General features: G+C 41.3%; 22 protein-coding genes and 1 long non-coding RNA gene across 45 annotated transcripts; 15 read left to right on the plus strand and 8 right to left on the minus strand.

Annotated features, from left to right (window-relative positions):
* Nucleotides 1–4,930: 4,930 nt before the first annotated feature.
* nppal (natriuretic peptide A-like) lies at nucleotides 4,931–5,842 on the plus strand. Its single transcript, XM_058051892.2, has 3 exons — nucleotides 4,931–5,052; nucleotides 5,135–5,436; nucleotides 5,692–5,842. Exons 1-2 carry the CDS (start codon nucleotides 4,969–4,971, stop codon nucleotides 5,432–5,434), a joined length of 384 nt encoding a protein of 127 aa, XP_057907875.2. The 5' UTR covers nucleotides 4,931–4,968; the 3' UTR covers nucleotides 5,435–5,436; nucleotides 5,692–5,842.
* Nucleotides 5,843–7,889: 2,047 nt separating this feature from the next.
* On the plus strand, nucleotides 7,890–8,649 carry nppb (natriuretic peptide B). Of its 2 annotated transcripts, none has more exons than XM_058052225.2 (3): nucleotides 7,890–8,024; nucleotides 8,093–8,357; nucleotides 8,443–8,649. In XM_058052225.2, exons 1-3 carry the CDS (start codon nucleotides 7,914–7,916, stop codon nucleotides 8,457–8,459), a joined length of 393 nt encoding a protein of 130 aa, XP_057908208.2. In that variant the 5' UTR covers nucleotides 7,890–7,913; the 3' UTR covers nucleotides 8,460–8,649. The 2 variants fall into 2 exon arrangements, with proteins under 2 accessions (XP_057908208.2, XP_078652768.1); XM_078796642.1 differs by having other exon boundaries at nucleotides 8,132–8,357.
* Nucleotides 8,650–10,912: 2,263 nt separating this feature from the next.
* nppa (natriuretic peptide A) lies at nucleotides 10,913–11,897 on the plus strand. The gene is made up of 3 exons (XM_058051798.2): nucleotides 10,913–11,035; nucleotides 11,101–11,419; nucleotides 11,687–11,897. Exons 1-3 carry the CDS (start codon nucleotides 10,925–10,927, stop codon nucleotides 11,689–11,691), a joined length of 435 nt encoding a protein of 144 aa, XP_057907781.2. The 5' UTR covers nucleotides 10,913–10,924; the 3' UTR covers nucleotides 11,692–11,897.
* Nucleotides 11,898–12,679: 782 nt separating this feature from the next.
* Nucleotides 12,680–21,821, minus strand: clcn6 (chloride channel 6). The gene is made up of 23 exons (XM_058050580.2): nucleotides 21,656–21,821; nucleotides 21,215–21,274; nucleotides 21,069–21,134; nucleotides 20,713–20,778; nucleotides 20,563–20,629; nucleotides 20,349–20,455; nucleotides 19,612–19,738; nucleotides 19,253–19,320; nucleotides 18,991–19,049; nucleotides 18,777–18,909; nucleotides 18,532–18,645; nucleotides 18,231–18,397; nucleotides 18,007–18,118; nucleotides 17,786–17,915; nucleotides 16,864–17,017; nucleotides 16,478–16,634; nucleotides 16,275–16,381; nucleotides 15,243–15,429; nucleotides 14,388–14,548; nucleotides 14,127–14,283; nucleotides 13,208–13,315; nucleotides 13,013–13,138; nucleotides 12,680–12,936 (listed from the first exon to the last, which is right to left on the minus strand). Exons 1-23 carry the CDS (start codon nucleotides 21,725–21,727, stop codon nucleotides 12,856–12,858), a joined length of 2,586 nt encoding a protein of 861 aa, XP_057906563.2. The 5' UTR covers nucleotides 21,728–21,821; the 3' UTR covers nucleotides 12,680–12,855.
* An 812-nt stretch (nucleotides 21,822–22,633) lies between these two features.
* mthfr (methylenetetrahydrofolate reductase (NAD(P)H)) lies at nucleotides 22,634–30,720 on the plus strand. Of its 3 annotated transcripts, none has more exons than XM_058050584.2 (12): nucleotides 22,634–22,762; nucleotides 23,628–23,889; nucleotides 24,861–25,099; nucleotides 25,174–25,284; nucleotides 25,381–25,574; nucleotides 25,642–25,892; nucleotides 25,968–26,102; nucleotides 26,187–26,367; nucleotides 27,752–27,934; nucleotides 28,001–28,102; nucleotides 28,184–28,303; nucleotides 30,032–30,720. In XM_058050584.2, exons 2-12 carry the CDS (start codon nucleotides 23,642–23,644, stop codon nucleotides 30,245–30,247), a joined length of 1,980 nt encoding a protein of 659 aa, XP_057906567.2. In that variant the 5' UTR covers nucleotides 22,634–22,762; nucleotides 23,628–23,641; the 3' UTR covers nucleotides 30,248–30,720. The 3 variants fall into 3 exon arrangements, with proteins under 3 accessions (XP_057906567.2, XP_057906570.2, XP_057906566.2); XM_058050587.2 differs by lacking the exon at nucleotides 22,634–22,762 and adding an exon at nucleotides 23,291–23,309; XM_058050583.2 differs by lacking the exon at nucleotides 22,634–22,762 and adding an exon at nucleotides 23,359–23,461.
* On the minus strand, nucleotides 29,495–39,110 carry LOC131103975 (solute carrier family 2, facilitated glucose transporter member 1). Of its 3 annotated transcripts, XM_078796776.1 has the most exons (11): nucleotides 39,050–39,110; nucleotides 38,892–38,981; nucleotides 37,488–37,580; nucleotides 35,884–36,044; nucleotides 35,546–35,786; nucleotides 35,270–35,432; nucleotides 34,416–34,603; nucleotides 31,885–31,989; nucleotides 31,709–31,810; nucleotides 31,374–31,577; nucleotides 29,495–31,205 (listed from the first exon to the last, which is right to left on the minus strand). In XM_078796776.1, the coding sequence occupies exons 2-11, from the start codon at nucleotides 38,907–38,909 to the stop codon at nucleotides 30,999–31,001; spliced, it is 1,482 nt and encodes a 493-aa protein (XP_078652902.1). In that variant the 5' UTR covers nucleotides 38,910–38,981; nucleotides 39,050–39,110; the 3' UTR covers nucleotides 29,495–30,998. The 3 variants fall into 3 exon arrangements, with proteins under 3 accessions (XP_078652902.1, XP_057906573.2, XP_057906574.2); XM_058050590.2 differs by having other exon boundaries at nucleotides 38,892–39,087; XM_058050591.2 differs by lacking the exons at nucleotides 37,488–37,580; nucleotides 38,892–38,981; nucleotides 39,050–39,110 and having other exon boundaries at nucleotides 35,546–35,719; nucleotides 35,884–36,031.
* A 3,191-nt stretch (nucleotides 39,111–42,301) lies between these two features.
* On the plus strand, nucleotides 42,302–52,616 carry slc38a5b (solute carrier family 38 member 5b). The gene is made up of 16 exons (XM_058050592.2): nucleotides 42,302–42,556; nucleotides 47,760–47,851; nucleotides 47,937–48,006; nucleotides 48,091–48,206; nucleotides 48,609–48,682; nucleotides 48,796–48,888; nucleotides 49,114–49,195; nucleotides 49,428–49,510; nucleotides 50,099–50,157; nucleotides 50,243–50,359; nucleotides 50,462–50,541; nucleotides 50,617–50,717; nucleotides 50,796–50,920; nucleotides 51,099–51,243; nucleotides 51,776–51,879; nucleotides 51,961–52,616. Exons 2-16 carry the CDS (start codon nucleotides 47,787–47,789, stop codon nucleotides 52,063–52,065), a joined length of 1,419 nt encoding a protein of 472 aa, XP_057906575.2. The 5' UTR covers nucleotides 42,302–42,556; nucleotides 47,760–47,786; the 3' UTR covers nucleotides 52,066–52,616.
* A 548-nt stretch (nucleotides 52,617–53,164) lies between these two features.
* On the minus strand, nucleotides 53,165–59,744 carry ccdc22 (CCC complex scaffolding subunit CCDC22). Of its 2 annotated transcripts, none has more exons than XM_058050589.2 (16): nucleotides 59,619–59,744; nucleotides 58,176–58,353; nucleotides 57,347–57,479; nucleotides 56,987–57,093; nucleotides 56,452–56,536; nucleotides 56,034–56,203; nucleotides 55,725–55,940; nucleotides 55,463–55,624; nucleotides 55,089–55,208; nucleotides 54,845–54,961; nucleotides 54,674–54,775; nucleotides 54,479–54,586; nucleotides 54,128–54,223; nucleotides 53,933–53,992; nucleotides 53,774–53,848; nucleotides 53,165–53,702 (listed from the first exon to the last, which is right to left on the minus strand). In XM_058050589.2, the coding sequence occupies exons 2-16, from the start codon at nucleotides 58,221–58,223 to the stop codon at nucleotides 53,589–53,591; spliced, it is 1,713 nt and encodes a 570-aa protein (XP_057906572.2). In that variant the 5' UTR covers nucleotides 58,224–58,353; nucleotides 59,619–59,744; the 3' UTR covers nucleotides 53,165–53,588. The 2 variants fall into 2 exon arrangements, with proteins under 2 accessions (XP_057906572.2, XP_057906571.2); XM_058050588.2 differs by lacking the exon at nucleotides 59,619–59,744 and adding an exon at nucleotides 58,531–58,929.
* On the plus strand, nucleotides 59,248–65,314 carry tbc1d25 (TBC1 domain family, member 25). The gene is made up of 7 exons (XM_058050581.2): nucleotides 59,248–59,457; nucleotides 60,253–60,362; nucleotides 60,453–60,607; nucleotides 60,746–60,873; nucleotides 60,964–61,152; nucleotides 61,721–61,996; nucleotides 62,084–65,314. The coding sequence occupies exons 1-7, from the start codon at nucleotides 59,413–59,415 to the stop codon at nucleotides 63,704–63,706; spliced, it is 2,526 nt and encodes an 841-aa protein (XP_057906564.2). The 5' UTR covers nucleotides 59,248–59,412; the 3' UTR covers nucleotides 63,707–65,314.
* Nucleotides 65,315–66,333: 1,019 nt separating this feature from the next.
* On the plus strand, nucleotides 66,334–68,849 carry ndufb11 (NADH:ubiquinone oxidoreductase subunit B11). The gene is made up of 3 exons (XM_058051847.2): nucleotides 66,334–66,522; nucleotides 68,033–68,163; nucleotides 68,642–68,849. The coding sequence occupies exons 1-3, from the start codon at nucleotides 66,349–66,351 to the stop codon at nucleotides 68,769–68,771; spliced, it is 435 nt and encodes a 144-aa protein (XP_057907830.2). The 5' UTR covers nucleotides 66,334–66,348; the 3' UTR covers nucleotides 68,772–68,849.
* Nucleotides 68,850–69,483: 634 nt separating this feature from the next.
* rtel1 (regulator of telomere elongation helicase 1) lies at nucleotides 69,484–83,925 on the plus strand. Of its 2 annotated transcripts, none has more exons than XM_058051243.2 (32): nucleotides 69,484–69,778; nucleotides 69,921–70,119; nucleotides 70,225–70,318; nucleotides 70,448–70,529; nucleotides 70,701–70,761; nucleotides 71,115–71,190; nucleotides 71,466–71,550; nucleotides 71,688–71,753; nucleotides 72,141–72,270; nucleotides 72,371–72,409; nucleotides 72,482–72,557; nucleotides 72,733–72,830; nucleotides 73,101–73,156; nucleotides 73,867–73,944; nucleotides 74,273–74,354; nucleotides 74,805–74,937; nucleotides 75,018–75,131; nucleotides 75,337–75,377; nucleotides 75,501–75,586; nucleotides 75,687–75,764; nucleotides 75,865–75,942; nucleotides 76,045–76,191; nucleotides 76,260–76,375; nucleotides 76,871–76,994; nucleotides 77,130–77,310; nucleotides 77,390–77,532; nucleotides 81,466–81,561; nucleotides 81,700–81,907; nucleotides 82,605–82,742; nucleotides 82,827–82,934; nucleotides 83,438–83,626; nucleotides 83,716–83,925. In XM_058051243.2, exons 1-32 carry the CDS (start codon nucleotides 69,674–69,676, stop codon nucleotides 83,823–83,825), a joined length of 3,417 nt encoding a protein of 1,138 aa, XP_057907226.2. In that variant the 5' UTR covers nucleotides 69,484–69,673; the 3' UTR covers nucleotides 83,826–83,925. The 2 variants fall into 2 exon arrangements, with proteins under 2 accessions (XP_057907226.2, XP_057907225.2); XM_058051242.2 differs by having other exon boundaries at nucleotides 81,697–81,907; nucleotides 83,716–83,924.
* A 634-nt stretch (nucleotides 83,926–84,559) lies between these two features.
* On the plus strand, nucleotides 84,560–90,609 carry icmt (isoprenylcysteine carboxyl methyltransferase). The gene is made up of 5 exons (XM_058051339.2): nucleotides 84,560–84,801; nucleotides 86,328–86,416; nucleotides 86,585–86,754; nucleotides 87,966–88,183; nucleotides 88,739–90,609. The coding sequence occupies exons 1-5, from the start codon at nucleotides 84,583–84,585 to the stop codon at nucleotides 88,916–88,918; spliced, it is 876 nt and encodes a 291-aa protein (XP_057907322.2). The 5' UTR covers nucleotides 84,560–84,582; the 3' UTR covers nucleotides 88,919–90,609.
* A 420-nt stretch (nucleotides 90,610–91,029) lies between these two features.
* rpl22 (ribosomal protein L22) lies at nucleotides 91,030–93,416 on the plus strand. Of its 2 annotated transcripts, none has more exons than XM_058051797.2 (4): nucleotides 91,030–91,140; nucleotides 91,724–91,831; nucleotides 91,948–92,072; nucleotides 93,215–93,416. In XM_058051797.2, exons 1-4 carry the CDS (start codon nucleotides 91,129–91,131, stop codon nucleotides 93,357–93,359), a joined length of 390 nt encoding a protein of 129 aa, XP_057907780.1. In that variant the 5' UTR covers nucleotides 91,030–91,128; the 3' UTR covers nucleotides 93,360–93,416. The 2 variants fall into 2 exon arrangements, with proteins under 2 accessions (XP_057907780.1, XP_057907779.1); XM_058051796.2 differs by having other exon boundaries at nucleotides 91,034–91,140; nucleotides 91,721–91,831.
* Nucleotides 93,417–93,486: 70 nt separating this feature from the next.
* rcc2 (regulator of chromosome condensation 2) lies at nucleotides 93,487–101,755 on the minus strand. Of its 2 annotated transcripts, none has more exons than XM_058051783.2 (13): nucleotides 101,645–101,755; nucleotides 100,202–100,418; nucleotides 100,020–100,113; nucleotides 97,432–97,575; nucleotides 97,120–97,251; nucleotides 96,296–96,384; nucleotides 96,068–96,182; nucleotides 95,814–95,980; nucleotides 95,555–95,735; nucleotides 95,351–95,456; nucleotides 94,603–94,675; nucleotides 94,456–94,533; nucleotides 93,487–94,388 (listed from the first exon to the last, which is right to left on the minus strand). In XM_058051783.2, the coding sequence occupies exons 2-13, from the start codon at nucleotides 100,403–100,405 to the stop codon at nucleotides 94,284–94,286; spliced, it is 1,488 nt and encodes a 495-aa protein (XP_057907766.2). In that variant the 5' UTR covers nucleotides 100,406–100,418; nucleotides 101,645–101,755; the 3' UTR covers nucleotides 93,487–94,283. The 2 variants fall into 2 exon arrangements, with proteins under 2 accessions (XP_057907766.2, XP_057907767.2); XM_058051784.2 differs by having other exon boundaries at nucleotides 100,202–100,414; nucleotides 101,645–101,730.
* Nucleotides 101,756–101,884: 129 nt separating this feature from the next.
* Nucleotides 101,885–140,923, minus strand: vps13d (vacuolar protein sorting 13 homolog D). Of its 4 annotated transcripts, none has more exons than XM_078796936.1 (71): nucleotides 140,784–140,923; nucleotides 140,420–140,519; nucleotides 140,005–140,184; nucleotides 139,755–139,832; nucleotides 138,984–139,174; nucleotides 138,773–138,853; nucleotides 138,393–138,509; nucleotides 137,918–138,022; nucleotides 137,390–137,560; nucleotides 137,118–137,218; nucleotides 136,495–136,663; nucleotides 136,256–136,357; nucleotides 135,784–135,979; nucleotides 135,366–135,548; nucleotides 134,559–134,689; nucleotides 134,442–134,496; nucleotides 134,195–134,374; nucleotides 133,961–134,091; nucleotides 133,760–133,892; nucleotides 130,731–132,983; nucleotides 130,518–130,669; nucleotides 126,294–127,337; nucleotides 126,082–126,172; nucleotides 125,857–125,983; nucleotides 124,347–124,527; nucleotides 123,386–123,568; nucleotides 122,847–122,985; nucleotides 122,527–122,743; nucleotides 122,156–122,327; nucleotides 121,890–122,005; nucleotides 121,066–121,290; nucleotides 120,707–120,999; nucleotides 119,807–119,940; nucleotides 119,406–119,561; nucleotides 119,061–119,244; nucleotides 118,818–118,892; nucleotides 118,528–118,728; nucleotides 118,316–118,405; nucleotides 116,824–116,964; nucleotides 116,601–116,726; nucleotides 116,297–116,374; nucleotides 116,026–116,131; nucleotides 115,118–115,270; nucleotides 114,895–115,030; nucleotides 114,758–114,805; nucleotides 113,908–114,058; nucleotides 113,574–113,790; nucleotides 113,261–113,508; nucleotides 112,999–113,190; nucleotides 112,792–112,918; nucleotides 112,555–112,697; nucleotides 112,206–112,336; nucleotides 111,311–111,486; nucleotides 111,072–111,195; nucleotides 109,738–109,973; nucleotides 109,559–109,661; nucleotides 108,571–108,728; nucleotides 108,358–108,466; nucleotides 107,959–108,129; nucleotides 107,781–107,867; nucleotides 107,517–107,666; nucleotides 107,261–107,410; nucleotides 107,084–107,180; nucleotides 105,972–106,120; nucleotides 105,737–105,871; nucleotides 105,016–105,183; nucleotides 104,779–104,911; nucleotides 104,365–104,560; nucleotides 103,402–103,533; nucleotides 103,079–103,319; nucleotides 101,885–102,677 (listed from the first exon to the last, which is right to left on the minus strand). In XM_078796936.1, exons 3-71 carry the CDS (start codon nucleotides 140,099–140,101, stop codon nucleotides 102,546–102,548), a joined length of 13,098 nt encoding a protein of 4,365 aa, XP_078653062.1. In that variant the 5' UTR covers nucleotides 140,102–140,184; nucleotides 140,420–140,519; nucleotides 140,784–140,923; the 3' UTR covers nucleotides 101,885–102,545. The 4 variants fall into 4 exon arrangements, with proteins under 4 accessions (XP_078653062.1, XP_078653064.1, XP_078653061.1 ...); XM_078796938.1 differs by having other exon boundaries at nucleotides 122,847–122,982; nucleotides 140,623–140,923; XM_078796935.1 differs by having other exon boundaries at nucleotides 140,623–140,923.
* Nucleotides 140,924–142,119: 1,196 nt separating this feature from the next.
* On the plus strand, nucleotides 142,120–146,723 carry lactbl1a (lactamase, beta-like 1a). The gene is made up of 6 exons (XM_058051782.2): nucleotides 142,120–142,404; nucleotides 142,631–142,731; nucleotides 142,826–142,983; nucleotides 143,779–143,999; nucleotides 144,741–144,846; nucleotides 144,940–146,723. The coding sequence occupies exons 1-6, from the start codon at nucleotides 142,299–142,301 to the stop codon at nucleotides 145,916–145,918; spliced, it is 1,671 nt and encodes a 556-aa protein (XP_057907765.2). The 5' UTR covers nucleotides 142,120–142,298; the 3' UTR covers nucleotides 145,919–146,723.
* Nucleotides 146,724–147,069: 346 nt separating this feature from the next.
* On the minus strand, nucleotides 147,070–152,178 carry suv39h1a (SUV39H1 histone lysine methyltransferase a). The gene is made up of 6 exons (XM_058051795.2): nucleotides 152,145–152,178; nucleotides 151,244–151,389; nucleotides 149,754–150,413; nucleotides 149,443–149,589; nucleotides 149,210–149,339; nucleotides 147,070–147,909 (listed from the first exon to the last, which is right to left on the minus strand). The coding sequence occupies exons 1-6, from the start codon at nucleotides 152,161–152,163 to the stop codon at nucleotides 147,776–147,778; spliced, it is 1,236 nt and encodes a 411-aa protein (XP_057907778.1). The 5' UTR covers nucleotides 152,164–152,178; the 3' UTR covers nucleotides 147,070–147,775.
* A 206-nt stretch (nucleotides 152,179–152,384) lies between these two features.
* On the plus strand, nucleotides 152,385–159,905 carry LOC131104509 (protein-serine O-palmitoleoyltransferase porcupine-like). Of its 3 annotated transcripts, XM_058051785.2 has the most exons (14): nucleotides 152,389–152,473; nucleotides 152,549–152,627; nucleotides 152,944–153,086; nucleotides 153,198–153,390; nucleotides 154,423–154,466; nucleotides 154,934–155,115; nucleotides 155,180–155,310; nucleotides 155,438–155,563; nucleotides 156,722–156,822; nucleotides 157,019–157,095; nucleotides 157,667–157,730; nucleotides 158,402–158,487; nucleotides 158,890–158,997; nucleotides 159,274–159,905. In XM_058051785.2, the coding sequence occupies exons 3-14, from the start codon at nucleotides 152,951–152,953 to the stop codon at nucleotides 159,373–159,375; spliced, it is 1,350 nt and encodes a 449-aa protein (XP_057907768.2). In that variant the 5' UTR covers nucleotides 152,389–152,473; nucleotides 152,549–152,627; nucleotides 152,944–152,950; the 3' UTR covers nucleotides 159,376–159,905. The 3 variants fall into 3 exon arrangements, with proteins under 3 accessions (XP_057907769.2, XP_057907768.2, XP_078653070.1); XM_058051786.2 differs by lacking the exon at nucleotides 152,549–152,627 and having other exon boundaries at nucleotides 152,385–152,473; XM_078796944.1 differs by lacking the exon at nucleotides 152,389–152,473 and having other exon boundaries at nucleotides 152,485–152,627.
* A 494-nt stretch (nucleotides 159,906–160,399) lies between these two features.
* LOC131104505 (myelin transcription factor 1-like) lies at nucleotides 160,400–175,176 on the plus strand. Of its 3 annotated transcripts, none has more exons than XM_078796942.1 (22): nucleotides 160,400–160,672; nucleotides 161,536–161,590; nucleotides 161,759–161,801; nucleotides 161,884–161,952; nucleotides 162,090–162,322; nucleotides 162,691–163,746; nucleotides 164,815–164,934; nucleotides 165,278–165,368; nucleotides 166,281–166,394; nucleotides 167,308–167,522; nucleotides 167,852–168,054; nucleotides 168,673–168,888; nucleotides 168,974–169,122; nucleotides 169,227–169,289; nucleotides 169,539–169,607; nucleotides 169,799–169,861; nucleotides 169,938–170,021; nucleotides 170,725–170,946; nucleotides 171,019–171,110; nucleotides 171,944–172,047; nucleotides 172,752–172,895; nucleotides 174,140–175,176. In XM_078796942.1, exons 2-22 carry the CDS (start codon nucleotides 161,536–161,538, stop codon nucleotides 174,278–174,280), a joined length of 3,546 nt encoding a protein of 1,181 aa, XP_078653068.1. In that variant the 5' UTR covers nucleotides 160,400–160,672; the 3' UTR covers nucleotides 174,281–175,176. The 3 variants fall into 3 exon arrangements, with proteins under 3 accessions (XP_078653068.1, XP_078653067.1, XP_078653069.1); XM_078796941.1 differs by having other exon boundaries at nucleotides 160,402–160,672; nucleotides 174,137–175,176; XM_078796943.1 differs by lacking the exon at nucleotides 169,539–169,607 and having other exon boundaries at nucleotides 160,402–160,672; nucleotides 174,137–175,176.
* A 1,037-nt stretch (nucleotides 175,177–176,213) lies between these two features.
* On the minus strand, nucleotides 176,214–187,525 carry asxl1 (ASXL transcriptional regulator 1). 2 transcript variants are annotated; one of them, XM_058051777.2, is made up of 12 exons: nucleotides 187,138–187,525; nucleotides 186,173–186,255; nucleotides 185,399–185,401; nucleotides 184,887–185,004; nucleotides 182,720–182,900; nucleotides 181,648–181,817; nucleotides 181,383–181,467; nucleotides 181,065–181,231; nucleotides 180,796–180,892; nucleotides 180,153–180,258; nucleotides 179,113–180,067; nucleotides 176,214–179,000 (listed from the first exon to the last, which is right to left on the minus strand). In XM_058051777.2, the coding sequence occupies exons 1-12, from the start codon at nucleotides 187,192–187,194 to the stop codon at nucleotides 176,532–176,534; spliced, it is 4,491 nt and encodes a 1,496-aa protein (XP_057907760.2). In that variant the 5' UTR covers nucleotides 187,195–187,525; the 3' UTR covers nucleotides 176,214–176,531. The 2 variants fall into 2 exon arrangements, with proteins under 2 accessions (XP_057907760.2, XP_057907759.2); XM_058051776.2 differs by lacking the exons at nucleotides 185,399–185,401; nucleotides 186,173–186,255; nucleotides 187,138–187,525 and having other exon boundaries at nucleotides 181,648–181,775; nucleotides 184,887–185,046.
* On the plus strand, nucleotides 181,610–198,432 carry LOC131104510 (zinc finger protein PLAGL2-like). 5 transcript variants are annotated; one of them, XM_058051791.2, is made up of 4 exons: nucleotides 182,921–182,983; nucleotides 184,868–185,053; nucleotides 187,409–187,578; nucleotides 192,951–198,432. In XM_058051791.2, exon 4 carries the CDS (start codon nucleotides 193,376–193,378, stop codon nucleotides 194,675–194,677), a length of 1,302 nt encoding a protein of 433 aa, XP_057907774.2. In that variant the 5' UTR covers nucleotides 182,921–182,983; nucleotides 184,868–185,053; nucleotides 187,409–187,578; nucleotides 192,951–193,375; the 3' UTR covers nucleotides 194,678–198,432. The 5 variants fall into 5 exon arrangements, with proteins under 5 accessions (XP_078653071.1, XP_078653072.1, XP_057907774.2 ...); XM_078796945.1 differs by lacking the exons at nucleotides 182,921–182,983; nucleotides 184,868–185,053 and adding an exon at nucleotides 181,610–181,823; XM_058051793.2 differs by lacking the exons at nucleotides 182,921–182,983; nucleotides 184,868–185,053 and adding an exon at nucleotides 186,535–186,653.
* On the minus strand, nucleotides 192,097–200,403 carry LOC144901807 (uncharacterized). Its single transcript, XR_013629913.1, has 3 exons — nucleotides 200,162–200,403; nucleotides 193,284–193,625; nucleotides 192,097–192,791 (listed from the first exon to the last, which is right to left on the minus strand). It is a non-coding gene; the product is annotated as an uncharacterized LOC144901807 (long non-coding RNA).
* mfn2 (mitofusin 2) lies at nucleotides 199,833–209,242 on the plus strand. 2 transcript variants are annotated; one of them, XM_058051779.2, is made up of 18 exons: nucleotides 199,833–200,121; nucleotides 201,378–201,559; nucleotides 201,941–202,076; nucleotides 202,204–202,366; nucleotides 202,452–202,576; nucleotides 202,655–202,763; nucleotides 202,879–202,986; nucleotides 203,078–203,231; nucleotides 203,561–203,628; nucleotides 203,824–203,945; nucleotides 204,033–204,159; nucleotides 204,272–204,376; nucleotides 204,527–204,629; nucleotides 206,127–206,347; nucleotides 207,567–207,722; nucleotides 207,818–208,014; nucleotides 208,099–208,233; nucleotides 208,401–209,241. In XM_058051779.2, exons 2-18 carry the CDS (start codon nucleotides 201,382–201,384, stop codon nucleotides 208,468–208,470), a joined length of 2,277 nt encoding a protein of 758 aa, XP_057907762.2. In that variant the 5' UTR covers nucleotides 199,833–200,121; nucleotides 201,378–201,381; the 3' UTR covers nucleotides 208,471–209,241. The 2 variants fall into 2 exon arrangements, with proteins under 2 accessions (XP_057907762.2, XP_057907761.2); XM_058051778.2 differs by lacking the exon at nucleotides 199,833–200,121 and adding an exon at nucleotides 200,217–200,419 and having other exon boundaries at nucleotides 208,401–209,242.
* The last annotated feature ends 3,517 nt before the right edge of the window (nucleotides 209,243–212,759 follow it).

Below are 212,759 nucleotides of genomic sequence, written 5' to 3' on the forward strand. Positions count from 1 at the left end.
GTTACGACAGGGGGTGGCACAGCGGTCTAATGGTTAGCGCGCAGACCTCACAGCTAGGAGACCAGGGTTCAATTCCACCCTCGGACATCTCTGTGTGGAGTTTGCATGTTCTCCCCGTGCATGCGTGGGTTTTCTCCGGTTTCCTCCCAAAAACATGCTAGGTTAATTGACCACTCCAAATTGTCAATAGGTATGAATGTGAGTGTGAATGGTTGTTTGTCTGGCGACCAGTCCAGGGTGTACCCCGCCTCTCGCCCGAAGACAGCTGGGATAGGCTCCAGCACCCCCCGCGACCCTCGTGAGGAAAAAGCGGTAGAAAATGAATGAATGAATGTTACGACAGGACTCCCCCATCACCTAACATTTGTTTATAATAATGTCCGAAAATCTCTCATCCTATGGGGAAAGTGTCCTCTACTGAGCATTTTTTGGCCACCATCTATTCATCATAGTATACTATCTATTCATAGAGTATTTAAGTTTTTTCAGCCCCATTATGATTAACACACATAAAAAAATGAGTAAATAAGAAGCTGAACAGCTAGTTTTTAATAAGAGTTTATTTAGGTGAAACAAGTTAAAAATACCATTAGCTAACGCTAAATATATGCGACAACATCCCTGTTGGGTGAAAATAGCCTTATCTGTTTAAAGGTGCCATTGGAAGGGTCACATGTATATGCTGGTCTTTCCAGTGGCCAAAGGGAATGATGTAATGGCATGGGAGCACGGAGCATGGGATCAGTCTATGACAAGAATAGATAAGAGGCCTGGTGAATGGCGTAGAATTTGCATCTTGCATCAACTTTTATTATATTCTTTAAGACAAGATTATTGAGCACAATACATGTGTTATGCGTATCTGAGCCCTGATTCATCCATGTGTTATTTAACACTTCACATTTGCCCACAATCATCTCAATTCATGCAACTGTCGAGTATCTACCAATAAGCCGACTTGATCTGACTCAATGTTTATAAAGGCAATTGCCCCGTTGCTATATTTAGCAATGTTGTCAGTGATTACCAGGAAGTGGAAATGACACCTCTCTTGGCGTCAAGCTTGTCAGCTTGTCATGCCATCATTTAGCAACCATAAGTAAGTGAGAGCCTCATCTTTGTTGACCGTCCTGCTTAGTAGATGCATTGATTCACTGCACTGCTTGCTTCTTGAATGTAGTTCCTGCATGATAGCCTGCGTAGCTAGATTAGAAATTCCATACCTTACTCAGCTTATTAGATAATCAAGAGGGAGAGGTACTGTTTTGAACTGCCATTGTTTTGGTTATGCGAAAACCACATGAGAGATTTCTATGAAACTTTGCACAAGTGTGGCACCAGTCAATTGCCACTTGCCTCTTGTTTTTGCACATTTTGGTTTCCCTGGTACTTTTCTGAGAACCTTGGGAATGAATGATAACATGTTTTGTTTTCTGAAGTCATTTCATGATGATGGAACATTCATTCATTCATTTTTTTTATTTTCTACCTCACAAGGGGTGCTGGAGCCTATCCCAGCTGTCTTTGGGCGAGAGGCGGGGTACACCCTGGACTGGTCGCCAGCCAATCACAGGGCACATATAGACAAACAACCATTCACACTCACATTCATACCTATGGACAATTTGGAGTCGGCAATTAACCTAGCATGTTTTTGGAATGTGGGAGGAAACCGGAGTACCCGGAGAAAACATGCACGGGGGAGAACATGCAAACTCCACACAGAGATGGCCGAGGGTGGAATTGAACCCTGGTCTAATCATTGCATTTTTTTATTATCATTATTGTTGGTGTGGGATACATCCCATGTTTCTATTGTCATGGTGTCCTTTTACACTAAGTTTAAGTTAGCAAGTATCTTATAGGAATAAGCTTATCCCAGACTTCCTGGTCCCCGGTCACCTCCTCCAGCTCCACCGGGGGACACCAAGATGTTCCAAGGACATCTGTGAGACATAGTCATTCATACCTATGGACAATTTGGAGTCACCAATTAACCTAGCATGTTTTTGGAATGTGGGAGGAAACCGGAGTACCCGGAGAAAACCCACGCATGCACGGGGAGAACACAAACTCCACACAGAGATGGCCGAGGGTGGAATTGAACCCTGGTCTCCTAGCTGTGAGGTCTGTGCGCTAACCACTAGACCACATATTCACATAAAAAGTATCAGTATATCAGTGTTATTATTTGCAAACTGTCCTGGACGTATTTACTTGGTATCAGACCGATACGAACATTTTGGTGCTGTAACTTTGGTGAACAGTCCGACTTGATGGCTGCACTCTTTTTATGAATGTGGAGACCCATTCACAAAAGTAAATCACCATTCACGCCCGGTGGGGGGGGGGGGGGGAGTAACACTAGTAACACTACTGACGTATTTGTGACATTTAATTTCCTGAATCCCACTCCCTTCAGACTTCAACAAGCAATTGTTTAATTGACGAGGCACTAAAGCACTAATTAAAGCTTTTAATGGTGTGAGGGACAATGGCGCATATTTCATCATAGTGACAGTTAAGAGGTTTAAATGTCAGTCAGTATAACTAATGGTTTTTTTTTTGTTATCAAATGTAGGGGTCAGGTCTGGAAATGAATGGTGTCTGTTCATAGACGGTACTGGCTGGGTTTCAGACCCTTTCGTAACACCCCCCAATATACAGTTAAATGACACATTTTGTAACGGCCTTTTATTGTAGCCAGCCTAAGGCAATAATCATGCAGTCCATCAGGAATTTGATTTGATTTGCCACACTTATGATGAATGCTCACTAACATATTTGGACAGATTTGTGAACAAAATTTGAGACAGAACTTTGGGTTCCAGCTCATGAAAAACATTGTTGATACTTTGATGTCAATGTGAGTGATTTCTCCCATAAAAAAACATGAGAAGCAGGAAGTGCTGCCATGAGGCCCCGAGTCAATTTACCATAATGGCCCTCCAGTGGAGCGGCTGGGGAAATGTCAATTAGCAGACATCCACCTCCACAAGCCAGTTCAGGCTCACAGGGTTCAGGGCTAATCGCTCATCATTTAGTACGAGTCTGCGTGAACGGAGGTTGAGTCGGAGGCGTGAGTCAAACACTTAAAAGAAGCACAAAAAGGCACACACACACTCTTCCAATTAGCCTTTGAGGCTCACAGCTGGATGTGATGGTCCATGTAGGACGTAAATACAACAGATACAGCGGTGAAACTTCTTTAGTTGCTTTGATTAGTGATCAACTGCACCATTTTTTTCAATATATTTACCAAGAAGCATAGTATATTAAAGTACAGTAGACAGCAATAACATTCTCTCCGATCCAATCAGACAGTACTAAGCAAACTGACTAAACTGACTAAGACACAAACAAGCGCTAAAGAAGCCAAGCCAATGAATGCATTAAAAGAAACAACATGGATGCTTTACAATAATTCAGCCCTCTTGATACACAGAACACAGCCAATGTGCAAAAAAACAACCTTTTTGTGAATGCATATGCTAACCGTGACGGTCTAGCCGTGAATTGTTGCGTTGCTTTTGTGACAAAAACGACAGAGAAATGTGTGTGCAGTTTTGGAACGGAACCACCGCCACTAATAAAGTTTAAAGGCAACCAGTTAATGCTCATTTTTCAGACTCCGATAGAGCAACTACACATAATAACCAGTACAGAAAGCTTTCCATTTCTTCCAGAATCTGCACCTATTCGGCTGTGCTGACCCCTTACTTAGACGTGACATCAGGGGTCTCAAACTCAATTTACTTGGGGGCCACTGGAGCTCGGGTTTGGGTGAGACTGGTTTTCCCAAAAAAAAAAACAAAACGCATTTATTAAAAACAAAAAAATAAAAAAAACTTTGCTTTGGTTCCAATTTTCTACAAAAAAGCTCTGATAAAACATTCCACTGTTCTCAAATATCTTACTTTTTATTTTTCTTCACAAAATGAGATGAAAAATAAATAAACAAATCAAGAATAAAGAAAATCAATCAATCAGTAATAAATAAATATAATAATAATAATAAAACGGCAAATAATAAAAACTTGAGAAAAAAACTTAAGAAATTATTTTTTTCAGATTAAAATGAACAAAGCATTATTAGAGCCCTGTAGACATGACAAAACACGACTATAGTCACATTTATACTCTTTTTATTTACAACATATTGCACAACTTCAGGGTCTTGAGACACATGCTAACTCGCAAACTAGACATCTAGCGACCTAAACGGTAGCCTTCAAGTTATTTCCTTTAAACTTAAATAGCCAAAAACTTACCACTTCCACACGGATAGGGAGGATAACTATTAACAGTTATTTAACCTTTAACATGAACATTAATCAAACGTAATAATTTTTTCTGGGTACATGATACCATACAGCCTCCATATCAAACTTGCGCGGGTCGCACTAACATTAAACTTTCATATTAAGGCGGGGGCCTCAAACTTGGGCCGCGTGTTTGAGACCCCCTGCGTTACATGCACTGTATCACCTAAGCAATAAAAAATAAATAAAGTAAAATATTTGTATATTAAATATTTTAAAGCCATTTTAGAAATATTCCTTTGGGGAATCACTGATCCAGGAGATGTTTGGGCACTTTGAAGTGCTGGAGGTGGTGTCTACATCTGAACCACAACAGGCAAGGCTACCAAAACTTCTTTCTCCAAGTTCCCATTCATGCTTCTTCTTCTGTTGCTTTTCATTGGATTTATGGCAGTAAAATAATCTGGGAATGCACAAATGTATTCCTGTCCTAATAGTCCAAACTCAGTTGTGTCCCAGCCCTCATATTCATACTCAATCGTGCTTGTACTCCCACATGTGACAACATTAGTCACGGCACGCTAATTTTCCAGGCCCGGTGACGTCCTCAGGTCTCACTATAAAAGCTTCACCTGGCTATGCTGAGAACCAAAGCAACAAAGGGAAAGTCAGGCTGAGTCGTACTCCAGCACAAAGAAAAAAGAAAATGAACCTAACTTTGTCTCTTTGCTGCTTCAATCTGCTTTTACTGCTGAATTATGTTCGAAGCAAACCCATGTCTGATTTACTGGTAAGTTCAATTCCCTTTTTGCTTTTCATCCATTTGCACTGCAGATACTCTGTAAACATGTTTCCAATTCCTTTCCCGCCAGAGTGTGAAGCAGATTTTAGAAGAGATTAATCACGTATCTCATCACTCCTCAGAGGAGATGCAAGACAGAGGAGGCACCGCAGTGAAGTCGGAGCACAGGGATTCAGACTGGCATCCTTTGGACTCCTCAGATCCCAGTAATTCTGCACTGGAGGCTAAAACAGACACAATTTCTCGTCTTTTCAAAGACCTGTTCCGGACCTCAAAACGCTCTTGGAGCCGATACAAGAAAGCCGGGCTGAGGAGCTGCTTTGGGGTCCGCTTGGATAGGATCGGATCTTTCAGCGGACTGGGATGCTGAGGGTAAGAACCCCCGGAGAGATGCGATGCTTTGTGGTTAATCACATAATGATGTATGTCATGTACCGGTAGCTTCATGTTCATATATTATATTCATAATAATAATTTCATCATTCTGTATACATTACAAATAATTAAATGATTAATATAGTAGTTCTAATTGTACTATACACTTAAAATATTGCCTACTACAGTACACATAGGGGACCAGTAGCAATGATGCAATAATAGAAATGTATCTTTTTTTCTGTTTGCCAGGCATACGCCATCCAGATCCATCGGCAACGTAAAAAAAAAAACATCTCTATTTTTGTTTCTACACACCACTGTACAGCCTCCCGTTTCATACCTTATTGTGATAGTAGGCTATTTATTATTTTTGCATTGATTTTTGTTGTTAACAATACAGTTGCCTTGTATTATATCATATTGTAGTAAAGGAATTTGCATACAAGTGATCTGTGGTTGGTTTATTTATGTCATGTATTTATGTCTGTATGCCTACTATTAAACTTCCTGTATGAGCATACTAGAGAAGATTCACAGAACAACATATATATTATTCATTTATTTATGTTTATTTTATCTCTAAAATTACTAGATTAGTGTATATCAAATCTAAGTAATAACATTAATATATACTGTACATACGTACATGGAGGTAATTATTTATATTCATTCATTCATTCATTTTCTACCGCTTATCCTCACGAGGGTCGTGGTCTTCGGGCGAGAGGCAGGGGACACCCTGGACTGGTCGCCAGCCAATCACAGGGCACATATAGACAAACAACCATTCACACTCACATTCATACCTATGGACAATTTGGAGTCACCAATTAACCTAGCATGTTTTTGGAATGTGGGAGGAAACCGGAGTACCCGGAGAAAACCCACACATGCACGGGGAGAACATGCAAACTCCACACAGAGATGGCCGAGGGTGGGATTGAACTCGGGTCTCCTAGCTGTGAGGTCTGCGCGCTAACCACTTGTCCGCCGTGCAGCCTTATTTATATTAATATATACAAAAATTCTATATATATTGAATTATATCTATTACTTTATGATATTATGTATACCCGGGTGGTGGTTCCCCTTTTCATAGTGTGTTCCAACTATAGGGGGATCACACTCCTCAACCTCCCTGGGAGAGTCTATTCTAGGGTGCTGTCCGTTTACCCACCCTCACCTACGGTCATGAGCTTAGTGTAAAAGGACACTATGACAATAGAAACATAGGATGTCTCCCACACCAACAATAATGATAATAAAATAATGCAATGATAGACCAGGGTTCAATTCCACCCTTGGCCATCTCTGTGTGGAGTTTGCATGTTCTCCCCGTGCATGCGTGGGTTTTCTCCGGGTACTCCGGTTTCCTCCCACATTCCAAAAACATGCTAGGTTAATTGGCGACTCCAAATTGTCCATAGATATGAATGTGAGTGTGAATGGTTGTTTGTCTATACGTGCCCTGTGATTGGCTGGCGACCGGTCCAGGGTGAAAGGTAGGACAAAAATTGTGAAATCAGGTGAAAAAGTGCAAAATTCTCGAGATTTAAAAAAATTTATTTATTTTTAGAAAAAAAATTCCAGGAATAAAGTTGCTTTTTGTCTTGTAGTTAGTTGTCAATGTAAATTCTCCTTGGAATATTCAGATTTTTTCCTCATAAAATTACCAATTTTTCTTGAACAAACATGCTAGGTTAATTGGCCACTCCAAATTGTCCATAGGTATGAATGTGAGTGTGAATGGTTGTTTGTCTATATGTGCCCTGTGATTGGCTGGCAACCAGCCCAAGGTGTACCCTGCCTCTCGCCCGAAGACAGCTGGGATAGACTCCAGCACCCAATCGCGACCCTCGTGAGGATAAACGGTAGAAAATGAATGAATGAATGAATAATGCAATGATGATGATAAAAGTATACATAATAACTGAGAAGTACATATGGCAGGTTTTGTGCTGCTTCCTGCCACGTGAAGGTCTCAGGTCATTTTTGGAAGTGTCATAAAAGCCAATAGGATGTCTGAAGAACCATCTAGCAGACTGGTAGTCTGGATCCAGTTTGTCCTTATGAAGGCAACCATCAACAGTCTCTCACACACACACTCCTTAATTTAGCAACATCACACCCACATAATGGGCGGTGGTTTACTACTTCCCGTTGGCCTGTGACAAGGAGGTCCCGTGTTAGGTGGTGTTGGTATGTTTCTGCTAGTGCATGGATGCCGCTATGTCATATGAATGCCCCACTTCTGAGAGACAACCCTTTAAAAGGAGTCGTTTCCGACAGCTTGGGTTATCAGGACCAGGTGTCAGGAATGCCAGTCCAATTCCTGGCATACCTTCATGGATGGAGCTCGTGTATAAAAGACTAGAGGTTGGTCTTATGGGCTTCATAAGAATCCACAAGCTGTTCAGCAAAGAAACCAAAAAAAAGGTCACCTCTGAAAGAACTTCTAGATATAAGAAAAGATGCTCTCTTCTATCATCGCCTGCAGCTTTCTTCTCATCTTGCACCTTCAACTACCTAATGCATATCCAGTCAGCACGAGTTTGACCACCAGTGACATGGACATCTTAGAGGTAGGTCTAAAAATCTGGCTAATTCTTCTCTAAAAGCTAACATACTGTACCTCATTATGTGTGTGTAGGTGCTCCTTCACAAATTAGAGGAGTCACTTCCAATGCAGACCAAGATGGAGCAGAGGAACCCTGTTGACAACCTGAACACAAACGCCAATGCACAGCTGCCGCTGGATGCTTTGGATGAACCTTCAGTCAGGGAGTTCCTCTCAGCTAAAAACCTGAAGAGCATCCGGAGCGACACCTCCAGAAAATATTCTAGTTGCTTTGGTCGCCGTATGGACCGAGTAGGTTCCATGAGCTCTCTGGGCTGCAACAGTGTTGGCAAAAACAGTAAGTCTGGGGGTATATTTGATATAAATTTCAAATCTGCCTAATTTGCTGTATTTATCACATTTATCATTCTCTTTTCTTGCAGATTCAAAATCAAGATGAAGTCTTACCATCTATGATATAACCTTGGGCAACTGCAATGTCTCTACCAAAAGATATTTTCTATTCATTTGATATTTATTGGCTAATATTTATTAAAATTGTTTGTTTGTGCCTTATGAATATATTTATTTAAACATCTGTACACCATCATGCTTGCTTTTTTCCCCAAAGTAATTTAATAAATGTTTACAACAGCAAAAAAGCTACATTATTTTTTTATACCAGACTTCATAAATATATGTCATATGTGTCATATATGTCATATGTATTTACCTCACCTTAGAGTAACATGCAACAGTGTTAATCATAATCATTGAGTCAATCAAATGAGCAATTTGTGTCAAAGAAAAAGCTGACTGCAACAGGAACATTATCCCATCCTCATATTTATATATATTACATTTGTCAATAGATTATTTTTGTATATTTGTTATCAAAAATGAGCACCAGTACAGACAAGATGTTAAAGTGCCACAAAAGTGTACACATTGTTACCTAAATGCGGCTTAAGACCCACATGTTTTATTTCTGCATCTTCCTGTAGCCATTTTCCATTGTTGTGTGTTTAAGTTAAAACCGAAATAATCAACTTCAGCACCACGGATAGCACACTTTTGAATCAGTATTTCACAAAGGCTTACATTGGATATCAACATTGGATAGAGAAGTAATCCTTGTTTACTTCTCTGACGACTTCCTCGATATATTTTGCAAACTAGTAAAAATCAAGAAGCTACCCAGCATGCCTTGCGGCAGGAACATATGGGTGTGTTTTTTGTCTCCCACATTCCAAATAAACATGCTCGGTTAATTGGTGACTCCAAATTGTCCATAGGTATGAATGTGAGTGTGAATGGTTGTTTGTCTATATGTGCCCTGTGATTGGCTGGCGACCAGTCCAGGGTGTACCCCGCCTCTTGCCCGAAGACAGCTGGGATAGGCTCCAGCACCCCCTGCGACTCTCGTGAGGAAAAAGCGGTAGAAAATGAATGAATGAGTAAAAATCAACAAGTTACCCAGCATGCCTTGCGGCAGGAACATATGGGTGTGTTTTTTGTCTCCCACATTCCAAAAAACATGCTAGGTTAATTGGTGACTCCAAATTGTCCATAGGTATGAATGTGAGTGTGAATGGTTGTTTGTCTATATGTGCCCTGTGATTGGCTGGCGACCAGTCCAGGGTGTACCCCGCCTCTTGCCTGAAGACAGCTGGGATAGGCTCCAGCACCCCCTGCAACCCTCGTGAGGAAAAAGCGGTAGAAAATGAATGAATGAGTAAAAATCAACAAGTTACCCAGCATGCCTTGCGGCAGGAACATATGGGTGTGTTTTTTGTCTCCCACATTCCAAAAAACATGCTAGGTTAATTGGTGACTCCAAATTGTCCATAGGTATGAATGTGAGTGTGAATGGTTGTTTGTCTATATGTGCCCTGTGATTGGCTGGTGACCAGTCCAGGGTGTACCCCGCCTCTCGCCCGAAGACAGCTGGGATAGGCTCCAGCACCCCCTCGGCCCTTGTGAGGACATGCGGTAGAAAATGAATGAATGAAGGGGTATGACCACATGGTGCAGTAGGTCGTGTTGTTTGGAAGGCTTTTTTTGTACACACTAGAGATCGCATCCGACTACTTTGAGGACTCAAACGTGCCACAATAGCACTGCAAGTCATGTTGCCAGCTACACTTTCCATGTTAAAGATTTGAAAAAAATATTTGGAAATAGTTCTCATGTGGCTTGGGGGCCGTTGTTTGCCCACCCATGTGTTCTGGTGCCACAAACAGGAAGGGATATCAGGGTTTTATAGCTGAATTTTTAGTTTTGTGTGGGATACCACCACAACAAAAGCTCTGTGTTTTTACGAGGGATCTTTATTAGGGATTAGTGTGCCTGTTGTGAGGTGATTCAAACCTACAATAAAAGCAGGTAATCAAGTCTGGTGCTTGTGTTTCTCACCTATTGACCACTGTAGAGTACTACATAGCATCACAGCGTCTTTGAATGACTTCATTTAGCCATGTTTATACCGGAAAAAGGCAGTAAGTATGTACAACTGATAATAGGTATGGTTTATTAATTCATGTATCTTTGAAAAACTGTGGCAGAGTGTTGCCACATTGGATAGGAACTGTTTTCTCCTACTATGGGTATTTGCCCGCATGCTGTGAGCATTCTTGTGACTAAACACCAAGTCTGAGCTCACAGCTTTGAGATGGCTCCTGAGGTCATGCCGCTGTTTGCCGGGAAGGGTGATGGTACACAGACATGTAAAATGTATCCTCACACAAACACATGCACACAGCAGCCACCTCCGAGCACCACTTGAGAGTACATCTGACCGGCAGCCTTATCATGCAGAAGTGTTAGAATGCACTTGAGGCGATATGCAAGAGGATGAGCCATCGACGGCCCTGCTGTGCTTATATAAGATGATTCCGGCTTTGTGACTTGCAATTGAAGGATAACATGAGGGTTGTGGTCCTGTGGGGCCTGCTGCCCCTGCTGTGTCAATACACGCTGGTTAGAGGTCACATTTTGGGAAGAACTTCTTCACTTGATGACTTGACTCAGCTCAAGGTAAGACTCTGCAGGAGGACATCTTCTCTTGTGTAAAGCTTGCCACTATGCATTCTCCATCTCAGTCTTTACTAGAACGCTTTGAGGAGACTCTCTCCGAAGTAGCCCAGGAAGACACCTCTGACACGGACTATGCAACGGCTAACCAAGAACCAGAGCGCAGCCAAACCAACCGAGCATGGAACCCAGAGCAGGACAGAGACCAGGAACCAGTGACACCGGACCGAGCCCAGCCACTCTCCGAAGCCCAGAGCAGGGCTATGAGTCAGAGGAACCGTCTAATGGATCTGCTGCTGACTGCCAGGAAGCGGACGTCAGGCTGCTTTGGTGCCAGGATGGACCGCATTGGGAATGCAAGCGGTTTGGGCTGCAACAATGCCAGAGGTGAGCGCTTGGCACAGTGGCACCAATTTATATTCTAACTGCTTCAACAGAAAAATTATTATTTTTTAAATCCTGTAATATTTCCCCATCATTCCTCACTGAATAGTTTTTTTATTATATTATATCACATGTTATTTAATCAACAAAACAATGAATATTGGAGGCTAATATGTTGTAAACAGGAAGAAAACTTATACGTATACTGTAAAAATAAGACACTGCTATTGAGAACATACAGTATGTGATCTCTTCTCTGTCTTTTTTCAGGCTAGGCTGACTCCTGTAGGACACGTGCAGGAGTATTTCCTCAATAATCAACAAAGATGACAAATTGAATATAAGATTCTGTATTTAAAATGTGCATATGCCACGTGTGCATCTCTGTTTATCATGGCACTGTACGCTGTATGAAAACACCCTGTTACTGCATGTGGTCCGAGACAAAAAATACTAATAAAAACATATTTTCCATAGTTCATTGTTTGAGAAAAAGTGTCTTCAACTTCAACCGTCTCCAATTCAAAGTAAAATTCACACCTACTGACTGTGAGGCATATGTGCAAATCCCATGCACCACCGTGCTGTCATCTAAAAATATAATCAACCAGAATGACGTAAACGGCGACAACGCTTGGATGGACAGACCGTGACTAAAAGGTAATATCATAAGATGCTTGATTCCAACCAGTCCAAACAAAGTGAGACGTTTGACGTTATTCATGAGGGGAAACGTGGCAGTGATTCATCCATTCATTACAGTTGGGTGAATTCAAATGACAAGCAGCAGAAGGGAGATATTAATGTGAGTTGCAGCGACACACAGTGATGCACGGTGACAATGCAATGTCAAGTTACATTTAGTATGTCACTGCAGACCGTTAAGGTGAAGTGCACACCCTCCCATCGCAACAATCTGGTGATCATAGTCCATTGTAACTATGGAAACAACTTCCAACACTTCAAAATTGGTACAAAATTTGACATTAAATGCTGATCCAGTAGATCGGCGCTTGTAAAATTTTTCAATAAAGTACCAAGGGAAAAAAAAGAAAGAAAAAAAAGATACAAAAAGAAAAAGAAACATCAATTGCAAATAAAAATTCTAAAATAAAAAAATAAAAATCCTCATGTATAAAAATCCTAATTATAAATAAAGCTCTGTGCACTTAGATAAATAGATAAATAGTAATCAACTTTAAAACACCTTATTATGGGACAAGTGTGTATATGACAAAATAAGGTGTCAGGATCATGAATGCATCATTTTTGACACATTTAATATTGCAGAGCAATATAATTAAATAAAAATAAACATTGCACAGGTTATACAAAAGGTATCGTGTACAAATAATTAGTCAACGATAAGACACCATTGGGGTTAAAAAAAAAGAAAATAATATACAAGAATGAACATAACATGGAATGGTCAGCTCAGGTTAAATCGTGACGTAGTGCTGTCGTAGTTTGGCGACAAGGAATTCGTGGGTTAAATTATGTCTTGTGATAATCCCCACAATCTGGAATGGAAAAAGAATGAAAAAAGGTCAGACATAAATATGAAACAAAATATGTTTAAATAACACTCCCACTCACTTCTCCAACTGCGTTGACCACTGGTAAATGTCGCAGGCCCATTGTTCTGAACAGGTTAAACACTTGTGAGATGCGGGTGTTGGGTGACACCGTGTAGGGACTCGGGTTCATGTAAGGAGTGACATCCTGTCAAAACAGTGAGTGTTGAATCTAACAAATGTTGTTTAAAACAGTGGCTGCCGAGATGGACCGTACCACAATCATGCGGGGGCTGAGCTGGGTGAGGTCCAAGTCGTGGATATCAGGGTAACGTGGGTAATCTTCTGTCATCTCTGCGTATGTCAATCTGGGCTGAGTGGCACTCTGTGAACAGGATTATTTCAAACATGTTACCATTGCGGGCGGCACGGCGGTTGAGTGGTTAGCGCGCAGGGTTCGATTTCACCCTTGGCCATCTCTGTGTGGAGTTTGCATGTTCTCCCCGTGCATGTGTGGGTTTTCTCCGGGTACTCCGGTCTCCTCCCACATTCCAAAAACATGCTAGGTTAATTGGCGACTCCAAATTGTCCATAGGTATGAATGTGAGTGTGAATGGTTGTTTGTCTATATGTGCCCTGTGATTGGCTGGCGACCAGTCCAGGGTGTACCCCGCCTCTTGCCCCAAGACAGCTGGGATAGGCTCCAGCACCCCCCCCCCCCCGACCCTTGTGAGGAAAAGCGGTAGAAAATGAATGAATGAATGTTACCCTTGCATTGTTAGCAAGATACCAGAACATAGAAGATGGATTTGGACTTTTTAAGGCTATGGTCTTCAAATTTTGATCAGCTGCTAAACAGGGGGTCCCGAGCCGTCGGAAGAGTTGTTAAATTAGCATGTTTAATGTGAGTTGTAGCATGTAGCAACCCCATAGTTACATGTTGTGGTGTCATTTTTGCATTTGTACCGTGATTGCAGTTAATGTTCTCTCTAGTAATACCCGCCAGTCTAATAATACACCCTCTTCCTTTAAGTGAACTAGAGTGCTTCTAACCACTTGTGGAACTCAAGATCATGAGCAACGCTAACCCCGGGGGTCACACCGGCTGCGGTCCTGATCCAATCTGTCTTGCCACAAAGTGTTCTAATTAGAAACTGGTTATAATCCAGAAGACTGAAGTGTCTGTTTTTACTGACCGACTGGTTTTCAGCGTAACAGACGCCTCTCGTGAGCAGGTTGACCAGCTGAGAGCGCAGAATGAGGCCATGGAAGGTGAGTGGTCTGAAACGCTCCTCCATTGTCCACTCCTCACTGGGAGACTGGTCAGGGTACAGGTTGGGGTAGGGCATATGTCTAAAGATGGCATATCAATGCAGAAACAATATGATAATTGAAGTCATTTGTATTTCCATAGGTAAGACGATGTTCTTATATGTGTGTGTGTGTGTGTGTGCTACCTTCTCTCCAACATCTGTTGTAAGAGATCTTCTCCTTCCTCGGCCGGTTCCACCACAGCACGCTGCTCGTCACAAACGTTCCTCAGCTCGCTGGAGGGATATGACTTCATCGACTGGCAACGTCGTCGTTGCTCACTCGCACGTGACACAATGCTGGATTTCTACATGACAATTCACCGTGCATGAGGATGGGGGTTCATGAAGGAACTTCTTTTGCAGTTGATCCTCGCTCTTTGGAGTTTTTTCAAAACGAAAACACTTCAAATAATGGATGCAGCCATATGAATGTCTATTTTCAATACCCTAAACAGTTATTCAACATTTATTAATGAGCTAGCACCTTATTGTGGTATAGAAGTTTACATGTCCAAGTGATCCTAGGAGCTAAGCTTTTGGGGGGGCTTTCATGCCCCTGGTTAGGTCTCCTAAGACAAACAGGTCCTCGGAGAAGACCCAGACAAAAAGACTGGCTCATTAGACTTTAATGCAACAAAAGAACATCCCCAGGCCTTCTCTCTGGAGCCAATGGCGAGCTTCTAGTGGCCAGGCCAGAGGAGGTGGCTCAGGTCAGGATTCCTCCTGGATGCCTCCCTGGGGAGGTGTTCAGGGCACGTCCGACCGGTAAGAGGCACATTGGAGAAACTATGTCTCTCATCTGGCCTGGGAATGCTTTGGGATCCACCGGGAGGAGCTGAACAAAGTAGCTGGAGGAGAGGGAAGTCTGGGCTTCCCTGATTAGACTTACTTCGATACTTCATAATATTACAATTTTGAGGGGTTATAATACAAGTAATAATAGGGGTTATGTTTAAAATCTCATTTTTTCAGTTAATAATCATCTGGAAGAGGAAGTACCTTGAAGTGGATGTTGTTGCTGACTAGGATGTTCCCCTTCATGAAGTCCCGCTCGTTCTGACGATTTTCTGTGACCACAGGGAAGGCGTGATAAATGGTGGTACGCAGGATGCTGACTAGAGATTGGACCCGGGTGTGGGGGTACACGTATGTCAGGTTGGGCTCCATTATGTCGCTGGCTGTCAACCTTTTGGAGATAAGAGGAAAATAAACAAGAACCGTCATATTCATGTTGTTAATAACTTGATTACATCGTTCATTTTCTGAAACTGATTGCAATGGAGGCGGCACGGCGGTCGAGTGGTTAGCGCGTAGACCTCACAGCTAGGAGACCAGGGTTCAATTCCACCCTCGGCCATCTCTGTGTGGAGTTTGCATTTTCACCCCGTGCATGTGTGGGTTTTCTCCGGGTACTCCGGTTTCCTCCCACATTCCAACAACATGCTAGGTTAATAATTAATTGGCGACTCCGAATTGAATGTGAGTGTGAATGGTTGTCTATATGTGCCCTGTGATTGGCTGGTGACCAGTCTACGGTGTACCCCGCCTTTCGCCCGAAGACAGCTGGGATAGGCTCCAGCACCCCCGCGACCCTCATGAGGATAAGCAGCAGAAAATGAATGAATGAATGAATGATTGCAATGGAACCTCAGATACCAAACACCACGATTAGCGCGGTTTTTGGTTACAGTGGAAAATCTAAAATTTTGCCTTGGTTTCCATACATTTGATATAGTGTGCATTGTTATTGTACAGTAATCAGTTGCTACACCTTGTCGGAAGGTTGATAGACAAACATTTTATGGCTCCATGTAATAAACCCACAACATGTGAGCACTTTACAGTAAAAACCACGACCTCGGTTCTGCAAATGAGATTCTGTAATTCAATAACCGAGCTTCTACTTCTCCATTATGGTCAAAATGTGTAAATGGATACACCACTTTTACATGTAGACTGTATGAAAGTACTGAATTGTTTTTTGAAGACAGTTGTTTGTAGGTCCAATGTACAGAAATAAAACATACGTACTTGTCCATCTCAACTTCAGTCTCCCATTCTAGAAGCGGCACTCCTCTCAGCTGAATGTGAACGTCATAGATGCCCTTATTGAAGAGATCTCCTGTCCACTTTGCTACCTGGTGATCAAATGTTAAACAAGGCAAGTAATGGAATGATTTGATGCTTGATACGGGAAATAATTTATTTTAAAACAATTACCATAAAAAGCATACCATGAGGGTGATCATGATGGGGAGTCCGTATGTGATTTCATTTGTGGATTCAATGAGGATGACAGTCAAGCTGATGGTCATCCGGACCACTCCTCCGAGGAATGCAGCAGCTCCAATCAGAGCAAAAGTTCCAGCATAGATATCGATCCCCAGTTTCCTGCCAAAGGATAGACACACAGCTAGAACCGGTATCACTCCAGTCATTGGAATAAGAATGAGAGGTCGCAAAGCAGAGTACATTCAAAGTTAAATGCAAATAAAGCTGTATAGGGTTCATCAGAGGGATTCATGAAATAAATAGACCCAAGAAAGGAAGCAGTAAAGTTGCCCTGTCAATACCGAATGTAAACCTGCAGACGATTAAGATGATTGTTTTTGTCTTTTACACTTTAAGGATGTTGGCAACCAAACGTCCAAAAGCAGCCCCACAGAGCAGTGAAGGGACGAAGAGCCCGCTGGGAACTGACACACCGTACGTCCAACAGGCCACCAGGAAGTACAGTAGGAAGAACACAGAGAGAGTCACAGGGCTGAAGGTACCTGAGTGTGGGGACAGGAGGCAAGCAGCATTGAGAGTCAGTTAATATTAAATTACTATGATCAAGCATAAACAGGAAAAAAAAATCTATAACGTAGTGGTGCACAATAATTATTGTCATACCGATAAAAATGATAACATTAAAAATAGCTCAGATAAACGATAAATGATCTCAACTGTAAACAATCATGGTAGTGACTTCTTTACCAGCCACCTGAAACGCCAGCTATGACAGTGTCATTTTACAAACATTAAACTCATCACACAGTAACTTAACACTCAAAAGGTACCAAGGATACATTACATGTACCAATACAAGTTTAAAATAACAAAAAGCAACTATTTTTAACATCTACCCATAATGCATTACTGCCAGAAGAGCAGTTCATTGGGGGACAAGCAACATAGATGGATGGTGCGGCAACGCCTGGAGCCCAGAGGGAGGCTGACGTCATTGCAGCGCCCCAGGGTATGCATTGCTCAGAAGCAGTACCTTATGGGGAAACTTAAAACAATGTTTTTTGTTGTTGTTATAGTAGCAATGTCATATTTGACTAGGACAAATCTACAGGTCCAGTTTTTCTTATCCACCATGGAGTTTCCTACTTTCAGGTGTCACTGTAAATAGCAGGTAAATAAGTTCCGTATCTGTCTTGAGAAGCAGAAAGTTATCAGTATCTGTATTAGTTTGAAAAATAAATATTGTGCATCTCTACTGATAACATTTCAGTGAAAACAATTTAATCCACGTGTATCTGTTCCAATCTCACCATCCTGGTGGAAAAGCTGATGGATGGCAGCTTCCTGTGGGTTGAAGAATAGTGTAGCCATATCATTGTAGGTCTTATTGCTGCAGAAGTACTGGCGGATGGTCGAGTTGATATCCTGGCCCGCAGAAAGCTGAAATGGGGAGGGGTTGGAAATGCAGTGAGCATTCGAAATACTTCACATTAAGGTGATTATACTCTGCAATGTAATTGCTTATGCTTACTGTGGTGTTATGACCGGTGGGGGAGTACAAGTCTCTGCATTCACCCAACAACATGGAAGCGGAAAAAACGACCGCTGACGTCACCATGGCGACTAGCAGACTCTCTATAACCCTAAAAAGACAAGACATAAATGCTGAAATAGAACAAGACATGTCACTGATAGACTTCTTTGACAGTGTGTGCGTCTGTCAGCGGCACCCTGCAGCAAGAGTCACATCATCACCTGATAAACTTGGCCTTGGGGTGGATGTGTCTCATTCGGTACTTGGCGAGGTTCTTGTTCATGCAGTTGAAGAGCGCCCCCAGCAGTCCACCCACTATGCCCATTAAGACAAAAAAGGCAAGGTCGACTGCAGTCCACAGGTGGCAGTTTTTATCTCCATCAGGACACTAACAAAAAAAACGGTGGTATGGTGCCTGGTGATTTTTGGCAAATGTGGGGTGTTGGCAAAGTCTCACAATTTTAAATTATACTAGAAAAACAATTGATATATGTTAATCAGATTATTTTGCAATTAATTTACCTTAAATTCTCCAAAGTTGAGCAAACCAGGAAGCTGGAAGGAGCCCCATTTATTGAAGTTTATACCAGATCGGAAGAAGTTGAGGGTAAATGTTGCTGACATTGAGCAAAAGAGCTGTAACACAAGATGTAAAAAGTAGCAGCGAGGTCAGGAGATGTGTTTTTGTTGTAGATAAATCATGTCTTTGGTGAAATAATAGCATTATTTCATTGTGATTCCTTTCAAATTCAAATAGAGAGACTTACCACTTTCCAAGTAAGGGCCTGGTTCCAGAAAGAGGAACCCTCCTCCAGGCTGAAGAGGGTTCCCCCAATGGGAGCGCCGAAGGCAGCAGCGACCCCAGCAGCAGCACCAGCTGACACAAAGTCTCGCTTGTCCCTTGAGGTTAAAAAAAAACAGGACAAGATCTTTTAGGAGCACTCCACACACGGTATTTTAATATTGAGAAACAAACTATACCTGTCACTTCGGAAGAAGGGAAAGTTGAATTTGATTCTCTTAAAAGTGATGCTCTGAAACTGAAAGGAGAACACGTCTTATACCCAAATAAAAACAACCCTCAAAAATGGTTGGTGGCTCCACAGTCTAACCGTCCACATAAGCTCGCCATCATTCACAATTGAAGTGGGAGAAGATGTAGAAAAACAATCGCAAAGGAGAGAAAAGGCCCTGCTTTAAATTAAATGGCTTCCACCAGATGTGGGCATGTGTTTCTGTGTACCTGAGGAAGGCCAGCTCCCAAAATGGCGCCACTGTGTATCATTGGACCTTCTTTGCCCACAAAAAGACCTGAGTGGACACAAACACATTCACTGTCATATTGACACTTGGAAAATCTAAACACATTTTAATGTTTTAACATGTGTGTTCATTCATAGATTTGTTTATGGTGTAAATATAACACCGTATACACATTTTATCATTTTCTGACATCCTTGTACAATTTCATCTGTTTTAGATGATATCATATAATAAGATGTGCTCATGTTTACTCCACGACAGCCCATTTTTTTACCATACCCCACATATTGATACACACAGGAAGCATACATTGACCTGAGTTTCATCAACATACTTTACCTCCAGCAACGCTGAACAAAACACCGACGGCTTTGCAGAAAAAAGTTCGCAAACGTACGATTCCAGGAATCTTCACTCCATTCAAGTAACTTTTAATTTCTGGAATCCCCGAACCTGCAGCTACAGGCTGAATAACAACACACAAAAACACCCCACACCCCCACAGTTAATACTGTAATGTAACTCATAGGAGCGATTTGAGAATTGAGTCATAGCCGTGGTGGTTTTACAAGGTAGCGAGAATGTTAAAAAAAAAACAACACAGAAATAGCAGCATTTGTGTTACGATCCGTGGGATACACCTTGGCAAAAAATATGCTGCTAATAGATAGAAATAATATGAAAATACAATAACCTGTGTGAAAGACAATATTCACAGGCATAATAGATAGATACTTTGTATCTATCTTAGTAATAATGGGAGTAACGGTTGAGGCAACAGTGGTGTTCAAGATCCTGCTGTAAATCATTTTGATGATGGCTGGGTTTGCTTGAGAGATGACAAAAGTATCACAAGTGCATCAGACATTTTGATGACTGGGTATTCTGGAGACAGGGATCTGACACATTCTGAGTCTGGTGATGTCATAATATTTAAATTAGATGAGTACATCTACTCGCATCATAAACTCCGAGTCATACTGATGATTTTTGTAATTTACAGTATGCCTTTATCTCTAACCATTTTCAAGTGACAGCCTTTGGAAATGGTAATGTCAAAACTGAAAAAGTCTTACCTCAATAAGGACTAGCATACTGGAAATAAAGACAAAGGTCATATTGAAAGCCAGAAGCTCCAGTAGAGAAAGAGGGAGGCAACCTTTCTCACTGCACTCCTCTACAGCTGAAGGATGGAAAGTAAAGCAGAACAACTGGATATCATTGGTCACCGAAGCCCCTTTTTCATGCCGTATGATGCGGCAAAGCCATTGTAGGCTTACAAAAGGATACAGTAACCCACCAAAGAAAACTTGAGCTTGGTGAAGAAGCGGACAAAGAAATCCACAAAGAGGCCCACCTAAAAATAAAAGGAATTTGAGATTAACCAGCGGTATCTTTAAAGGACAAAAAAAATACATAAAAAATTCCAGAAGCACATACCAATCCTACTGATGCTCCAATAGCAAATACCATCATCCATCGTAGCGCTTCATACTTTTTGACTTTCTATTCAAAATACAACAAATAGCAAAAATGACATGACATGATTCACACAGCTCCTCTAAAAGATAATGATCTCCAGTTTTGACTGAGTTGTGTTTATTGCAGCGGGTATAGTTTGCAGTAGTGGACAACTACAATGCATCATAAATGCATCACACTTAACATGTAAATATACACACATCTCAAGGGACAAATGTTTTTATAATTTTTCACTTTATTATGTGTCACAGGCCACTAAAATCCAACCACAAGCTGCAAATGCCCCTCCCGGGTTGCACTAAAACTTGTCTTACCTTGCTGTCCATCCCCTCCAAGAGCTCCATATAGGGCTCACTGATACATCGGTCATAATCCAGGCTCTATTCAAAGAAAAAAAGGCTTACAATGTTTTCAACACAGAATAATAAAAGCATTCCATCGTTATTCATGATTATCTCACCTCATAGTCCTTCCTTGGCAGAATCTCTTCTTCTTCATCTCGGATTTCCCCAAGAATTGTCTGTGACAGAATAAGGTAAACGATTTATTGAAATAAGCATCAACTAATAATAATAAAACATACACACACACAATAATCAGTGCAAATGCATGCTTTCCAAAATCCACACTATGATGCAGCAGGAGGTGAGTGTTTCTTTAAAAGTGGTGTGAGGTTAAGACAAGCAATATCCTCACTTGACACAATAACAGTGACGTTAATAGATTGGTTCTTGTTATATGGTTGTGAATAAGTTACAATTGATGCTAACAATACAGTAGCACAGGGCTTGAGCATCCCAACCAGGACTTCTGAGTCAATTCGATACAAAAACGAATAAATATTCCACTCGTAAATTCCCACGTAAACTTGTTGTAGTGAACAAATTAAACAGCTCCCTACCAATTCCTCTGGCGTGCGTGTCTCCTCTTCGCTACAACGTCGGCAGCCGAAACAGTTCCCACAACACGCCATCTTCGTTGTTGTGTCATGCTGCGTTCAATGCCCGTTAGACAAAACAAAATAATAGGGAAAAGATGTGTGCCAGAGTCCATTATATACAATAAAACTATGTTATAAATGGCCGATAAACAAACAACAAAACAAAACTATTTATTTGAAATCGGTGATATTCGCTGTTGTTCTAAAACACAAGGTAAAACGTTCTAGTTCTTACTTTTCCCACGACTTGTAAACAGTGTTCCAAAGTGACGTAAGACGTATGGTTAAGTAAACGCCCCACATTGACAAATATGTTTAGTAATAGTCACGCTTCATGAAAAATAAATATTTAAACATTTGCAAATGTAAATTTAATGTTTTTTTTAAATGAGTAATATCAAATTTATTATTGAAATTGTTATACGCCACACCAACAGCCCGCTGGCAAATCTGATCTTGAAGAAATACTTTGTACTTTTTCAGTTTTATAAAGAAGTTATGGCTGAAGTCGACAGTAAGGACATTACATTTTTGTATTGAAACACAATTGCTCTATTTAGCAGAGCACACCAAAAAATCGTTAATTGATTAAAAATATTTGGAAAGACCACTCTGTAGCAGCTCTTATCTTGGAGGGGTCAACCATGCTTTGAGCTTTCAACACAAAAACAATCAAATCAAGCAGAAGGCAAATGAATATACGCTGATCAAACTGATTTTTTTTTACAAATCCAGTAAAGATCTCTTGCATGATGTCCAAAAACAGGACAGTGGTTATCATTTTAGTTAATAGGTAAGTCGGTTTGGTTTACAAAACGAAGCGAGATGAAACAGAAGTTCATTTCATTCATTATTGAACGGTGAAAACATAAGTTCTGATTCTATTGAAGGCAACACCTCCTTATGCACTGCCCCTCCTTAAACATACAGCGCCACCCAATGGACGTGACTCCGCATTGCATTTGAATACAAGCGTGCCTCCATCTCTACCACGCTGTAACCTCTTTTGCCCTCCCACAAATATCTGGGACGCCTGGCAACACACAAAGTCAGCCGACTGGAAATAATGTGAGACCTTATATTTTCTTTTGACGCGACTTAGTATATACATGGACTTATCTTGTTGCCTTTTTGTTTTAGTTTTCATACCGAAGTCATTACCGTAGTCATATTCGCTAGCTGCAAGTAGCTGCTAGCACAGCTGCGATAACTTGTATAGTTCACCCGCTAGGAAGACATTAATGGTGCACACTTTAAAGTGAAGGCGTACAATGCTGATAATAAATAGCATACCCTTGCCATTTCTTGTTCAGGGACTTAATGTATTCATCGCGCTGATCCACTACACATAGCTAATTGTATCCGTTGTACGTGGATGGGCGGAGTGTGCAGTTTTAACTTGTACTTTTCTGTTAAGAGTCAACATAAAAGTCAACTTTCACATGTTGTCAGATTGCGCATAAAATACTGACGTTGACGTGTGTTTAACAATCGCACTTCGAAGTTATGCTCGCCTAGTTAAGACCTAGTTTGAGGATGATGGGTTAACGCTTTGAGGTGAGCGGATCGATCCATATATTGATATTGTCGATACAAAGGTAGTATCTGAAGAATGGTGAGATCGATATTTTGGAGCTGTCTGTTTATTTTCCTAAACGTGTGTGCTTTCTGTTTTGCTGTTCAAATAAAATATTGTTACTAAGTTTGTGGACACAAGAGGGCCTTCAGGCAGAAAGTAATTAGAGCCAATAATGGAGTTTGCTTTTGGTTAGTTGTTGTGCACCACACCAGTATTTTAGTATATTGCATCTAAGTAGCAATATCTGTGATACTAGCCCTGCATTTACTTGGTATCGGATCGTCTTGTACTATCGCCCACATGTATTTAAAGCTGGGATTTGTTTGAAATAATTCTCCCTTTGTGTTCTGTCAGATCCATTTTCCATCATGGTCAACCAGGTTCAGCGAGGTGAGGGCAGCTGGCAGTCATGCAAGAGTGATTCCAGCGGGGCAGGAAACAGCGGTGGGGAGAGTTCCAAGGAAAGCTCTCGGTGTTCCACACCCGTACTGGACGCTGATCGTTCAGACAGGCTGCGGGACAAGATGAGGAGGAGGATGGAGTCTGGGGACCACTGGTTCTCCCTTGAATTCTTCCCTCCGAGGACGGCTAATGGCGCTGTCAATCTCATATCGAGGTACTCGAGTCCCATTTATTTTCATGTAGATTTTCAGAGGGTGTAGGAGCTATTTATTAGTGTGTTCCTAGGTTTCTAATATTGGTTGATTTATTTTTTGTTGTTGTTGTTTTGTTTGGATTACTTGATAATATTTTCTTGTTAGTTATTTATTTGTTTCATTCATTCATTCATGCATTTTCTCACGAGGGTCGCGGGGGTGCTGGAGCCTATCCCAGCTGTCTTTGGGCGAGAGGCGGGGTGCACCCTGGACTGGTCGCCAGCCAATCACAGGGCACATATAGACAAACAACCATTCACACTCACATTCATACCTATGGACAATTTGGAGTCGCCAATTAACCTAGCATGTTTTTGGAATGTGGGAGGAAACCGGAGTACCCGGAGAAAACCTACGCATGCACGGGGAGAACATGCAAACTCCACACAGAGATGGCCGAGGGTGGAATTGAACCCTGGTCTCCTAGCTGTGAGGTCTGCGTATTTATTTGTTATCTATCATATTTTGTTGGGGTTAATTAGTAGTTAATTTGTTGGTTTCATTTCATTGGATAACACCCTGGCGACTTGCAATATATTTGGGTAGGCAGTGCTCACAAGACCAGCATGCACCGGGGTGGGCCTATGGTTTTTGTGCCAGCGCAAGAGAGGCAACAGGAGAAGGCCCTTGTTCCTTTTTTGTTTGTTTACTTGCTTGGTAATAAAAGGAAATAAGAAGAAACGGAACAAGATTGTTTGGACAATGACTCTTTTGCCTGGTGCATCAGTGGCCTCTTGATTATAGTGTAAGTTACGTTTATTTTGTGAAGGACAAATAGCCGCTACAGAGGGCTTCATAGGTAAAACTCCCATTTTTGCTGAATAACGCACAGAAAGGGAACAAAGTCTATTCTTGTCTCACATAGGGATTAAACAGCTCTCAACAGTTATGATCTCCCATTAGGTCAAACTTGTTCCTTTTTTGTCTTCAGATTTGACCGTATGGGTTCTGGTGGGCCGCTCTTCATAGACATTACCTGGCATCCAGCTGGAGACCCGGGTTCAGACAAGGAAACGTCCTCCATGATGATTGCCAGCACTGCAGTCAACTACTGCGGTCTGGAGAGCATCCTCCACCTCACTTGCTGCAACCAGACCACAGATAGGATCACTGGCTACTTAGCCAAAGCAAAGCACCTGGGCCTAAAAAACATCATGGCTCTCAGAGGAGGTAGGCGAGGGACACGTGTTATTAGCTGTGACCACAAATTCCAACTCATATGTGTTGCTGTAAAATATCCACAGACCCAGTCGGTACGGATTGGGAGGAGGAAGAAGGGGGCTTCAACTACGCTACCGACCTTGTTAAACACATCCGATCAGAGTTTGATGACTACTTTGACATATGTGTCGCAGGTGTGGACTCAGCTCATGCAGGAGTAATACTAATAAACATTAATTCAATTAATCTCTGAAAAGATTTGCATGTGTGTGTGTGTGTGTGTGTGTCAGGCTATCCCACTGGCCACCCTGAGGCAGAAAGCTATGAGGAAGATCTGCGACACCTGAAGGAGAAGGTGGATGCAGGAGCAAACTTCGTCATCACGCAACTCTTCTTCCGGGCAGAAACTTACCTGAAATTTCTAGATGATTGTCGGGCTCTTGGGATCACGTGTCCCATTCTTCCCGGGATCTTCCCTATCCAGGTAAGGCACCACTGCTCCATTGAGGAAAAAGTGGTTCTCGACCCCAACTCAATGTTCCCCTCTGCAGGGTTACCAGTCTCTGCGTCAGCTTGTCAAGTTGTCAAAACTGGAGGTGCCAGAAGAGATCATGAAAGTCATTGAGCCCATCAAAGACAATGACGCCGCCATTCGGAATTATGGAATACAACAAGCAGTGGAGATGTGCCAAGTGTTGCTGCACAGCGGCAAAGTGCCCGGTTTGCATTTCTACACTCTGAACAGAGAGGTTGCCACCATGGAAGTCCTCAGACAGCTCGGCCTGTGGATAGAGGACCCCAGGTAAGTCATTTCTGTGATTTTGGTGAGAATATGTCAGAATTATCCTCATCCTTTTAATTAATCTTATCCTCGCAGACGGCCCCTTCCATGGGCAGTGAGTGCACATCCCAAGCGAAAGGTCGAGGATGTGCGGCCCATCTTCTGGGCATCCAGACCCAAGAGTTACATCTACAGAACCCAGGATTGGGACGAGTTCCCTAATGGCAGATGGTAAGGTTTTTGTCAACGCTATAAAAACTAAAGCTACCACAAGAAATGGATTCAAGATCCCGCTGTTGTCGATTCTCTCACTAGGGGTAACTCCTCATCTCCGGCCTTTGGTGAATTAAATGACTACTACTTGTTCTACTTGAAGAGCAAGTCATCCAAAGATGCTCTGCTGCAGATGTGGGGCGAGGAGCTGAAGAATGAGCAAAGTGTCTATGAGGTCTTCACCTGCTACATCACTGCCCAGACAAACATCAATGGCCACAAGGTAGGGTTTCCTGTAGAAATGTCAGTCCCTTTTATGAAGACTATTACTATTATTATTTGAGGGGAAAAATAACAAACTGCTTTGGATAACCTGCTGGATCATCCCAAAGTAAGGGCTACAATGAACGACTCCTCACAGATCACTAGATCAGTGATTTTCAACCTTTTTTGAGCCACGGCACGTTTTTTTACATTGGAAAAATCTTGTGGCACACCACTAACCAAAAATGTTACAAAATGTCACCACGACCTCACACGTGCATCAATAAGTCTATCGGAGGAACAAGGTAGGTGTTGCCACACGGACCAATATTACATTGCTCTGCCAGTCTTTACACCACAGACACTCCACAGTAGCCATGTTTTTACATGACAAGTCTCTTTCCGAATGACCTTTCGGGAAACAATGATATATTCCAATCTAGTCAATAGGGCATGCCCAGTAAAACGTAAATATCAACATCACGTGATACCGGCTTCCCCAAGTTTTTCTTTCACTTGTTGGAATAACTCCGTATTGCCAGTTTTGTTTGTCCAGTCTTAAAATTTAGTTTGAATCAAAAACAAACTTTGCTTAGTCCAGTGCCGATTGCTGGCCTCCATTTTTAAAACTGAAGAAGGTGTTACGTCATATCTGAGCACGCGCTGAAAGAATGCACCCGGGATAAATTTAAACAGGAAAAGATCAAATCCAATCTTGCTAATATTTTATAATTAAACTCAGGACATGCTTTATATAGATATATATTTTCTTTTTTAATAAAACCGCACTTGTGAATGGCGTATAGAAGGGTTTAGATTCTGTTCCACAAATGGCGGTAATGCATACGAAAGCTGCTTACCAACCGCCAATAAGCAACAGAAGAAAAAAAACACCACGAAGAAGAACGCACCCTGACAACTTTTTCCGTTTGAGCGGGCACAAGATACCGCAATCGGATTGGTTGAAGGAATATTCCATCCCTGTTCAATTCTTTCCGTTTGAGCAAATAAACCAAATGCAATTGGAATATTTGGGTCCATGTATACTATTGACATAATATTTGCAAATGATGATTCATTCATTCATTTTCTACCGCTTTTTCTTCACGAGGGTGCTGGAGCCTATCCCAGCTGTCTTCGGGCGAGAGGCGGGGTACACCCTGGACTGGTCGCCAGCCAATCACAGGGCACATATAGACAAACAACCATTCACACTCACATTCCTACCTATGGACAATTTGGAGTCGCCAATTAACCTAGCATGTTTTTGGAATGTGGGAGGAAACCGGAGTACCCGGAGAAAGCAAATGATGATTAATAAATGTTAATTATAAAAAGTGATATTGGATAATTGACAGTGGTTGAAAATCACTGCACTAGATAATCTAATCCACTTGTGGCAGGTGATGTGTTTGCCGTGGAATGACGAGCCTCTGGCCCAAGAAACCAACCTACTGAAGGATGAACTGGAGAAGGTGAACAGACGAGGCGTCCTCACCATCAACTCCCAGCCCAACATCAACGCCAAACCCTCCACGGACCCAATAGTGGGCTGGGGACCCCCCGGCGGCTACGTTTTTCAGAAAGTACGACCACTTTGTGTTTGCTGTAATCCTCAGCGATGTCATGCGTATGTTGGTATGCCTCAACAGGCTTATCTGGAGTTCTTCACGTCCAGTGAGAATGTGAACGCCCTTCTTAAAGTTCTGAAAAAGTATGAACCACGTGTCAACTACCACATTGTTAATGTGCACGTAAGTTTTAATAGCAAGTTTTAATAGCCGTACCTGATTTGCTTTGGTCAATACCCAACTATGAATATTATATCCTCAAAGGGCCATAACCTCACCAACGCTCCTGATATGCAACCTAATGCTGTGACATGGGGGATATTCCCAGGGAGGGAGATTGTTCAGCCCACCATAGTGGACCCGGTCAGCTTTATGTTCTGGAAGGTAAGAATGAGACGCAAATGTATTTGGATTTACATGCACAGGTCCATGTTTTCCTCACTTCAAGCATATCTCCACCTGTGGAACAGCCTGCCGGATGGCCTCAGGACTGCGGAGACTGTTGATATTTAAAAAAAAAAAAGATTACAGACGCACCTTTTTAATCAGGCTTTTAGCTAATATTTTTAAACTTTTCTTATGTTTTTATCTTTTTAGTCCTATTTTATGCTCTTAGTCTTCAGCTTTTAACTCCAGTGTTTTGTTGTTATCTTTTTAGTCCTATTTTTTTGCTCTTGGTCTTCAGCTTTTAACTCCAGTGTTATGTTTTTATCTTTTTAGTCCTATTTTTTTGCTCTTGGTCTTCGGCTTTTAACTCCAGTGTTATGTTTTTATCTTTTTAGTCCTTTTTTATGCTCTTAGTTTTCAGCTTTTAACTCCAGTGTTTTGTCTTTATCTTTTTAGTCCTATTTTTTTGCTCTTGGTCTTCAGCTTTTAACTCCAGTGTTTTGTTGTTATCTTTTTAGTCCTATTTTTTTGCTCTTGGTCTTCGGCTTTTAACTCCAGTGTTATGTTTTTATCTTTTTAGTCCTTTTTTATGCTCTTAGTTTTCAGCTTTTAACTCCAGTGTTTTGTTTTTATCTTTTTAGTCCTATTTTTTTGCTCTTGGTCTTCAGCTTTTAACTCCAGTGTTATGTTTTTATCTTTTTAGTCCTATTTTTTTGCTCTTGGTCTTCGGCTTTTAACTCCAGTGTTATGTTTTTATCTTTTTAGTCCTTTTTTATGCTCTTAGTTTTCAGCTTTTAACTCCAGTGTTTTGTTTTTATCTTTTTAGTCCTATTTTTTTGCTCTTGGTCTTCGGCTTTTAACTGTAGTGTTATGTTTTTATCTTTTTAGTCCTATTTTATGCTCTTAATCTTCAGCTTTTAACTCCAGTGTTTTGTTTTTATCTTTTTAGTCCTATGTTTTTGCTCTTGGTCTTCAGCTTTTAGCTCCAGTGTTATGTTTTTATCTTTTTAGTCCTATTTTATGCTCTTAATCTTCAGCTTTTAACTCCAGTGTTTTGTTTTTATCTTTTTAGTCCTATGTTTTTGCTGTTGGTCTTCAGCTTTTAACTCCAGTGTTTTGTTTTTATCTTTTTAGTCCTATTTTTTGCTCTTGGTCTTCGGCTTTTAACTCCAGTGTTATGTTTTTATCTTTTTAGTCCTATTTTTTGCTCTTGGTCTTCGGCTTTTAACTCCAGTGTTATGTTTTTATCTTTTTAGTCCTATTTTATGCTCTTAGTCTTCAGCTTTTAACTCCAGTGTTTCCTCAGGGGGGGTCCTCCACACTGGGGGCTGTGTCGGGTCTGCTGAGGGGGTGCCATCCTTGGGTCCCTTCGACCCGGCCGGCTGGGGGTTCCTCCCTTTAATGTGGGGGTCCACCCGTCTGTCGGAGTCGGGGGGCCCGGCTGCTGGTCCTCTGATGGCACGGCCTGCAGCTCCTCCCAGTGTGGACGGCCCCCTCCCAGGTGGCGTTTCCTTGATCCTCAGTGCCATGCCATGTCTGCCTACTGTGTGTGATTGTGTGTGTGGGTCTAGTATGGAGGGTGGTAAGGAGGGGCTTTCTTTTGTTTCTTTGTTTTTTTCCTTTTAAATGTGGAAATTGTTTTAATTCTGTAAAGCACTTTGTGTTGCATGTCTTTGCAGGAAAAGTGCTATACAAATAAAGTTGATTTGATTTGATCTCCTTCAGGATGAGGCATTTGCCTTGTGGATTGAGCAGTGGGCCAAACTGTATGAAGACGAGTCACCTTCTCGAATGATCATCAAATACATCCACGACAACTACTTTTTGGTCAATCTAGTAGACAACGATTTCCCACTAGAGAACTGCCTTTGGCAGGTGATCGACGACATGTTTGAACAGCTGGATGCTTCTCCAGAGCCAGCACTCCTTGAATCAGAATAGTCTGATGAATTTTTTTTTAATATTGAAGGACAGGAAAAAGCACCCCTTAAACTATTTGCAAATGCTGCTATTACAAGAAAATGTTTGTCAGACTATTTTTGTTGGAATTTGATCTTCTTGTACTGTTACTATTTTAGATAAGGTGGGGAAATGAAGACAGCTTTCATCTTTAAACAAAGTGAACTATTTTTATTTCAGCAACCTTTCCTCCATGTTACTGCACCTGTGCCCTTGGCCTGTTTTTATCCAACTGGATAACAAAAACCTGTGCTTTGTTTAGTTTTTCTCGAGTTTACATTTGCTGAGATAAGCATTTTAAGTGCACATTTTGAAAGGATGGATTTTTAAATGGTAGCTATACTTAAGTGTGTCGTCACGGGTGAGAACTTAGTACAAAACAAAGTAAGCAAATATTTTCCAAGTATTTATTTGTGTTGCCCATTCTCCAAATCACAATAAATGTGTTTGTTTAATTGTCTGTGTTATGTGGATGCTTAATTCCGTTACGGAGCACCACCTCATTCTTCCTTTCTGGGAAATACCTCATTCTAGGTCCTTGTCTTATGTCTTCATATAGCACACGAACAGCTTCAAAAAACAAAGGGCCTGTGAGTGTGACGTGCTCATTTTTAGCACCCAAAAAGGGATCAGTCTTGAGTCGAGACAAAAATTCACAGTAGGAACTGAGCCCATCAACTTCATGAAGTTATTTTTGAAAAGTGTACCCCAAGGGTAATTTTCAGCGCAGCTGTCAAAGGTCAGGATCATCCCCTCTGAGTGTGTTGAACTCTTCCGGGGCCGAGTATTTGTTAGCAGCCCGACCAGCCGACTGGCGGAAGCCTGCTGAAATCTCATCGAAGGTGCGACCTTTGGTCTCGGGCACTTTAAAGTAAGTGAAGACAAAGAAGCCCAGCAGAAGAACAGTGAAGATGATGAAGACATAGGGGCCGCAGAGTTGCTGTGGGGAGAGAAAATCAAATTTTGTAAGGCTACAATACGAATGAGGTATCGATTTGCCTGCCAAACTCAACAAAAAAATGAATGTTCCATGAGATGGTAGTATCTGCTCACTCTAATCAGAGCACACGCTGCCGATTGTGCTCCTTTTAGATCACTTTGGCCTTACCTCAACATACTGGAAGCTCATGCCAATTAAGAAATTGGCAGACCAGTTGCAGAAGCCAGCAACTGCAATGGCAGCAGGTCGGGGCCCCTGACTGAAGAGCTCTGCCACAATGAACCATGGAATGGGTCCGGGGCCTATTTCAAAAAAGGCTACGAAGCTCAGGATGGCCACGATGCTCACGTAGGACATCCAACTGTGTTGATCCTGAGGGATGCAACACATTGATATATATATATTTGATATATATATATATTGATATACAGTATTTGTTGCTATGACTCATTGAGTTAATAACGTAAAACAGCCAATGGAACAGAAATGTTCCATACACTTACCAACAACGCCATAGCAATAGTTAGAGCAACTGCAGATATGGCCATCCCCATCAAACCAATCAGGTGGAGCGGCCTTCTACCCATACGCTCCACCACAAACAACTGTCCAAAGGAGACAAAAAGTTACCAGCATCCTCAAAGTCAACACTTGTTTCCTTTCATTTGATGGCACTTACAGAAACAACCGTGAACGCTGTGTTTACGACTCCTGCTCCAATGGTTGCATAGACTGGCTGGGAAACACCCGCTCTTGCAAAAATTCCAGTGGAATAGTAGAACACCTAAAACAGGATATACAGTGAAGAAAATAAGTATTTGAACACCCTGCTATTTTGCTATTTCTCCCACTTAGAAATCATGGAGGGGTCTGAAATTTTCATCGTAGGTGCATGTCCACTGTGAGAGAGATAAACTAAAAAGAAAAATCCAGAAATCACAATGCATGATTTTTTAACAATTTATTTGTGTGATACAGCTGCAAATAAGTATTTGAACACCTGTGTATCATCTAGAATTCTGACCCTGAAAGACCTGTTAGTCTGCCCATTAGAAGTCCACCTGCACTCCATGTATCATCCTGAATCAGATGCACCTGTTTGAGGTCGTTAGCTGCATAAAGACACCTGTCCACCCCATACAATCAGTAAGACTTTAACTTGTAACATGGCGAAGACCAAAGAGCTGTCCAAAGACACCAGAGACAAAATTGTACACCTCCACAAGGCTGGAAAGGGCTACGGAGCAATTACCAAGCAGCTTGGTGAAAAAAGGTCCACTGTTGGAGCTATCATTAGAAAATGGAAGAAGCTAAACATGACGGTCAATCTCAATCGGAGTGGAGCCCCATGCAAGATATCACCTCGTGGGGTCTCAATGATTCTAAGAAGGGTGAGGAATCAGCCCAGAACTACACGACAGGACTTGGTCAATGACCTGAAAAGAGCTGGGACCACCGTTTCCAAGGTTACTGTAGGTAATACACTAAGACGTCATGATGTGAAATCATGCATGGCACGAAAGGTTCCCCTGCTTAAACCAGCACATGTCAAGGCCCGTCTTAAGTTTGCATATGACCATTTGGATGATACAGAGGAGTCATGGGAGAAAGTTTTATGGTCAGATGAGACCAAAATAGAACTTTTTGGTCATAATTCCAATAAGCGTGTTTGGAGGAAGAAGAATGAAGAGTACAATCCGAAGAACACCATCCCTACTGTGAAGCATGGGGGTGGTAGCATCATGCTTTGGGGGTGTTTTTCTGCACATGGGACAGGACGAGTGCACTCTATTAAAGAGAGGATGACTGGGGCCGTGTATTGTGAGATTTTGGGGAACAACCTCCTTCCCTCTGTCAGAGCATTGAAGATGGGTCGTGGCTGGGTCTTCCAACACGACAACGACCCGAAGCACACAGCCAGGAAAACCAAGGAGTGGCTCCGTAAGAAGCATATCAAGGTTCTAGCATGGCCCAGCCAGTCTCCAGACCTGAACCCAATCGAAAATCTTTGGAGGGAGCTCAAACTCCGTGTTTCTCAGCGACAGCCCAGAAACCTGACTGATCTAGAGAAGATCTGTGTGGAGGAGTGGGCTAAGATCCCTCCTGCAGTGTGTGCAAACCTGGTGAAAAACTACAGGAAATGTTTGACCTCTGTAATAGCAAACAAAGGCTACTGTACCAAATATTAACATTCATTTTCTCAGGTGTTCAAATACTTATTAGCAGCTGTATCACACAAATAAATTGTTAAAAAATCATGCATTGTGATTTCTGGATTTTTCTTTTTAGTTTATCTCTCTCACAGTGGACATGCACCTACGATGAAAATTTCAGACCCCTCCATGATTTCTAAGTGGGAGAAATAGCAAAATAGCAGGGTGTTCAAATACTTATTTTCTTCACTGTACATGGACTGTGTTTTATTAGTAGGTCAATACATTGTGTGTGTAATAGCTGTTTATACTAGCTTGTTGTACGAAGAACTGTGTCATAACGGACAATAACAAAAATGGGTCTCAATTTATTTTCAAGGCGGCACGGCGGTCGAGTGGTTAGCGCGCAGACCTCACAGCTAGGGGACCAGGGTTCAATTCCACCCTTGGCCATCTCTGTGTGGAGTTTGCATGTTCTCCCCGTGCATGCGTGGGTTTTCTCCGGGTACTCCGGTTTCCTCCCACATTCCAAAAACATGCTAGGTTAATTAGCCACTCCAAATTGTCCATAGGTATGAATGTGAGTGTGAATGGTTGTTTGTCTATATGTGCCCTGTGATTGGCTGGTGACGAGTCCAGGGTGTATCCCGCCTCTTGCCCAAAGACAGCTGGGATAGGCTCCAGCACCCCCGCAACCCTCGTGAGGAAAAGGCGGTAGAAAATGAATGAATGAATTTATTTTCACTTGTCTCTGTTACAGTCCACTGCATTGGGGCCATGTGGTGCACTATGCAACCAGATCCAGCAGATGGAGCCGCACCTGCCTTGCTGGAGTGGAACTTACCCATTAAGACAGTCTCTTGAGTGTCAATAATGTGTCAAGGATTTCAATAAAGTAAGGAAAAGCTAAGTCTTATTTTACTAGAATAAAATACACTAATGTACAGTATGTCCGACAATCACTACTCTGTTTTGTTGAGGGGGGTGGGGGGGCATTTCATCTCTCACATCATAAAGCATACTCTGGTCACATGACAATAGATGTTGCCTGACTTACGGCATTGATCCCAGACAGCTGCTGTGACAGTTGCAGCATTACAGCCACAACAATGGGCTGGCGATAGACAGGAGAGCGTAGCAGCTCCGCTATGGTCACTTTCTTCTCCGTCATCATCTGCTGACTCTCTTCCTTCATCTCCATCATGTCTTCGCTCACATCATTGGTTCCTCGCAACTTCACTAAAACTGCAAAACAAGGAAGTGCAGTCATACACGGAAGCATATGATATCAACCTGTAAAACAGTTATGTCCTTTTAATGTTTCAACATAACTTTATTTGGGTTTATTGTGAAAATTGATACATTTGCATGTTTTGGAGTAATACGAACCCACAATGAACAAATGGATCATTCATTATTTTCATTCATTCATTCATTTTCTACCGCTTTTCCTCATGAGGGTCGTGTGGGGTGCTGGAGCCTATCCCAGCTGTCTTTAGGCGAGAGGCGGGGTACACCCTGGACTGGTCGCCAGCCAATCACAGGGCACATATAGACAAACAACCATTCACACTCACATTCATACCAATTTGGAGTGGCATGTTTTTGGAATGTGGGAGGAAACTCCGGGTACTCTGGAGAAAACCCACGCATGCACGGGGAGAACACGCAAACTCCACACAGAGATGGCCGAGGGTGGAATTGAACCCAGGTCTCCTAGCTGTGAGGTCTGCGCGCTAACAACTAGACCGCCGTGCCGCCCATTCATTATTTTTTGTGTAAAATAGCAAACTAAGAGTGAATTGCTGGGCTCAAACGTAGCAGCTGGACCATTACACTTACAGGTGATGCCCACAACTTGCATCACATATAAATATTGATTGATTTTGATGTATTTTCAGTGTGTCTCACCGCTGTTGGCTTTGCTCTCCTCATTGCAGTTGATGAGGAGGTATCTCGGACTCTCAGGACAGAAGGGCAAGAGGGCAGATTGCACAATGGCTGGCAGGAGTGTGAACCCCAATAATAGGGGCCAGAGTGAGGCGTTCCCCATGATGGATTCTATCCCCAAAACCTACACATCATAAGACATTTTTTAGCACACATGCTAAGTTTTGTAACCTGATACATTATTCTTAAATTAGAGGGCAGAATTCCCGATGTTTATTTGTGGAATACAAAATGTACCTGAGCCAAAAGGATGCCGATGACGACACCCAGCTGATGTAACGTGCCCATTGCTCCCCGGAGTGATGTCGGGGAGATCTCCTCCACATACATGGGCACAAAGCCAGTGGACAGGCCAGAATAGAGACCCACTACAAAGCGTCCGACGATGAGCAGCTCAAATGAAGCAGCCATCTTGGAGAAGCCCATAAACAAAGCAGCGGTAAGGGCCAACACGTTGGCCATGAGCATGGAGTTTCTCCTTCAGAATAATCCAAGTGATTAGGATTATTTGATACCCCAATTGACATTTACGAATAAGACTTTAAGGTGACTAGGATGGAACAGAAGATTCTTACCTGCCAAAACGGTTAACAAAAAGGCCTACAGAGAAGGAACCAAACATTCCACCCACAGAGAAGATAGCCACTGAAAGTGACCACAGCGCTGTTAACGTGCTCTGGGAGATGTGCTCAGTAAACCTCTCGGTCCAGGTCTCATTGTAGAAATTTTCAATGATCTGAATTTAAAAATGATTGACAACAGATTGATGTAATCCGCTAACAAACAGCTCAATTGATTGTGTTATTGTGTTATATTCTCATTCACGCGCATCCTTTTGTTTTCAGGGCAGTCAATCATTCATTCATTCATTTTCTACCGCTTTTCCTCATGAGGGTCGCGGGGGTGCTGGAACTGGAGCCTATCCCAGCTGTCTTCGGGCGAGAGGCAGGGTACACCCTGGACTAGTCGCTAGCCAATCACATATAGACAAACAACCATTCACACTCACATTCATACCTATGGACAATTTGGAGCCAATTAACCTAGCATGTTTTTGGAATGTGGGAGGAAACCGGAGTAACCGGAGAAAACCCACGCATGCACGGGGAGAACCCACACAGATGGTGGAATCGAACCCTGGTCCTCCTAGTTGTGAGGTCTGCGCGCTAACCACTCGACCGCCGTGCCGCCCGGCAGTCAATCAAATGCAACTAAACTGACCTAGTCATTGAGCATGAAGTCACAAAGCCTGCTTGGATGAAAGGTCATTTTGGGCCCCCCTAAATGACTGAATACACCCCTGATCCTGGATGCTTCACACTCTTCTGTGAAGGTCACAGCTCATGAAGCTACCAGAACATCATCATGTGAAAATAGCTCTCCCGTAGGTGTGACTTAAATGTCTGTCGGAGTGGAGCCTGTACCAAATGTTCTCAACACCCTGTTAGCACATGTATAGGTCTGCCACGTCTGTCCAGAATCCTCCCCCACTTTGCGGAAAGTCAGTTGCTGACCTGAGACTGTGGGTGTCGATGTGTCAGATGTACCAACAGACACCTCTATACTTCCAAAAGGACGGCCCAATGATGGTCACCAACATGTCTATTGGAGTATCTCAATAGAACCTTATCATCCCTCCCAGGAAATCCAGAGGTGGAACATGAACAGTAGATACCGAGCCAAATTGGCATACCAATATTTTTGGCCATCGCTGTATATAGGTCAGCATTTCTCAACCTCATATAAGTTTGGCTCAAATCCCACAGGCTCACTGTATCTCATGTCAGGAAGCAGTCGGGTCTCTCGATTGAGGGGTTTCGAAAGTTCCTAGATTCTTGTTTTGTGTGGTATCATGCCTGAAGTGCAATGTTCCACCACCCTAGCAACCTGCATATACACTAATATTGGGTGTTCCTATATTCTTACCATTCAATCCAAATGACAGGGGTCCAAATACAACATGCTTAATCCTGCCTAACATTCAACTCCCGTTATCCTTTAAGAATCCAACATACCACTGTATAATCTTATTAACCCGCTCCGTGTCACTTCAAATTTGAGCTAAACCCTCTCAGGGATTCGGGTTAGCACGCATGCGATGTCGGATAGGACTGTTTCTTCAGTTAATAAGACTTAACAGAGAAAAACATATTGTAGATTGTATTCACGTTATACTCACATTTTGAGGAGCATTGATGACACCGGTGTTGTAGCCAAACTGGAGGGAGCCAATCACAGCTGTGCCCACAGCCATCATCAGGTGGGGTGTCACCTATTAGGAGATACACTGTATAGTTTTACTCATTCATTAGCATAGAAAAAGTTATAAATCAGTTCAGTTTTAAATGAATTACAATTTAACAGTTATTTAGCACTTGTTTACATAGGAGTCAACACATTTATACATTATTTAAACAATCGAGATCATTATATTATTTAATTATTTATATATTATTATTTATATCATTATATCATTTATATTTAATAACATGTTCAGTAAGTTTTAAAGTTTTTTTCCCAAAAAAATACAATGCATATTATTTTTATGGTCTTCTTGATGGAGACTCAATCCCTGGCCATTTGCCATTGTTCATGTACTAATTCACAAGGATCACTGTCTAGCCGACTCCATTTAATTTAAGTAGATAAGCTTTTTACTATACTACTGTATACAGCTGTTACTACAGACAACTCAGTCACCACACATACTGTACTCAAGCGAGTCAGTGTGCATCCAAATGTACTCTCATCTTGTGGTAATGTTTTCATCAGTGTAATTGCCTCAGTTTTGACTACAGAGTAGTGGAATTATTTGATTTGTATTTAATACATGATGGAAATTACGCCTGTTATACACTCGGTCTCAGTTTTTGTACAATGTAGCACGTAACAAACTAGTCCATTTGCCTAGTACTATATCAATCTGTGGAATTAAGTGCCCAAACAAAGCACCATTTTTTTATTTCACTACTAAATAACATGCCAAAAAAATTGGCCCCTCTTTTTTCTTGCCGTAAAAGTGATGTTTAATGTTCTTTTAACAATTTCTGTTGTTTTCACAGAACCATTTGGAACAAATTCAAACAAAACCTGGAGGCACCACTGCATGGGATTTGAAAACTGTTTCCAAATATGAAACAATGGTGTGAAGTAAGGTATCTGACTTTGACAACCAAATAACAAACTATTAAACTGCTACAAAAAATCGCCTGCTGAGAAGAACCATTTGTCGAATGTCGTTCAAAATGTGGTAGTTCGCTCATGAATTAACTCAGACAACTAATCCCTGAAGTACTGAAGAAAGTTGTACATTTGTGACCCCTATTAACATGCACCCTGGGGCAAATCTTCTGTTGCTTGCTTCTTGACAGGAAGTCCTATTGTGCAAGCTAATTAGTGGTCAACGCAACCTTTACCTACAAAGACGACAAAGAAATGACTAAGAGCGTAGAAAGATAAACTGAACAAAATTCCTAAACCTATTAACATTGAATTATTAATACAATTACTGTATATTATTATTGCATAACGCTGTCGTTTTCATTTTCAGTGTTCCATTCATGCCTCTTCACACTTCAGTTACCTTCCCACTGCACTCCATGTCGCCTCTTTGGATGCTTCCACACTTGAAAATAACCCAAGTAATTTCTAGTAATCCATTGTTATGACATGTCTACAGAAAAACAAAGTCTTAGTGGTTCATGCATGCAGAAGCCGTCCTAAAAGAAGATGCATGGTAACCTTTCTCTCTGCGTTCCACCTGCCGCATTGAGCAGCTTAATGACATCAGTCCTAAGTGGATCTGGGTGGATCACTGTGCTGATTGGCTGAGAGGAGAAAAACAAGAAAACAAACACGTGGACACAAAGTCAAACAGATGATGAAGCTAAAAATTGATTAGCGCAAATGTAGCTAATTGTAACATTAAAAGATATAGTATGTACCATATATATATAGAATGGGTGTACAGACGTCTCTACTTTTGATAGAATTATTGTCCAATCGGATTTTAGCTTCTACGTGTTACCATATCAACATAATCAGCCTAGGGCCTTCAGAAGCAGGAGTGCTGGCCCATGTCACATGTACACTATTAGCATTCATTCATTCATTCATTTTCTACCGCTTTTTCCTCACTAGGGTGGCGGGGGTGCTGGAGCCTATCCCAGCTGTCTTCGGGCAAGAGGCGGGGTACACCCTGGACTGGTCCCCAGCCAATCACAGGGCACATATAGACAAACAACCATTCACACTCACATTCATACCTATGGACAATTTAGACTTGCCAATTAACTTAGCATGTTTTTTGGAATGTGGGAGGAAACCGGAGTACCCGGAGAAAACCCACACATGCACAGGGAGAACATGCAAACTCCACACAGAGATGGCCGAGCATGGAATTGAACCCTGGTCTCCTAGCTGTGAGGTCTGCGCGCAGATCTATTGGAATGTGGCTGCTCGAACTAATCAAAACAATATACTTAATCTGGAAAAATGTGTTTAAAATTTGTGACTGCATTAATTGTTTTCAAAATAAAACATTGAATAATTACCACAAGCTTATTGAAGTAGCTTAGGGTGTAAAGTATATCATATTTGTCCCCGCCTCTCTGCTAATCACTTCAGAGGTCACTTTTGCTCTCTAACCTTGCATTAAACTCTGCTCTGGCTCCACAGAAGGTGAAATTACCTGACCCAACTAGACTCCAACTTTCTCTCCTCTGCCTCCTGTTTGCTTTTGCTTGGCAGGCTGCTGTGCACTGTGAAGTTATCGCTACATTTCCATTGAGAACAGCTGCCTGCTGCACGGACATGGAGTGTGACCTGGGATCATATATACTGGGACTCTGCACATCTGCTGAAGATAAAAAAAAAAAAGTTAGACAGAAGAGGAATCAAGTGAAGGACTAATGTTTTCATTTGAAATATAATAGTTCGCTTGAGATGCCTGACTTGGCAGAACCTATATAGAGGCCCCTGTTCATGTCAACATAAATGTTGCAGTAGAGTGAAGAAGTGATACCGACATGTGAAATAAGTAGACCAGTATCATGGTGTACGCAATGTGTTCAGAAAATATACAACTCAGCAAATATGAACAGAAGGAACTTGCAGTATACTGTATTATTCTTTAAAGGGGACCTATCATGTTTTTTCCACTTTTCTGACCTACAAATGTAGTTAGAATGTTGTATTCTCGTGTTAAATGATGCCAAAGTTTCAGATAATGATGTTTGCGCATTTGGAAGTGAGCCCTGAAAGAAGTTTGGGATGGCTCAAAACGCTTGTTTTCATAAGACGTGGTAAAACTGCCCCTTTGTGCCCCTTTGTGTCACAGAGGAGCAGACTTCCTTATATGGGCGTGGCTTTAAGCCAGATAAGCTTTCTGCCCTCCTCCAAGTTCTGCTTCTCTGTTTACATTGCTAGCAATGACTCGTAAGGGAAAGGCACATTTGTTTACAATTCCTAAAGACGCCACTATCAGGCACAAGTGGTTGGAGTTCCTGATTTCTACTAGCAAAATAAATGCATTTTAATCTGTCAACGGCATTTCACACTGTTTTGTGAACATGGGCCAGCATGTAGCTGAAGCTCGATACCTTTCCAACATTACTTTGTTGTGCGGAAGAGTCAGAAGAGCAAGCGGTAAGCAACAATCAGTGTCCTGTGTTTATTTTGTCATGGAGGAAAAGCGCTTGTCTGTGTAGCATTATAGAGTGTGCATACAGGGAGCAGGGTTGCTAATAGCTGTACAAAGCAGGAGTAACCTGTTGTCTTGAAAGATTTCAGACTGTTCAGTCTCTACTTCTGGATTGGATTCAGGGTCCAACACATATGGCTGTATATTAAAAGCCGCCATTTGAAAAAGATACATCGCCGTTTATTATCAACTCCTATAAAGTTATAAAGTTAACTCGAGAGTGTGACCAACCACAGTGGAGTGGGAGTGTATGGAGGCGGGGCTGTGGGTGGAATACGTTAAAACAAACTGTTTTCACGGGAAGTGCGAAATCCAAACAAATACAGCTGAATAGGTGCAGATTCTGGAAGAACTAGAAAGCTTTCTGTGCTGGTTATTGTGTGTAGCTGCACAACTCAATACAAAGGACCGAAAAATGAGTACAATAGGTCCCCTTTAACACCACTTGTTGACTTGTGTGGGTTTTTTTTTCCTTCTGCAGTCTGGGTAAAACAGCCACACGCAGCTTATTTTTATCTATTTCATAGAAAAAGGCGAGTATCATAGCACCTCTGCTACTATCAGGATTTGCCTTTACGCAGACAGGGGACAAGAAGTCTGCATACTTCAGACGTACAGTATTTCTGGAACATTCCTACGTGTCTTATAGTTTATTTAAGTGCCGTACTAAATCACTGGAGAGCCCTCTTCTGAGCACACACATAAACAAACACAGACCCACACTGTGTGGAAGTAATACACAAACAGAGCCCTGGGAGTGTTCCTAACGCGACCATCTGTCATTTTAAATGACATGGACTCAGGTTGCCTCTTGTGGGGATCATTGGTTTATATCAGGGGTGTCCAAAGTTTTTCCAGCAAGGGACGCATACGGTAAAATTAAACGGATACGGGATATTATATTATAAAAGAAAATATATTGTCATTCTCATAATATTACCACTTTTTCTCCAAACTAATTTTCCAAAAATGGCAACATTTTTTTTTGTTACAAATATTGTGGAAATGTTTGGGGAAATTTTGGATACAATTGTTTCAATGCAGCTTTTTCGACATTGGCTCTCATATATGGCTGGTCATCAACTCCATACTGTTATGTAACAAGCATGATCATTACCTTCTTCTCTAACCACATGGCACTGGACGACAGTGCTTCTTTAACCAGAAAAACAAGTCAATGAGTATGAAGTGGACATAGTATCCCTGGCAGTCTGCCACAGACCAATCCACAAACAGAACCCTGACAAAAAGTCACATTGAAAGTGTTTTCTTTTTGTGGAAAGGAAGCAGAGTGCCTGCCTACACATGTGACATCACCAGAAACTTGAAACCATCATTTTCAGCAGCTCCCCCCCTTGCTTCTCACTCCCTGTTCCCATATTTGTTCCTCTCTTCTAAACCGATTCCACAGCCACAGTTTGTTTCCATTCAGGGCTCCAAATCAGACCCGTATTTCCACCTTCTTGGCCCAAAGCAAGGCTCTGGCATCAAGACTGCACAGCACAAGACCACCCTGCTTCTGATATCAGCTGGACTTGTTTGAGGAGGTAAGTGCCCCAACACTGTGCTCCGTGAGCTGGACTGACTGTTGCCACGTGGTTTGACTTCTTGAGGAGTTCTGCTCACCAAGAAGAACACTGCTGCGCTCTTCAAGAGCATTGGTGTTGCGTTCAGTGTGCATGCGAGGGTTCTTTCCCCTCCAATGGTTCAAATACTTACTTACATTTAATGCGAACCATAATAATTCTGAGTAGAAGTAGTAATAGTTTCAATAGATAAGTTGTTACTCTCCAATGCGAATTGAATACCCAGTAACCAGTAATTGCAGCAGATGCCATGTCATCATTGTGAAATTCCCCCACCATAAAACCATATGAGAATATAATTTATGGAAGTGCATTATCACTTATATTTAAATACTTTGTGTTTTGCATGACCGGTTGACTGTCTTTTATTTAATTTGGTATTATTTATTATTTACATCTTAGATGGATTTAGTTTTTTTTTGCGGCAAAATGTAAACAGCCCTTACAAGAGCCAGCTGGCCCATTAGACAATATAGGCAAATGGCTTCCAGGAGGCAAAAATCTGAATTTATTTATATAGTTATTACCTATAAGCGCTGACATAGGAGGTTGTATAAAATCTCGCCTTTGGATTGGGTCGGCTCAGTAGTAACGAGTGTCAAACCAAACAATAGAGTACTATACAGTATTTGCACAATATCGTACAAAGCAACAAATGCAATTTGAATTTTGAACATATACCGTTTTATACATTCATGCAATTCATGAGCGACCAATGGCCGTCTTTGTATGTGACGTGTGTATAATTTGTGCAGCTATATGATAGCAGGAAAGCTCCCAGCATGTTGTCGCTTGCCAGACACTCAAAACATATACTGTAGGTCGGGTTCATTACTTGAAAATAACCGCGATACTACCTTGGGCTTTTTGAAGTACTAGAGCTAGTACTCTTCATGCATATTTCAAGTGCATACAGTACCAAAATAAGTATTTGATGACATTCTCCATATTAATGCAACTGTAATAATGATTTTGGTGAATGAGTGAAAGCATAGCTTGGACGCAGGCCTTTCAATTAGAATGTGTGATCTGAGCGACAGAAAGAGCAAAGGAAAAGGAAGCTGTTCAACAGTGGACCTTTCGGAAAAGTATATATACTGTATCTCCCCAAAGTGAATACACTCCTCGCTTTTATTAGAATATACGTATATTCTGCAGGGACAATACTTTATAAAGGAAACTACTATCCACTGTAAATAACTCAACACCATCCGGTTAGAAAAGAAATGTGAGGGTTATAGTAATTACTGTGTGAGATTGTCGCTAAAAAGGACTACACTGAGGCCTTTTTGCAATACTGAAAATAGTACAGCGATGAAGATGAAATATACATCTTGGAAAGTCTTTAAAAAGCTCATGTGTTGGAGTTTGGGATTTTTCCAGAGAGCAGAGCTGGAGACTTTTTTTTCAAATGGGAAACAGGGTGGGTAGAGATATTTTAGAAGTAAATCTGACTTTTCTAAACGGTATATTCAGTTTGTTTGGAGGGGAATCTAAATTCCATGTAAATAACCGAGTGAACTTTGAGACTGGAAATTGAATGTAAAACCTGCTTGGTGCATTGAACATTTGTCTTTGTCCACAATTCCACTGCAAACATCAAGATTTTGTATTGTTCTCCAATGCAGTATATGATTGAGATACAGTTCATATTAACTGTACCAAGTATTACATTATTTACTGACATTTTCATATTAGATTGGGTAAATAGGCTATTTTACAGTACGTCTTCTTCCATTAGTACAGTACATTCATGTTTAATTTTGGACCATGGTCAGTTGAGACCATACACTGTAATGCATGGCAGTACAGTACAGGATAGACATTTATAGTTTCTATTTGTGTTGGGACACTATTAGAAAGAGCCACGTGACTACTCTTGTACAAAGTGTCACTGCCTGAGAAAGCAGATCTGCCATGTTTGAACAGGGAGGTCATTCTCAGCTTTTATCACGTTGTCTGTCACTACTGAGGTCCTCAGTGCAGATATCCACATATTTGATAGCCTTGTTGGCCAAAATGTAGCTAAAAAAAAAAAACATCTGGTCTGGGACATGCTGTGGTGAATGTGGTTAGCACGTCCGCCTCACTGGTGACCAGTACAGGGTGTGTGCTGGGATAGGATCCAGCCACTATAGTCTTTTATCCTGGAATCGTAACATTAGAAGAAAAAAAAAAACAGGCAAAGAAACTGATCAAGGTGACCATTCCAAACAATTAATTCCTATCTGCCCATCACTCTGCTGGAACACATTTACAGTAACATCCAAACACAAGCCTTATTTACATCTTAAATGCCTTATTTACACTTATGTCTACTATATTAGGTAGGAGCGAGCTAACAAGCTACTGGCTAACCATCGTCACTTTTCAGTCTTTCTTCCTAGATAATGACATAATGGATAATACATTTATATGTAATATATCATAATAATAATAATTGCTAATAGATAATAATAATAATAGAATAAGTAGATTACTTACATTTCAGTTGGAAACAATTGTTGGGACATATGGCTGTTAGCTAGCAAAGCTAGCAAAGCTAGCAAAGCTAACCCCAGGGTTGCTAGTCTCCAATCACATAAACACTTTTAAGCAACCATAGGAAATAGTAGTTTACTGCTAATTGCTAGATTACAGTAAAAACGCATAGCCTGAAAATAAGATGAATGAATATTTAACAGTCTTAAGTCCATGTCAATTGATACATAATTCTTACAGTAGTTTCATTCGTGGATGCCACAGTGACCTAATGTCAGATAATTGACCTCACCATTGTGTTATAGTACAAAAACTAGTTTAGTTAAACTAAACTTGTACATTTTCCTGCAAAATGTCCAAAGGTGCTTTCTGATGGTAAGTGAATGGAAAGTGAATGCACAGTATACTTTATATAGACTTGCACCAAAAAGTGAAGCGTCCTCAGATAACTTCTATGATCAATCTGACTTGACATGAAGACGGCTTTGACTCTTCTTAACCAAATAGAGACACGTGAGGAAAGGTTTGTTTTGGCTCGATGGTCTCAGTCGTGTACTTTGAAAAGGATGACATAAGCTGGGCTCCAGCTTACATGTCTGTGCTGCTTGTGTTATTTTCTCAATGACGCACACTTTTTTTTTTTATCAGTGTTTCTGTTTGGACGAACACATGTTCAGGCCACGCTGAAAGAAGAAAAAAAAGAAGAATTACAAGAAACAGTAGTAAATCTAACATTAAAAAATAATATATGACAAATGTATTCATGTTATGAAAATTCAGTGAGTGTTTAAACTTTCTAGAGACTGGTCATATGTCCATGGGTAAGTTGACACTTCTGGTTAGATGTTGGAACAAACCCAACATGTTCTGGTTAGATCCAACATCTAACCCAACATCAACATCAAACAGAACATGTTAGGTTTGTTCCAACATCGAGCAAACATGTTCTGTTGGAACAAACCCAACATGTTCTAAACCCAACAGAACATGTTCTGGTTGGATGTTGGAACAAACCCAACACATTCTGGTTAGATCAAACATCTAACCAGAACGTGTTGAGTTTGTTCCATCTCATAAACCCAACATGTTCTAAACGCAACAGAACATGTTTGTTAGATGTTGGAACAAACCCAACAGGACATGTTGGGTTTGTTAGATGTTGGATCTAACCAGAACGTGTTGAGTTTGTTCCAACATCTAACAAGAACCTGTTGGGTTTGTTCCAACATCTAACCAGAACGTGTTGGGTTTGTTCCAACATCTAACCTGAACGTGTTGGGTTTGTTCCAACAGAACATGTTTGCTAGATGTTGGAACAAACCCAACATACCAACCCAACATCTAGCAAACATGTTCTGTTAGAACAAACCCAACATGTTCTAAACCCAACAGAACACATTTGTTAGATGTCAGAACAAACCCAACATGTTCTGGTTGAATGTTGGAACAAACCCAACACATTCTGGTTAAATAAAACATCTAGATCAGGGGTGGGCAAACTACGGCCCGGGGGCCACATCCGGCCCGCCAAGTGTTTGAATACGGCCCGCCCAATCTTTCCAAAGTATTTCATTTAAACTCAACATACAACCTGGCATCATGGCCTGAGCCAACCTTTTGATGGTTTTATCAATTTCGTTTTTTGACATGGTCTGTTGTTTACAAAGTGCTCCTGAAAAATGGGACACAAGCACATAATAATAATAATAATTATTATTATTATTAGATTATTATTAGATTATTAGATTATTATAACTATTATTAGAACTATTATGATTATTATAATTATTATATTAATGCTAATTATTATATTAATTATATATAATATTATTATATTTGCATATTTTACATAATAATAATCTGATAATTATTATTTTAATTTTATTGTAATTATTATAATATTTTATTATTTTTAAAATATTTAAATATAAAATAATAAATAATAATAGCAGATTGCATGACAATTTTACAGATACAATAATACCAGGTGGACTGTTACGTGTAAAATATATAGTCTGCCCCCCCCCCGTAAATTTTGTCATATCAATGCGGCCCGCGAGTCAAAAAGTTTGCCCACCCCTGATCTAGATCAAACATCTAACCAGAACGTGTTGAGTTTGTTCCAACATGTCATAAACCCAACATGTTCTTAACTCAACAGAACATGTTTGTTAGAACAGAACATGTCGGGTTTGTTCCAACATCTAACTAGAACCTGTTGGGTTTGTTCCAACATCTAACCAGAACGTGTTGGGTTTGTTCCAACATCTACAAACCCAACAGGACACGTTGGGTCTGTTCCAACATCTAACCAGAAGTGTTAAAACTGTCCTCAAAACTTCTCATCCTTATGCAGGTTTAATGGCCCTTGGTGTATATCACAACTTCAGTCTTGTAATTACAATTGTATCCTCCTCTATAGATGTACGTACATATCCCTGTATTTATATTGTGTTGTCTCTTTTCACCTTTGGCGTTGCTTTAGCATGTTCTGATAACCAATTGCGTAATTGTGCATCTTGCTTGGAGACAGTGAAATTCCACCCTTCGATTTTCTATTCCGCTTATCCTCACAAGGGTCGCTGGAGCCTATCCCAGCTGACTTTGGACTGGTCGCCAGGAGAGCGAAATTATTTTTAACAAATCAACTGTGAATTATTGGCTGTTTTTTTGTGTTTTTTAGAACTTTTAACTTCCAGTCCATTTGAATATGGAAATGGACAAACTATCAAATGATAATCAACACAATGGCGCTGCAGTGGCATTGGACGGAGAGTATGTTATATTCTTTTCAAATGATTAATACATCTGGAATTTTATTGTTATTGTGAACATTTAAAGTACAATATTCCACTACCAGAGTCCCACAAGAGGAACAAATGTTTCTACAGCACAATAACAAACCATCAAAGAGGCCTCAGTTTACGGATGTGAGTACAACAAACTACTACAACAAATTAACATGTTTTTTTTTATGTTCTTATGCTTAACACTGCTTCTTAATTGTCTTTCAGTTTGAGGGTAAGACCTCGTTTGGCATGTCTGTCTTTAACCTGAGCAACGCCATCATGGGCAGTGGAATCCTGGGACTTTCGTACGCGATGTCGAACACAGGCATTGTGCTTTTCTTGTGAGTGTATAATCATTTGTATACAGTGGCTATATGAATAAGTGATGTAGCAAGGGACGACTGTACATTTTATACTTTAAATCCCTGTGTGTGTATATTGTAAGAAATATGTCAAAACATGCAACACCAGCAGGTTTTGCTACTTAAATACATAATTCCACATGTGTTCGTTCATAGTTTTGGCCTGTACTGTACATGATTCTGTACATTTTGATTGATATGCACTGTCACTGTCTTTCTTAAATGAATAAATCTAGACATTCAGGGTGGAATCTAATGATTATAATTATGACAAGTCACTTTTATTGCAAATGTTGAGCTGAAATTTAATGTCACACAGCACTAGATGAGATTGAGAATTTCTACATGGCCTCATCTCTTGTTGCTGTGTGATTTTAACAGGGTCCTTTTGATATGCATTGCGTGTCTGTCCTGTTACTCCATCCATCTCCTGCTCCGTAGTGCTGGAGTAGTGGGTAAGGCTTCAAAATATTTAGAAAATACACAAAAAAAGACTTGCTTCACATGACTTCCACTGTTTTCTATTTCACTTATATGTTATGTGATTTTGTTGTTTTTTTTTTTCCAGGTATTCGTGCCTATGAGCACCTGGGTATGAGAGCATTCGGTCATCCGGGCAAGATTATAGCAGCTGTTGTCATCACGCTGCATAATATTGGCGGTAAGGTTGCTTTCAATTCCATGGGAATTAAATGGGCATGGAAACTGAAACATGGGACTGAGTTCAATAAGTCAACTGAACTAAAACTTAAACCAATCTATTTTTAACCAAGATTTTGTCAAAACTGTTTCTTAGTTTATTCAGGTATATCGCTAACATTATTCATGGAACTTGTTGTAATTGGAAGAGAGAATGTTGCAGAATAATGTTTGGTTTTTTTTGCAGCTATGTCCAGCTACCTGTTTATTGTGAAATCAGAATTACCGCTGGTAATCCAGGCTTTTTTAGGCCAAACATCTCGTTCTAAGTAAGTACTAAATATTTAAATATTATCTTTGAAACTAGTTATGTAATTGTGGTAATTATGGTAATTGTAACAAATCTATTTTCATTATCCACTCAACTCACTTGAGTTATTGATTACATAATTGTCCAAATATATTGAGTATTAATTATATGGATGTATAATACATCATTCCACAATTACAGTGCGAATGTTGTGGCAAAACTACTGTCTTTTTTTTATCTTCTTCACAAAGTGAATGGTTCATGAATGGGAATTACCTCATCATCCTAGTCACTGTTGGCATAATCCTACCTTTGGCCCTGATGAAGCACCTAGGTATGTTTTCACCTTGGCTTTCTTCCAATTATACATACAGTATTTGAATACAGTAGACAAATTATTTTTTCAGATTAAAATTAACAAAGCATTATTAGAGCCCTGTAGACATGACAAAACACGACTGGTCACATTTATACTCTTTTTATTTACAACATATTGCGCAACTGCACGGTCTTGAGACACATGCTAACTCGCAAACTAGAGAGCTAGCGACCTAAACGGTAGCCTTCAAGTTATTTCCTTTAAACTTAAATAGCCAAAAACTTACCACTTCCACACGGATAGGGAGGATAACTATTAACAGTTATTTAACCTTTAACATGAACATTAATCAAACGTAATAATTTTTTCTGGGTACATGATACCATACAGCATCCATATCAAACATTAAACTTTCATAAAGGTGGAGGCCTCAAACTAGTGTCCTGCGGGCCACATTTGGCCCGCGGGCTGTGTGTTTAAGACCCCTGGTCTACAGAGCCCTGATGTACAGAGATAATTGCTTTTGGTCAAGAATAATAAAAGGAAACACAGGAAAAAAATGAGTATTTCTTGATTAATGCTACATATTTTTGTGCTTCTAAGGCTATCTGGGTTACACAAGTGGCTTTTCTCTCTCCTGCATGGTGTTCTTCCTCTCTGTGGTAAGTCTATATCTTATTTTAATCAATACCAGAGAAATTCAATGTAATAAAGCAGTACATTACATCTCTTGCTCTGTCGCATAAGGTCATCTACAAGAAATTCAACATTGCGTGTCCACTGGAAGTGTTTGGCAACTACTCTGTAAGCGCAGACATTTCAGAGGATGCATGTACCACCAAGTTCTTCACCATCAATCAAGAGGTGAGCACGGATTAAATTTGCTTTATCTTTCACTAACCATCACATTGGAATGCATACATGATTCCCACATGAGGTGAAGATATTTGTCTTTTTTGTTTGCAGACGGCGTATGCTATTCCAATTCTGGCATTCGCTTTTGTATGTCACCCTGAGGTTCTTCCCATCTACACTGAACTAAGAAGGTAGGACACTAACAATAAAAGTATTCATTACAGGATATTATAACAATATTTTACATTGTATCTGTACCCCTCAAGCCCAACAAAGAGAAGAATGCAGAATATTGGCAATGTTTCCATCCTTGGCATGTTCATTATGTACTTCCTAACTGCAGTATTTGGCTACTTGACCTTCTACGGTGAGAGCAAAACTCTTTTCAAAGCATATTCTTTAGTTCCGTTTGACCTGAAATTTTAATTATATTTCATTGTAACAGAAAACACAGAAGCAGAGCTCCTCCATACCTACAGTAAGGTGGACACCCTGGACACTCTGATTCTCTGTGTGCGATTGGCTGTCCTGGTTGCCGTCACCCTCACTGTCCCAGTGGTCCTCTTTCCTGTATGAACATGCATATTTCTCTCACAGTACAGTAACATAAATAGAAACAAAACACAAAAGTATACAGAGAGATGATTGTTAGCAACTGTCATTTTGAGTAGAAAGACATAAATAATAATGAGAAAGAAATAAAGTCTGACATGCTTACCGTACAATATTGTGTCTCTATTTCCATCAGATCCGCCGTGCCTTGCAGCAGCTTCTGTTCCCTGGGAAACCTTTCCACTGGCTGCGTCACATCGCCATTGCCCTGTGTCTGTTGTTTACCGTCAACTTGCTGGTCATCCTTGTCCCCAACATTCGAGACATCTTCGGCATTACTGGTATCATTCATTCATTCATTCATTTTCTACCGCTTTTTCTTACGAGGGTCGCAGGGGTGCTGGAGCCTATCCCAGCTGTCTTCGGGCGAGAGGCGGGGTACACCCTGGACTGGTCGCCAGCCAATCACAGGGCACATATAGACAAACAACCATTCACACTCACATTCATACCTATGGACAATTTGGAGTCGCCAATTAACCTAGCATGTTTTTGGAATGTGGGAGGAAACCGGAGTACCCGGAGAAAACCCACGCATACACGGGGAGAACATGCAAACTCCACACAGAGATGGCCGAGGGTGGAATTGAACCCTGGTCTCCTCGCTGTGAGGTCTGCGTGCTAAACACTCGACCACCGTGACGCCCTACTGGTATCATATTAACTCATATAAATAAATTACTTTTGTATAAGAACATTAATGATGCCGAGTTAAGTCATAATTAAAAATTTATTTTTCCTTTAAAAAAAACATTCATTATTAATATGGAACCATAATAAAATATCAATATAGCCCATCTTTTCTATGTTCAGGGGCAACGACCGCTCCCAGTCTGATCTTCATCCTTCCTGGACTGTTCTATATCCGCATCATACCCACTGAGCAAGAGCCCATGAACTCAAGACCAAAGATCCAGGTAGATTTCTTCATCTTTTAGCACATCATTGGTCAATTATTTGATTCCATGCTAACATTGTTCATTTTTGGCGTTTTTCAGGCTGCATGTTTCACAGCACTGGGGTTTATATTCATGACGATGAGCCTCACATTCATTGGAATTGATTGGATGAGCGGGGAAAAACGAAATGTGGGGGGACATTAAAGTGCTTCCAAGCTGGACGGTAACAGCAGCCACGCTTCTTGCACACAGCCCTTCCACTTCCTGCTGGATGGTTTTGGCCAGTGCTTTTGACAGCTCATTCATTTATTTAAGAGGACATTCTGTTCCTTCATGGTGTCAAAAAGGTGTGTGTCCTGTCATATACACACCACGACACATAGGCGGGTAGTGTCAGCCTGCTTATGTTGCCCATGGAAGCCACCATTGCTACGAGCTTCAATAAAGGCTAATCATGGAGGCTAATTCCCGAAAAATGCAAAACAATAATGGAGCATTAATGACAATTCCCAAATCAAAGACCAAACACTCTGGGTGGGACAATTCTGGTCATTTGATTGTTGTACTTTTGTAATACTGCTGAGCAGTACTTCCCAAACTATAGAAACATGAGACAAAGTCAAAACGACAAAGTCTGGTAATGCATGGCTATACTATAAACCAATTAATTTGGTATAATGGAACCAATTGCTTTGGTTGTTTACATTTATTCTGGACAATGTATATTGTTCAATAAATATTTTCAAAAGATTGAATCTGTGTTTTGATTGTTATTATCCATTCTATTATGCCATTTGATTGAGTGGTAAGCAGTCCAGAGTGTAAGTTTGGCTTCTCTCCAGTCCCGGGTCCTTGAGTCCACAATGGGTCCCTGCATCTCCAGTTTCTGCTCCCCAGCACGTTCCCTGCCTTCAGTCTAACGGCACACTGGAGATCCAGGGCTTCCAGCCATCTTAGTATCAAATTCATGTGCTACAGCAGTACAGGAGTCACGTTCCTGAGCTGCAATACTTAAAAAGAGTGTCAAGTGCCTGAACAGCAGCTGTTAAGTGCTGACTTCCTGACAGACTTCTTAAGGAGCATCTCAGCTGCTTGGCATTTGACCTCAGGTGGTGCCGTCCAATGGTCTGAAAAGGAGGCCGCTTGAAACCAATCAGGCCCCTCACCAAATGTTAACAGATCTTAACGTACAGCAACAATCAATGTGTGATGGCAGCTGAACACATTGCTATACATTTCTGAAGTGGTGTCTGTTTGTGAATTAGATTTGGCAATAAAGTTTATAAGTCAGATACTTTGTAAACAATAGTTTAATAATAGATCTAGACATCAAGTCTACAACATTCAAATACCATAAACGGTCTGAAAATGATTCAAACAATAACATCAATGGTCTTTTTAAACCAATAAGGCAGCTCAGGCAGCAGCGTCTGCTGTCCACTGCTGCTTAATTTAGGGTATAAATAGTCTGAGCATGCGTGGACAGAAATGTGTTTAAACATGAAAAATCTGGCATCAGACATGAGTATCATTACTACATAATAAAATGCTTGTTCAGATTCCATGATATAAATATCGGATGATCTTTATAAAGAAAATCAGCACCCAATGGTAATGAAGTGGTGTTAATGGACTGTAATCATACCTTTCGATGATGTGTTTCAGTCTAATTAAGGAGCAACAACAACAGTTGTTTTTAAGTGTGACCATCACTAGGTAGTATAGAGTCAGCCCTCTCTAACCTTGGCAGCAAGTGCAGAATTCTCCTGTCTTATGGCCTTGTAGTCTTCTAGAATCCTCTCCAGATTAGCCACCGTTTTGTTACTATTTTCTGTCTCAATCTGTCGATAAAATAGAGCATACATGTAAATATATATCAAAAAAAAATTACTGTACAACACCCAAATCCTACCTGCTCTTCCAGATCTCTTATCTCTCTCAGAATTGTACCGGTGTCCTCAATGGTCTGGATCAACTGACTGCAGTTCTACAAAAGAGAGCAAAGGTGAGTATAACATTGCAAATCAAAAAAAAATATTGAAATCAAGAATATCCAGAATGTTTATTGTACTTCGTGCAGAGCGGCCAGATACTTGTAGGACTTGCGGACAGATTCATCTTTTTTGGCATCCTGTCAAGTGACGATAATGATAAAACACTGAATAATGTTCATACAGACAAAGTAGATAAATAAGAGTCAATTCCAATTGGACCCCTTAAATGTGACGGCTATGTAAAGCACGTAGAAAAGACAGCAAAAAAGGACCTTAAAGACAAGTTCATCCGTCACAGCAAAAGTCCTGTCCAGTTTTCCCGTGAGGCTGTTGATCTCTTTTTGCAACTCTTTTGTGTCAGACAAAATCTGTTTAAAAATGAAACAAAAAGGTTTGTTAAAAGCACATGCACCTTCCTGGAAGAGTTCAACAAGTGATTTTATGCTGTGCTGAAAGGTATCCTGAGAAAATAAGAACAATATACCTAAGAAAATGCGTTTTGCAACAACACAATTTATAGAATTTTGATTTTAAAAAAAAACTTTAGTCCCAAACAATATGACGCTTTGTCTTAGGACGCTTTGTCTTATGTATAATTATGCTGGTCCTATTTCAAATCTTACCTTGGTAATTTCTTCCTTCTGTTTCTTAATGTTGCTTACAATCTCCAAAATCCTCTGTGTGTATGCTGCCCGAGACACATCCTTGGGCAGATTTTCTAACTCTGATACCTGGATTGAAGAACAAAACACACATGACCACCAGAAAGGTGCACGCAGTCATGTGAAAAAAAAAATGTATATATATATTTTTTATACCAGCTGTTTGTACATTTCCTCTTTCTTCTTGGCCTCCTCTGTTGACACACGGATTTTGTCATGTAAAACCTTGATTTCAGACAGCTTTCTGGAAGATTCCATCTAAGAAAAACACGCATGAATTACCAAGTAAAACACATAGATAAATACTTATTTCCTAAGCATAATTACATCCTGATTACTGCAGATTTCTTTCAGTCTGCGGTGTTCGTCTATGAGTGGAGCACGGTGCTTCTCCCACTGAGAAGCCAGGTTCACCACCCGCTTGGCACTGGCCTCCACAAGACCCTACAGACAAAAAAAAAAATATATATATATATATATATATATATATATATATATATATAGAGAGAGAGAGAGAGAAACATGGAAGCTCGGCTATATTTAAAGAAACGGCAACCCACACTCAACCCACCTGCAGCTTCAATAGGTTGTTCTCAGCATCTGGCAACAAGTCAATGGTTTTCTTCTTCACCTGTATCTTTTCCTCCTTCTCACTGTTGTGCTGCTCTCGCTGCTTCGTCTCATCAAGTACCTACACAGATGGGTGCCGGATAAGTCTATTTGAACTAAATCAAAATATGCTCACAATATAAATAAGCTTCAGGTAAAGATAACAAGTTTAAATATACAAACAGCAGAGACAGGTTTTTTATAAATAAAGTCTGTACCATGTACAAGCTCTTTATAGATAAATAGAAACATATATAATAGAAACGGATGTATTGATTATTAAGTATTATGGATTAAATTTAGGCAAATGGGTGTGTGTGTGTGTGTGTGTGTCACCTGAGCATTTGTGACACTCGTGTGCTTCAGTTCGGTGGTTAGCTGGTCCACGTCAATGCAGAGTTGCTGTAATTGCTGTTGCAGTGAAGCCAGCTCCTCCTGCTGACTTTGATGGTTATCAACATCTACCTGCCGCACAGCGGACACCACCGTTTCCACTTCCTGATCACGCACAAAAACACACATACACACAAATACACATGTTGCTGATTAATAGAGTCCCAACACATTTGTTTTGGCCTGCAACAGGAGAAGTATGCACCTGTGTGAAAGTGAATTTCTGGGAGTGGGTAAAGTGCGAGCCCTTTGTTAGGATGTGGTCGGAAGAGGTGGCGCCTTTAAAGGCTTGCAATATATCAGACAAATCAGAGGTGGAGCCAAGAGCACCAAAGGCACTTTCCGCAGAAGGAAGGGCTGCAGAGCGCAACTGCTCCTCGATCCGTTTACGCAGTCGAGTCCGTTTTCGGGCCCTGTAGTCCTGATTATAAAGAGTAAAGATAAACATCTGATCATATAAACTGAAATAACTACAAAGCAGTTTAAACTGCTGTATATATATTACTACATATACCTGTGGTGTCAGACGTGACAGAAGTCCCTGGCTGTTCCACTCATTGTCCCATTCCTGTGCAGCAGTGAGCTCAGTTGTGTGCTGCTCCAGTATGGACGCCGCCAAAGAGGCATTATGAGAGAGCTGAGCAGTTACGGGGCGTAGAAAATCTCGCTGGTAGTCCTTTACCTCTGAAATCATAGCACGCGTTTCAGTTCAACTGTGACTACTTTTGTATAAATATAAATATAAGTCTGGGATTCAGAGCTTACTTTTTTTAATGTATTTTTCCAACATAGACATAGATAACTATCCAAGTTACTTGTTGGCATTTCTAACTACTTAAGAGCCATATCAGAGAGGGGGTCAGCACATTTGAAACCCTTCCATTTTTAGTTTACATAGTTTGGATGTTGATCAAATTGAGACTTCTGCCTACCTTTCTGTGGTTTCTTTGCTGGATCTTTAACACCGTAGGGTAAACTGAGGTGTTGGCTATGGAAGTTGTGCAATGCTCCTGACATCTACGGAGAGAAAAATCTCACATGACAACGAAAACATTTCATGCAAAGTCCTTCCAGTTCTCCTTATTAAGATAAAGACAATTTGAATGCCATGAGAACATATGCGTTTGTATTACATTTGACGTCTTTGAAGCTGTGCTCTTGTACATACTATACAGTAGCAAGCATGGTGGAGAAGAGTGTAGTTGTGGAAGAATTTATATTTTTCACTGTTTGGCCTTATTGAGGTTCTATGTAGAGCTTGTAGAGCCCTAACCCTAACCCTAACCCTAACCCCTAATCCTAACCCTAACCCTAACCCTAACCCTAAGTGCAAAATGAAGAAATGGCAGCAAGACAAAAAAACACCATTGAGCAAGCAATTTTTTTGTCTCACCAAAGTTAAAATTTTGATCAAAAGTGTATTTTAACCACTACCTCAACAACAAAGTGCAACTTTTAAGAGTTTACTTGTGTTTCACCATGCAGTGGCAGCCTGCAGTTTGAAGGGAGCCATGGTGCAACCAGCTGAGCTTTAATGGCAGAAGCAATGGCTCTCTGAAGAATTGCGGATTTGCCTACAGGAAAGAAAAGCAAAATTTGCTTACTTTTTAAAATGTCAGTAAGGATGAACATTGCATTTATTGCATTATATGCATAACATCATGTAACACAGATCACAAGCTTGTGTACTACTGGTACTCTGGTTCATCATGATGCACTCGTACATTACATGACTTTGTTTGCACAATTTCTGATAATGCCTTGTCATGATAAAGCATTAATAGATGGCAGAAATGGCAGATCTTACAATGTGCTTGATGTGATTACCTGTTGGCTGGTCAGAGGCCTCGGCGCTTTCTCTAGGCAGTTTCTCCACAAGAAACATGAGCAGTGAACGAATCTCTGTCTCGCTGCTGTACAGAAAGGTTTGATAACCTATCTCACCTTTGTAACCAATGTCCTGCAAACAAACAGACATGTTGGCAACTACCTGGCAAAAGCTTTAGATATGGATTGGATATAGTTTTGGGGATGGCAGTCCTATTTTCCCAGGGTGTTCTTTTTTTTTTTTTTTTACAGTACTATAGTGGTCTGAAGCTGAAATCAGCAGTACATACTCAGGACCCAGTTTATCTTTGAAATGAAGTGACATATTTTGTTTTATTAAGCTAAGCAATAATAATTAAATGCATCTTTGTTCTGCACCACACTCCATATCTTTCTTTCTTTTCACCATCTTCTTCGTCAAAAGAGTATGTTCTGCGATCCAAAAACACACGAACAACAATCTTGCAAGATAAACAGATTCCAAAGAAAATGCCAAAAACATACACAAACATCCAAAACAAAATTAGTAAATGTTACGTCCAGGTCATTTTTTCTGCATCTTCAAAAAGTCATGAACTATCTTCTGGGCATCTTTAAAGACAGGTGTCATGTCTGGCTCCCATGGTAACGAACAAACTTCCGTTTTCTTGCAGCATTTCTCTTAAGCAGTTTTTTTTTTTAGTTTGATTGTGTTTTCTGGCATTTGCAGCCTTTTGCTTTTGGTGTGATGCTGCTGCACTTTTGCCCCCGTCGGCCACTGTACAAACTACTACTACAGACTACTTTGCCTCACTAAATTCAAAGTAAAGCAGCTTCCGGGGTGCCTTACCTGACAGGCCTGGGCCAGGCTCATGCCCACTCTGAAGCGGGCAGACATGCCGGGAGGGAGCGTGGTTGGCAATGCGCTGCCAAGCCCAGGATCGATAACCCGAATACATCTCACCACCGCCTCCACTATCAGCTCGCTGGTGAAACTTTTGACGCTGTCAATGTCCTCACTCAGCTCTCTGCAAGAGGCAGAACTGCATTAGGATGATTTTTATTACTGCAGGCTGACATTCTTATACCCACGTGTTGCATCATATGATGGTCATTCACGCATAAGCACAGTTTGGCTAACTTGAGTAAAACACATTTTATCTAACAATATTGTTTCAAAAGGTAAACCATCAGTAAATACTTACGTGCCGACTTGTTTTAGGGCGTGAATCAAGATTTTATCAACTTCCTCCATCGCCGGTGTTTCAATCAACGTGCACAATTGTAGTAATGCATCAAAAGCTTGCAGCAATTATCTTAGCAGCCACTTAGCATAAGTGTGGCTTTCCCCATGGTAGTCAAAAGACAGGAGTAAGCGCCAATCGGCTAGCATTTAGCTACTTGTTAGTTAGCAAGGTAAGAAGCTCGTCTCCAATGAGTCCATCCTTTTCTCCGAGTCAAAGGCGATGCATTATTCATACAAAATATCGCGGAGGTGTCCCCTCCGGCCCCAGATTGAAGCGAACGGTATTATCCAACGACAGAGATGGGAAAAATGACAACTGAGTGGCTCCTTGAGTGTAAAAGTGACACAATAATGAAAAAAATTAACAAGTGTGTTTATGGGAATTGAAGTCTTTACTCAGTAATGATTCAATGCACAAATAATAATGCAGACTACATTTCCCAGCATGCATCAAAGCTAAAAGTCTCATGACAAAAAAGTTGGACAGTGGTTTCACGGAATTATGGAATGGTTCGTTTTATTGACTCAAACATACATGTCTAACTCATTTGATAATAGTTTATCGCTGTGAAGTTATTTGATTTTATGTCATATGGCTTATTTCTTCATTGTAGTTGCAGCTCAACTCGGAAATACCATATTAAAATAGCAGACAATGACCTGTAGAGGGTAGTATAATACACCTCCATAGTTCTAGGGAAGCCGAGGAAGACCAGTAGCGGAGCCGAGCCGAGCCGAGCCACTCGGCTAACCTCAGCATGTTATTGATCTCTATGTTGCTGTAGATGGAAGAAGGATCATTTTCCAAAGAGCTACATCGATCTCAAACGGACCTCTTAAAATGGCAGGCGAGGAGGAGAGGGGAGTGGTTCGAGTCAAAGTAAAGGTATGATGGCCATTTAGCTTGCAATTCCGCTATCTTGTGCAAAATTGTTTTGGCGTACTGTTATTCTATGTACACATTAATGTACACATTGCCGTACTACACGTAAAGAATACTTATTATTGTAATTATTCAGTCAGACAAACATAGATGTATTGTGTTACCGGCGAAATCTGTCGTGGTTCCAGCGTCACCATTGTTGTTGTTGAGAAGCTGTCGTGCCTATGGGCCATTCGTTCTTTCCCTTTCCTTTTTTGACAAACTGTTTTATCCAAATTTACACAAACTGACATTGACAGTAAAATGTAAAAAAAAATACACACACCAAATATAACCAACCTACTTTGAGTCAGACGTCAAAGCAGTCTGGAATGACGTCACCGATGTGCGCACGCGTTTGTGCATCACAGCAGAGCAAACAGCGTTATTATAATCACTAGTGTCCGTCAACTTTCTAGGTAAAACGTATCCATCCATCCAATTGCTTTGTATACCATTCATTCCTACACCCTGGACTGGACTCACATTCACAGCTTTGGTCAATTTGGAGTCGCCAGTTAACCTAACCTGCATGTTTTTAGAAAAAAACATAGGCCATATTTCTCCTGACAGTGTGGCCTACATGCTAACCACTCATCCACGCAGCTTAAACAGATATAACCTACCTATGCCAATATTATAAACAAGAAATGTTGGTGTGGCTGAAATGATCCAAACCAAAAACACATAATACTTTGAAAATATCAATATCAATTACAGTAATTATTTGTTTACAGTTTGTGTTTTATTGCATTTCAGAAATATGATGGAGTACTTCCTGCAGAGTTTCGCTCCTTTGCTGTAGATCCTCAGATAACATCATTGGAGGTGTTGCAGCATATTCTAATAAAAGCCTTTGATTTGAATGGGTAAGCATCTTCCTGCATGATTAAAGTTTATATGGATCAGAGGTAATGCCTTTGCAATATTTCCATCAAAATCTGTTTTGTTTCTTTTAGGAAGCGGAATTTTGAAATCAGTTATATGTCTAGAGGTGGAAGCGGCGCAGAAATGTACCTGTCTTTGACATCTGACGGTGATTTGGATGTTGCATTTGCCAGTGCAGCCAAACCATATCTACAACTCAAGATGGACGTGAAACCTTCAGAAGACAGTAAGAACAGTCTTTCTCGGGAAATGCCTGTTTTAAAATAGTATAGAGTTGTATCGTATAGTTATGTTATAATAATATGAAGTGGGTAGGTGTCTGATGTTGATTCATTTACTATAGTGTTTCTCTGTTTGATCTCAGGTCCCGTTATGGAAGACTGGGACATCATCAGCCCCAAAGACGTTATTGGCTCTGAGCAGCTTCTTGCAGAAAGGACTAGATCTTTAGCATCTGCAGCACTTCCTTTCACCCAGTCCTTACTGTCCCAGGTTCCTTTCAATTGTTTATCTTCCACATACTCTGTTGACAAACAATTTATTTTGTCTCTGTGCTCATGTGGTCTCTACATTTGGATTTAGGTCGGTCGGACCTTCTCTCGAGTCCAGCAAGCTTTCAGCTGGTCTTATGGGGAGGAGATCAAGCCTTTCAAGCCCCCTCTGAGTGACACTGAGTTTCATAGTTACCTCAACGGACAAGGACAGTTGACACGGCCTGAGGAATTAAGACTGCGGATCTACCATGGCGGTGTGGAGCCTTCACTGCGCAAGGTGCGGTTTCTTTTCGTTGCATTAAATATTATTGACAACTAATAAGGAATCGTTCATTCATTCATTCATTTTCTACCGCTTTTTCCTCACGAGGGTCGCTGGGGTGCTGGAGCCTATCCCAGCTGTCTTTGGGCAAGAGGCGGGGTACACCCTGGACTAGTCGCGAACCAATCACAGGGCACATATAGACAAACAACCATTCACACTCACATTCATACCCATGGACAAATTGAAGTCGCCAATTAGCCTAGCATGTTTTTGGAATGTGGGAGGAAACCCGTGCATGCACGGGGAGAACATGCAAACTCCACACAGAGATGGCCGAGGGTGTAATTGAACCCTGGTCTCCTAGCTGTGAGGTCTGCGCGCTAACCACTAGACCGCCGTGCTAATAAGGTTGTGTAAGATATGAATAGTCAAAAGTAGGGGTGTCTATTGGCAAAAAAAAATGATATATCTGCAAACTCGTGGCTATGACTATTATGACTATGACTCATTTGTTTTCAAGGAAACAGGAGGATGTTCCATTCGGCTAAAATACATTTTTTTCCATGACTACTGTTTTTAGGTTGTTTGGCGCTACCTCCTTAATGTCTATCCAGGCGGACTGAGTGGACAGGAAAGAATGGACTACATGAAGCGGAAGACGAGAGAGTATGACCAGCTGAAGAAAGAATGGACGGCCCACGTCAGTCACGAGGATCTTGAATTTATCCGAGGGAATGTACTCAAAGACGTCTTAAGGACAGATCGTGCTCATCCTTACTACGCAGGATCAGAAGACAGTCCACATTTGACTGCGCTCACCGACCTGCTTACTACTTTCGCCATCACACATCCACAGGTGTTTACAGCGGTTTATTAAAAGGCTTTTAAAATCCCACAATTACAGCAGTTAAATGTATTATAATTTATATTTGTTATGTTTCAGATCTCGTACTGTCAAGGGATGAGCGATATCGCCTCGCCGATACTTGCCGTGATGGACAATGAAGCACATGCCTTCATTTGCTTCTGTGGCATTATGAAACGCTTGGAGGGGAACTTCCGACCTGACGGACAACTGATGTCTATTAAGTTCCAGCATCTAAAATTGCTTTTGCAGTATTCCGATTATGAATTCTACTCCTATCTGGTCTCCCGTGGAGCTGATGACCTCTTCTTCTGTTACCGCTGGTTGCTCCTGGAGCTCAAGCGGGAGTTTGCCTTTGATGATGCCCTAAGGATGCTTGAGGTGACTTGGAGCTCCTTGCCTCCAGATCCTCCTGAAACTGAAGTGGAGCTCCTTGGACCGCCATTGCAGTCAGATAAAACTACACGTTTCATGAACAAGAAAAAGCCTGCTGAGAATCGCCTTGGGCAAGACTGGGAAGTTAAAGAGAAGCAGCGTAGACAACATATGCTTCGGCCCTCCAGAGAAGAACCTGATGTTAGATCTGCAAGTAATAACGGTGTCTCTAAAGTAACCGTGGGAAAGGCACATGGTGTTTCTCCTTCTCTTGAGGAGAGCTTTGGAGACTTTAAATACTATAGTGCCCAAAATGAAGACTGCTTTGACGTGAAGGATGTCAAACCGCAGCAGGGTTTGATAGAGTCACAGTCAATACCATGCATTCCAGTTCGTCAGTCCACCACTGACAGTGAGGAGGATCCTGGGGAAAGAACCCCTCTGATAAGATACTGTAACAATGGCTTTTCTTCTGGATCATCACCTCCCACGTCTGTGAGTGGTCCACCAGTTTGGAAGAGCGGTGCTGTGTCTCATTCCTCTTCAGCCTTACCTTCGAGTTGGTCAGGTGCTACACCAGACTCTCCTTCACAAACCACATTTGGATTTACGACTAATGGAAGAGAGGCCTTATCAAGAACTGTCCCGAAAGTAATCACATCTTCTGCACAATTGCTCAGGAGTACAGGGTTGAACTTGACCACCAGTCCCACTTTAAAAACATCAGCTGCGTCTAACTCCCATACTCAAAATCGATCCTTTCTGTCTTCACCAATTTTGCCTTTTGGAAGGGGTTCTTCACAGCCCATTTCCAGGCCGTCCTCCAACAACCTCCCTTCTCCAAGCAACAAACCCTCAAGTGCTACAGTTAACATGGACAGTTCACAGAAACTGGAGGCCAGCATCAAACCGCTTTCGCTCCCACCTCCCCAAGAATTCGGAAAAGGCAATCCTTTCATGCTTTTTTTGTGCTTGTCAATCCTGCTGGAACACCGAGACCACATCATCAAGAACAGCCTGGATTACAATGAGCTCGCCATGCACTTTGATCGACTCGTACGGCGCCACAACCTGAGCAGGATCCTGCAACGTGCCAAGGCCTTGTTTGCAGACTACTTGCAGAGTGAAGTGTGGGACTCGGAAGAAGGGGATGAGGTTAGTTCAGACTCCCCGACATCGGTCACTGCTGCTCAATACTCCCCGCCTTTAACCATTTCTGCTCGACCCATTTATAGTCCGTTAGCATCCCCTCAGTCTTCATCGCAAAACTCAACTTACAACTTGGCAACAACAATTCCTTCACCAACCTTGTCCCTTTCGTCATAATACACACAAAGTGTCACTAACTCTGCATTCTCACTAGAGCTTCTCAGCCCCACAGAGGTGTGGACTATTTTAGACAGCCTCCCACTTTGAATTGAATTCTGTGAATGCTTGATCATGTACGCATCATCATATTTATTGTTAATTTCTGTGGGCCCCACTTGAAGATATAAGGACAATGCATGCTTGCTTAGGTTTTCGGTTTTTGGACTTTAAACTTAACGCATATCATACAGTTTGTCACTTTTATTAACATGGTATGGAAAGTCAGATCAGATCAAGTCAAGTGCATTCAGTTATATTTTTAGTTCCCAGGCTCTCACTGTATGACCTGTTTTTGTTTGAGCTTCCATACTGATGTGTCAACAACTTTAAACGATCTTCCATTACATGTTAATGAAATATGACAAAATCAAAAGAAATTAAATTTGGGTGGTCAAGGCGTGGATTAAGTTATTTACTCCTTTCCCCCTGTTTTTCAGAGTAATTGAATACAATCCCATGCAAATACAGTACTGTAATACTATTTCTAGTCAATTCACAGTATATCAGTCATCAAGGAATATACAGTATGTAATTAAATGAGCTGAAGCAATTTTACACTTTTTGCTGTTTCTTAAATTTGTTGTATTGAACAAGGGAAACCATGTGTTGACAGCTGCCATAGCTGATAAGGCTGCTCATAAGTCCCAACTATGTAACCAATGTTTTTTTTTTGTTTTGTTTTTTGCTATTTTTGCTTCTGTGAGACTAATAGTATCAACCGAAATAGCACGTGATGCTGCATTATTAGAAAAGTGCCTCACTTACTGGTGTTAGAAACCTTCAAGTGTATTTTTTTTTTTTAATTTGTGCTGAAAATATCTTGACAATGTAGAAACTGCTGCCCTATTGGGTGACTCAATAAACAAAACATGTCATGTTTCAGCAACATTTAAATTAGCTGGGTAATTACAAGAACAAATGAGCCAACAAAACTGTTTCATCAGCAAATGCAATATGGCTTTTGTTGATCGTTTGTGAGTTGACACTGAAACTGTATAGTACAGATCAGTAGCAACATATACTGTATTAGTATACGTATATACTGTATTCAAAAAAGTATAACCTACTATTGTATCATGGGAGTATAACATTGCCTGCTTCTTTTTCTCACTAGTTAATTGAATGGAAAAGTATTTTCATTTCAATATTTAGTGTCATCTCTAGTCCTGCTTTACACCAAATTCCCCCCCCCCCCCACCCCCACACACACACTGTGGACATTGTGTGCCAAAATGTCCCTCGCACCACACCCAGTGAGCTACTTGAATCAATGCATATTTCTGAAATGTACTGTTTTTTGCTTACATATTTTATTTTGAGAGGCCTTTGTCTATAGATTTTTTTAAATTCCTTGTCAAACATTTGCTTTGCCTTCCATTCCTACATGTATAAATATCATATTTAGTATTTTAATATGTACCTAGCTGGGTTATGATCTAGCTACTGTATATGTGTATTTGTAAATTAAAAAAAACACATTTATCTAATTACCATGCGGAATTGTAACAGTTCCACTTTTTAGCCATTCATATGATTGTATAATGGGCACGAATAAATATTCTCAGCAACTCCTTTTGGCTCAATTGTTTTTACGATTGTATAATGGGCACGAATAAATATTCTCAGCAACTCCTTTTGGCTCAATTGTTTTTACAAAGTTGAATTAATGCATCCATATAATTAGCAGCAAAAGATTTAGTCATAGAAGGTGTGGATTATTTCCTAGTAGAGAAGCAAAGCCTGAGGAAGGCCTCTGCTAAGAGGCGCCGAAAGACTTCTATTTAAAAGCACATATTGCCAAACTCTTTGCTGAAGTATGAAAAAGAGACATTGATGTGTGTGGTGAGCATTGTTGTCCTACTCTTCATAGATGCGATTGAACGTACATGTTACAGAATTGAATTTATTTAGGATTATTATAAAAATTCCCCCAAATTATTATCAAGCACATGTAATAAAAATAACATAGTGACAAATGACATAATCTTACTTGACTTCTTGTACAGCCTACTTTTTTTTACTGAGAAGTTGGCAACATTGAATTAATGCAATAATACCGAAGAAGAAAAAAATATTTGTAGACGGTTCCTGGGCTGCTGGCGTCTTCTCACAGAGATCTAGACATTTACTCAGACTGCACACAAGACGGCTCGTTTTTGTTGGAAAGAGGTAGGATTTGCTATACAACAACCATTCGTTTGGGAGCTATTGAGCTCAAAAGTTCGAATCTGTGAATATCTTTCTAACTTTACCGCAGTCAAACATGCAGAAGAAATCAGGAAGGGGGCAAACACTTTCACATCACTTTACCTGTATGTACGTATATATGTTATCAAAGTGTCCAGGCAGGCTGCTAGCATCCCAGCTGCTTCCATTTGTATTTAAAAATAGTTGAAAGATGGCCCACAGACCATCGAGATTGATTTTTTGTAGTTTTCTGCCTGCACAATTTGCTGTATTTTTATAATAAGCACGTGCCTCCACTAGGAGGCAGTAATGCAACAAAGTAAATGCGAACAACCCCTATTTGCAAAAAAAAAGGAATCGCAAGCTCCCGTTTCCGGTTCCGGGTCAACAGTATCCTTCACAAACACGGCAAAATGTTAACCCGGCTGGCACGATTCGGCCTCGTTTTGCCCCGCTTACGTTTGAATGTACCGGTTCGGTGCGTGTCACAATCGAAGCCAAACGGTGCTGTTGGTTCGAGTGCCGTGACGGAGCTGCAGCAGGCGGCACCGAGCGACAGCCATGGTGAGGTCAGCCAGTATGTCAAGGTGAGTTCCTGTACTGTACATTGATATCTTCATATTCACGAAAAATGACTGATTTGAGTTCTCGGGTTCTCCCGTTGACGTTGTTTTTATTCTAATATCTGACGTGAACGATGGCACAGATGGTCAGTTGTCGTTAATACCCGCTGTACACATTCAACATGGCTTCCGTGTTATTGGTTTGCATGTATCACTTAATGTACGGTAACATCATACAACTATAAATCATCTTTCCCTGGTTGGCTGGTGGAAGGAGTTTCTCCAAGTTTAATGATTGGTGGAAGGAACATTCTTGACAGTAAATGTGATAACAAACACATAAGGAACACAGTTTAGATAGAAATTGCCCTCCCACTGCTCTTGTATTATAGAAAAACTCCTTCCCTCACATCCCCTTTGAAAAGATATGGAATGAACATAATCAGTTTTTTATTCCAAACAAAGTGAAAGAACTTCACATTAAAACAATCCACAATTTTTACCCTTGCAACTCACGTCTAGCCATATTCTTGGAGGGGGGCTTGTCACAATGCTCGTTTTGCCAAATAGAAGAGGAATTAATAAGGCACTTATTCTACAAATGTCCCATTTCTCATGCATTGTGGACCAAAGTTTCTATTTTACTTTTTATGTCTTTCAATACACTCATTGACATCAAAATGGAAATGGTCTTGTTTCTACAATGTATCCTTCATAAGGATTTGCAGAATGCTGTGAAATTGATTTGTTTATTAGGAAAATTCCATATTCACAAATCCAGAGTGATGTTATGTAAGTCAAATATTCACGGGTTTTCTTCTGAAGTGAAGATATTATATGAATCACTGAAGCTGATAATCAAAAACATAAAAGCAGTGAAAACCTTTCGTACATTGGAGAACGTTCTAAAAACAATTCATATGAAGAACAAGCTTAAGTGACATGTTTTCTATTGTTTTTATTTTGTTGTTCTTATTTTCAAGCAATATCTAAATAGCTATAATATTACTTGTTCTTATTTATGTTGATATTGTTCTGTAGAATTGCACTTTTATGTTCCTGTAATTCTGCTTATACTGTTTTGTACAATTGAAGTTTGTAATAAAATATATATTTTTTACAAAAAAACTTAATGTACGGTAATGTCACTGCCAGTCTTGGCGCTGTGCAAACCCAAGTGACATCTAGTCTGATGTTCTTCTGCAACCAATTTGTAATTTTGGATATGAGTAAGGAATTGTTGACATTAAGAAGGCGACTGATCTGAAACATAACATTTTTTGGTATATATTGAGTGTTATGGTAAAAAAAATATTCCTGGGTCTATAAGTAACAGATACCACATTCCTAAGCACTGCTTAAGTGCCCTTGAGCAATGCATAGACCTTCCAAAATTCCCCGGAATGCAACACCCTTTCCATGGTTTGCCAAATGGTAGCTCTGATCCGTTTTGCTTGAGTTGGCGTTGGATTTTACCTTGCTACAACATCTGCCATCCCTCCCTCATTAATTAATTATATTCTTCACTTTTCAGAATCCAGATTACCATGGCTTCTCCAATGACCCTGCGGTTGATGTATGGAACATGCGATTGGCCTTCTTCTTTGGCATCTCAGTGTGTATTGTCATTGGAGGAACGTTCATTCACTACTTACCAGACCACGGGTATGTCCCTTTTTAGTTAGTTCTTCACATTTTCTTCACAAGGTATCAAATTTGCTGTTTTATAAGTCTAAGGAATATTGCAAAATCTCATTGCAATGGTTATTTTAAGTTATTTTTATTTTAAGGATACAGTGCATTCAGAATGTACTTGACTTTTTCCACATTTTGTTATGTAACAGCCTTATTTCAAAATGGAATAAAATTATTTTCCCCTCAAAATTCTACACACAACGCCCCATAATAACATGAAAAATGTTATTTTTTATGCTTGCAAAAAAAAAATGAATTTGCATGTACACAATTACTGTTCACAGCCTTTGCTAAGAAGGTCATAATTGAGCGCAAGTGCATCTTGTTTCCACTGATCATCCTTGAGATGTTTCTACAGCTTTATTGGAGTCCATTTGGTGTGAATAAAACACAACTTTAGCCCTTGAATACATGCCTATAAACTGTATCTTTTTTGTGTTCGTTGCAGTATGCGCCAATGGGCCAGAAGGGAGGCTGAACGTGTCATCCTGCAGAAAGAGAAGGCGGGTCTACCGCTGATAGATGAAAACTACTATGACACCAACAAAATCGTTCTGCCCAGCGCTGGAGAAGAGTAGTGTCAACAACTATCCGCTTAATGTATTTCACTAGTGTTGTATGTCATGGTAGAATAAAGGAGCTCTTGAATTCTTTAATCATGAGTGGACTATGATTTTCCTCAGAACATATTTTCAATTAATGATTTGTCTGCATCATTGGAATGTGTTTTTTGTGGGTGGAGTGAAATTACTTGGAGTTTGTAAGCTAGTCAGTTCATCACTTTGTTGAAGAATCATTACCAAGATAAAACACAAGCTCATGCTCATGGAGTCATTGACACAGGCACAGAAGCACCAGCAGGGGGTGCAATAGCCTAGCTCGGAAACTGCTTGGGTCATATTGTAAACCGACACCCTCTCACCTCACAAATGTATGTGACTGGACAAAATAATTTATTCACACACTCCATAACATCCATTTATGCATACATGTAAAAACACCTTCGTTTTCTGTAGTTCATTTTCGATGACGGGTGTGTAAAAAAATGTTGAGTGTTAACAATGCGCATGCACTAACACCTAATTGCGTCACAAATGAGTTGCAGGAAATGTAATGAGGAATTTTGTTGAAGTTAAAATTTGACCACTAAAGTGTAAATGATGAAAAATATGAAAATACTATCATGCTAATTTCGATAAATATAGAATAAAATAATTCAGAAGGCGCTAGCATTTCGATCCACACACAATTTCAGAAGGTGGCAGCAATGCACATCAGTTGAAAGTTGGGAAAAGAAAAATACGCATGCGCAAGACTCCGGAAGTGATGTGCTGGCGGCAAACGTGTATCACTGTTGACACGGATTGTGGCCGCGAACCATAACTATAACTTTTTTTTAGCTGCTTCTCATGACTAATGAGTTTTTTACATTAGTTATCCACCCTTTCAAACAGCTAGACTAGTTTTTAAACGAGACATCATGCAGACAACTATAACTATAAACGGAGTGACGGTGCAGTTTCCTTTCATTCCCTATGAGTGTCAGAGGGATTACATGGGGAAAGTCATTGAATGTCTTCAGAGGGTGAGTGTTGCTAACTGCACTATTTTTCTTGTCATTCGTTTTGTACACGAACATTGCATCCGCTCTAAAACAAAGTATATCTAAATATATATATCTAAGTAAAGTGTATCTAATACAAAGTACAAAACTGTGCTTTTTGCAGGGTGTTAATGGAGTTTTGGAGAGTCCTACTGGCACTGGGAAAACATTGTGCCTGCTATGTGCCACCTTGGCTTGGAGGGATCATTTCAAAGACACTATCTCTGCACAGAAAATAATAGAAAGGCTGAATGGGAAGGAGATGTTCCCTAGTAATCCTCTCTCATCTTGGGGGCAAGCTAACGCAGATGGTTCAACACCATGTATGTTCATGTCATTGTTGCTAACATGTTTGTCTTTTGCATATATGCTTGGAAGAATATGTATATTAATGTTGAGGACCGCTTTTTCTTCTCTTTGTTTTCCAGCGCATCACAGTGATGTTCCCAAGATCATATACGCATCACGAACACACTCTCAGCTCACCCAAGTTGTTAATGAGTTAAAGAACACTTCATACAAGTAAGACATGTTCTTTTCATAAGTTGCGATAAAGACTTAAACAAAAACCCCAAGGAATTCACACAATGGAACACAAAGTTGACATTTTTCCTTTTTAATAAACGCACGGGCTTTTCCTTTGTGCTTCAGGCCTAAGGTGTGTATTTTGGGGTCAAGAGAACAGCTGTGCATCAATCCAGAAGTGATGCGTCAGGAAAGCAACCATGTCAAAGTACAGTATTCAATTAAATCTTTGATTATGAATCAAGTCAGTGCTTGTTTTTGCCATAAATGAGATCATGACCACAGATGTACAGTTCAGTATTTATCTGGTATTAAAGGATGGTGTTGTTTGTTAAAGTAGTAAAACTCTTTATATCTAAATGCCTGTGGAATTTTTTAGGTCCACATGTGTCGAGGAAAGGTATCGACAAGGTCATGTGTGTTCTACAACAATGTTGAAGGTGAATGTTTTACAACTAAAATGCAATATCACAAAGGAAATACACTAAACCATTGGTTTTCTACATATACCCAATATACTATATATTTACTGTATTTCACAAATAACACTGTTTGTGGTAAATATCAGAAGAAATACTGCGATATGAGTCATAGATGAGATATGTGCCATATACATATGTGCCATATAACATTGTGGCTCAACAAAATAGTCATTAAAAAGTCATGACCGACAGCTAAATAATACTACTATCCCTTCCATCCACCCATCCAGTTTCTATACCACATGTCCACACAGTATATCTTCTCAAGGGAAGATACTCAATTAACTAACTCATCTTGTTTTTCCCATTAGAGAAAAGCACCGATACAGAATTGGTGAATAATATTGTGGACATTGAAGACCTGGTCAAGTTTGGCAACAAACAAAGGTGTGATTACATTATTTTTATTTAAACTTTGTGTATGCATTGATCTTTGCCAGATTAATTTGTCTGTCTGTACTTCTAAAAGCATTTATTTTTTCTAGGGCTGGCAAAAGTAGCATATTTCCCCACATAATTACAAACAGTGATTAATCATGATTAATCAATTTGGTGAAAAGTTGTAATTGTTTGACAACCCAAATATTTCAACTTATAGAATTGTATTATAGAATGGACTCTTTTTGGTTCATGTAGTTTAAATTAGTTTTCTGTTTCTGCAGGGCCTGCCCTTATTACCTCTCACGTGCCTTAAAGCAGCAGGCAGATGTGATTTTTATGCCCTACAACTACCTGCTGGATCCAAAGGTAAGCTATCATTATTGAATAGAAAATGTATATGTGTGTCTATCTATCTCAGTTAAAGTATTTAATTTGAATAGAGTAGTTGTATTCATAAATTCATGACTGTATTCAAGCAAATAAACTTGTTCTGCTTTCCACAGACCCGCAGAGCTCATAGCATCGAACTGACTGGTTCAGTTGTCATTTTTGATGAAGCTCATAACATAGTAAGAGTGCCGTCTGCATTATTACTCGCAGTGATTTTTGTGAGAATTTTATTGTGCTAACAATAATTGTCCATAGGTGTGAGTGTGAATGGTTGTTTGTCTATATGTGCACTGTGATTGGCTGGCGACCCCGCCTCTCGCCCGAAGACAGCTGGGATAGGCTCCAACACGCATATGACATGCCGTTTGCAGCACATCACAGACAAGGAGCGCTTGATTTGCTCACGCTAACCTCATTAATCTCGCCTCATTCTAACTTTTTTCAATTATTTGAACAATTTGTTAATGTTATGGAATTAAAGTTTTAATTAATTAAAGTTTCCATATAGTTCTATTGGTGACATTTGTCATGCAGTTCAGGCTCACTTGGGTAACATTTGTTTGCAGGAGAAGACCTGCGAAGAGTCAACATCATTCGATATGACGCCGTATGACGTAGCCTCGGCTATTAATGCCTTAACCAGATTGCTAGGTGACCAGGCTAAAGAAGCCGACCTTGGAGAGTCTTCTTTTCAAGGTAAGAATGACTGTTTGTCTTGAGTTGAAACATTTTATAATTCAAACACACACAAATATGTACTGTAAATAAATGTCTATATTTGCTTTTTTTGTTTCAGGTTTAAAAACGGACATACAAACTGTTGTTAAAATCAAAGGTAAGTGTTCAAATGAATGAATTTACTTTATACGCTGATTTTGACCTAAAATGAATTGATCATTGTTTACAGAGATTTTGCTAAATCTGGAAGCAGTTCTTGATTCATTTGAAGTTCCAGCTGACAAAGGCATAACAAAACCTGGAATGTAAGTGAAGGTTTGGTCGCACAATAGTTTAATTAATTGAGCATTATGGAAGGTTTTATTCAACTTTATTTTGTCTCTGTGAAACACACAGTCGGTCAAACATTAAACAATTAAGACAAAGAGGTGTGCATATTATACAAATTTGGGCTTATTAACCCTGATGTGTACTTTTCAGCTTCATATATGAGCTATTGGAGAGAGCCACGTTGAACTACAACAACAAGACTACTGTGTTTGAAGCGCTGGAGCAGATCATTGGATACTTAGCAGGACGTGAGTATGGCTGCATAGCCAGCTGATAACATATAGAATCAGTTACTACATTTCTTCTGTACAATTGCCTCAAGTGTCTTTTTTTTCATCATATCTGTTCTTAGAAATACAGCTGAATGAATCATTTTGTGCATTTCCACATTTTTATAAGACACAAATCCAGCATGCAAAGGAGAAACGCCCCCCCACACCCACCAAAGACAGACATTTTGTGTTAATGTTAATGCACAATTTTTTGCCACTGAAGCTCGAATCGGATGTCTTTCACAGAAACGGGGATATTTCTCAATACGAGTGGACTGCAGAAGCTTGCAGATATTATACAGGTACTGTATGTCAAGGGAAGATGATGGGATGGAATTGGGGAACATCGTGTATCAAGTAACAACATAAACACATTTATTCATTCATTTTCTACCGCTTATCCTCAAGAGGGTGCTGGAGCCTATCCCAGCTGTCTTCGGGCAAGAGGCGGGGTACACCCTTGACTGGTCGCCAGCCGATCACAGGGCACATATAGACAAACAACCATTCACACTCACATTCATACCTATGGACAATTTGGAGTTCGCCAATTAACCTAGCATGTGTTTTATTTTGGAATGTGGGAGGAAACCGGAGTATCCGCATGCACGGGGAGAACATGCAAACTCCACACAAAGATGGCCGAGGGTGGGATTGAACTCCGGTCTCCTAGCTGGGAGGTCTGCGCGCTAAACACTCGACCGCTGTGCAGCCATAAACATGTCTATTAACTTATTTATAAGCACACTCCAGTTTTCTATATGTTTTATGGAAAATTATGAAGTCAGATGTTTTTCAGAGAGGTTTTGATTTTATAAAAGTTAAGGGAAAAGCGCAAAAAATGTTTAGCCTTTTTACTCCACATTGTAATTTGTGAAAACCTACCATATACTGTGACAATATTACAATATTGTCATATACCAGTGGTCTCCAACGTTATTTCTTGTGAGAGCATTTGTCCATAACGAATCATTCCATTTAAGTTTACTGTTTTTTTTTTTTGGTCTCACAGTTGGTGTTCTCTGGGGAAGTCTCAGCATCATCATCAGACCAGCAAAAGAAAATGGAAGCTAACACAGCTCAGTTTAAGGTAAGTATTTCATCACACTCATAAAATGATTTGCTAAAAGAGTTACCTCCACAACTCTATAGTAGTTTTAGTCCAAGGGTGGTGTGTGTTTGGTTATGGCAACCCTTAGCGGGCCTCATGTAAGTGTCATTATACAGCATATGAATATACAGTAACCTCAACCAGTAGGACTGCATTGGATTTGCGCACCACATCTACAGAGACTTCTAATGGAAAATCTCATCTGATCAACTTCTACATTAAATTAAATATGTTCTATTGGGTTTGAAAGAGATTGTCAGTTGACGTATTCATATACGTCGTAATCATATTTGTGCGTTGGACACAGGTTCACATCCATCAAGACACCAGCTCTCAGAAAAAACAAACAAACAATGATCCGTGGGCTTCATCTTCGACAAAGAAAGCAGGTAATAATTTTAAAAATACATTTAATTTATGTTATTAATTTAGCATATATTCTTTATAAAATGCTGTGAATCAACAGGTAATCATTTAATACTGCTCTATAGTTATTCTGTTTCTCTTGAACAGAGAAATTCAGTCAATTGAGTTTTTTTTGTTACTTTGTTCATTCATTCATTCATTTTCTACCGCTTTTTCCTCACGAGGGTCGCGGGGGTGCTGGAGCCTATCCCAGCTGTCTTCGGGCGAGAGGCGGGGTACACCCTGGACTGGTCGCCAGCCAATCACAGGGCACATATAGACATGTTACTTTGTTTTACTCATTAAATACACTATTTATTTGTTTGCTTTTTTTAAGTGCAAATTGCATGAAAGTTGTAGTTCTGAACACCTTATGAACCCCTTGAATTTCATTTATAACCCTTGATGTTTTTCTTATGCCCTCTACATTGCAGGAAACATTCTGAGTTACTGGTGTTTTTCCCCGGGCTTCAGCATGCAGGATCTGGTGAATCAAGGTGTTCGCTGCATCATTCTGACCAGCGGTACACTTTCTCCCCTGGATTCCTTTACCGCAGAGATGAGGATGTACGTTTGTTTCAAGCCTATTTCAGTATCATGTGTGTCAAGACTATAAACTTAGACTAAGACTATTGCTTTTTGTGTAGACAATTTCCAGTGTCTTTGGAAAACAGCCATGTGATTGAGCGGGACCAAATCTTTGTCAGCGTCATTGAACGGGGCCCAGATGGGGTGCTGTTAAGTTCAGCATTTGACAGAAGGTGTGTGTGTAGAGTGTATATACAGTATACAGACCCTAATGAGGATAAGCTGCATAGAAAATGAATGAAGATTCTACATTAAAATGTTTTATTTCCAAGTATTTGTGAGAGTGCCTTGTGAAGGTTTAAAATTGGATTGATAATGTTGATATGTAGATATTTTCATTCTTCCAGTATTGATAACAAATGTATTTATTTGTTAAAGATTTGTTCCTGAAAACCTATCATCCTTAGGAAACACAGTGGGTGAGTTCAAACGCGACATGGAATTTTCTTCATGTTCATTCAAACGTAGAATTAATTTCTTTACTTAAAAGCCTGTTAGAGTAGAAGTCCATGCTGATATTTTTTGTTGTATTGTCTCCTCAGTGAACCTGACTCGCATTGTACCACATGGACTTCTGTTGTTTTTTCCGTCCTTTTTTTTAATGGAAAAAACTCTGGAGTTCTGGAGAGTAAGTGACAATTCATCATTATCATATGTGGTGTTTCAAATGATTTATTATTGTTGTTGTAGAAATATCTAAGTGACAAATATGTGTTCATTCTCACAAGGACAAAGGACATGCAGATCGCATCGAAAGTGTAAAGCCAATGTTTATTGAACCTAAAGGGAAAGGAACCTTTACTGAGGTAAATGCAAATGATTATACAATAACATTTCCATGGAATGAAGTAGTACCATTACAAGAGTCACTATATCAGCATGAGTGAATTTGTTCTCTATTTTCAGGCTATTGGGAGTTACTACACTGCAGTTAATGACTCAAAATCCAGAGGTGGAATCTTTTCAGCAGTGTGTCGCGGAAAGGTGAATATCCATGAACGAAGATCTAGTCTGATACCTGTATACATCGTTATAGTTTTGGACACTGCATCTCACAGCAGTTCTTAACATTTATTTCTGTTGTAGGCTAGTGAGGGTCTGGATTTTGCCAATACATTTGGTCGTGGTGTCGTAATCACTGGACTCCCCTTTCCGCCAAAGATGGATCCTCGAGTCGTCTTGAAGATGCAGTTCTTAGATGAAATGAACCAAAGGAAAATCCCTGGCATGAAGGTGAGATGAACTAGAAGACAAACAAGTGAGACGTTTGATGTGAGTCCAATCAAGGCTGCCTTTTGTAGTTCCTTTCAGGGCGGGAGTGGTACAAAGAGCAGGCTTTCAGAGCTGTCAACCAGGCCATTGGAAGAGTCATTCGCCACAAGGATGACTACGGCGCCATCTTTCTGTGTGATCAGAGGTCAGATTACTGTTCATGATATTTTTTTTGGATACAACAACTCTTCTAAAGCATGTAACTGAGATTGCTCGTTTCAGTGAATACATTTTGGAATTGAATTATCGCTATATTTTAGACAGATGATGAATAAATAAAAAAAAAAACAATAAGGGCGGCACGGCGGTCGAGTGGTTAGCGCGCAGACCTCACAGCTAGGAGACGAGGGTTCAATTCCACCCTCGGCCATCTCTGTGTGGAGTTTGCATGTTCTCCCCGTGCATGCGTGGGTTTTCTCCGGGTACTCCGGTTTCCTCCCACATTCCAAAAACATGCTAGGTTAATTGGCGACTCCAAATTGTCCATAGGTATGAATGTGAGTGTGAATGGTTGTTTGTCTATATGTGCCCTGTGATTGGCTGGCCACCAGTCCAGGGTGTACCCCCGCGACCCTCGTGAGGATAAGCGGTAGAAAATGAATGAACGAATGAAAAAAACAATAACATGAGCTCTCCACAGGTTTAAAAATAAAGATGCCCAGTTGCACCTTCCATCATGGGTGAGACCTTATGTTCGTCACTATGACAACTTTGGGAACATAGTCCGTGACGTGTGCCAGTTCTTCAGGGTTGCACAGAAAATGGTAAGTTATGGTATGTACATGTAAACAATGCTGATACAATGTTATTATAAACGATTGCTTGGTTATAATAAAGAATGTGATCTGGTGGTATGTGTATGAATTAAGTTGTTTTGTTGTTGTTTTTTTACATTCCAGAGGCCTTTCTTGCCAAAGGATCCTGTACCTGAAGGTGCTTCAGTGTGTTCAGCAAGCAATTCTCAGTTAGCATTTCCACAGTCCTCCAGCTCCAGTTCTAACTTGGCCTCTCGAAGCTCCTACACTCAAAAGGCCAAAATGTTGGACACGCACACTTCCACTCTTAAAAGGAGGAGAACTGGTGAGTGTCACATCAACTAAAAAGCCTGACTCATCCCCATGCATTGTTTTTGATTTAGTTTCATCTTGTGTCCCTGAAGATGAAGATACTGGAGTTGCAAGTATTTTTAAACAATACCAGTCTCAGACAACAAAAACTAAGATGAAATCAGGCAATCTGTTTGATGCCTTGGAGCGAGTTGAGAACCGAAGAGAAACGAATGGTGCTTTGGGAGGTCACACGGTAGGTTGATTTCTTTAAATCAGGGGTCTCGAACTCAATTTACCTGGGGGCCACTGGAGCTAGGGTCTTAGCAAGGCTGGGCCGCATCAGGTTTTCCAAAAAAAAAAAAAAAACGCATTTATTAAAAACAGAAAAATATACAATCTTTTTCAGTGCTTTGGTTACGATTTTCTACAATAAAAGCTCTGTTAAACATTCCACTGTTCTCAAATATCTATTTGTCTGCACAAAATAAGATGAAAAATAAATAAACAAATCAAGAATAAAGAAAATCAATCAGTAATAAATAAATATAATAATAATTAAAACTGCAAGCAGTGATGAGCGGGCTCGAGCACCCCGACGCGCTCGGGGGTACGCGCGGGTCGGGGGTACGCGCGGGTCGGGGACGCGCCGTACGAAAAACCGCGGCGAGCGGATAAGCGGTAAGGGAGTCACGGCACTTGCAATTTTCCGCCAGGAGGGGGCGACAGCGGCGGCGAGGCGGGTGCGCGGTCACGTCCCGTCCGACACCGCGAACCGCCATAAAAAAATTCACGACGATCGGACCACGCGGTAGGTCCTTGCGGCGGATATACGTTTCCGCCTGTGGGTGGCGCTATAGAGTGGTTGGCCCACACGGTAACGGACCGGAGGGTACCCCGAACCAACAGAAAAAATTAGGGGCCGATCCGACCGTGCGTAAGGAAGTTACGGCAGATATACATTTCCACCAGTTGGTGGCGCTATAGCGTATGTACACACACAGTCATAGACCAGAGGGTACCCCAGACCACCAGAAAAAATTTGGGCCTGATCCGACCATGTGGAAGGAAGTTACGGCTATATACATTTCCACCAGTTGGTGGCGCTATACAGTCGATGTACACACACAGTCATAGACCAGAGGGTACCCCAGACCACCAGAAAAAATTTGGGCCTGATCCGACCATGTGGAAGGAAGTTACGGCTATATACATTTCCACCAGTTGGTGGCGCTATACAGTCTATGTACACACACAGTCATAGACCAGAGGGTACCCCAAACCACCAGAAAAAATTTGGGCTTGATCCGACCATGTGGAAGGAAGTTACGGCTATATACATTTCCACCAGTTGGTGGCGCTATAGAGTCTATGTACACACAGTATAACAGACCAGAGATTGACCCAACACACCAAAAAAAATTTCAAGACAATCTGACCATGAATCAGGAAGTTACGGCAGATATACATTTCCACCAGTTGGTGGCGCTGTGTTTAGAACATGGCTTCTGGAGCGTTAAGTGCGTCCTGTCTTGATAGACGTCTCCACCGAAAATCATAGTGATACGTGTAACGGGTGGCGAGGGATAATGAATTGAAACTTCTAGGTGGCGCTAGTGTGTCAATTTAGATTGGTGTCACATGGGAGCACCACCAGGGCGCTCAGGCCTGGATTAAGGCCTCACGTTTAAGATTTCAGCAGCCTGTGACCTTCTGCAGGCAAATGATGACCTTTTGATGGTCAATGGCGAAGGCTGACCATTCGCCGTGGCCACGCCCCCCACATGTGCTTTACACACATCATAGTCCATCAACTGACATCATCAGTCTGTCAGTCAAACTGTGTATTGACTTTGATGTACATTGCTTCAAGGCAAGGCCAGACACCAGGCAGGTCCAGATATGAAATGGTCAAAGTTTGGTGGCGTGCCACGCCCACATCCTATGGAGCGGCCCAAAATCCTTCGCAATTTAACGTGGGCCATCCGTCTAGAGTCCGTTGATGCAACAACGGACTCATTCGGTCAAACCCCCTAGGAGGAGTTCGTCAAGATACGACCCATACATCCGCCCCCAAATGGCCGCCGCCACCTAAAATGGCCGACTTCCTGTTGGTTTTAGAACATGGGTTATTGAGACTTTTTTGTGCGTCCTGTCACGAGTGATGTCTCCTCCGAACATCATGCCGATACGTGCAACGGGAGGCGAGGGATATTTATTTTAAAACTTCTAGGTGGCGCTAGTGAGTCAATTTGGCTTGGTTTCATATGGGGGCCACACCAGGCCGCTCAGGCCTGGATTCTGCCCCCCCCTATGAGTTTTCAAGCCCATGCGACCTTTTGCGGGCGAATGATGACCTTTTCTATGTAAATGGCGAGGCCTGAGCATTCGCCGCCAGGCCACGCCCACCACGTGCGCTTTTCCTGCATCATGGTCCATCAACAGGCTTCACCAGGCTGTCAGGCAGTGACCTTGTGACCCTGATGTTCATCTGATGAATCTCCTGGCAGAAAAGGCCTCATGTAGATGACACGCCTTTAGCCTGTCGCCAATAGGTGGCGCTGCGACGAAATCAGGAAGTGACCTACGGGGACCTTCGGGGCGGGGCCATGATCACATGTACCAAGTATGATGAAGATCTGACCACGTGGAGCCAAGTTATTCACGTCTACAGTTACGCTCAGCGTGCAAGGCCCGGACATATGAAAATGGGCAAAATTTGGGGGCGTGCCACGCCCACATCGTATGGAATATCCCAAAATCCTTCGCAATTTAACGTCGGCCATCCGTCTAGTGTCCGTTGATGCAACAACGGACTCATTTGGTCAAACCCCCTAGGAGGAGTTCGTCGAGATACGACCCCAACTTCTGGCACGAAAAAGGCTGCCGCCATCCAAAATGGCCGACTTCCTGTTCGTTTTCCAATATGGGTTCTTGAGAATTTTTGGTCCGTCCTGTCACGATAGACGTCTCCACCAAGTTTCGTGACGATAGGTGAAACTGGTGGCGGGGGCCAATTTTTTCAAAAATTAAAGGTGGCGCTAGAGAGTCAATTTTGGAACATTGTTTTCGGGACCCCCACCAGATCGAAATTTTCGCCAGACCTGACGCGCTTGCAAAATTTGGTGAGTTTTCGGGCATGTTAAGGCCCTCAAAATGGCCGTCCTTTCGTCAGAATAAAAAACGGAACGATTACAATAGGGCTTTCGCACTGGTCAGTGCTCGAGCCCTAATAATAAAACGGCAAATAATAAAAACTTAAGAAACCACATATAGTTTGTGGGTAGACAAATTATTTTTTCCAGATTAAAATGAACAAAGCATTATTAGAGCCCTGTAGACATGACAAAACACCACTATAGTCACATTTATACTTATACAACATATTGCGCAACTGCAGGGTCTTGGGACACATGCTAACTCGCAAACTAGAGAGCTAGCGACCTAAACGGTAGCCTTCAAGTTATTTCCTTTAAACTTAAATAGCCAAAAACTTACCACTTCCACATGGATAGAGGATAACTATTAACAGTTATTTAACCTTTAACATGAACATTAATCAAACATAATTTTTTCTGGGTACATGATACCATACAGCATCCATATCAAACTTGCACGGGCCGCACTAACATTAAACTTTCATATCAAGGCGGGGACCTCAAACTAGTGTCCTGCGGGCCACATTTGGCCCGCGTGTTTGACACCCCTGCTTTAAATGCAAAAAATGTGTCACAATTTATATACAGTAAATGTACAGTGTATGTCAATGTCAATTAATTCAGTTCAAGTTCGGGAGCCTAAAAAAAAACATGAAGCTACAGCTGCTAGCTGGTTGAAGATTCCCAGTTGTTTTACACAAGATCTGGGGTGATCTACTCAAAGATCTACCTTCTACTATAAATATATTTATTTCTAGGGGTGCCACAATAGACATATTTGTATCCAAATATTTGATACAGGAGTCATGGTTCGGTACCCACTGAACACACAGCAGCACACTTTCGGTTGCCACTTCGGTGCAGCCCGGGTGATCGCAGCAGTTCCTTATCACTGTGGCTGGCATGCTCAAACTTTATCACTATATTGAAATAAAATATAGGTAAACTCGAGTAAATAATATTGGCTAGCAATTGTTATTGTCATTAATATATTGTCTTGATTTCATTTTATTTTCTTGCACTTCTTTCAGCAAAGCAATTTGTCCACACTGTCACTTCAATACGACAAAAGAATGGATGAGATGATGCGTGGAGGGAAACGCAAAATAAAATTGGTCCAAGGACAGGTAAAATGAGCAAAAATATTTATTTTTGTATATAGCAAGAACCCCAAAGAAATAGGTCTAGAGTAATCATTTTTTCTGCACACATTACACTTGTTATTGTATTGTTTTGTAAATGTTTTAATTTTATTTTTAAAGCAGCCAAGTGTTTCTGTGGGTGTTTCTGGAGATGAGAAATCCAGAATCGCTAGGAAGTTCCTGGAAGAAATGAAGTCATCCCTGAGCCAAGTCAACTTTGAGAAAATCCGCCTGGCTTTGCATTCCTACAAGAAAAACGACAACCTGGACACCCTGCTGTCAGAGACGTCTTTGTTAACCGATGACCCTCATACTTACAGTTTGTTCCGTGGTGAGTCATTTACCTGGAAATAATGTTTTTTAGAGGTTTTTTTTCTGGGTACTCTGGGTGTCTCCTACGTTTCATGGTTTGTTAGGTTAATTGGCGACTCTAAATTGTCCATAGGTATGAATGTGAGTGTGAATGATCGTTTGTCTAAATGTGCCCTGTGATTGGCTGGCGACCAGTCCAGGGTGTACGCTGCCTCTCGCTCAAAGTTGGCTGGGATAGGCTCCAGCATACCCCTGTGACCCTAGTAAGAACAAGCGGCGCTTAGCACATCTCTAATCCTTATGTAAGTTAATTCCCTTCCCCACCATACCACTTGGATAAATTTTCTTTTTCATTTTTGTGATTAACTGGTACTGTATAAGTACCAAGTACTACATAAGTGCTATACTATAAGTAATTATAAGTACAATATAAGCACAATTGACTTGACTTTGATTTTCAGCTCATTGATTAAGCAGATCTGTCATTGAGGCAACATTATAACATTTGGGATACATAATAAAGAATCAACGTTATTCATGTATAAGTGTGAATGGTTGTCAATATGTGCTCTGTGATTGACTGGTGACCTGTCCAAAGTGTACTGCACCCCACCTCTTTCCCAAAGTGGACTGGGGTATGACTTCAGGTGGTATAGAAAATAAATCAATTGTTCTAAATGTAACATGTTGATTCAAACCCATGTAATGTGTCCCAGGTTTGTACCTGTTCGTACGGCCACATCACAGGAAGAGATTTGATGAGAAATGCCAGGAACTGACCGGTACTGGCTGTGGATACAAACCTGAACACTCACTGGGCAAAGATGAGAGGAAATCAGGGATGCCAAGCAATGGTAGGTCAAGATGGCCACCTTTCATTGTGTTTTATTGGTTACAGGTTAGTTTTGTTGAGTTTTTTTTTAACTATTCTCAATCAGATGTGGAAGCCAGTGGAATTTCAGCATCCAGTTCTGCTGTAGCAACAACTAGCACTCAATCAAATGGAGAGAAACCCAATCAAGGAGGGCCTAAAAAAACTCAGACTGGTAAGTCACATAGTTTAAAACGGCATGTAAATGAAAATACAGTATGCGATTCATAAACATTTGTAATGGTAGTGAGAAGTAATACAGACATTACTTGCTTTTATAGTCAGTATAGTTACTCCAGACCCCATTCACTGTGCAATATCTGATCAACCTCCATGTGCAATATTAAGGGCTTTAAATGAAATATACTAAGTTCTATGTGAAGTATTTCCATAATGTCTCATATTAACTCTATAACAAGATCTCAGGGTATAGACTGGTCATATATCTCATCTCGTTTCATATTATCTACATACTGTATTGTATATAACTCTGGGGAAAAACTGTTGATTCTGTTAATACTTGGGTTGTTTATATTGTTTATTTTTCTATATTGTGTATTTTGTACTGCTTAACTGACTCTGTACTCTTGCTGCTGTGCAATACAAATTTCCCCACTGAGGGACGAATAAAGGCATATCTTAATCTTAATCTCATTAAAACTCCTCCATGTTTACCAGACTGTTACGCAACGAGATACGTCCAGGCTTCCTTTCTGATCGATGTTAAAAGAGCGCTGGGCCCAGAGGGATCAGCGCAGCTCTGTCAAGCTGTCTACAGCTACAAGGCGACGGACAACTATGAAAATATGGTGGCTGCGGCCGTGTCCTTATTCACAGAGAAAGATGAAAACTTCAGCCTTTTAATGAGTGCGTACTACATAATGACATGTAAATGAATGTTTGTTTGTGATTTTATTCTTTATGGTTAGATTCACATTTATTTCTCTCCTCCGAAGGATTTGCCCATATTATCCGCCCTCATCATAAGGAGCAGTACAAAGCGATGTTGAGAGAATTGATGGGTCGGTCTACTGCTGAGAAAAACGACGACAACGAATCAAAGTGATTTCACTGATTTTTTTAAATATATATTTTTTAAAAAAATGATACATTAATGTATATATGTTTTTCCTTTTTCATGTTCAGTTTTACTTAAATAAAGATCTTATATTTTAAGTACCAAAATGGCTGTTGCCTCATTCTAAATTGTGGTACAGTTTTTCTCCATCATTTTCCCTCATTTTTCCATCTGCCCAGCAGAAAAATGTGGGTCTAAAGGGCTTAATTCGGATAACCAACTTTAACTGGCGTCTTTAAAGTAATCAGTAGTCCGACATCCCAGTATGACCTGAACGCAGCATCAGGCATAGATGGACGCCGCATTGAGCGCTGAGCACTACGTCAACGTCGCCGCCATATTGGATGTGTCTGTAAATGTCTGTAAAAGTAAATGCACTTGCTTTCAGAAAGCGCCTTTCTGCAAAGAACTTTAATACATTCATACAGTGCAAGTGACTATTTTTTATACAATGTGATTGTGATTTTTTTTGTAGCTAACTTTCCCTAGTACATTAGTGAGTGTGTGAATGTATACAAGAGAGGAATTAACTTAAATTTCTTTGTAGAAAGGCGCTTTATGAAAGTAAGTACATTTACATGTACAGTATTAATTTACAAGGCAGCCCGACACGTCCAATATGGCGGCGACGTTGACGTACCGTACTGTACCATAAAACCCACTCGATGAGTCTGTCTCTGTCTATGGTCACATAGACAGAATACACCGCAGTGTCTCGCGATACTTGGTGGAATCCATTTCCATCATGGCAGGCAGTAAGTTGGTACTAGAAGGTAGAGTAAGTGTCAGGAGCTTTCTTTTAGGTCTTAGCGTGGTCATAATTCCTTTGATAAGATCCTGTTACGGACATCTCGACTGGGTCTTTGATTACCTGACGGAAACTCGTGGAAAAATAGCCATTTGTTTGCATATTGCTATTATCAATGGCATCTTGTTAGTAATATGCAGGGGACCTCTCTACAAGGTAAGCGTAAACCTAGCTAGCGAACTTTACTGTTTTGTTTTTTATTAGTTATATTTTTACACTCAATTAACGAGTCAATAACTACTATCGAATACAAGCCAGCGTTACGTGTAATTTTCGACTCGTACCTAATGTTAATAAATCTGTCCACTTCATTAATCCTATTAGCTAAAGAAGAACACGAAGCCGGTGTTAATACTGTATCGCCTCAAGCTATGCTAGGCTCCTTGTGACCTACAAACATTCCTCCAAATCTAATTTAAAGCCCTTGGCGGATTTGTATGTGGCTTTACACTGAATATCAACACACTTCCTTATTCTGTTCTTGTGTAGTTAAGTGTGACAACCTACCTACAATATCTCACAGAAGCGCACCACTCATATTCTGGCAACCATTAATTATATCTATGAAAATATACTACCATTTCCGTCCAAATAGATCCCCAACTATTTTTGCTCTGCTGCAAAACGCCACAGTAAATGTTACACTTAACATTTCCTTCAACATTTCCTCCCCAGCAGCACTTATGCCGCCCAAGCCATGACACTATCTCCACTGTGCTTGAATGTGAGCATGACAAAATTATCTTGGTACTAATTTACAGATAGGCTGCACGGTGGAGGAGTGGTTAGTGCACAGACCAGGGCCATCTCTGTGTAGAGTTTGCATGTTCTCACGTGCATCCTCCCACATTCCAAAAGCATGCTAGGTTAATTGGCGACTCCAAATATTCAGGTATGAATGTGAGTGTGAATGGTTGTTTGTCTATATGTGCCCTGTGATTTAATGGCGACCAGTCCAGGGGTGTACTCCGCCTCTCGCCCGAAGACGGACGGCTGGGATAGGCTCCAGTAACCCTCGTGAGGAAAAGCGGTAGGAAATGGATAATTTACAATGAATAATTTACAGATACAGAATAATAAACATGGTTGCTGAAATATGAGGATGCCCTGACTCTTGAGTGATACATTCATTTTCTACCGCTTTTTCCTCACAAGGGTCACGGGGGTTGCTGGAGCCTATCCCAGCCGTCTTCGGACGAGAGGCGGGGTACACCCTGGACTGGTCACCAGCCAATCACAGGGCACATATAGACAAACAACCATTCACACTCACATTCATACCTATGGACAATTTGGAGTCGCCAATTAACCTAGCATGGTTTTGGAATGTGGGAGGAAACCGGAGTACCCGGAGAAAACCCACGCATGCACGGGGAGAACATGTAAACTCCACACAGAGATGGCCGAGGGTGGAATTGAACCCTGGTCTCCTAGCTGTGAGGTCTGCGCGCTAACCACTTGACCGCCATGCTGCCCTTGAGTGATACAGTAAATGTTATTATTAGACACCATGAATTATATTAAGAGAAGTCAACTTTTCCCTTTAGTTCATATTCACTCCAGTTTATAGCCAGTTGATTTTCTATTTTAAAAAAAAAACAGTCAACGTTGGAACACGAAACTAGCAACCTATGTGTGTTTGTGTTCTTTAAGGTTAAATATGTTGTGTGTCTTTGTCTTAGGTTGCTGTGAGAGCCTGCTTTTTAGGAGTTACCTTTGGTTGTGGTTTAATTATAAGCTGCACTGAAACCACTTGGACACATTTTGGCTGGTATGTAAATAAATGACTTGCATCATTTTCAGGTGTCAGTTAGTTTAGAACACTTCATATCAACGATTTTTGCTTTTTTTGTGTGTGTCAATTAATAATGTATGAATATTATATAACTAACTATTTGGTTGGAGCTGAACAGTGTGTTGTATTGCCACCGCTCTGCAGGTATATGTGCTCCTTGGCATTCTTCCATTACTCCGAGTACCTGGTGACGGCCATCATTAACCCTCGCAGTCTGTCACTGGACTCGTTCCTGCTCAACCACAGTATGGAGTATACACTGGCAGCTGTCTCATCATGGCTCGAGTTCACTGTGGAAATGCTAACCTTTCCAGGTTGGTGTCTTCTTCGTGGTTCCTGGAAGTAGTGTTGTAATGTAATGTCATTTTCTCACTCGAATGACAGGATGTAGTATGGCAGATTATGTATGATGCATCATGTCATGCATGCATAGTCCCAGGGAGATGTAGGCCTTATGATGGTACTGTGTTTATATGTGCGAGTACACATGTGTGGTACTGTGTACGTAATGGTAATGGTTTTATTTCATTTGAACATGCATCAGATTACAATTGAATGCATCACATAATCAGTTCACAGTTCCACATGTCCAAAAGGAGTAGGAAGAAGCAAAGCTTATTAAATCCCAGCCCTCCATCTGGTACTTTTACAATCAGTAACTGTTACATTTGTTCACTTCCTGCTTTTCATAATATAGTTTTTTTTGTTTTAATTAATATTTTTATTTTTTGTCACGTACCGAAGTACGAGGTGATATGACCTTGTACAATTACATAATGGGTACCATAGTAAGTGTCAATATAGTGATATATCATAACTGGTTCAAGACTCCTTGTATTTAACATCAACTGCTTGTATTGTTTCTTGAATTGGCTCATCGTTGTGCATTGTTTGAGGTCCTTACTCAATCCATTCCATAGTTTGATTCCACATACTGAAATGCTATGGCTTTTTAACGTAGTCCTAGCATATAAGTGTTTCAAATGTAGTTCTTCCCTGAGATCATATTTCTCCTCTCTTGTAGAGAAGTATTGGATGACATTTTTAGATAATTGGTTGTTTTAGCCTTATGCATTATTTTAGCTGTTTGAAGATTAACTATATCAGCAAGTTTAAGTATTTGTGATTTTAGAAATATGGAGTTAGTATGTTCTCTGTAGGCGGCATTATGAATTACCCTTACTGACCTTTTTTGCAGTACATTTAGCGAGTGAAGATTGCTTTTATAGTTATTACCCCATATTTCCACACAATAAGTAAGATATGGTAGAACCAGAGAGTAATAAAGACTAATTTTGCTTTGTTCTATATTGAAATATTTCTTGCCACCTTATGTTGTATATTTGTAATATGAAGTTTCCAGCTCGTTGTTTGAGTTCAATAATAAAATTGATGATGAATTGAATTCAAGGTCATAGAGTACCATATTGTATCAATAAAATACTTTTTCATCCCAGTAACTCCCAAGTCAGTAGTTACTCCAAAGAAGAAGTTTTAAAATGATCTTCCTTGTCTGGTCTTTCAGAGCTGAAGCAGCTGAAATGGTTGAGCGTCATTGGTCTGCTCATGGTGCTGTGTGGCGAGGGTCTACGGAAGGCGGCCATGCTGACAGCCGGGTCCAACTTCAACCACATTGTCCAGAATGAAAAGGCCTATAGTCACGTGCTGGTCACCAGTGGGGTGTATGCTTTCTTTAGACACCCGTCCTATGTGGGCTGGTTCTACTGGAGCATAGGAACACAGGTCTGGACATCGTTTACATGCTTAAATATGTATGTTGGTTACTGATAAATGGGAACCACTAAAGTGTGAAAAAGTGTTTGTCTTCCAAGTCCTGAAGCAACAAAACAACCCCAGACCATCATACTACCGCCACCATATTTTACTCATAGTATGATGTTCTTTTTCTGAAATGCAGCATTACTCTTATGACAAATGTAATGGAAACCTTTGTCACATCAGACCGCTGAGTATTTTCCCAAGTGTCAAGATGTTTTCTGGTAAAAATTGAGTCAAGCTTAAATGTTCTTTTTGTTCAACGGTGGTTTTGGTTTTGGAACTGGTTTTTACCTAGTGTCTTTCTTTGGATGGAGTCATGAACACTGACCTTAACTGAGACAGGTAAGGTTTGCAGTTCTTTGGATGTCGTCGTGGGGTCTTTTGTGACCTCTTGGATGATGATAAGCATTGTTATGTTTCAACAGGGGGTGCAATCACTTTTTCACACAAGGTCATTTAGGATTTACTGTATTTAAAATTGTCAAAGGTTGGCTAACAAGTGGTCCCTGTCCATTGTAGGTCCTGCTGTGTAACCCCATATGTACACTGGGCTACACAATAGCCAGCTGGAGGTTCTTTCGGGAGCGGATCGAGGAGGAGGAGATTTCCCTCATCAATTTCTTTGCTGAGGACTACGTAGAGTACAAAAAGCGGGTTCCCACCGGGCTTCCCTTCATCTCAGGCATCCGCATCAACTAGCCCCAGGAGAAAACAACTCTTGAGTGGACTTGACTCCAAAAGCAGGCCAGAGCTGATGTCGACGTGGTCACAAATCCTTCTGTGGGCTGGACTCACTAGCTCGCGAAAAAGACCACCATGACAGCGGACACAGCGGCAAGCAAAGTGGACTTCTTTTACTTGGCCAAACGCTACAATCCAGTCAGAGACCAAAAATCTTTCACCGTTTTTGTGTGTATCCTTGTAGCACTTGTTTGTTTTATTTGCATGCTCTGATCATGCTAGGTGCTGCTTTGTTGAACAATTAGCAGGTGTCAGAAGAGAGTGAATGGCAGCTTTATAGTGGAGGGGTTTCGCTTTGCAAAGGGACGTGACATGACATGACATGTCCAGCAGCATTTTTAAGCCGAGGTGGCTACAAAAAAAGGGATTCCATATCGGTATTAAATATATTTAATAATGTATATCTAAATGATCTAGAACTGTCTTTTGGTGTGAGGTAGATAATCCAAGATGGATTACATCCGGCTAGATGTGGGTACACACACACACACGTTGCTCCAGCATCAAGGCAGATAGTGATTGGACGCCGCAAAAAAGTGGACGTGATGCTGTTACTACCTCTGTAGCTGGCTCATTTCTACTATATTGTAACTATCTGCTTGGAAGGGCTGTATACAAGGGGCTATATATACGTATATATATATATATATATATATATATAGGAACATGATCATTCTCTCCAGTGAGCACCATACATACATATACAGTGGATCCCTGCATATTCGTGATGCAGTATTCATGGCTTCACAAATTTGCTAATAATATAGTATGAATACAAAATACAGGTAAAATATACAACAAAAAAAAAGTTCAGCAGTCCTTGAACACACCCTAGTTGTTGTGAGATGCTTATACCTTCGAGACTGACTGCCGATTCCATCTGTTCATGTGTCATCTTACAGTATAATTCATTAGTGGCGAGTACCTCTATATTTTATAATGGCAAATGTGTTCAGTAAGTGTGTGATGCATATTGAAGAGAAATGGGGCAGGGAATCTAATCTCATAACAACAATCAGTTTTATTGCAAGTGAAATTGATGGAGAGCCATGTGTTCAAAATAGACCTTTTTATGCGAGTATTACACTATGTGACTCGTGTGAAAAGCTGGGATCCACTGTGTGTGTGTGTGTGTGTGTGTGTTTGCAGGCAAGAGAATAGAAAGCACAACCACGGTGACAAAATTCCAACACAGGAAGGCATCAAAGCAGCAGGCAAAGAAAGACTACCTTACGCTCTGCAGTGACTATGCTTACCACTGCCCTCTTATTTACAGGACTGTTTTTTTTATTATTATTAAAACAATACATTCAATCTAGACTCCTCGTATGTAGCAACGTTTACAAGATCTTGGATGATATAACTTTATTTTTTATTTTTTGCACTGATTGCACTCGTGATGTCTTCATACCAAGCAATGCTGTTGAAGTATATGGTGATAATAGTCAGGGAGTCAGTGACTGAATGGACTGTTGGTGGAATTTGATCATCCTCGCTCAGGCTAAAAAAAAAAAAAAAACACTTTTCACACATGCTTGGGATAAATTGTCTTTGTTTTTAGCCTTATCAAATAATAGTTCTTTATTTTTGTTTATTTAGTTGTATTTATGTCCACTAATTGTGTTATTAAATTTAAAATTTTAATTGGAGTCATGGGATTTATTTACATACATTTCAGTTTTTAATAACAAATAAAGAACAAAGGTATTCAAGACATTATATATTTGGTGACCCACAGTACATCTCATGCAACTATGTAGTCCTAACTGACTGAAATACTGATTGTTATATATTTTTGAATTTTGTAAATTTTTTATGTTAAAATTTTTTTTCTTCACATATTTGTACAATGTGCCTGAAACCTCAGGTTACAAGAGGGCTGCATTATGGACATCCTGCATCCATTTTATTTTATTAACATTTTACGAGTAATTATGTAAATAAATGTAAATAAAGTTGAGGGTCGTTTGTATAGGATAGTATACTATGTTTTTTTTTGTTTCTTACTATTATTTTTTACTCTTATTTTATAGTGTTCATTTCTGTTAACTCGTCACAGTAAGAAACAGCACAGCTCGAGATCCGAATCAATGATTCGGCAATTGATTTTGTAAGTCATTGTAACGCATGCGCACGACAGGCTCGGTCTCTCTGCTAGCTTCTTCGCCATGGCGCCCATCGTAAGTAGAATCGCGTGTCAACAATCGAATGAAACTTGTAGTTTTTCCGTGTGAGAATAAAAACAAATATTGATTGGGCTGTCGCTGTTGTTGTCTCGCAATTGTCCGTGCCTAAATAGACGCTTTTGGGTGCTCTATTTAAGGCATCTTAGCGAACACATAAGTAGCTATATTTTTACGGCCTGTAGCTAACGTTAGCATCTTCCTGCTGGCTAACCACGTTTTGGACTCGTCAGTCCTGTTTGCCTTTTAATACATATGTCACTGGGGCTTGTTTAGACACGCTTTAAAATAGCGGTGATAGTTGCTAGTAACATGTAATTTGATATAATTTTCGAGTGAATGTTAGATTAATAGCGTTAAGGTTATGTTACGATGACTTTATTCTTTATGGGGTTACGTTACATTTAGCATTTCCGGCGCAGGTCCACACTTAGCGGCCATAACTGTCGTATTTGTTCTTTAGTGTTGGATAATTAATGACTTTACCATTACCATTGTTCCAAGTGGTTAGTTCTAGCACGTTGTGTTTTGTGTGTTTGCCCTTTTGGGCTAACAATGTGTGTTTTCTCCACGAAAGCAGAAGAAGCAGACCACTGGCAAAGGCGGTAAGAAGAAGAAGCAGGTCCTGAAATTCACTTTGGACTGCACCCACCCTGTTGAAGATGGCATCATGGACGCTGCCAACTTTGTAAGTTTATTCTCCTTCTCCTTCACCTCCACTAGATGACAGCATTGTTCATGAAAGCACACCTTCCATGCAGTCAAGAAGTAACTCTCGGATCAAATGACTTCATCTGCTTCCAGGAACAGTTCCTCCAGGAGCGCATCAAGGTTAACGGCAAAGCTGGCAACCTCGGTGGAGGTGTGGTGTCCATTGAGAGGAGCAAGAGTAAGATTACCGTGTCCTCGGAGGTGCCCTTCTCTAAGAGGTAACGCATAAGCGGTCCGACACAACCATATAGACTTCTAATGCCATTAGAAATAACATAAATCCAATTAGTTCCAGTATCAGACGTACTTCTGCCACCATTTTTATGGCTTAATTGCACTAAATCTGATCGCTTCTATTGTGCACCTGCGTCGTCACATCCTTTTGCCTCTAGCGCATAAAGATGTATAAATACGTGTTTGGGATCTGGCGCTTTTGTGAGAAAAATGTATAATTACCTCTTTGGTTAGCTGAAGCAGGGTACACACATCGGGATATTTGGGCCGTTTTCATCCACATTTTGCTCCTTCCCAACCAAGCATGGCAAATGTCTGATATGGTAGCCCTCTGAGGTGGGAGCTTATTTGTCCCGATAATCGGTGCCAAAATGGACTCTGAGCGATTTATGATTATCAGAGCAGATGAGTTATTGTAGTATGGCAGGTATAAATTAAAACAAGTTTGTTTTGAGAACTCGTTCTCAATTATTAAGTCCGTATGTAAGCTCTCTCTGGGATTTTTGTAGTTTTTGTCATCTGTCCATGGTTCATATTGTGTATTCTGGTTATTGGTATTGTTGGAAGTATTTCAAATTTAACTCTGAAGTAATTCCACTTAAGTCTTAGAGTTAACAACCTTTATAGTCAGACACAAGATAATCTCAAGGCTTGTCTGTGATTGGCAGTTCAGGGTTTTCCCACGCCTCTCGTCCGAAAACAGCTGGGATAGGCTCCAGCATACCCCAGTGAGGATAACTAAAGTCTGGGCTGGCTGGCCAAACGGAAGACTGTTCTTTCTTGTATAGTTTGGCTTGTCAAGTGGTTCAGTCTACAGCGCCACAAGTAGGTGTGTATTGTGTGTTAGTCTCCACCCAGTGATCCGTTTCCATGTGGATGCAACTATTACAGTAGGGACACAAAAAATTGCAGTAATGTTTGTGTGGACAGAGTCCGAGTTACTAATATGTGAGTGCTTTCGGCAGTTAAAGTGAAAATGGGAGACCCATTTTTATCCCCCACTGTAAATAGGAGGGAGAAATGCCCCCCCAGTGTAAAAAGTGAAATATAAAAACCACTATGTACCTAACCTTAGGTGGCCTTGAGTGTACCTGTGTAAAATAAATGACCTTGTTTGTCGTTTTAGGTATCTTAAGTATCTGACCAAGAAGTACCTGAAGAAGAATAATCTTCGTGACTGGTTGCGTGTGGTGGCCAACACCAAGGAGAGCTATGAGCTGCGCTACTTCCAAATCAACCAGGATGAAGAGGAGGAGGAAGACGAAGATTAAATTCAGTCAGATTTTGTACATTAAAATGTTTTCAGTCATGGCTGATGTTTTTCCTAAGCTCATGAATGGCCTCCAGTCTTTGAGGGGGGGGGGGATTAATAACATTCATCTACACAAAAAAAACAACTCAGTTTACATATCTTTATTGGAATGAAAATGTAACCAGAGCAATGCACACCATAAAGTAAACGGTGGGAGGAAAAACACTTATGAAAAAAAAAAACCTTCCCCAGCTCAAATACATTAGCAGTGCAGCATTGGCCCCCCCAACAAATATGTCATTTGAATGAAATAATTCCAGACAATAGTCAAATATTGATCTATTGTGAAGAACATAAAGGAATGTAATAAAGATCAGAACACCATGTTCCAAATTGCAACTGTATCATGTGGCAGCTGCCACAGATAAAACAATATCGTTCCATCTACGAGACGACTTCCATAAGCGAGCCATAGAAAAAACAGGCACACGTATGGTGCATTGGTCCCTTCAGAGACAAAAGGGTTATACTAAAGCACCCGGAATTTGGACTAGTTCTCAAATACTGCGACACACAACAATGAAACAAGTGCGTGAAATTTGACCATAATGAAAGAAAAAGGGCTTTTTTTTTTGGAAGCACGCCTGTGGAAGTGCTTGACGTAAACTAAGATCACTTCTCACTTGACAGGCCAAGTGAGAAGGTCTCCAATGTTCATTGTGAACTGCTGGAACATCCTGAGGATTTATTTTTTTTTTAGCTCCAGTCCTTTTTTTTTGAGGATCATAGTGTCCAAATTGATGGAAAAAGAGAGCCACTGGTAGATGAGCTCTCCAAAAAAAAGGGAACTCACCCATCCCCATTGAGACATCCCAGCTCCCTGATAAGTGTCGTTCTGGTCTGCTGTGGCCTCTTCGTAAGAGAGGTTGACGTGTTGCTCTGATCAAATTGTTCTAGGATTGTACTCCGGCAACTTTTGCAGTTTCTCCTGCTCGGCTTGAGTGTCCTGTCTGGCAATGATCATGGAGTGACAGTAACCCATCACCACCTGGAAAACAAGGCAAGCTCAGTAATCCAAGCCAACATATATTCAAGCACTCCAGTGTCTTAAGTACCTGTTCAATATAAATACCATCCAGGGTCTTGACTTCCTGGGGGGTGGTGGAGGATTTAGGTTTATTGTCTCCATATCCCTGGACACATCAAATCAAGAAATTAAATTTAAAGCGTACAAAAGTCACATGATCCCTGCCGCCTCTTACCAGCTCTCCAAATGTGGGTGAGGGCCCCCAGCTGATAGTACTCTCATCCGCAGCAATGATGATGCTACTCTTCCTACAGAGATAAACACCAAGTCAAACTTTGTGTAAAATAATCATGCTTATCACATACTACAGTATTAATTGGCCCTGTACCCTAGAAACCGCCCATGAATGATACGGGAAAAGGCCGAAATGATACTGTGTCAAAGCCCAGGGCAGTGATACTGATAAAATATAGAGTTTAACCATGTCCAGTATCAGCCCCTGTAGCTGTCCACTCAGAGCGCGCTGCTCTGGTATCGTGCCCGTGAAACAACCAATCAGAGAACAGCGCACGAGTGCTTAGTGCCTAGTGCTTCTCCAGTCACCAAAAAACCCAAACTTGATTAATGGAACTTTAATTGTCAGACATTGATAAGATAAGACTGTTGATAAAATATTATTGTTGAAATATTTTTGCAATTGTTGTGTTTACACTGGTCTTTTGATTAAATAGTACGTGATAATAAGCTCATGATTAAATAGTACGTGATAATAACATCACCACATGGTTTGTCCAGTATCAGACCCAGTATCATGCCTCTGCGTGCTAGTATCAGCCCGAGGACACTTGGGTGCATGATACCAGACAAACCATGTGATAACCTATAAATATCCACCTCACCATTAAAATGATAACAGGCATCAAACGATTAGCAATTTAACCACCTCTTTAAAAAGGGGGTTTGATCGTCCCATGAGAACTTACCCGCACGCCAGACTGCGGATTTTCCAGCCACAAAGATCCTGTACAGCTTTGGGGTACATTGTTGAATCTCTATTACTGTTGGTCACCCCCCAGAAGAAGAGATTACCTACAGGTACAACAAAGATTTATTTTCATTTCGTCTTGCACTTAAGCATGTCTACACGTTACAAAGTGCGACAAGAACTCGCGCAAGTGTGCCGTTACCCATCTCGCTGACGGCAAAGGAGCATTGGTAGCCTGTGTAGATCTGACTGGCTCCTCGACCGGGGAAGTCAAAGAGTTTGACCAGGCGGGGAACCATCTCATCTTTCTGCTCGGTGTGTCCCAGACGCCCGTAACCTCCAAAACCCCAGCTGAATACTCTCTTCTGGGAGTCCAACACCAGCTGCGGCAGTCACCAGAGACACGGCAGCTAAATACTCGCGATCCACAAAAGTAGAGCTGTGAGGCGACGACTTCTCACCGTGTGGTTGGCTCCGCACACCACGTCACGGACCACCACGTTGGGCACAGGCATGATCTGACCGTCTTTGGACTTCTCGATGAAGATGGCGACGCGGCGAGGGATTAGCTCGCAGTCAAACTCTATGCGCTGGGCACGCGCTATGAACTTACCATCACTGTTGTGTCCTGCGGTGCACATGGAACAAAATGTATGAGAGATACACAAGCATCCTGACGCCACTTCGTAGCGAAGACATCCATTCATAGGCTTACCAAGCTGTCCGTACTCAGGGCAACCGAAAGAATAGAGGTTGCCTTTGCAGTCCAACACCATGCTGAACTCTGCCCCACATGACAGTTTAACCAAGGGTTGGCCATTGTATGAAATCTGGACAGAGTTATTAATACACTAATCTTAATAATCTTAGACTGCGTAGCGGGAAAACTGTGACATTTTAAGATGAGGTACTCTTAGCATGTGTGTTCTTAGATGGTACTCACAGGGGCTGGGCTGAGGACGGCATCAGTCTGGCTGCCTTGCCCAAGCTGACCCAGCTTGTTTTCCCCGAAGGAGTATACGGTGCCATCCTCTAAATACATTCAAAACATCATTCAAAACATTCAATTTAAATGCACTTTAACTCCAACACTTTGGACAATAGCAGTACTCATGATTGACACATCTTACCAAGTATTTCCCATTGCACAGAACCAGAAGCAACAGTAAAGTACACCAATAGCAGCGTGTATAAAACTAACCATGAGCACCCTCTCAGTAACCAACATTACAAAAATCTGCCAATATTCACAAGCATAGAATCTGACAAAAACCTGTGTGGTTTCACATTAGTAGTTCCCAAAATAGTAGTTCCCTAGGTTAATTGGCCACTCCAAATTGTCCATAGGTACGAATGTGAGTGTGAATGGTTGTTTGTCTATATGTGCCCTGTGATTGGCTGGCGACCAGTCCAGGGTGTACCCTGCTTCTCGCCCGAAGACAGCTGGGATAGGCTCCAGCACCCCCAGCGACCCTCGTGAGGAAAAGCGGTAGAAAATGAATGAATGAAAGTTCCCAAAATATATGAAGCTTGTATGACCAAGCTCAGCCATTCTGCTAGCATCTTACACTTGATAATCATCAATGTCTGCATTCCTATGAATCTAAAAATCTATTACTCCCCCCCACCTACAGTGTTTACCACACATCACACTCAGTCATAAACTTATTATAATGAGACAGTCTGGCCTGTCCGAGAATAAGATGACGTAGCAAGAGGGATCAGTAGTTCAGCACAGTTGTGATGTGTGCTGATGTGCACAAATACCTGTGAGTGCCATGGTGTGATTACGGCCGCAGGCTGCGGCGACGATCACAAGCTCAGCCAGGCCCTCGATGAACTTGGGAGCATCCAGACGTTTGGTGTCTCCGTGGCCCAGCTGGCCTTTGTCATTCCGACCTGCAGAAAGAATCCAAACATGTTGAATATTGCTCAACGCCCCGTAGCTCCTTTGCCCCAATATGCAATCGCTAACCGGTCTTGTCTCCAATGAAGGGATTATTACGCCCATCCCTAGTCTAGGTGTCTACGGTAGTGCAATAAGCAGCACAAAGCTACAGTAATTATCTAGTGACTTACCCCAGCTCCACAGCTTGCCCTCAGTAGTTATGAGAAGACTGTGCGCCGCGCAGGGGCCAGATATCACACTGCTGACCAGAACGTCGTTTAGACAGCCGTAGCGGTGCGGACCCCACAAATTCTGGCCCAGGTTACGGAAAGCCGCTGGAAGACAGTATTTCACAATGAAATCTATTGGCAAGCCTTATATGACAGACTACAACATGTTTCTCGGCTCCACATTGCTGATTGAGGTCACCTATTAAATATATATATATTTTTTTATATTATTACTATTTTTGGTCAGTATTGCTGTGTAAACAACTTCCTGTTTCCTCATCCCATTAGAAGTAAGTCAGTTTGTTACCTGTGTTTTATAATATGGGCTAAGATTAAGATATGCCTTTATTCGTCCCTCAGTGGGGAAATTTGAAAGAGTACAGAGTCAGTTAAGCAGTACAAAATACACAATATAGAGAAATAAACAATATAAACAACCCTAGTATTAACAAAATCAACAGTTTTTCCCCAGAGTTATATACAATACAGTATGTAGATAATATGAAACGAGATGAGATATATGACCAGTCTATACACTGAGATCTTGTTAGAGAGTTAATATGAGGCATTATGGAAATACTTCACATAGAACTTAGTATATTGCATTTAAAGCCCTTAATATTGCAGGTTAAATCGCTTTCTTGATGATACTCTGGTTGGCAGCTGGCCGTTTTTCCTCCTCCTTCGGGTGAAAATGTGCTATGGTGGTTTGTTGAGTTCCCAAAATATAAGCTTATAAATCCCATATCTGTCAGGGTCTAATTACCAGGTTTGTAAAACAAGAACAATGATGTGCATTATGGAGAGTTAGCATTCCTCTGTACTGGAAGATATCGATAAGAGGTGTGACTATGCGTGCATGCGGTACATGTTTTGACACATGCAAATGAAAAATGCTAAGTGCAGTGTATCAACCCTCCAAAACGCAAGTCTTTGTCTAAGCAGCTGCTCCAAATGAAAAGCACCCCCCCGCCCACCCCAATCACAACAAAGCACATTTTCTGTGCCAGACAAGGCAATCCAGCGCCTGCAAACACATCAATAAGTCTTCTGCAAGGGGGAAGGGTGTCCACAATATGCATACACATGAATAGACATTAATGTCACAATCATTTCATGTTATGGCATTGGTGCGGCACAAACGGTATGCTCCACACGCATCACAATGAATCCATTTCAAAATCATTTTATGCTCTTTTTGATGTTAATTATTCTTTTGTAGAAACACCACGTCTACCCACTTTATGTTCTGGCAGCTCTGTTTAACCTCGCAAAAACTAGATGACATTAGATTTGGGGATACCTTAGGTGTGTAGCTAAGAAATGATTTCATTATTAACATTTGCTGATTAAGACAAATAATATGCAAAGCACCAACAATTATACAACATCATCATGTGTGCCTCAAACACCCTAAATTTACCTCACTAGGTATCAGTTTATCCGGCCGTACATGACTGCGGATGGCGGTAATGCACACCGTGTCAGCTGTCAAAATTGTAGTTTTTACACGTGTTACAATACAATGAAATTCAAGTTACTTGTGTGTTGCTAAACATCGAGTGTTAGTGTTTTTTGTAATTAACATACAGTGGTTAACACTTGTAAGTCAAGATTTCAAAATGTTTCATTGCATTTCTCTATCACTGCAGAATCATGTGTATGAACAAAGCAGGTTCATTTATGTTGCAGTACCAACAGCCATCAATTTGATTTGTCAACAAACCATTGCGTTCAGTGCTCATCCACCAGCTTCATGTTTAGTCTATCACAGGTGGGCGAACAAGTCAAATGCCCCCGCCCCCCCAAGTCTCAAGGCTTTAATCTCATGTCAAGTCTCAAGCAAAGACGCGCAACAATTTTACTGCCACACGGCCGACATCTCTCATGGCCCTTGCTACTTTGATAGTATGCAAGCAAACACTATTGTTGTTATCATATAGGCTCCATCTGGTCGCTGCTGAATAAACGTGCTGGGGCGGAGTCTGGAATCGACTGCTTGTATTGGACTGGCCATATCGGCACCCAATATAAATGATATATTTTTTTGGTCCATATCATCCAGATATCAAATATCCGAATTGGGACATCCGTAGTGCAGAATGCAGCAGCCCACCTATTTGACAGGAAGTCATCAACGGGGACCACATGACCCATGTGCCGGTGACTCCCCACTGGCTTTCTTTTTAAAATGCCTGCTCCTGTGTACCCCCCACTTGAGACTCACCCCCAGAGGGGACAGAGTCTTTCCTGTGGCCGTACCAAAACGAAACTCCCCCCACACACATCAGAGCAGAACCAACAACACTCAAGCACTTTAAAACCCATCTTATTTCATTGGCATTCAACAATGACTAAATCTAAATTATCTATCGTTTGTAACATATTTGTGTTTCTTTCCATGTTTTTCGCCCACTTTTTGTAAATAACCAATTATGCAACCCGCCGCCACAAAAAGATTGCAGTCCTGTGGCAAACTTTAACAAGATGTATCAAAGTGGTTCCCGGCACCGGTGGATACCCCTACTCTAGGGAATAAAATATTTTACCTTGTTGTTTAGGGACTTCTTTCCTTCCAATCAAATCCCAGTTTGTGGCTCCAAATATGACCAGTTGACCTTTAACCTTTGGGCATTCAAGTTTCTGTGAAAAAGACAACCCCATTTAGTGTCACGATGACATGAATTGGCTTAAAATGGAATGAATTACAAAAGGAATGCAACAAACGCACTATTTTCTCTTTCACTTCATCAAGCACAGTAACAGGCTGTAGAGCAGGCTTTGTGGAGGGTTTGCCCGGCTTCTTGTTGTTCTCCTGCTCGTCGTAGTCAAACTCGTCATCGCTGCTGAACTCTCTCTCTTTTCTTTTGCCACTCGTCCTCTTTTTCTTCATCCCCCCATTTCCGGAAACATCCGTCACCTTCTTGCGTGGCATTGTCACTCACTAACTATGGGAAAACCAAGATGTCATGAACAAGTTAAAACTCAGTCGTATTCTAAAGTTATCTTGTGTGCGTCGTCCAATGAAAGTCATGCCCACAAAACGACATGACATTTGAGCTGAGCTGTTATAAAGAGGGCATAAATTATATAAAAGGCGGCAAAAAAGTTCCCGGAAATGTGCTGCAAACCGTCAGCATTTATGACAACCTCACCAGACCGTTGTGTGATGTTGAAAGCATCATATTTACACTCCTTATACTTATTTTTTGGTTGACTTTCATTCAATTTTCATTGGGGGTACCTATGGATTGTCGGGTTATGGTTGCATTTGGTGACATCCTATCTGGTGTTTTGGTCTATTGATGCAGTCCTTTGATCATGTCATGATGTTTTGGATGTGTGAGGTCAAGTTGGACTACAACAATGACATGCATGAACACAATCTTTAATATCCATGTAGTATTACATTTCATGTGTGTGTTCATTTACCTTAATTGACAGTATAATGTTAAACTCTGCTTCAAACTTTTCTTGTCATTCGCGAAGTGTATTGGCGACTTTTATCTCGAAAACATGATGAAAGACCCCATGGTAAACACACTCGGTTAAAAGCGAACAAGTATATTACAGTAGACTGCTCATTTTTATACACAAGAAGTGTCCATAAGAGTTGGTACTTTCACTTAAACTAAGTTTACTTTGTACCGGTCTCTTCCATCGACAACCATCACAATGGTTTGATTGCAGTCAGAGTCCTAAAGGCTGTATCAATCACTATTACGTATGGTAAAAAGCCCACAGACACACAGTGTAACAAAGCATATAGCGTGTGAACGTGTAGCCGCTAGCTTCGTGAAGCCAAGCACTGGCGCTCTTTGTTCGCTTGGAGATTGGCTAGCAAGCTAACCGAGCCGCCAATTCGTCAAGTTTTATCACGAGCCTAAACATAAACACCCTTGGTAAAGTTTAGTGGCAGCTACAGAATTAACAACTTCTCTTTGTCCTCTTAACGAAGTACGCCAGCGACCATTTTAAGCGATAATTAAGCTAACGTTACCTCGTTAAGCTAACAGACTCAATAAAGACAGCATGTACGTGAAACAATGCCGCAACAAATAAACTTTCTAAACATTTTGGAGACGTGATATTTTCCCCATGTAGAGTAGACGGGAGCGTGTAGTTTGGCGAAAAGGTTACTTGTCATTTTCAGAGTGTAAAATAAATCATATACCAGCGATTTCCTGATTCAGCAGCTCTCCGTCCGTGTCCTCTTTGATTGATGTGAACAAAAGAAGCTGCAGTCTGCTTCCGCATCACGTGGTCTGTTGCCCATACGCACCATCATATTTATACTACTTGTCGTATTTTTTGGACACTTTCACAATACTGCGCGCATATTCACACCTTTGCGTATACTTTATTGAACTCAAAAGTTCATAAAGCTGCTGGAAATAAAATAATACACAGTGGGTTTGAATCTGGGGCCCTTTATTTGCATATGTCCATTTGACAGCATATTATAAAACCTCAAAATGTCATGATAGGCCACACAAGCAGGAGAATCTCATCCAATAACAAAACCGAAAGTTCTGACCCTTCAGTGACTTTTCCATGACTTGCTCACAAGTTCGAAGCAAGGAACAGATAACAGTGAAGTCAGAACTCAGTTTATAGTTGTACATATGGCAGGCATGAAGACAGACAGACAGGGGAAGGCAGCTCCAAAGTGGATGGGGGTGGGGTACAGCCCATCCTCAAATGTGTCAGTGCAAATCTTTATATTTCAACCCCACTCAAAATAATACTAAAAAAACCACACACACACACAAATACTCTGAAGGTTGTTCTATTCATATCATCCATACTGTGATATTTACATATTTACCCATTCACAAACAGTATGGAAGACTTGCAGGATATGTACATCTGGTTCTACATACACAGTGAACTAGAGTGATAAATACACACATTTGAAATTAAAACTCTGTTATACACATGTGCTTTGTCTGAAATCAGGGCATGGGACTGCTGTCTGAATATTCAATTTTCTCTGTAATTAACCAAAGATTGTAAAAAAAAAAACAACCACCACATAAATCCAAACATCTTCAGAAACCATGATAAGTGTGTGATCAGGACTCCAGCAATAAGCAGTCCTCATTGTCAGTGGCGGGCAGCATGAGCTGTTGCTCGTAGTACAGGCTCTTGGCGTAGTTGATCTCTTGGGAGATTTTGATAGCCAGAGATTCACTCTTCACATGGACCTGTGGAGTAGAGCAGACAGGATGACAACATCAGGCCAGTTATACTGGTCATTTCTATTATGCAAGGTGGCAATTATCATTCATAACCAGTGGGAGAAACATTTACATTGCTGACACGGCAAGTGTAGGTTGTGTGCCTGTGCATGTCCATATGCACAAGCAAGCATACTGTACTAAAGCTCTGGCGCCAGGGATGTGAAATGTGCTTGAATGCAACACAGAGCGCTCGTGTCAAGTGTGCGCAAATAATGAAGAGATTTTTAAGGAGGCGCCATGTAAAATGGTGCCAGTGGGTTTGTTTACATGCGGAAGTAGTTTCTTATGTCTTTTACATCAGCCCGTTGTTAGAATTTAAATAAAAATGATGGTAGAGTCATTGATGTCCTGTTTGGTGGTCTTACCATGGGCTTCTGGTGAGAAGGTCCAGGGATGGCGACACCACTACTGGTGCTTTCGGCTTTCTTGGTGAGCTGCACATACACTTTCCCATGATCCTTGGACACCAGACTGTGATAGAGGTCATCATACTTGATCTCCAGGAAAATAGCCTCACGGTCCACGTGATCTCCGGGCTTCAGGAAGTAGACCACTTTGGAGGAGATGAGCACGCTGTAGCTGTCGATGGGCTCCACTGCGATGAAGCTGCCATCAGGAAATGGAAGCAGACACGTGAAAGGATGAAATGGTGCGTTAACGCCAATGTAGTGTAACAGATCACACTTACAATTCAGACTGGATGTTGTCAGTGAGGCGGAAGAGCTGCTCCTGACCATCAGCTTGCAGGGCCGAGTACCGAGGCAGAAGACCCTGAGGTCCTTTGCAGCAGCGGGGTTTTCTGACACGCTGTACACTTAGCCTATACAACACAGAAAGACCGCATGGCTTATAAATGTACATGTAGTGTCACTGAGAAGAAAATATTATGTGCTAGGGTGTTTCAGGTTCAAGAAAACTTTATTTATCTTTTGTATTTTACCAGCCACGCATTCATGCATCCATATTAGCAATCTTGACTTGCTAAATGTACTGCAAAAAAGGTCAGTAAGGATAATTCATAGTGCCGCCTACAGAGAACATACTAACTCCTTATTTCTAAAATCACAAATACGTAAACTTGCTGATAATGCTGATAAAAATAATGCATAAGGCTAAAAATAACCAATTACCTAAAAATGTCATCCAATACTTCTCTACAAGAGATGAGAAATGATCTCAGGGAAGAGCTAAATTTGAAACACTTATATGCTAGGACTACGTTAAAAAGCCATAGCATTTCAGTATGTGGAATCCCATAGCATTTCAGTATGTGGAATCAAACTATGGAATGGATTGAGTAAGGACCTCAAACAATGCACAACAATGAGCCAATTCAAGAAATACAAGCAGGTGATGTTTGCTAAATACAAGGAGTCTTGAACCAGTTATGATATATCACTATATTGACAGTTACTATGGTACCCATTATGTCATTGTATGGTCATATCACCTCGTACTTCGGTACAAGGTGCATTATAAAAAAAAACAAAAAAAAACTTAAACTGTATTATGGAAAGCAGGAAGTGAACAAATGTTCACAAATGTTACCATTACATATTATATTATCCCTATTATAACACCTCCCTGAGGCCATCAGATGGAATGATACACATACAGAGTCCCGCAATATCCCTTAAGAAGTTTTACCCACCTGTGGTTACTGAGACTTGCCATGTCTCGGACCGTCTGTGCCGTCTCTGAAGCAAAGTCCAGTGCTCCCGCCACTGGTTTGGTCACAGTGCCAACCAGACCTTTACCCAGGCCAGAAAAAAAGCCACTGACTCCACCCTCTGTCTTCACCCCCTCGACAGTTGAGGTTATGATGCTCGTCATGCCTCCTATGATACCTGGGTGATCATGATCACAGGAAATTAGCGCGTTGACATTTATTGGTTTTTAAATTCTTCAGCAAAAGTATGGCTGATTGGAAGACTGTATGTGAAAATGAAACACTACATGCTTCACGCTGCTGTTTGACAGTCAAACACAGACTAGACATTTAAACCTACACTGAGCGTGTAGGTTTAAATTCAGACAATACAGCCTAATAATTAAGAAATAATACCATGAGCTAGTCCGTGGATGCCTGCGACCAGGTGTTCTCCACTGGTGGCGCCATGGTATCTGATGTACTCTCGCTCCGTCTGGTGCCGGTTGTCCATGGTCTTCCCAAGCCCATCAGATAAAGTTCCTGCAAACTGATGGATGCATATATGGGCCCTCTGTGACTAGTGCAGCGTTAACCCTTGTTCTTTACATTCCCTCAATCAAGGAGAAAACAACTCGCTGAGCGAATAGGTACCTTAGCGGCAGAGTTAGACACGCCGTGTGTCACATTCCGTATGAGGCCACCCACGTTGCCGTACTTGATGAGCTCAGACACACCCTCCGAGACGTCGTTGAGGAGTCCTATTGGATTTCCAAGAAAATCCACAGAGCCCAAGATCTGAGCTGCCTGGCTGATCAGCTCCTGTAGAGAAAACAAAAACATAACCCAGAGTGAGTAAGGGAAAGAAAGAGTAGAATAGTACTACTATTTCCTTGCCGATATTGGTATAAAAATTTCATATCAGATAATACTTCTAGCGCAGACCTCACAGCTAGGAGACCAGGGTTCAATTCCACCCTCGGCCATCTCTGTGTGGAGTTTGCATGTTCTCCCCGTGCATGCGTGGGTTTTCTCCGGGTACTCCGGTTTCCTCCCACATTCCAAAAACATGCTAGGTTAATTGGCGACTTCAAATTGTCCATAGGTATGAATGTGAGTGTGAATGGTTGTTTGTCTATCTGTGCCCTGTGATTGGCTGGCGACCAGTCCAGGGTGTACCCCGCCTCTCGCCCAAAGACAGCTGGTATAGGCTCCAGCACCCCCGCGACCCTCATGAGGAAAAAGCGGTAGAAAATGAATGAATGAATGAATAATACTTCTACTTATTTCCTAAAAAAACATTGCTACTAAGGAATGATGCAATAAAAAGTACATTTTGCATCTTCAATGATGCCGCCAGTGTTGACGCTCCTACCTCTCTGAAATGCTTAAGGATGTCGTTGATGATGATCTCCTGGGTCTCATAGGGGTGCACTCTGGTGAACGGATACATGTTGACAACAGCATCCTCAAAGCGAACCAGTGGAAATCCCAAGGTACCTTTCAAAGCCTGTATTGACCACAAATGATGACTCAGCAACTTTATGCAAAGCCCATTTCTGAGGCAGGGCAAAGAGATACAATGTGGAAAAAAGAATGCTTATTGTTACCTTGAGATCGGCAGGCAGCTTGTGCGAGGTGAAAACGCTCAGCTTGACTTGAGGGAGGCTGATCTTCAGGTTCTCAAAGTAGTAGCGTTTGGGGGGTCCTGCATCCTTATTGGGCCTCTCATGGAGGTTTTCATCCAGTTTCTCCAGCTCTGCAACCATAACGGGTAATTTTGTATCGAAACACATGCAAACCTTTTACACAGTTGGGACTGTATCATGTACAGCATGGGGTCTGAAGCATGCGGCCCGCGGGCCAAATGTGGCCCGCAGGACACTAGTTTGAGGCCTCCGCCTTGCTATGAAAGTTTAATGTAAGTTTGATATGGATGCTGTATGGTATCATGTACCCAGAAAAAATTATTACGTTTGATTAATGTTCATGTTAAAGGTTAAATAACTGTTAATAGTTATCCTCCCTATCCGTGTGGAAGTGGTAAGTTTTTGGGTATTTAAGTTTAAAGGAAATAACTTGAAGGCTACCGTTTAGGTCGCTAGCTCTCTAGTTTGCGAGTTAGCATGTGTCTCAAGACCCTGCAGTTGCGCAATATGTTGTAAATAAAAAGAGTATAAATGTGACTATAGTCGTGTTTTGTCATGTCTACAGGGCTCTAATAATGCTTTGTTCATTTTAATCTGAAAAAAATAATTGTAATAAAACTATATGTGGTTTCTTAAGTTTTTATTATTTGCCGTTTTATTATTATTATATTTATTTATTACTGATTGATTGATTTTCATTATTCTTGATTTGTTTATTTATTTTTCATCTTATTTTGTGTAGAAATTTGAGAACAGTGGAATGTTTTATCAGAGCTTTTCTTGTAGAAAATTGGAACCAAAGCGAAGTTTTAAAAAATTTTTTTGTTTTTAATAAATGTGTTTTTTTTTTTTTTTGAAAACTTGATGCGGCCCAGTCTCACCCAGACCCGGGCTCCAGTGGCCCCCAAGTAAATTGAGTTTGAGACCCCTGATGTGCAGTATTTTGGTTTTAACTATCCAGGCATGAAAAGGCCTTATAAAATGATTTCTGTGGATTAATGGAACAACATCCATATTCATGTTAATGAAAGTAATTCACTGAAAATGAACACAAATTCCATGGTTCAACTCACCGGCCTCGGTCTGTCCATAACCAAAGAAGCTGAGCAGCTTGAGCAGCAATTTCTCTTCGATGACAACACTGAAGCGTCCAGCTGTTACCATGAGGTGCTGTAGACACATCAAGGTTACGTCATCCCATCACAAGACTCTCCTATCTGAACAGTCACGCTAACGTGTACGATACTGACCTTGAAGATATCAGTGAGCATAAGGCTGCTGGGAACTTTGACAGAGTTGACTTGCAAGGCCGGCCCACTGTCAAGAACAGTGCTATCACTAGAAATTGGAGTCACACACAGCATCACAGGCTGGGTGGTACCCAGGAGCTGGTTGTCCACCTGAAAACCACAATAAGACATTTGTGAAAAGTGCACAGTATAAATAACACTGTAATGTGACTACTGCAATATCAACTTTTTATATTTGTAATCCTTTAGATCTCACCTGGATGTTGTTAATGCTCATTTCCAACACCTCATTAGCAGCAGTGCGTGTGAGGTGGACATCAATACCGGATAGTGTGGCGAACACAAGTTCCTCAGGAACCTTGTTGAGAAGCGACACGCCGATTCCTTCCTCCAAGTTCACCAACACCTGGTAAGAATGACTTTTTTGTTCGCTAATATCCAATAATTATAATATTTTCCTTACAAAATGGCTTTTTTTCTTTTGTTTTTTTTTTCATCCACCCCTCCATGTCGCTTGTACCTCAAGTTCCTGTTCAGCTTCTTTCTTTTTCACTTCCTCTTTGCTTGGTGACTTGTGGGTGATACTTCTCTGGTTGAAGTCACTGATCTGTAAAAGGAGAATGAAGATCAATCCACACATAATCACTGTGAGTAGTTATCTTGGACCACTTTCTCAGGTGCCAGTATGATGTTCATACCTGAAGAACACGTGTGGGCCCATCTGGCAAAACCTGAACAGACAACACCCCAGAACCAGGCCTCATCTTCTGGTTGATGAACTGCTGTTCAGGACCAGGTTCCATAAGCCCCGAGTCTGGTCCCAACACCACCTCTGCTCCATCGTACAGGCCTTCGAAACCACCCCTTACCTTGAAGGCACAAAATGACACAAACTGTTGGTTTGCTAATATACAAGAGTATTAAGGATCATTTAAATTATTCTGCCACATTCCTCTTTCCCTTAATGTAAGGTCGAAGATCCGAAAACACATTTAGAACTGAACTGAAATAGTTTGAAGACAAAATGACAAACAACAATACATGCCATAAAGTGAACAATAAGATAAAGAATACAGGAAATAGATTCATATTTCCACCTGTACTACTAGTCGGGGAAGACCACAGGTCAGCATGCACGAGCTGAAGTGCCATGTCTGGGTGGTGCTGCGACGAGGGTCTGGTCTCCTTAGCATCAATGGCTCAAAACTAGCGGAAAATACAACAAGTGAAAAAAAGTGTCTGTAGACTTCCTTAACTACTAATTTAAATCCCATTGGTATATACGATATATAGCTGCACTTAGTACTAACCTGTTATCACTGACAGCTGCAAGCCCTGCAATGTCCAGAACCAAAGAGGAGTCCATTGGGCGAGGTTGAGCAGGCTTGCTTTGCGGTGGAGAGGAGCCTTCATGACACAGCATACCAGTGCCTGTCATTCTCCATAGCTGGGAGCGCTTCCCAGGCTCCTACCGATGAAGAGACATTATTATTTCATTTAATGAAGTAAATAGTTGCAATTGATCAAGGTGATCCGACAAGTTATGTTTCTATCTTTAGATCCTGTCCTTTTGATCTGGTCGCATTGGATCTATATGCCTTTCAAAATAATACAGTCAATTTAGTTCACAATCAGGGAAACAATAATTAATCAAGATAGATAGATAGTATGTATATTTTTACACCACATTGAATTTACTCTAGAACCAGTTTGGGGACATTTTTGGGTCAGTCCTTCTTGGCAGGTAGAATTTTTGGAACCTCCATTTCAAGTGTAGGTAAGTTTAGTACAAATATTTGCAAACAAAACAACAAAAGTTATTAATAGCCCCTGAATACAGTACATATTTTAGCTTGATTATTTTAGTAAAAGAAGGCCGTAAATGTACGAGCAGCACGGCGGTCTAGTGGTTAGCGTGCAGACCTCACAGCTAGGAGAACAGGGTTCAATTCCACCCTCGGCCATCTCTGTGTGGAGTTTGCATGTTCTCCCCGTGCATGCGTGGGTTTTCTCCGGGTACTCCGGTTTCCTCCCACATTCCAAAAACATGCTAGGTTAATTGGCGACTCCAAATTGTCTGTGTGTATGAATGTGAGTGTGAATGGTTGTTTGTCTATATGTGCCCTGTGATTGGCTGGCGACCAGTCCAGAGTGTACCCCGCCTCTTGCCCAAAGACAGCTGGGATAGGCTCCAGCAACCCCCGTGACCGTCGTGAGGAAAAAGCAGTAGAAAATGAATGAATGAAGACCGTAAATGTCACTATTTGATCTCCCCATATTCCATTTCTTTTACAATACCTTCTTTTTCAAGATGACCCTCTGTGTCTTTGTGTCCACATCCAGAACCAATTCAGCACATGTTACCAGATGTTTCTTGCCAACAGGTCTCCTGCCACCACTCCTGCATCAAAAACAAAAAAAAAGTCTGCTTATATCAATGTTTTTGAACATTCCGAAATGTTGTAAGTGATCCATACTGTGAGAAGGTGTGGGTGGCTGCAATGTAGATGAAATTCTCGTAGTACAGCTTGTTGTATTCTCTGAAGAAGTTCATGTCAGCTGTGACCTCTGAAGATCCGGCTCCCTTCACGGTGAGAGTCAGGTATGGCGGCAGTGTTGGTTCGTCACAGGCATAGTCCAGTTCTGACTCTGCCTTCACCTCAGTGTGCAGCTTGATGTCAACAACACCATGCTGCCAGAATTGGATAGGAACCTGAAGAGATTGGAAGAAAGTCATTATTTGTACCATATTTTCCAAATTATAAGTACTCTATAAGTCTCATTAGGTGTCTTAGGTGACACATTAACAATCATTAGAGCTACACAATAGCATAAAGAACATACCTTGGAGGCTGAAAAGGCTAAATTAACATAACAAGCCAGCAAGTCCAACAAGCAAGTTACCAGTAAGGAAGTTCACCAAGCTCCCAATCTCATTCCAAATCACTGAATCCATGTTGCAGGCCTAGAGCACCTCACCAACGTATCCCCTGCTCCAAAACTACACATGGAGACCACTTAAGGCAGGGGTCTCAAACACGCGGCCCGCGAGCCAAATGTGGCCCGCAGGACACTAGTGTGAGGCCCCCGCCTTGATATGAAAGTTTAATGTTAGTGCGGCCCGCGCAAGTTTGATATGGATGCTGTATGGTATCATGTACCCAGAAAAAATTATTACGTTTGATTAATGTTCATGTTAAAGGTTAAATAACTGTTAATAGTTATCCTCCCTATCCGTGTGGAAGTGGTAAGTTTTTGGCTATTTAAGTTTAAAGGAAATAACTTGAAGGCTTCCGTTTAGGTCGCTAGCTCTCTAGTTTGCGAGTTAGCATGTGTCTCAAGACCTTGCAGTTGCGCAATATGTTGTAAATAAAAAGAGTATAAATGTGACTATAGTCGTGTTTTGTCATGTCTACAGGGCTCTAATAATGCTTTGTTAATTTTAATCTGAAAAAAATAATTTGTCTACCCACCAACTATATGTGGTTTCTTAATTTTTAATTATTTGCTGTTTTATTATTATTATATTTATTTATTACTGATTGATTGATTTTCTTTATTCTTGATCTTATTGTGTGTAGAAAAAATGAAGATATTTGAGAACAGTGGAATGTTTTATCAGAGCCTTTCTTGTAGAAAATCGGAACCAAAGCAAAGTTTCATTTTTCTGTTTTTAATAAATGCGTTTTTTTTGGGGTTTTTTTTTGGAAAACCTGATGCAATCCAGCCTCGCCCAGAGCCTAGCTCCAGTGGCCCCCAGGTAAATTGAGTTTGAGACCCCTGTCTTAAGGGTATTAAAGCAGCCGCATACCTCAGAGATGTTGTGGATACGGAATGGTGGGGGCAGTTGATCGGTGTCAGTGAAGGAGATCTGGTAGGTGGCTCCCTTAATGGTGACCTCCGTACGAAGAAAGAAGCAATTCCCCATGGTGTCCCTTTTAAAACCAATTCATGTACGGACATCAAACAAAAGAACCAAAGAGAGGTTCCGGTATTATGACAGTCAACATTCCATTGTTATAATAGTTATAATAGATATCAATTTCTCACCTCATGTTGACATGAAAAGACTTTGGTTTGTTGACTTCAAACCCTCCTGACCAGGTGCATGTCGGTGAGTCCATGAGGCGTACGCACAATAACTGATCATAGTCATTTCGGGGCCAGTGGAAGACCACGCTGGAGCCTGGCAGGGTGGAGATGTAACCCTCTGGGTTGGCTGTACCCTAAAATTAAGTACAAACAATCTACAGTGAAGTCTCGTTATATCGATATCGGTTATATCGAAGTACTGCTTATTACGATACTATTTTCATTTCCCGGCAAATTTTAGTTCCGTTAGTACGATACCCGGTTATTATGATAATCCGGTTACTACAATGCCCTTTTCATCTCCCGCCAGCCAATTTGGTCTGCTTATTTCGATACAAAAGCAGCTTAAGTGTGTATAGATTCTATACACACGAGAGAAACCACGAACGCAGTTGGTTCTTCTGTTGCAGGCATGTGTTTGGCCAGCTATGTGGGGCGGGTTGAGCATGACCTGTGAACCAGGAAGTGCGGGAATCGGTGTGTGTGCTGTGCTCTGGTGGTGGAAGTGTGAAAAATAAAGTTGACTGGAAGCAGCCGTTCGCCGTGTTCTTTTTTGGTATTGAAATCCTTAAGCAAAGATTGATTTAAGCTGCTCGACATTGTTCTATACTATAGAACAATGTCGAGTGCATTATTGCCCACTTTTAATGCAGTTCGGCGCAGGATCGGATATATCGACAGTCCGGTTATATCGATATTTTTTCCGACTCCCGACAATATCGATATAACGAGACTTTACTGTATTTAGTATGTAGCTCAAGTTAAAAAAAAAATAAGGTGCTTCAAACAAACGCATGACATTCACATCATTATGAAAGACAACAAAAACACGACAAAACAGGTCATTGCCTACCTTTCCCCGAGCAAACTCTCGCTGAGCAAAGGCAAGTTTGTGTGAGGAGCTGTTATCCAGCAGGTAGCGAGGGGCAAAGGTCACAATGTGAGTGTCTCGGTAGCGACCCTTTCCATTCCGCACACTGATACCTGTTTTGGTTAGAAAGTTAATCCATTCAGTGCCGGTGCTTATTTATCGTATTTCTTGAATATTTGTGCCAGTTAAATTCATTTGTAGAAATGTTGACATTTAACTACATTTGCTTCAGAATTACTGGGCAAAAGATGCATTGCTCTGAATTTGGGGATTTCATATATTTAGGAAAGTGTTACTAATTAGTACAAGTGAGAAAAAAACATGAACTTGCCAATGTTATAGATGAGGCCAGGCCTGTTACCGTGCTGGATAACCTTCACTGCCCTGACTCCACTTCCTCCATCAAGGGAGAAACCTTGGCACCACCCTGGAACGCCATCTGGATGGATCCCCTTTCCAACCCGCATCGTACACCTGCGTTTTACAAAAGAAAGGCATTAATTTTCCAAGATTTGAGAGATGAGCTTCAGCTTTGAATTTGGGTGCTCTGTTTCTGATACAAACTTACATAGCAGGTTGTTCCTTGTCAGTGTAGCAGAAGAGCAATGGACTGAGGCTTCGGGCTAGTTCATGCTCATCAAACTGACCCGCTGCATCTACTTTGCCATTGTCTTGTCTGAAAATCAGTGGAAGGCCTGGAAAATATATAATAATTTTAACAAATAAGCAAGTTTGCTTGTTTTTCATTTCGCATTTTATCAATGAAAAGTTGAACCTGTCTTGTTGATAAGCCAGTAGGGGGCAGAAATCAGAATCTTCAGCGCCCCTTGTGCCCGCAGAATGATGCGAATGGTGAGGCAAAGAAGACGCTTGTTGGTGTCGTATAGTCTCATTCGTACTACATAATTTTGAGTTCCAGGAGGAATGAGCAGCTCTTTGCATACAGGGAAGTTCTCCAAGAGAACACCTGAAAAGACAAACATATGAGTAAAAAGGGAATATATCAGCCAATGACATTGTTCTGTTGCCTCTCTGACCTAGCTCCATGTTCTGTGACGTGTCCACAGAATGAAGCACAGCTTCTTTTCCTGGTTTCAGTGAACCTTTGTTGGAAGTTCCCTTCACGTAGTAGTTGAGGTCACAGGGTAGCAGGTTGGCCAGCACCACAGTTGGCAGTAGAAAAATGGTATGGCCTGGCTGTCGATAGATCTGATTTGTGTTACCTGAAACTCTTTTGGCAGGTCGCTGATCAGGGTAGTTCTCTTTTTTTATGACCACGCAAAACCTATAAAAACGCATCCAAATTAGATTAAGGAGATTTACCAAGAAAATGTGGCTGACTAATTCTACCTGAAGTTACGCTTGAGGTTGTCATCAAAGTCCGCCGACTGGCAATCTCTCTTGCTGCTGCTGATTTCTCCAGGTCGCTCCACGCTAGTCCAGTGGATGGGAACTTTACAAAAAAACAAGCCCAGGCCCTTGGGCCTGGCTTGTAACCGCCATGACGTTAGGTGTAGTGGAACAGCCAAGCCCTGGTTGGGCAAAATGGGAGGCAACACCACTGGTTCTGTTGACATAAGGATACAGTTGGTGTTTAACATATTTTGAGCTTTTGTAAACTACAGAAAGTAATTGGGGGGAAAATTATGAAAGAAAAATAAGAAAAAGTGGTGCAGTGCCGTACTGTCAGGGGCAGAGGGGCTGTCAAGTCTGATCTCCATGGGGACATCCAACTGATTCTTCAGAATGAGGGCAGATCGCACTGTTATAACCTTTCTGGCACTTCCCTCCATGGTGATGGAGAAGACCACTCGGACCGGAGGCAGCGCTGAGAACTGAGAAAAAGTTATCGTGCAAACGTTAACACGCATGTTGCCAATGACTCACACGAACTAAGCATTCAAATTTTTTATTTTTTTTTTTTACTTTCAACTGTACAGGTGGTCCTTGGATTACAGTGTTTTGGAATTTCGGGGTCACATCCTCCAAATTCATTACAAAACTAAATTTTAGTCAGATTTACATCACAGTGTAGTAACGCAACTACCTAACCCACGGACCACCTGGACACAAACCTTTAAGTTCATATTTACAGTACTACCTCAGAATTTCAGCTATTTGCTCAAGCATACCAAGTTGTATTGAAATACCAAAAAATAATTCAACAATACAGAAGCAAAGTGATGATGTTGCCGATGACTCAGATTTAGTGTTCCACAAACTAAGCATTCAAATTTTTTTTTTTTACTTTCAACTGTACAGGTGGTCCTTGGATTGCAGTGTTTTGGAATTTCGGGGTCACATCCTCCAAATTAATTAAAAACTAAATTTTTGTCCTATTTACATCACAGTAGTAGTAACACAACTACCTAACCCACGGACCACCTGGACACAAACCTTTAAGTTCATATTTACAGTACTACCTCAGAATTTCAGAATTTGCTCAAGCATACCAAGTTGTATTGAAATACCCAAAAATTATTCAACAATATAGAAGCAAAGTGATGTGTGTATAATTCTTACAATGCACTTACATAGACATGTGGGTGGATTATGTTGGTCCTGCTGATTGGACTGCCGACCTGTTGTAATTTAAGAAAAAAAAACAAACCATTATGAGGCATTTTTTTCAAAATGGAATGCAATTTTTTAGGTTAGAATGTTCACTTACAATGTTGGATGCATTGTTTCTGTCCGGAGCCGCATAACGGAAGAAAATCCCAACTTTGTCCACAGATACTGGCTTCACTTGCTCCCATCCACACACTCGTACAAGCAGCTGATGGAGCTTCAACTCATGAGTGTGCCTGGAGGAGGAACACATAATGTAACACAATTGCATCATTTATGCTGAAATAGCCGTGATACTGTTTAAATGCCGTTGAGAGTTGTACCTATGGCGAAGTTTCTCCCGTGCTTCAAATTCAAATGGAATCTCCTCCCCAGGAGACACCTCTCGCCACTGGCTGACATTGTGGCTATCATCACTCCCAGGACCGTGGAGGTCTCCAATGGAGTCTGCACTACTGCTGTGAGAAAGTGCTACCCTAAAAGGAAAAAAAATGCAAGTAGCTTTACCTGGTGATACAAGTGATTAGGATCTTTTGATAGCATGTCTTATATAGACTTGAAATCACCTGATTATTGAATTCTGTATTATTGTATTTCTGTGAAACCCTTCCTAGTGGTATCATTATACTACTCTATCCTATGTAGTCCATCCATCCATCCATTTTCCTCCGCTTATCCGGGTCCGGGTCGCAGGGGCAGCAGTCTTAGTAGGGAAGCCCAGACTTCCCGGTCCCCAGCCACCTCCTCCAGCTCCACCGGGCGGACACCAAGGTGTTCCCAGGCCAGCTGTGAGACATAGTCCCTCCAGCATGTCCTAGGTCTGCCCCGGGGCCTTTTCCCGGCTGGGCATGCCCGGAACACCTTACCAGGGAGGCGTCCGGGAGGCATCCGGACTAGATGCCTGAGCCACCTCAACTGACTCCTCTCGATGTGAAGGAGAAGCGGCTATGTAGTCCTATGTAGTTGTCCCTTGTTTATCTCAAGATTCAATATTAATAAACGGAATATTTTCATAGCGCCAAGCACAAAAGGCCAATATAATTTAAAAGAGCCCCGTAGACATAAAATAACACCCCAATAGTCATTTCACACTCCTATTCTTTGTTTACATCACATTGCACAGGCTAGACGATCACTGCAGGGACATAACACACGGCCGCACTAGCATGAGGGGAGCGATATTTGAACAGCGAGGGGCGACCGTACTGTGAATGGCAATATTTCTACTAACCTTGTTGGAGTTGTAGTCAGAGTGGCAAACCACATGGTGCATCCTGTATGGTTGCGCAGAGCATATGGAACAAATGGCTGCCTCTTCTTGGAAAGTTTAACATCTCCTAGAAATAGAAATGGTAATTATTTCAGTAAACTGTATTTCCCAGCAGTACAAAATATCAAGTGCCCTTGGTGGAAAACAATTACAAGATACAATAACAAATTTGAAATGGAGTATGCTGCTGCAAGAAATGATGTGGAAATGATCAGTATACTATGAGGTGTACCTCTGGAGTCTGGAATTTGCTGATCAAAACTGTTCAAGCTGGCTGTGCTCCGAGTTCTAAGATGAGAGAGGGGAGCACCTGAGAAAGAATGGAATAGAAGTGAACATTAACAAAGAGAAATGTAGCACACATAAAGTCAGCGTGTTTTTTCAGGTTTTTGTCAACATTTCCGCACAGTTCATACAGGTTCATGTTGATTTAGAACAGAGAGGGCATCTAAGAATTCTCAATGATGCTTAAAATGAACTTTACATGTACATTCATTACATAGCATGTCAGTGAATGGGTCTCTTTCTAGACTCACTCTGTCCAAAGCAGGGCGGGTCAACCGAGGAACCTATCCAGGACAAGGTGGGTGAAGACTGATCTGTCTGTTCATCCTTGTTACAGTAGTCTGCTATCCAAGAAGTCTTGGTTGTGTTGTACTGTTCTGTATGAACCACAAAATACACAAAAACACGTTCAACATTGTTCAGCAACTCAAAAGGGACTGTGCATGTGTGCTGGCAGGCCGTGTTTTTACTCACCCAACAGGACAGAAGTGATGTTGACATCAAGTCGCTGCTTGGCTCTTACACTCATCTTGAGACGTGGAGGATGGAGTCTGCCAGCCGCTTGCTGTTGCCAGGACAGGAAGCATGGCCAGGGCTCGATAAAGGGCTCCCAGCCTGTCACACACATACACAAGGCATACGCATTGTATGTCAACTAAATGTATGAGAAAACATAAAAGACGATATATAAAAATTACATCAGCAGTTGTTTATGTTGATTATTAATAACAATGTATAACGATGCATGTACACTACACTACATGATTATTAAATGTGGATTAACAATAATTTCAGACAAAAGCGCCAAGCCAAACAATATTGTTTCCTTCAGTTTTCTTCCATAAATTCCGGCCTCTATGATAATCCCCCCCACCCCAAAACTATTTGAACCCCGCATACTTTCATTCATTCATTTTCTACCGCTTTTTCCTCACGAGGGTCGCGGGGGTGCTGGAGTCTATCCCAGCTGTCTTTGGGCGAGAGGCGGGGTACACCCTGGACTTGTCGCCAGCCAATCACAGGGCACATATAGACAAACAACCATTCACACTCACATTCATACCTATGGACAATTTGGAGTCGCCAATTAACCTAGCATGTTTTTGGAATGTGGGAGGAAACCGGAGTACCCGGAGAAAACCCACGCATGCACGGGGAGAACATGCAAACTCCAGAGATGGCTGAGGGTGGAATTGAACCCTGGTCTCCTAACTGTGAGGTCCCCGCATACTTATGAATGGCTAAATGAACTACAGTTACCATGATTCTTCCAGGAAGTAGTGTATTGGTCTAGTCTTATACAGCCATAGTGTTCTGGACTGACAAATCTTAAGTAGGTTTGATCAAGTGCAGAGTTACTACAGCTTTTGTTTGGACTCCTTGGACCACGGCAGCTATGGTGATGGATTTTACCGCCTTAAAACACTAATTCATTCATTCATTCATTTTCTAGCCTTAAAACATATACAGGAAAATAATTGTACAAAAATATAATTGGCTACTTTGTGTATTTCACTTATTCCAGCAATGTTACAAAACCCCTCTGTAAGAAGAGCCCATGCGGACGTCCTTATAAATGCAATTTTAAATGTAGAACAACAGTGTAAATATGTCTGAAAAATTGTAAATATACAGTAGGACCCCTTTAGTAAAGGATAGTAAAGACTCCTTGGACCACGGCAGCTATGGTGATGGATTTTACCGCCTTAAAACATTCATTCATTCATTCATTTTCTAGCCTTAAAACATATACAGGATAATAGTTGTACAAAAATATAGTTGGCTACTTTGTGTTTTTCTCTTATTGCAACAATGTCACAAAAACCCCTCTGTAAGAAGAGCCCATGCGGACGTCCTTATAAATGCAATTTTAAATGTAGAACAACAGTGTAAAATATGTCTGAAAAATTGTAACTATACATTAGGACCCCTTTAGTAAAGGATAGTAAAGATCCAATCTTATTACCTGCCAGTTCTCTGTTGTAGTAGTCTCCTGAAAGAGTAAAGCTGGCGTTGCCCTCCTGGGTGGAACCAATACGCTGCAACACATTTAACCCTGAAATAACACACATAATCTCATTGAGACAGAGCCTTTAACTCTTAAGGTTAATAATATGCTATTTCTTAACCATACAGTATGTACTGTAGATAACTGAATCATATCTTGATAAGACTTACTAGAGAAGGTGAGCTCAGCAAGCGGTATGTCACAGTCCAGACAATCATCAATGAAACAGATGCAGATACTCTCTGCCTTCACTTCTATCCCTGACAGAGCAGCTGCCTGACTGGAAGAACCAGAGTCAGCGTTGGATTTGGACCGGCCTGCAATGTTCTCTGCATTTTCAAGCAACCACGTGGCAGCCTGATCCAGATGACCTACAAGACAAAAATATGGGTAAGCTTAGTAACAGTAGTAACTTAGTACTTTGACTGACCAAAAGCTATATTAGGGACCATCAATTCACCTTTACAGAGAATGAGGGCCTTTTTACAGTCTTCTTTGCTGAACCCAAGATCCTGCAAATGAATTAGCTGGCCCTCTATGGAAGCAAAAATCAGTTAAGCAACACACTGACTATAAAGTATGCATATACTGTATCAACCTATAAAATACATATCATAGCTACATATTTTTAAACAAAAAAGAAATGAAAAATATTCTAAAAAATAACCAAAACAGTCAAACTGTATAGATAACATTTACATACCAATATGAGCAAGACCTTTTCTCTTAGAGCGTTTGGGTGCATCCGCTGGCACAGTGTGAGCTGAAGTGACAACATCAGAGTCAGAGGCTGCTGGAGCATTTACAGCAGGGATGGATTTGGCGATGGCCAAGAAGAGCTGAATGTCATTGTAAGATAGACGGATGTCCAAAACGGGAAACTGGATCTGCAAGAAAATCATAAACAAAATGTAATGCGGCATAAAACCCAAGTTGTACAACTGTTTATTCTCTGAATAACAAAATATATTCAACACACAATTACACAGATACACAATAAAAGGCCACTCCAAAATGTGTAAGCAATATTCGTATACGAATTCCTGACCTCCAGCAGTGGTGGGATATCCTCCACACTGAAGGCGTCTAGTAGACCTGAGCTGCTTTGGTAAGTGGGGCTGCCACACAGTTCCACCTGAACATTGACTGGATCAACGATGGACAGTGCTGTTTCCTGCTCACTGCCAAGACGGCACGAGAACACCTAGAGTAGGACAATGGTTCAGAATTAAAGCTAAGCAATACTTGCACTTGGGTGTTGTATCACTGTTAAACAGGATTTCATCAACTTCAGTTCCAAAAAAAAACGGTTATACCATTTACAAAGACAGCTATCACATGCCACTGCGTGGTTTCAATTTTGCAGCTCCACTCTTATCATGTTTTTAAAAATATATTAATAAATCATCCTGTTTTGTTGATGAATACTAGTATAGAAAGATATGTCACCTCTATGCCAGCAAGGCTTCCAGAGAAAGGTCTGTCCAACAGGCGAGGCTTGTAGGTGAGGACAGTAGTGCCTTTAAGAATGATGGCGTTGGTATCCAGGCATCTTGAGTCTTCTACTATGACAAACTCCGTGCCTGAAGACAGAACGAAAAAAAAAGACTGAACAACAAGGGCGTACCATGTTCCACCAAAGGCCTGATACTGAAAAATCTAAGGATATGCAAAGATAATTTGATATTATCAAATGTAAGTTGCATCCATTTATCATCTGTAATTATTTTGCATTGTTTCTGCATGTAAAAGTACAATTATTATGTAAGAAAAAATATTTTTGTTAATATCTTTGGGGGGGCGGTCGAGTGGTTAGCGCGCAGACCTCACAGCTAGGACACCAGGGTTCAGTTCCACCCTCGGCCATCTCTGTGTGGAGTTTGCATGTTCTCCCCGTGCATGCGTGGGTTTTCTCCGGTTTCCTCCCACATTCCAAAAACATGCTAGGTTAATTGGCGACTCCAAATTGTCCATAGGTATGAATGTGAGTGTGAATGGTTGTTTGCCTATATGTGCCCTGTGATTGGTTGGTGACCAGTCCAGGGTGTACCCCGCCTCTCGACAGCTGGGATAGGCTCCAGCACCCCCGCGACCCTCGTGAGGAAAAAGCGGTAGAAAAAGAATGAATGAATATCTTTGGGTGTCTGGAACAGATTCCTTTGATTTACATTATTTCCTAAGGGAAAATTTACCTTGGTTTTCATCAGTTTGGAACAAATTAATGATGAAAACAGAGGTTTGTTGTTTAGTGACAAAGATTATTATTAGTTTTAGTCAAGTAGTACTTACAGTACATCAAACTTAAAATCTCCCTTTTAGTTAATAAAGTCCCATGTTTGAAAGTCTGACCTGTAACATTGACTTTGACCTCTAGGCAGCGGTTGAGGGTAACGGGTACCGTGGACCTCTTGGTGACCACACCACTCTTGACCCTCTTAGGTATGACAGCCCCGGTGGTGATGGCAGCAGTGTTTGGTCCCAAGTCAGCGGCGTTACTTGGACACTGAACGTTCTCAGCACCACCTGATGGCTTTTTCACTGGCATTTCCAAGAATTCCTGCACGAGCCGGAGCCAGTCAAAGATGAGAAAGACCCTTAGGTTGTTCAGGACCACCGTAAAACAGGATGAGTCTCGTGTGGATCTGTTGGAGGTTGGACAAGATCTTACCAAAAAGTTCCTGTGTGAAAATAAAAATTTCCAGTTTTACCTGTAATGTAGTTCCAGTTGCAGAGAGGCCTGGTTTGTTCCAGTTTTTGAAGGCTGGAGAATGCAGTCGAATACATTACGCCTGGTCCCGTCAGCTTCACCAGTGCTCTTGTACTCTCCAGTGCATCGAGTGTCATATGCAAGCAGCGAGTGAGAAACCAGGTTGACCGATTTGGAACCATTGGAGAAACTCTCAAAGAGCAGTTTGGATTTCATGAAGTTAAACCTGAGGCAAATAAATAAGATCAGGAAAAGACTATTCAGTACATGTAAAAGCATCATATTTTGGAGTAATGTCTCAAAAGATGTAAACCATTATGAATGCAAACGGACTGATGATTACACTCCAGAAAATCCAGAGGAATCCACATTTTCATATTCAGTTATGAATAATTAGTAAAATTATTCATATTGAACTGCTAGCATGCACATATTGATTGCACTCAAAATGCAATTTGACCCTTAAATACACTTATGATTGTATGCTGTATGCATTCTATTACATTTTCCTGTCTGTCTGTACACAAATATATTTCCCCTGTGTTAAAGTGACTTTTTATCTTTTAAAAATGTAAAAAAAATATTAAAAAAAACAAACAAACTGTAAAACAATGTGTTCATTTTCCTGTCTGTCTGTACACAAATACATTTCCACTGTGTTAAAGTGACGTTTTATCTTTTAAAAATGTAAAAAAAATATAAAAAACCAAACAAACTGTAAAACAATGTGTTCAGAGTTGGGCTGATACAAATATCAGAAAACACTATTTTAATTTTCTTGCATCTGTATAATTACAGATATATATTTATTCTAATGGGAGCCACCTTGCTAGTGAGCGTTTGTGTCCACTGGATTTACTGCTTTCCATGAGCTCCAGACTGACATCCATCATATTGACCAGGATGGACAAGTTGGTATAGACGTCTCCACTTAACACCGTCTGCAGAAAAACACAGTCTATCGTTATCTTTCCACATTCTCTTGCCCATCTTTTTTTTCCTGCATGAGAATTTGCATTAGTTCTAAACTGTGCATATTACAGTAAATATAATCTAATTAAGCTTGAGTGTGTTTGAGTACACTATCTCACATAGGTGCTGGGGTCCTGCAGGTTGAAGGGTCGCAGAAATTCTTCAACAGGCTCGCCAAGATTGTTCTCCAGCAGCCCTCGAATCAGCTGGTAGTGCTCTGGATCCAGAGCGCACTGTACTGATGAGAGGTTGCCGTAGATAGTCATATCAGGAACCGCATGGCTCAGCTCTCTGGAAACCCCAAGGAGATTAGTTATTGATGCATATTAATTGATGAGGAAATCCTTCCAGTGTATTTCCAAAGTCTATAACGTCATCACACTACAGTGCATTGCAGCACCAGCAATGATATCTAAACAGAAGAAGTAAAATACTGTCATTATTGGCAGTGTGCAATTGAAATAAAGTAAAAAATAAAATAAAAAATCACCTGTCCAGGTTTCGTTCCACTTTAAGCTGGAGGCGGCAGCACTCTTTCAGCAGGTTTCTACCCATCCGACGAATACAGTAAGACGGGAAAATAATGTCTGAGATTTCAGTGGAATTGCAGCCTCTGTCGCACGAAGGGCAAGGCAGACGTTCTGCTGCAAAAATATCCATTTGCTGCAGATCCAGAGCAATGCAGTCCAAAAGACACACATGGTCTTCTATAGAGGGGAAAAAGAGCAGTTTACAATTATGCACATAGAATGGAAATTAATGCAATTAACTTAACGAAGTTCTTTCTTCTAACCAACTAGGGACGCTTACCTGAGGGGATCGGGTTTGCTCTGTTATGAGTTCTTTCAGGTTGTGGGCTGCCATTAGTCCACAAGTTGAGGGTGCTGGGAGGGGTTTTAGGCTGTCTTTGCTCATAAGTCCACCCTGCTGAATCTTGTGTGGACTCCTTCTTCGAGAGAAAACAACAATACAAGTTTGTCTGCTGAGGTTGTCATTCTTCAATATCACCCACAACTTCCAAATGCATCTTTAGTTACCAGCACAGTCTTTTCATAGTATTACTTCTTTAGAATGCAAAGTAATAATATCAAGAATTCAAGAATGAAAAGCAGGAAAGGTTAAAAATACACACAAATGTCATGCAAGTTGCACAAAAAAACCCAAAAACAAGCAATGCTGTTTGTGGAAAGTCAGTTGCAAGTCAGTTTCTATGCTGGTAAGTCCATCATTGAAACAACAATGCAGTAAGGGTCAACCGTTGTTATTAGATGAAATGCTCGGACCAGTGATTGGAGAGTATGACTCACCAGAGTAGGGAAAAAGGCATGTGCCATGGTGAGTTTCTCTACCTTGTCTTGGCAGGAGAAAGTGCCACGAGCCCCAGCGGGTAAGAAGCAGTTCTCTAGCTTCAGCTGACCAAGGTTTGCTACAATGACCCTTGTTGAACTTGAGCTTTCTGGGATGATTATTACTGGGGCGCCGGCCTCGATATCCAGCAGGACCCTGGATGCCCGCTGTGGGCGGTCCCTTATCTGTAAGAAGGACATGCATACAAATTCCAATGAAATACTTCACATAATTCAACTCATAATTCTACATGTGCAAAGTGCTTATTTAATCCTACCCTCCCATCCATTTAACATCTGTTGCAGTACATTTATTCACATCCTGATTTTTTAATATATAGAAAACAGTGTTGTAAGATAATTATTACGTTTTTCACAATGGTAATCACATATAATAATAATCAGTGTGTAACTAATAAGTGATATGTACACCTTTTCGCTCCACTCCCACAGCTACTGTATCACCTTTTGTGGTTGCTTGTTGTTTTGTTGTTTTTTTGTAAAGGTGTGACGCAAGAACCATGTCTTGTCTTTAACTTTATCAAACCAAAAAAAAAAATCTAAACGTACCATTCAAGTGTGACTGTACCATTACCCACCTAGTATATATTGCACTTCATATGTTCACTTTGTCCCATGTTAGTTGTACTTAATAATAATATTAAATTTTATTTGTATAGCGCTTTTCAAAATATTCAAAGATGCCTTACAGAAAAAATGGAGTTGAATAAAAGCAAGTAAACAGAGTAAAATATACATTAAAATACAACATTCATTTGTTTATACACAGCTAAAACATGGATAAAAGCGGGGCATAGCATTGAGGTATAAAAAGTTAGACATTAAAAACAGATTTAAAGAGAAGGGGCAAGCACGGAACAAATGGGGCAAAGAATTCCAGAGGATGGGGGGCAGCGATGGAGAAGGCTCTACACTACTACTACTACTACACTACAATACTTACAGCTTGACCCTCCATTGCAGCCCTTTGCCTGCCAAGGACATCCTGTAACTGTGTGAAATGTTGGATGAAGGCCACCACCTCAGCCTGGAAGCGTTGAGTATGAACATACTGCACTGAGGCCATCAGAAGACAAACTTTAATGTCATATTCTCGTTCAAGGTAAGGGTCTGGCAGCCCGTACCTGAAATTAAGCAAAAGACAAAAGGTGACCAATGCTACCAATGCTCACTAAGTACAGTATATGAGATCTACACAGACAGACAATCATCCATTCAGCAATTTTTACACCATGGACTGGTCACCAATCAATCGTAGGGCACATATAGACAAACAACCATTCACACTCACATTCATACCTATGGACAATTTGGATTTCGGCAATTAACCTAGCATGTTTTTGGAATGTGGGAGGAAACCGGAGTACCCGGAAAAAACCCACGCATGTACGGGGGAGAACATGCAAAATCCACACAGAGATGGCCGAGGGTGGGATTGAACTCCGGTTTCCTAGCTGGGTGGTCTGCACGCTAACCACTAGACCGCCGTGCAGCCATAAACATGTCTATTAACTTATTTATAAGCACACTCCAGTTTTCTATATGTTTTATGGAAAATTACGAGGTCAAATGTTTTTCAGAGAGGTTTTGATTTTATAAAAGTTAAGGGAAAAGTGCAAAAAGCCTTTTTACCCCACATTGTAATTTGTGAAAACCTACCATATACTGTGACAATATTACAATATTGTCATATACCAGTGGTCTCCAACGTTATTTCTTGTGAGAGCATTTGTCCATAACGAATCATTCCATTGTCTCAAAGTTGGTGATCTCTGGGGAAGTCTCACCATCATCATCAGCATCAGACCAGCAAAAGAAAATGGAAGCTAATACAGCTCAGTTTAAGGTAAATATTTCATCACACTCATAAAATGATTTGCTAAAAGAGTTACCTCCACAACTCTATAGTAGTTTTAGTCTAAGGGTGGTGTGTGTTTGGTTATGGCAACCCTTAGCGGGCCTCATGTAAGTGTCATTATACAGCATATGAATATACAGTAACCTCAACCAGTAGGACTGCATTGGATTTGTGCACCACATTCACAGAGATGTCCTTCTCATTAACACTTCTAATGGAAAATCTCATTTGACTCATTCAACTCCTACATTAAATTAAATATCTTCTATTGGGTTTGAAAAAGATTGTCAGTTGGTTATTTAGCACATGACGTATTCATATACATCATAATCATATTTGTGCATTGGACACAGGTTCACATCCATCAAGACACCAGCTCTCAGAAAAAACAAACAAACAATGATCCGTGGGCTTCATCTTCGACAAAGAAAACAGGTAATAATAGCATGCACGTGTTCAAAATGTTGGAGGAGAACATGCAAACTCCACACAGATTCCCAAGTGGAGATTCCCCCCCAGGTCTTCCCGATATCCTGACTGTGTAGCCACCATGCAGCCCATGTACAGACACATTGTATAACAAAAATGTACTTACCTATGAATATTGAAAATGAGAGCCTCCCCTCCACGTGTGGTGAAGCGTTCACAGAAGAGATCACCGTGTGGAGTCAAATCACTGAGGGACAAACTTCCCAAACTGCCTGTCAATACCAGGTTGCTTTCTGAAATGTATAGAACGACATGTTAGTTGTGAACATTAAAATATTATTACACTATTATAATCCAGGGGTGTTTTCATTCCATGTTTTTCCATACACACCCAGCATTTCCAGATGTGCAGATAATTTGATCACACTGGCTCTGGCGAGCTCATTGCCTTCCTTGTTTAACACAACAGACAATGAATGAACCTGTGACAGATGACAAATGACAGATTTGGCTATGAGACTTTAACCTCAGAACAGAATTGCAGCGAAAGAGAGAAAGCTAACCCAAATCAAAAGTCTGTACTTCGACTCATCTTCACTTTACCTTGAGGTCCAGTTTGGTGTTAACGTTTGTGTCTTGCTCAGTGATGTCTGACTCATAGAGAGGATGTCCCGGCACATACTGAGGGGAGCTGTCGGGCACCTTCATTGCATGATTATTAGCCGTGGAGCCAATTCCAAAGAAATCAAGGATGACCACCCAGGTTTGCAACGTGATTAAAACATCCAGGCAGTTAAAGTCAATATCGATGCTTCGTCCCACACTGCCGTAACGGGTTGTGAATTCTGGGTGGCTCTGGTCTACCAGCAAGACGTTAATGTGAACTAATGACTCATCAAATTCAGCAGTCGGCTCAGGGGAGGATGCAGGATGGGTAGGGGAAGGTGGTGGAGTGCTGGGACAGTCTGGATCCTTCTTAGCTTTGCGATGACTTGCTGAAGGAGTACCAGGGTGCCTCTGGTAGAGCTGGAAGACATTCTGGGCTTCTTCCATATGAGAAGGCAGAGAACGGGGCATATCTGGGTACTGGACATTGGATGCTGATGGACAGCTGTGAGATAGGTACTCCTTCGGACTGAATGTTGAAGGCTTTGGAGCTCCATGGGACACCATTAAATGTTTATGCTCAGGATTTTGCTCCAGGAGATCCTCCATGAGCAGTGAACGCAGAATTAGCTGGACTTCTAATAAATGTGGATGCTCTTTGGTGATGTCTCCCTCCAGGTCACGGAAGTGCAGACTGACTAAGCCTTGGGAGCCCTGGGTCAGGTCAGCACTGAGCTGGACCTGCAATTCTGCAACATGTAAAGTTACTTTCAACTGAGTGAACGTAGGAGAGTGAGGACTTGGCTTTTGAGACTGCAGAGGCAGAGGAGAGGAGAGCAAAGAGTGTGACAAGCTGATATAGGGAGGATCCTTTGCAAAGAGTCCTCCGTGGGGGTCAGGAAAACGGTGAGGCCTGGTGGAGGATGGAGTCGGAGGTGGGGGTGTTGGGGGTTGACTGGGCGTTACTCGTTGCTCCTCAATGAGAAATAAATTATCCAGCGTTTGGAGGACCTGTTCATACACAGCCTTGCATAGGAACACCTATAACCAGAATGTCAAATATTAATAGATGCACTGAACAGCATGTATGACAGGAATTCTCAAGTCACTGTGTTTACCATTCACTATTTTTATGTATTTTGCTTAGTTTTATGCCAGGGCTCGACAATAACGATGTACAGATGGGGCAAGTTAAAACTAGTTTGAGGCCCCCGCCTTGATATGAAAGTTTAATGTTAGTGCAGCCCGCGCAAGTTTGATATGGATGCTGTATGGTATCATGTACCCAGAAAAAATTATTACGTTTGATTAATGTTCATGTTAAAGGTTAAATAACTGTTAATAGTTATCCTCCCTATCCGTGTGGAAGTGGTAAGTTTTTGGCTATTTAAGTTTAAAGGAAATAACTTGAAGGCTACTGTTTAGGTCGCTAGCTCTCTAGTTTGCGAGTTAGCATGTGTCTCAAGACCCTGCAGTTGCGCAATATGTTGTAAATAAAAAGAGTATAAATGTGACTTTTGTCGTGTTTTGTCATGTCTACAGGGCTCTAATAATGCTTTGTTCATTTTAATCTGAAAAAAATAATTTGTCTACCCACCAACTATATGTGGTTTCTTAAGTTTTTATTATTTGCCGTTTTATTGTTATTATTATATTTATTTATTATTACCGACTGATTGATTTCTTTATTCTTGATTTATTTATTTTTCATCTTATTTTGTGTAGAAAAATAAAAAGTAAGATATTTGAGAACAGTGGAATGTTTTATCAGACCTTTTCTTGTAGAAAATTGGAACCAAAGCAAAGTTTTTAAATTTTTTTTGTTTTTAATAAATGCGTTTGTTTTTTTGGAAAACCTGATGCGGCCCAGTCTCGCCCAGACCCTAGTTCCAGTGGACCCCAAGTAAATTGAGTTTGAGATCCCTGATTTAGACCGTGGTCTGCAGTCCGTGTTTTACCCACACGTGTTCTTGTTCGCGATCAACCAATCAGCAATCGTTTGACTACGAAAACATTCTATCATGGCGTCCCTGCCAACATCGTCTAATTCTTCAACAACTCATTTATGACTCATGTCATTTATTATTTAATAAGCACAATGTTTATTCAATCATGAATGTACTTTTATTTATCAAGGCAAAGTGCCTAGAAGTCTCTTGACAATCCAGATTTCCATGCAACGTCATGATCTATGTTGGAAAACAACCACAAGAAATCATTTAATCTTTATTTAAGATTCTCATGTGATGCCATAAAAATGAGATGATATCATTATGGCAGTCTTTTCATTTTACATGGGGCAAGTTTGGGCAAGTAGTTCTCACCTTAAGGATTCCCCATGGGCAAGTAATTTTTGTTTTGAATGTAAAGCCCTGTATGCATATAAAAATATAATTGTTCTTTATGAAATGCATTTTGTATTAATATTTTTGTGTGTCTGGAACGGATTAATTGGCTTTACATTTACATTCAGAGAAAAATCTATTCAGTTTTCATCAGACATTTTGGAAAAGATTCATGGCAAAAACCAAAGTTCCACTGTTTACAGTGAAGAAAATAAGTATTTGAACACCCTGCTATTTTGCTATTTCTCCCACTTAGAAATCATGGAGGGGTCTGAAATTTTCATCGTAGGTGCATGTCCACTGTGAGAGAGATAAACTAAAAAGAAAAATCCAGAAATCACAATGCATGATTTTTTAACAATTTATTTGTGTGATACAGCTGCAAATAAGTATTTGAACACCTGAGAAAATGAATGTTAATATTTGGTACAGTAGCCTTTGTTTGCTATTACAGAGGTCAAACGTTTCCTGTAGTTTTTCACCAGGTTTGCACACACTGCAGGAGGGATCTTGGCCCACTCCTCCACACAGATCTTCTCTAGATCAGTCAGGTTTCTGGGCTGTCGCTGAGAAACACGGAGTTTGAGCTCCCTCCAAAGATTTTCGATTGGGTTCAGGTCTGGAGACTGGCTGGGCCATGCTAGAACCTTGATATGCTTCTTACGGAGCCACTCCTTGGTTTTCCTGGCTGTGTGCTTCGGGTCGTTGTCGTGTTGGAAGACCCAGCCACGACCCATCTTCAATGCTCTGACAGAGGGAAGGAGGTTGTTCCCCAAAATCTCACAATACACGGCCCCAGTCATCCTCTCTTTAATGCAGTGCACTCGTCCTGTCCCATGTGCAGAAAAACACCCCCAAAGCATGATGCTACCACCCCCATGCTTCACAGTAGGGATGGTGTTCTTCGGATTGTACTCTTCATTCTTCTTCCTCCAAACACGCTTATTGGAATTATGACCAAAAAGTTCTATTTTGGTCTCATCTGACCATAAAACTTTCTCCCATGACTCCTCTGTATCATCCAAATGGTCATATGCAAACTTAAGACGGGCCTTGACATGTGCTGGTTTAAGCAGGGGAACCTTTCGTGCCATGCATGATTTCACATCATGACGTCTTAGTGTATTACCTACAGTAACCTTGGAAACGGTGGTCCCAGCTCTTTTCAGGTCATTGACCAAGTCCTGTCGTGTAGTTCTGGGCTGATTCCTCACCTTTCTTAGAATCATTGAGACCCCACGAGGTGATATCTTGCATGGGGCTCCACTCCGATTGAGATTGACCGTCATGTTTAGCTTCTTCCATTTTCTAATGATAGCTCCAACAGTGGACCTTTTTTCACCAAGCTGCTTGGTAATTGCTCCGTAGCCCTTTCCAGCCTTGTGGAGGTGTACAATTTTGTCTCTGGTGTCTTTGGACAGCTCTTTGGTCTTCGCCATGTTACAAGTTAAAGTCTTACTGATTGTATGGGGTGGACAGGTGTCTTTATGCAGCTAACGACCTCAAACAGGTGCATCTGATTCAGGATGATACATGGAGTGCAGGTGGACTTCTAATGGGCAGACTAACAGGTCTTTCAGGGTCAGAATTCTAGATGATACACAGGTGTTCAAATACTTATTTGCAGCTGTATCACACAAATAAATTGTTACAAAATCATGCATTGTGATTTCTGGATTTTTCTTTTTAGTTTATCTCTCTCACAGTGGACATGCACCTATGATGAAAATTTCAGACCCCTCCATGATTTCTAAGTGGGAGAAATAGCAAAATAGCAGGGTGTTCAAATACTTATTTTCTTCACTGTAACTGCATATTCTGCATAACTTAGAATAAAACAGACAAAGTGATGGATTTACTTTGTTAGTGTACATACCTGAACAGGTTTGACAAACTTCCCCTCGACTCTCAGCAATCCCGTGCTCTTGCACGGCTCTTTACAACTCAAAAAGGTGAACTGAATATCTTCATCAATGGGGGACTTCTCCAGGGTGAACTGCATAGTGGTGTCTTTTAATATATGGAAGGCTGGATTGAGGAAAAAAATTTAGTTAGTTTACTGAAGTACACTGAGAATTACAATTCTTACCTTTTCCTTGGTTGAGGTATTCAAAGAAGTCATGGCGTGTGAACTGAGGTTCATCCTGACTTCTGTTATGGGATGATGGAACGTTGCCAGTTTTTTCCCCCCTTTGCATCTTCTTCAGAACCAAATGACTGGTGTTCAGGGAGTACAATCGGATATCTTTAACAAGCACCTGCAGCCTCTCTCCTTCCGACTGTTGGCCAGTGATACAATTCTGGATAGTTATACTACCCAAGTGCCCGACCAGTAGTTCAGGGTGTCCAGGTTTACGAGGAATGGACACGACTGGTGATTCAATGTTTACATTTAAGGTCAACTTCACAAAGAACGTATCCAGGGTGGACTCAGGTTCCTCCATGGGGATATCCTCCTCATCCTCCATTGGAAAAGCCCAACTTTGACTCTGAGTTCGACTTCTTCGCGAGGGCGTCTCAAAGAGTGAAAACATACCGCTGTACTCGGCTGTTTTTGTGGCAAGTACTGTGGACACCTTTGTGGCAGCACTTTTCAACATTGAGCGGAAATTGTCCTCCACCTCATTAGCGGAAAGACTCAGCTCCATTAAGAACTTGGCTGAGTGGTTGTAATGTAAGGACGCCATATGTAGATGTAACGTGCAGTCCCCTTGGGACTTCTCCCGAAGTTGGAAATTCAGAGCTTCTGAAGGAGAAAGTTCCTTGTCGTCGAGTAATGGTAGTCCTTCACAAGTTGAGGAGCTGTCTTCTGCGTTGCCAATGCTCACTACAAACTGACTACGGCCTCCTTCCTGGGTAAGGTCTACCAACTGCATGGCACCAAGTGTGCCGTTGATGTCCATTCGACTGCCTAAGGAGACATTAACCTTGGTGCCGGTGATGCTGGCTGTGGCAATCTTCAAACCTTTCTTTTCAGCACCCAGGACAGCACCCGTGGATACAGTTCGAAGGAGAAGGAGGTTAAGTCGATGAATCTCGACAGTTAGCTCCTTGTTCTGGTCATATGTTGACTGAAAAGTGCCATCTTCTTCCTCGGTGTAGAGCTGTGCTGTAGGTTGCTGCAATGATGACGCCCAGGGGTTTTCCTCCTTCGGAAAGGACTTCTGAAGGAACTTCAGAAGCTCCACCATGGTCTCAGGGTTTAGAATAATATCCAAGTTGTTGACCTGCATGCTTATCACCTGAAGGGAACTGTCCAGGTTCATGGAAGGACAATCTGAGCTAACAAATTGGTATTCAAGTTTAATCAGAGCCTCTTGATCTTTGAGAAAGGAACTTAGACCAGAGATTCGATCCGTGCGCAAACCTGAGGAGGACTCATTGAGGTGGCTCTGATGCTCAGAAGACCTGCTGTCGTATGACATTGGAGAAGATGGCTGGCTCTCTTGGAGACTGCCAGTGGGGATGTCAAAACTGAGGTTTTTATGAGATGACACCAGGAGGTCGAAGTCTGAGCCATAGGTTTGTAGCGTATCCACAAGAAGGAGACCATGGACCGTAAGTGAGACCTCAGCATCATAAGGTCGCTTGACAAAATGAGCATTGGTTCCAAACACTTTCAGAACAGATATGTAGCGGCCATCACTCTCCACACCCAGCTGCATATAGTTGATGTTAAATTCAGCCAGCAGTAGGCGGGACTCCACCAGAACTTCTCTTGTGTGCTGCTCTAATGTCATCACGCTTTGTGTCAAGTTCTTGGCCGAACCTTGGATTTTCCAGGAACTGTCCTCTCTCTGAAATATCTTTTCATGTCGGAGAGTAAGCGGGTCGGGAGATTTTACTCCTTTATCGTGGAGTTTGTCTCCATTCACAGCAGAACTGCTTAGCCTAGCCAGACAACTCCTCAAAGCAGTCATCTTCTCAAGGTTGATATGGACCTTAAGATCAGGTAGAGTTCCTGAGAGCACTGCCCCTGGAAGCTGGGGGTCTGAAGTGTAGCGCAGTCTCTGCTCCAGTTGCAACAACACATTGAATTTCTCCACCACATGAGTGGGACCCACTTCACTCTCTTGAAGGTTTTTCCAATTGTCCTTGTAGCGGCCAACCATTATCTGCAGATCCTTAAAGGACAAGGAGTATCTTTCATAAAGCTTCCTACTATAGGCCTTTGTACTTTCAGGGGAGCCAAGGCTGGGAAGTTCGGGACATTTGAGCCATTCTTTCAATGGCATGTGAAGCTCAGGTGGAGACTCGGGTGGAGTGGCAAGGGGTGTCTGGTACTCCTCATCACTTAGGTCTTCCCTTTGAGGTTGAGCAGCTTTTGAGTCTTTGGAGTCATCTTTTATAAAGTGAAAAGTGGAATTGATTACATGTAGAAACAGAAAAACTAAATTTATGTTTTTTACAGTTTAGAGTGGAGCCTCGGTAAGCATACGTTTTGGTTTAAGCCAACATCTTGTCTTGGTTTGCGTACATTTTCTGGCGAGTGTACAATATGGCGTTCGTCTTGTTGTGTTATTAATACACTGCGTGAATCCAACTGTTTACCATAACAGATCCTTGTTAGCTTTCTAACAAAATGGAAATCAGAACCAGGAATCAGCTCTGTTGCTTATCTGTGATGTCATCAGTGTTTGACTGTGTAGATCTTTGCTAACTAACACAGTTACACCTGCTTTTCTTTTGATCAAAGCTGGAAAATAACATACAATGGAGGCCAAGAAAGTTGTAACTGACAGTATTTTGTTAAAGGTGAGAAACTCTATTGAATTTGAGAAATAACATAATAGCAAAACACAAATGTGATGTCCTGCCTTGCTGCTTGTCTTCATTCTGTGTGGCTCTTCCATCCTCTCCCCTCGTCATGTTCACAATTGATCTTTTATATATGCTTATATTCATTTGAAATTGTTTTCTACACATAAAACTACAATTAAAAAATTATACAAAGCGCTTTGTATGAATATTTTTGGGTGTCTGGACTGGATTAATTGGATCTACATTATTTCTTATTGGGGAAAAATGCTACAGTTAAGAGTTTGTTTCGGTTTGAATTGGATTAATGACGCTAACCAAGGTTCCACAGCGTTTACATAACAATATTGTTGAATTTACCTTGAAAGTTCGTAAGCAGAATCCTGCCTAAATCCACGATAACCAACATTGGGTCTCCTGACTGGAAATCATCTGGAAAAATGACCTGCGGTGCACAGATGTCCAGCTTCATCGTCCAACGCTTACTGTTTTCCTACAAAGAAATGACAATTAGACTTCACTCATTTCTTTTCTATTTGTGTTCCAGTGAATTTGACTTACAATAAACTCTCCCACAAGAAGCTGATCAATAGTTTGGCGTATTTCTGCTTTTGTCTGCCTTTTTAACTTGTCATATTGCCTCCGGGCAGCCTCTGCCACTTTGAGCTCTAGTTCTGACTGGTAACCAAAACCTAGGAAGAAAAAAAATGCATTGTGCAATAAATTACCACAGATAGATCACTTGACGCTCGTTTCTTTATGCCTGATCATACATGTCAGGTAGCGCCAACTTACCAGAGGAATGAACCCGTCCTTTGTAGAAAAATTCTGTTACTTTTTTGATTGCTTGCGGGTTGTAGATGATGTTAAGTGGACTGGTGTTCACTTCCAGTCGTCTTTCAAACTTGGACCTCACAGGGTTCCGCTCATAAAGCATTTCAAAGACTGGTGATGAAAAACACTCTGCATTGGATCCTGACAAAGTAAAATGTTAGAAAAAATTATACAGTGACAAAGTAATTTTACAAAACAAAAACCTTACCTGAGTTGCTGGTGGACTGTCCAGATGTTTGGTTAACTGCAATGACAACATTGTCCTGCAAAACATAATGTAACACATTAATGTACTGCTGGGATTCCTCCGTCAGTCACCGCTTACCAATTTCGGAGATACTAGTACAGGGAAGATGGTGTCGTGTGTTGTCAAATCTCGAAGGAATAAACCCCCCAGCTTCACAGACAAAAGGGAAGACTCTGAGCGAGGCAAAGACTCCACAACCACCTTCACACCTGAAGAAGAAACAGCACATAAAAATACAATGAATGAGTTCAGTATGTTCGTCATTGAGACTGGCGACCAGCCCACGGTGTACTCCGCCTTTCGCCTGTAGTCAGCTGGGATAGGCTCCACCATACCCCTGTGATCCTGGTGAGGATAAGCGGCATAGAAAATAGATGGATGGATGTTCATCATTGATTTTGCTCATACACTATATGACTAAAAACCTGACAAGGGAGTCCAAATATTCATTCATTCATTTTCTACCGCTTTTCCTCACAAGGGTCGCAGGGGTGCTGGAGCCTATCCCAGCTGTTTTTGGGCGAGAGGCGGGGTACACCCTGGACTGATCGCCAGCCAATCACAGGGCACATATAGACAAACAACCATTCACACTCACATTCATACCTATGGACAATTTGGAGTCACCAATTAACCTAGCATGTTTTTGGAATGTGGGAGGAAACCGGAGTACCCGGAGAAAACCCACGCATGCACGGGGAGAAACTCCACACAGAGGGTGGAATTGAACCCTGGTCTCTTCGCTGTGAGGTCTGCGCACTAACCACTAGATCGCCGTGCCGCCCGGAGTCCAAATATAAACCTGCTTATTTTTTGCAGTGTTCAATCACTCCCATATCCATAAAAAAGATGATTCAATGTTAAGCGCATAAAAAAACCTCTTACCTGAAACCTCTAGCTGGATAACTCCACTCTCATGTAGGATCTCATCCCTACTGTCCTGATGAAATAGAGTGATTCCACCTTTCTCCAGCAAGAATTCCAGCCGGGCAAACAGGTAATCTCGCCTGGTAAATGTATTCAGAGTCTGGGAGTCCTCTAATGGGTCAAACAAGTCATCTGTTTCTGCTGGAGAAATAAACTATCATCAGTCATGCTTACCTTCAGTAATAGGGAAAACTTTTGCAATATATTATCATATTTTCTGAGCAACAACAAAATAGCTTTATACAGTATTCTCAATGGTATATATTTTTTTTATTGGTGGATGTGCTCCACTTAAACCAAGGGTGTCCATACTTTATACATACAAACTAACCACTGGTATCCAAGACCACATTCTAAGTAAGAGCTCGCATCTCACCCAAAATATCCCAGGAAGACGGGCTGGGCAGAAGCACCTCTGGGCCTTTGTCTGGGTCCAGAGAATCTCCATACCAGCCACCCCAGCCAGGAAACCAAGACTGCAGGTACTGGATCATACCCGAACTCCCACTCTTCGGGATGGATGTCGTCGTCTGTGTAGTGGGCTGCGGCTCACTGCTTGGATCTCGTATATGCTGCGTGAGGAGGCAAACCATCTTTAATGGTGGTTAAGCAACACTCTCTTAAATACAAAAAAAAACAGGCTACTGTCAGTTGAAGCACACCATAACAACATCGGCAAACTCAACTCAAGACTAAAGTAAAGACAGTCAAGACTAAAGACTAAAGTGTTTTAGCGTTAAGCCAAGCTTTCATAGCGACTTCGCTTTTTGATCCGTCAATATCGGCTCTTTGTATCATTGTGAAGCAGAATTCACCAAACATTGGCTTGTTCACCCACTAACAATCACCTCAATAATCTCTTCTTGTTTTCGAAACCAGTCATGGACGATTTCTCTGAGACTCTGCAGTTCCTCCAAAGTCTGCTCGTCTTCTATTCGCTCAAGCTCACTCTTAATGGAAAAGGGCAAAAACATATGAAAATATAAACATACACAAGGCATTTTGGAGTTGTGGGAGTACTGGCTGCAGCAGTGTGTATTGTACATGCTAGAAGTACTAAACCTCTAGTTTAGTAGTAAACTAGTACCTCTTCCTGGGGACTTAAGGGGACTCCTTTGAGTTTTCTGAAGTACAGGCTGGTGTAAGTCTGAACATCTCGTGCACGCTGGAGGGCAAACGACCAACTTCCTCTACGCCTCTGTTCCCGGATCTCACTCAGGTTTGCCTGAATGGCAAACATCCACCATTGTTTGCAGCTTGGAAAGAAATAAAAATAAAAATCAGTCATTTTATTGCAGTCATTTTATCGGTCATCTCTGTGTGTAGTTTGCATGTTCTCCCTGTGCATGCGTGGGTTTTCTCCGGGTACTCGGGTTTCCTCCCACATTCCAAAAACATGCTAGGTTAATTGGCGACTCCAAATTGTCCATAGGTATGAATGTGAGTGTGAATGGTTGTTTGTCTATATGTGCCCTGTGATCGGCTGGCGACCAGTCCAGGGTGTACCCCGCCTCACGCCCAAAGTCAGCTGGGATAGGGTCCAGCAACCCCCGCGACCCTCGTGAGGAAAAGCAGTAGAAAATGAATGAATGAATGAATATTTGCATTGCAAAAAATAGCTAGCTGATGTGGTAGAAATACTTTGCCATACAGCGTCTAAACCCAAACAGTATATAGAATACTTTACATACATATTAATATCTGTCTTACTTTCCAGAGATGGGGCAGTTGGGTCTCCATTTTCGGTAAAGCATCTCCCTTTCCCGGCGGTATAGTTCCTTGAGGAATGCCATGATCTGTTGATACTGGACCTGAAAAAACACAACCCCATATGCAATCACAATTAACAAGACAAAGCAATATATTTTTTAATTAATGTTTTTATTCAAGTACAAATACTCTGATGGATGAAAACTGAGAGCATAAAGAGATCCTTTTTGTTTGTCATTGTGAACCTCTTTCACATTGGGGTTCGTACAGACCTGAGATAAACGTATGGACATGGTCTCCAGCTGAACATGGCCTTCAATCCGTGGGGTGTGTCGGAACCTCAGAGGCTCCTTGGAAGCATTTCTTCTGAGCAATACGGAGGCGCACACTGGTTCAAAGATATATTGATGCTTCCAAGTCTTCATACACTGAGTCATTGCCTCCTGTACGTTCCGAAAACAACAAAACAATTGATATTGTTGTTTGTAAAGATGAACATTTACTGTAATTTTAAATGAATTATTATAGTATTGTCATTTTTTTCCCCACAAACACAAACATAATCAATCTTGGGTGAGGTTTGCACCCCACTAAGTGCTCTTTTTGACTCAGTTAGTTGTTTTGTGTCTAGTTGAGGCTAAGAATAAGCAGTGATCCCAGAACTACCTTAATCCTTGGCATTCTACCAACCAAAGCCTTGTGAAAGCAAATCCACTCTAGCACCAAAACCTCTCATGTCAGGATTGTGGATTCAAATCAAAAGGAGTGTGTCTGTCAGGTAGTGAAGGGTTTCAGACTACCTGAATCTGATTAACAGGGAGTCTTGCCAGCATTTCACATTCTGTATCCCAGTAGACTCGGAAATCATCGATTTCCAGTTGCTTTTGTCGAAAAGGATTCCAGGCCTAAAGAAAGGAAAAATATGTATTATTTCCAAATGTGGATGTCATTCTTTGTGTGAAATAAACACAATGATGACCCGGACATTTAATTGAGTTGCCAAATTGAGGCTCCTCATTGAATACAGTCGTGCCTCATTACATCACGGTTCGACCATAGCGGCCTCACTCTAGTACGGTTTACAAACATGAACTATGCCGCTTATCCTCTCTAAGGTCACGGGTATGCTGGAGCGTAGACATATATCCATTTTGGTTTGAACATACCACATACCACCCGACGGAAGGTGCACCTCACACAACAGTTAGCAATCTTTTCCATTCCATACAATTAGACTAATGCATTCTAAGTTCAAGTTTCAAGTCGACTACTTGCCGTGTCTTTGGAAGGATTCTGAGCAGAAATGTTGTTGATGCATACTCCAAATGAGAAGGGCTTATCTGGATTGCAGGTGTCATCCTCAAACCTCAGGTGCACATCTTGGATGTTTAGCTAAAATAAACATTAATGACAAAAATAGGGGTGTTATTGAGGGTTAAACCATATCATACCAACAAATATTGTATGATGTGAGGAAGAACAGTATCATTTCATTCATTTCTGTAGGTGCAGATCCAACCTTTTCTATTGCTAATATAGAAATCTGCACACACAAAAATGTTTTGTGACGGCAGTGTAAGCGGTACATTGAAACAAATGATGGAATTTCAAACTTTAAATGAAAATTGCACGTTTTGTACATTTGGTCTTTTTACCTCAATGTTTTCCACAATTCTTGTAACCACTGACGCAGTGACAGAGTACCAGTAAGACTCCCCTCTTTGTTCACATTCACTCTGGAGGGCAGAACAAAGATATATCATACATGCATATAAAGATAATACTATAATGTAATATAATGTATGTAATATCATGAAATATCATAATAAATGACATTTTCATCAGGTAAAATTCTCATCACCTTACCTTGAATTTTTCTTCAAGAGTCTTGAGGAGATATTTCTTGCGCTCTCTCTGCTCCTCTTTCTCTTTCTCATCATCATACTCCTGCAGCTGGGCAGGACCAATGATGAGGTTGAGCTGGGACATGGAGATGACCCATGGGTCACTGTGTGGCCGGTAGAATGGGATCTGGAGCGTAATCTTTCCAATGAAGCCTGGAGCAAATGTTTTAAATTATGTTTTAAAAGGGGCACAGTCACTTTTTCCACGCAGGGCCATGTGGTTTTGCTTTTTGTCTTCAATTGTGCTTTTGTTTGTTTCTTTTCGGCTTTTTCCATGATTACGGGGTTGCTACAGCGAATCTTTTTGATCCACATACTGATTAATATTTAAATTTATTTGATGATTTCATATATTTAGGCTGCACGATGGACACACAGCTCGGAGATCTGGGTTCGATTCCCCGCTCGGGCATCTCTCAACACCACTTATGAGCACTTCTGCCCGGCTGGGTGGTGTGTGTGTGTGGACTACGGTACTCTGGAGAGCTCAGGGACGAGTTAAACATAAATGACAAAACATTGGTGATATTTACAAACCAGCAAATCAGAGGCCGACCAGTGACTTGAGAAGGATTTTGTCAGACCATAAAAGTTTGACAAAGTGTGAAAAACCAGCATCCACAAAGTAAAGCAAGTTGATTAGTTATAGATCTTTTAAATGATTAACACAAATGTACCCACTATTGCCCCACCTCGTTGTACCTACATAGCAACCTTTGAACAGGAGCCTCACCTGCTTTGACTTCAAAAGGCAGATCAAACTCTTTAAGTGCATCTTTCCTAAGAGGCAAGTTCTCCAATTCAACCGCACCTGAAGAAGATGAATTACAATCTCATTATTTCCTATACATTTATTTATTATTTAATTAAATAAAAATGTAATTTGGACACCAGGAACAGATTTTGCTCTACATGGTCATTCTTGGTCATAAACTATGTGTTAAAAAACAGACACAATTGGGCAAGTAGGTATAATTAATTACCTTTGAGGAGTGCAATGGAGAGTTGATCTGTGTTCAAGTTGCTGACATATTTTCCCAAGTATGTGTTCAACACCCAGGCGACAAGACCCTCCAACATTCTGTTGGTTCAGGGATGCCGCTACTCCCTGAAATGTGGCTGTAGGCAAAAGCACGGCTCTCAGGGGGGAAGGCACTCTGTGTCTAACAAGCAGAAGGCAAAGGGTACAACAATGTTAGACAAGAAACTGCCCATTAGGGATTTTTCTTGCTTTGATATGATATTGCGGTTTTTGGAGGGTATATAAACACTGCTGCCCACATTGAATAGACTGGATTTGTATGCACTCCCTCCCAGTCTCTCCAAAAGTTAGTCCCTGCCAAACCGTATTATAACGGATCACTTGCATTAATTTGATGGCAATGTGATGTCACTCACCACCAGAGACATCTGTTGCTTTTCATCGATCACTCCTTCCTTGGGTCCACGATTGATGCCAGCGAATGCCGCTGCTAGAAGGTGACACCGTCTTGTCACACTAAACCAAGACGGGGTTACAACGACAGACAGTGTTGTATCAACAGCAAGTCATAAACACGAACAGAAGACGAACCAGTATTTAGAATACAAGTACAACATACAGAAATATCAAGCAACTTCAAACTCAAGGTGGCTGTGGAAAGGGCAAGGTTGCAGTCCACAAAGCTAACCAACTAGCTAAAAGTAGCCTGATGAAATTGTCGGCTCACAGTCGGTACCAAACATCACAAAAACAACATAAAATACAAAATAAAACGCGTACGTTTTCGTGGAAAACACAGCTTTTCCGCGCGAAGGCGCGATCGTTATATCCTTTATATTGTTTGAGATTTGTGTCGCATGATATTAAAACCTGGACTTCCAACTCATACTTCCTGTCACGTGATCAAAACAAACCATCTCTTCTTCGACGAGCGCGTCTGTCTTCTTCTTCGACTGTTTTATCAAATACTAGCTAACTGGCTAAATGTTTTGAGAGACGGGGTTTAATTAAAAAATAATACCGAGGCGATTTTAAAATGATTCAAGACATCCAAATATAAACGCAATGTATTTTATTCGTCCACGTTCCTACTTATTTTGTTATAAGTGTAAGAGATTTAAAAAGATGTTGTCGTGAAAAAGACTACACCGCCTCCTTTAGTTGGTCTGCGTTCGCCTATATTAATTTATTAATTGTAATCGTAATGTTTATTATTATTATTCTCCCAAAATGATTGCGATTTTGAGGGCCTTAACATGGCCGAAAACTCACCAAATTTGGCGAGGTCTGGCCAAAAAAAATGATATTTTATGGGTTTCAAATATAACGTTCCAAAATTGACTCACTAGCGCCACCTTGAAATTTTTTAAAAAACAACCTCTGGTCTGTGACTGTGTACATAGACTGTATGGCGCCACCAACTGGTGGAAATGTATATCTGCCGTAACTTCCTTATGCATGGTCGGATCGTCTCGGAAATTTTTTTGGAAGGTTGGGTCACCCTCCAGTCTGTGACTCTGTGTGTACATAGACTGTATAGCGCCACCAACTGGTGGAAATGTATATCTGCCGTAACTTCCTTATGCACGGTCGGATCGTCTCAAAATGTTTAATGTTGGGTTGAGCCGTCAAACAGGACGTGACCACGTACCCGCCTTGGCACCGGTGTCGCCCCCTCCTGGTTGAAAATTATCAGTGTCGTATCTCCCTTGCGCCTTATCCGATTGCATCATTTTTTTTTGACCGTACCCCCGAGCTGTGCCAGGGTGCTCAAGCCCGCTCATCACTGCTTGCAGTTTTAATTTAATTTTATTTCTTTTAATTGTTTTTCTAATTGTTAGTTCCCACTTTGTAATGCTTATGACCGCCATCTACAGGAATGGAGTAAAAATACACACGTTTAGGATTGCTCTACCTTGGCTGTTATACAGACAGGAAAAATACGATTTTGATATTAATTATTAATAATATTACTTTATATCTGACCACATACATACAACATATAACACATTCTTTGCTAGTAGTGCACTGCAGTCCACAAGCCCTCAGTGGATTTGACTGTTCAGCGGCTTCCTGAAGATTATGATGTCACCGTAGAAAGAGCATCACAGGGATCACAATCAAGATTAACTGGAAAGAAGTAGAGTCTGTGTGAAAGGGCAGTACTAAGGAGAAGTGGCCGCATTGGCTTCCACACAAACCTGTAGTATTTGTTGTCTTTTTGAACCTCACAGGGAATATAACAAGTAAAATACAATATAACAACTATACCTAAACCAAGCTTTAAACAGGAAGATGAAGGTAAAATGGACTATGTTGGGCATGGTTGTTTTTTTCCTGCTCTCTGTGGTTATGACCTTCTGCTTCATATGGCAATACAGGATACCAAAGTTGAAGACAGGTAACAAAACTTAAGTTGCTGTATAACATGTTGTTATAAAGTACATGTTGACCAAGGTTTTTTTGGTAAAATGATTAATTTGCAGAAGCTGCAGCAGGATTACACAAATCTGGCACAGGCTTACTACAGTAGCTTCTGTGTAAAAATGATATTGTGGTGTGTTTGTTCCATAAAACAATAGTATGAACGGAGTGAGCCCCCTACACATAATTTCTCTTTTTTTAAGTGGCTATACAAGAAGCACCAGTTGAAGAGATGTGCCCACGTTATCCCGAGCCTGTGCCCCTCAAACATCCCATCATAGCATTGAGGGTGGCTTTAGAGAAGGTGACTCTTTTGTATTTATTACTGGACAGATTTTACTACAGTTATTTATTCCTTTAAGTACTATATGTCCTAATTCTAAACATTTTCCCATCAGGTTGATCTTCTTCTGAGGACCAGTGTTGATCGTACTAAGCTTCCGGCGCTGTCTGCTGTTATAGTTTTAAATGACTCTGTTCTCTGGATTGGTAATTTTGGAAAGAAGAACATAAGTGACCCGGAATCAACCGCACCCAATGAGTACACAGTGTACAGGTGAATACAGATAAATCAGACTTACTCGTGTGTCTTGCTGTTATGTGGAGGACGGACAGGAAGTGATGTTGAGAGTGGAGTTTTAGCTTGGCATCGCTTGGGATAATTGTGTCTTCAAACCTTGCAATAAAAGCCTTTTGTGTAGGTGATCAAGTCAGATGCTGGAGTGTCTCACTGGATATTACAGTAACATTACTGACACCTAGTGACCGGTGTAGAATACTACACATCATAAAGTCTTTGAATGCATTACCTAATATTAGATTTTTTTTATTTTGCCATTATTATGGTTGAAAATGGGCGGCACAGCGGTCAAGTGGTTAGCGCGCAGACCTCACAGCTAGGAGACCAGGGTTCAATTCCACCCTCGGGCATCTCTGTTGGAGTTTGCATGTTCTCCGGGTACTCCGGTTTCCTCCCACATTCCAAAAACATGCTAGGTTAATTGGCCACTCCAAATTGTCCATAGGTATGAATGTGAGTGTGAATGGTTGTTTGTCTATATGTGCCCTGGGATTGGCTGGCGACCAGTCCAGGGTGTACCCCGCCTCTTGCCCGAAGACAGCTGGGATAGGCTCCAGCACCCCCGCGACCCCCTCGTGAGGAGAATGAATGGTTGAAAATGCTTAATTCAGTTAAAAAATATGTAAAATTAATTTAATTAACATTTGACTAATAATATACTGGATTGTTATTCAAAGACATCCTTGCATAGGTAGAGTAAATAATGTAGTTGAATACCTTTTTTAATAATATAAGGACGTGAAATATGCATTTGAATCTTTGCCACTGCAGAATAGCAAGCCTCTCCAAGATCTTTCCGACTGTGATGTTGTACAAGCTGTGGGAAGAGGGACTCGTAGGCTCCCTGGATGACTCTCTGGAGAAGTACGCAGACAACTTCACCATCAAGAACCCTCTTGGAAAGAGTGGCGAGTCAGCATCCTCCCGAGTCAGGACCTTCAACAGACGTTTACCAGCAATTACCTTGCGAAGGATGGCCAGCCACCTCTCTGGTAACGGCGAACCGCCTTTGTTTAAGGGAATGTTTGTATACACTCAAAAAATAAATGTTTCACCTCAACAAAAAAAAATCAACAGTTTCCATTAATGGTCGAGTGGTTAGCACGCAGACCTCACAGCTAGGAGACCAGGGTTCAATTCCACCCTCGGCCATCTTTGTGTGGAGTTTGCATGTTCTCCCCGTGCATGTGTGGGTTTTCTCCGGGTACTCCGGTTTCCTCCCACATTCCAAAAACATGCTAGGTTAATTGGCGACTCCAAATTGTCCATAGGTATGAATGTGAGTGTGAATGGTTGTTTGTCTATATGTGCCCTGTGATTGGCTGGCAACCAGTCCAGGGTGTACCCCGCCTCTCGCCCAAAGACAGCTGGGATAGGCTCCAGCATACCCCCGCGACCCTCGTGAGGAAAAGCGGTAGAAAATGAATGAATGAATGAATAATAGTCAACATTATTATGTGAACATAACTTAAAAAATAAAGTTAGCAACTTCTAAATCAATTAATTACATTTTTTTACATTGCATTTATATATTAAATCAAGTGGTGTCAACAGATACTCTGAATTACTTTTTAGAGTGTAGTTTTTAATAGCTTCTGATGAATGATGGCCACCCTGTTGCCAAACTATTGAAAATGGATGATCAAGTTATTATTAGAGATAACATTTATGCATGAATCAATAAATTATTTACAGAAATAGTTCTGTCGGTGATATAATTTTTTTTTTAACAGGATTACCCCGAAGATTAAGGTCAACTAATCTCCTTTGGAGTGGAGACACCCAAGCGGCCCTTAATTTGTTACAGGATGATGTCCTTGTTGCAGATCCTGGAACAAAGTAAGACAGTTTAAAGACAGTACATCTCTTTGGTTCCATGAATTTATTGATGGTTACATTGATGGTTATATATATATCGTGTCTTACCCACAGATGCCACTATAGCAATGTCGCCTTTTCCTTACTGGCCAACATCCTGGCCCAGAAGCTGACCGGAATGGACTTTGAGAAGTGGGTTTTCCATAATATTTTGGATCAGCTCGGAATGGAGAACACTGGTTTCGACGTGACTCCTGTGATTCAGAGACACATGGCAGTGGGTGTCTATAGCAACGGTCAGCCTGCACCTCTATACGATTTGGGCTGGTATCGACCTGCAGGTCAAATGTTCTCTACAACAGCTGACATGGCCAAACTTATAATGGCGCTTCTGGGCTCATACAGCAGGACGTTACTCCGAAAGGACACCCTGAACACCATGCTTGCCCCGCTTTTCCAATGCCAGAGTGGCTACTTTGCGAACTACACAGGCACACCGTGGGAGATCAACCAGCACTTGGGGTACGACTTGGTAAGAAAGGATGGAGACTTGGATGGCTATGCAGCCTCGCTCTCCCTTGTGCCACGACTTAAACTGGGACTGGTGATCTTGATGGCCGGAATAAGACCGTCAAACGAGGATTTAGTGAGCAGGGTCTACAGCCATCTCATCCCTGCAGTGGAAGGTGCATTCAGGGATGCTGAACTCACTGTCAGACCACCACCTGACCCAGCTCCTTATATAGGATTTTTCACTTACAAGAATATGACTTTCTATGAAATCAAAGCAGGATCAGACGGTGCTTTGGTCATGCAGCAATTTGGACCGCTAGTGGAGAAAAGTGTTCCATCCAATTATCAAACCGTCCATTTAGAGTACCTTCAGGATAGGGTGTTCAGAGTGGTATTCAAGAGCCCATACCCATGCAAGTTAATGTTCAACAGTGCCTCGGTCTCCCTGGAGAGACAAGACAGACAACTATTTAATTTTTACCTCTTCAATAAAAAAGGTGTTTCACCAGGTTTCGATTGGCCAGGACTCAACACGTACAGGGTTATGCGGCTAGCCAGCAGACCATATTTTACCACATGAAGACAGGACGTTGTCATGGTAACAAGGGGAGGTGGGAGAAAGTCAAGTGTTTTAGCAAGTCTCAGGTCATATCCCAAGACAAGACAGGTCGAGCCAAGTCCGAAGTCACCTGTTTAGGGTTATGGTAGATGACTACCCCCTGGACTGATTAGGTGGTGATTGGTCATACCCAAACTGCATGATGGTCAGCCACGTGAGTGCTCACCTATTTCTGCTTTATATATATAATATACACCAGGTCTAGCCAGATAGATGCCTCGATCTTTGGAATATTACATTAAAATACAGAAAATATACATCAGTCGTCTTGACTTCCTTCCCTTCACACTTACATTACACATTACATAGGTTGTACAAAGTCATGGTGTATAATAAATGCTTATGCAACATTAATTACTGCATTACATCCTGGTAGGCACCATGAGCCAAACTAAGATGGTAGGCAGGGATTGCGTACTAAGCCAAGAAGCCGCGCTTACGTTGGCCTCACTGTAGTTTCGTTCCGAAATCTGCAAATTCAGCCAATTTTTATGGAAGAAAATGTTAAAAACATTCATTCATTCATTCATTTTCTACCGCTTTTTCCTCACGAGGGTCGCGGGGGTGCTGGAACCTATCCCAGCTGTCTTTGGGCGAGAGGTACACCCTGGACTGGTCGCCAGCCAATCACAGGGCACATATAGACAAACAACCATTCACACTCACATTCATACCTACGGACAATTTGGAGTCGCCAATTAACCTAGCATGTTTTTGGAATGTGGAAGGAAACCGGAGTACCCGGAGAAAACCCACGCATGCACAGGGAGAACATGCATACTCCACACAGAGATGGCCGAGAGTGGAATTGAACCCTGGTCTCCTAGCTGTGAGGTCTGCGCGCTAACCACTTGACCGCTGTGCAACCTCAATGGGTAAATATTAATATTTATTTTGTTTTTCATATAATTTCCATCATGACAGGCTTTGCCTCACCTGACCACGTCACTATGGTGGAGAGTCTCATACCAAACAGTCTGCAGGTTGCACCCAAAGTTTTACTATCGTCCTACTAGAATGAGATCTTTACACACAACCAAAATAAATAAATAGTAATATGTCATATTTATAATCATTTATTTACACTTTGTACTCAAACATGTTCACAAAAATGCTTAAATATCTATTTTAAAAGTCACCAAAACATAGAAAGAAAAAAATATAAAAAATATTTATTTCACTGCATTGTGGTCACAGTATGAATCCTGTTACGGGGAGTCAAACTGAGTAAACTCAAAGAACACCCAAGACTGGCTGTGGCAGGGAGCACCTGAAGCTCGACTTAGAATCTCTTTAAGATTCAACAGTGCAACATTTTCAGCTGGTCTTTCGGCAGGAGTGAATATCCCACGTAACACGGATGCAGTTATGTTTGTCATTGAATACATGAATGTACATGTACATGAATACCAGACAGCTAGCCAGTGGTAGTGTTCTTTGATTTTTTTATTTGGGTTGAAAAATGTTTTAGGCTGCACGGCGATCGAGTGGTTAGCGCACAGGCCTCACACCTAGGAGACCAGAGTTCGATTCCACCCTCAGTCATCTCTGTGTGGAGTTTGCATGTTCTCCCCGTGAATGCGTGGGTTTTCTCCGGGTACTCCGGTTTCCTCCCACATTCCAAAAACATGCTAGGTTAATTGGCGACTCCAAATTGTCCATAGGTATGAATGTGAGTGTGAATGGTTGTTTGTCTATACGTCTGTAGGCGATTGTGTCACGTTGTGTTTTTAGGAAGTTGGAAATGTATAAAGAGCTTTTGTTAAACAAAATTTTGTCCAGAAATCAGTGGTTTTTTTTTTAATCACCAGTCCCATGTTAGAACAGATATTTTCTACACGAGTCGGATCCGCAGCGACACTCCACTCGAATCCTTTTCTTTGGAGAACTGGAGACACCCGCTAGGGTGAAACTGGAGTCCATCTTGGAGCTTTCTGTGTCTACTGGATCAACTGGAAGCAAACAAAGGTTTCAGAGTAAGACAGATTGTTTTGTCTTATTTCTAAGCACGTTCATCTATTGATTGGCGTCGATATGAACTTATATGGGTTAGAGCAGGGGTCTCAAACACGCGGCGAGGCCCCCGTCTTGATATGAAAGTTTAATGTTAGTGCGACCCGCGCAAGTTTGATATGGATGCTGTATGGTATCATGTACCTATAAAAAATTATTACGTTTGATTAATGTTCATGTTAAAGGTTAAATAACTGTTAATAGTTATCCTCCCTATCCGTGTGGAAGTGGTAAGTTTTTGGCTATTTAAGTTTAAAGGAAATAACTTGATGGTTACCGTTTAGGTCACTAGCTCTCTAGTTTGCGAGTTAGCATATGTCTCAAGACCCTGCAGTTGCGCAATATGTTGTAAATAAAAAAAGTATAAATGTGACTATAGTCGTGTTTTGTCATGTCTACAGGGCTCTAATAATGCTTTGTTCATTTTAATCTGAAAAAATAATTTGTCTACCCACCAACTATATGTGGTTTCTTAAGTTTTTATTATTTGCCGTTTATTATTATTATTATTATATTTATTACTGATTGATTTTCTTTATTCTTGATTTGTTTATTTTTCATCTTATTTTGTGTAGAAAAATAAAAATTAAGATATTTGAGAACAGTGGAATGTTTTATCAGAGCTTTTCTTGTAGAAAATCGGAACCAAAGCACTGAAAAAGTTTGTATATTTTTCTGTTTTTAATAAATGCGTTTTTGTTTTTTGGAAAACCTGATGTGGCCCAGTCTCACCCAGACCCAAGCTCCAGTGGCCCCCAAGTAAATTGAGTTTGAGACCCCTGGGTTAGAGGATATACTATATGGGGTGACATGATTTCACGGAATGGCGCCATAGAGCGCAAAAGGACTAGTTTGACGACCGATACAGTGAACAAAAAATGAGGCTAATTTAGTCCAACGTTTTCAACAAAAAAAATATGGAAATTGGGGTGTGAAAAACAAGATTTGACTATTTTAACTGTGCTATATCAGTTATAACAAATAGTACGACAAGCTAGTCTGCACTGTTTTCCATGGAATTCCTACTTTTTACCCAAAACGATCTGTTTAATTTATTCCACCTCTGGCACTCCTCTAGGTATGGCCACTCTGCTGTGATTGGTTCACATTCCTGAGGACTTCCAGATACATAGGTCCACGTTTACGGAGTGCAGGCATTTTGCAGACCATATAATAGCCCATTTATAGGTCAGAAAAGTGGAAAAAGCACAGTATGTCACGTTTAAACTTGAGACTTACTTTTCATCTTATAGTCAAAGGTGAGTTCCTCTCCTGCCCGAATAGCCCGTGTTGAAAATAAAGCGATTCGTGGGAGTCGCTCATCGATGTTGTCAATAAACACATTGAACACTTGTAGGTTTGGATTACACTGAAAACCCAGAAAAAGATACGAGTGAGGTAAGTCATATCCACAAAATGCATTCTTCAAATCAAATAGTAACCATACAAAAAGCACAGTTGGCTACACCTACACTGTGGTTGACAAAGTGAGAGACGTTTCCTTGATGAGCAGCGTCCACTGTGTACACGTCTTCTACGTAGTCCAAGTCAAATAGGTATGTAGAGCCTTGGCGGTCGTATATGTGACCTCGTTTCTCTGCTTCGTCTGTTGTGATGATCTGAAAGAAACAAGAATTAAGTGTTGACACTTCAGAACACTGCAGAATGTGAGATGATTTTCATAGTGACTTTAGAACTGTTTGTCTTCTGAATATTCAAACATTACTGTTGAAACACCCTTGAAATTGAACTTGAAGTTCCAACGATTTAGTGTTTTCCTTACCTCTCCTACATATTCCATGACAAATGTGTTCTTCCTGATGTGCTGCAGAGTACGGATTCCCCATCCACGACCGTTGTCAGTCTTAAAGATACACAAGTCAACCTGAATGCCTTTTTGCACCACTCTGTTGGGGCAGTCTGGGCCACAAAGGCACTGAGAGTTACACTCGTATATGGGCTCCCCCGGGCGGATCCGAACCTGGCCAAGTTCATTATAGGCAAGACGGTGCAAGGATGCACCGGGACAACATCCGTTCACAGGTTCTTCTAAGCAGTTTTTACACTCACAACCCACAGCCATTTCATCAAAAACAATACCCGGGCCTGCTTTGTAGTGGTTGATGTAAGTGAAGTTCTTAGGTGGACCCTCGAGGTCGACATCGTTGCTGACAAAGATGCGCCCAGGATGGTTACATGTTTGGTTGAGCTGGAACCCCCAGCGTTCCAGTCGCTGACGTAGTTTAGCTTTCAAAACTAAAAAAGTTGAGGTTTCCTTATCCAGCTTTTTGGGGATGTTTCGTCTTTTCTGGCGTCTCAGCTCCTGATCCAGGTCTAGGTGGAACTGCTTCATCAGTTTGGGGCATTTGAGGTTCCTTTTAGGTTCCCAGGTGTTGACGGACTCTGGAAAGCCTCTCCATTTTACCAGGTAAAACTCCTCTTCCTGAAATACACATTCTCTGTTAGCAATTTTAGAACTCACATGACTAAACCTCAAGTAAAGATAATGATTTTAGCTAAACCAGGGGTCTCAAACACGTGGCCCGCGGGCCAATTGTGGCCCGCAGGACACTAGTTTGAGGCCTCCGCCTTGATATGAAAGTTTAAAGTTAGTGCGGCCCGCTCAAGTTTGATATGGATGCTGAATGGTATCATGTACCCAGCAAAAAATTATTACGTTTGATTAATGTTCATGTTAAAGGTTAAATAACTGTTTATAGTTATCCTCCCTATCCATGTGGACGTGGTAAGTTTTTGGCTTTTTAAGTTTAAAGAAAATAACTTGAAGGCTACCGTTTAGGCCGCGAGCTCTCTAGTTTGCGAGTTAGCATGTGTCTCAAGACCCTGCAGTTGCGCAATATGTTGTAAATAAAGAGTATAAATGTGACTATAGTCGTGTTTTGTCATGTCTACAGGGCTTTAATAATGCTTTGTTCATTTTAATCTAAAAAAAAATTGCCTTTTCATCTTATTTTGTGTATAAAAATAAAAAGTAAGATATTTGAGAACAGTGGAATGTTTTATCAGAGCTTTTCTTGTAGAAAATCGGAACCAAAGCAAAGTTTATTTATTTTTCTGTTTTTAATAAATGCGTTTTTGTTTTTTGGAAAACCTGATGCGGCCCAGCCTCGCCCAGACCCTAGCTCCAGTGGCCCCCAGGTAAATTGAGTTTGAGACCCCTGATCTAAACCATAAACAGTATATCTCTCAGAAATCAATCGTTGTCTGTGAAAGATGATGATTAGAGGCATAATAAAAATAACAGTAACTTACTTTAGTCTTCTTGTAGTCACAGAGGAACTCCACCTCATAATCATTGACGTTAGCTTTGGTTATGCCGAAATCTTTACAGTGGAGCCTCTCTGAGCGACACAAGGCTTCAAGATCATCCCATGATAGCTTGCTGGGCACACTGCAATCTGATAAAGCAGAATGATTCAAATAAATGGACAGCACTGCCATCAGACATTAGGATGGGTGGGTGGCACTCTTGTTGGTTTATTGTTCCTCAGTTTAAGGACCTTGCATTTTCACCTGTATACAGTACATGGTATATGTATAACACAACATACAGTAATACCCAGTACTTTAGTAGAAGTCTGCATTCTACTGTGCTCATATTGTTAGCTGTTTGACCTACAATTGACATTATTATAGCATATACCACACACCATTATTTTTCAACATACTGTTTATGCATGCAGAAGTTGGGAATTTTATCTCAAAATGTGCATTTCCGACGGATATTTGCTTATTACGTTGCAAAGCAAGCTGATAGAAGCTTTCTTGGAGGAAAAATGAAAAACATAATGCTTGCTTTAACAACATTGATGAGATAAGACCTGGCGCGAGTGTATTTTGCCTGTTTAACTATCTTTAGCAATCTAAACACAACGACACCAATTACGTCTACAGCACATAACATGTTCTTTGACAGTGGTATTGCCAAACGTATACATAGACAAGACATAGTTATACAGGTAATCTTGACAGAAATGTATCAAAAGTAGACCACATTTAATGGCATTTAACGTGCACGACTACCTTCACTCCTGTATACACATGTAAATGTTACGCAACGATACTGTGCAGTACGAATAACCAAGACATCGTTCATCATAAGGAATAACGCATAACCATCGAGTGAATTCAAATGCTTGTTCTCACAATTTACCTTTCAAATTTTCCGCCATGTTTTCCGTGCAGCCGCCAAAAGTACATTGCTGGGACGGGCCAGACGGCAGAAGCCATAGTCGCGACAGCTAATTGGTCGAGCGTTTTCTATATATTTTTTTATCTATCTTTCTCATTGGCTCATTTGTCACTCAAAGCCCCGCCTTCTCGCTCTCCTCCTCCTCCTTCACAACCTCCCCTTGCAGTTCTTTTTCTTTTTCTTTTTTCTTCTGTGGTTTTTATGTAGAATTTGGGGTTTGTTAGTGTTTGCTACAAAGCATCACGACAATTACAAAAGAAAAAAGCAAAAGTTTAAAAGAAAACAATAACGTGAGTTTTCAACACGGTGCAAATAAACGCCGATACTGTAGTGGGCGCTATTTAATTTTAAGGCGCTTTGTCCAGCTTGTCTTTGGCGCTAGCTCCAAATATTGCAGTCGTGTTGATCTTTTTGGTGCGAAGCCAACAATCAGCAAAAGTACACGTAAGAACTGTTTTCATGATTTTTCCGCTGTAATATTTTCCTCTGAAAAGTTGCCGAATAAATGTTTCGAGAGTAAGTTCAACTGTATGTGCGAAGAAGTCAGTACAATGACGTAATTATTCCGGCATTCAAGTGAATGTAAACCGTATAAACTATACTAACCCTAAATATTTTACATGTATGTGTTCAGTGCCAAACATTTTGGGGTACAAAAATGACAATATTGTTGTTGTGGCGTGACTAAAAAGCGAGAAAAGTTCTGTGAATGTTCTGTTATGGCAGGGTAACATGCATTCACAGGTGTGTGTTTGTGCAGTTCCACTATGGATTTGTCCAGCAGGCTCCTGGTGTGGATGCAGCTTGCTGAGAGCTGTGGAGTCACCACACTCCAGCAGGGCATTCAGCAGGTTTGGATGCTGCTCCTCATTTGTCTTATCAGCAGGCTGCTCTTCAGATTGGGTGAGCATCACTGATTCAGTCAGGTACCTCAGATAAGAACATTTGCATTGGAATCACTAAAGTTGTGATTGCAATCAAACATGCTTCCTTTTTCTGTGCGTTGGATCTCAGGAGGCGTGTCGTCTGTGAATCACATTGTGTCAATGTTCGCCGGAATGTACAGCCTCTTCCTCTTCTTTGACCTGCATATGCTGTGGGTGATGCTGCTCAGTCTCCTCTGCTACCTCATTCTTCTTCTTGGCCGGCACTCCAGTAGCAAAGGTCTCTTCCTGTCCACTGCTGTTCTCATTTACCTTCTCATTGGGTAAGAACGCAATTGACACTAGATTATGACTAAGGACTGCATGGTAGAGGTCTACACGGAGCGGCTGGCCCCACGGCTGGCCGGACTCCTCGGCTAACGGGGCGGGGCGGGCTGAAAAAATCACAAGAACATGGCCACGGCTATGGAAAAGTGGAGAATTTTTGCTTTCCGCGATAGTTCTTCACAAATGTCTTAGTGCATTGAATTATGGTTTATACATTTGTGTAGATAATAAAAATCACTGAATGTCTTAACATTTCACCATTAAATATAACATTCAACATGCATAGAACTTTTGCACAAGCCACTGCTGCAGAAGACACTTGAGGTGCACCTTCTGGAATTGTAAAAATGATCTTTAATATTGATAGCCTCATTTGTTTCTTGAAAGGTCACCTATATTGTCCATAATCCTTCCTTATATCATCTTTTTCACACAATTTATACTATCTTGAGCTGAAAAGAGGTAATTTAATTTTTGCGCTTGTTCGGCCGGCTGACGGCTGGCCGCTCAAATCTCACCACGACTGTGGACGGCTCTGGCTGTCGTGCCACGGATGTGGGGCGGGGCGGCCAAGGAAAAGCACAGCCGTGTAGACCTCTAGTCCAGACTAGGGGCAGACTATATGCAGATTTTGGCATTTTAAAAAAAGATATCTGTTCATATCGGTATTGTTTTTTTTTTTATTGTATGTGAGTGATGTACGAGCTTAGTGTGCCCCCAGTTTGGAATTATTTACAGGTTTTGCCTTTTGAATTGTAAATATGCAATTTGTAATGATTTTAAACCGCCCCGATTTAATGTACACATGATAGTGCATCTGATAGCACTGCGTTCTAATGCATGACCAGGTAAAATCACACCTTACCTCATCAGAGTTGTATGCTGCTGTTTTGGCGGCGTTGTTATGACATACATGTAGGCCTGTCACGATAATATAAATTATCGCCAATAACAATTATCGTTCACCAAAATTTCTTACCATGACAGGCCTAGCATACATTTAACATTTTGTGACTTTTGTGTTTCAGGGAATTACATTTAATTGACACCGTGACCTGGCATAAGATAAGAGGTAAATTTAATTTATCATCATCAAAAGTTTGTATGGTGGATGGCACCCAGGATGTAATGCCATCCAGTATCTTTAGAGTTCAGATTTAAAGGGGGAATTTTGCCCACCATTCACAATCCATATGTAAAACATCTGCACATATTTATTACATAACACAAGAAAACAAGTTAATATGAGCTAGCTAAGAATGCACGTCATTGGGATACACCTTTTTCACTGTGAAGCTCTCTAAACTAAAAACCTGTGATCATGCATTTACACTTACACTGATTATAACATGGGCAAAATTCCCCGAAAAGTGCAGTTCCCCTTTAAGACTAATGTAGCCTGTATTATTATTTTCCAAGAAAATATTAAAAGTAGACTTCCATCATATAATTTTCATGATTATATTCATTTATTAAGTCCGCTTATCCAGTCAAACGTTGACAGAAATATGTGCTCTCGGGTTTGTGTTTGTTTGAGAGGCAGTCAGATGGTGGTGGCGATGAAAGCCATTTCTCTGGCCTTTGACCTGGACAGAGGAGCAGTCACCGCTTGGCCTACACCAACTGAGTTCCTGGGCTATGTTCTCTTTGTGGGAAACGTAGTCTTCGGCCCATGGATCAGTTTTTCATCATACAAGGCTTCTGTTGCGGGAAGAAGATTGGTGAGAAATATTTTGTGATTTTTGTTGTGCTGAAAAGTTGATGAGACCTTTTTGTGCTCCTCAGAGCTGGTTATGGCTATGGCGTTCCTCTCTCAGTCTCCTGAAGAGTCAGATTTGCCTGTTGGTGTCCTCTTGCATTGCTCCTTACCTGTTTGTTTTCTTCATCCCCATCCATGGAAATGCCTTCACAGACAAGTAAGAGCTCTTGTAAAAACTATGTAAGTTACTTAACATCTAAATAAAGGAGATATAATGTATTGTACTGTTTCTGTATTAGATATTTAATATTAATGGTTTTATTTGTTTTTTGTGTGTTTTGTAGGTGGCTTCATGCGTATGAGAATGCATTGTCTTTCCACTTCAGTAACTACTTTGTGGGCTACCTGAGTGAAAGCAGCAGTATGTTGGCTGGAGCCAGCCATATTGAGGAAAAAGACAGCATCCGGTGGTGAGTTTATCCACGGATGAGTGAATTTTTAAAGAGTTTTGTCAGCTTTTGTTTGGACATTTTGTTTGTCCCTGGGAAACCACAGCAAAAATTCATTCATTCATTTTCTACCGCTTTTCCTCACGAGGGTCGTGGGGGGGTGCTGGAGCCTATCCCAGCTGTCTTCGGGCGAGAGGCGGGGTACACCCTGGACTGGTCACCAGCCAATCACAGGGCACATATAGACAAACAACCATTCACACTCACATTCATACCTATGGACAATTGGAGTCGCCAATTAACCTAGCATTTTTTTGGAACGTGGGAGGAAACCGGAGTACCCGGAGAAAACCCACGCATGCAAAGGGAGAACATGCAAACTCCACACAGAGATGCCCGAAGGTGGAATTGAACCCCGGTCTCCTAGCTGTGAGGTCTGTGTGCTAACCACCAGACCGCCGTGCCGCCCCAGCAAAAATTCATTCATTCATTAATTTTCTACCGCTTTTCCTCACGAGGGTCGCGGGGGGGCTGGAGCCTATCCCAGTTGTCTTTGGGCGAGAGGCGGGGTACACCCTGGACTGGTTGCCAGCCAATCACAGGGCACATATAGACAAACAACCAATTTGGAGTCACCAATTAACCTAGCATGTTTTTGGAAAGTGGGAGGAAACCGGAGTACCCGGAGAAAACCCACGCATGCACGGGTAGAACATGCAAACTCCACATAGAGATGGCCGAGGGTGGAATTGAACCCTGGTCTCCTAGCTGTGAGGTCTGCGCGCTAACCACTAGACTACCGTGCCGCCCCACAGCAAAAATTACATTTAAAAATAGCAAAGTACAGTCAAACCTTGGTTCTTGAACCCCTCAGTTTTCTTAGAATTTATTTTTTGATGAAAACTTTCACCAAAATTTAATGTTGGTTTAGCAGTTAGGTTCCACACGGCAGACATGATTGTTTTTGTTTTGGAGGAAGTGGGAGGACGACACTGCCAAAGACATTAGTTAGGTTAAGACACGTCTCTGCACGAAAAGGGTCTCTGTGGGCTGCAAGCCACAGGTGATTGGCATTCACTTTTGTTTCCAATACATCGTGTGATTTCATCTCCACACATTTTGCTACAGAAAACTGAAATACCTGTTGAAAATGTTTTTATTTGTGGGCTAATTCTGCAGGGAAATGCAAGTGGTCAAACCTCTGAATGTGGAAATGCCTCACTCCATGATTGAAGTGGTGACTTCCTGGAACATTCCCATGTCACGGTGGCTTAAAACCTGTAAGTCTCCTTCTCTGACACAGGGTTGACAGGTGGTTGGGGGATAACACCACCCATATATGCTGTAGGTTGTTTTACAGAAATTATTTTATACTAGGTATGCACTGGGCCTTGTAATGTTGGAAAGTTAACAATAAAGGTTTATTGTTGAATCATACATCTATTACGTAATTTGATTTTTTTTTTCTTTCTTCAGATGTTTTCAAAAATGCAATGAAGCTGGGGACTTTTCCCGCTCTTCTTGTCACATACACTGCCAGTGCTTTACTGCATGTGAGTATAGTACACTTTAAATAACTTGAAATTATTCAACCCCTTTTAGAAATTACATTTACAGTGGAACCTTGGTTTTAGTCATTTATCTGTTCCCAAAGGTCCTACAAAAACTTAACTCAATTTGTCCTCAAAGTAATAATGCAAATCCAACGATTCCATTTCAGACACCCAAAAATATGAACAAAAACACATTTGATAGAGCTTAATTGAAATATTTTTGGTGCAGAAAACAATATGAAATGCACATAAATGACTAATTAAATTGCTTTGGAATTTTTCTATAGGCCCCATAGGCAACCATACTGACAATCATGTTATAGAATTTTGTAAAATCATTTATTTAACATGTAAAACACAGGAACTGCAGAAACTGTAATTGCTGTAATCAGTAATTGTTGAGAAATTGTTGGAGAAAGAAGCGGTAGGTTTAAATAAGATCTGCTTTTCCCTTTTCGTACATGTTGAACTGTTTCCTCAATATAACTTGTTTAGCGTGTCCCAAACAAATAAACCATTAATGTTATGTTACCATTGATGGAAATGTTAACTCATACTTTGTTGTCTTTAGGGTTTGAGTTTCCACCTCGGCGCTGTGCTGCTCTCTTTAGGCTTCATCACATATGTTGAACATGGTAGGAATTGTCTTTTTGCTTGCACATTGTGGAAAAAATGAAAGTGAAATAATGCCTTTTGTTTTTTTAGTCTATCCTTTCTGGTCACTTGAGACATTACCTTAGATTACCTATTATGCTTTTTCCACTTTTCTGAACTATACATTTTGTATTCTAGTGGTAAATGATATCCAAAGCATCACATAATGTGGTTTATTTGGAAGTGAGCCCTGAAAGAAGTGTTGGGTAGCTCTGTACGCTCTGTTTTTAAAGACTTTTTTTTTGTTTACACCAAGTTTTACAGACGTAAACGCGGACCTACATATCCAGAAGTACCTTAAGGAGGGCTGGGGGTGGAGTAAATTAAACAGACCATTTAGGTCGCAAGCAGGAAATCAATGGCGAAACAGCAGGAAGGGGTGCAGAATCTGAAAGATCTAGAAAGCTTTTTGTGTGGGTTAGCATTTTTTAGCTGCTCTATAGGAGTCCACAGCCCAATACAAAGTGCCAAATATGATCACAATAGGTCCCGTTTAACACTACATGGTGATAGAGTGAAAAAAAGTTATCACAGGTTTTTTAAACAGGCTTTCTGTGCTCTGACTGCAAAAATATTGAGTGTATTAATATGGTACCAATTAACCACAATAAATGAAGGATGACTGTACGTTTTTTTCATTCTTTCATCTCAGTTCTGCGAAAGCGACTTGCTGCTATCTTCAGCGCTTGTATCCTGTCCAGACCCTGCCCCTCTGAGTGCAGCCATCAACATAAGAAGGTACAGCTTATATCTTTACATTTCTTACAAATCCTCTTTACTAGCCCACCAGAGTTTATTAACATTCAATATAGACATAGACAGAGAAGTGCTACATGTAGGGTTAACCCTACTGTACATGCACAGCAAAGTGCTGTGTGCCATCATGAGTGTGGTGCAGTAGAGACCCTAACCATTGGAGTGGTTGCAACTCACAATTGTAAAGGAAAGAAGATGGATGGATGGATAAACACTGTGAAAGTGTGCAGGAAATTGATTTACACTGTCAATATTCCTGCCCTTAAGAAATAAGTATGCAATGTGTATACATATATATTGTAGTGTAATGTCAAGTATTCTATTTACATTTTCAGTATGTCTGGCTATGGTTTAAATGTTGTTTTGGTCCCTTTTGGTTTGCAGGAGTATTGGGTGATGCTCCTCAACCTGTGTTTCACTTTTTTGGCTATATTCCACCTCACTTACTTGGGCTCCATGTTTGATCCTGGTGTTGAAGAGGAAGTGGAAGAGGTAAGAGTTCCACAACGACAAAGGCTGCAGTTAAGGCATAGCAGTTACTTGGGCATGGAAACCAATGAAATCAATAAAATGGTATTGACTTTTCCCACTGATGTGAAAAGTAACATCAAACAATATAGTGCCTTTATTCCTCTTTTATAATAAAAGTATACATTTGATTGTAATCTTACATTGTGAGATGTCATCATGATGTCACCATATGGCCAATTCACTATCTATAATCATACATATGTATACTATCAAGTCTTGTTTTCACCTGTTTTGCAGGGTTATGCAGCCATCCACACTATTCAGCGATGGTCAGATCTTAACTGGGCCAGCCACTGGGTTGTTTTTGCCTCCTGGGTCTTCTATCGTTTAATCCTGTGATGTCTTCAAAGCAGAACACAATTTCCTTCCGTCTTGGGGACTCCCCATAGCAATCATGGGGCCAGTGATTTTTTTTTTTGATGAGATGAAATGGAGGTTGAAGCGGCATCAATATATGAACAAATGTTTTCCAAAAATGTTTGTAAATTTGATTGTCATCAGCCACAATGTGCGATTATATCCCGTTTAATTTCTGTCCTTTCGAAATACATTGAATATAAGTGCATATATTGTAAATACCTCTTCTAGAAACGGATGAATATCTACATAGACTATTCACAGGTGTTTGTCTGACATGCTTGGCGGGTGTATTTGTTTGTGTTGGTGATGTTAAAGGTACACTTTGATTTTAGATGCATTTGAAAAGGTTATGCGTCATTTTATTTTTTTATACTACTAGTCTTTTGTATTTCCACTATGCACATTGAACAACATTTATATGTTTATTTCTAATAGGCAGCGTGGGGGTGGGGCGTTCAAAGTATTGAATTTTGTAAAAAAAAAAAAAAAAAAAGGCTTTAAAAAAGTTATAAATATTATAAATAATTTTTGCTGGTGTTTCTTTTTTTTGCTGCCACATTTTGGACACCCTTGAGATTACGTAGCTTAAAAGGGGTCATTATCATTGCCACAACCTTTGACGTACACCCCCCCACACACACACACACAACCGTGGACTTGTAGGTATATAAATGCACTTTATTTGTGAATTTCTATCAAAGTGCTTCATTTCCGCAGGTCACGGAACCAATATTACAACGTGTTGTTCCTACACGGACTGAAAATATTGGCGTGTGTTCCATTAGGCCACAACAAAACGGGCGGAGTTCCAACACATCCGGGCATTTGGACCTTTCTCAGTAATGTCAAGTATTGGAACATCATATACCGTCTCATTAGTAAGTCTAATGTACACTACAAAAATGAAGAACCACCAGAAAAAGAAAATATAACTTTAAAATGACAATATAACTTCAAAATGACCACATACATTTGACATATTGTACCCTTTAAGTGTCGTTTAAATGTGTTTTTTCCTGCAGTTCCGTCGAGTACCTATAGGGGGTAATAGATCGGCCAGGCTTCTGTCCATGGTACTGAAGGTTGAATTAGAACTGTCCATCAAGTGTTTCCTGTCAGAGGTGTTGACTTGGTCCAAGCGATCCGGTCATTCAATGTGTTGGTGGTCAGCGATGAAGGCCAAGTTTTAAGGAGAAGCTCGACATCTCTTTTAAACGTTGGTTGTGTGGAGATGTCGACGAGGAGGGGGAGGGGAGGGCATTAGTCTGAACCTAAGGTAAGGCTTTATTTCTCTCTGACAAAGACAAGGCATGAAGCGTACTTATTTGTGTTTCGAAAGGCCCGGTTCGGCTTTTTAGATGTTCTGACACCAAGCATGGGGCGATCCGCTTTTTGGGTAATTTTACGCCAAGTCCCACTGTTTTCAAATGATATTTATTACTACCGATGGTAATTGCAGCGGCAACAATGGCGACTGCGTGCCAAAACCCATTCGAGTAAATACTATGTCACGGAACGCCTCGGTCCGCTTTGGTTTGGCCTTTCTCTCCGGCATATAAGTACAAAATAACTGGAAATAGCTCCTTCGAGATAGGCCCTGTTTTGGGCTGTCATCAAACACGTTTTTTCTGTAGGCCAGGTTCATATTTGTAGTGTCATTTATGTCAAAACGTTCAAAATCGTACACATGAAGTCGGTACTGTTTAAAATACCTGCTGTCATAAGTACTTGTATTAAAAGCTAGCCCATTCAAACTTTCAATACAATTCTATTTGTTTTCTCTGCTTGTTTTAACTGTGCACAATCAGGTTCAAACTTATTCAAGAATGTTTGTAATTGTAAATATTTGGGTTTTTTTTCTACCCAAACCCTTTTTTGGTTTGTATATATTGGACATTTTCTGCAATAATGTAATGTGACAAGAAATTATGCCACGGCATCACCTGGAAGTTCCCCAGCGTCCAGTTGCATTGCTGGATGCCATCGTTTGGTCTACTCACAACCACTAGGCGGCATATTATCACCAAAGTGAGGCCAGGGGGCTATTTTCAGCACACAGTGTGCGTTTTAGTGGACCTCTACATATTATTAATTACATACAGTATTAGATATTACAAAGCTGTGTATCTTATCTTTCAGATGAGCCAAGACAGTACAGAGACACGAACACGAACCCGCTCCAAAGGCATTCGAGGTCAGTATGCACACACGGTGAGAAGGGCAGTGGTGACCTTTGAAGTCTGCATTCCCTCGTTAGGACAAGCGGTATAAAAAAACAGATGGACTTTACATAACATAACAGTGTTTGTCCTTATTTTCTAATATGAATTGTGTATATAGTAAACATGCTCCCTATTTGCAGTTTTATCAGAAACCTCCGGACATGAGATGAAGCATGAGCTGAGGTAAGTGTTTTTATTCTTCCAAATATTCACTACTACCATACAGGGAATACATGATGGTGACATGTTATGGTTTTGTTGTCAGTAGCACTTGTCCCATCCCTGGATGCGATGGCAAAGGTCACGTCAGTGGAAGATACTCAAGGCATAGAAGGTATGTGTTGTTATGGAGTTAATAACCACCATGAACATGCAGTGCTCTTCTTGGTACATATGATAGGCGTAGGCTCCGGATCACAAACAGTATAGAAAATGAATGGATGGAATAAGTACCACCTTGCTTTTTTTCAGTGCACTGGGATGTCCAACTGTAAAGAAAAGAAAGCTGGAAGAGGCAGAGGCTGAGGAGAACCAGTCTTCCCCCAAGAAGAAGGGTCAGTCTGCTGTCATGGAAGAAGAAGAAAGCTTCACAATACATAATGACATAGACGAGGAAGAGAATGAGCAGAAAGAGGAGAAAGAAAAGGAAGACCTCAAAGAGAAAGAAAAAAGTAAAGCAAACAGCGGAGCAGAATCAATACCAAGTAAGTAAAAAGAAGATGACTCTTTACAAAATGTAACCAACTTAAAATATGCAGAGTCTTGTTTTGGTACGGCCCCATCTATCTATAATTAGGGCTGTCAACCATAATGCAAGTTAATGGGGGGAACTAATTTATTTCATTTATTACATTAGTTTTTCCTGTAATTAATGCACATGCATCTTGGAAAGCTATGACTCTCGGTTATGACGACATGCCCTGTCGTTTCAATAAAATACAGTAAAAACAAGCAACACACACGGTGATTAATCTGATTCAAAATGTTAATCATTTGACAGCCCTATCCATAATACATGTCATCATACACCCTTGTTGAGACATCACAGAATGACACTACTTTTGATTCACAGAGAGCTGCTCCCCATTGATGAAAGAAGACAACGTTGTTGCAGAAACTGTTGTTTGTGCCACAACTAAAGATGACGACAACATCACAGTGGAGACTGAGAATGAAATTGTAACTGAAGAACCTGCTAAGGACGAGAAACCGGCGAGAGCAGAACAAGTGACAGATGATAATCAAGAGAAAACAGATACCGGGTCAGATATAATGGAAGATAAAGAGGCAACAGAGCACGCTCAAAGTGCCTTTGAGAGAACTGAGGTGGAACATACAAGAGAAGAGGATGACGAGGAGGAGGAGGAGGAGGAGGAAGCAGAAGACGAAAACAGATTTGTTGATGACAGGTCAGTAGGAAGACAGACACTAAGTCAAGAAAACTCCGATCACCAGTACTCCACTGGACACTACAACCATCATCAGGTCAACGAGTCAGCAGAGGAGCAGAGAAAGAAGGAAGCAAAAGAGGAGGAGCCTGAAGAGGAGGAGGGGGACGACGAAGAAGAGGAGAGGATCCAACAAGAGGTTGATACCCCTTATTCTATGAGTCCACACAGTCAAGCATCTCAGGAATCTCTTGATGAGGAGAAGGTCTGCACTCCTATGACTGAAGAAGACGCATACGAAGCACCAGAGGAAAGAGAAGACGCAAAAAAGCAGGAGGAGGAGGAGGAGGAAACAAGCCGAGTGCATGTGCAGGCAGAGGAGGAGGATGATGATGAAGAAGAAGAGGAAGAAGTTGATGACCATTGCTCCAGCAAAGTCTCTCCGACCACTGTGGTCATCGAGGTGCGTTCCGAAGAGGAGGACGACGAGGAAGAAGACGAGGACGGAGAGGAGCATGACTGCATCTCAGAGGGCTCGGGGATCACAGATGATTCTGAGAACTGGGATATGACTCGAGGCAACCTTGGGCTGCTGGAGCAAGCAATTGCCTTGAAGGCCGGCGAGGGGAAGGAGGGTCAGGAGGGTCAGGAGGCTCAGGGCTCCCAGGACTACCAACCGTACAACAGCCCCAGCAAAAGCTCAGACGCTGTGCTGCGACGCAGTGCTCACTACAGCAAAGGTAGTCTTTCATATTTACTTCTCGAAACAAATCTGCTCTTTATAAATTCTAAAGCTTGTGCAGCCACATTCTGGATATCTACAGTATTACTACAGTTTCCAGTACACATACTACAGTATTAATTGGCCCTGTACCCTAGAAACCGCCCATGAATGATACGGGAAAAGGCCGAAATGATACTGTGTCAAAGCCCAGGGCAGTGATACTGATAAAATATAGAGTTTAACCATGTCCAGTATCAGCCCCCGTAGCTGTCCACTCAGAGCGCGCTGCTCTGGTATCGTGCCCGTGAAACAACCAATCAGAGAACAGCGCACGAGTGCTTAGTGCCTAGTGCTTCTCCAGTCACCAAAAAACCCAAACTTGATTTATGGAACTTTAATTGTCAGACATTGATAAGATAAGACTATTTAAAGTACTATTTAATCAAAAGACCATTTTGTTTCCAGAAAATGTTCAGTTTATTACATGTATTATATCTAAACAGTGTAAACACAATAATTGCAAAAATATTTCAACAACAATATTTTATCAACAGTCTTATCTTATCAATGTCTGACAATTAAAGTTCCATTAATCAAGTTTGGGTTTTTTGGTGACTGGAGAAGCACTAGGCACTAAGCACTTGTGTGCTGTTCTCTGATTGGTTGTTTCACGGGCATGATACCAGAGCAGCGCGCTCTGAGTGGACAGCTATGGGGGCTGATACTGGACATGGTTAAACTCTATATTTTATCAGTATCACTGCCCTGGGCTTTGACACAGTATCATTTCGGCCTTTTCCTGTATCATTCATGGGCGGTTTCTAGGGTACAGGGCCAATTATTACTGTAGTATGTGATAATAAGATCATCACATGGTTTGTCTGGTATCAGGCCCAGTATCATGACCCCGCGTGCCAATATATGATACTGACACTTGGGGGCATGATACCGGGCCTGATACCAGACAAACCATGTGATAACCTATAATTATGAAACCGCTCTGTGTGGAGTTTCTCTGGTATTACTTCCCATGTGAATGTCCAATAATAATGGCTACTAATCAGTCCATCCTTCTTCTCATCAGACAAAAAGGAAGTCAAGTGTCCAACCCCTGGATGTGATGGAACAGGTCACGTGACTGGACTGTACCCTCACCACCGCAGTCTATCCGGATGTCCTCACAAGGATAGAATCCCTCCAGAGGGTAAGTACATCCAACCATACAATTCTTCTGCTAGAAATCCTCCAAATGTATAGTTCACTGTAAATGAATCCTGTTGTTTTAACAGGTTATTCTGCAGGAACTTTCCCAGTTGGTGATATTTTGTCTAAACTATTTCTTTTCTATTGTCTTTAGTAACTTTAATAACCACGATACCGCTATTAAAAGTACTACTATTACTCACACTAATACCACTAACTGTTTCTTTGCTAGTTCTTCCACTACTACTACTGCTGTGTGTTACTACAGTATTGCCTCCTTTAACAATGTCAACTGTCTCCAGCAATCTAAACCGACTGACCCAATTTCTATCTGCTGTCTGTAGTCCTGGCTATGTATGAGAACGTCTTGAAGTGCCCCACACCTGGCTGCACCGGCCAAGGCCATGTCAACAGTAACCGCAACACACACCGCAGGTTAATAATGGACTCACACTGACAAGCATGCACTCGTATGTTCACACACTGGCTACGTTTATATGCAGTCAAATAAACATGTCGTAACTGGGATATTAGAAATAATCCGGAAACATAAATAACCCTTTTGAAAAACACTAATATGCTCATATTCCGGTCTTTAAAAACCTGAATATTACCCCTGAGTTATTCCTTTTCTAACCTGAATACTGAGTCATTTATACGCCTATCGGGATATCCCCATCGAAAGGAATACTGATTTGTGTTCTGCGCATGCTCCATTCGAAAGGAATCTTGGGTATTTGACAGGAAGTATTGAATTTGAAAACATGGCGGCATGCAAAAGGGCATATTTTTGGACCGAGGAGGAAACTAACTGTAGCACTAAGAAAGGCAAGTACTACCGGTACCGGGTTGTTTGTTATACGCCTTGCTGGTTTTTGTTTTTGTATACAGGAAAAAGAAGCGGAAATGACGCGCTTCGCGTCATGGCGTTGCCGTGCGTCGCTGCGTCGTTTACCCTTTACGATTACCATATATAAAGGGATAACCTTGTTTGCTCAGGCATGTTAAAAGGTTATTCCGAATGTTTCGGAAAACGGAATATTGAGTGCATGTAAACGTAGTGAATGTTAAAATAAAAAATGGGATATTGGGCTGTTACACTCAATGAAAAAGAGACATTATAATTATCAGCCCAATGTTAGCATAAAAATGCAATATCGGTATCAGAGCAAGGTACCACTGTACAGTACTGTACAATTTTTATTCACTTTCTGAGGTTTCCATTTTGTCCAGAACCTCCCCCACTAATATTGTTTTCAATTTGTAGAAATGGTCAGCATTCTAATTTCTGATTTATAAAGAAATGTTCTGTTTAATCTAAAAATTTCAATGTGTCGATCTTGTCAGTCTGTCCGGTTGCCCCATTGCTGCTGCAGCTAAACTGAACAAGAACCAGGATAAGCAGGTCCATTTACAGGCTCCAGTCAGTGAACCCACATCCAACTCTGACAGGGTGCTCAGGTAAGCAAAAGCTTTACAAAAGTCAAGTTTAGTAATATACTAACTATTGCTATTTGGTGAGGCATTACCACAATAGTTTTGGTATTACTATACCTATTATGTTCTTAGTTTCTGTTCCATCATCGTTTACAAAGAGGAACATGACTTTGGAATTAAGTTTAAGATTTGTGGCTTTGAATTCTACCCTCGGCCATCTCTGTGCGGCGTTTGCATGTTCTCCCCGTGAATGCGTGGGTTTTCTCCGGGTACTCCGGTTTCCTCCCACATTCCAAAAACATGCTAGGTTAATAGGCGACTTCAAATTGTCCATAGGTATGAATGTGAGTGTGAATGGTTGTTTGTCTATATGTGTCCTGTGATTGGCTGGCGACCAGTCCAGGGTGTACCCCGCCTCTCGCCCGAAGACAGCTGGGATAGGCTCCAGCAACCCTCATGAGGATAAGCGGTAGAAAATGAATGAATGAATGAATTTGTGGCTGTGGTTCCGGAGATGGCTGACAAGACCAATCCAGGCCTGCAAGGCTCTTCCACATGTGGGACACATGTGATGGAAGTGGAGGTGTGCGGGAAGCGTTTTTTTTTCCGAGCCTATGTAGTCCGCCAGGCTGGACGGTCCTGAGCAAGTGACTCCTAAGTGTTGACTTTGATGTCTATAGCTTTGAAGGACATTTTGAGGCAGGCCTTGAAGCTTTTCTTCTGTCCTCCCAACGTTCTGAGTAATGCAAGTAACAATGCATTTTAACCATGTGGTGAAATGTAAAAACATGGAAAAATCGTGGGCTTTTTTAAACAGTGTTGTACATTTTACCTTTTAGCATGTATATCCACGATTTTAAGATGTTTATTGCAATATCCCCAATTACTTTTACATATCTGCAATGATTGTTATTTTCATTTTCACTATTTCCTCCAGGCCTATGTGTTTTGTAAAACAGCTGGAGATCCCCCAGTATGGCACGTACAGGCCCAACACGGTCACAACCACACCTCGAGCAAACCTGGCCAAGGAGTTGGAGAAATACTCCAAGGTGTCTTTTGACTATGCAAGCTTTGACGTCCAGGTGTTTGGAAAGCGTATGCTTGTTCCAAAAACAACCGCTACTGAAACATCACCCAAGGCCTTCAAAAGTAAGAGACACACTAACACACTGGTACACACAACTCTTTTTTCCCTCATAAACAAAGAACGCAACAGTTTTTCTTCCTGCATCAAGATTCAAGGGACAGGGAAAGCATCATGTGACAATAACATCATTCAAAGCCTTTCAGTTAGCATCCAATGAGATTGCTCTAATGCCAGTCTCATCCTGTTCACATGGTATAGCTGTGATGTATACACCAGTTACTGTATAGTCAACTGTACATTACATGATAAGGAATCACTTTCTGAAGCTGATAATTACCTTTTTACTTTGCAATGTTGAAAGTAACTTTTGCCCTACCTTTACCCCGCTCAGCTAAATCCTTCACCAAGGCCTCTTCCCCAACCCGGACAGAATCAGGAGGCCTTTCAAAGACGACTTTGTCCTCCAATGAGTATGACTGCAGTCAAGATGCCGAGGCAGCCCATATGGCCGCAACAGCCATTCTCAACCTGTCCACCCGCTGCTGGGAGAGACCAGAGACCCTTAGCAACAATCACAGGGAGCCCTGCACCGAGGTATGCTGGATTCAATTCCATCATGATCTGTTTGGGACTAAAAAATCTCATATTGTCTTGATAGTGGTCCCATTGCTTCCCTTTATAACCACATAATTTGACTGAATCAAAGGTGAAAACAGATATTTAGTCAGACAATGTGCATGTGTTTTTTGCCTATTCATTAAAATGACTTAATAACTAAAATACAACTACAAGGCTTTCAGAAGACGCATTCAAAGGTGCTGTGTGACGTTTTAATTGTACATTAGTCAGTAATGTTACAAAGGATGTGGGGGCCCGGGTGCTGGTCCCCCTGATGGCACGGCTTGCGGCTCCTCCCAGTGTGGACGGCCCCAAATGTGGCGTTTCCTTGATCCTCAGTGCCATGCCATGTCTCCCTACTGTGTGTGATTGCGTGTGATTGTGTGTGTGTGTGTGTGTCTAGTATGGAGGGAGGGGCTTTCTTTGTAATTGTTTTTCTTTTTAATTGTGGTCATTGTTTTTAATTCTGTAAAGCACTTTGTGTTGCACGTCTCTGCAGGAAAAGTGCTCTACAAATAAAGTTGATTTGATTTGCCTGTTTGAAGGCGTACATAAACATTTGAGTATGAAGTTGTCTATTATGTCTTCCAATAGGAGCCTGATATTGAAGTCGATGAGAACGGCACCTTGGACCTCAGCATAAAGAAGACCAAGAGAGAGAGCGTGCAGTCTCCAGAGCCGTCATCATCCTCTTCCTCATCTTCTCAGCACACAGGAGGTGCGTTATCTCAGGGCCACACTCAACCCGAGTGGGAGGGACCGCTGGACTTCACCAAATCAAGCAGTGTCAAGGAGGAAGGCCACGATGAGGTACAGTGCACCTCTGTGGACTCGGTGATCAGTGACGCACCGCATCAGTTCAGTCATGGGGGTTCTGTTTTTGTGCTGTCACTAGGTGGATTATACAGCTACCTCATACACCTCATCTGATGTTGAGGACGAGGACCAGGAGAACTTGGAGGACAGGAAGTACCCTGGGGAAGTTACTACCAGCAGCTTCAAGGTCAAGTTCCCACCCAAAGACAGTAAAAAAGACATTCTTGTGTAAGTCACAGCACTCTTTGTCTTACCTGCATATAATTGACACATACAAAAACCTACCCAAGTGTGTTTTTTTCTGATAATGAAGTTGTAGTATTATTCCCTAGATGTCCCACCCCAGGCTGTGACGGTAGTGGACACATCACCGGCAACTATGCATCACATCGAAGGTAAGACGTGCACAGACTGGAGAGTCATGTCAGGATTTCTCTGTAAGCTGTATTAATATTTCTTGAAAGGATGGACGCAAATAAATATTTCAATCAACCTCTTGCTGCGCTGCACTTTGGTGTCCAAACAGGAACAACACAACACCGCTGTCTTTCTCGATGTCTTGTCTGGCTCTGCTTCATTCAGTCTTCCATGCCCCACATCCTCATCTTGCTCTGTTTTCTGATAGTTTCTCTCTAATCTTCCAGTCTATCAGGCTGTCCTCTTGCAGATAAATCACTACGGACACTCATGGCTGCCCACACAGCTGAACTTAAGTATGTGAGATGTCTTTTGCTTCTCAACTTCTCTCAACGCTTACTTATTTCTCTTTTAATTAATTTCCCATTTCAGTTTATTTCCTATTCATTTGGTTTGAGTTCCAAATTGAGGCGTTTTGAGAACATGTAGGCCGTTTTTGATGGACGCTTAAAGCATTTAAGTAAGACATTTCAATTTTACGACTCAGGTGTCCGACTCCTGGCTGTGATGGATCAGGCCATATCACAGGAAACTATGCCTCACATAGAAGGTAGAAACTCTTCTTCTCCACTCATTATTTTTGGGGCTTTTTAATTAGTCGGACGCTCTGTTTTCCTCTCTTCCAGTTTGTCCGGATGTCCTCGAGCCAAGAAAGGTGGAGTCAAATCCAACCCCACGAAGGATGATAAGGATGACTCAGAGTTATTGCGGTGAGAATGAGAAATAAGCGATGTACATACACAACGTGCACAGTTGGACTGACTAATGATATACTGTACTATAAGTAAAAAATGCAATTAAACAAGACAACCACTAATGAGAATAAAGTAAAATATCAGGACAATAAATTCATAAGAGCAAGAGAAAAAAGAAAACATAAAAACAGCAAAATTAACTAAAATAAAACTAAGATGACTCATTCAAAAATGTGTCATATTCTAGTATTGTACATTGGTCACTAGATGTCAAGAATATTACTCTAATATTCCCAGAGACACACATAGGGAACACATTCACAGCAAGAGTACAAGTCATTTATGCTGTAAATGGCTTATGACTCATAGTATGTCAACTATATTAGGTAATACCAGTGTAAAGGTGACTATAGGGGTGTTATTTAATGTCTCGAGGGCTCTAAGGTCGCTCACAGGTTTTCTATGATAAGGAATCCTACTTTTTGGAAATGCACTTATCATGGCAAGGTCTGGAAACTGCCATAAATTATTACTGTATTGTGTCTTTTTTATAATGTAATATGCAGAAAAAATAATGTAAAATATTAACAAATAATGTCGTTTTAGAAGCATGAAGTTGATATTGTAATTGTAATTTCATAAGAAAGCAAACAAAGTTGCTATTTTTGGACAATTAACATGTAACCTTCTCACCTCCCTCACTTGGTCATGTCTCCAGGTGTCCTGTACCCGGTTGCGACAGTCTCGGTCACATTAGCGGGAAGTATGCCACGCACCGCAGCGCTTACGGCTGTCCTCTGGCAGCACGTCGACAGAAGGAAGGTGTTCTTAATGGAACTCCCTTCTCGTGGAAGACTTTCAAGACCGAGGGCCCGACCTGCCCGACGCCAGGCTGTGACGGCTCCGGACATGCCAATGGGAGTTTTTTGACGCACCGCAGGTACAGTATCTATGATTTTGTCAGTATACACAGTGAGAGTAACTGTTTGAAATAAAAAGCTGCTTTTGCCAGTTTGTCAGGTTGTCCTAGAGCACTGGCCAGTAAGAAGAAAGCCAAGTTCCCTGGAGATGAGTACATCACTGCCAAGTTCAGGGCGAGTGACGGTAAGAAATGTTCAACAGTGGAACCTCTGGTTTTCATCATTAATTCATTCCGAAAGTGCATTATAATCCTGTTGTTGCAGACAATACCTTCATATTTTGCTACGACTTCTCTCTTGAATTCAATAGTCATCACCATTGTATACATACTGTATACAAAAACGACTACTAAACTAATTTCTTGGCCAGAATCTGTCTGTCCCAACTCGAAAAGAACCACAATCCATCCATTCTTTATAGAAACTTGAGTCACCACTGTATACATACTGTATACAAAAACAACTACTAGACTAATTTCTTGGCCAGAATCTGTCTGTAGTATCCCAACTCTAAAAGAACCACAATCCATCCATTCTTTACAGAAACTGAGTCACCACTGTATACATACTGTATACAAAAACGACTACTAAATTAATTTCTTGGCCAGAATCTGTAGTGTCCCAACTCTAAAAGAACCACAATTCATCCATTCTTTACAGAAACTGAGTCATCACCACTGTATACATACCGTATACAAAAACGACTACTAAACTAATTTCTTGGCCGGAATCTGTCTGTAGTGTCCCAACTCTAAAAGAACCACAATCCATCCATTCTTTACAGAAACTGAGTCACCACTGTATACATTCTGTATACAAAAACGACTACTAAATTAATTTCTTGGCCAGAATCTGTCTGTAGTGTCCCAACTCTAAAAGAACCACAATCCATCCATTCTTTACAGAAACTGAGTCACCACTGTATACATACTGTATACAAAAACGACTACTAAACTAATTTCTTGCTACAAGCTTCATGTTTATGAATAAGTATGTGTGTTTTTTCTTTTGACCAAGTTCTGGACAACGATGAGGACATCAAGCAGCTCAATCAAGAGATCAACGACCTGAGTGAGTCCAATTCAGAGATGGAGGCAGACATGATGAATCTTCACACCCAGGTTAGTTGAGCTGATCAGCTATCAAGGGACAATTACTTTATGATCTCACCTTTATGATCCCACCTGCTATCTCATATAGTTCCGAGCTTAACATCTTTGCCGTTTGTTGTTGACGAGTCACAATTTGCGGGAGATATTACAAACTTCTTCTGTTAGCCCCCTCAGACCTAGAAAAATTGAAGTTTTCAAGTTTATGGAATACGAAGGAACAAATCTGCCAAAATAGTAGAAGCGGTTCATTGCACATGGGTTGGTCACTGTTCAGAAGTGGACCTAAAGGATGTCTGCATAATTTGACGATTGGTTATATAAAGGCCCCCCAGTGAACGGCATCATGCCGCATCTACCACGTGAACAACGTCTCCGTGTGCTGGGTATGGGTATGGTGGAGGCCGTTTTGAGCTACAATGATACAGCCGGGTGTATATGGACTGTTCCCAACCCACGATCAGAAACCCACATGAACGCCACAACACCACAGGCTCTGTTGACGATAGACCGCATCCAGGGCTAGAGTCGTACATCACAGGAAACACGGAGCAGGAACAAGACCCCGGATCAACATCCCTACTCTGCGTCTACCCGGTATTGACTGTTGTGACTTTGTGTTTCACAGGTGCCAACAATGATCCACAATGTAGCTCTACATGCCGGTGTGTATTGTTTGCCTCGAGACATGCATTATCATATGACCTTTCTTCTAGATCTCGTCTATGGAGAAGAACCTGAAGAGCATGGAGGAGGAGAATAAGCAGATTGAGGAGAAAAATGAGGCCTTGTTTCTGGAGTTGTCTGGCCTGAGTCAGGCGCTGATCCAGAGTCTGGCCAACGTCCGTCTGCCGACCATGGTGAGCGAAACTCTTGAACAATTGACCCAAGAATAACACTTAGATACCCAAAAACTTTCCTGCAAGGACTCAATTCTTCATCTAACCTGGTGTCAGTCCATGGTTACATGCAGGGCTCGACAATAACGATGTACCGATGGCCCGGGGCAAGTTAAAACAAAATTGGGGCAAGTAAATCCAATCAGTGATATTCCCGTCGGGCAAGTGCACTTTGGCATGCCATACTGCCAAGAGTTTTTTTTTTAAAGCGGTTCTTGTTGGGTGTTGGTGAAACACGGACTGCGTAATTCCGGTGGTAATTTGCAAACCAATCCTTGCAAATCTTGAAATGGACCAATCAGAATCGTTTATTTAGACCGCGGTCCGTAATCCACAGTCCGCGTTTTACCCACACCCGATCTTGTTCGCGATCAACCAATCAGCGATGGTTTGACTAGGAACACACCCTGCCAACATGGTCTAATTTTTCATCAACTTGTGAAGGAAAACACCAAAAAGTGATCAAACAGTGCCTCCTAAACGAGTATTTTATTAGCGGCAGCAAATCAAAGGATGGCACAGGTGAGTGAATCACATTGCTGTGACAATTTTAATTGGTCACAATGAAACACCACCGATTAGATCCAATACCAAGTGCTGATTTTGCACAAGCTACAAAATCTAGCGCTTCCATTTCTATGTGTATTTTTTCTCACCTTTGCTTCACAAATTATTGTTTGACCATTGAGCATTTTTTCTGGATTAAAAACACTTTACTAGTACACAAATGTGTCTATTCAATAATGTTTCATTGTGGTGCACAACTTATAAAAGGCAAAGTGCCTAGAAGTCTCTTGACAATCTAGATTTCCATGCAACGTCATGATCTATGTAGGAAAACAACCACAAGAAATGATAATCATTTAATCTTTATTTGCGATTCTCATGTGATGCCACAAAAATGAGATGATATCATTATGGCAGTCTTTTCATTTTACATGGGGCAAGTTCGGGCAAGTAGTTCTCACCTTAAGGATTCCCTATGGGCAAGTCATTTTGGTTTTTAATGTAGAGCCCTGACATGACATGTGTTATTTAATTCCCTGATTATATCTACTATATTGGGTAATATGAGTATAAAGGCTCGATCCTAACATGTTTCTATGTATTTTACTTTGACCGAACTCCGCACTTCAGAGCAATTTTTAGCTATAAAGACGACCACTAGGTTGCATTTGATAAGAGTGTGTGTGTTTTTTCAGCAGGAGCCGTTGTCAGAGGACAACTTCGACAGTTACGTGGAGACCCTGACTCACATGTTCACCAATAAGGACTGCTACCAGAACCCGGAGAACCGAGCTCTGCTTGAGTCCATCAACCAGGCGGTAAAAGGAATCGAGGTGTGATGCGTTCAAGGAACAAGGACATGACAAGAGTTAAAAGTTTGTGGCAGAATCTTCTCATTTGGAACATTGCCATCTGTTCTTTGTATATTTCTTTGCTCTTGTGTATACTTTTCCTGTTTGCATGTTGCTTTAGGACAATGAAGAGTGGGAACACACGTACACATGGCGGTCCAACTGCTACTGTGACATTTGGCATGTGAAACGTGCAGAAGATAAGATTCCCTTACTGAACATATCCTATGTCCACTCTATAATGTTGGTAGTATTCTGTAAGATCATAGTGATGTTCCACCTACTGGACTAGCTTTTTCTCGCTTCATTCTTACTATTGCTGTGTGACTACTCGTCATTTGCAAATGTTGGCTCATTATAATATATTTATTCATGTCGTGTATATGATTATGTTTGTCTACTATTATTTATCAACTATTTATTCACGGTTTAATTTTAATGTGTTACCTGAGAAGATTTTAAAGCAGGAGACTAAAGCAAATGAACAAGAGAAGGGTAAAAAAAACTTTCTCAGCACTGTTGAACAAAGGACATATTTTAAGATATCAACTATGAATTGTTTTATAAAGTTATTTATTTAAAATATTGGAATCTTTTTACAGTAAATGCAAACATTTTGTATATGAAAGTTTTGAAATAATTTACTAACGACTTTTTATTTATGTATTTATTTATCAATGCTTCTGTTTTTATTATTTTTGACAATATGTGTTGGGGTATTTTGCAATTCACTGAAAATATAGAACTGCACTGATTTGGTGATGAACAAAGTGACGTGTGAAACAGTGATGGTGAATATTCATTTTGTTGTGTCTACGTGTGACGATGACTGTGTATGGATTCTCTGTGGTAGTTTTTGAAAATAAACGTTGACCAACATTTAACGCAGCATCCACTTCTATAGTACAGGGTGCGCGGGACCGGTCGCCATGATGGTGAGCAGAATCCAGGACCGTTGAAAGCGTTGACATGTCCTCGGCACAGTGGTCAGCAATTAACTGGTCTAATAACGCTTCTAAGGTTCTGTGACAAGTTCCCCGAAAGGTATGTGTCATAAAAATGTTGTATTACATTGGTAATTGTAAATAAACCGATTTAGTACACCCTACGCGAGTTCTGGCGCCATGATGGTGAGCAGCATCCAAAAACATTGTCAATATGTCGTCGACGCAATGTTCAGTCTTTAATTTGTGTAATATACGGTTCAAAGGGTCTTGGAAGTTCCCCAAAAAGATATTTGTCATAGAAATGTTCATTTATAACACTATTTGTTGTAAAACAGGACAGTGGGCAAGCGTCAGTTATTGCTAGTTATAGCTTACTTGTTTCTCTGTGTGATTAGTTGATGCTATAGTCTTATCATAAGTGTTAGTCATTACAAAAATAGGTGTTATATTTTGTAAATACTTATTTATTTGATATTAAATAAATTAGTTATTTGATATAGGTTTTCTAATGTCCAGCATCTTTGGTTACTGGGACACTGGATCACCATCGCCACCTACAGGATTGGAGTGAAACAACAGGCTAGTATATTCATTGACAAAGATGGACAACTTATGTAGTTGCAGGGGTAGTTGGTACGGGGCTCTTAGATGGCAGGAAGCTTTGAACTTGAAAAACAATTTGAACCTGAAAATGCAACTTTTGATACATGTTATTCTCAAATAGCGGGGAAGAAATGCCCCTCCCCCGCCCCCAAACAAGCTTCAGTGTAATTGACTTTGAAAATAATCAGTAGTTGCAGCTCTAGCCTTTATGTGCTTCGACTCAGATGAATATGTTTTGGATGGTTAGGCTGTTAGTCATTGTGCTTTGAGCGTTTAAACCATTAAACTGCTGGATTTTTTTTTTTTTTTGCATTAAAACAAAAGTTTGGTGAAAAAATGTAATGACTCAAAAAACATGACTCGCTAAAATAATGTTCTTTACTTGTTTAATGGTTAAAAAAATATTTCTTTGCACAGAGAGAACATGAAACAGAAACAATGATGGCCACCAAATAATGACAGGTGGAACAAGATGAGGTAAATGTTTGTGAGGCGTCAAAACCAAAATGTTGTTAGCAAATAACCATGCCTCAAAATAGTAATAATACTCAATATATAATTACAGCTAAAAAAAAAAAATCTCAAAATGTGCAACAAAAACAAACAACCCATATATATATATAATACAAATCTTTCCTGCCAGACCTCGTGTGCACTAAATACTGTCAGAACGTTTGATCCTCAGCATATTATCTCACCACCAAACAAGACACGCAGAGTTTCGAAGGCCCAATGCAATCATCATGGCAGAAGGCACCGCAGCCTTGGCACATGATCATGGCTTTGAGGCGACAAGAGCATTTGAGCGAAACCTCTTCATTTGTACCATCACTAAAGGTCTGGATGCTGAGCGTGGCCTGGCTGGAGGCCAGACGAGGCCGCAGCTGGAGTACACCGTCTGTCATATTCCTGGTAAAACTGCTATTGTCCATCACAGACACGTTGGCTGTGTAGCTAACGCCACCGCCGCTCCCGCCCTGCTTCGAGATTTTTCCATAGATCTGGAAGGGAAGGGACGAGAGAGAGGAGGGGGCAGAGTGATAACTAGAGTATGGAGCTTTGCTGAGCTCATTTTTGGCCATCCGGGCCAAATTCATCTCCATATTGAGGAGTCCCTCCATGGCCCCGCCGCTAGGGTACCCATCCATGGAATTCCCAGGTTCTTTCTTGGTGACGACTGTGGGTGCAGCCGGGGAGGCTTTAGCAAGTGCCTGACAAGACGGCTTTGCACCAACTTCAGTCTTGACGTTGGGGGCAGAAGGGTCTTGATGGTTGGAAATCTGAGGCTGAGGAGATCGCCAGTTGATCTTAACGCTCGGCACCACTTCAGCGGGACAAGGGTCTGCATGAGGAGGAGACGGGCCATTCAGTACGGTCCTGTGAGCAGGATGGATCCGGTCTGGAATGGCCCCCTGTGAGGGCTGATAAAGAGGGGACTCTTTCAAGGTTGCCGAGTCTGCCAGTGACGTATGAGAGTTGAGGCTAGACATGTTCGAGGTGGAATTAGAGGACGTGATGACGGGGACGGCTCCAGAAGCCTGCTGAGACTGATACTGTGAGGTGGTCGGGGTCTCCATCAAACAGGACACAGGGTAGCCTTTCTGAGCCTTGACTTGAATTCCTTCTGCGCTAGGCACCTGGAGCGAGACCTCAGGTCTGTTACAGGGTCTTCGCTGCGGACCTGGCAATCGGCTGATCTCTAGCCTGTCTGCAGAGTGTGGGGGTAGAACTTTGTCCAGGGTGAGGCTGCCCTGTAAAAGCTGTGTCACCAACGGGTTGTTGGCCTCCACACTGGATACTGGTCTAGCTGAAGTTGAGAGCTTCTTTGAGGCTCCACAAACACTTGGAGGGGTGATACAAGGTTTAGTACGGCCATTGTACTCTTCTTCAGCAGAGCTCTGTCTGATGCTTCTGCAATCATCTACAGGCTCAACTTTGACAACAACGTCGTTCACCCTGGGAGTCTGTGTGTGAAGAGACTGGTGATCTTGGGAAAGGGGCTGGCTCTGCAGAGGATGTGGCAAACCGTTGGGAAAGCAAGGCTGGATAACAGACTGACCCTGGATGACTGGCTGGTGGTTCAGAGGACTACGAATGATCTGCTGCATTTTTCGGTGGCTCCTTATCGGAGAGCACCAATCGCTGTTTGGCTGATGCTGTGGATCATCCACTTGGCTTTCGTTCTCGCAATCGGAAGCGGTTTCCGTGGAATCACTGTGAGTCCCAGCCTCATCATCTCGGACAGCGGAGTCCACACAAGGTGAAGGTACGTCTGCTTGTTGTGCTGTTGAAACCAAGACCGAGTCTGTCTCCTGGGAATCTTTAACGACACCACATGGGGCTTTCTCGTTCTCATGTTCAAGCTCTTGGGCTGCTGTAGATCTGACCAGCTTCTGAACAACCATCCGTTGAGTCCCAAACCTGGGAAGAGTATCAGGTATGGAGGTTGGGACCAGCGAGCGTTTTTCCTTTCCCTGGTCTAACCTCTCTGAGGGTGGAGAAGTAGACTCCATCACCTTGTTTTGCCTGTCTAGTGGAGAGACTACAGACCCTGACACTGTGTCAATCTCTTGAGAAGGAAGGTTTGTTGCTTGGCCAAGCCTGTCAGAAGGATCGTAGGCATTGGCTGATGTTGGTGCCAAATCTTCCTCAGGCCCAGGAAGCCTTCCCACCCATTTTTGAGGAGGGCTTGGAGTCTCTGGGTGCTCTGAGGACACGGACGTTGAGGTAGCAGATGGGGAAGGCAGCGTTTTGCTCTCTATATCGGGACGCTGTAGTTGTGTTCCAGACGAATGAGCATCTGAAGACGATCCTGGCTCCTGTGTGCCACCACCACCTCCCTTTCTCCCACTCCCTCCTCCGGGCTCGATCGGCCCTGGGTGCTCTTGCGCTCTTTGTCCACTGTTGCTATCCTGTATCCCAGCCGAAGGCCGCAGCCGGACCCTGTTCGACCCTGGCCCTTCGGAAGAGGCTGCAACAGCAGCAGCGGCCTCGCGCTGGGCTCGGGCTTGCTGTGCACGGGCTTTGATGTCTGCAAGCGTCCGCGCGCCCCCCGTCCCCGACCGCCGCGAGGCCTCTCCAGGGGGCACGATGCGGGGGCATATCTGGTAGGTGGGGTGCCCTTTGATCCAGGGAGGTTTGATTCTGGACAGTTGAATCTGCGGTACAGAAGTAATAAATAAATCACCGAGTAGAAATTTGAAAACTTATGCATTTTTGCACATGTACATCTAGAGCTAATTTAACAGTGACGCTGGAGCAGGCTCTTACCCGGATTGGCGGCACCTTGGGCTCCTCTGTTGTCGGCTGCGGTTTCTCTGGATGGACCCTGTCAATTGTGGTACGAAAGGACTGCTGATCATTCAGCCGCGGCCTCTTTTCGGGGAAGCTGGAGAAGGCCCGTGCCTCATCTGGTCTTCTCTTCTGTTCCTTGTGGTGGGTGCTGGGTACGGGGGTGGCTGCGGGGCTGTCCGAAGGGCTGCTCTCACGGCTGCTGGTGGCTGTTCCACCCGTGACGGAGGTGACCACAGACGCCGTGTCATCCAGATGATCCGTCGCGACTGCGGCACCGGATGAAACTGACGAGGACGAAGAAGAGTCCAAGCCGGTGGTAAAAGCTCCTTTATCAGAAGCTGAGGAAGGTGAGGACGAAGGAGACAAGTCAGAAGAAGAAGATGATGATGATGATGATGAAGGGGAGGAGGTGGATGCTAATGCTGGTGCAGCTTCTTCTGAAAGCAGACAGCCCGTGATGTTTGCGTCTTTGTCATCACTGGTAGATTCTGGACTTGGAATGGGAGTCGGAGTAGGAGCCGGCAAAAGGATTGGCTCAGGTGTGGGGGACTTTGGCTCGATGGAGATGTCTTCTGATGGGAGCTCCTCATCACATTCAGCCTGGAGCACCACTTCCCCTTGAATAACTGTACTTTCCGACATGGGAGAGCCAATGGAGACTGTTGAGGTGTCCAGAGAATCAATGTCCTCGGCAGCTTCTGCAGACTGCAACACCGGAGAGGTGGTCTTGCACAGGGTGCGTCGGGCCCTGCGGCGTAGATCAGCTCGGGTGCGCCTCCTCATCCTACCATCTCTCCTCCGCCGACCCACACTGCGCCTCTTGGGGGCGCTAGTTGAGACCACAGAAACGTCACTGTCCAGGACACTTGTTGCAACTTCACTTGCATCACCCATTGTGAGCTTAAGGGATTCCTCTCTTGTCAGGCCAGACCTGCAGGGAATCATACAATGTTTTAAGATAAAAGCTTCTTTCAACAACACTAATGAATGTTGAGAAGACATAGGTTAAAACTTACTTTTGTCCATGGTACTCCTCAAAAAACTTTTCCTTCCACGCTTCAACTTTCTTTTCTTTCTCCATTTCTTGCCGGAATCGCACCTGCATCTCATGGGTGAACTCCCCTAAACACATCAAATGGGAATGTTTAAACAACAAGTCACCTTACGTACTTTTACAGCAGAAGCTTGTGTACCCTGAATTTCACCATGGTTATGGCTGTTAACAGTACAAGCTCTCCCAGTGCTCAGATACTGATATGATCAAACTCTAAGCAAAATGTTTAAGTGATCGGACAAAACCAGTCGGTTTTCCTTGATGAAGGAACCAGTGGTGTGCAGTCAGGGCCAGCAAAGCCTTTTCAGCTGGCCTAACCACTACCAGAAGCCCTGACCTACATTCCAAACTTAAATTGTAGTATTCTATTCAATTATATTAATTTACTCCCAACAGTCTTATCTTCATTTTATAGTGTGTTTCACCAACTTGAAGCTACCAACAGTAATATAAGTCATGATGACTATGTATCCAAAGATATGGGGAGTTAAATTGCTTAAATATATTCATGGCAATCTTACTTAGAGAGGAATTTTGTCCATCATCCACAATCCTTACGTGAAACATAAACCCATAATCATTTCCCTTTTCTGTGCAACACTTACCCTCAGCTAACCTCTCTTTCCAGCTCTGGGAAGCATGTGTAAAGAACTCATTGTTGAGAGCTGAACTGCTCAGTCTGGCCATTCCATCTGGTCCAATCTTCATAGAAAGACAGAAATGCAAATATAATCAACAATTATTTGAAGAAATAATAATACTGCTATACAGAACACAGGCAAATCTAAACATAAGAATGATTGCGCTGATTTTAGTTTGATTGCCCTTTACTTGTGTATTGGGTGGGCAAGTCTTGGTACAGAAAGTATGTTACCTGGCGGTCCACCTCGGGGAGAAGCTGTAATAGCTGCTGCTGGGACTGTGCTGGGAATGCTGAGAAGGTTCTCACGTTAATGAGAGCCCTGATGTTTGTGTTGACAAGAATGGAGCCTGGTGTTTCAAAGTCCACATCTACCCCTCCCCGATTCCTCTTCATCGGTCCTAAAAAGCCCAAATCACAGTTCCCACAGAAAAAAAGTATAAATAATTATTATGAAGATATTGTTGTGGTCCACTCTACTAATATAGCGACAGATCAATATTTCTATAATTCACTACAGGAAGTGCAAGTATTACTGGATGGGTGGCTTACCTGACGGGACATGCTCTCCATTTACTTTCAGAGGAGTAAGGACAACACGTGGCATCATCACTGCCTTCTTACGCTGTCTCCCCGACTGTGGCAACAAGCAGACATGGTGAGTTGGACACAAGGCACTTCATTCAAAAAGCTGAAACACTACACCGTTCAACTACAGTTCTAAATACACACAACTGGTACTAATATTTTAACTTGTCTCTTTTTTTTTTTTAATGACTATATAAAATATGTCTCTGTCTTTGAGGATGGTACTGACCTGTCGGGAGCGGCTCAGTCTTGTCTGGGCGTGTTGAACGTGCTGGACCTGCTGAGCGTCGGTGCGTCCCTGCAATCCTGCTGCTCTGCTGAGTCGGGTCTGAGGCTGGCTGGAAGAAGACTGCAACTCTGTGGAGCCGGAAACACTGGATGAAGTTTCATCTGCCAAAGCTGCAGGTCAGGAAAAGACAGATTTATGGTGTCACAATCAGACGGTGTTGCATGTGAACATTTGCAATTTAACATCTACATCAGGGGTCTCAAACTCAATTTACTTGGGAGCCACTGGAGCTAGGGTCTTGGTGAGACTGGGCCGCATCAGGTTTTCCAAAAAAACAAAACACATTTATTAAAAACCAAAAAAAATTTAAAAAACCTCGCTTTGGTTCCAATTTTCTACAAGAAAAGCTCTGATAAAACATTCCACTGTTCTCAAATATCTTACTTTTTATTTTTCTACACAAAACAAGATGAAAAATAAACAAATCAAGAATAAAGAAAAAAAATCAATCACAGTAATAAATAAATAAATATAATAATAATAAAAACTTAACCACATATAGTTGGTGGGTAGACAAATTATTTTTTTCAGATTAAAATTAACAAAGCATTATTAGAGCCCTGTAGACATGACAAAACACGACTATAGTCACATTTATACTCTTTTTTTATTTACAACATATTGCGCGACTGCAGGGTCCTGAGACACATGCTAACTCGCAAACTAGAGAGCTAGCAACCTAAAATGGTAGCCTTCAAGTTATTTCCTTTAAACTTAAATAGCCAAAAACTTACCACTTCCACACGGATAGGGAGGATAAGTATTAAGTTATTTAACCTTTAACATGAACATTAATCAAACGTAATATTTTTTTCTGGGTACATGATACCATACAGCCTCCATATCAAACTTGTACGGGCCGCACTAACATTAAACTTTCATATCAAGGCGGGGGCCTCAAACTAGTGTCGTGTGTTTGAGACACCTGATCTACAAAATCACACTTGGCTTCTCTTTGTAGAAACTCCCATTTAATAGACCCAAGTCAATAGTCTGTACTGTGTAATGTTACCAAAATTGGAGACACTGGCAGTAGCAGGTGTCTCAGTGGAGTTGCCGCTCTCCTGCTCAGTTGCTTCAGTGGAGCCAGCCTCTGTGAGGGTTGAGCTGCTGGAGGTCGGGGTAGCGGTGCTGCTCACCAGCTCAGTTGGATTTTCTGACTCTGAAGTCTTTGTCCACTGCAGGGCATTCTTCTACAAATCAAACAGAGAGTAAAAGGAAAGTAAATGCCCCTGTTCTTGCACTTAATACATCACTGACAGGCATCCAAGTACAGGTACTGTTACCTCAACTCAGTAACATGCTTCATATCATCAAATTTAAACATAACATCAACTCAAATCTTAACATCTGTACAATCATTGTCCATTTAATTGGGGACACAGTTGAACTGCTGGTTAACACAAATGATATCAGCCAATAAAACGGCTTAAAGCATTTAGGGATGTAGACATGATCAAGACAATCTGCACATGAAAAAGTTAAAACGGCGTTTCGAGTGACTGAACGTGGCATGGCTGTTAGTTGACACGGGCTGGTCTGTTGATTTACTGGGATTTTCCACACACAACCATGTAGAGGTTTATAGAGAATGCTCCAGAACAGAGAAAATATCCAGTAAACAGCAGTCCTCTGGGTGAAAATGCCTTGTTGATGGCAGAGGTCAGAGGAGAATGGCCAGACGGGATCAAAAAAATAAATTTAAAAAAAAAAAATCACACAAATTACCACCTGTCACAACCAAGGTAACGCATAACACGTCAGCAGAAGACCACATCGGGTGCCACTCCTGTCGATAAAGAACAGGAAATTGAGGCCACAATTTGCACAGGCTCGTAAAAACGTGAAAACTGTTTGATCCAACAATATCGATATCAAAACCAACCATATCGTTGATATCGATGTAGACTATTGCCGTTCTATCTCCCTCCTGCATGCAGGCATGAGGGAGGAGACCCGAGCAGAAGCCCAGAGGCTCAGTTGAAGCGGAGTGTGTGGTGCATGGTAGCTGTTTGGTTCCTTATAAGACTTTGAAAACCCCCGCAATATGATGGCTCTCTACTGTAGTTGGGCTTCAGCTTGTCTCGTGGATAAAAGACAACACCGCTGCCTCTTTCCTCACCAGGGAATGGTTTCGTAGGCGGTGCGCACAACCCCTGCTACAAAAGCAGGCAGACGTGGGTCATTGAAAGCTCCTTTTCTTAGCCCACTCCACACCAATCCAGCAATACTGTTACTGCCCATCGCTTAATGACCACAGCGACAACCAATAGCATATCATATTTGCTGCATCCAAAACCTGGACTTTGACCAAACAAGGACCAATTACACATCATTAAATGTAAACAGCGTAAAAAATGATTTATGATTGTTAAGTGTAATTTTTGCTAAAAAAAAAACAAGATGAGTAGACAATGCATTTTATTTTAATTGTTTGTTTATTTTACTTAAAATTAAGTATAGTACTTGTATTATGTCATGTAGGACCATGACAATAAAAAAGTGGTCTTACAATATCGTTTATCTGCAATAATTTTTAGAACAATTTCAAAATTTGTTCTCGTGACAGACCGAGTGAGACCTTTGTCTCTGTGAGGAAGATGGGCCGTGAGCATACACACAGCAAAAGAGTGGAGCCTTGTGAGGAGCAATGCAAGGTAACATATAAATTAGGAGGTAAAGAGATGCTTGCAAAGCCAAATTCTACAGCCCCTCAGTGGGACAATTAATAATAACCAAGGAGGGCCCATCAACACAAACAAGCCAGTATGCAGAATTCTTTTGGAAAGTGGCAGCGACATAAAAGCCAACAAGGTGCTTGTCTATCTCGAACGTATCCACACAACCCAATTTTCCCATATAGGAAAAAAACTACATCAAAATACAGAAATCCCGACAGTAAACACTTACTGGTCGGCAAAGTAAATAGAAAAGGAACAGTGGAAAGTGGTGTGCTTTCAAAAAAAGTCATGGCAAAAAAAATACTACTATAACCACCAAACTAGTGACACGTAATCAGGACCGACATCCTCCATTTCAGACTACATAAGAAAAATTTGAATGAATTGTAGAAAAGATTCCTCATAATTAAAAACATTTTCAGTTAATGCATATTGATGCTTAACCGTACCAGTTATGTTGCCTAATATCTACAAAACAGGAGGCTCATGTCTACATACCTTCAGTGTGAAAAGGCTCATCCGTCCAGGCAACTTAAAGAAGATGCTGTTCTTGACCCGATCTCCTCTCACCTGGGAGTGAAGCATTGTGACCAGACAGGCCAAAGGTGCTGTTCCACTGTGTGCATACACAACGAAAAGCTTGTCACTCGGCACTGAATATTAAGGTGAACAAACAATACATTCACATCTACCCAACTGAGCCACAAAAATAATTTATTATATTGATTAAAACTGTATTTTTGTGCGTATTAGCAGTCATTCCATGCCAAAAACTTATTTATGGATTGTTTTGCCCCTTTTAAAAGATGTCAATTTTGTGCTGTTTAAAAACATTTAACACACTTAGCTTCTTATGTGAGCCCATTTCACACTAGCGTGGATTTTAAACATGCCTGGAGGACAACATGTGAACACATAAATCAACTCCAAATCTGACCATGGCAGTTGTTGTCGGTTATTTTGGCTAAGATAAAACTAGGCCCTAAAGGAAACATCATATGCAAACATACCTTCTGCTCAGTGCATCACCAGGTGAACCAGTCCATAAAAATGGAAACAGAAAATATGAGTTAAGGCCACATTTATACATTTGTGAACATCTGTAGACTACTAAGAAAATACAGTAGTTTGTTTCAAGCTAAGCAAACAGTTTTTCCATCCATTTCATTCATAACCTAGCAAAATAACACATTCCTAATAATAATAAGGTGTAGTTTGAGGCACTGTGTGATGCTGAGACATCACTCAATGCCGATAACGCGGCGTTGTATTAGTCTGCAGCGAATATAGTACTTCATGTTAGCTGCTATGTATATCGCTATGTAAATGGAACACAATTGCCGTTTATTAATGTTTTTTTTCATTAGGGCTTAAGCGTCAAAATAGGTGCATCTCATAGGGGAAATATTAGCTAGCTTGTACCAAATCATTTTCTCCTGTTAGAATACACGGAAAGGGGAACAAGGATTGTGATTGATGGGCAAAATTCCAAAAAAGTGCAGCTCCCCTTGAAATATCAGCATGTGACCTTGACTTACAGCGAGTTATCCATTTGTTATTAAAAATACATATGTTATTAAAAATATAATCAAATGGATGGGCAATTGTGTACTAATATTATGAGAGGATTTTGAGAGGAATTGTGTCTTGAAATCAGAACAAAACAATGAAGAGTCTAATGATGAAATAAATCTTAATTTCAAGCAACAAAAAATATATTTTTTTCCCGCAGAAACATGCAGATCTACTAGGAAACAACCAGGGTACGCGCGTCTGCCTCTGACCTCATTTCCTTCAGCCCCTTGGTCTGGATGACATGAAGTATTTGTTTAGGAGTCATAGGTGCGTCAGAGAAGTTCTCCAGTACCTGTAAAAAAAAAAAAAAAGAACACTTGCTTAAAAGAATTTGCAAACTGACTTATGACATTTGGCACACAATCAGATGCCTGATATCCGATGTTCTCCTGAATTAACCAGTGGTACAGTCCTCAATTCACTTCATTGTTTCACATTTCTGAAGGAATAGCAATGTCTAGTGTTATTGTGTCACACCAGTGTACTGGCCACACCTGACTCAAATTCTATGCAATCAGTGGACCGTTACCCAATGTTACACTAAAAATGAGAGCTTATTCCCGGTGTGATTATTCGACGTAGATTCCAGATAAGTTATTTTAAGGCGTATAAGAATTCCCAATATGAGGATGCTCAACACAGCACAGTCCGTTAACCGTTGGCTTTGAATACGACGTTCTACAATAATAGGTTGGGGGGGTCTTTATGTTGCCAATGTAGCTGCTACGGGTGAGGGTATTGAGGGTTCTTTATGGTGCTAAAACATTGTTTTCATTCCACGAGTCTTTGATGCTCTCAAGACCATGTTGCATCTTCAAAACAACTGGGGCGAATACGATGCTACGTCCATTGCTCAAAAGCTAGCATGCAGCCTAGAAAACAAAGGGCTCAAAACATAAATGCTAGCGTGCTAGCTACAATTAGCATGCAGTGTTGAATATCATCCTCTTGGCTGTACTTTAATGCATAGCACAGATGTAAAACAGTATCCACTCTTTGGTGTTTAAGCGAAAAGAGTCTGCTTTAGACGTTAGCGATGCTGCGCCAATGGCTAGCTGCTATCGTACTAATGTCCAGCTTGTGTAGACGGAAATGGACAAAAACAAATGCGTTGCCGTCGTTTCAAATGAATCATTTCACTGCTCAAAAAAAGGGTACAAAATGACGGATTTACCATTCGAGCCGCTTCAGCCCAGGTCCGCTCCTTCTTTCTCTTTTGTTTGTCCTTCATTTCCTCCGCACTGGCCTGCCGTGCCTACAAAGCGCCCTAAATACCGTGGCGGTTTAGCTGCCTGCTAACGCGGCTAGCTGTGCTCTCTGTTGGCTACGTAGCACTATAAAAACAAGTGCTTTTTTTAAAAAAAAATCTCTGTTGCCTTTGACGACGCCGACCGTGTCTTGTTGTATGTCACTATTGTGAAAAGTCGCTCCGTTTTCCTACACAGGCGCAACACACATTGTGTGGGTGCAGCATGAAGGCAGAGGTAGAGTGTGGCAGGCAGGAGTGCTGCAGCAGAACAAGCCTCCCCGAACGCCACTACCAGGTCAAAGGTCGGCGCCACCACAGGACTGTAATAAAACAAATGCCTTGGCATCTCAGAAATGCGTCGCAAAGGTATTTATACTGCCTGCACAGTAGTCTTAATAGGATATCAAACCTTGCATCAAAATCCAATTATATTATGTGCATGTATGGTTTATTTGGAGGTACACAAATCAACATGCCTGAAAAGGAGTAGGTAGAATCAGAGTTTATACCCCTTTTCTATATCTATGACGGATAATTCCTTCACATCTTGTGTTAAACATGTTGACACTTAATAATTCATGTGTCTGTTTTGTCATTAAAAAAGTGTGCTCACTTTCCTTGTTTAAGTGTCAGCGCATTCTAATACAGAAATAAAAGCATAGATATTGTGCGGCAACAGATAGCCTATGCAGTGATGAAGGAAAGAAAAGCAAGAAGGGAAAATCATCAAATGGGAGTGGAAGAGCTTTTTTTTCCGTCCTATCCAGTCATTGTGGCAGATATTATTGATCTAAATGCCCTTACAGCTTACATGCTAAACAGATTTGCTCTACCTGGAAAAATGCAAGCTACAGCTTCTGTGTTATATGGAGTATTTTTTGGCTGTATTTGATGTTTTGTTGTTATGCAAATTTGAAAAAGTGAGGGGACAGTACAAAGAGAGACATGAACAACAGCAACAACAATTGCAAGGAAAATAACAGAAAAACAGAAACAAACAGCAAATGTCTATGATGGTTATAAAAGACCACAATGGAGTGGATAAAGTATTAAACATGAAGTTCATTTTTCATTAATTCATTCTTTACCGTTTATCCTCACAAGGGTCTCGGGCAACAAATAAAAATGAACAGTGTGAACACTGAAAGGTATAGTACAGGGGTCAGCAACCTGCGGCTCCAGAGCCGCATGTGGCTCTTCAGCCTCTTTATTGTGGCTCCCTTTGCGATGCTTGAATATTTTTAACACCCAAGTGGGGAAAATGCACGTCTTTTGTAATGAGTTTTAAAAAATCCAACTTTGTCTGAGACCATGAATGCATCCTGAGTGAGTTCTGACTGCTATCCAGTTCAGTACATGAAGAAAAACAAGTAATACTTACCTACAAATCTAAAAAATAAATTCGAGATAATTTAAAAACAGCGGCATGGGAACTTGTTTTTACGTTTACAGTAGTTTACACATACATTTATGTAAGTTTATCTCCAAAACTAGCAAGAGTACTCCAACTCGTCTTTTCTTATCTGAACTACTTTGATACCCCCAAATTCCCTCCAATGTTGTTTTAAACATACTATATGTTTTGCGGCTCCAGGCTATTTTTCTTCAGTGGGCATTGGGTAAAATGGCTCTTTTCATAGTAAAGGTTGCCGACCCCTGGTATAGTATAACACATTGTCAGTACTCACCTATGATTACAACCAAGTTCAGTTATTTATATTGATTATTGTGTGAATCCTGAAAGCATCCAGACCCAGAGATGGTTGGTTCAAATATTGATTTGAGCTCAAACTACCAATTTCCCATTATTTTCCTTCTACGTTTTAGCTTATTTCCACAGCATTTCAGCCCAGTTTCAGCTTCCAAACGGCTCCTATATTCATATTAAATTTTGATTTTCGCTCCTCTTCAAAGTGTTTCGGCTTCACTTCAGCTTTTCAGTATTCACATGCAATGTCAGCTGACATTGCATCATATAGTTATTTATTATTATACTAATTATTACATGTAATTATTTATTATGATTGAGGAAAAACCTTGACAATTATATTACTATATTATTACATTACTTTATCACTTTCCCATGTATTCCCATGTATGAACTGGTAAAGACTACATTTTGAATACAGGAAGAGAAGAAAATTTGTCATGTGATTCATTTATTTATTTGAATAAAAAAATCTCATGCAGAAAATCTATTGGCTTGAAGAGTAGAGGGTCACATCTTACTGTGGAAAGTAAAGTAAGTCAGAATAACAGACTGGAAGCTTTCAAAGGAGGGTGGTGCTTGGTATCTTTGTTATTCTTCTGTTAACCATGGTTACCTGGAAGAAAACACATGCAGAAAAGGGCTTCATCTGCAAGGATACTGCTGCTCGTAAGATTGCACCTCAACCAACCATTTATCACATCATGGCGAGCTTTGAGGATAGTCTAGCAAGTGTCAGGATTGTCTCTGAAAATTGATTTATCTGCGGGATCGGGGCAACATCAGTGCAGTGCTTGTTTAGGAAAGGTAGCAGGCATGGTAGGGCAGCTCCTCCCGAATCCAGATGCATTCCCAGGCCAGTTGGGAGACATAGTCTTTCCACCATGTTCTAGGTTTTTCCCAGAGGCCTTCTACCGGTTGGACGTGCCCTGGACACCTCCCCAGGGAGGCCGTGTCCGGGAGGCATGCTAACCAGAGGCCCAAACCACCTTTGGCTTAGCTCTCTCTTCACCACAACAGACCGATATAGAGTCCGCATCACTGCAGATGCCATACCAATTCATCTGTTGATTTCATGTTCCATAAACTTAATGTAACTGTCAATAATCGCCCGCCTCTAGTTTTGGAGTTTTTTGTTTAGTTAACCCAAAAGAAAGAAGTGACAGTTCCGCTTATTCATTTTCTAGAAGTGTTTTAAATTATTGGGAAACTTTTTCACCTACTTTCCTACTGCACTAAATACATGTTTCAGTGGCGTATTAATGTACATCAGTGTGGTCTCAAATTCCTCCTAATGACCACGAGTTAGCAGTGTGGATGTGTGTGATATATCAAGTTTCTTTGGTTAAATAAAGAAGTGCATGTTTCAGTGTGCATTCAATGAAACACAACACAAAATATTCCTTGGCCATGAAACAGAAACTGAGTCATCACCACTGTATACATACTGTATACAAAAACGACTACTAAACTAATTTCTTGGCCAGAATCTGTCTGTAGTGTCCCAACTCTAAAAGGACCACAATCCATCCATTCTTTACAGAAACTGAGTCATCACCACTGTATACATACTGTATACAAAAACAACTACTAAACTAATTTCTTGGCCAGAATCTGTCTGTAGTGTCCCAACTCTAAAAGAACCACAATCCATGCATTCTTTACAGAAACTGAGTCATCACCACTGTATACAAGCTGTATACAAAAACGACTACTAAACTAATTTCTTGGCCAGAATCTGTCTGTAGTGTCCCAACTCGAAAAGAACCACAATCCATCCATTCTTTACAGAAACTGAGTCACCACTGTATACATACAGTATACAAAAACGACTACTAGACTAATTTCTTGGCCAGAATCTGTCTGTAGTGTCTCAACTCTAAAAGAACCACAATCCATCCACCGACCGTATGCATCACGGTGGTTTCATCCAGTAAATATAAAATATAAGCACACCGAGGGGCTGAGTACTAATTGATGATGTATACGAATCATAATAATAAACTGTGTATGCTCAGCAATGAGGCGAGAGTTGGTGGCAGTAATAGTAATGTAAAGTTAGCAGTAATGATTCCTACTGGTGGTTCGGGGGACTGGGACTGTGGCGGTGCTGTGACGTCATGCTCCCAGAATGCACGGCTTCCAGCGCGGCGCCAGCAGCCCAGGCCCAGACTCTAATAAACATCGTTTAAAAGCTTCATCTGGACAAAATGTCCACGTGGAGACCAAATGGAGCGTGGAGGAAGACCGTGGCGGTGCGGCAGTCGGTAAGGAGGCTACAGCTTCTACGTGGCGACGCTAGCGGGACTTTTTTTTAGCCTGTTTGTAGAAGTAATCGAGAAGAGTTAGCTCCAGCCACACAAACTCCGACACAACTTAGTGAAGCGTACATCTATTGTTTTGAATTCAGCCTTGTAACTCGGACAACTTTTGCCCGTTATCCTCGGTCCCGATAACGATGTTATTTTGTAAAAACCGATTTGACGGATTTGAGATGACCGGGGGACCAAAAGAAAACTCATATCCGCCGCCGAATTTCAGCAACGCAAGTTCGGTTAGCAGACACGGCTAGCCCCCGGTCCCATAAGTTGTGGTCACGTCCTTCCTCACGGTCGTTATAACTTTGAAGTTCGTCACTTCAGTTAAGCACCTGCCATCTTTAATAATGTTTTTTTTTAAATTAAAAACCAAACCATCAAGACTTCACAATATGTTTTTCATGTCGTTTTAAACACTATGAGAGCTCTTTGGGAGGAAACTATGGCAATACTTTCGCCGTGGCGTGAGGCCCCACAAGATGGCGCTGTCGTCTCGTTTTGTCACCTTTCTGGGTGAATGAGTTAAAATTGGAACAATAACGCTGCTAAACACCAATATAAACTCTCGAGTAAACATTGTCCAGTGGCGTGGATGCACCAATAGAGACGAAAAAGTGAATTTGTTGAAGACTTCCAATGTTGACGTACAAAGATATCTAGAAGCAGTCACGTGATAAACATTAACCAACGCGATAAAGCAGTATCCATTAAAATACAACCACCGAATCCTACTCTCTCATCCAGACAGGGACATACTTGGACAGATTTTCACAGTGCGGTGATTGAAACACCTATATAAATTGTATCTTCAAGATTCAATGAGCTTGACGCACAACATAATCATCAAATTTGTTTACTTGTTCATATAATGTACTCACAGGATTTAATAATGTTGTGGACCTCTGTGCTGTGAGGCCTTCAGGTGCACTTGTATTTGTGATTATTCACATACCCCCATGACAATTGCCGTATGCGTACTCCGTTTTGGGAACCTAGGGTTTATGTGATGTTTTGGTTGTGGATCATTTGGACATTGCTTCATCTTTGCACGTGCAAGTCATATGATGGGAAAAATAATAATAATGTTTTCTGCAGTCAGATGTGGGTCACATCTATGTACAGAACGCACATTTTCCGACTAAAGCTCTCCTTGAGTGAGAGTGCTAGTTTCTTTTCATGTGTTTTGTTTTTTTTTTTTGCATTTTAGGAATTTATTTAGGCATTTAGAACATAACAAATAATGCACAAATTAAATTCAATATCAAAATTGCACCAAATAAGAAAAATCACATTTCACTTCACCTTGGCAGCATGTTATACACATATCATTATGTTCACTGGGCAACATTGAAAGAAGCTTAAATTGCATTATGCTTGATAACAATAGTGCACACACTAAACACTTAGACTTTTACTTGATTTAGTAAACTAGTGCACTATTTCTGGCGCCCCGCCCCTTCCCACAGGGACAAAGAGACTCTGTTCATTCCGCAATAGAAGCAACGCGCCCAGGTGTTGACAGATGCTCAGATTGAAACCTCTTGTAGAGCAGCCTGTTTGGTATAGAGAGAGAGAGAAGGAAAAGAAGCACATATGCACATGTTAATATATCAAGGCTAGCAAAATTGACTTAGTTTTTATTTATTCTCAACCCATTGCAGGCCTGTCATTTGCTTATGATGCTGTGTTTGTTTTCTTGTGAAATGTTTCAGATCCTTTAGGATGTTGAGCTTCCTCTGCAATTCTGCTGTGACTGGTGTGCCGTGCTACTGAACTCTAAAAGACTCAGACCCAAAAAAAACAAAAGTTGGAGCCACTTCCAAAAGCCCTCATAATTGCAGCCCTATTGGGTTGCTATGGCAGGTGCTGTCACCGAAACCAAACGCTGGACACAGGCCTGTCCCACCAAGGCAGGACAGACCACACCGCATCATTGCCACAAGGGACCATTAAACAGTCAACAAACTGCACTTAGTATTATTGCAAGCACACAGAGATAACTTAACCAGCCCAAAACCAGAAAGCTGAAGCTGATGGCCAGCTACCTGTAGAATCCTCATGAGTGTTGTTTGTGTCTCCTCCTACTTGGCTCAATTTTTTTTTGCAGCAGCACAACCAACACTACCTCTGTGGGACCATGTTCCACCAGCAGGAGCAACTGAAGGGTCAGCTGCAGGATAGCCACATTGCCAATAGGCAGCTATTCCACTGCCAGGAGTGTGGGAAGCAGTACAACACCCAGCTGGGTTATAGGCGGCACCTGGTGGAAGCTCACAACGCTGGCTCAGGCCTACCCTGTTCGGAGGGTGCACCATCCCTGCTGGAGCACCTGGGTGGCAGCCATATTGACAGGCCTCCTCCGGAAGGCAACAACAATACTGTTGTATCTGTGAGAGAGAGAAAATATTCCTGTGAGCGATGTGACCGTCGTTTTTACACGCGCAAGGATGTACGTCGCCATGCCGTGGTGCACACCGGACGCCGTGATTTCCTGTGTCCTCGCTGTGCGCAGCGATTTGGCCGCAGAGACCACTTGACCCGTCACTTGAAGAAGAGCCACGCGCATGATACAGGATTAATACCACTGGTTACACCCAGTACTCCAGTGACAACATCCGCGTCAACCACTCCGTGTCCAGCAAAGGAGTCCAGCCCTTTAGCTTCTGACAGGGGCTCATCCTCCTCCAAGGAACCCGTGGAGACCTTCACCAGGGATATGTTCAACTCCTACCCCATTGCCAATCCTGTCCCTGGGATGAGTCACCCACATGGCCTCATGCAGGTCTCTTTGCCCTCAAGCATGGGTGTCGGTCGCCACATGCCGCCCCCATCTCCTCACAACCACCACCATCACTTGCAGCCCCTTGCGGCACCACAGCAGCAGTCGTACAGCAACATGTCCAGGTACCAACAAGGATCTACCTCATATCCCCGCACCGACGTGGACAGTTTCCTGCTGGATCTGCAGAGTGCTCCTCCTCCCCATATCAGTTCAGTCAACTCTTCTACCTCTACATCTACCTCCCCCCAGAGGGAGATGCTCGGTGAAGGGATGGGTGTTGGCAGTGACCCCCACCTGCTACCGAGGAATCCTGCTATCTCCTCAGCAGAGCTTTCCTGCACCACTAACATGGAACTTGGGCCACTGTTGGGCTTTTTGCCTTTCAGCCTGCCGCCTTACAGCTCCCATGTGGGGATGGGAGGGTTAATGATGGGTTATCCTCCTGCCACCACCACCGCCGCCGCCTCCTCTCCAACCTCTTCCACTGGGTTGTCCTCCCAGGCTTCAGGTCCTTTTACCTTCTTTCAGCCCCCACAGGCTCATGTGCCTCAAAGCCCCGTCACCCACAACCATAGCCAGCTACCTCAGGCATACAGCACTTCTGCTGTTAGCACTTCTAGCTCCTTACCTCACTACTACCAGGCCTTTCAGCAATAAGCAGTTCTGTGTACAGACATTAGCCTTCACACGTGCATGCTGTTTTTGTCAAAGGTCAAAGGCATCTTTATGATTTATACAGCAATGTAACTTAGATATTTGTTGAACACAACAAATCACCTCATCAGTATTACCTCGTTATTTAAAAAAAAAAAAAAAAAAAAAAGCAAGTTTGAATGCACATCTTTCTCACTAGAACCAACAGTTCATGCACTTGACACAGTAGTTATCACAGGTGCTATGTGGTCTTAACCGGATTCAGCATCTGGAGGAAAAAAAAGAATAGAATAGGTTAGGGTAGGTACCATGTATTCTCAGTCATGTCGCAGACCAGCTCAGAATCCATGTGGAAGAGCCGAGTTCCAAGAGGCCACACTACCACGGTGGCAAACACACGCCACTGACATGCTTTTACCTTTTTTTGTTACTGTTTGTTGCTGTAGAGCTAATTAAAAATGCACTTAAGTTCATCATTACTTACCTTTTTCGTGGCTAAAAGGCGAGCCAGCCTCATAAACTGCTGCATTAGCATTTGTAAAACAGCTATTTGTCACAGGGGGTGTCAAATTTGTGTCATGGAGGGCTGAGACGCTGCAGGTTTTCTTTCCAGCCAGTTACTAAAACAGGTGATTTTAACCAACGCGTGTTGATCAGTAAAATCACCCGCTTTAGTAACTGGTTGGAAGGTAAACCTGCAGTGTCTCGGCCCTCCATGGCACAGATTTGGCGTGATGTAGATGCTGAAACATATGGTGCCAAATACCATAATTATAAGACATCGCCCCCCCCCCCAACTGTCTATAAAGATGTCAGCATCCATGATGTTGTGCCTTTTGTACCCTTGACCGATCAGGCCTTGAGAAATGTTTTCGGCTGTAGTATCCAACCTCTACAAATGCCAAAATGTCTTACAATGAACAGTAGTTCCTTACGGTGCAAATCGGCAGCCTGACCTTGTGGAGTCTGACTTGTCACTTAAAAGTAGTCAAATGCATAGTTTACTTCCAGGTGGAATAATAACCTCATACTGTAGATATTGCACAGTTGCCATTCTGGCATTCCTGCTTTCGGTCACAATGCAAGTTCATTCTTCAAAAAAGAAACGTTAAAATTAACATAATTGTATTTCATAGTGTACAAAAAAATGCCCTCTTTGGTTAAATGTTTTATTTTTGAAGATTTGCATATCCCTGTCCTATATTAAGGAGATGAATACAATACATGGATGGGATAAAGTAATAATTGGTCTAACAAGTCCAAACTAGTCCTCAATCTTCTTGTAGTACGCGTTTATGAGATGAGACATTCGGGAATTGATGTGAAAATGAAGTCAAACACAATGGAATTCTTAACAAATCAATTGCAGTCATAAAACATGTAATTTTTTATTTTTCTTAGGTTTGGTTTGGTTGGTTCCTCAACAGTGTGCGGCGGCATGGATGCCCATGTTGTAAAGTGACTATGGTCAAACTCAGCGTTTCTGAATTTGCTGAGTCAATACACGTCTATAATGTCGCCTGTCGTAACCTCGAAGCATTAAGAACAAATGTTTGCCCACTTTTTGATTTTAGCTAGAGATGTATACTTGCAGACATTTAGATAACTAAAGAGTTTTGTTTAATCTGTTCTAAACGTACAAGAATATTTGTCTTCTGAAGAGTAAAGAATTATGCCCCTTATTTTTTCATAGAAATTAACTCTGATTTGTTGAATGGGGTGCAAGTATAAGGAGACAAGCTTTGACCTTGCATAGATACTGGGACTATATCAGTTTTGTGTGAGAAGCGGGCATCAAGCAGCCCCTTTTGCCATTTGTATATGTACTAAGGCATATCATGGGCGCTTAAACCGAGTGATGTGACCCGAGAGATTTTCTTTAAAAATGTATAATTTAGATTTTCTGGATGTGAGAAACTATGACCTTGCTGTTTTTGGTTTAGCACAGCAAAAAAAAAAAATTAGAATATTTGTAGCCTTTTCTGATTATTATCAATGACCCTGTCTGCTAATTTTCCGTTGGTGTGTTGTGGCTATCAAAAGCTTCTAATGAAATTGGGACTTATACGCCATACCCAAATTTGACTTTTTTCTGAGGGGACGGGGGGGGGGGGGATATCCCAGATGATTTCTATCCATTCCTTTGATAACATAGTCCCAGTTTCAAGAAGAAAGGGTCCCAGTAGTGGAAACTCCCTACTCCCTCACATGTTCAAGTGACTGTTTATACTGGAATGAACGCATGCAAAGAGAGAATGCTCTCTTATTTTAACGTCATGCTGATCGACTGTTCCACTTGCATTGTCACTAGCCTCAGTGTTGCACCAATGTCAAAATGCTACTGTTGTGTCTCTTTCAAAGAGAGTAGAATCTCTTGACAGGGTTAAAGCACTTATGACATTTCTGAAAAAAATGTTTTGTACCTCAAACATACAGAAATAAGGGTTTCTGTTTTTTTTCGTTATTCTCCTCCCTAGTTATGGTGGCACTTTTGCCCATTTTAGATGTAAACTTTTGAAGGTAGCTTTTGAGTTAACTCTTAATATAGTGGCAGACATTGATATAATGACTTAAACATTCTACCTCTACCTCTTGTCATAACTTTCTGCAAGATCAATATAAAGCGATAACAGGCATTTTACCACTGAAATGACTAAAGTTAACTTTGAAGGACGGGGGATGTACACTCGGATCAGAGGTGTGCGCCATTGAATCAAGCATTGTTGCGTGTACTTGCCTTTTTAATGATATTTCTACTTATTTACTACCTCAGAAGCGAGAGGCGACTGCTTATCTAACTGCAGTGAAAATGTCTCTGATTACATTTGTTTATCGTAGCTCTAGTATTTGAGAGTACCTCATAGCAGAATATCAAGCACAGGTTCTACTGATGTCAGTACCACTTTAGCCTGTAATTGTTACATTGGAACGCAGCTAGTAGTCAGGTACTTTTCATGCACACAAGTGGCAGCTCATGAACCTCACTGCCTCGTCTCACACATCTTTAACTGGATCACTTTCAGTATTTTTGTGTCGGATAAAGGACCAGAATACTTTCAGACAAATGCAGTAATCTTGTTTGTGGTCATTGAAAATGTTCTTCTTTTTAACAGGACCGGTAACACATTTCAACACTCATACATTTAAAGTCATTCAGTTGGATGTCAATCATGCTTGTGTGTTTTGCGGTTATGAATGATCACACTGGAAGCTGTGTTAAAATACCTGCAATGTTTTCTGCTGCAGGAAGAATTGCTTATTACCTGCCATGGTAGTATGAACATTGTGCATATATATATATATATTTTTTTTTTAATACATCCGTGTTCCACCCACATGTGAAAAACCACGGTACCTACAGTGTAATGCAAGGACTTTGGGTTTCACCTATCATTTTGTGTCTGTCGTGACCTATGATATATTGTTACACTGTGGGTCAAAGATCAGTCAAAGATATTTCAACAACTGAACACGTTTACCTTTTCATGACTAAGTAGAAGCAGCGCAGGTATGCGCTGTGACCATTTCATATTGTATGTGCCGAATACTCTCTGTAATGCTGTTAATTTCTGCTGTGAATCAAGCTCATCCACTTTTTCTTAGTTTTCATTATTGCTTCATAGCATTGATGACCAGGAAAACAAGGCAAATTGTCATGTTCTTATTGTCTAAAAGTAAAGCAAAATAAATGTGTAGATTTACTCTGAAGTTGTGTTTTAATTTGGAACATGAACTTTGGAAGGTGGTTGAATGAATCGAGTTTACGCATTTGGAAAGGAGTCCTGAAAGAAGGTTTGTATGGCTCTACTGCCGGGGTCTCAAACACTAGTAGGACCCTAGTTTGAGGCCCCCGCCTTGATATGAAAGTTTAATGTTAGTGCGGCCGGCGCAAGTTTGATATGGATGCTGTATGGTATCATGTACCCAGAAAAAATTATTACGTTTGATTAATGTTCATGTTAAAAGTTAAATAACTGTCAATAGTTATCCTCCCTATCCGTGTGGAAGTGGTAAGTTTTTGGCTATTTAAGTTTAAAGGAAATAACTTGAAGGCTACCGTTTAGGTTGCTAGCTCTCTAGTTTGCGAGTTAGCATGTGTCTCAAGACCCTGCAGTTGCGCAATATGTTGTAAATAAAAAAAGTATAAATGTGACTATAGTCGTGTTTTGTCATGTCTACAGGGCTCGAATAATGCTTTAATTTTAATCTGAAAAAAATAATTTGTCTACCCACCAACTATATGTGGTTTCTTAAGTTTGTATTATTTGCCGTTTTATTATTATTATTATATTTATTTATTCTTGATTTGTTTATTTTTCATATTTAGTGCTGAAAAATAAAAATTAAGATATTTGAGAACAGTGGAATATTTTATCAGAGCTTTTATTGTAGAAAATCGGAACCAAAGCACTAAAAAAGTTTGTATATTTTTCTGTTTTTAATAAATGCGTTTTTTTTTTTTTGGAAAACCTGATGCGGCCCAGCCTTGCCCAGACCCTAGCTCCAGTGGCCCCCAGGTAAATTGAGTCTGAGACCCCTGCTCTACTGATACGATCCAGATTTCCTTATATGGGCTGCAGATTGCCTACACTCTGTAAATGCAGGCCTATGTACCCGCAAGTCCTCGTGTGACCAATCGGAGCCGAATGAGCTCGCCTGGAGGCGGGCCGTGGGTGGAATAAATTTGACGGTTTATGTGGGAAGCAGGAAATCCACTGGGGCAGTGCAGAATCTGGAAGATCTAGAAAGCTTTCTGTGCAGGAGATTTTCATGCCATAGCACACAAAAGTCTGACCCCACACCCTTCCGTTGACCTTTCTTGCTTTGGTTCCTTGGGCCAGCATGCTTGACCGCATCCTTGGGATTGGGTGTGTCACTTGCCTACAAAACCTCTCAACAATGAGCTGATTTTTCCAGCTCTTGTCTCAGGATAAACAAACACTTTGAGCCTAAATTGGAAAACTACAGCACAGAAGTATAAATTTTTTTTTACAAAGTAAAAATACAAAAATGTCAACATGTCAGGGGCGTATTCTTAGATTTTTCTGCCTGTGGCCCTGCTTAAAAGGAGTTTGGGCACATTTTGTCCTATATGAACTCAATGACCCTGGCTGCCAATTTCTTCTCCGGACCAGCAGGTGGCGATACTTGTACTAGCACCACCGCTCCACAAACCGGAAGAGGCAGAGGGGCGTCTGTATGTTCTGTGCAAGTCAGGGACATTATTCCGCAATTGGGGTTAATGTCTAACCTGGTTCATTAGAATTTAAGTTTACTTTCCACTCCATCATACATGTTTAGTGACAGAGTGAACAGAGGCGAATAGTTTGGGCCTGTTTTCCATTCTGTGGCGAAATAGCTAAGGCTAAGCAGTAGTCTTACATAGAAGACACTGAAAAGGAACCACGATGCAAGAGGATTATTTGTGAAGAGAGCGCCCCATCACGGTAAGCCCAAACAGCAATAAGTCCAAAGGCAGCTACTTACGTAAATCAAGGTGTTGCCGGCTATCATTCTGGGTGCCGCTTGCCCTCAGAGCGCTGTCATGCTAGCTTGGCCTGTGGGAAAGTAACTGTAAATGACGCAATAACAGAACTGTATCAAAACTGGTCTTTTTACATTCTCATTTAGCAGACGGTTAGTTTTATCCCGAACGAACGTTATAAGCCGCTGATTGTCATATCTGTTTCAAGTTGGCATTGCCATGCCCTCTGGCTGCTTATACGGCACCCATGTTCCTCAAAGGTATGCTATCCTTGCATATATTTGAGCTCTTGTATAATTAGCAAATGAGATCATTGACATAATATAAGCATTTGGACTTTTTTTAAATGTTATAGCAAGAAGACACTGTTGCCAACTTGTCAGTCAGAAAAGTACAGATAAGCTAGTCATGAACGAGTCGTTCAAAACTCGCAAGTTTGCTACTGAATCGATAATTGTGGGTACTCGTCTTTTGTAACTCACCCCTGCTAACTGCTAGTTAAAGTAAACAACGAAACCAGATAATATGCCATTAACTTGTTACTCCATCGACTAATTACTCCCGTCGAAAAGCAATCGATTTATTTCTTGTTTCAAATCCAACTCTTTTAATTTTCCTACCGAAGAGTTGGCTTTCACTAACTTCGCCGAAAAGCTACATCTCGGTAGCCGAATGTCTTCTGTGACGGTTAACTCGAATGTAATTGGGTACCCGATTTACTTCAGTTGAGTGTCTCAAAATGAATCATGGTTCCCATTACTAGTCCTTTTGTAAAGTATTAAGTCCCCAAAGCGTGATACAGGAGGGACGACTGCATTTGTAGTTTACGTCAACTTTTATGCTTGAAAATGCTTGGTTTAGGCACGTAAATTTTTTAAAATGAATATGAATGTATTAATTACATGTAAACCGTGGTAGAGTGAAAGTGTGGAATTTGAACTGCGAAGTGGTGAGTACTATGAGTAATGGATTGCTAGTGATAGAGCAATTAAAGGTACCACTTGTGTATCTACTTGTTGACATTCATACAGCATTTTTGCTTTGTGCCTTGGATGGACAAATGTTGGCATTTTCAGCACAACTCTGAGGGCACACCACAAATGTCATTTACACTCAAAACACCACAAGCTCTCTTAATGTTTGACTGTACCGCTTACATTAATGAATTACAAATGATCATAACTATACGTTTTTTTCTATTGCTTTTTCTCCCTCCAGTGCCATGTCTCTGGTTTTCCCCCGGCCAAACACTAACACAGTCCACGGCAAGAAGGATAAGAGACTGATGGCGGAGGTGAACGCGTCACCACTCAAGCATTTTGTCACAGCGAAGAAGAAGATTAATGGCATCTTTGAACAGTTGGGGGCCTACATTAAGGAGAGTTCATCATTTCTGCAAGGTAACCTTTTGGTTTGCTTTTTCATTTTAGGACGATAAGGGGCTGCACGGTAGATGGTGGTTAGCACTCAGGCCTCACAGCTAGAAAACCTGAGATCAATTCCACCCGCGGCCGTCTCTGTGTGGAGTTTGCATGTTCTCCCCGTGCATACTCCGGCTTCCTCCCACATTCCAAAAACATGCTAGGTTAATTGGCGACTCCAAATTGTCCATAGGTATGAATGTGAGTGTGAATGGTTGTTTGCCTATATGTGCCCTGTGATTGGCTGGCGACCAGTCCAGGGTGTACCCCGCCTCTTGCCCGAAGACAGCTGGGATCGGCTCCAGCACCCTCTGTGACCGTTGTGAGGATAAAAATAATAAAATCCACTCCTCCTGCTAGATGCTCACAAAAATGAAGAGCTGGACCCAGTTACCACAGAAGAACAGGTCCAGGAGGTTCGAAGTTACCTCACCAAGGTAGCTGGGATTGGGGAAGTCCTTGCCCGAAGGCATATGAAGGTGGTGTTTTTTGGGAGGTATGTGTCAAAGTTGTTTGTCAAAACAGTTTCTGAAATCCAACCGTGGTTCTTCACTCTCGGTAATATGCGTTTGCTATTCATGTCCCTTTAGTCTCTGAATAGATGTTTGTGTTTTGTTTTGTAGGACCAGCAATGGGAAAAGCTCCGTGATCAACGCAATGTTGTGCGACAAGGTGCTGCCTTCCGGAATTGGACACACCACCAACTGTTTCCTGAGGGTGGAGGGAACAGATGGAAACGAGGCCTTTATCCTTACTGAAGGCTCAGAGGAGAGGAAGAGCATTAAGGTTGGTAAAACCGAGTGCATTGGGAAGCATGGGGATATCGAAATTGTCTTCACTCAAGGATATTCTGGTTATGTCTAATTTCCAGACGGTGAACCAGCTGGCCCATGCTCTCCACCAGGATGAGAACCTTGATGCAGGCAGCTTGGTCTGTGTTATGTGGCCTAAAGCCAAGTGTGCTTTGCTAAGGGATGATCTGGTCTTGTTGGACAGGTCAGATATACCAATTATTGCAAACATCCATCTTCTACGCCGCTTATTCTCACTCACTTCTTCTTTTAAATAAAACAGCCCAGGTATTGATGTGACCACCGAATTGGACAGCTGGATCGACAAGTTCTGCTTGGATGCCGATGTATTTGTACTTGTGGCAAACTCTGAGTCCACGCTGATGCAGACGGTGAGAAATTTGTACATCGGGTGTGGAATACAACAATGTTGCCATGACATTCAATGAAATGCTAATGATTAGCTTTTGAGCAAGTATCTTGACTGAGCAACAATTGCCTGTGCAGGAGAAGTCTTTTTTTCACAAAGTCAACGAAAGACTTTCAAGTCCCAACATCTTCATCCTTAACAACCGTTGGGACGCCTCAGCCTCAGAACCTGAATACATGGAAGAGGTTAGTCAGGGGATACTTGTGTTATTAAATACTTAATACTGTAATCACAATATAACCTGTTCACATCACTCAAGCGTGTTTGTACTGCCAGGTGCGGCGACAGCATATGGACCGCTGTACCCATTTCCTGGTCCACGAGCTCGGCGTTGTGGACCAAGCTCAGGCCAGCGACCGCATCTTTTTCGTCTCTGCCAAGGAAGTTCTTCAGGCACGTGTGCAGAAAGCTCAAGGAATGCCCGAAACAGGTCGGATTTGGAAATTGCCTACAATTCAGTTTGATTGACCTATTAAAGTTCAGCTTTAGTGACATTTCAGATTAGATTTTGAAGTTAAAAAACTTAAGAAGCCAAAAAACCACTTCCACATGGAATTGGAGGAGATTTTTTTTTCTACTACTTCGTCGGTTTGGACTGCAATTTAAAAGAAGTTGTTATATAAAATAACATCTCATCCATATAACACTACTGACAACTAGTGGCCAGAATACAACATACAGTATACTGTAACTTTTTATCTTTGAATATTTGTGCACTAATAGTAGCCCATTCATTTATTAGTCAATGAATTGTTTCAGGTGGAGCGCTTGCTGAGGGATTTCAAGCTAGAATGTTTGAATTCCAGAACTTCGAGAGGAGATTTGAGGTAAGACTAAGCGCATGCAAAGGAACCTTGCATCCTGCAGTTTTATTTATATTTCTAAGCCTAGTATGTAGGGCCCATCAATGTAAGACTAGGTTGAAATCTGTATCATAATGAGTAAACCAGTGTTAATTGTAAAACTCCAAATGCATTGGTATTATTGGGTATTCAATCATTCATGCTCATCCGTGTGCATAGGAGTGCATCTCACAGTCGGCAGTGAAGACTAAGTTTGAGCAGCACACCGTGCGGGCCAAGCAAATCTCTGAAGCCTTGCGGCACATCATGGATGCAGTACACATTGCTGCACAAGAGCAAAGGTGAGCCTGGAGGAAATTACTTGGCATTATCTGATCATGAAACATGTATTCGGGAACGTAATTAGCATTTATGATGTTCATTTTTAGGGTTTACTGTCTTGAGACCAAAGAAGACCGCCAGGATCGACTGGAGTTCATAGACAAACAGTTGGACCTACTGACTATGGACTGCAAGGCCAAGATCAAGAAGCTCACAGAGGAGGTGGAGAGGCAGGTGATTATCAATGCTGCTGTTGCGTCAATGTTTTTCCCCCCAAAAAAGATAGAAAGAAAGAAAAATGACTATTTGTTGCATTACGTTTCATGCATGTTCCCTGCTTGCTCAGGTGTCTAATTGCATGGCAGAAGAAATCAGAAAGCTCCACATTCTGGTGGATGATTTTCACATGGACTTCCACCCAGCCCCAGTGGTCCTTAAGGTCTACAAAAAAGTGAGTGCCAACAGTTCTTGATTGTCGTCCTTGGAATTTCAAGTTCAATATGAATTGGGACGGGGACTGATTAGTCAGTAACTGACACAACAATCACACAGTGAAAATTAATACATTATAAATGTATCTTTTTTTTTTTTTTTTTGCTAGGAACTCCATCGCCACGTAGAAGAGTGTTTGGGCAAGAACATGTCCGAGAGGTGCTCCACTACAATCACCAGCGCTCTTCAGGCCACACAGGTGGACATGATAGGTAACAGGAGGCAATTTAGCTATTAAGTCATTCTATTTTTCAAAAGCCGTTCTTTTCGGTACCGGCCATTTTGGATGATTTTGACTGATTTTTCAAGGCTTATATAGACATGATATAGACCAAAAGAAAGGCTGGACTCTCATCTTTCATCTTGTCGATACGTTTCAGCAAACTATCAGTTCTCAGCTTAAGACATTTCAACCATAACTTTCTTTTTGATGCATATTTAGTCATATAAATTTAGTCAAAATGTCTAAACAATTATGCTGCAACATATACACCATGAACTATTTACAATTTTCACATTTGCAATTGAACTATGTGTAAAATTTCCCTTCAATGCATAACCTACTTCACGCAACAAGGCAAGATGCTTTTTCACTTCCTGTTTGCCATTCAGCATATATTTCAGTGGGAGAGATGCAGGCCGAGTTCTTATAAAATGCACTTTCACTTTTTTTCAGCTTAAAACTGCATCAAACTTGCTCTTTTCTATTGTAGTTCTAACTGTTAACTGTTTGAGGTTGTTGTCGATAAGCCCCAAGGTTTGCATCCTGGAATATCCTAGAACAGGGGTCTCAAACACGCGGCCCGCAGGCCAAATGTGGCCCGCAGGACACTAGTTTGAGGCCCCCGCCTTGATATGAAAGTTTAATGTTAATGCGGCCCGCGCAAGTTTGATATGGATGCTGTATGGTATCATGTACCCAGAAAAAATTATTACGTTTGATTAATGTTCATGTTAAAGGTTAAATAACTGTTAATAGTTATCCTCCCTATCCGTGTGGAAGTGGTAAGTTTTTGGCTATTTAAGTTTAAAGGAAATAACTTGAAGGCTACCGTTTTGGTCGCTAGCTCTCTAGTTTGCGAGTTAGCATGTGTCTCAAGACCCTGCAGTTGCGCAATATGTTGTAAATAAAAAAAGTATAAATGTGACTATAGTCGTGTTTTGTCATGTCTACAGGGCTCTAATAATACTTTGTTAATTTTAATCTGCAAAAAATAATTTGTCTACCCACCAACTATATGTGGTTTCTTAAGTTTTTATTATTTTTATTATTTATTCTTGATTTGTTTATTTATTTTACATTTTATTTTGTGTAGAAAAATAAAAAGTAAGATATTTGAGAACAGTGGAATGTTTTATCAGAGCTTTTCTTGTAGAAAATCGAAACCAAAGCAAAGTTTATTAATTTTTCTGTTTTTAATAAATGCGTTTTTTTTTGTTTTTTTTGGAAAACCTGATGCGGCCCAGTCTCGCCCAGACCCTAACTCCAGTGGCCCCCAAGTAAATTGAGTTTGAGACCCCTGTCCTAGAAAATGCACCTTTTTAAAACGATGACGTCGGCATATCTTGTGAAAGTTCATCAACTCTTGTCAGACTTAAGCTTTTTTTTCAACCTTTTCTTGTTTGCCCACTAGATTACGTTCAAGTTTCAAAGGTCCACTTTATTTTGATTAGTCAGTAAAATGTGTTGTCTCCGTGTGTCCATGCAGAGGGTCTGAAGCCTCTTCTTCCCAGCCCAGTCAGAGAGCAGGTGGACAAACTGGTTCCCCGCCAGTGCTTCAGTCTTAATTATGATCTGGCTTGCGACAAGCTGTGCAGTGACTTCCAGGAGGATATCAGCTTCCACTTCTCCTTGGGTTGGACGATGCTGGTCAACCGCTTTCTTGGGCCCAAGAACACTCGACGGGCCCTCATGGGCTACAGTGACCAGGTAAGTCCCAACTACATCTTCACATGTGAGGATGCATACACAAAACGGCCATTCTAACAATAAAACAATGTTAGGCTACTCCAGACTATTTTTTGGTACTGGTAAGCGGAAGCAAAATGCTCTTCATTAATAGTAAAGGTTTTCAACCCATCATGACTGGCCTGCAGGAGGCGCACATGACAACTCCGATGAAGTAAGCAACTGCCTGTGTTCAATCCCCACTGGGTGGCAGTGTAGGTGTAATCAATGTTTTTATGATGTTTTTTTGCAACAATCACCAAGTGAAGATATGCCACTTTGCTGGAATAACATTCTAAGTCAGGGGTCTCAAACTCAATTTACTTGGGGGCCACTGGAGCTAGGGTCTGGGCAAGGCTGGGCCGCATCAAGTTTAAAAAAAAAACAACAAAACACGTTTATTAAAAACAGACAAATATACAAACTTTTTCAGTGCTTTGGTTCCGATTTTCTACAATAAAAGCTCTGATGAAACATTTCACTGTTCTCAAATATCTTAATTTTTATTTTTCTGCACAAAATAAGATGATAAATAAATAAACAAATAAAGAATAAAGAAAATCAATCAGTAATAAATAAATATAATAATAATAATAAAACGGCAAATAATAAAAACTTAAGAAACCACATATAGTTTGTGGGTAGACAAATAATTTTTTTCAGATTAAAATGAACAAAGCATTATTAGAGCCCTGTAGACATGACAAAACACGACTATAGTCACATTTATACTTTTTTTATTTACAACATATTGCGCAACTGCAGGGTCTTGAGACACATGCTAACTGGCAAACTAAAGAGCTAGCGACCTAAACGGTAGCCTTCAAGTTATTTCCTTTAAACTTAAATAGCCAAAAACATACCACTTCCACACGGATAGGGAGGATAACTATTAAGTTATTTAACCTTTAACATGAACATTAATCAAACGTAATATTTTTTTCTGGGTACATGATACCATACAGCATCCATATCAAACTTGCGCAGGCCGCACTAACATTAAACTTTCATATCAAGGCGGGGGCCTCAAACTAGTGTCCTGCGGGCCACATTTGGCCCGCGGGCCGCGTGTTTGAGACCCCTGTTCTAAGTTAAGTCAGTAATTCATATCTGCCACTAGGTGCACACAGAGCAGGGGTGGGCAAACTTTTTGACCATGTGACGGATTGCACGGTTAAATTATAACCTTCTCCTCCTGCAGATTCCTAGATCCTTGGCACTTACTCCGGTCAGCACCAGCATGCCTCCATTCCCACAAAACTCCATGACCCAGGAGGAGCTGATGGTCTCCATGGTGACTGGGCTTGCCTCCGTCACATCCCGTACTTCCATGGGTGTCCTTGTAGTTGGCGGTGTGGTGAGGACAAAGTCTCGGATAAAATCAATGAAACAAACATTCATCGCAACAATTAATGTTGCTGACATGGTGTGTGTCTGTGTGTGTATGTGCAGATCTGGAAAGCCGTGGGCTGGCGTCTGATTGCATTGTCCGTGGGTCTCTACGGTCTTCTCTTCATCTATGAGCGCCTCACCTGGACAACAAGGGCCAAAGAGCGTGCGTTCAAAAGACAGTTTGTCGACTACGCCAGCGAGAAGTTGCAGCTTATTGTCAGCTACACGGGCTCCAACTGCAGCCACCAAGTTCAGCAGTGAGCGTTTGCACATTACACCCTACACTTGAGTATCTTTGGGGATTACTGCTAACCATTCATTTGTGTGTCTGTGACTATCAGAGAGCTAGCCGGGGTTTTTGCTCAGCTCTGCCAGCAGGTAGACGTGACCCGGCAGAATATTGAAGACGAGATCACTGACATGAACAGCAAGATTGAGCTGTTGGACGCCATGCAGAGCAAAGCTAAGTTGCTGCGGTAAGAAACACTCTGCTTATTAACATTAAATATTTGGACACGGTTTTTGTCAACAAATACTAGTGGTCAAGTCAACTGTATTTAAAGTCTACACCCACACCAATGTAACCCCATTAGAGCAAATCTTCTAAGGAATAATACTGAAACTTTGCATTTTCTTGTGTTAGGAACAAGGCAGGCTGGCTGGACAGCGAGCTCAACATGTTCACCCAACAGTACCTTCACCACAGCAAGTAAAGGTGACACAGCATTCACCTGTGGAACTCAACACAGAAACATTTAACATATCTAGTACATATTTTGCCCTAGCCTGACCCTGTGGGATTCTTATTTATTGAAATATAAACGCATCAGGTACTCTTAACATAGGTGTGATATAAGTCATAGCTTAGCTGGCGAATGCGGCGCTCCTTTTTTGTTACTTTGGCTCTGTCAATACGAAGAATGATGGACTGCCGTGAACGAACTGAAGAATTTGTGACTGGTTTGGAACGGATCTTGTACATGAACAAAAGGGGAGGGCGAAGGAAAGGGATTATTTTCATTTATTATGTGAGGAATTACCACCATGAAATGTATGTCAAGAAACTGACGAAAGTCTTGTGCTCATATAGAACAGGAAATTAGGTATGTCCCCTGCTATGTTTTTGGTACATATTAGACAACTTATATTGATTGGCTAGTATCCAATAGCAATGCTAATCTAAAAAGATACCACTTTGTCCCTGTCTGTCGTGTATTCATTCACAGTTGGTTGCTTAGCAGACAGATGGGAAGTTTACTGTCCTGTCAGCGTCTGTCAGTAGAAGGGATTCCATTGGTTGGGTTGTTTTTGTGTGTGTGTGTATGTATGTGTACAGTATATATATTTAAAACAATTGGACAAGTTGCATTTCTCCTTGTATGTAAACTTGGGAATATGAAATGATATTGCACATATCAAATGAGATTTGTTCACAATTAAAGACAATTGCACTCTGACACAACTGAATTGAATCCATATAATTTTTAAAATTTTTTTTTAGAGAAATATCAGTTGAACTCTGAACCCCCGATGTCATTTCCTGTCTCCCACTCAGCTCCCCCTAGCACCGTAACACATTTACAGCAACACACTATTATGTGTAGTGTATTGGGTAATACGAGAGTAAAGATGACACTGGTTTGACGAGACAAAAAGTTGAACTTTTTGGCAGGTCTGTCCCCCCCCCCCCCCCCCCCCCCCCCAATCCATCTGGTGTAAAAGTAACGCCCGCATTTTGGAAAAAGAACATCACACCAGCAGTAAAATATGGTGGTGGTAGTATGATGGTCTGTGGCTGTTTGGCTGCTTCAGGGCCTGAAAGACTTGCCGTGATAAATAGAACCATGAATTCTGCCGTCTACCAAAAATCCCTGAAGGAGAACATGTTTTTTTGTGTATTTGTTCTTATGTTTTTATATTGTGTGGGGAAAGTCAAACTTTTATACTATTATGAATTTGCGGGGGGTGTCAGGGCATCAGTCCCCCCCTGGGTGACATTCAAGCCAGAACTGCCCCTGTCTGTGTTGTATCATCACACAGTCTTTTCTATTTCTACACAAGTCTAGTCGAACCCCCGATGTCATTTCCTGTCTGCCACTCAGCTCCCCCTTGCACCGTAACACATTTACAGCAACATGTGTAGTGTATTGGGTAATACGAGAGTAAAGATGACACTGGTTTGACGAGACAAAAAGTTTAACTTTTTGGCAGGTCTGTCCCCCCCAATCCATCTGGTGTAAAAGTAATGCCCGCATTTCGGAAAAAGAACATCACACCAGCAGTAAAATATGGTGGTGGTAGTATGATGGTCTGTGGCTGTTTGGCTGCTTCAGGGCCTGAAAGACTTGCCGTGATAAATAGAACCATGAATTCTGCCGTCTACCAAAAATCCCTGAAGGAGAACATGTTTTTTTGTGTATTTGTTCTTATGTTTTATATTGTGTGGGGAAAGTCAAACTTTTATACTATTATGACAATATTACTGTCTGTGTTGTACATCATCACACAGTCTTTTCTATTGGAGAATGCGGTCTACACAAGTCTAGTCTACACAATTTGCTTTTTTTTTCCATTCTATTTTGTCATTGGTATCCCTACAAAGAACCCCATTCACACACAAGTGACCCAAACATCTAACACTTAATTGTACCAAGTTGAAGGAAACATTTATAGTATTTTGAGCCTCTGGTGTTTTATAGGTTGCGACTGGGACTTTCCACCTCTTGAAAAATGTTTACTTTGCCATGATTTCTTTATTATGACACATACTGTGATATGCTTTGAACTAATCTCTCAATTCAGCTTTATTGTGCAAGAAATAGGGGAATGGAAATAATCATTTTCAAGTAACATTTATAGAAATCTATGAATGCGCGAGTATTTGTATTTACAGTAATATTTGTTTGTGTGTTCACCCTCAATTAAGGGTATTTTTTTCTCCATTGTAGAACTTTTTAGACGGTAATTTCCATGAGCAGGGCTAATAAGTAAGACTTCTAAGCTGCTTTGACTCCAGTCATGAGTCCAATCATTTGAAAAAGGCTCATCACTACGCTGCTTTCAATGCTGACACAAAGATTAATGGTCTGAATGTATAGTATATAGTGGCACAAGCTTTTTTGTACCTTCATTATATGGCTTAATTCATGTTTGTGTAGCCACTTGGTTATAGTATTTGTTGTTTAAAAAAAATGTATTTGAGATGATATAAAAAAAAAACCAAATCAGTGTTGCACAGACTAAAATAAAACCCATATAATGCAAACATTGTACCAAATGTATCTCGTGCTGACGAGACACGTTTAGTCATCGGCTTTGTCGCCATGACGCCCTCCACTCACACTCCTGTGAACAATTTTACGATGAATAGACGCTTCACACATCTATTTAGCAAACAAAATGCATCTTGCATGGTAGACGTGCTTTGCCTGATCAAGAAAATGGCGACATTGATCATGGAGGTGGCCCTCAGAAGCATGAAAGTCCCATGGTCTGCTGGCCTTGTGAGCCTTCCCTGTTCCAGATGTAATCGGCCGTTAAAAAACAAGTTAGTGATGCTTTAAACCGCCGTACAACTCACTAAAGGCAGTTTTTAAAAAAAAAGCATAGGAAATTAGATATGTTTCCGCAGTGATAGCTTTCTTTTTTCTGATGAGAATTAAGACTATCAACAACGGGAGCATATAACACGTCTTTACTCATGTAGGCACAAAGATGATCCAATGCCACACACACACACAGCAGGTTTTATCGGAAACACTGTTCAGTTGTGAAAACACTCATAAACCACCCCACCGCGTTTGTGCAGCCAACGACCGATCGTGACTACTGACATTTGGCTATGGTGGCACCCCGCAACTTGTAAATAAAGTTTGAAATTATAAGGGAAGGAGAAATGACTTCCATTGGGAATTGGATTAGTGTTGGATCTGATGTTTGTGTTTCACTTATTTAGGAATCTGCATGCTTTGCAAACATGTAACACTATAACATCCATGGAATACATGTACGAGAACATGGATGCCGTCATTTTTAACTAGGAAACCACTCAAACGGTCTTGGATTTCAACATTTCAATGAAGACAAAGAAGCCAAATCATAAACATAAAATTATAGCATTCTTGAAATATTACAACCTGTGTGTAGTTTTTTTAATTGAAATAAACACTGAAATTCCACCCTCGGCCATCTCCGTGTGGAGTTTGCATGTTCTCCCCGTGAATGCGTGGGTTTTCTCCGGGTACTCCGGTTTCCTCCCACATTCCAAAAACATGCTAGGTTAATTGGCGACTCCAAATTGTCCATAGGTATGAAAGAAATAGAAAGAAAGAAATAATGTTGTAATATTATGAGGGAAAATAACATAATTTTTGTGGCATGAAGTTGAGATACTAAAGAAATAAATGATGATAAAACTTTATGGATTTTTTTTTTTTAAAGTTTCAATGTGACAAGTATAAAGTCAAAATATTACGCAAATGCAGTCACACTATTATGAAAAGATAACTTATAAGAAGAACCTTGTAACTTGTAAAATAAAAAAATCAAGTTTTAACATTATTAGGGAAAATATTGTCATTTTAGTAGTATGAATTTGAAATATTAAAGAAAAAAAGAACTGTTTTTTTAAGTCAACAAAACAAAAGCTGAAATTTTTGGAAAATTGCATTGCAGAAAAAGTCATAATTATATGGAAGTAAAATCAAAATATTATGAGAACAAAGTCATAATATAACGAAATGAACATTTACAAAACTTATTTAAGTAGAAAGTTGAAATATTTGGAAAAAGAACAACAAAAATGGGGGAAAAAAAAACAAAGTTCACACTAACAATATACCTTTTCGCCTATAACACAAAGCAGAGATGCAATTTATGAAAGTGGCCCTTGCGTCCTTTAATTTACCCTTGGTGGAAAACATTTGGACAACTATTTTCTCCGGGTACTCCGGTTTCCTCCCACATTCCAAAAACATGCTAGGTTAATTGGCGACTCCAAATT

Source organism: Doryrhamphus excisus, linkage group LG15, assembly GCF_037039965.1.
Source record: "Doryrhamphus excisus strain RoL-2023G ecotype Guam linkage group LG15, RoL_Dexc_Guam_v1.1, whole genome shotgun sequence".
Classification (NCBI taxonomy): Eukaryota; Metazoa; Chordata; class Actinopteri; order Syngnathiformes; family Syngnathidae; genus Doryrhamphus; species Doryrhamphus excisus.

What these genes read in the sequence shown, in the direction of transcription:
- nppal (XM_058051892.2), top strand. Translation starts at nt 4,969, where the DNA reads ATGAACCTAACTTTGTCTCTTTGCTGCTTCAATCTGCTTTTACTGCTG. An exon ending in AACCCATGTCTGATTTACTG is followed by an intron (nt 5,053 to 5,134) that starts GTAAGTTCAATT and finishes CTTTCCCGCCAG; the next exon opens with AGTGTGAAGCAGATTTTAGA.
- nppb (XM_058052225.2), top strand. Translation starts at nt 7,914, where the DNA reads ATGCTCTCTTCTATCATCGCCTGCAGCTTTCTTCTCATCTTGCACCTT. An exon ending in GTGACATGGACATCTTAGAG is followed by an intron (nt 8,025 to 8,092) that starts GTAGGTCTAAAA and finishes ATGTGTGTGTAG; the next exon opens with GTGCTCCTTCACAAATTAGA.
- nppa (XM_058051798.2), top strand. Translation starts at nt 10,925, where the DNA reads ATGAGGGTTGTGGTCCTGTGGGGCCTGCTGCCCCTGCTGTGTCAATAC. An exon ending in ATGACTTGACTCAGCTCAAG is followed by an intron (nt 11,036 to 11,100) that starts GTAAGACTCTGC and finishes TCTCCATCTCAG; the next exon opens with TCTTTACTAGAACGCTTTGA.
- clcn6 (XM_058050580.2), bottom strand. Translation starts at nt 21,727, where the DNA reads ATGGCGTGTTGTGGGAACTGTTTCGGCTGCCGACGTTGTAGCGAAGAG. An exon ending in TTGGAGCATCAGTAGGATTG is followed by an intron (nt 20,630 to 20,712) that starts GTATGTGCTTCT and finishes TTTTATTTTTAG; the next exon opens with GTGGGCCTCTTTGTGGATTT. An exon ending in CAACAGATGTTGGAGAGAAG is followed by an intron (nt 14,284 to 14,387) that starts GTAGCACACACA and finishes TGCCATCTTTAG; the next exon opens with ACATATGCCCTACCCCAACC.
- mthfr (XM_058050583.2), top strand. An exon ending in CATCATGGCTCTCAGAGGAG is followed by an intron (nt 25,100 to 25,173) that starts GTAGGCGAGGGA and finishes AAATATCCACAG; the next exon opens with ACCCAGTCGGTACGGATTGG. An exon ending in GCGGCTACGTTTTTCAGAAA is followed by an intron (nt 27,935 to 28,000) that starts GTACGACCACTT and finishes ATGCCTCAACAG; the next exon opens with GCTTATCTGGAGTTCTTCAC.
- LOC131103975 (XM_078796776.1), bottom strand. An exon ending in TCGGCATCCTTTTGGCTCAG is followed by an intron (nt 35,433 to 35,545) that starts GTACATTTTGTA and finishes TATGATGTGTAG; the next exon opens with GTTTTGGGGATAGAATCCAT. An exon ending in GGAGAGCAAAGCCAACAGCG is followed by an intron (nt 34,604 to 35,269) that starts GTGAGACACACT and finishes CTTGTTTTGCAG; the next exon opens with TTTTAGTGAAGTTGCGAGGA.
- slc38a5b (XM_058050592.2), top strand. Translation starts at nt 47,787, where the DNA reads ATGGAAATGGACAAACTATCAAATGATAATCAACACAATGGCGCTGCA. An exon ending in AGAGGCCTCAGTTTACGGAT is followed by an intron (nt 48,007 to 48,090) that starts GTGAGTACAACA and finishes ATTGTCTTTCAG; the next exon opens with TTTGAGGGTAAGACCTCGTT. An exon ending in ACAGGCATTGTGCTTTTCTT is followed by an intron (nt 48,207 to 48,608) that starts GTGAGTGTATAA and finishes TGATTTTAACAG; the next exon opens with GGTCCTTTTGATATGCATTG.
- ccdc22 (XM_058050588.2), bottom strand. Translation starts at nt 58,580, where the DNA reads ATGGAGGAAGTTGATAAAATCTTGATTCACGCCCTAAAACAAGTCGGC. An exon ending in TGTCACGTCTGACACCACAG is followed by an intron (nt 55,941 to 56,033) that starts GTATATGTAGTA and finishes CTTTATAATCAG; the next exon opens with GACTACAGGGCCCGAAAACG. An exon ending in AGGAAATGTACAAACAGCTG is followed by an intron (nt 54,587 to 54,673) that starts GTATAAAAAATA and finishes TCTTCAATCCAG; the next exon opens with GTATCAGAGTTAGAAAATCT.
- tbc1d25 (XM_058050581.2), top strand. Translation starts at nt 59,413, where the DNA reads ATGGCAGGCGAGGAGGAGAGGGGAGTGGTTCGAGTCAAAGTAAAG. An exon ending in TGGTTCGAGTCAAAGTAAAG is followed by an intron (nt 59,458 to 60,252) that starts GTATGATGGCCA and finishes ATTGCATTTCAG; the next exon opens with AAATATGATGGAGTACTTCC. An exon ending in CCCAGTCCTTACTGTCCCAG is followed by an intron (nt 60,874 to 60,963) that starts GTTCCTTTCAAT and finishes ATTTGGATTTAG; the next exon opens with GTCGGTCGGACCTTCTCTCG.
- ndufb11 (XM_058051847.2), top strand. Translation starts at nt 66,349, where the DNA reads ATGTTAACCCGGCTGGCACGATTCGGCCTCGTTTTGCCCCGCTTACGT. An exon ending in AGGTCAGCCAGTATGTCAAG is followed by an intron (nt 66,523 to 68,032) that starts GTGAGTTCCTGT and finishes TTCACTTTTCAG; the next exon opens with AATCCAGATTACCATGGCTT. An exon ending in CACTACTTACCAGACCACGG is followed by an intron (nt 68,164 to 68,641) that starts GTATGTCCCTTT and finishes TGTTCGTTGCAG; the next exon opens with TATGCGCCAATGGGCCAGAA.
- rtel1 (XM_058051242.2), top strand. Translation starts at nt 69,674, where the DNA reads ATGCAGACAACTATAACTATAAACGGAGTGACGGTGCAGTTTCCTTTC. An exon ending in CTAACACAGCTCAGTTTAAG is followed by an intron (nt 73,945 to 74,272) that starts GTAAGTATTTCA and finishes CGTTGGACACAG; the next exon opens with GTTCACATCCATCAAGACAC. An exon ending in GCCTAAAAAAACTCAGACTG is followed by an intron (nt 82,935 to 83,437) that starts GTAAGTCACATA and finishes CATGTTTACCAG; the next exon opens with ACTGTTACGCAACGAGATAC.
- icmt (XM_058051339.2), top strand. Translation starts at nt 84,583, where the DNA reads ATGGCAGGCAGTAAGTTGGTACTAGAAGGTAGAGTAAGTGTCAGGAGC. An exon ending in ACTTGGACACATTTTGGCTG is followed by an intron (nt 86,417 to 86,584) that starts GTATGTAAATAA and finishes ACCGCTCTGCAG; the next exon opens with GTATATGTGCTCCTTGGCAT. An exon ending in ACTGGAGCATAGGAACACAG is followed by an intron (nt 88,184 to 88,738) that starts GTCTGGACATCG and finishes TGTCCATTGTAG; the next exon opens with GTCCTGCTGTGTAACCCCAT.
- rpl22 (XM_058051796.2), top strand. An exon ending in TCATGGACGCTGCCAACTTT is followed by an intron (nt 91,832 to 91,947) that starts GTAAGTTTATTC and finishes ATCTGCTTCCAG; the next exon opens with GAACAGTTCCTCCAGGAGCG. An exon ending in GAGGTGCCCTTCTCTAAGAG is followed by an intron (nt 92,073 to 93,214) that starts GTAACGCATAAG and finishes TTGTCGTTTTAG; the next exon opens with GTATCTTAAGTATCTGACCA.
- rcc2 (XM_058051783.2), bottom strand. Translation starts at nt 100,405, where the DNA reads ATGCCACGCAAGAAGGTGACGGATGTTTCCGGAAATGGGGGGATGAAG. An exon ending in CCCTGAGTACGGACAGCTTG is followed by an intron (nt 95,981 to 96,067) that starts GTAAGCCTATGA and finishes TGTGCACCGCAG; the next exon opens with GACACAACAGTGATGGTAAG. An exon ending in CTTTGCCGTCAGCGAGATGG is followed by an intron (nt 95,457 to 95,554) that starts GTAACGGCACAC and finishes TTGTACCTGTAG; the next exon opens with GTAATCTCTTCTTCTGGGGG.
- vps13d (XM_078796936.1), bottom strand. Translation starts at nt 140,101, where the DNA reads ATGTTGGAGGGTCTTGTCGCCTGGGTGTTGAACACATACTTGGGAAAA. An exon ending in CAACTGGAACTACATTACAG is followed by an intron (nt 121,000 to 121,065) that starts GTAAAACTGGAA and finishes AACCTCCAACAG; the next exon opens with ATCCACACGAGACTCATCCT. An exon ending in GACAAGGAACAACCTGCTAT is followed by an intron (nt 112,698 to 112,791) that starts GTAAGTTTGTAT and finishes TGTAAAACGCAG; the next exon opens with GTGTACGATGCGGGTTGGAA.
- lactbl1a (XM_058051782.2), top strand. Translation starts at nt 142,299, where the DNA reads ATGAAGGTAAAATGGACTATGTTGGGCATGGTTGTTTTTTTCCTGCTC. An exon ending in TGAGGGTGGCTTTAGAGAAG is followed by an intron (nt 142,732 to 142,825) that starts GTGACTCTTTTG and finishes TTTTCCCATCAG; the next exon opens with GTTGATCTTCTTCTGAGGAC. An exon ending in GATGGCCAGCCACCTCTCTG is followed by an intron (nt 144,000 to 144,740) that starts GTAACGGCGAAC and finishes TTTTTTTAACAG; the next exon opens with GATTACCCCGAAGATTAAGG.
- suv39h1a (XM_058051795.2), bottom strand. An exon ending in GTGACTACAAGAAGACTAAA is followed by an intron (nt 150,414 to 151,243) that starts GTAAGTTACTGT and finishes TGTGTATTTCAG; the next exon opens with GAAGAGGAGTTTTACCTGGT. An exon ending in CTCACTTTGTCAACCACAGT is followed by an intron (nt 149,340 to 149,442) that starts GTAGGTGTAGCC and finishes CTGGGTTTTCAG; the next exon opens with TGTAATCCAAACCTACAAGT.
- LOC131104509 (XM_058051786.2), top strand. Translation starts at nt 152,951, where the DNA reads ATGGATTTGTCCAGCAGGCTCCTGGTGTGGATGCAGCTTGCTGAGAGC. An exon ending in CATCACATATGTTGAACATG is followed by an intron (nt 157,731 to 158,401) that starts GTAGGAATTGTC and finishes CTTTCATCTCAG; the next exon opens with TTCTGCGAAAGCGACTTGCT. An exon ending in TTGAAGAGGAAGTGGAAGAG is followed by an intron (nt 158,998 to 159,273) that starts GTAAGAGTTCCA and finishes CCTGTTTTGCAG; the next exon opens with GGTTATGCAGCCATCCACAC.
- LOC131104505 (XM_078796941.1), top strand. Translation starts at nt 161,536, where the DNA reads ATGAGCCAAGACAGTACAGAGACACGAACACGAACCCGCTCCAAAGGC. An exon ending in GATGACTCAGAGTTATTGCG is followed by an intron (nt 170,022 to 170,724) that starts GTGAGAATGAGA and finishes TCATGTCTCCAG; the next exon opens with GTGTCCTGTACCCGGTTGCG. An exon ending in TGATGAATCTTCACACCCAG is followed by an intron (nt 172,048 to 172,751) that starts GTTAGTTGAGCT and finishes CCTTTCTTCTAG; the next exon opens with ATCTCGTCTATGGAGAAGAA.
- asxl1 (XM_058051777.2), bottom strand. Translation starts at nt 187,194, where the DNA reads ATGAAGGACAAACAAAAGAGAAAGAAGGAGCGGACCTGGGCTGAAGCG. An exon ending in GGGCTGAAGCGGCTCGAATG is followed by an intron (nt 186,256 to 187,137) that starts GTAAATCCGTCA and finishes TTTTTTTTACAG; the next exon opens with GTACTGGAGAACTTCTCTGA. An exon ending in TGAGCCTTTTCACACTGAAG is followed by an intron (nt 182,901 to 184,886) that starts GTATGTAGACAT and finishes TTTGATTTGTAG; the next exon opens with AAGAATGCCCTGCAGTGGAC.
- LOC131104510 (XM_078796945.1), top strand. Translation starts at nt 193,376, where the DNA reads ATGTTCCACCAGCAGGAGCAACTGAAGGGTCAGCTGCAGGATAGCCAC.
- mfn2 (XM_058051778.2), top strand. Translation starts at nt 200,379, where the DNA reads ATGCCCTCTGGCTGCTTATACGGCACCCATGTTCCTCAAAG. An exon ending in TCAAGGAATGCCCGAAACAG is followed by an intron (nt 203,232 to 203,560) that starts GTCGGATTTGGA and finishes GAATTGTTTCAG; the next exon opens with GTGGAGCGCTTGCTGAGGGA. An exon ending in TCCTTAAGGTCTACAAAAAA is followed by an intron (nt 204,377 to 204,526) that starts GTGAGTGCCAAC and finishes TTTTTTTGCTAG; the next exon opens with GAACTCCATCGCCACGTAGA.